The sequence below is a fragment of the Nyctibius grandis genome, chromosome 3 (assembly GCF_013368605.1).
Source record: "Nyctibius grandis isolate bNycGra1 chromosome 3, bNycGra1.pri, whole genome shotgun sequence".
NCBI lineage: Eukaryota > Metazoa > Chordata > Aves > Nyctibiiformes > Nyctibiidae > Nyctibius > Nyctibius grandis.
In genome coordinates, this window is record NC_090660.1 from 105,134,956 (window position 1) to 105,423,313 (window position 288,358).

A 288,358-nucleotide genomic window follows, 5' to 3' on the forward strand; every position below is an offset into this window, starting at 1 on the left:
TACAAATAAACAAACAATTAAACTTTGAATTTCTCCTCAGTTACAGCATCATTCCTTGTCACAGAATCAATCAATCAGTCAGTCAGGTTGGAAGAGACCTCTGGGATCATCGAGTCCAACCATTGCCCTGACACCACCATGTCAACTAGACCACGGCACTAAGTGCCATGTCCAGTCTTTTCTTAAACACATCCAGAGATGGTGACTCCACCACCTCCCTGGGCAGCCCGTTCCAATGTCTAATAACCCTTTCTGAGAAGAAATGCTTCCTAATGTCCAACCTGAACCTCCCCTGGTGAAGCCTGAGGCTATGTCCTCTTGTCCTATCGCTAGTTGCCTGGGAGAAGAGGCCGAATCCCACTCCACTACAACCTCCCTTCAGGTAATTGTAGACTGCAATAAGGTCACCTCTGAGCATCCTCTTCTCCAGGCTAAACAACCCCAGCTCCCTCAGCCGTTCCTTGTAGGACAGACCCTCCAGACCCTTCACCAGCTTGGTCGCCCTCCTCTGGACTCGCTCCAACACCTCAACATCTTTCTTGAAGTGCGGGGCCCAGAACTGGACACAGTATTCAAGGTGCGGCCTCACCAGTGCCGAGTAGAGAGGGAGGATCACTTCCCTAGACCGGCTGGCTACACTATTCCTAACAGAGGCCAGGATGCCATTGGCCTTCTTGGCCACCTGGGCACACTCCTGGCTCATGTTTAGCTGGCTGTCGATCAGCACCCCCAGGTCTCTTTCCACCGCGCCGCTTTCTAACCACTCTTCCCACAGCCTGTAGAGCTGCATGGGGTTGTTGTGGCCGAAGTGTAAGACCTGGCACTTGTTCTTGTTGAACCTCATGCTGTTGCTCTCGGCCCATCTATCTAACCTGTCCAGATCCCTCTGTAGGGCCTTCCTACCCTCCAGCAGATCGACACTGCCACCCAGCTTGGTGTCATCTGCAAATTTGCTGAGGGTGCACTCAATCCCTACATCTAGATCATCTATAAAGATATAGAACAGCACCGGCCCCAGAACTGAGCCCTGGGGAACACTGCTAGTGACCGGCTGCCAGTTGGACTTTGCCCTATTCACCACCACTCTCTGGGCTCGGCCATCCAGACAGTTTTTAACCCATTGAAGAGTCCACCCATCCAAGCCCCGGGCAGCCAGTTTGTCTAGGAACATTCTTGTGACATTCTTCATGGAATAGTGTTGCCTTTTTGCTGATGCTGAGCCAAAAATCCTCTTTGCAAGACTTATATTTGTAGACAGCTCTCTCTAACAACGACTTTCTATGGTACAATTCATAACCTTCCTTCGCCCCCTTCCACCCCCAGACTCATCCTGTAAGAAAGTGTTTCTTGAGGGTGAAATTGTGAGAGGACCAGCTATTTCTGTCTCCCTGACATTTCTCATTACAATCTTCCTCATTTCCCTAAATGGTTTGTTTCTGAATGTCAGCATTGCACAATCTCTCTTTCATGACAGTGGAGGAGATCTGACATGTAGCTGAGCTTTGCATTGGTTATTTGGGTGTAACAGTGCAGTGAATGGTTGTTATTATTAACATTATTAACATTTTCTGAAGTTGCTGTGGGAATTTAAAAAGTTATCATTCTGCATCCCAGTTCCTCTCCTGTGGTAATCGTTGGCCTGGCAGACTGCTGACTCATGCTAGCTCCTCCCAGTTTCACAGAAGATCCAGACTTGCGTCCCATCCAGGGCTTCAGATCCTACATGCTTTTGTGGCTGTCAATGCTGCACTATGGGAGCACCTCCCCATTTCATCCTCCCAACAATTCCCTGAAGAAGGGAAAATAGAATTGCACCAGTGCTGTACATGGGGACTTAAACCATAAGTAGACCATATAATTTGCCTTCAATTCCACACTGGAAGTCTGTGGGAGGTCAAGAACTTAGCTCAAATTCCCCCCTTGGAAGCAAGCAGTCTCACCTCTGGATGACCTCTTCATCTCTACAGCTACCTCCTTCAAGCCTACAGGGACCTCATCTTTTGCTTCTGTTTCTCAATCGGTGTTTTCACAGTGGAACTCAGGCTCGGAGCTTTGCTCTGGGCTGCATTACAGAGCACTGAACTGGCACTCGGTTAAGGACATGACTGCCAAGTAACCAGGGCCCAAAGCCTCTCAGCAGCCTGGTGGATGCCAGCAAACACCAGCCACGTGGCAACTTCTTCCTGCACTTTGGGAGCAGGGAGAGGGGATTAGTCTTCCCACCTTGCCTTCAGGTGGCCAGCAATATGGAAGTGATGCCATGTTTCATGAGAGACCAGATTTCCTTGTGTATCCCATCAGAGCTCCTGGGGTTCAGGTCCAGCAGACGAACTGCCGTACCACACCACTGGGGTATATACATGCATAATAATGATTAATATGCTGCACAGAAGTTTTGAGATAAAAATCTCAGACTGTGACTTGATCTATGGTAGAAGATACCAAGAAGTGTTGAGTCAGGATCCCCTCCTCATCCAAAACAGGGTGGCAGGGGAAACTTCCACTTGCCACTTTCTCTTCCTCTGAAAGGCCCTGTCATTAATTACTGATAAGTAGTCAGAAAAAGAGATTTCTTCTCTGTTGAACAACAACTAGACTGTTTTTATGCTAGTGGCAGAACTGGTGTTATTGTTTCAAATTCTCCAAGGATATATACTAATTAGTAAGAATAGTGAGATGCAGAGGTCCAGCGCTCAGCCCTGACCCATTTCTCCAACACAAGGACTGTCACTGGAAGTTCTCCTGGGAGAGTTTAAAAAACCCCCAAACAAAACCAAACCTTTGAAGCAACATGTTGCAGAGATATGTTCAATGTCATAAGGGCCAAGTATTTTTTCTGTGGGGGTCTAACAGAGAGTCATTCTGGAGCTGAGAGAGCATTACAAAAACAGTTGAAGATATTCCTTTGAGATGACCTCCTAGCTACCTTCTTCCATCACAAGCAATTCCTAATTGTCAGAAATTATCCTTTTTTTATTGTTGCAGTTGATTTCAAGAGCTAAGAAGAGTAAGGAATTTTCCTCCAGGCAAAGAAAGGTAGCTGGAGATTTACACATGTTTTCAGTGGAAGTACACTAAATCCGTATGTCTACATTCGGAAGCATTCTCTGTTGTTTTTGGACACAAAAGTAATGAAGTTAAGCTTTCTGTTTTACTAAAAAATAAAGTTTAATGGAAGGAAATAAGTCCGTAGAGCCAATTTTGGATTTTCTGCTACATTTTTTTTAAATTTAAAGAACTTCGAAAAGTAGGTTAACTCCAGCTGACAGGAGATGAAAAACCTGAAAAATCCTTATTCCACTTCCAACCAACTAGAAAATAGTACTGCCTTGTTTCAGGCTTGTTCCCAATACATTTCGCAAATTCTTGTTTTCTCATATATTTTGGGATATATTTCTTGCTTGAATTTATTTGTTTGTAGAGGTGTTAAAGCCTATCACTAGATTCAAAAGTAGTATGGTGTCCTGTTTTCCCCAGACAAGCCTCAATAAATTTACTTAAAAACTTCTGTGTAAGAGTTAGTTAGTTAGTCAGCTGCAGAGTCTGCAGGCTGGGAAGAAAATATATGCAGAAGGATTTTTCAGAAAGTACACCAACAAGTCAGGTTAGAGCTGAATTTAAGTCCTGTGAAATGAAGATTCAAACCAGTAGAAATGTTTCCATATTTAAGCATTCCAATGAAAACAATTTTGATTGGAATTATTCCCGTGCTGGGTTTGTAAGCCAAACACTGCATCATTTTGTTAGAAAAGAAGAGTCAGATTTGTTAGCTTCCAGTAAGTTTCACAGTCTATTTTCATTCTCTATGTGGAATGAAATATAGAAAGTAAGTACAGAATGACAAAAATTGAAAAGCAAATTAAGTTTTTTAAAGTATTTGCTGTGAGCAACATAGAAATGTAAATGTGCTGAAAAATATGGTCTCAGAGTTGAACATTTCCCCTGGTTAATTTCAAATCAGAGAGGAATTTCTGTACTTTCAAATTGCATTTTACGCTGGTGTTTGCAATGCTCTCCCAGGTGCATAATACAAAGGAGTGTTAATTATTTAAGGATGTGTACAGGCAGTCCATGGGAATGGGGAGAATGGGAAATAAGCAAGACGAGTGGAAGGCAAAAAAGAGAGCAACCTAATGTAAACAAAGAAACTTGTAAAGCTCTGTCCTAAAAAAACTTCAGAATTACCATAGCAACAGAAGACAGGAGCATGGCATGGACAGCATCTCCATCCCCCTAAAACACAGCTGCTGCTGAAGGGAAGTGAACTTCAGAGTTGAGATCTGGAGAGGGTTTTTTGGGATCCTTTGCCTAGAATTTTGGAATCTGTTTCCTTAGATGCAGATGCCTTCCAGGAGATGCATGAATGTCCCTTCTGGCACTCACTCCTTTTCTTTGGCAGAGCTTGGACCCTTCCCAAACAGTGACTACTTCCTGGAAGAGTACTGTCTATGCCAGTCCTGAGGAATGATCTTTCGTACCTACCCCAGGCTTAAAGCCAAAATAGACCTTCACAGCATGTAGTTTCTGTACTTAAACCATAAATATCATACCAATGCCCTCCATCAGACCCCAGACTACAGCTAAGCTAGATTTCGGGGAATCTAATCAGAGAGGACTGGAGAAGATGAGGTTCCAGCAATGATACAAGACCCTGCAGTGGCAGAAATTGATTTTAGGAGTTGCACCGGGATGTTATTTGTATGTCTACATGGGTCTTGAAAGCCAACTCTGTAGATAACATTGTAAGTTACAATGATAATGAAGAAATTTCCATTTAAACAATCCTATAGGTTAATGCAGCTTCTACTGAAATTGCCAGGGGCTGGGTTTTTGTCTTCAGTGGGAGCAAGTCTAGATCTTTATTGCTTCATAGCATTTTTTCATACATGCTGGAGCTTGGGAGAATTAAATAATTCATATAGCAAGTTGAAATAATAAATAATCAGTGAGAGGGACTTAAAATTCGCAGTACATCATAAGAAAAGATGGATCATTATAGCTTATTATAAAGCTCCCCTTATAGCCAAGCCTTGGGGTTCAGTGCCATAACATAATAAAGCCAGTGAAACTGTAATTAAACTCTGCTTCCCCAGCCCCTTGAAATTCAGATGGGAAAAATGCAGGAAGGGGATATGATTCAAGTGGTGATGGGAGGGAATGGTAATATCACAGAGTCAAAGAGAGGTCATTCTGAAACACACCTTGGGGACAGCAGGTGTGGTAATAAATTAACTGTATATACTTCTTCAAGGCAGGGCAAAAGAGACACAGAGGAATTCCAAGGAAGAGTAAATTGCACATGGCAGAGCCTGCCAAGCAATAACCTGCTGATTTAGGGTCCATTCTTGGAGGTGCTCCATGCTCAAAACATCTACAGACAACTGAACAAACAGGGCCAGACTTGTTCTTGCACTGCAGGTCCTTTCCTATGCTGGTGCCTTTCCAGCATGGTGCATTGATCTGTCAGTAGCTGAGGTAGCTCACCCTGACTGATGAAAGGCATTGAAACACAAGGTGCCCTTGGAAGGGTTTCGGATCCATCTCTTCTTCCATACGTACACTGAAATAATTACAGAGCCACCTAACCTATTTAGTGGCCCATGGCTGTGTACCTGACCTCCTATTCTAGAAAATGGCTCTTGAGTAACTGCAGTGGCCTGCCCTCCCCAGATAATCCAGGCAGGAGGGTATGGAGGGTAACTCAAGGGATCAGGGTTTTAAGGTACACACTCTGCCCTCCTGTGTACCCTCATCCTGACAGAGAGGAGCACAGGCACCTGATGGTGCAGACACTTACAAAGACCTAAGACTGTGGTAGCTTGATGTTTTCACCCAAGACTTAGATAGGCTCAATGATGCACACAAATAGGCTCATTACTGATCATTTAATCCTCTTCCAATGCTTTAAAACTAGATATTGAAAATCAATGTATGAATTACACCATTTTGAAAATTGTGTGGAGAATCCCCTGACAATCAGGAGAAACTCAATCCAGCTCCAATAATTGCTGAACAGACAGTTTTATGGCTACAGCCTTAAGGCTTTGGAACAAAAGAAAAGATTTTACTTGTAGCAATTGCTGCAGTCGAATGTTAATCACCCCAGACTATGAATTTTTGTTGACATTTGCAGTCTCTGAAATTACATGACCTAGATTCTGCATCTCCTTTTTCTCATTTCACAAGTCCAGATTTGAGAAGCAGATTCCTGTGACATTTTAATGATCTGCAATTTACACAAAAGAATGGGAGACTCAATAGAAAGCTCTCGACATTATGTTTTTTTGGGAGGAAGTTTTACTGTTCACTCCCTCTTTTGATCCTGTATCTATATGCTGAAAATGTATGAAGTTTTGTCTGTGCAAGGATGGTAGGATTGAATCTTAAATGGAAATCAGAGTGCTTTCCCATCTCTTCTCTCCCAGTGTACATTGTTTATACAGATGCCACGGTATACTCAAATATAAAGACAGTCTTCTACTTGATAACATTTATAAAATACATCTCAGCTGAACTGAGGGAAAGTGGGTTATTTGCCTGTCTGGATTTCTGGAAATAATGAATTTTATAGTGAAACAAATACAGCTAACTTTGTCAAAAAGCTACATTTTGCTTTAGTCTGAAACATCAGTAGTTTGCTTCAGTTCTCTGAGAGAAAGAAACTATCTAACATTTTTTTCCAGTCTCTCCCTGCTGAAGGATATAAGGGGTTATGGAAAGAAATAAGATCTCTTTAGTTAATGGATTTTACAGGGGAATTAATGGGAGAAAGTTTAGTGGTCCTGCTTTCCAGGTACAAGTTTAATTCACTACCAAGGGTTGGCAGAGAAATCAATGGTCATGACATGCCTTGGATATTCCTGCCTGAAGAGGAGGAGTCTTTGCCTATAAGGTATAGAAGAATTATGTCCTTGAGGAATAGCTGATCATCTTTGTATGTGTCAGGAGTACAGATGACTTCCTTGACATCCAGATACAAGCAACAGCACAGCACAGCCTATCACAGAAATGGAGGTTGTATCACAAGGACAGGGAGTAAGAAACAGCTTGGAAAAGGAGAGAAAAGGAAATGATGTCTCCATATGGTTAGACACAGAAGAACAATAAATAAGAAGTAACTGGAGTACAGGTTAAAAAGAATGGGAAAGAAAATAACTTCTGTCCAACTCAACTGGGCAACTCAGAAAGTAGCTATGATTGGCCAAAAGAGGAGAAAAGTCTTAGGAAAACTGAGCAGCTCTCCTGCAAGGAGAAGAGTAGAATAGTGCAGCTACTTTCCAGGAGAAGGAGGGGAAGCTTTTACTAACTACAGATGAGATCCTGAGGTATGGAGGTCCCCTGGCAGTGATCTGCACTGGAACTGGTGAAATCACAGGAAGCTTCATTGAACAGATCCTGGGAGACATTGCAAATAGGAGGAGCCATCTTGCTCAGCAGCAGAGAGGCAAGATGCTGGGGAAGATGGGAGGATGCTTTTCACACAGAATCACAGAATCACAGAATGTTAGGGATTGGAAGGGACCTCGAAAGATCATCTAGTCCAATCCCCCTGCCGGGGCAGGATTGCCTAGACCATATCACACAGGAACGCGTCCAGGCGGGTTTTGAATGTCTCCAGAGAAGGAGACTCCACAACCTCTCTGGGCAGCCTGTTCCAGTGTTCAGTCACCCTTACCGTAAAGAAGTTTTTCCTCAAATTTAAGTGGAACCTCCTGTGCTCCAGCTTGCACCCATTGCCCCTTGTCCTGTCGAGGGATGTCACTGAGAAGAGCCTGGCTCCATCCTCATGACACTTGCCCTTTACATATTTATAAACATTAATGAGGTCACCCCTCAGTCTCCTCTTCTCTAAGCTAAAGAGACCCAGCTCCCTCAGCCTCTCCTCATAAGGGAGATGTTCCACTCCCTTAATCATCTTCGTGGCTCTGCGCTGGACTCTCTCTAGCAGTTCCCTGTCCTTCTTGAACTGAGGGGCCCAGAACTGGACACAATACTCCAGATGCGGCCTCACCAGGGCAGAGTAGAGGGGGAGGAGAACCTCTCTCGATCTGCTGACCACACCCCTTCTAATACACCCCAGGATGCCATTGGCCTTCTTGGCCACAAGGGAACACTGCTGGCTCATGGTCATCCTGTTGTCCACTAGGACCCCCAGGTCCCTTTCTCCTACGCTGGTCTCCAACAGCTCTGTCCCCAACTTGTACTGGTACATGGGGTTGTTCTTGCCCAGATGCAGGACTCTACACTTGCCCTTGTTATATTTCATTAAATTTCTCCCTGCCCAACTCTCCAGCCTGTCCATGTCTCTCTGAATGGCTGCGCAGCCTTCCGGCATCTCAGCCACTCCTCCCAGTTTTGTGTCATCAGCGAACTTGCTGACAGCACACTCTAATCCCTCATCCAAGTCATTAATGAATATATTGAATAGAACTGGTCCCAGAACCGACCCTTGCGGAACTCCGCTAGACACAGACCTCCAACTGGACTCTGCCCCGCTGACCACTACTCTCTGGCTTCTTTCCTTCAGCCAGTTTACAATCCACCTCACTACCCGATCATCCAGACCACACTTCCCCAGTTTAGCTGCGAGGATGCTGTGGGAGACCGTGTCAAACGCTTTACTGAAATCGAGATAGACCACATCCACAGCTTTACCATCATCTATCCACCGGGTAACATCCTCATAAAAGGCTATCAAGTTTTACATTTACAGAACTTTTGGTTCTGTAATGTTGGAAGGGAAAGGAAAAAGAGGAGACATTTTTCATCACAGTGACATGTTATCATTATGGGGCCATAAGTGATTCCAGGTCAGAGAGAATGCTTGAATACTTACAGATTTGAAATATCAAAGCGTAAGATGTTTAGCAGTTACCACTTCTGCCCAGCTTTCATTGGACAACACAACTGTCTTCTCCTTAAACATCTGTTTGCAGTGTGGGAACATAAGTGGAAAATTTTAATGAACGTTGTAAGCTGGTTATACGCATACTCCTGAAGGTCCATAAAATAATGATCCTCTGAACTCAAGAAAGTTGTTCTATCAGAAAAAAAAGACATCCTGTAGGAAAAAGCACCTGTGAAACATAAACATTTCAAAAAAAATAAAGAACAGGAAAGAAAGAGGAGGTAATAACCATGAATGTAAGTTACAAGTTTTAAAATATAAGTGGTTGATAGAAAAGGCTAAAGGATCAATGGAATAGCAACAATTGCCAGGATTACAGACAGTAAGAACAAACATTTTAGGGGAGGGGAAAAAACCTAAGGTCAGGTATAAGTCATTTACTGGATACAGATGTAAAATCATGTAATAAGTAAATGTAAAATCATAAATAGTAATGCAAAAATGTTCAGCAGATATTTCTGTTCTGTATTTGAAGGACAGAAAACAAAGAAGAAAACCCCAGCCCAAGTGATGCTGTGGATGAATAAGAATTTTTACTATCCATATCAAAAACAGCTATGAAGCATTTAATACCAGACTTCTTCAAATAAACAAATCAAGAAAAAGGTTTACATTTAAGTCAAGAAGAACTGAGGTGAGAATTACCTTAACCCTCTGTGGTTAGTTGGTAACTCATCCTGGTAAATAAGGCCATGCCATAACATCAGAGAATCCTCTTGTGGTTCCTATAGTTAGAGAGAAAAGGGATAAACCAGAGATCAGTCAGCCTGATGTTCCTTGAAGGCCAGACAGTGCGGCAATAAATTCAGGACTCTGTCAATGAACAGTTAGAGCTTAAGAAGGTAATTGACACCAGGCAAAATGGTTTTAATGGAAGGTACATCTTGTTAAACAAGTCTGTTATCTCTTTTTGATAAGATTATAGGTTTGGCTGATTAAGACAGCTGTGCTGAGGTGGTACCTTTGGATTTCTCCAAGGCACTTCACTTAATACTGCCTGACACACTGATTAAAATCTTGCATTAAAAGGAATCAACAGGGCACAAAATAGATGGACGAAAAACTGGCTCACTGAGAGACCTTGAAATGGAGTTGTTAATGTAGCTGTTCCTGAGTGAGGCCATTAGTACAGGACTTGTCTGGACACTGGCTCTTGGTCCAATACCATATGATGTTTTCATCACTGATGTAACAGGTGATAATAAATATTTGCTGGTTAGCGCTTGTTGTGAGAAGGATGATTGGAAATGTCTGCTTTTTTAGTTTTCATCCAGAAAATTAAGTCTTATATGGCCTAATCAAGGTACAAGGACAGGAAAGACATAAAACAAATGTCTCCACAGGGGATATATGAAAAAAGAGAGTATGTATGTAGAGGAGTGATACTTTCTTTGGACACAACATTGGGTGGTTCATTAACAAAATGTTGCATCCAATTCTGCTGACCATCCTTACAGACAGATATGGAAATAACAGAAGAAGTCCAGAAGAAGCCAGAACATTAGCTAGGAAATTAGCCTTCCTTTAGAAGACTTAAAGAGCACGATCTATTTAGGTTATTCAAAAGGAAGTGGGAATGAGTGGTTTGGTCCTGTTTGTGTCCCTGGAGATTGTTAAGAACAGACATCAAATACATCAGTTAGGTAAAGCTGATCCCTTCCTGGAACAAGATGAACCTAGAAACCTCTCAGCATCCCTCCCAGCCTTGTCCTCTATTATATTGTGACATGAGGGGTTATAAGTTAGAAAAAAATGGCAATGTCCTAGTTGTGAGATTAATTACTCATTGGAGCAGCTACCAACAAAGGTGCTGGACTCACTCTCACTTGAAGTCTTTACAAGGAGATTAGCTATCTCTACTAAACACATGCTTAGTCCAGTTTTTTTGGGAAGAATGAAATGGCTTGTGCCACCCACAGGATCCTGTGCCCTGTTGTCTCCTGGCCTTGCAACCTGACTGTTGATGGGAATGTTTCTGTCCATGTATCTTTGCTCCTTAAACCTCCATGCATCTTCCCTGATTGACTTTTTAGGCAGTACCTGAGCACCTCACTGTCTTCCATGACTTTTTAGGCAGTACCTGAGCACCTCACTGTCTTCCATTAATTTAATATTCACAATCCTGAAGTTAAGTCTCTTCATGGTGCTTCTTCAATATACAGCATTAGCTTCACAAATTTACTTTTGAAACTATAAATCTGGATTTTTCGGGGGGCTGAGGTATTTTAAAAAGCCTGATGGGGTGGCAAAACGTTCATCTGTATCTTCAGGCTTCTCTGTGTATCCCCAGAGGTCTTCAACACATCTCAGCTACTTCCCTCTGTCATCCTTTGTGTTTGGCTTGGGGCTTCTTATAAGGTGGCATTGCAGTTTTCTTCCAAAAGACTTGTGTCAGGGATATATAGCTACAGCTAGATGGTTTACAGTATTATCGACCTTTTACATGGTAAAATAAAGAACATAATGTTAGAATTGTATCCTCCTTATTTAACTGAAGGGTGAATGGACTGGTGGTTTGGGTGCAGACCTAGGGCTCAGCGCTGAGCAGTGAGATGAGGCTGCAGCAAAACTACCTCTCTATACATTGCAGCCTCTGCCTGTCCCTGCAATGGGCTGCCACAGAGATCCAGTCCAAGCGGTTCTGGTTTCCTATTTCTCATACCCATTTCTGCAACAATGACTTGTCTCTGACCTATGAAGATATGCCAGTCATCTTTGGTAAAATTCCAAGAAATTAAGTGTCTTGGAAGAAAATGAATACGCCTTTGCTTCTGAGCAGTCATGTAACTATTATAATACAATCTTGTTTCATGATTACAGTTTACTACATTATTTAATGTTTATAAAGCAGGTTGGAATTGCACACTTTTATTACTTTGCAGAACCCAATGACCAGAAATTTTCTTACAGTCTAGTTCCAAGAAATAATTGTCTGGTTTTGGTTTATTTGGAAATAACTCAGTCTTAAATTATTGTTATTTTTGCATCAAAGAATTTTCTTTTCTTCTTGTGCTTTATTTTTTTCAAGTGATATCCCAAGCAGTGTCATCCTGTAACAGCTTAGCCATATGGCAAGGCTAGACTGTAGCACTAAGAAAAACGCATGGCAGGTTTGGACAGTGTCACAAATTGTGATGCGGAGAATACAATAAACAAAATTCACCCTCTCTGCAAAGACTGTTTTGCAAGATTTCCTCATAGGAACTCCTGAGACTGAAATATTATTGTGGGTACCAATACTGATTCAGGGGACCAGCAGGCTAGGAGGACCATTTTCTTTTCAATGTGGTTCTACTTGGCCCTTCTGACTCAGTGAGAGAAAAGCCAGAACTGTTATGTTGTCACCACTCTTTTGCCTTTTTTTTTTTTTGTCCTTGTATCAACATTTTTCCCTTAGCAAACAAAAGATACAGCACAGGGCTGCTCAGTTAGTAAAACTTCTTTTAAAAGAATAGATGCTGTCAAATGAGTGTGCATGCTCATTTTGTTTTCTGAATTCATTATTAGGTCTCTAAAGGCAACTTCTGATTTAATACTCCAGGAATAATTATTAGAACTATCAAGGCTCATGGTGTCTCGTCTCCTGCTGATAATGTGTCTATTGTAAACATTTTAAAGAAAAGTTGATAACTTAGTCTATTGTATACTACAAAACCTCATTCCTACTGATTTCAGTAGGAGCAGGGTAGCATCAGTTGATTCCTACTGATTTCAGCAGGATGTTAGGAGCCATCTAAATAAGAATTAGAAACCTAAATACTTTGTTATAGCAGGGGCTTAGGGAGTAATAAGATGGATTTCTGTTATAAGTTGGGAGCTCATCAGCAGGAAATAACTAAGGAGAAGAGAGACTTGTGTGTAACAGTCAGATAAAAGCTGAGCATGAGCCACAGAAATGATGCAAGTGTGAAGAAGGCAAAGGCAATCCTGGAGTGTGTCAAGGAAAGTATTTCCAGCAGGAAAGCATTAAGTTCTGCTGCATATTGCACAGTTCTCCTCGCCCATTCAAAAAGAAAGATGAGTTTATACTGCAGCAGGCACAGAGAGAGGTCACGGTGGTGACCAGGGAAGGGAGAGTTCATCATTTGAAAAGAGTTTAACTGAGCTGGGGGCTTGTCTGTTCTTGCAGAAAGAAGAGTGAGAAGGGATGTGGCTGTCGGCTATAAATACACCAACGGGTGAACACCAGGGAAAGAACAGAATGAATTAATTTGAGGGATACAACTCGAAGAACAATTAGATATCAACTGCTTATAGAAAAATCTGGCTGGAAGTTAGAAGAGTGATTCTAATTGTTGCAGCAGTGAGATTCTGGAAGACCCTCCAGCAGCAGTAATAAGGACAAAAATCCCTCCTCCTATTTTGTTTTTTTTTTTTTAAATTTGAAATATGATCAGTTTATAAACTGAACTCAATGATACGTGGCAGTTGGGGATGAGACTTGGCCCAGGAGATACTTCCAGGTGCCTATTCCTAGGGGTTGTTCAGGATTGTTTAAACAGAGGATTGTCCTCTATGTCTCAAGCAGGCAGCGATTTCCAGTGGGGACTACTTCCTGCCAGTATTTTGTACGTAACAAGAGCCTGGGTCACAACAAAGCCTGCCACCATCTCCAGTGTGCCCAGTCCAGGGAGATTGCCCGTTTTTCTGGGTACAGAGTCATCCCTGAGGATGACCAAGGAAAGCTCAGGAACGTAAATAGAGGTCAGTGCCATATTTTTAAAGTCTCAGCAAAGATGCTGCTGCAAGAAGTAGGACAAATGAACAGAGAATGAGGATGAAGCCAGTTCTTTTGCAAGAGATGGGAAAAAAAGAAGTATCTCCTGCATGTCCCTTTGGGACTACGTATCTTGTAGAAACCTGGTGTTTTCTCTCACTATTTATCACTGCTTGTTCCTGAAATAAGCAAAACTGAATCTGGAGCCCAAGGTGATATAAAACTTCGTGAGCATTGAAACAATCTCATGGCTATCATTCTGACCTGCTGGTTCTGTCATTTTGGGAACATGTCACAGAGTGGTCAAGTCAACCCTGGCTCCCGGGCTAGCTTGCTCAGCTTGAGAGACCTGTGTGCGCCCGGAGGGAGGCTGCTTATATCTTAACAAGCTGAATATAGCTTGTGAAATCTCATCATTTCCACTGAGCCTTACAGTGCTTAGACTTGTGCAACTTAGGTGCCTGTCAAACGAGGCTTTAGGCAGTTTTGCTAATGACCTTGAGAGATGGACAGTACAAGAGCAGCACTGAATGAACAACATTTTCCATTTCAACATGTTTTTCCATAGCTCGGCTATGATCTCTGAGCTAAGGAGAGGGAGACTGAGGCAGAGTGGTAGCTTACAAAAGCCTTCTTTAATTAAAAACAAAGTACCTGTGTGAAGGTATTGTCATGCTTGGTTTGCTGGACACTTCTGCACACTCTCTTCAGTCCTTCTTATCATCCTGAGATGCCACTCAGGCTGTTCAGCTTCCAGAAGCTGAAATTTGCCTTTAGGAATAATGGCCAAGTAAATTCTTTAGTATTTATTGCAGGAAAGATATTTACAGAAGGTGTTCATGGTTGATCATATGATCAGACAAGTATCCATTAGAGGCAATGTGCTTGGCCACGTGAATTATATTTAGAAAAAACAAAAATCCCATTTTATTCTAGTATTATTTCTTAAGTCACAGCCAGGGGGTCCTTAGGCAAACTGGGCTCGTTGTGCTACATTCAGTACATATGCAATGTAGGAGGCAGGAGTCTGGCTCAAAGGCTCTCACAATCAAAGCAATAAAACTGTGGAAGTGGGCCAGAGATGCTGGTAATTAGCCTGTTCTATGAGCCTCGATTAGGTGGTGTAAGATTTCCCCACTGTCTGTGCAGATCCTAGGAAATGAGTCCTGATCCGACTCGTTTATCATCCCTCTCTTTTTCAGATGTCAGAGTAGTTGCTGTAGCTGAAATTAGGCATCTATTGCACCTGTACATGACTCTGAATGGGGCTGTAACTGGAGAGAGAAAATAGGATTCATCTCACAGAATCACAGAATCACAGAATCAACCAGGTTGGAAGAGACCTCTGGGATCATCGAGTCCAACCATTGCCCTGACACCACCATGTCAAATAGACCACGGCACTAAGTGCCATGTCCAGTCTTTTCTTAAACACATCCAGAGATGGTGACTCCACCACATCCCTGGGCAGCCCATTCCAATGTCTAATAACCCTTTCTGTAAAGAAATTCTTCCTAATGTCCAACCTGAACCTCCCCTGGTGAAGCTTGAAGCTGTGTCCTCTTGTCCTATCGCTAGTTGCCTGGGAGAAGAGGCCAATTCCCACTTCACTACAACGTCCCTTCAGGTAGTTGTAGACTGCAATAAGGTCACCTCTGAGCCTCCTCTTCTCCAGGCTAAACAACCCCAGCTCCCTCAGCCGTTCCTTGTAGGACAGACCCTCCAGACCCTTCACCAGCTTGGTTGCCCTCCTCTGGACTCGCTCCAACACCTCAACATCTTTCTTGAAGTGCGGGGCCCAGAACTGGACACAGTACTCAAGATGCAGTCTCACCAGTGCCGAGTAGAGAGGGAGGATCACTTCCCTAGACCGGCTGGCTTCACTATTCCTAACAGAGGCCAGGATGCCATTGGCCTTCTTGGCCACCTGGGCACACTCCTGGCTCATGTTTAGCTGGCTGTCGATCAGCACCCCCAGGTCTCTTTCCACCGCGCCGCTTTCTAACCGCTCTTCCCCCAGCCTGTAGAGCTGCATGGGGTTGTTGTGGCCGAAGTGTAAGACCCGGCACTTGTTCTTGTTGAACCTCATGCTGTTGCTCTCGGCCCATCTATCTAACCTGTCCAGATCCCTCTGTAGGGCCTTCCTACCCTCCAGCAGATCGACACTCCCACCCAGCTTTGGTGTCATCTGCAAATTTGCTGAGGGTGCACTCAATCCCTACGTCTAGATCATCTGTGCTTCTAGATCATCATCTCACCCTGCTTTACACACATGCACTGTAGAGCACTGCCCACCAGAGAGAAAACCTCTGCTCCTTTCAGTGAAAAGATACAGCACCTTTAGGGCATGTCATGCCAAAATAAGATGCCTAAAACAGACCAGACAGAACTGTCCCTGAAAGTGCCCATTTCTTTCTGTTCATTGTAAAGGGAGTCCAGGTGTCCTTCATTTCTTCAGGTGAACTGTGTGCTGTGTCAGGGATGTATCCAGAATTGGTTTGTTCCTTGATGGCAGATGCATTTTGCCTTAATTCCTTATAACTGACAGATTTTTGTAACAAGGTGATCACTCACATAACCTGGAGCAGATGAATACAGCTCCTAAATGGACTAGAGCTTCTGTGAATGGTAATGAAAACAGAAAAATAAGACACAGAGAAACAGGCTAGAAATACAGAACAAAAAGTAACACAGTAAGTGTCAGAAAAATGCTAGTTGCTCTCATATAGCATGTGGAAATTAGTTTGAGCAAAGGCATTTTGGTGATGGGGGACATATAATTTGTCAGTTTGATATTATCCGCAAGTAACGCAAAGCAGAATTGCAGTTAAAGACCAAAGAGGTAATTGAAGCTCTTTGTAGCTCTTAGAGGCTTTGCTGTAACTGCACTGGGCATATTGCATTAAGTTCTAACTACTGCAAATTAGAAAGCATTCAGGAGAGCAATAAAAATGATTAGAGGCCCGAAATTACTGACCTAGTAAGGAAAGATGAGGTAGATTAAAGCTTATCCTTGAAAAGATGAAATGATGAGCTAATTGCTCCACAAAGAGCTCCACGTGTGGTTTTCCACACCACCCAGAGCTTCAAAGGACCACAGTGCAGGTGAATGCCAGTTCTGATATGTTAGTTAGTGATGTAAAAATCCAGTTTAATCCAGAAATACAATCTTAGCTCATTTCTGATACCTTCTGACCCTGAAATGCTTCTATAACCACAAACCCAAGGGCTGGAAAATCCCTTTGAATTTCTTCCTTCAGACTCTTCTTTTCCAAGTACTCAGTGCCTTTCTCTTAGGACAGAAACTCAGATTGTGTTGGTGAAACACAATGCTTTTAAACTCTTTATGCAATACTGACACAAATGGTTCGTGTCTCTTCAAGGGCCCTAGGGCAAATTTTCTGTATATGTCAAGAGAAATTCAGTGAATAGATTGAAGTGAAAATATTGTCCTGAGTGAAGAAACTTTTTTCACAACTCCAAATTTGTCACTGCTCTATTTTGAGGTTTAATTGCCACCTAGAGCATTTGGATGCCAACAGAAGTCAAAGAATTCATCTGTAAATATTTCACCAATGCCAGTGGCGAGAGTCTCTAAAAATACACAGTAGAGGACAAAAGGCTTGGGCTGAACATCAAGCTTATGTCTGAAAATGTCGACAATTCAGTGAATTAATTTCCTGACTGATGGTGTTGTCCTGAGCATCAGCCAACCCACAGTGAATCAAACTGGAGGACTAGGTATTGTCAATGTGCACGCTCCCCCCATGGGTGGTAGAAAAGTGCACTGATAAAGAGGCTGTTTTTCTAGAGGGTGAGTAGCGTAGGACCAAGAACTTGAAGCTGACTATGAACTCTTTGAAGCAGGAATTTTTATTCACAAGAGCTAACTGTATAAATAAACTAAACCACATCAAAGCTGCTGAGGTTATGTAAGGATCCCAACAAACCCTTGGCTTTCCAGAACCCACAGGATCTGGCTGAGCAGACCTGAGCCAAAGCTACAAGTGCAAACTCAGGCTGCTCTTAATGATCACACGGTGTTTAATGTTCATGCAGGAAAAAGAAAGAAATTAGGATCTAGTACACTGGCATGGTGAATCCTGCCTTTAATGTAAATCAAATTCAAATAACTCTTTTGCATGTACTCGTGTCACTGTGGAGTTCATAGGATTTAAGCAGGAGTCATTTTGCAGAGTAAGCATATGGCTAAATGCTCTCTGAAATAGAGATGCTTTCCTGGAACACAAATGAAGTCAGAAAGAGAAAATACTGAGACTGAAAAGGAGCACTGTGATAAAATAATCTAATCTTCTCTCTGCCAGGTGCCATAAGGTGTCACCCATGGGATCCTGTGTCACATATATACTTCTGTTGATAGCTGGATTTAAAGATCTGCTGTGATGGAGCTCTGTCTTTGAGTTAGTTATGTCAGTGATTAGTTATGCTGTCACAGCATTAAAAAGTGCTTTATTTCAGCAGTTGTTCATCACTCTGATTATTAAAAAAAGAAACTGTCACAAAACCCCAATGTCTTTTAGGGACAAATATGTATGTTAAGAGGAATTAATCGAACACAGAGCCCATTAACCTACCCCTCCCTCTCTAACTCCCACTTCCTCTCTGGTCACGCCTTTTAAAATCATTATCTCCTTAGACCTGGGTCTGTCCCTCTTGCTTTGGATCTAAATCAACCAATGTGCTTGGGCTGTTATGTTAGTAATAGCTGATAGCAAAGTCCAAGGCTCAGTGTCATATCTCTAAATCAGGAAGGCACCCTAGGAGATGAGTGATATGAAAGAACATCATTTAATGGAGTAGTGAAAGTCCTCTGAGCTCCCAGTAAGACCTACCCAATATTTGACAGCTTTACCCTAAATGTGGTCCACACTGTACTTGTTCCACATGTCTGCTGTGTGGAAAGTATGGTCTGCCAGGCTTCTCCTGGGTAGTTAAAATTCAATATTGTTCTATAAATTGGAAATGTCAAGTCAGATCAAAGAATCTAAAGCCATGCAAGGAGTGCACTGCAAACACTGCATGCTAAGTGCCCGCAGGTTTTTGCAACCTGCCAGACATATTTTTTGCCTGTGCATGCACTCACAAAAGGCAAGGAGTCATTAAGGAGGCAGATGGAGGGATAATTCTCTACCAGATCATTCATTCATTTTCAAGGGATGACAAATTTGGAGGTAGTATCAGCAGATCAACTTTCTTCTGCAGTATCCAGTGTCAAGCATATTGACAGTGGTCAAAAAAACAGCACGTAGCTGTAGTTCAGCATCTTTAAAATGGCACCTGCCCTGCAGTCCTGTGGCACTGAATAACAATGGATTCCTGTAGAGGAGAAACAGCAAAGAGTCCTTGTATTAATGTTACCCTTGAGCTGGCTGTTCTGCACTGTATGTGCTTGGTGGTCCTACTCCTATTCCTTCTTTGGAGGCATCAGCAGAGAATCTGTCTCCTTTTTCCCTTTGGAAGAGGATGGGGTGGAATCCTGGCACCTGTGAAGCCAGTGGGGATTTTGCCAGGATACTCTGCAAGGCTTTGGGACTGGGTGAAACAATAATCTTGTTCTATTAGCTGTGTCTTTATAGGTGCACTTCTGAAAGAGATTGGCTTAAACATGTGTACCAGGTATCAAAGGGTCATTGCCAACATTAAGTGTGTTTGAAAAGGTGACCTTTAACTCAGCATCAGCTGGGAGAGCTGAAAATGGCCTGAGTGACTCATGTGGTGCTTTGGGAAAGCACAGCAACTAAGTTTTAAGATGACAGAGTGACTCAGATTCACAGATCAGCTCTCCCCCTTCATGTGTCCTCAGCAATAGAAATAATTTTAAAACATCAAGTATGGTTTTCTGAGATTAACATTTTTCGTCTTTACACACAGAAGAAATCTTTAAACTGAATGTGATAAAATGTGATTGTCAGTTGCTAAGATGTTATTTTATTTGACACTCTGTTCCATCTCCTCTGTTCCTTTACTGCCCTGTCCTTTCTTTTTACTTCAATTTCTCTCTGGATTTCTCCTTTCATTCTTTCCCTGTTCCTCTTTAAATTCTTCACAAAGTAAAGATGGAACATGAAAGATGCAAGTTCTAATCCAACATTTAAAATCAACAAGCTAACAAGAAAATGTTCTGCAAATACAATAGAAATACAAAGAAGGAAAAGAGGATGCATAGCGGCCCACCATTTAACGGGAAGAACAAAAAAAAAGGGGGTTATTGCAGAGAAGGATGAAAATAATTGCCATTTTTCCTTCACTTTTCTCCCCAAAATAGGTTTCTTATGCCTAGATACATTACAAAATTAATTTTAACAAGGAGATTGAAATGCAAATGAGATCAGGGAGTGAACCAAAAGTCAATGGTTATTTATATAAAATAGATGTGTTCAGCTCAGCAGGGCCTGGTAAAACTGAACGGATTTAAGGAACTAGCCGAGGCAGCTCTGAATTGTTGGTGATTATCTCCAAGAACTCAGCAAGGGCACTCTGGTCCCAGAGGACTGGAGGAAAGCGTACATCCTGTCAGGGATTTCAAGATCAGCTAGTTTATTTTTGTTACCCAGGTAGCTACCAGAAAAGATTATTAAATAATCAATTTCTGCAGGTTTGTAGAATAAAAAGATGTTTCGAAAGCAATGAGCGTAGGTGTGTCAATAACAAATTGGGCCAAACTAATTTAATTTCCTTTTTTGAAAGAGAATTGGAAAATCGTGTGGACACAGAAGATGAGATCTGTTTAGTAAATTGTAGATCTAGGTTTAGTGATGCTATTGATGATCTCTCAATTGGCAGTAGCATGAAAACTAGGAGAACACAGTTCACATCCCTGACAGCCGATGTTCATTGGCACAGGAGTGGGGTAGGACAAATAATGGATTGTGTTAGTCTGTTCTCCTTAATTTCCACCTCCTCATTTTCCATTAAGAGGATTTAAGGTTAGAGACCAGGGTCTAAATTATATCAGTGGATGTAAATATGGATTGAGGAGCCATGGAGAAAGAGTGGATTTTCATGGTGAAAGAGGGGTTCAGTGGGGCCCAGTCTGGGCTCCTGTGCTGGTTATTATTTTTGTGAGAGATTTTAATGGTGGAAAGGCAACATGTTCAGAACAGCTGAAGAAAATCCTGGGTGGAAGGGGACTGTAAATTCTTGGTAGGAGATGAGCCTTGAAAATAGTCTTGATGAACTGGAGAGAGTGTCTGGAACCAGTCGGGTGAAGTTCAATGGGAGTTAGGAGCCAAGTGCTGTACTTTGGGAAGAAAAATGGGCAAATACAAAGTGGCTAATGCTTGCATTAGTACAACAACTGCCAAAAAGTGTATGATGAGTATAGCGGATCACAAACTGAATCTACATTAAAATGAGATGGTGTTGCAAGGTTGAAAAATTTTCTTTTGAGACGTATTGAGCAAGGTTTTGGATATAAGACTGAAGAGGTATGAGTTCCAGAATAATTTAAAAAAAATATATAGGCAACATCAAAAGAATCCAGATGAAATCCACAGAAACAAATGAAGCTTGAAAAGGCTGGAGAAAGTGTATTTGTTAATCTAGAAGAGAGCAGGTTAAGTCATGGTCAGACAGTGTGCAAAATGGTGTGATGAGGCCAATGAGAAGGTCATCATTTGCACTTGTGGTAGGATAGGAAGAAGTCAGTTCACTTTAATCATTTTAATCAGCTAGGAAAAGGTAAATTACATGTTAGGAATATATTTCAAAATATGAAAGATGCAAAGCACAGTCAGTGTGCAGATTTTGTGGGATCTTCTTCAGTGACAATTTCTAAGAGTAGCAGGACAAAAATTTTTTAGGCACTATCTAAATATAAATATCTGTCCTTAGGGTAAAATAGTCTATTGTCTTTTCTGCTGGTCTTACACTTCCATGCATGCCTGATCAAGGGATGAAATGAATTTACCCATCCATGCTGGCTGCATGCATGTAAAACATTGTCAGGATGTGCTGAAACAGGAAAGGGGACAGAGTGGCTGTGGTGCAACAGCAGGAAGGAACTGACTGTTCTCTGGCTCATAGGGATAAGAACTGCAGAGCCCCATTTCTTGAGACTTTTTAGATATTGCTTGCACAGTGCAACTTGTCCTGTCTCTGTAAACATCTCACTGAAGCTATTGGGTTGGGACTGAAAAATAAAAGGTGCTGGAAGAAGTTAAACTGAAAGTTTAAAAGAGGGAATAGAGTATACAGGCAAATCAAAGTGATAATTTGCAGTAAGCCTTGAAGAATAAAGGAAATGGGATAGTACATTAACGGAGAGAGGATGAAAACAGTGGCCTTGTGGCCATGAGCTGGCAATTAGGAAGGGTACAAAAAGAGCCACATGTGATGTCCATGTTTCTTCCTGATGGTGATTTAGAAGTTACTACACTTTGGATAATGAAATAAAGTGCACCCAATCTTTCCTTAGAGCTACAGTGTTCTCCATGGTACCCAGCTTTGCCCAGCACCCACACCTAACATTTAAGTTCCTGATCCTCCACATGTCTTGACAATCTGGACCTCATTTTAGAGAAAGGTCAAAATAAGCTTGGAAATACTTGTCAAATATGTGCCTATGCTAAAAGCAATACACAACTACTGTAGTCACCTCTTGAGTTCAGTATTCCAGGCAAAAAGGGTGCAGTGCTTAGGCTCTTCTGAGGGACAAAGACCCCTTTAAACACCATCATTCAGCCTCAGTGATAGCATCTAAGGTCTTGGGATGGAGGGGTCATAAGTAGGTATACAGAGATATGAAGGTTTTAAGTAATTTGTCACATAACAGTCTAGAACAGAATTGGGATGTCCTTACTTTGAGTTTTAGCTCTGGTTTTATATTTTAAACTGCTGTGACATATCTAGATTTTTATAATGACTTTCCATTGTAGCACAGCGTTGATGAAAATCCTTCACAACTGAGCTCTATTGACCTAAACATATTAAAATGTTGTTTCTATATCTTTAACTCTGAAAGTATTATTGCACTTCTACTGGCTTTTTCCTTGTAAGACTTATGTTTCAAAGCAATTTTGGAAGCAACTTTTAATCCACTCGCTTCCATTCTTGCATATTCTTTTTTCTCTAATGAATACTAATGCTGGCAAAGAACGCAAGGCTTGACCCAGAAATAAATTTATGCAAAACCAGCTTGTACACTCTTGCTTTAAACCTAAGGGGACAATAGTCAAAGTCACTTCACTGCTATTTGCACTATGCAGATTAATTGATTCATGTTCACAAAGCGCTCTGAAAATTTTGGCTAGTGGTACTTATATAAGTGCTAGTGTTAATATTGTGAAGAATGTTTTTCCTAGTGTATTTCAACAGACATCAGTGTCAGGAGGGAAACCCACTGAAATTAGTGGCTAGCTTGCTGGTATGCTGGGACAGCTGATTATTACTGGAGAGTATTGGGCAGGCAGCTTAGATGAAATTTTGCTGAACTCTTTCTTTGATCCTTATTGACACATGACTGACATAGCCATAGCAAAACTCTGAGGGACAGCAGCATATCTAAGTTCTTCATGTATGTCAATGTCTCACACAGGTAGTGTTTGCTGTAGAGCTGTTAATCTTCACCTGCAATTTTGAGGTGTTGTGGAGTAACTTACTGTTTTCTTATAATATTCACCTTTTCCTATCCACAAACACTGTGTAAAGGGCCAAACAACTTTGTCATTAGTCCCAGAGGACTGGAATTTAAGTGAATTGCTAGGTTATGTTTGTCGGGTCAAAAGAGAAGGGACACTCCACCATGATGCCTTCATTAAGGACCCTTAGTGGGAGACAATGGTGGAGGAGCTGGGATGTTTCTAGTGCCTGTCTTTACTAAGAGTGATTCTTGTTCCTTTCTCCAAGCCATAGCCAATTTTCATGGGTAATATATTCTAAGTCTACTTGGAGCTGTAATGTCCAGCTCTTGCAATGGTCAGTTTCAAAGACCACCCAGGCTGTGGAGCAGTGTCAGAAAACAGCATCTCCTTGGCCTCTCAGTAATGCAGGGCTGATTCAAGCAGCTCTGATAAAAAAAAAAAAAACAAACCACACAAACAAAAAGCTTCAATGCACAATATAGCTGAAAGAAACCATCAATGTTTTATATACAGACATAGCTGATTTATCAGACCTCACAAGTATCTTGTCTCTAAATGCACCAGACTTTATGCACTGGGTCATGGGACTTGGACAATATGCTGGGTTATGTGATGCTTGGCCTGGGCTGCCTTCTAGTGGTATATGTTCAGCCAGTCCCCATGGTCTTCTTCAGCCAGGGCCTTTGACCCTTCTCACTAGGATGTCTGTGTTGATATGTTGTTTGTTTTTTATTTATATTGTCTGACAAGCAATACAGTACTTGCATACAGCTGGTCAGAAACCACCCATGAAGCAGCCACAAGCTGAAAGACTCTATAAGCTCTGACTTTTCTTACTCATTGACCATTTCATTTTGCTGTGTTTCAAATTAGCTAATTGGCATTATAGTTTGTTCCCTCACTTAAAAATGCAAATCACAATTCTGGTATATATCCACCCATACAATGATTCTAACTGTTATTTCAAAAAGCACATAACAAGGTCAGTTAAATTCCAGATATTCTGTTTCTGCTAAACCCTAAATTGTGGGTTAAGTCCTGTCCGTGTTGGACTTCTCAAACTTTAGTATCACACACAAGATCTGTGTAACCAACTTCCCTGTTTGAGGAGTTCCCCTTACGAATAGCTTTGCTCATTGCCAGGACTCATGCTCATTGCCAGCTTCACAGCCAAGGCTTCTTTTAACCCAGCTTTCCATTTTCATGGCACACCAGCAGCTGCAACACAGGCCTGTGTCCCTCTTCCACACTGTGGTGAAGCAGCACAATCTGTATGGTGCCCTTCACAGGAAGAGATGAACCTGGGAGGTCTGATGAAGGCAGTGGCTAGGAAGTCCTGGCTGTGATGTTATATATGTCCTACCTGTAGGGTAACATGAGACAGAAGACAATTGTGAGCCTCATGTTTAGTATGTGAGGCTCTGCAGGCCTGTTGTAAATGTGTGTGCCTAGGTAGTAGCAGTGTTATTGCATCTGCAATAATTGCCACCTGGTCTAAGCGAGCTGATGAAGCTCATCTCCTTTTCTGACCTTATCAGCTGGTCTGACAGAAGACATGTCCTCTTCCCCAAACTTTGCTTCCCCCTATGTACTTATATAAACAACTGCTTTCCCATTTATAAACCTAAAAGTGCTGCACTGCTCAAAAGCCTCATAGACAATTCTGGCTTATATTTTCCTCGGATATAAGTGTGGTCTCCCTCATGTAGCATCTCCAGGAAGCCTTTTCATGTGCAATACGGAATGTAAAGAAAGGTCATTCTGCTGTTACTATTCATCATCAAGATATAGACATTAAAAAGGTTTTAAAATATCAGCTTTAAACTGGCCTAGTGACTATTCTATTGCTGTGAACCAGCAATGGGGAACAAGTGACTGAAAGGAAGGAAACCGTCAGAAAAAATAATAGAATAAATCAGTATTTCTTTATATAAAGAAAAATGGACTCAGGCTTGTCAGTATGCCATTTATTAAACACTATTTTACTTTTGTTTTGGTATTTACTTCAAATGCCAAAGAACCTCTGAATTGGCGGCGATGAATGGAAGTTTTCTGGCATGCAGCACCACTGAGTTCAAAAGGAACAAATGTGATCAGGCCCAGTAAAACACGTTTCCCACTCCATTGTATGCAGCCTCTCTTGTGTGTTTATTTAACTTCCCTCTAGTCATACAAGACAGAAATGATGAGATGTGAAGCTACCTGGCAGCCTTCTTGCAAAAACATTGATATTTTGACCCATCTTAGCAACAACATCTTCAAAACTGATCTTTGGCTTAATACAATCCTTGCTTTCAAGGTAGGCCAAGGTTACAATAACAATGCTTAAATCTTGTATGGTGAATTATCTCCAAGCTTCAAAGCACTTTCAAAAAGAAAGGTTCTTAATATTAGGAAATCTGTTTTCAGATGAGGACAATGAAACAAAAATGAAATAAGTTTCTTTTGTAAGCAACTCAGTGGCATAGCCAGGAATAAAACTTATTAGCATTATAATTTGAGGGTTCTTAACAAACATTAGACTATAAAACTCCTGAAAGGGGAATTAAAATTTAATTTCAGTAGAGCTATGAGGCTTTACAATAGCTGAAGAGAGAGGCACTTCTGCAGAAGCATTACCTTGCACTTTGCACTAGGGAACATCTGGTTAAATGAGATCTTTGGTGCCTGTTTATGTTGAGTCATAGCAGACTCGTTAAAGCTTACCTGTTCCTGAATCTCAGTGAACTAATAGATGTTCTGGAGTAGCTTGGCCATGATCTGCTGGGCATGGGCTGCCCTCAGGCAGAACAGGCAGTCAGAAAGCTCTTCTCTGCAGCTATAAATAACAAATGTTATTGCAAGATGTTCTCTGGGTTTATGCGTAAAGGCAGTGCTGTTAGGATAGCAGCTCTAGTCCAAGAAAGTCTTCTGTAAACGAATGGGTGTTATGCAGTAACACCCAAATGCATGTGAATGTTCTGCATTGTTGAGAAAGGAGCTGAAGTATTAGCTTTCACCTGCAAAAGTAAGGTGTTTTTTTATAGGATCAGCCTTTTTTATAGGATCAGTGCCTGGGCAGTGCAGTCTAGTGAGAAATGAGAACTTTTGGTGTGAAATTAAACATTTCCTAGGTGAGGAGTTAGTGCTGAGAGCTGTCAGCTCTGAAAACAGCTTCATCTTTCCTCCTGAACTGTCTGAAATGTCTGGTCCTTTAGGGACAGTGTTATGTCCCCAACAGTTTAAAGCTACAATTAATTGTCAATTGATGGGCAATTCCCTCCTTGCCCCCCACTCCCAGCCAAAAAATTGGTAGAAAAACTGAGTGGCCATCTTAAGACTACTCCCTGTAAGCCCATGGCAAAGGGATGGAGTGACAGCAGGTCATGGTTAAGATGTCCTCATGCAAAGCCACTAAGTGTTGGGCTCCAGGCTAAACAAATATTTGCTAAAGGAAGCAGTAATAGTTGTGCCTGGAGCAGGCAGGGAGGTGTGAGAGGAGGTCTGGCTATGTGATGGGGATTGACTGCCATGGAAAAAGAGCCCTGGGGGGACGGACTATCCTGGTGCACCCTTTCCAACTCCATTTTTGTCCTTCTCCCCATTGGTGTGGCAAGCATATAGGCCACAATATCCTGATGGCTGTTGGAGATGAAAAAGGACTGGTATTTCCAAATTTGGGCCCTGGTAAAGCAATGTGGTGACTCCTGTCAGCTCAGTGCAGGGATCAAACCCCACTAACTGTTGTTTAAACTACCACTGCTATGCCATCTTGTCGATATCCCTGGGGGAAGGTGGCAACTCAGCAACCCACAGGCTTGCACAATATTCAAGGCTGAAACTATGTCATTCAGCCACTGTCTCAGCCCACATTACATCCCACGGGGCTGGTAGGATACCACAGATACATGGCACATGGCCACATGAAGTTTAATTCCAGCCTTAAGCAGTGTTTGACAAACCCTACAAGAATTTAGTAAATATGTTTCGGTCCTTCTAGTCCATCTGTCATAAAACAGGTTGCATAAAATGCAAGCTATTTCTAAAAAAGGGCCATTTTGGATACCTTGGAGGAAGATTTATAGAATCATAGTCTCATAGAATGGCTTGGGTTGGAAGCGACCTTAAAGATCATCTAGTTCCAACCCCCCTGCCACAGGCAGGGACACCTTTCCTCTAGACCAGGTTGCTCAAAACCTCATCCAACCTGGCCTTAAACACTGCCAGGGAGGGGGCATCCACGACTTCTCTGGGAAACCTGTTCCAGTGTCTCACCACCCTCACAGGAAAGAATTTCTTCCTAATATCTAATCTAAATCTATCCTCTTGCAGTTTAAAACCATTTCCCCTCATCCTGTCACTACTTGCCCTTTTAAAAAGCTCCTCTCCCGCTTTCCTGGAGGTCTCTTTCAGGTACTGGAAGGCTGCTATGAGGTTTCTCCGGAGCCTTCTCTTCCCCAACTCTCTCAGCCTCTCTTCATAGGAGGGGTGCTCCAGCCCTCTCATCATCTTCGTGGCCCTCCTCTGGACTCGCTCCAACAGCTCCATGTCCTTCTTATGTTGGGGGCCCCAGAACTGGATGCAGTACTCCAGGTGGGGTCTCACAAGAGCGGAGTAAAGGGGCAGAATCCCCTCCCTTGACCTGCTGGCCACGCTGCTTTTGATGCAGCCCAGGATACGACTGGCAAGTGCACATTGCCGGCTCATGTTGAGCTTCTCATCGACCATCATCCCCAAGTCCTTCTCCTCAGGGCTGCTCTCAATCCATTCTCTGCCCAGCCTGTATTTAGCTCTGCAGTGGTCACCTGAAAGTCCCTGGTCTCTGATAGCCAAATTGTTTCAAATCCTTAAACATAGGTTAATCGGCTCTTCCAAAGCCCATGTGTTTAGTCAGTTCAGGGCAACTTGTATAAGACGACTGTGCCAGGCAATTGCTTGTGCACTTTACCATCTTTCTTAGTCCCAGGCCTCAACAACTTGCTATATTACAGGGAAAACAGCTTAATTGCATGTGATGTATGAAAACCTTGCTGGTTTTAAAATTTCAGTTTTCAGTTTTGGAGAATGCCTCCTTGATTTTGAGTAAGGACTGGCAGAACAAGCACCTGCTGGCTGCTTTGGATGGGACATTATTGCTACTTCTCACTAGGAATGACTTTAGCAGGGACAGAGAGGGGCTGACGGGCACTTAGCTCTCTTTCGGCAGCGGCAGCTGCTGCGCCTTGGACAGAGTCTGCTGATAAGTCTTTCAGTGCAGCCATACAAATACCACCCTGTCCAGCCTGAGGGCCCTTCAGGATAACAGTCTCTGTCTCTTCAGTGTCTCTTCAGATTAGGTTTTGACATATACACAAAAGGAGAGACCGCGAAGAGATGCCCATTTTCCCAAATCCTGCTTTGACGCAAGACAGCAAGAATGATTGCAGGGAAGTAATGGCCTGATTTGAGCAAACTGATGGAGAGGAATATCTGCCTCTGGTGAAAGCCCACACCTTGCCATTGCCCCTGGTTCATCTGCATGGGCTCTGTGTGTGATGGCCCTGCAGCAGCCCTGGGGGACCAGCTGGGGGCTGAAATAACCCTCGCTACCAACAAGAGGAGAAACAGGAGAACTCGTGGTTGTCTTTCATCACAAGGGGAGGGGAAAAGCATTTTTTTTCTGAGAAGCCTCAGTTAGCCCCAGCCTGTTCTAACAACAAAGACGGTCTGTTTGCCTTTTTTTTTTTCAGTCCTTAGGAAAACTGAATGACTGTCACCAGAGATGCTCTAAAAATATCCAAGCAGACCTATGGGCTGCTCTGGGGAGGCAGTGAACTCCCTGCAGGAGATGACAAACCAGGCTCAGATCACAGCAGATCCCAGGTCAGGGCTACAAAGCGCTGCCTCCTTCATTGCTTGCAGTGTGTTAGCGATTCAGATGTGTTAATCAAAACCATGGGGCAGTACCCTGTCCTTCAGCTGGGTGGGAGAAGATGAAAGGAATAAACAAATTTCTCAGCCTATTGCTTTCATTTAGGCAAACTTTGAACTTGTGTCTATCTTCGGTAAAGATTGCTTAAATGAACAGTGACTTGTGGTCATTGTGGCTTTGTCCTGCACTTTTTTTTTTCCCTTGCCCTGCCCTTGTCACTCTTATTTTCCCTGCATAAACAGAAAGAGTAGGTTTGTCCTTAAAGGAGCTCAAATGTCAGCTACATGAAACCAGTTTGTAAAGACAACGTTTTCCTGTATTTTAATCTCTACTGGGAGAAAAATTTTTGATTTTACCTCCCATATGGTCAGTTATACCTTTTAACAAAGACAGATTTATGCATACGGAAAAACACTTGAAAATGATCATAAAACTTGAGGGAGGGAGGGATGAAGGACACAGGAGAACAATTCAAAAGCAGGGATGGCCATTAGTTCCTGTATGTGTGCCTAGCGACTGTTTTCTGCTTTGTGTGTTTTTTTTTGGTGGTTTTTTTTTTTTTTTTTTTTGCAATGAGTGATGCAGAACGTCCCCATTTAAATGTTTTGGCTGATGTACCAAGTCATAGAGAGTTTGACAGAAGTGGCAAGTGGAGCTGTTTCTCCAAGCATGCCCCATGTGAGCAAACTGCCACAGCAGAATCAGGAGGAAGATGTTGCACTTCCATGTGGTCTCTCAGTGAAGTTCCATGTACAGTTTTGCTGCACTGGTAAGCAACAAGGTTTGTATTTGAGACCTTCAGCCCTGCTAAAGGAATGCCCTTGGAGTTCTGAGGTGGTGAGTTATTTGCATCTGCTAACCAGGCTGGGAAGGTGAGAACTGTTGGATTCAGCTGATAGCCCTCAGTGAGATGACAAACAAGGCTCCCTCTGGAGTCAGTGGAGAAGAGCATGTCTGGGAAGGAATCATGGAAGAAAGTTTTCAATCTGGTGCCTGGTACTACTTTTCTACTGATTGGAGAGAACCTGGAATTTGAAATGGATGAAGTCATGGGAGCTCAATCTCAGCCTTGGCACTAAGGTTGAAAGAACCTTTGTCTCTGTCCTCTGCCCCAGCCTTCTGCTTGGGAAAGCAAGTCCCCGGTGTCCCAGGGTTAACACATACTTTATCAATGTGCTGAACCTTGCCTCTTCCACAAGAAGCTGCACCTGCTCTCAACTGTTTGCATAAGTAAAGTTCAGAGATCATATATTACTCAAAAAAAAGCAGCACACTCTGTATCATATACTCAGGCTTGCTATGCTTTATGGAGATTATTTTCTCATGGCTATCTTGTCAGTGTGCATCAGCTTGGCAAACAGGAAGTTTGTTCAAGGGAATAACAGTGCATATATATTTAAAAGGAGGGCACCTAGATAGATGGTTCTGACCCAAAGTGACTAATTGCTTCTGATAAAGGACTGGGAGACATTTGCACCAGTGGTTTCTGAAATTCTGCTGTTCCTAGTGTTGTGCTGGTGAATAATGAATGAGGATGCTGCTGAACAGGGATGTAAGCAAAAAAGATGGCAAGTTAAACTCCATCATCGTTAAAAACCAAGAGAGAAAATAAACAGAGACCAGTGCTTCAGAAATGTAAAAGGACAAAAATGTGCAGAGAAGAGATATGTTGCTGTCCAGTTTCCAGGATTGCAATAAAACAAGTGATAAAATGTACAGATACTGTGTCATTAATATGAGGTTCCAAGTGCTCTACAAGCATTTTAATTAATAGCTCGCAGAATCATTGTGAGCCAGAAAAGTAGCATCAGCCTTTAATAGCCCACATGGACAGGAGAATTCAAACTGCTGTTTGTTTCTTTAAAGAAGAGAGAGAGATGATAGACATAAACCTTTGTTGGAGTTTTTTTTTAATGCACAAAATTCTGTTTTCCTGAACAATGGAGAAATCAATGATCTCTATTCTCTGTCTAAGAACCACCCCAGCTTTTAACACAAAAGTTCTGGAGTTTCTCTCCAGGATGAGCTCTTGGACCCATTCAGCATGATCTTTCACTTTTTTATGTCCCCAGATTTCTTCCCTTGCTCTACTCTGCCTCTTGCTCAAACAGTGCTGGTATGAGAGTCAACCAAACCATGTCAGTGCACCTATCTTTCTTCATACAGTGATATTTTTGGGCTGAAACTGTTACTGTTTTATCTTTTTATTTTCATAAGGAATCTCAGTGTTCCTACCAGTAGCCTACAAATGCAAAAGACGATGAAGGTCCTATATTTGTTATCTTGGTTAATTGGTTTCCTAAATGCACAGATCACCTGCAAGCTTCTTAGTTTCTGAGTGGCTTGGAGAGATACTCCAGAAATCAGGATGTGATGTCAGCCCTTGGAAGACCCTTCTTATCTTTCCAGCTTTCTGTGACTCACATTGCAGCCACACAGCTGCAGTGACTCCTGGATGCTGCTGGATGTTTTCTGCTTTTCCACATCCCTCCCAGACCATTCTTTTTTACAGGAGCCATCAGATACAACTCTGCCAGCCTCTTCTTGTGCTCTCTGCCTCCCCTGGAAAATGAGGTCACGAGACATTACAGATGCTACCCAACAGGTTCAGAAAAGCCGAAGTGCTCTTACACCTTCCTTTAATCATTAACGCAGAAGACCAGTCTAAAACAACTAAAATGGAGACCAAGACGATCCTGGCCCTGAGAAACCTTGGTGTAAAGGCCTTTGACCTCAGCAAGAGTCTTGTTTTCGACAGGACTGCAGGGCTGTTGCTTTGCCCCTTCTTTAAGACAGTCTTGAGCTCAGACTGACTTTCTACTAATGAATCATCTGTGTGCCCCCAAAGGGCAATTTCAGCTAAACCAAATGTGATGAACAATTTTTAGGAATGACGAAAACTGTGTATTTCCTAAGGGTAATGTCCTCATCTGAATGACAGAGTCACAAGGGGATGGAGTCTTAAAACGGACAAGATGCTGCTGTGTCCCTCTTCCACCAAATAGTGCTCAGACTCTCACTTCACACATGGGAAGGCACTTTAGGATTCTGAGCAGGGGGATAAACCATGTCTTTGTCCCTCTCAAGCCACTGCCATGACCAATAAACTGAAAATCTTTCCAGCCCATGGTTCTCAGCCTTATCAGTTGTTTGGCTTAGCAGGGCCTGAGGCACACAACCAGCAATGTGAAACAAATGTTTGCCCAAACACTGTTTTCAGGGCCCCCATATCTCAGAGCTGCGCATTTTTGGAGAGCAGCTGAGCAGCTGCATAGCTAAATGCAAATGAGATGTTAATTAAGTGAGAGTAGGTATGAAAATTTTTCTCCCCTCTTCTTGTAAATGCAGGAGGTGGTAAACCCCTTTGCCTTGGTGATGCTGTGGCAGCTCCCCTTCTTCATTCCTTGTACTGTATCCTGCAATGAAATGACTCGGTTTACACAAGCTCAGCACCTGTAAAAATATGAACCAATTATTTTTAAAAGCCATCAGTGAGTGCCCATCACAGAGTTTTCTGACAGCGGCCATGTTGTTTAGGAAAGGGTTTGTGTCGCACAATAATTATGCCAAGTTGTCCCAGCCCTGTAGAGACATGGCAAACAGAAATGACTTTGAATGTGCTTTAGGAGCACAGCTGGTCATGTCCGCCTTGCCGGCAGTGCTCTCACGGGATGCTGGAACAGGAGGGAGATGACAGTGAAATGCCGGTGGTGGTGTGAAGAGGTAATCCACATTTAGTTGATTCCAGCAGCGGTGCTATCCACCATGCCAGGAGAAGCCATATGATTAAATATGAAATGATCACAGGGCATTTCACTGCTCAGAGGTGTTTGTTTGGGTAGGACAGCGTGATTGTTTTGGAAAAATCCTTTTCTCTCTCTGTCAGGGCTTGCTTGCGAATGAGACTTAAGAAAAAGATGTCATGCCAGTGTTTGCCTGGTAAGAGCTCACAAACAGCGCAGGAACAGTGGCAGCACACCCAGATGGAGGGTGCAAGCAGCAGAGATGAGGGCAGGGCCGAGCCCCTAATGGATCCCCTTCCTGGGAGCCTGGTTCCTTTGAGTACCTGGCATCCCCCGATTTCTTGTAGCGAGGGCTGTAAGACTCGCCGCTGCCAGATTGCTTCCCCAAGGTCTCCATCCCTCCCTGGCAGCAGGCAGGCCCAGTCAGCTGTGTTGCAGGCTGGGCTTGGCAGAGGAACCGCAATTCCTGCAGTGAACCAAGGCTGGCTCCAGCAGCTCTCTTGCGAGCCCTAGCGATAGCAGACCCTGCCTGCAGATAGAAGAGCACTTGCTTGGAAAAAAAGGAAAAATGTTTAATTCCTATGCTAAGTAGGCTTCTATTTCCATTCTCCTCTTCTCCCTCTCTTCCTCTGAAGACTGAAACACCGCAAACACCACTGACCTCCACAAAAGTCTGCAGAGCAGAGACTGCTGTTGCATTCATCCCCAAGACAGAGATAAGAAAGGGGCCAAGACAGAAATAAAAAAGGGAAGGCAGAACTACTTGAAGTAAAAATAAATATTTCTTCCTACAGCATCTGAAATCCCAAGACATTTGCATTCAGGAGGTTGTGGAGCTGGTAAAACAACCATTCGGTCCCCCTTCCACTAAGCAGTGAAACACATGCTTTCATCCCATGGGGAATGGTTGTGTGGAACAAGGATGGTCACCTAACTGCTGTCCTGAACAGGGCTGCAGTCCTCAGCCGAAAACTTGGCTTTCTACTAGACCTCAGAGTGGAAACATCCTGATGTTTTTGTGAGTTTTATTTATTCCAGAGGCCTTTTCTCCTACTTTTTATCACACATTCACTGTAGGCCTTAGAAATTGGTATGCTGAGTATCACATACTACTGGCACAAGAGTAGCCCAGGTGGCTTCTTTCTCAAGTAACATTTTTGTAACCGCAGTTTTGCTTTACAAACAAGTCTGGTTCAATGGAAAAATCAAACACCCAGTGATTCATATCCAAGTTCATATCCTCAGGCAAATGATGAGAGGGAAAGCAGAACATGTAACATGTTTCTTAATTCAGGGAATGTCTAATTTATCATCCCTATATTAGAGCAGAATTACTTTTTAATTTGAAAACTGGAATTAGTGACTGGCAGATATTGTTAGGGACAGTACCTGCCTCATGTATGCCCCTAGTGAATGTGCCTCTGTCCTACACAGGTCAGATCAAAAGCCAGTCTGTGTACCTCTTCAAGTCCAGCAGCAGTCTCTTATTAAGTGAACTGCTGAGACCTGTCAGGATATTGCTTCTGGAGCTTCTGAACAACTAATGTTTAATTCAGGCTTTTTCTCTCCTATCTGATGAGATTAGAATGAATATGATGGGGGGAGAAGAGAAACCAGACTCAGACAAGGGTCTGAAAGCGTGTGTGTGTACATGTATATGTATATAAGTATACACATACATACACTACTAATTTTTATATTAATCCTCAGGAGTTATTTTAAATCTTCCTCATTTTGCTTGTTGACATGAAATGGGTAAATTTAAAAAGATAATTTGCACTTGATGGGGCAAGTTCTGTTTTTTTGTAGTATCAACCGCTATATTTATATTTATATTACAGTAAAAAACAACAAAAACATTTCTATACTTATATTTACATCATAATAAGTGAGATCAGCATTTTGTAAAAAAATGTACTCTGAATATGATAAAAGAAAACTCTCAATCTTCTTTAAATAAATAGACATTTTCCATCTGGCTAGTACTATGTCTGAAAATGCAGATTTTTTTCATGAGCAACTTCCAGAACTTATAAGTCTGAAAGTTCAGAGTTTCCACCTTCTTCTCAGCCAGCTTCTTTTTTTTTTTATTGTCAGTGTCTGGGCAACTATAGGAATAGAACAACAAATCTGTTCTTGGATTTCTAATTGCCGCAGTCTTCTAAAAAGCTGTCTGGCAAGGGTACTGGATTTATCTTCAAGAGTGAAATTTAAGTAGTTTGGAGACAAAACAGTCGAACACAGGCCTCATTTTTCTTTTAGTACAGGCAGCAAGAGGTTTCCCACTGATTTAAAACAAAGAAAGCTGGATCTATGTAGACCTCTGGATACGCTTCATCTAGATTTAGGCAGAAGTGTCCAAGCAGACAACTCATCATTCCAGGAAAAATCACCCAGTTTACTCCAAACTGAATGTGAAATGGAAACCAAAGAGACAAAAATGTCAACTTCCCCCGGGGTCAAGATGATCTTCTTCATCACTGTGACCATACTGTACCTTTCCCAGTGATAATCCAGATCCTGGTTCAAATCACTCATCTGGGATGCTCAAAATAATTTATAGACATCCATTTTATCTCCTAAAATCTGTATGTGGGGAGCATAAAATAACAGATAGGGAAAATGAGGACCGAGATTTTAAGTTCTCAAAGCTTTTTGCCTTCTCATCCCTTAAATCAGTGGGGGGCATGCCTGGTCTTGGTCCCCAGATACTCTTTCCAAATAATAATCTCCTTACAGAGGGGTAGCCTTCTTCAGCTTATATGAAGTCTTCGACCCACAGTATCCCAGCTAAACATCACCTCAGGTTCTCAATCGTATCTGTCTCCCACAGTCAGCAATTAAAAGGCAAGGCAAAGCAGTCCAGGAGGTTCTGGGTGAAGGACATCTTAGTCCTGTCTTGTTGCACAGTGATGACAGAGTGTGCAACAGCTTGCAGGGCTGAATCAGGCCTCTGGTCAGCACTTGGAGAAGTAGCTGCTCACCTGATGGTCCAGTCTGGGTGACCATGGAGGAAAATATTTGTGGGTCCTTCTCAAAACACAGTCTTGTTTTTTAGTTTTTTTTAGGTTTATGTTTATTTTAAGGTAAGAAAATGAGAACAATGAAATTTATTCTCAAGAAACCACCTTTGTCTTGCTCTGATTAAAATATATTCATTAAATGATACATAAAGGACCGAAAATACCTACTCGATATCCGCCACCATTTAAAGTTGCATAAGTAATAATACAAACCATATTTAGCATCTAATGTAGCACTTTTTGCTTTCCATGTACTTTCATAACATCAACTCATTAATCCTCATAACTACCAACAAGGTGTTCCATAGTTGAGAAAACACACAAAGAGAATCTATTAAGAGGCCAGACTAAGGCTATAAAATGACTTTTGGCTTTTTTGGAAGAACACTAAAAGCTCAAAGTTCTGTGGCAAAATGTGCAATTATACCATAAATAAAAAACCTGTATATACCAGTGCAAACATACACTTATGTACTAATACAGTGAAGAGAGAGTCTGAGGAGAAGGAACAACATTGAGCAACTTGTAAATCTCCTGCAGAGTTCTATAGAGCAGTGCTGCCTGCCTGGTGGCTGATTTAAAGGCGAGAGGTACAAGTCCATGTTCTATTTTCCTTTCTGCAAGCCAAAGCTGGAAACTGCTGTGAAATAACAATAAAATGGCCACTAGAAGGTAGTATGAAGATTTGCTCATGAAACCAGCCTGTAATTTTAAAATAGTTTTTGGCTCCATTCCTCTTGTGGGATTCATACTTCTACTAAATTAGAAGTCACCGTTTATTATAAAAATGCCATTGCCTCTTTCAAAATATGAAATATTGTCTCAACTACACTTGTTATCATCTGTCATTTTGGCTATTCATTAGCATAAAGTTTTATGTGCTTTTGATAAGCTGTGTCACAAACTTCCAAGGTGCTTTGCTAGGCAGCTTTAGGCCTGGATAAACTTTTCAAAATCTCATATTTCCCCTAACAGTTTTGGGGGGTTGTTAGATTGCTAACCCAGGGCTTGCTTCCCTCCCCACCCCCTCCAAATATGAGCTATTTCAGAGTTCAGCATTTTTCTTACTTTCCCTTCTGAGACAGGTTTTCTCTAACAGCCAGATGGCTGCTAGAAAACAGGAAGGCCTGTAGGTGGTCTTTATGATTAATATTTTAGTAGATTGGTACAGCTGCTTATTCGATGGTCAAATAGAGATGATGTCAGGCTACAGAAAGCATGCAATTAACTAATAAACAGTGACTGGAAATATAACTATGCATTTTAAAAATTTGTTTTCATTTTGATCTGCTGTTTATAGCAGGAACAACACCAAAGGACTTTATAACACATATCTTTTCAAGGTTGATTAGTTATGGTCTTTTATAGCTTCAGCCAATAGATAGATTGAACCAAGCTGGTCTTCTGAAGTCGTAATTATAAATTAATCACTAATACTCAACAAGCTGTGAACCACTTTGAGATGTGAGAAGTATTGCATTAATCCACTGACAGAACCAGAAAGAGAAGGATTATTTTACAAGTAGGTATTCACAACTTTATATGAAGGTTGTAAATCAGTTTAGTACACCTTCCTAGCACAGGTACTCTCTCTTTGAGCAGCTAACAGCTGGCTGACTTGGATCCATGGCCAGCTGGTCAGTCCCATAAGTCAGGAAGGCAACACAGAAAAACACTGAAGTGCTACAAGGAGAGAAGTAGTGCAAAATGAAACAGATGGGATACAATCTTTTCACCACATGGAAAGATTCAAGACAGAAACAAAACAAGAAAGTAAACCAAATTGCTCTTTGGAGCTCTAAATGAATCTTATTCTGCCAGATTGCAAAACATAAAGCCTATACTCCTATATAATTTTTTTTTAAAAAGTAAGAAATTTGAAATGGGTAATCTTAATATGTATGATTAAGACTAATGGATATGTCATTTGTTTATATAAAAACATATTTTTAATGTAGGACAATATACATTCCCAATAATTTTTGTATAACATTTAGGGCAACCAAGCTGGTGAAGGATCTGGAGGACAAGTCTTATGAGGAGTGGCTGAGGGAACTGGGGTTGCTTAGTCTAGAGAAAAGGAGGCCGAGGGGGAGACCTTATTGCTGTTTACAAGTACCTAAAAAGAGGTCGCAGAGAGGTGGGTGTCAGCCTCTTTTCCCAAGTAACAAGCGATAGAAATAGCCTCAAGTTGCACCAGGGGAGGTTTAGATTGGATATCAGGAAATATTTCTTCACCAAAAGGGTTGTTAAGCACTGGAACAGGCTGCCCAGGGAAGTGGTGGAGTCACCGTCCCTGGAGGTATTTAAAAGTAATGTGGTGCTTAGGGACATGGTTTAGTGGTGGACTTGGTAGTGTTAGGTTAATGGTTGGACTCGATGATCTTAAAGGTCCTTTCCAACCAAAATGATTCTATGGTTCTATCATTATAAAGCTAATTTCAGGGAAAAAAAAAATAAAATTAAAATTTGTGCTAAAAAGGGATCCAGGTATAGCAAAGCATAGAAACAAGCAGAAAATGCACACAAACCCCATTATGGCCTTCTTTACCATTAAATAGCTATGTAGTTATGATCGATGAACACCACTGTTCATAAGTCTCAATTAGAATTGATAGTTAAAGTGCTCTACCTGAGACATTTGGCTTCATGGCAGTATTAATGTTGAGGTTGCCTCCTATATGCAGTTTCATACCCTCAATGTCTTAGACTAGAATTAAAATTAGACTGCAGTTAAATTTAAACCTAACTGCTAATCAGTTGCTAGGCTGGCTGTGGACTGTAGCTAAACAGCAGTCTCAAATATGGAGCAGTTTTAGGTAGAATAGTCTTAGTGAAGCCAGTGAAAGGACCTGTGTGCTAAAGCAGGCATGTTTGTGAGCCTGAGGTAGATCTATATCTAAGTATGACATAAATTTTGTTCAGTGGATTAATCATGTTTCTGCCTTGACCTAAGGTACAGATATTCATTATAGCTGCCTGCTCAGAGAAAGTGAGCTTGATACCTTGTTGAAGAACAATGTGGAGATACTATCAGGGTTTGGTGGGTTAATGGCTGCCAGGCACCTACCAAGGTGTTCTCTTACTCCCCCTCATCAACAGGACAAGGGGAGAAAATTAAAAAGCTCATGGGTCGATTGAAGGACAGAGAGATTTCTTACCGGTTACCATCAAGGGCAAAACAGGCTCAACTTGGTGAAGATTAATATATTTATTGCCTAATTATTTGTAGGATAGTGAGAAACAAACACAAAACTAAAAACACCTGCCCTGCCCTCCTTCTTCATAGAATCATAGGATCATAGAATGGTTTAGGTTGGAAGGGACCTTAAAGATCATTTAGTTCCAACTCCCCTGCCACAGGCAGGGCCACCTTTCCACTAGACCACGTTGCTCAAAGCCCCATCCAACCTGGCCTTAAACACTGCCAGGGAGGGGGCATCCACAACTTCTCTGGGTAAGCTGTTCCAGTGTCTCACTACCCTCACAGTAAAGAATTTTTTCCTAAGATCTAATCTAAATCTACTCTCTTTCACATTAAAACCATTCCCCCTCATCCTGTCACTACTTGCCCTTTTAAAAAGCCCCTCTCCCGCTTTCCTGTCGGTCCCTTCAGGTACTGGAAGGCTGCTAGAAGGTCTTCCTGGAGCTTTCTCTTCTCCAGGCTGAAGAGGTGTAGTCCTACAGGAAAGAACTGCTCCAGCATGAGCCCCCTTTGGGCTGTGGCTCCTGCCAGAAAACCTGCTCCAGCGTGGGCTCCTCTCCATGGGCCAGAGTTCTTTTCAGGAGCGTGCTCCGGCACGGGCTCTCCAGGGGGTCACAACTTCCTTCAGAGCACATCCACCTGCTCCAGCGTGGGGTCCACAATGGGCTGCAGGTGGATATCTGCTCCACCGTGGACCTCCAGGGGCTGCAAGGGGACAATTTGTGTCACCATGGTCTTCTTCACCGGCTGCAGGTAAGTAAATCTCTGCTCCATCTTCTGGAGCACCTCCTCCTCCTTCTGCTCCACTGACCTTGGTGTTTGCAGGGCTGTTTCTCTCACTTTTTCTCACTCCTCTTGCACAGCTTCTGTGCAGTGTTTTTTTCCCTTACTTAAATATTTTATCACAGAGGCATCACCAGTATTACTGATGGGCTCAGGCTTGGACAGCAGTGAGTCTATCTTGGAGCTAGTTGGAGCTGGCTCTGTCTGACATGGGGGCAAGCTCCTGGTCTCCACCCACAGGGCAACCCCTGCAGTCTTCCACATTCCTCCACCCCCACTACCAAAACTTTGCCATATAAACCCAATACACAGAGAGCAGTCTGGAAACATCAGCCTTGATTGTCCTTCAACTATCATCTTCTCAGTCTTCTGGAATAAAAGGGTGTCTGTCTAGTGGCCATTTGGGAGATCTCTAAGTTTTAAGTCTGGACACACACACGTGCTAGAATTGAGATTAGAGATGTTTCTTTAGGTGGACTGTGTACAGATGTCATGTGGACAAGAACTGGTAGAAAGGGAGAAGGCAAGTGGCACTCTATGCAGCCTGGAAGCTTGGAAGTTTTATACTTGTAAAGATGACTCACCACAAAAAATTTTGGCATAGGATTCCTGTTATTTTTCAGACACACACATACCTCTTTCCTGCTCTAAAGGAATAAATTGTGTGGTGTTAAGATATTGCTCTTCTCTGTCATTACAGTGTCGTATGGTCCAAATCCACAACAAGGCTGCCCACTGGATAAGGGGCTGGATAAGCCCCTGGGAAGTTTAGGTCTTCTCAGGATAATAGTCCTTGTGCACTACAAGCCAGCAAACATAGATTTGGATATATCTTCTACAGTGCATGCAGAACATGTCCAGTCATAAACCAAATGATGAGTGTAGAGGCAGTCCTCAGCCCTTTCTGAGGCAGCCACATGGACACAGAGCACTCCTTGATTGCACCTGCACTGGGATCATATCTTCTGGAGAATAAACTTAGCCACTGATACTACAGATGTCCTTGCCTGGATGAGTTATGGCAGCATGCTTAAGAATCCACTGAAACAGAGCCCTAGGTTGGCTGCTGTATGAACTGGAAATATCAATTGAATATGACAGCACAGATCTCACTCTGAAACCTACTTTTTTTTTTTAGCAATGACTGTTTCAGTTCAAATTTGCAAACTGTCAGCTTTGCTGGAGGAGTCCCTTTCTTGGATGTTCTTTAGTTTATCGTTTTCCATGACATTTGTTGCACTGTAATAGTAAAAGTGCTATCCTGCGAACAGTGTTCTGTGGGTGCTCTCCTGTAAAGTGAATTTTCCTCATCCTCAGTTCTGCTGTCACTTAGCAACCAAGAGGATAACCAGTGAAATTCTAAACATTATCTTGTCAAGGAGATCAAAACACAAAATGCACACTGAAATTCTTGGGGAAACTACTTCTTTTTTTTTTTTTTTTTTCCCCTTGCTTCAGCACCTCTCAGTGGCAGATGCACAAAAAATTGCTAGTCATAGTGAATTTATACTGCAGCCTAAGGATCTGGAAGATAGCTCCAGTGATGAATGCCTTTTAATACTCTTTAAGTCAATAACGGTCCAAGGAGATATGGAGGTGGATCTGCTGAAGACAGGAATATGGCTTAGCATAATATCACTAGTAATATCCTTTACCTCCTGATGTTGCAATGTGATCACAGGTTTTGTTCACAGAGTTCAGTGAAACTGCACCTACTGGAAGAACACAGCAAAATTAGGTCTATGCAAGAGTTGTAGTGAAGCAGGATATAATAGTAGATAGGGACTGTGGACAAGGAGTTGGAAGAATTGGGTCCCACTGTCTTAACCCATCATTATTGCCATGTGATTTGACTTCCTGGATCACTCAAGTCACAGGGTTTCACTCAGTGATTCTGTTTCACAACCATGACTGAGTTAAAAAATATCTTTTTAGAGAGGTAGAGTCGCACAGAGTATTCATTTAGAGGGTGATAGTTATTTAATCACATTGTAAAGAAAGGTTTTCAATGCTTAATTATCCATTAAAACAAGCTATTTTATTTCCAGTCTGAATTTGCCTACCTTTAAAAGAGATTGTGTTCTATCCTTTTCTATTACATTAAAAAATCTTTATAGTGGTCATCTTTTCCTCATGGAAGCATTTATGCTCTGTCATTAAATCATCTGCTCACCTTCCTTTTTGTTAAGCTTCTCTATTGACCTTCTTAACTTCCCTCCCTGTGCTGTCTCCAACCTTTCCTTAGACCATTCTAGAACATTTGTTTCTTAGAAACTAGAGAAAATGGAGAAAAAAATCCCACTGACTTTATGGCTGGTGGAATCCATCATTCTCCAAGTGCAAACCTTAGCATTGGGCTCAGTATCCCAGCACTGAGCTCCTCATGCAAAGGTGATAGTGTCTTCCTTTTCCTGATTAGCATTTCCTTTCCACAGTTGGGTATGAGGCCTGGTGTCTTTAGTTATTTATTACAAAAAGAGTCAGCGTTCATCAGGTTACCCGCAGGGAAGTCCGAGCTGCCTTTTTTTAAAACACAGTTCTTTATTATGAAAGGGCATCTTAGTCACTATAATGAACCTTAACATAACCTGTGTTAAATGACATATTGCACGAGTCCATCTTGCATATGTTCTAGATCACACTGTATAATTCGTCTTCCCTTAGATAAACTTACCAGTTTTGGGGTCATTCTACATCTTTACTGCTTACTGTTTTATGATTTCTTCTGGCTAATAACTAGCGGTCATAGACTATAAGGTTAGAATGGACTTCAGTAGGTCTTCTAATGCATCCTGCTGAAAACAGGCAAATGATATCTAAGAAAAATCCCAAACAGGTGAGATTCAGCGGCTGTCTGACTGAAGACACTTCAGTTCCACAGATAGCAGCACACAAGGGCAGGGAAGGTATGACCAGCATTTCCACCTGCCCATATTGAATTCTTGCTGAGAGTGATCTAGTACCTGCTTACAACTGGATCACTTGGAGGTGGCCTTCAGTGCTGGTCCCCAGCAAGGTCCCAGCTCATGCTTTTGAAATTGAAGGCCTTTGGTGACCTAACAGCAGCACAATTGTCCCCTGGCACTCTACTGGGATGGCTGGCAGACTTTAACACAGACAAGTAGCTCCCTCAAGATGTGGCTCCTGGATTTCAGAAACCAGTGGCCCAAGCAGGCAAGGCTTCCCATGAGAGGAGATAGATAGAAAATAGCAGCAGCTGCTGCCATGGAAGATTGCCTTGACATCACAGCAGAGGACTGTGCAGGGGCATTGCAGACTTAGGCCATACAAATGAAGCTGGTAATCTTAATGTTTCCTACTAAAATCTGTGTGGCTAAGCTTAACTGGTTCTGATAGAGTTGTTTCTTATTAAACAGGGAGAAAATGAACAGGCAAAAATACTTAGGAGTGTGTCTGTAGTTTAGAATGTCATTAAAGTAAATGAAGAAAAAGCAGAAGAAGGCATTTCTCTCTATTTTCAACTCTATTAGTAGTGGTTGTGCTGTCTTTGGAGGCCCTGAGGCCTCTGTGAGGAAAACATTATTGTCCCCTTTCTGTAGGCTAGGATCCAAAAGGCACAGAGATAAGCTGACTTGGGGAATGTCACACAATCATCATTAAGTATGTGTGTTGCAAAAACCCACACAGATGTCTGACTTTCATTTCTATGCATTTCTTGACAGATAACTCCTCCATTTCAGGAGACACGTAGGATTACTGTCACTGACATGTGATTTACTTCAGCTCCCATTTGTAGCTACAGGAATGATAAAATGAATCTGTATGCAAGAGCTTACAGGACAATGTCAACTCACCTGTAAGATGATGTTATGGAGGAAAACAGGCTTCCAGTATGTTTTCCTGATCACTTGCCACAAAAGTCCTGTCTGATCACTTTTTCTCTATTTATTTTCTTATTTTCTACTGCCTAACTTTGAGGTTCTTACACCCCTAAGCAGGAGAGAAGACCATGCTGTCAAATTTCCAGGGTTTCTGGCTAAAGTGCTGATGGATTCCCCTAAGCTGATATTTACCACGTGTCAACCTGGATTCCTTGTGGGATGCATTTTGTATAAAAGGGACATGCAGAAGCTGGTATAAAAGGGATAAGCAATATCTGAAGCTTCCCAATTGCACACCCCTTTGCTTTCATCCAATCTTCTAATATTTTTCTTTGTGTCTTCAGAAGCTCTATGCCTAATCTTACCCCCTTCCTTCTGTTTTGGGGTTTTCTTATTTCCCCCTTGCCTTATTTTCTTATTCTACCACTCTCCAATTCTTTCCACTATTCTTTCCCTTTGTTTTTCTCTCCTTTGGCTGCTCACCCTGTCCTGAAGGATGACAGCTATTTTGTTACACTATTTGATCAATTCCGAACCACAGAACCACAGAACCACAGAACCACAGAACCACAGAACCACAGAACCACAGAACCACAGAACCACAGAACCACAGAACCACAGAACCACAGAACCACAGAACCACAGAACCACAGAACCACAGAACCACAGAGTGTTAGGGATTGGAAGGGACCTCGAAAGATCATCTAGTCCAATCCCTCTGCCGGGGCAGGATTGCCTAGACCATATCACACAGGAACGCATCAAGGCGGGTTTTGAATGCCTCCAGAGAAGGAGACTCCACAACCTCTCTGGGCAGCCTGTTCCAGTGTTCGGTCACCCTCACCGTAAAGAAGTTTTTCCTCATATTTATGTGGAACCTCCTGTGTTCCTGCTTTCACCCATTGCCCCTTGTCCTGTCAAGGGATGTCACTGAGAAGAGCCTGGCTCCATCCTCATGACACTTGCCCTTTACATATTTATAAACATTAATGAGGTCACCCCTCAGTCTCCTCTTCTCTAAGCTAAAGAGACCCAGCTCCCTCAGCCTCTCCTCATAAGGGAGATGTTCCACTCCCTTAATCATCTTCGTGGCTCTGCGCTGGACTCTCTCTAGCAGTTCCCTGTCCTTCTTGAACTGAGGGGCCCAGAACTGGACACAATATTCCAGATGCGGCCTCACCAGGGCAGAGTAGAGGGGGAGGAGAACCTCTCTTGACCTGCTAACCACACCCCTTCTAATACACCCCAGGATGCCATTGGCCTTCTTGGCCACAAGGGAACATTGCTGGCTCATGGTCATCCTGCTGTCCACTAGGACCCCCAGGTCCCTTTCCCCTACGCTGCTCTCCAACAGCTCTGCCCCCAACTTGTACTGGTACATGGGGTTTTTCTTGCCCAGATGCAGGACTCTATACTTGTCCTTGTTATATTTCATTAAATTTCTCCCCGCCCAACTCTCCAGCCTGTCCAGGTCTCTCTGAATGGCTGCGCAGCCTTCCGATGCGTCAGCCACTCCTCCCAGTTTTGTGTCATCAGCAAACTTGCTCACAGTGCATTCTGTTCCCTCATCCAAGTCATTAATGAATATATTGAATAGTACTGGTCCCAGTACCGACCCTTGAGGGACTCCGCTAGACACAGACCTCCAACTGGACTCTGTCCCATTGACCACCACTCTCTGGCTTCTTTCCTTCAGCCAGTTCACAATCCACCTCACTACCCGATCATCCAGACCACACTTCCTCAGTTTAGCTGTGAGGATGCTGTGGGAGACCGTGTCAAACGCTTTACTGAAATCGAGATAGACCACATCCACAGCTTTACCATCATCTGTCCACCGGGTTACATCCTCATAAAGGCTATCAAGTTGGTTAAGCATGACTTCCCCTTGGTGAAGCCATGCTGAGTGCCCCTAATGATCCCCCTATTCTTGATGTGCCTAGAGACAGCACCAAGGACAAGTTGTTCCATCACCTTTCCGGGGATGGAGGTGAGGCTGACCGGTCTATAGTTACCCGGGTCCTCCTTCTTGCCCTTTTTGAAGACTGGAGTGACATTCGCTTTCCTCCAGTCCTCAGGCACCTCTCCCGTTGCCCACGACTTAGCAAAGATGATGGAGAGTGGCCTATCAATGACTTGCGCCAGCTCCCTCAGCACCCGCGGGTGCATCGCATCAGGGCCCATGGATTTATGGACGTCCAGATTGCTTAATTGGTCCCTGACCCAGCCCTCATCTACCAAGACAGATTCCTCCTCTATCCTGACTTCTTCTGGGGCCTCAGGGGTCCGGGGTTCCTCAGGACAGCCTCCAACAGTATAGACAGAGGCAAAGAAGGCATTCAGTAACTCCGCCTTCTTTTTATCCTCTGTCTCCAGGGCCCCCACCTCATTCATCAGTGGGCCTACATTGCCTCTAGTGTTGGCTTTACCTGCAATGTCTTTGAAGAAGCCCTTTCTGTTGTCCTTGACCTCTCTTGCAAGGTTTAATTCCAAGGAGGCCTTAGCTTTCCTAGTTGCCTCCCTACATCCTCTGACAACAGACTTATATTCCTCCCAAGTGGCCAGCTCCTCCTTCCATGATCTGTACACCCTCTTCTTCCACTTGAGTTTGCCCAGCAGTTCCCTGTTTAACCATGCAGGTCTCCTGGTACCCTTCCTTGACTTCCTACCTGCTGGGATGCTCTGATCTTGAGCTCGGAAGAAGCAGTCCTTGAATGCTAACCAACTATCTTGGGCCCCCTTACCTTCTAGTACCCTGTCCCATGGGATTTCCCCTAGCAATTGCTTGAAAAGGCCAAAGTTGGCCCTCCTGAAGTTCAGGGTTGTGATTCTGCTAGCTATTCTGTTCCTGCCACATGAGATCCTGAACTTTACCATCTCATGGTCGCTACAACCAAGGCTGCCCTCAACCTTCACCTCTTCCACCAGACCCTCCTTGTTAGTGAGGATCAGATCCAGCAGCGCTCCTCTCCTAGTTGGCTCATCCACCATTTGCATCAGAAAGTTATCATCAATGCACTGGAGGAACCTCCTGGACTGAGGATGGCTGGCTGAGTAGGCCTCCCAGCAAATATCAGGGTAGTTGAAATCCCCCATGACAAGCAGGCCCTGTAATTGCGAGACTGCTCTCAGCTGCCTGTAGAAGGCCTCATCACCCTCCTCATCCTGATCTGGTGGCCTGTAATAGACACCCACAACAGTATCACCCCTGCCAGCCTGCCCCTTAATTCACACCCACAAACTCTCAACTCGCTCCTGATCCGCCCCTGGACAGAACTCAATACATTCTAGCTGCTCACTCACATAAAGAGCAACTCCACCACCTCTCCTTAGCGGCCTGTCTTTCCTGAACAGGACATAGCCATCCATGACCACATTCCAGTCATGCGAGGCGTCCCACCAAGTCTCTGTAATTGCCACTAAATCATAACCCCCCGACAGAACACGGATTTCTAACTCCTCCTGTTTATTCCCCATGATGCGCGCATTGGTGTACAGGCATTTCAGGGAGCGAGCTGAGCACACCGATTTCAGCCCAGGGGGATGGGAGGCCTCCTGGTCTACCTCAACACTAGAGCGTTGCCCCAGTGGTGCAAGCCCAGCTACTACCCCATCCCCCTTCGAATCTAGTTTAAAGCTCTCCGAATGAGCCCTGCTAATTCCTGTCCCAGAACACTTTTGCCCCTACGACATAAACCTTTCCCATGTATTACCGTCACGCCTGGTGTCTTATAAAACCAGCCATTATCAAAGAACCCAAAGCCCTGCCTGTAGCACCAGTCTCGTAGCCAGGCATTAATAGAGAGAATCCTACCATTCCATCCCACGTCATCACCTGAAAATGGAAGGAGGGAGGAGAAAACAACTTGTGCCCCAGACTCTTTCACCAACCGTCCTAGGGCCTTGTAGTCTTTCTTCATCCCCCTCAGACTACGGGATGCAGCTTCTTCCCCACCTGTCTGGAAGATCAGCAGGGGGTAGTAGTCTGTGGCCTTCACCAGGTTGGGGAGTTGCCTGGTGATATCCCTGATTCGGGCTCCAGGCAGGCTGCAGACCTCCCTGTGATGGGGGTCAGCTCTGCATATTGGGCCCTCAGATCCCTTTAGGAAGGAGTCTCCAACCACTAAAACTCTTCTCTTCTTCCTTGTGGAGGAGGTAGCTATACGCCTGTCAGGTTTTTCTGACTGTGGTGGGACCTCTGATATAGGTTGCCTCTCCACCACATCCCCATTGGACCGGCTGTATTCTACTAGGGCTTCATATCTATTGCTCAGAGGCACCTGTGGAGGCAAAGTAGGCAAGGCGGGCACTCGCCTTTTGCCACGGCCATAGACTTGCCTCCACTCACTCCTCTCCTCTAAGTTATTGTTTTCCACCTGAGAGGGGCAGAGTACAGGGGTCCCTCGATCCTGGGAGCTCTCCGGCAGGTGCTCCCATTTTTGTTGCAGGGAGGGCAGAGCCTGGCTCCACCAGTCTATCTCCATTTCAGCCTCCCAAATGCTCTTAAGCCTTTCTACTTCAGCTTGAAGCCTTTCAACCTGGCTTTGCAGCTGTGCCGCTCGGCCGAGCAGATCATCTACCTGCTCACAGCGCACACAGCCCCCTGACACCACAGAGACGCTGTAGCATTCCCTGCAGCCGGCAACCTGCACCATCGCCTCCTTCCGTGGGAGCTCTGTCTGGGTTCCCACATCCATTTTGGTCTTCTTCCACCAGGTAGATACCATTGTTCTTTCACTGAGCTGGGAAATACCTGTTGGTGACACCCCTGGTTCACAGCTCCTTGGCACCTTCCTCGCCTTGTGCACTGGGAGGGAGTCAGCGCCCTCCCCAACGAGCTGCAAACGGCTACAGCCTCTCCTGCCCTGGGACACACCCAGTCACTGCTGACTCACACAGTCACTGCTGACTCTCCCTTTCCTCTCTGACCAGGGACTAGTCCCTGTCCTCCAGGAGGCTTTTTATCACCCAATCAATCAATCAATCACCCAATCAACACAGGGTGGTGCATTTAAATCGCTTAAATCACCTGCTGTGTCTCCAGTTATGTCCCCTCCTCTTCTGATTTGTTGCTGGGAACCTCTGGGTCCGGGGTGGGGGGGAAGCAGCTCGGGGCTGCTGCTCCAGGGGCTGCTGCTCCAGGGGGGTCACGAGTACGAAAACCGCCGGTTACAGCCCGATGCCGCCCTCGCCCCTGCACTAACTTCAAGTCGCTGTCTCTGCTGCCGCCGCTGTCAGCTGTTTGTTCTGGTTTCACCGCGTTTAAATCGCCCGCGGTCCTGACCTTATAAGGTCAGATGAGTAAAAGGTTTCTTCCAAATGACAATTCAGTCCACCTAAGTGGGATAGCTGCATTAAGTAGGGGACCACCTGTTTTCCCAGCCCATGACCCTTAGGTAGTTGCCTTGAGCATGTTCTTTACTCTGGGGATGAAATCACTTCCTGGAGATCAGTGGTTCTGGCAAGCAGGATAGAAGCATGAATCACCAGAAGATCTGGAGAAGGAAATCAGTAGTGAAAAATAAGCACATCACAGCATTATAAGCTAGTAATAGACCTATTTGAACCCTTTGATCATTTCTGTCCTCCCACAATTTACTGACTCTGATGGGCTTAGATCCTTTGTGTTCAGTTTTATCTCCTCATGCCTTTCAGGGCTCTTGGGAGCTTCCAGGAACTTCGTAGCTCCATAGGTCCTGGGAGACAGTGGTTAGCCTACAGGTGTTAAATACTTGTATTATCACACAAGAGCCAACTCCAATAATCCTTACTCACATCAAAACCCTTCCTACTGATTGCCTAAATTCATTCTTACAGTGAAACAAGAGGAGAAAATGCTGTAGCTGCTGTCCTTTCCACAGCATGACAAATACACAGTGAAATAGTAAAACTGGAGCAGATATCAATAAATTCCAGATAAAAGAGCACAGCAAGTGGCGAGGGGTCCATGTGCAGGCATGATCCTTATTCCTGTTTATATGGCAGCTGCACTTTCCTCAGGGTGACCCACATTCCCATCAACCAGTACTTCCTAAACCTGGTGGGAGGCAGAACCTTCCCTCCTGAGATGATAATTTGATGCCTTTGTCTTCCTCTGCACTCTGTCGTCTTGTAGCAATTGTGAAGTTGAAAGCCGGGGTAGGAATTTTAACAGTCTCTATATGTGCATTTATGAACTGCGAAATAAATTAAAATTGGCATTTCTGTGCCATTGCCTGTAGGCCACATTTTGGCTGGATGGTGCCCTCATTTGTCACAGCGTCAGTGAAAGGAGCCAATATGAACGCTTATAAACTGTTTCTCTCCTCTTTTGATAGTGGCTGAGTAACAAAGAGCGAGCAACCAATGTTCTAACATTAAACATTTTGTTCAATATTTAAACATCAAGGCCTAAATTTTTAACATGGTGCAGAAAGCTTCAGCTGTGTGCCTCCTGTGAAAGGTAATAGGAGGTGTGGAGCTAAGTCCCACCACACCACATCTGATATTTATCCCTAAAGGCTTCTGCTGCTGCTGAAGAGATCTAAGCACATTACACTTGCTAAGGCTTTCAGAGGCATTCCAGTATCACCTAGCTCATTATGCTGTTTCAAAGAGCATATTAACTTTCTGCCTTGCAGTGCATATGGGGGAAAAAGCAAAATAGTAGTGTCAGGCTGCAGGCAACGAAAGAAGTTTGTAAAATTTAAAGGAAAAACAGAGATTTTAGTTAATCAATCCATCCTAAATAATTTAATATACTGATCTAACAGGACTAGATAAAAGAAGAACAAACAGAGCCTGTATATTTAGTACCCTGTATTTTTAGATCTTGGGTGAAAAACATGTTTCTCTTTATATTATCCTTTATTTAAGCTATTTGTGCCTATGCAATTTCAGCTCTCAGACCTTTCATCAAATCTCTGAAGAGGCAATGGCACATACCTGTTGTCCTGGTTTGGCCTGAACCAGAACAATTTTCCTTTCAGTCATTTTTTACTTTCAACTAAATCTCTTCTAAGTAACTGCACTTTCTGAAACTAACTGCATGTTGTGCCGACAGTGTCTGCTTCTAGGACTGATAACGCTCGAAGTTTATAGTAATCACTGAGGCACCGGTAGGGATGTTATGCAGAAAGGCTCTTGCTGTACTTATTCTTAGAGAAACCAAGGTCACTGCTAAATTCCTCACTGATTGCGAGTGAAGAGCCGCAGGGGGGTCGCACCTGCAGGGAGGAGCGGACAGGACAGGTGACCCAAAATTGACCAACGAAGGTATTCCATCCCATACACGTCATTCTCAGTATAAAGCGGGGGGGGATCACAAGAGTCTCGCCCCTTCTTCTTCCCCTTCTCGCCCCTTCTGGAATGGCCAGTGTTCAAAGAGGACTCTGTCCATCTTGCTGCTGCCCCTGATCCCAATCCATGCATCCTTGAATCCAGTTCCTGTCCGTCGCTTGGTCCAGCCTGGACCTTCCCAGAGCCTCCCCTGCCGTGCCAGTGGTGACGTGGCTGACATCGGGGGAGCTCGATCTTGGGTTTATATAAATTTAATTATTCCAATATTATTATTATACTCTTTTTTAATTATTATAGGTTATTAAAACTGTTTTAACTTTCCAACCCATATGTCTCTCTCCCTTTTCCCTTTCCCTTTCCCTTTCCCTTTCCCTTTCCCTTTCCCTTTCCCTTTCCCTTTCCCTTTCCCTTTCCCTTTCCCTTTCCCTTTCCCTTTCCCTTTCCCTCTCCCTTCTTGGGGTGGGGGGAAGGGTTAACAGAGAGCGTCTGCCCCAGGTTTAATAGCCAGCCCAGCCTTAAACCGTGACAGATTTATTGGCACCCAACGTGGGGTCTGAGAGAAACTACGACAGGTTGCTCTGATAAGTCGAATCCCAGCTCCGGTGGGAGGAGACACGGAGAGCTCAGCCGAGAGAGTATCAGATTTCTTCCTTTGAGATTCACGAAGGGTTGGAAATTAAAACTGATCGCTAACGTGGCAATGTCGCTTTTGAACACTGTGTTATCTCGTCTCTTTATAGAGTTTCTTTCACATTTGAGTATTGCAATGCTGCCTTACCTGCCGTATGCAGTGTGTTATTGCTTGCTTCTTATGAATGTTTACATGTGGTTTAACAGTGGGCACTGCTCGAAACGTGTCATTTTGCTATGGGGTTTGTTACATGTTTATGTTGTGGGAAACTGGGCCGTTACTATTCCGATCTCTTATCTCTATGACAGAATGATGAGCAGCTTTAATCGCGGATCGGTAGCAGCGACTTTATCTGTGTACTTCGGGCGTTCTTTAGCTGATTTTGTTAATAACAACTTTTTCAATTTTACTTCGGGAAATAGTACCTTCCCCTTTTCTGCCAAGCTGATTCCGCTAGATTTTGCAAAATTCGGATGGGGCTGTCAAGGTGGCATATTTTTATTGTTAGTTGTCCTAAATGTGTTTCAGGTGTGGTATAAGATTAAATATCGGTGCAGGGGCAGGTGTAGGTGTTATGCAGCCACTTCAGCTCCTACAGCGCGTACTGCCGCTACAGACACTAAATCCACTAAATCCACTGCAGCTGCTACACCCCCCAAGACAGCAGCTGTATCTACTCAAACCTTAGCAGCCTACACTGCAGCCACTGCACACCCCAAGACAGCCACTGCAGCTACTCAAACCCCGGCATCCTGCACCGCAGCTGCTACACCCCCCAAGATGGCCACTGCAGCTACTCAGACTACACCCCCCAAGACAGCCACTGCAGCTACTCAAACTCCAGCAGCTTGCTCTTCAGAGGCTGGAACTTGCTAAAATCCTGGCCTTGCACCTGTTCCTGCATCTTTCTCAGTTTAGGGAAGTCTCCTGGTGAGATCTGATGCTCCCATTCATTCCAGGCATAAATCTCTCCCAAGTTGTTAACAAGCTCTTTCTTTTTATTGTCTTTCCGAAGCACTGAAGGCATTTCCTTCTTTAGGGAACTGATGATGTAGGCATGGACCTTGGCCAGCCGTGCTCGCTTGATGAGTCTCGATTTGTGAGATATTGCCATCAAATCATAAAGGGACAGGATCTATCAGTATTTTGGGAGTAACAGGGGGTCCTCAAAAGTTATCTGTGTTGGAAGTCGAAGTGAGCCTAACTAAAAATTAATGGAAAAAGCACACCATTGTTACTGGTCCAGGTGCTCCGTGCATCCTTGGCATAGACTACCTCAAGAGAGGGTATTTTAAGGACCCAAAAGGATATAGACGGGCCTTTGGTATAACAGCTGTAGAGACTGAGGACATTAAACAACTGTCTACCTTGCCTGGTCTCTCAGAGTTTCCTTCTGTTGTGGGGTAGCTGAAGGCTGAAGAGCAACTGGTGCCAATTGCTATTACTACGGTGCACTGACGGCAATATCACACCAATCGAGACTCCCTGACCCCCATTCATAAACTGATTAGACAATTGGAAAATCAAGGAGTGAATAGCAAAACTCGCTCACCCTTTAATAGTCCTATATGGCCAGTGCAAAAGTCTAATGGAGAATGGAGATTAACTGCAGACTATCGTGGCCTGAATGAAGTTATGCCACCGCTGAGTGCTGCCGTGCCAGACATGCTAGAACTTCAATAAGAACTGGAGTCAAAGGCAGACAAGTGGTACGCCACCATAGACATTGCTAATGTGTTTTTCTCTGTTCCCTTGGCACCAAAGTGCAGGCCACAGTTTGCTTTCACCTGGAGAGGTGTCCAGTACATCTGGAATCGACTGCCCCAGGGGTGGAAACACAGTCCTACTATTTGCCATGGACTGATCCAGACTGCACTGGAAGAGGGTGGAGCTCCAGAACATTTGCAATACATTGATGATATCATTGTATGGGGTGGTACAGCAGCAGAAGTTTTTGACAAAGGGGAGAAAATAATCCAAATTCTTCTGAAAGCTGGTTTTGCCATAAAAAGAGGGAAGGTCAAGGGACCTGCCCAGGAGATCCAGTTTTTAGGGACTAAATGGCAAGATGGGAGTCTCCAGATCCTGACAGAGGTGATCAACAAAATAAAAGCTATGTCCCCACCAACTAACAAAAAGGAAACACAAGCCTTCTTAGGCGTTGTGGGTTTCTGGAGAATGCATATTCCAGATAACAGCCAGATTGTACGCCCTCTTTATCAAGTGACCCAAAAGAAAAATGATTTTCAGTGGGGCCCTGAACCACAACAGGCTTTTGAACAGATTAAACAAGAGATTGTACATGCAGTAGCCCTTGGACCAGTCCATACTGGACAAGATGTTAAAAATGTGCTCTATACTACAGCCAGGGGCAATGGTCTTACCTGGAGCCTCTGGCAGAAAGTACCAGGGGAGACTCGAGGTCAACCCCTAGGATTTTGGAGTTCAGGATACAAGAGCTCCGAGGCCAACTGCACTCCAACTGAAAAAGAGATACTGGCAGCATATGAAGGAGTTAAAGCTGCTTCGGAGGTAATTGGAACTGAAGCACAGCTCCTCCTAGTGCCCTGATTACCAGTACTAGGCTGGATGTTCAAGGGTAAGGTTCCTACTACTCATCATGCAACTGATGCTACACGGAGTAAATGGATTGCATTAATTACACAGAGGGCTTGAATAGGAAACCCTAATCACCCAGGAATTTTAGAAGTGATCATGGACCTGCGAGAAGGCAAAGACTTCATAATGCCATCAGAAGAGAAGGTGACATGTGCTGAAGAAACCCCACCATATAATGACTTACCAGAGGATGAGAAGCAGTATGCCCTGTTCACCGATGGATCCTGCCGTCTTGTAGGAAAGCATTGGAAGTGGAAAGCTGCTGTATGGAGTCCTATATGATGAGTCACAGAAGCCACAGAAGGACAAGGTGAATCGAGTCAATTCGCAGAGGTAAAAGCCATCCAGCTGGCTTTAGACATTGCTGAACGAGAATAGTGGCCAAGGTTGTATCTCTATACTGACTCATGGATGGTAGCAAATGCCTTGTAGGGGTGGTTAAAGCAGTGGAAGCGAAGCAACTGGCAGAGCAAAGGTAAACCTATTTGAGCTAATGAATTGTGGCAAGATATTGCTACTCGGCTAGAGAAACTAGTCGTGAAGGTACGTCACGTAAATGCTCACTTACCTAAAAGCTGGGCCACTGAAGAGCATTGAAAAAAACAAGTGGATCAGTCTGCTAAAGTGTTCCAAATAGACTTGGACGGGGAGCATAAAGCTGAACTATTTTTAGCTAGGTGAGCTCATGACACTTCAGGTCATCAAGGAAGAGATGCAACATACAGATGGGCTTGTGACCGAGGGGTGGACTTAACTATGGACTCTATTGCACAGGTTATCCATGACTGTGAAACGTGCACCGCAATTAAGCAAGATAAATGGTTAAAACCTTTGTGGTATGGGAGGCGGTGGTTGAAATATAAATATGGGGAGGCCTGGCAAATTGACTACATCACACTCCCTCAAACCCGCCAGGGTAAACGATATGTGCTTACAATGGTGGAGGCAACCAACGGATGGCTGGAAACATACTCTGTGCCCCATGCCACTGCCCAAACACTGTTCTGGGCCTTGAAAAGCAAATCTTGTGACGACACGACAGGCCAGAGAGAACTGAGTCGGACAATGGTACTCATTTCAAAAACAGTCTCATAGATAACTGGGCCAAAGAGCATGGCATCGAGTGGGTATATCATATCGCCTACCATGCACTTGCCTCTTAGAAAATTAAACAATACAATGGGCTGTTAAAAACTACCCTAAAAGCAATGGGAGGTGGATCCTTTAAAAACTGGGATAAGCATTTGGCACAACCTACCTGATTAGTTAACACCAGGGGATCTATCAATCGAGCTGGCCCTGCTCAGTCAGACCTTTTACATACAGCAGAAGGGGATAAAGTCCCTGTGGTGCATGAAAGGAATTTGTTGGGAAAAACTGTTTGGGTTCTTCCTGCTACGGGCTACGGGAAAAGGCAAACACATTCATGGGATTGCTTTTGCTCAAGAGCCTGGATGTACTTGGTGGGTGATGCTGCAGGATGGTGAAGTCCGATGTGTCCCTGAAGGTGGTCTAATTCTGTGTAAGAATACTTAATTCTGAACTGTATGATGTTAATTGCTGCATAATACTAACAGTGTTCAATAAGTGTCTTTCAGGTTAAGGCAGTGGTGATGAGACCGGAGCTAGCTTCATCAAGTGACGTCCAGCAACCTCTTCAAGACTGACACCTTTAACCTGCAACTCGTGGGCATGAAATGTGAACAAACTCATACCATCTCCCCTGCCCTGAGAGACTGCTATGCCAGATGGAAACCCACAATAATGAACTAAATGAACTTAATGAATGTTTTGTATAGAGATGAATCATAAACTAGTGATATCTGTATATATTTGAAAATGAAAAGGTAGTGGTGATCTGAGTATGATGTAAATGGTATGGAATAAGGGATGGAATGTCCTGGTTTGGCCTGAACCAGAACAATTTTCCTTTCAGTCATTTTTACTTTCAACTAAATCTCTTCTAAGTAACTGCACTTTCTGAAACTAACTGCATGTTGTGCCAACAGTGTCTGCTTCCAGGACTGATAAAACTCGAAGTTTGTAGTTATCGCTGAGGCACCGGTAGGGATGTTATGCAGAAAGGCTCTTGCTGTACTTATTCTTAGAGAAACCAAGGTCACTGCTAAATTCCTCACTTCTTACAAGTGAAGAGCCGCAGGGGGGTCGCACCTGCAGGGAGGGATGGACAGGGCAGGTGACCCAAAATTGACCAACAAAGGTATTCCATCCCATACATGTCATTCTCAGTATAAAGCAGGGGGGGATCACGAGAGTCTCGCCCCTTCTTCTTCCCCTTCTCGCCCCTTCTGGAATGGCCAGTGTCCAAAGAGGACTCTGTCTGTTTTCCTGCTGCCCCCCAATCCCGATCCCTGCATCCTTGAATCCAGTTCCCATCCATCGCTGGGCCCAGCCTGGACCTTCCCGGAGCCTCCCCTGCAGTGCCGGTGGTGATGTGGCCGACATCAGGGGAGCTTGATCTTGGATTTGTATATATTTGTATATATTTGTTTATTTCTATTATTATTATTATTATTATTATACTCTTTTTCATTATTATAGTTTATTAAAACTGTTTTAACTTTCCAACCTGTAAGTCTCTCTCCGTTTTCCCTTTTCCCTTTTCCCTTTCCCTTTCCCTTTCCCTTTCCCTTTCCCTTTCCCTTTCCCTTCTTGGGGTGGGAGGGGAGGGTTAATAGAGTGCAACTGCCACCAGTTTAATAGCCAGCCCAGCTTTAAACCATGACACTTGTTCTATGCTAGATTGTTTGAGTCAGTTTTACAACATGCTTCTTGGTTCCCATTTGTGTCTGGGGAAAGCTGTTCCAGTTTTGTATTCAACACAGTGTACTTTTCCCTCCACACTTCCTGAACTGTGTAATTCACTTGGCAGAGGAGAATCCATACCCATCGCTGTCCCCCAGACTGCTGGGATAGCGAGAAAGAAGCCTGGTGCCCTCCATGACGGCTCTCCACCCTGTGATGCAGTGTTGGGCATGGACCATTAGTTTGAGGATGCAGAGGAGCACAGAGCAAGATGAAGGATTGCCGCAATGGGGTTGGGGTGTAAGTGGGAGGTGGGGTGAGGAAGTTCACTGCTTTACCAGTATGAAGTCTGTGGGGTCTCCCAATTTGACCTCTTTTAGCTTACAGATACACTGTATGAGAAGTGTGGTGAGCTTACCTCAGGTGTAAGCTTATAGCATGGATTGTTTACGAGTCTGGTCTTGAAGCTGCATTCGGCAGTGCGGACGTAGCATGTTTTCCTTATATTGTGAAAGATCCCATGTGAGGCCTTGTCTAGCTTTTCTCTCCTTGGAAGTAACTCATCAAAGCCACCTTGATTCAAACAATTCTTGGCCTGTGCTGTTGAGACCAGTCCCAGAAGTAATCAGATGGCATTTGCAGGTTCTTGAAGAAACCGTTATAGGGCTACAGCTGATTAATGAGATGTACCAATTAAAACAGTATATGGACTATTATCTAGTCACTAGCTGATCTAGTGATCTATCAATTAAGAGATTTCAGAAATTACAAATTTACGTAATCTGATTAGGGTTATCTGTGGTTTGTTAAACAACGGCTAATGGAAACTCTGAGATAAGAGTTTATAATTATGATGAATCTTCAGTATAACAATATAAAAATAACAAACACTAAGGCATGGGAGGAGGTGAGAGAGGGCATTTAGTGGGGCTACTTACCATACAGTGTTTAATCGCATATTGCAGGGTATAGTTACTTTTTTATCATTATGGTTATAATTTTTTAAGACATACAAGGAAATGAACATATGATTCCTATGCATCCCTAAAAAGTTAATAATTTTAAATGCAAGTAAAAGTTTTTCATAAGTGTATTAGTAAGTTCTCCTGTTGGAAGTGTCCAATCCACAAAGCCTATGAAATGCTACAATTTCAATGCCAGACGCTGGGTGAGTTTCCCATGGAAAAGAACCTGTGGGGCTTGTCCCTCAGTGCAGAGCTGTTCCATGAGACTAAGGTGGGAAGACGAGGGCTGATCCCACACGCAGATTCCAGGAAAAGGCTTCCTTCATCCCCCCTGACATTCTCTCCACAGGTTGGTTATGCCTGTGAGCCAGATCAGCTACTTCCGCCTCTTTAGGTGGAGCCAAGAGACCACTAAGACATACCAGTAATCTTGTAGTCTGATTCTGTTATGTATAGAATCTGATAACATAATAATATAATTATCATGAGTGGCAACGCTTGCAGCAATGAATCAAGACAGGTATGAACTGTAGTCTGCTGCTATGGTAGAGACTTGATATGGGATCTACCAAACAATGAATAAAAAGCAGTGGGAATCAGATTATACCTCTGCAGCTGCAATTTTTCAATCACTGCTCATAACTGTGTAACACACTTTATTTCATTTTGCATATGGTCTTCCTTATACACTCCCCTCAGCAACTCGCAGTATGAGTAGAATAGGGGTCTATATATCCTACTGTGTTAGAGATCTACTGAGCATTTGCAGATACATTTGAGATCTGTGAGAGTGCCACTTTGTATTGGGATGGCACAATGAACAGTACTCCTAAGAAACCTTTCAGGAACCTGCATGAAGGCAGCAAAGGGTGTGCTGCTGTGGAGGAGAGGAGCTAGCTGAAGCTGTAACACTTTTATGGGTAGTTTTGCCAAACTTTCATTGTTCTGCAGTTGCCTCCCTGCAATGAATGAAGGCTGAGGAATTACAATGGCAGTGAAAGAAAAAACAAACCGCACACAAGTTGCATCTGAAAAAAATGTGTGTGTGAAAGTGGAGAGCAAAATCCCCTGCTAAGACCATTAATAAATTATCTATCTGAATTTTAATTGCTGTGGTTGGATTGAGTCTTGTGGCTCAGCCACATGCGCTGAGGGTGGTTTACTGGACCTCCTCAAAAGTGCTCTGAGGAAGTCGTCATGTTACTTTGCAATTCCTCCTTTGCTGCTGTCTTGCTCTGCACAAGAAATAAGTTGTCACATTCCTTTCTGGCATGCAGCATTTCATAGGGGCGGAAAGTCACTATTAAGTGGAAAAATGTGTTCTTTTTGATCTCAAAAGTCACAAAAATGACCACACAAAACGAGGTTCCTTCTGGTCTCATGAAGTCAGAATTGAAAGTAATTTTAAAAGATCTTATATAGCGATATGCAGCTAAAATGTTCTTTTTCTCCATTAGTTATAATTTACTACTTTCGCCTAAGATCAAACACATAACCAACCAGTCACCCTTAAGAATAATGTCACAATTTCCTCCACAAGTTGAAAAGGTCTTAACTATCCAAGGAAGTGCTCTGAAACAAAGGCACCAGAAACTGGAAGGATAACAGAAAGTTAGATGGATGGTTATTTTTAAGCCACATTTTAAGTTATAAGGTAGTGAGCTCCTCAAACCACGTGATATCCATATAAGACAGGTAAGCCACAAAATACAAGGGAGGAAGCAGCCATGACATATGATGAAGGGCTATTGATCAATAAGAGAACACCACTACTAGGACATTACTAGTAGAACCCGTTACCAATACTCTTTTGCCATCACAAAGACTGGAGGTGAGTTCACCTAGGAGCTTTGGGCACAGGTAATTCCATATAGAACATACTGGGAGAACTCTTGTGTTTAAACTTGCTCTAAGAGAGAAAAGAAAGAAATGGGAAATACACCCAGCATTGAAAGGGGGATGCCCCTTGCTGAGGTATTGGAGAATTGGAAAAAGATACCCCTGGCACAGACTTTGCAGCAGAGATTAATTATATTATGCCAGGAGGAATGTCTATTCTTAACCATAAATAGAGGAGGAGGACCTGTAGACATATGGCCTCCAAGAGGAACTTTTAGGTCTCATAAATTGAAATTTTTAAGAATAATTTTGGAAGATACTGGCAGCCAGGATATTGATTATTGGTATATTTGGTATAACTGGGCCCAGCAAAGAAAAAAATCTAGTGGAATTGGTAGGACTAATCCACTTCCCTCAGCACCTGAGGCTGAGGAAATTGAATTTACCCATAAATAAGCTGGCATGTACCCTATGTGTCTAGGGCACATCCCAAATCCTTGAGCAGGACCAGGAAGTCCTGCTGAAGTTGCTGCAGTTACTGCAGTAATGAGACATGAACCTTGGAAACAAGGAGATTTAGTAGCCTGGAAATCTAAAATGCCTCAGTTATGAGATGACGCAGAAAAATGTGCTCAATTGTTATCTGGAATTGTTACTGATTATACTCCTAATTGGAATGATGTGAGAACATTAATGAGAGAATTATTTCAAGCTGGGGAATGAGAAAAATATTTCCAAAAAGATAGGGAAATAGCTCAAAGAGGACAAGGCTTAAATCCACGGCCTGAGCAAGATCCAGAGTGGGAACTGGCTACCACTGATGGCTTGCACAGTTATCAAACTGCCATACAACAATTAATTGAGGCAGTGCAGCAGTGTGGGGAAAGGATGAAATTGGACGAAAGTATTGGAGTGTAGGCAAAAGTCTGATGAGCACCCAAGCGATTATTAGACCATGTTAAAATCTACTCTGTTGAAATATGGAGGAATGACTAGGGAAAACTTCCAAGAACCCTTAGTAATTAGTGTTTTTGTAGAAATATCAGCTCTGGACATAAGTAAATATTTCAAAAAGCACATGCCTTGGCAGCAAGGTGAAACATTACCCAAAATTTTGAGTGTTGCTGTTTTCGTTTTTGATGGTAGAGATGAGGAAAAAGCAAAAACAAGAAGAAGGAAGACTGAAAATTGAAAAAAAGTAAGAGCGAAAAGAGAAAGAAAGGAAAATTAGATTATTAGTTGCAGCACTTACTCAAACATACAACCCCCGGGAGAGAGGAAGGGGATTTCCCTGAGATGCCCCAAGGGGAAGAGGTTCTAGGGCAAGAGCTCCTCCTTTTCCTCCATATTCTAACACACTAGAGTGTTTTTCATAGAATCATAGAATGGTTTGGGTTGGAAGGGACCTTAAAGATCATCTAGTTCCAACCCCCCTGCCACGGGCAGTGACACCTTTCCACTAGACCAGGTTGCTCAAAGCCTCATCCAATCTGGCCTTAAACACTGCCCGGGAGGGGGCAGCCACAACTTCTCTGGGCAACCTGATCCAGTGTCTCACCACCCTCACAGGAAAGAATTTCTTCCTAATATCTAATCTAAATCTACCCTCTTTCAGTTTAAAACCATTCCCCCTCATCCTGCCACTACTTGCCCTTGTAAAAAGCCCCTCTCCATCTTTCCTGTAGGCCCCCTTCAGGTACTGGAAGGCTGCTATGAGGTCTCCCCGGAGCCTTCTCTTCTCCAGGCTGAAAAGCCCCAATTCTCTCAGCCTGTCTTCATAGGAGAGGTGCTCCAGCCCTCTGATCATCTTCATGGCCCTCCTGTGGGCTCACTCCAACAGCTCCATGTCCTCCTTCTGTTGGGGGCCCGAGAGCTGAACGCAGTACTCCAGGTGGGGTCTCACGAGAGCTGAGTAAAGGGGCAGAATCATCTCCCTCGACCTGCTGGCCACGCTGCTGTTGATGCAGCCCAGGATGCGGTTGGCCTTCTGGCTGTTTTCATTGCAGAAACTTAGGTCGCATACAACATGAGTGTCCATTGAAAGCAGTAGCAGCAAGAGGAGGACCTGAACCTGCCCAGATGTGTCTTCCAAAGTCTATTTTTCCCATGTTATTGCTAAGCCTGTTGACGTTCATGTTGTATTTGTTATTTTCTTTCTCCTTTAGAAATGCAACGTGACACTTCTGTTTACTGAACTTCATCTAATATATAAAAAGATCACGTGTACTCTGTCTAAAGTTAAAGTGTGTGCCATTACACCAGCCAATCTGTTAATGAGAATCCCAACTAGGACAGGGCAGAAGAGACCCTTTTAAACCGCCACATGAAATATTTCTGCATTTTAGCCAGCTAATGATATGAAACTTTACAAGGTAGTTGTCAACTGATTGTTCAGACACTCTAAGGTAGATTAGCAGAGACTATATACTTACATGTATACTATATGCTTATATATACTTAGGAAAGAAGCCAGAGAGTGGTGGTCAATGGGACAGAGTCTAGTTGGAGGCCTGTATCTAGTGGAGTCCCTCAAGGGTCGGTACTGGGACCAGTACTATTCAATATATTCATTAATGACTTGGATGAGGGATTAGAGTGCACTGTCAGCAAGTTCGCTGATGACACAAAACTGGGAGGAGTGGCTGACACCCCAGAAGGCTGTGCTGCCATTCAGAGGGACCTGGACAGGCTGGAGAGTTGGGCGGGGAGAAATTTAATGAAATATAACAAGGGCAAGTGTAGAGTCCTGCATCTGGGCAAGAACAACCCCATGTACCAGTACAAGTTGGGGACAGACCTGTTGGAGAGCAGCATAGGGGAAAGGGACTTGGGGGTCCTAGTGGACAACAGGATGACCATGAGCCAGCAGTGTGCCCTTGTGGCCAAGAAGGCCAAAGGCATCCTGGGGTGTATTAGAAGGGGTGTGGTTAGCAGGTCAAGAGAGGTTCTCCTCCCCCTCTACTGTGCCCTGGTGAGGCCGCATCTGGAATATTGTGTCCAGTTCTGGGCCCCTCAGTTCAAGAAGGACAGGGAACTGCTAGAGAGAGTCCAGCGCAGAGCCACGAAGATGATTAAGGGAGTGGAACATCTCCCTTATGAGGAGAGGCTGAGGGAGCTGGGTCTCTTTAGCTTGGAGAAGAGGAGACTGAGGGGTGACCTCATTAATGTTTATAAATATGTAAAGGGCAAGTGTCATGAGGATGGAGCCAGGCTCTTCTCAGTGACATCCCTTGACAGGACAAGGGGCAATGGGTGCAAGCTGGAATACAGGAGGTTCCACATAAATATGAGGAAAAACTTCTTTACCCTGAGGGTAACCGAACACTGGAACAGGCTGCCCAGAGAGTTTGTGGAGTCTCCTTCTCTGGAGACATTCAAAACCCACCTGGATGCATTCCTGCGTGACATGATCTAGGTAATCCTGCTCCGGCAGGGGGATTGGACTAGATGATCTTTCGAGGTCCCTTCCAATCCCTAACATCCTGTGATTCTGTGATTCTGTGATATATATTGTTTATGAGAATGTCACGTGAGAAAGTTCAAATAACTTCTTAATTTTCATATGTCACACTTACGCGTGTTATTCTTAGGTCCTAATTCAGCTGACCATCTACATACCTGGTAAAAGACTAAGTTTTTTGCTAACTCCAGCACTTAGCCAACTCTAGTTGTTTGCAATGGACATCTGAGAGGTTCATTTTCCAAGGAAATGCAAAACTTCTCCTTTTTGCTTAAAATGTTTTATTTCTCATTGTTTCTCAGGTTGTGTAAAATAATTTAGCTCAATAATTATATTAATTTTATATGCTTTTTTTTTTTTACATTTGAGACACCAGTAGCCAAGTAGAGCTAATGAATTTTTTCCAAAATCTAACCTCATAAATTTCACTTTGAGTAAAATACGAATTTACATTAGGTTTTCAAGGTGTGCATCTTCTGGATAAAACTAACATTGGTTTGTAAGGAAAGATATTTGTGTACTATGAGCAGATAAACTTCTGTATGATGTGATGTGCGAGGAGAGATTCTAATATGATGTTGCATAAGGCATTACCGTCTTCATAAATTAACAAGAGGAAAACTTAATCTGTTTCATCTGAAGATGCAGCAATGTCAATCAGAGTTATCTTGATTAGATAGCAAGAATTATAATTGCTATTCAAGTAAAATGTCTTCACTGATTGCTGACGATGTAATTGTGAGGAGTTGATAAAACACCTTGGCAACACAGACATTAATGCAAAGCAATATTTCCAGGATTTAAAGAAGGTATAGGTATATAGCTGGTAAATAATGGTATAGAAGCAAGTGTGCTGGTTTCAGCTGGGATAGAGTTAATTTTCTTCATAGCAGCTGGTATGGGGCTCTGTTTTGGATTTGTGCTGAAAACTGTTGGTAACACAGGGATGTTTTCGCTATTGCTGAGCAGTGCTTACACAGAGTCAAGGCCTTTTCTTCTCTTCACACCACAGCACCAGTGAGTAGACTGGGGGTGCACAAGAAGTTGGGAGGGGACACAGCTGAGACAGATGACCCCAACTGACCAAAGGGATGTTCCATACCATATGACATCATGCTCAGCATATAAAGATGGGGGAAGAAGAAGGAATGGGGGGATGTTCAGAGTGATGATGTTTGTCTTCCCAAGTAACCGTTACACATGATGGAGCCCTGCTTTCCTGGAGATGTCTGAGCACCTGCCTGCCGGTGGGAAGCTGTGTATGAATCCCTTGATTTGTTGTGCTTGGGCGTGGGGCTTACCTAATAAACTGTCTTTATCTCAACCCATGAGTTTTCTCACTTTACTCTTTCAGTTCTCTGCCTCATCCCACTGCAGAGGAAGTGAGTGAGCGGCTGTGTGGTGCTTACTTGCCAGCTGGGGTTGAACCACGACAACAAGGTATTCGGTTCTTTGTCATGTGGCACTTCTAGGAGCTTATACAGGGCAACAGAAACGTTATTAAAAGACAAATTTGTAAGTCCCAGTCTGTTTGGGACTCTGAAGAATCAACCACATTAATTGGTTTGGAAGGATTGGACCTTGAATCTTTCCTCTTTGCACAGGTAAAAATTGACATTGTAAAAGGTCAGAGGGAGCTTTCTATGGGCCAGAGCCATGGAATATGTATTAGAGGATGACCCCGAGAGTAAGACATCTCAGGCCTCAGGTCAGTTATGACTTTTACCACATTCTCTGTGATCTTACTCAAATTAGGCTTTTCATACATTAGCACTCCTAAAGTAATATAGATATAACACTTCTCCAGTAGTCTTCTGTTTACAGTAAAAGTGCTGCGTGGCCTCAAAACGACAAAAGTTAAAGGAGATTAATCTCATTTGGGGGTTCATATCCTGATGTTAATGAACCCCCCCTGGCTGAAGTCTCTCTCTTATGTACCTGTACAGGTTCTTTCTCTTGCTGAGGGCTTGACAGATACCACAAACTAAAATCTTTCCATCCCTAGGGATGACCTGATTAACTTTAGTTTGAGAAGCAGGATATTTTTAAACCTCATTTTACACTGTTTCTTGTTAGTGGTGACAATTCATTATGATAATGAAGGATAATAGAGGAACTTTTTTCCAGCAGCCATGAGACATCATCTTTAATTTTCTGTATAGTATCCTTATGGAAAACCTGAATTTTGCTTGCATGATAGATATCATATTAATAACTGAAAAAATGTTTCTGAAGAGAATACATTAATATCAGCTTCAGCATTAGCTAGAGAATTAAACAATTTTCTTGGTGAAAAGCAAAGTGGGAAGACAATGTACCATCAAGCCTTGAAAAATAAAAGCATAGTAGGATTTTATCATTACCTTTTATCGAGACCATTAAGGAGTGAGCGGAGGTAGAATGACTTTGGAAGATCTCGTGTGTGGACACTAAGTACTGAAATGCCAACCCAGCTCTCTGTGCACAGGTTGGAGCCAGACCTCTGACCTTGCAGTTCTCCTTGCACAAAAGAGCTGACCTCCTCTCCAGGACCCTAATTCAGCTTTGCATTACATTACCAGCAACTTTGTATGACACCTACTGCCCCCAAATGCCAGGAAGGAGGTATCTGTGGAGAGATTTATCTCACTTTGTTTTAGGTGTTTATACTATAGACTCCTATATGGGACCAAGGGATCTCTTTGTAATCAGTGGAGATCTGCCCAGTAGAGTCAATGGAGTGTGGGGTGTGATTCGTCTCACTGCAAAGCAGGTCACCGTATTTGACTGGACAGGTCACAACCCAGACTCCACTGTTTCGCCATTGACTACAAGGGCACTTAGACAGCTGGTCAAGATAGGTGCCAACAGTCAAGATGAATTCCTTCATGGTGTCTGGCTTGCAAGGTGCCAGTCCATGACTGAGCAGACAGATAACACTGTGGATTAAACTTTGTTCTTAGTTCTTCACTGTGCTCTCCCATAGCTTTTTGTGCCTGCTTACCCCATGACATCGGTTACACCTCTGGAGGTTCAGTGTTTTGACAGAGTGGACCTGCATCATCGTATGCATGGGTTGACATAGAAATAAACCAGGCCCAGAAATTAATTTCAACTTGTTGCTTGTGGGATTAAAAACTCTCAAAGTCAGTTACTACCAATGCTGCTGTTTGTATTGAATTTACCAATGTTAAACTTTAATTAAAATCTCTTTGTAGCTTGTTAGGGCCTGGTCAAACTACAGAAAAGCTCCAGCTGGTTTTAATGAGATAGGAGAGAAGCCGTTAGTTAGGCATAAAGTGAGACTCTTTGCTGTGAGCTGACAGGGGAGTCATGGTTTATAGCCCTGCCATGGGAAGCCTTCTGTTGGAATAAAAATGAGTCCTCTGCAGGGACTGTCAATTACTGATGTATCTCTCTAGAAAATGTCTGGTTTACAAGTTCTGTAAAATACACATCCTTAGTGTGCTAGTTCAGATCTCATTAAAAACTCTTCCTAGTCTTGAGGTGCACAAATGGGAGCTTGTGTGTGGAGACATCTAGGATGTCTAAAGAAATACATACAAGTTTTTGCAGAAACTTATAGCCTTTGTGCAAGGCTGGATGAGTTCTCCATAAGCATCTGTTGAGGACTAGTTCTGAGCAGATGACAATGTATGTCTGATATATTTTTAGGAAAGCACTATTTTTGCTAATGTTTCCTATGCAACAACAGAAGAACAAAATGTAAACTAAACAAGAGTGTGAGAAGAAGTCACTGTTTAGCAGTTCAGAAGCACTTCCTAGATGTGAAATGGCCGTTTAAATATTCTTAACTTCAGAATTTGACCAGGGGTTCATTCTTCCTGTAAACTTATGTCTCAAAGCAGTGATTTCAATGTTGATTACATTGTCTCCTAATTAAAGCAGGTGGTTGAATTAGGGGTCTATTACACAGATCATTTCCTGTTCTAAGACTGGTAAATGTGTAATTGTGCTGTTGTTTTTCAAGCCATCTAACCACAGGTTTGGAATATCTTTTCCCACTCACAGAGCTGGGCAAAGATCTGTGCAGCCTCCTATTCCCATGAATAAATAATTTCTCTGCTATCTGAAAATCTCTCACAGCCTAAATTTCCTTAAGCATAAAATCAACTAAGAGCATAGAAGAATATGTCCCAAAACTTATTAGCCCTTCTCAGTCAAGCTTTCAAACCATCCGGCTTGAAGCTAAAGAGTCACCTCAAGACAGAGACATCTGCCAGGTCTGTGTAGCCATTAATGCCCAGCTTTGTGGCTCAGGTAATGCAGACATCAGCTAGAAAGCAATAGTCTTGAATCTGCACTCCCTTTTTTATAACAGGTTGACATTGAGGTATCCTGGCCTCATGCAACAGCGAGTGAAGGTCTGAGGAGAACAGAATCCCAGAGGTACAAAGCAAGCAAGCACCTTGAGTGGTTCAGCTGCTGAGGCATGAGCATTCAGGTCCCCAGGTGTTCCACACTTCTGAGAGCCATGGATCATCAATCACCCACTTAAAAGTCATGGGATCTTCTGCAGCATCTCAACAGTAGAAAAAGTGAACAGAGCCATTGCACTATTTTGCTGAATAGTGCCTCTCAGAGCCGTGACTGCCTTCAGTTCCCACGAGCTCAGTAACCAGATGCAGGGTCTACCTGCCCCATCAAGTATTATGAAAGAGGCACTTTCTTCTTCTCACCTCACTTGAACTGATACACAGTCTGAACGACAAAGAAAAACATTAATTCAGGTGAATAACACCATGAGTTGAAAAGCATCAGCCAGCTGGGGTAGCTCTGAAAATCTAGAGAAGAGTGCTCAGAAGATGAAGGGAAAATGATCCTTGCAATTGCTGTTCCTTAAACTGTGAATAAAGTGATGGGAGTGTCCTGAAATGAAGAAAATACTGATGCTGTGTGGAAAAAAGACATAGGATATGTTTTGAAGACTTGACTTTTGACAGAATTACACTGCAAAGGTAATCTTCAGCTCTCTGTAAATATCAGGATCTAGATGGATGAAAGAAATGTGAGAATCAGCTTTGGATTTCAAGGAGATATTGTGAATGGTGTGTGAATAAATCTTGCCCAAAACATTAATTCAAAATGTCTTTGTATGCAAGTTGGCTAAAACCCACTGAAACTGCAGCATTTTTGAAGATGTGGCTGATGGGTTACCATTAGAGTCAGTCTTGTTTAACACCCATGTTAATGGTCTAAGAAGGCTGAGCAGGCTTCTTGTTAATGGGATTCTTAGACTATTAAATTGAAGGGAAATGTGAACACCAGGCAGGAGAGAGTAATAATGATAAAAGGACACAAATCTGCTAGCAAATAGCAAAATGAGATTCAATTTAGAGGAAAAGGAGCAAAATGATCCAGTGAAAATGACTTTTGTTTTAGGCAGTGGGTAGAGGAATATTAAAAATTAATGGTGCTGAATAAAATGTAGAGACAGAAATACAACTGTGGGAATGTTATAGGTAGAACTGACAGGGTTTGTGTCAGGAGGATGGCCCAGATGCTTTCTTCCTTTCTGTCCTGTTTTCTATGACTCTGCAAGTTTTCAACAAGCTACTACTGAAACTTTTGGTCTGCATAAACAAACTGAGCAAAGCAAAGTGATGGTTTAGCTGAGAGGTGTCGGTCTTATCTATGTATGCAGAGCATCATTGAACATAGGGCCGCGCATTCAGAATGGTGAAGATTCAAAGAACAAAAAATAAGGCATTTATGAAGCTGGAGGAATTAAATAAAAAAGAAAAGATTAAATGATAAATTAGTCTAGCTAAATAAGGTCTTGTAACCAGGGGTGAGAGGAGTTGCAGAGCAGACAGACAGACAAGAGACATTCTTCCATGCCATGGCACTGAGGCTCAGTGGTGGCATTTCAGATAGCTATGTCAATACACTGTAGGGCAGGTCTCCTGAATACAGCAAGCAGATGAGAGGTGGGGTGGGTGGGGTCCCTGCACCTTTCATGAACAGCAGCTGATGCCTAAATGGGATACCCTAGGGAATCAAAAATGGCGCTATAGGTACCTGCATTGCCCCCAGAGTATCTGGGGATTGAATAAAATGAGACATCAGTTCCTGCCTTCCTTGGTAGGTAATCTTTCCTAACACAAAGCAGCATCTCAATTTGTAGATGCAGGACAGGAGCTTCTTATCTCCCTTCATTTTGGATGCTGTACAGGGGACTCCCCACTTGTCTGTGGGTGCACGCAGAGATTGCACCCTCTAACAAAGCTGTTTGGTTTCGTGCACCTGGCTCATAACACTGCAGACTCTTGTCCTGCCATCACAGGCAACTGTGATCCTGTCCAGCCACCAGCTGAGACCCAGCTCAAAAGCAAGTCTGTTGATTAAAAACCTCACAGGTCAATCTGGGAAGAATAGGTGAGATTCTCCTTGGGGTGTTACTGAGCTATTTTTCTCTGAACATTTCCAAACCTCATCAGATCTGACTAACAACACTCCAACAGGGCATGTGTTTTGCTGGTGGAGCAAAAGGACTGGCTTTTTAGTAAGGAAAAGCTGGTGTGGCTGGTGGAGGTTAGGACTCCTTCTTCTCCTGGGGCCTACAGCTCCATGCAGAGATGACCTACTCAGGGTCTCCTGTCAGCAATATCTCTTTTTCACCACCATGTGGGCTTAGGGAGGTCTCTTAGGAGAAGCTAGCTAGCATGACCATATAGCTGACGTGGTGTGTATAGGTGTCACTCTGCTTTCTGGAGAGGCCTGGGAGTGAGTAGATGTGCAGACAAGTCAGACAGGCCTGTAGTTGGGGATGTGTCCAATGCCCTTCTTGAAAGCAGTGGAGGCCAAAAACAGGATAGACACTTTGCTGTACTCTCAGACTGAGCCTCATCCGTCACTCTAAACCTCCTTCTGCTCCTAATTATTTTCCTTAGCTTAATTCTTCTATTTGGCTCTTTCTTCCCTACAAAATCTCACATGCCATGACAAACACCACCACCCTAAGAGCAGACGGCACTAGACCTGCCTCCTTTCATACCTTCTCTACCCACCCCAAGCTCGTGCCTGTCCTTTCATTTCAATCTGAGAATTTTGGGACAGGGATTATCCTATAGTCTGTGTTATACTCCATGGATAACACATAGAGGCTATATCTTTCAAAGGTATAAATGTAAAAGGGACTTGCTTTTTGTTGGTGCTTATACAGGAGAATAATAAATGTATTTAATGAAAGAAAAATATATGCTTCCCTTCTCCCATGAGCAACGCAAATGAGAAGTTTTTGAAACGTGAAAGTCAGTAGGAGAAAATCATAGTGATTCTTCCAGCCATAGCATAGTATAATGTGATTCTGCAATTCATTAGGTTTTGGCAGATTCTGCTGTCAAGGGAAAAAAAAGAAAAAAAAAAGAAAAAGAAAAAATAAAGAAAGAAGCAAAGCATGTCCCTGAATTGCTGCAGAAATGAATGTGTTGCTCATTACTGTAAATCAACGGGTCAGATACTAATTGGCATCCCTTCCTTCTCTTGTCATTTATGCTGTGTGTTGTGGGTGTTAAATGCTACTTTGGGGTCAGTGAGTGGAAAACTGCGATTTGGCATTGAGTTTACCCATTTTGCCAGATTCTGTATGAGGACATAAGAAAAATGATTGCAGAAAATTAGGACCTGAAGGTGTTGGTTTGTTTTTAATGCTCAGAACATGAGATTGGTTAGGTCGTTCCTTAAATTAGACATGAGAAAAACGATGATTTATGGGCTAGAATTTCTGCAGGTGTTAATTAATGTAGCATCAGTCAATGCAACAGAGCTATATCAATTTGCACCGATAAGTGATTTACAGAAATTTGCATTGGCTTAGAATAGCATCCTCATTCCCTTTGCACACCTTCCCCATGTGTCAATGCAATAGGTATTTTTGCTCTTCTTGTTTGGACTGTTTGTTAATGAGATATATGACAGGCAGTACATGGGTTTATTGAAGTGACACTGATTTAAAAAAAACAGTAATTACTGTAGCAAATTACTGATGGTAACATTTGCCTGGCTCCATCATAAGGTAGTGCTCTTTCTTACTGTGTGCTGTTACATGGTGAGAGGAGGTAAAGAGATCTTGGAGTTCGCATGGATGGAGAGAGCTCAGTGAATTGCCAGACTATTTTGCATACTGAATAGCATTCATCACCCTTAGAAAGGCACTCACAGCTAGTTATGCTAGGTATTATACGAACAAATAGTGCATCTTCTGGCCTCAGAGAATGCAAACATTATGCAGTGTGGTCAAGTGGGCAGAGCACTGGTCTCCAATTCAAAGAATGGAGTTTTCTTGCCTGCTGCGTAACCTTGAATAAATTGATTTGCCTCTCTGTGCCCTAGTTTTCTTATCTGTAGAATTGTGGCTGTGTTACTGCTCTCCATTGGAAAACACTTTGGGATAAACTGCTGAAAAGGACATCCTAGCCATACCTACTTCACTATCTCTAACAGACCCTAGGCAGAGTGCTTCAAATTTTAGTGCCAAGCTCATAGTAGGTGAATCCATTCCATTGCAGTGATTCACCCTCTTGAACTGAGGTCCTGGCTCACAACATTTACTACTTTTGACAAGATATTTGCTGTTGTTTCCTGCAAAACTAACAGGAAAGTAGCTGTTCTGCATTGCTCCAGCATCATGAATGCATTTCTTCATGACTAACTTCCCCATTCCTTCTGCCACATGTGCTCTTCTAGGATATGTAGTCTCCCCATTTAAACTTTTTAAGTAATTCAGTGAATTTACACAAAGAATGCTCTTTGTTTCTCTGAATGATCACAGAATCGTGAGCACAAAGCATTTGTAGTTGTCCTGGATTTTCAGTTCACATATATTAAAAACTGAGATGCAGCACAGTCCAACAGGAAGACCCATAGTGATACTCTACTCTGCAAATAGCAGGGTGCTGATGGGGATCTTGGAAAATATCTCCTCAGGTGAACTCACTATGTTTCAAAATGCTAACATTTTATATACAAGAAGTCTCATGTTTGCGCTTACTTCAGCAGTGACTGTGAAGTATCCCAATGAATGCACTGGTTTCGTGAATAAATCTTCTTGGGGGGTGAGGTGGAGTAATCCCCCAAATCCATGTCCCTTAGAGCTGATACTTAGTGTACTCAAGGTACCCCCAAACAACTAACCTGACCTACTTGATGCCACTGTCACCCAAAGAGACATCTGAAAGGGGTCTGTGGATTTACTGAAGAGGGCTTCTTCCTCTGCTTGTGTTACTGACCATTCCAAAGCTTTTGTTTGATTTTGTTGTCAGGCTAATGACAGACCATGCCCAGGGGAAGAGAGACTTGGTGCATCTTGCTGAAAACTCATGGGAAGAGTTTAGGGTAGTATAAACTGCCTGAGATTTGGAAATGTCAGCCACTTCTGAAAGATGTGAATACCTGCCTGCTCTTTATGGGATTCAAACTTTGTCTTCCTAAAGAGATAAATTTTAACTGGAGAGGAAAAAAGAGGCTGAAATTATTCCAAGGTAACATATTTAAAGTGTCTCAGCTGATGCTGTTTTCAGTGCACTGATAAGAGACCGTGTCTCATTGCAAGGCTGTACTTACAGAGCCCTGCAGTCCCACAGGCTTTAACAGCATTGTTTTACTGGGATGCCATAAAGACCTTCAGGACTCACAGGTTTATGTCACGTAGTCTGTGGATATTTTCCTTGACAGTGCAGCAAGCTGGAGGCAGGCTTGGCTGCAGCTCATCCAGAGATGATTGCATTATCTGCTCTGGGCCACCCTGTATTGGATAATAACATTTGGTTTCTCATAAATAAAGATCACGTGGCACCATTATTCAGTGGAAATTAAAGATGTTAATAAACTAATACTGTGAAAGGGAACCTACTATGGCTATAAAATGCAACAGTCAGGTTCATTCTTATGATTTACCACCATAAAGTTGTACTGTATGTTCATGATGTCACTGGGAGAAGACATCCTTAAATTGCCTGTGAATTTGTCTTTGCTACCAACTGGAGCAGTCATTATAGGATTTGGCTTATGACTGTTCTGGAGTTTTTGAGGATTTTCTGCTCTTTCCCTGTTTTGGATAAGAAGATTTTCTGTATGGAGAATCATACAGTGCTATTTTTATTATCATAATCATACCTGTGTGAATAAAAAGTATCTATCTCACTCATAATAAACAAGGACTTGCATAATCTTCAACATTCATCAGTTCAAGAGGTTCTATAAACAGATAAATACAACAATGATCTCTCTTCAGCTCTTTTTTAGGGTTAAAAAGATTACATTACATTACCCCAAAGAACAGATTCTTCTTGGAAAATCATACATGCAGAGGTAAAAGTCATCTGTAATGTGAGAAGCGTGCACAGTGCAAATGCCACTAAGATCCTGATGGACTGTAACCTTGTCTTGTGACCTGAGTCTCCAGAAAAATATGTAGCTCTCAAACGCAATCAAGGTTTGTGAGAGCACTCTTCAACCTCACTGGAACTTGTGGGCATTTAATGTCTTCATCATATATTGGCTTTTCATGTCAGTATTTCCATATTTAACAGAACACAAAATTTGGCTGTTAACCTTGTCTGACTTTTTCTTCAAAATCAGTTGTGGGACTAGTTTTTAAGAACAGGATTGGCTTCATATTTAACCCAAGAACATTTTATTTGCTTGTTCTAGAAGTCATGGCAGTAAGAAAGATAATTCTGCTTGAGCTGCAGTCAGTAAAGTCCTATGCATATTGTACTTTCTCTATGTATGCATATATATGCACGTATATATGCATATATGTATACGCACCCTACCTTCCCTGGGAGAGGCCCGACAAGCAGACAAGGTGCATGATATGCAGGATTCCCTGTCCTGTCTCTGCCCTCAAGAACATGGTGACTTAAGTGATAGTGGGAAATGGCGACAAGTTCCTGCCCAAGGTAGCAGTGTGTCTCCTCCATGACTACCCCACCTTCCCAGATACCCTTCCATAATAGGTATGAGGCCCTGAAAGTGGAGCCGAACAATAATGAGGATGTCAGTTCATCTAGCTTGGAGGTGTCGCCGAGGTTAAGTCGGCCTAAGCCCTGTGTCAAAGCTGCAGTGTCGGGTCCTGCACTTGGGGCACAACAACCCCATGCACCTCTACAGGCTTGGGGAAGAGTGGCGGTGATATTTGTGATATCACAAATTGTGATATTTTGTATCACAAATAGTGTGGCCAGCAGGACTAGGGAAGTGATCATCCCCCTATACTCATCACTGGTGAGGTAGCACCTCGAATACTGTGTTCAGTTTGGGACCCCTCACTACAAGAAAGACATTGAGGTGCTGGAGAGAGTCCATAGAAGGGCAACGAAGCTGGTGAAGGGTCTAGAGCACAAGTCTTTTGAGGAGCGGCTGAGGGAACTGGGGTTGTTTAGTCTGGAGAAAAAGGAGGCTGAGGGGAGACCTTATCGCTGTCTACAAGTACCTGAAAGGAGTTTGTAGCGAGGAGAGAGTTGGTCTCTTCTCACAGGTAACAAGTGATAGGACAAGAGGAAACGGCCTCAAGTTGTGCCAGGGGAGGTTTAGATTGGATATTAGGAAAAATTTCTTCACGTAAAGGGTTATCAAGGATCGGAGCAGGCTGCCCAGGGAAATGGTAGAGTCACCATCGCTGGAGGTATTTAAAAGATGTGTAGATGTGACACTTACGGAAAAGGTTTAGTGGTGGAGTACATGTTAGGTTAACGGTTGGACTTGATGATCTTAAAGGTCTTTTCCAGCCTAAATGATTCTATGATTCTATAATACGTATACATATGTATGTATATACTTACATAATAGCTGTGTATACAGTATATATAAGTATATGTATACATGCATATATGTATATTTGCTCACAGTTTATTCAAGGAAAAGTTGTTTCATGCTGGTCTCATCTGGCCTGAGCGATGAATTTTTACCATAAGGATATTTTACATTTGAGCTGTTTTACCATACAGAGACTGGCACTCAAAGAAAACCTCCTCTCGTGAAGAACTGGTATGAAACAAAACAAGCTTCTTTTGCAGTGATCTTTCTGCAGTCTAGGTGAATTTAGGTCATGATTTATTTTGGTGAATGGAGCCTTTTATTTTTGTTCTGAATGGGCGTTTTGTCCATTATCCCACAAGAGGGCAGCAAAGGAAAATGGTCGCCAAAACACAAGACAAAAACATTCAAGGACATTTAAGCATTTACGATTCCCGCTGTGTTTAATAAGATACTGAAAATACCATTGTGTGGGAACTAGGAGAGCTTGTAGAAAGCCACCTGGTGAGAGAAAGAGAGATTTTTTTTTTAAATGCTCTCCAAGCTTCCCAATCTGTTGGGAGCTTAATGAAGTTACTTCCTATTACCTTCAAATATGCTCCCCGGTCATATCATAACAGCACAGCAGCTAAGCAAGGTCTCCTGGGCTTCAGCATCCTCATCTCTAGTACGAATTGCTCTATTCTCACAGAATTTAAGTGCTTTCCCCCAAATACCTCTCTCCCTTTCTAAACCACTCTTTGCCAGAGGAAGCACTGACACAAACGGGGAGGGTTACACGTGAAGAACAACTTGGTGACAACAAAAGCATCTCACGTGTGTTTCTTTTTCCCCCAAGATCCCACCTAAGTAACAAAGGAATCCTAATTTGGAGGGTTTTGTTGTCTAGCAGCCTTACCTAGAGCTATTGAAGCAGGAATCAGGGTGTTTTAGTTGATTTGAGTTGCTGGGGGAGTGTCTGTGTGCCACGGTGGCTGTGCTGAATGCAAATAGAGATTTAGTCAAAGAAGCTGTTCTGTGCCGTGTCCTGCATTTTCATTCATGCGTTCTGCAATCCTGCAGGCACCCAGGGCACCGACATGTTAATTACCTTTAAAATATACAGGACACTTTTCCCCATTTTGAATGTTTCAGCTTCTAAATAAACGAAAAACAGAAGGCAGAGAAAAAAAACTTGCATAGGAAAGTGAAGGCATCTTTCCAAGGGCTGTATTAGAGTTTGGATGTGGACCGAAATCTCAGTCATTCTGTAGCCTCGGGATGGTGGTGTTTTCTGCTACCGCTGCTGCCATATTGTAACTAACAGAAAGTGTGCTCTGGGTGACAACAGAACACAAGCAAGAGGGACCCCACAGGGAGAGGTTTGTTTATTCCAAGCAGGATCCCACTCCATGGTGGTTGTTTCCAATAAATGCAGTAGAATGAGAAGTGAAATGCAGCAACCAACAAGTGTAACCAAAAGCATTACAATTTAGCTGAGGCTGAGGACACAGATAAACTACTGCTTTAAAGGATGCCCAAGAGCTATTGGATCTGGGTGCAAGACCTGGGCATCCCTCCACCATATGTCTGATTGCCAGAAAAGAAACTTGAGCATCTTCCCCAGGGGAAAAAGCCAACATGCTCCAACCTGCTGCTTGGATGAAGAAGAGGACCGTGTCCCCACTGCCATCTGTGGTAGATGTGGCCATATGGAGCCGATGACTTAACCGTGACCAGAGCAACTTCAGCTGGCTGCAAGGTTGCCCTAAAGAAGGCTGTTACCTCTGTGTGCCTCTGCCTCTGCTTTTTTTTTGCTGCAAACCAGCCTGTTTCTGATTTCCTAATGAAGCCCTCCTCCTCAGGCTCAAACTAGAAGTGATAACCACTGTGCCTTGTCTGCTGCTACTCATAGAATGACACGGTCCAACATTCACTGCAGAGTGTCATGCTTTATGCACCGCTGTGAGCAGCAGACTGGGTCCTGTTGGGGACCTGTTTGCAGCAGTCCTAAAGTTTTCTCAGTACATCTGCCTGGCACCAGGGCACCATGTCTTTATGTAGTCTTCGTGTCACACTTCTGCTATGGCTTGCTGGGATGGGGTGCATGGTCCTGTCCCTTCAGGGCTGCAAGAATCAACCCCAAATCTCTTTCAGGGCAGGAAAGGCCCTGGTCAAGCCCTGGTTAAGACCAAAAGAGAAACACACATGGGATACAACCATGCACTCAGTGTAACACTTTCGAACAAGGGAAAATGAAATCTTTTCCATGTTAGACTGAACATCTAAAATAGTAAGTACCGCTTGGCTCTCCAGAGCTCTAGCAGATGGATGGACTGGGAGTGTGCATGTCTCCAAGCAAAATGCCTCTCTCCGTTATTCTGAGCTGGAAGAATAATGAAAGTATCAATCAAATCCTCTAACAGTGACAGAAAACAGACAAAAATCCATGTGAGTCTGTTTTGAGGCTTTAAGAGGATTACACTCCTCAGGCAGGAACTCTTCTACAAGGGCTTGTTTATGGGGAGAAAGAAAAGTTTGACAGATATGCATGGTCAGTTCGGCAAAGCAGGCTGTAAATACCTTGTACACTATCTGAAGTGACACAATCTGGTTCTTCAGGTCTGCGTTAGGATCAAGGACATGAAATGCAATTTTGACTCTGATACGAACAAGCCAAGAAGCATCAAACAAATCCCGCTGGTGCTTGGGGCTTTTCATTTCCTTCCCTGTTCATCATGTTTCTCTACTTTGGTCGTAAACTCTTCAAGGCTGTCACTATAGACACACTTTCAGAAGTAGCTGATGAAGTCAGTAATACAACCTGAGACCCACTCAGGGAGTCTTGTGGAGTCCCATCATGCTAGATCTGTGTGCAGTTATGGAGATGAAAGGAATCAAGAAAGCCTCCCTCCCTTAATCTGTGCCTTCTGGGGTGTCAGGACCTCACATAAGATTGCAGTAGTGCAAGAGCACTGCTGAATACTTCCCCTCATCCACAGTGTGACTGTACATGGCCCTGTGTCTGATCGCATTTCCAGGAGCACCGAAGAGATAACTCCATTTACACCTTATGGAATGAGTGGGATTCCAACCTTGACTAGAGACTGTAGTACAAATCAACGAGAGTCTGGTGTAATATAAAAGCAGTGTAAGATGAGTTAGCCAGACAGCTTGGACCTTACATTTCTTTCATGGAAGAAAACATTTTGGAGAATATAATACATAGGGTAGAGTTTTCAGGATTTTCTAGTACAATAACTCCAGTAGAAAGAGTTTTTAATAGTAACCTTCCGCTTTAATGTTAGAAAGTGCTGTGTTATGTATTACACAAGGTGAAACTACTAAGCAAGTTTTATTTCTCCCAGGTGATTGAGATGACTTCCCAATGACTAATGCAATTCACAGGCTTGGGCTGGGTGTCAGGCTGTGTTCTCCTCATCAGAGACAACAGAGGTCCCAGAACTTCTTGAGACGCAATATGAAGGTTGTTTTAAACAAACTGACTTGACTTTACAATTCTCAGGGGCTGTCAGCAGGCACCCAGTCAATGATAACTGGTACCTTTGTGGGGAACAACAATTTGTCTGTGCAGCTGGAGCATGGCTGTGTTGACTACTTCAGCATCTCGTGTTAGACATACAGAGATATATACACTGGATAGCTGCAGTCCTATAAAGTTACGTGTATTCATCACTATTATGAGTAACGGTTTTAAAGGGGATAGATTTAGATTAGATGTTAGGAAGAAATTCTTTACTGTCAGGATGGTGAGACGCTGGAACAGGTTGCCTAGAGAAGTTGTGGATGCCCCATCCCTGGAAGTGTTTAAGGCCAGGTTGGATGGGGCTCTGAGCAACCTGGTCTAGTGGAAAGGTGGCCCTGCCCATGTCAGAGGAGTTGGAACTAGATGATCTTTAAAGTCCCTTCCAACCCAAACCATTCTATAATCCTGTGATTACAGAAGGCTGTGCTGCCATTCAGAGGGACCTAGACAGGCTGGAGAGTTGGGGGGGAGAAATTTAATGAAATATAACAAGGGCAAGTGTAGAGTCCTGCATCTGGGCAAGAACAACCCCATGTATGAGTACAAGTTAGGGACAGACCTGTTGGAGAGCAGCATAGGGGAAAGGGACTTGGGGGTCCTAGTGGACAACAGGATGACCATGAGCCAGCAGTGTGCCCTTGTGGCCAAGAAGGCCAATGGCATCCTGGGGTGGATTAGAAGGGGTGTGATTAGTAGGTCAAGAGAGGTTCTCCTCCCCCTCTACTGTGCCCTGGTGAGGCCGCATCTGGAATATTGTGTCCAGTTCTGGGCCCCTCAGTTCAAGAAGGACAGGGAACTGCTAGAGAGAGTCCAGCGCAGAGCCACGAAGATGATTAAGGGAGTGGAACATCTCCCTTATGAGGAGAGGCTGAGGGAGCTGGGTCTCTTTAGCTTAGAGGAGACTGAGGGGTGACCTCATTAGTGTTTATAAATATGTAAAGGGCAAGTGTCATGAGGATGGAGCCAGGCTCTTCTCAGTGACATCCCTTGACAGGACAAGGGGCAACGGGTGCAAGCTGGAACACAGGAGGTTCCACATAAATATGAGGAAAAACTTCTTTACGGTGAGGGTAACCGAACACTGGAACAGGCTGCCCAGAAAGGTTGTGGAGTCTGCTTCTCTGAAGACATTCAAAACCTGCCTGGACACGTTCCTGTGTGATATGATCTAGGTAATCCTGCTGCGGCAGGGGGATTGGACTAGATGATCTTTCGAGGTCCTTTCCAATCCCTAACATTCTGTGATTCTGTGAAGTTCAGGGGTTACTGAGGTCCAGCAAGGAGAATGGTGATGTCTTGGGTGTTACTGCTCACTGTTACTTTCATTTAAGTGTTCACAGCACATCTGACTGCTGTATAGGACAAAAATACTAAAACAATCCCCATCCCAGGCTGAAGGGAAATGTAGGAAATGCTGGGGATTACCAGGAATAAATCGGATTAGAAATGTCCATCTGCTCTCCCTGTCCCACTCCTTCTCATTTCAATTCTTATCTCATTCGAAGAGTGATGATTTCCCATCAAAACCACACATTTCCCAATTGATATGCCAAACTTCTCTAAGTTAGTTTGGGCCTACAGCTGACCTGAAAACCTCAGAAATGTTATGTGACCTTCTGGGAAACCGATGCAAACTTTGAGCAAAGTCAGATGATTTCCATGCACTTTAATTTGCACTCTAAACTTTTTGCTCAGCTATAAATACAGTAACATTATATTTTCAGGCATATCTGCCTTTCTTGCTCCAGGCAGGGGGTGTTGAGCGTGAGAAGAACATCTGACGCTTGTTTGTTAGAGGCCCACATGAGTTCAGAGCTCCTTTTAAAAAATGATGCACTGTAGAGGAGTGAAAGCAGCTGACCTTTTTGCACATTAGCATTCTGTGCTGGTAAAAGAGTGAGTGCTATTTAAGGGTGACACAGGAAAGCAAGAAAGAGGGAAAGTTGTTTGCAGCTCCTAAACAATGATTACCTGATAAATGGATCTCTCAGAATACTGGAAGTGTTTCTAGTGCTAGTGGTTTTCCTCTGCAAGCAGCGTGACAGATTTTCAGATGAATTAGACAGTTATAGTCAGCAGATGTGATTGTTTTCCAGAGCCATTTTTAAGACAACTCTACTGAAATTCTCTGATTTTTTTCCAAGCTCCCTGCCTCCAACAGGAGCTTGTTTTGTCTCTTTTTTCTTCTTCCCCTCCTCCTCCCCCAACTTCTTAGGTGTTTTGGTCTTTATTGACTTAAAACTGAGGTAAGTCTTAGAAGTGTCTTGGTTTCATGGCAGTTTGTTTCAGATACCCAGGTCTGAGCCTGTGTTTGTCCATGTGCATGTTCTGCATGCAATTTTGCATCCTTTCTGTTTCTGTCCTTGTGGCTCTTTATAGCTTCCATCATTTTGACCATGAGAACAGCTGTCTTACCAAAAGCAATGGAAGAGTTTGCACTGAACTCTAACAAGGGCTCAGGTAATGCCAAGTGTGGGAAGTTTCACCAGCTTATTCATTTTATAAGAATGTGTATACAAGTGTTTCAGCACCAAACTTGATGTGATGCAGCCACGTGCTATAGCAAAGGTCAGGAAAGGTGTCTGTTATCATCTGATTGCTCTGGGAAAAAAATCTCTTCAACTTTAACGGTCCCTAATGTGCTTTGGCAACCACAGTAATGAACACCATGCTCTTGAGGGCTTGAATCCAGCAGGAGTACAAGATTCAACATAAAGAGTGCCAAGACTATTCCCTAGAGTGGTCTTTCAATACCAGTAGGATCATGATCATGAGGGAAATTCGACAGCAAAGATCGGATTAGAAGGAAAATTCACAGAGGTGTCTGAGATGCCAGTAGCCATTTTATGCTCTTTGGCTTGGGAAGAACTCTCTCTGTTGAGCTGGTTGGTGCTCCAGTAAAACTTTGGGCTCATTCCCGTTTCCCTATGGCTCTCCAATCCATCTGTCTGTGACTGAGATTTGTATCAACAGAGTAGAGGTCTGAACTGATTCAGGAGTCTTCAGACACAGCTGGGAGGAGTTAGGTTTCCATGAATGCTTGAAGAAATGCAACATATGTACCACTGAGGAAAGCATTTGCTGACCTATTTGTTGGGAAAGAAATTGCAGGACTTGGTAGACTGACAGACTCCAGGTCATAGAGTAAAAGCAACTGACGTCAGAAATAAATGCTAATTTTGTGCTGGGCCATAAAACTCATTGATTTAGATTATCCGGCCCTAGGTTCTTTCAGTGCAAGATAATAAAACCCTTAGTCCATGCACATAACTTGCAGAAGAACTATGCCCACGAGCAATGTCCACAGCACTCTATACATTATCCCCTCATCTCCTCGTGGTGGCATTGTGAAGAGGCAAAAATAAAGCAGCTTCTGTCTGGCTTGCGATAAGCAGGCTGGATTTATCCTGAGCGAAGCTACTCCCCGCTATGGGAATCAAAATCAGTAACTTGGTCAGTTGTGTGCTCTTTTTCATCTTTTCATCTCTACAGCCAATAGTTTCATCCTGCCTGCAGGTACAGAAGAATATTGCTGTGTCATTTATACTTGTCTCAGGTTTGAAATGCTTTCTTCTTCTTTCAAATAGTAAAAAATGAGCTTCTGCTGTAGAAATACAATCTTAAGGTTTCTAGGTAAATGAATCTAATATGACAGATTCATGATTCCCCTGCAAGCTCTCACACCTTGAATCTCTTAATCCATCAAAGACAGAGAAAGAGAGAAGAGATGTTGTTAACAAAGATGTCTCTGCAGAAAGAACTTTTTACAAGTCTCAGGAGCAACCTGAGAGGGCCGTTATAAAGGGCACTATGGAGACAACTTACTCTAGTCTGCTGCAGCTTAAACCTCAAACTGGTTAGAAAGCAAGGTCATCATATTTCAGAACATGTATTTGGACACATCAAATACACCACTGACAACCCCCTGAGCTGTGCTTGGTGATGTTTCCCTGAGTCACACTGACTCCAGGAGAGCATTAATAGGTGTCCAGCAAAACACTTTCTGGTTGTCTTGAAGAAGTTGCTCAAGGCTGTTAGATGCATTAGGAAAAGACCAAACATCAGAAGCTGTGGGATAAGCTGCATAAAGACAAACAGCAGAAGGGAAACATGGTGCATGGCAGTTCAGACACAATTATATGTTTTTAGAATTACTTTTTTTTTTAACAGAGCCTGAGGGGTTTAGGAGCACTAAACTGTTCTCCCTCCATTTAGATGCTGTTGAAAATGCCTTCCCAACATAACCCAGGTGAAATCCTCATTTCATGCCCCTAAGCAGGATGATATGTCTTTAAGAAGTCTGCCCTGCCCTGAAACTATCCCTGGTATGAAATAGCTGGGTGGACTCAAAGCAGTTTTAAAAGGCTTGAAGTATGCTGGAAACTATGCCTCTTTCTCAGGAGGCACCAGAAAAGAGAACAGTGTGATTGGTATGTGCACTGTGGTGATACACTATTAATAATTCAAAGCAGCAGAGGCTTTTATTCTGCCTTGCCATTGTTACTTTCCAGTACAAATCTCTCGTCTCTGTCATTTGGTGGGAACTGTTAATCCAAGTGAGATATTAGGACTTAACTTGTTCTCGTCTTGGTGACAGAATTAGGTAACGGTGTGGTTCGGGAAGGGAAGGGGAAAAATTCTTCTTGTCAGCCTTTGTGACAAGTTTGAGAAATTCGTCATGAATTACAGGTTGCAAACAGGTAATTGGGTTATTTGGAAGATACTTTCTGAGCATTTAACACACCTCTTTTTCTTCCCTCCACACAACTTCAGAGGTAGCTTTTATTTCCATTCTTCTTTTACTGTATCCTGTGTTTTCTATTCATCAGAGGCTTTTCTGGCTGTGGAACAAAAGCCTCCAGAAGCCTTGTCAGGCTGGGTATATTACGTATGTATTATGATATACTCATACAAAAATAATAGGGAGACATCGTGGTAGAAAACTACTCTTATAGCAGCCTCTTCATCCATTTAACTCAAGGCCACATTTTTAGTTATAAAGGACAGTACGAACACCCTCATTGTAGCCAAGGTCACTCGACTCAACTGACACAAACATTCCTTGAGATCTCACCATCCTCTGTGAACAGGCTTCTGTTAAGAAACGAATGCTCTTCCCCAATGAGCCGTAGAGCCCTTACTTAGAACAAATACAATGGGGAGTTATTACTCTGAGCAGCGGGGTAAGTAAGGAGAAATGGCACAGTGAGCAGTGGTGAGGTGGCAATGGTGGAACGCAATTGAGGAAGCAATCAAATATCTTTCCTGATGCTTGACTACTGAGTTCTTTGCTAAAATCAATGAAGTGGTTATATAAGTGATAGGGAAGCTAAAGAGCTTGGTAGGGTGTCTGCCAGTGAGCTGAGCCACTGGTTTGCAATGCCTCTGGTGCCTTCCACAAAGTGAGACATATAACAAATTATGTTTTTTCTGGGCTATGAATCAATGCATGAAATGGAAAAGGTTTGCCTTCCTCATCTTCAGTCAGTACTAGCAAGAGCTGTGAAACATTCCCGGGACTGAAGATTTTGCCTTCTGTTTTGGTAGCCGAATTTGTGGTTTTAGAAAAAAGAAATCTTGAAATATGCAGTCTGCCTGTTGGGACTTCACAGACTGTAGAAAGCCTCATTGTTCTCCTGTCAGTGAACTCACGAACTTGTATTTAAATAAAGCATGATTTCCACAAAGGTCTCTATAATCTTGTTTTGAACTCTTCAGGAGATAATACAGTCACTGCTTTTCACGGTAGTTTGTTCCAGTGGTTAATCATGTTTGCTATCAAAAGTACTTACTTTATTTCCAGTTTGACCCTGTTTAACTTCCCATCATCATTTTTGTTCTGCTTTTCTTCATAAGCTTAAAGACATCTCAAGAAACTACTATTTTTGGCCCATGAAAGTACTCATAAATTGGAATCAAATCAATTAACGCCAGTAAAGCCTTCATTTCCGTAAGCCATGTTGTTTGACTCAGTTCTACCACTGACCTCCAGCAGAATTTTTATGAACACATTTTTGTCATCTCTAACAGTCTCAGGGATCACAAGATGGAGTAACTAAGACTATTACAGAACTGCAAACCAGTGCTGAAAGAGCCTGACATCTGAAATGGCCTTACACAGAAGACAGGTGCCCAAATCTGAAGTTATGACCTTGAGTAAAGGTGATGATGGCTGTTATCTAGACGTAGTGGCCTCCACCTCAAAGGAGGAACTCTGGTTGGATACCAGTCCCTGTGCCAAAGACAAATTAAGGTTTTTATTCAGTTGGGGTTTTTTTGTTTATTTATTGTGGGGTTTTTCTTAGTTTGTTTTACTGGTAATTACTTAACCATTGGAACATGGAGCAAAACCAGCTTCTTCCTGACTGAGCTGATGCTAAGATGCAATACCTTCTGACATCTACAAGACATATTCCAGTGTGTTTTTTAAAAAAAAAAAGGGATAATAGATTGGAACTTTAAGGATGCTTTTTGTACTCTTAATCAAAGAATGCAGATTAGGGTATGGCTAAGTATCTGAATGTGGACGTTCACATTACAGTTGCCATCGAATTTTTCTTTTCTGTATGTTTGTCAGGTGATGCTCCACAAGAGAGAATACAAAGGCATGGGTTGCTATGCTTAGCCAAGACTCGCTAATGTCAATATGCTTCATATGGGAATACAGCTTAAATGTGGAGACAGCAACAAATGTGGACATAAAACCTGTGAAACTCTGTTTGAGGGGCAATGAGTGATACTGGTGCTTTCTGTGGTCACTGTGAGTTTAAAGCCAAAAATACAATCTTGACTTTTATCTGTAAAGCTCAAAATAGCTTGGAACTTGTTTCATAGAGAATTTTTATACTTTCACATGATTCTCAGGCCCATGAAGGCCCTTCTGCTCTAGTCCTCTAGCTCTAAAAGTGATGGGAGCAGAAAGGTGGGGTGAATTGATGGCTGAGGTCTCCTTGAAAGCATGCTGTATATGAACTTTCAGTTCATAGAGCTGAGGGTGCAATACCTCTGGGAGGGATGTATGGTAGAGATCCTTAAGCTGCTATATGGACATATAGAATCACAGAATGATGGAATTCTCCATGAAACCTCATCTGAGGGGGTAAGAAGAAGGCATGTTGCTTAAGCTGAATTCAAGTCTTGGACATGGGTATGTTTTTTTGTTTCTGAATAAATTCTGAATGGGTAAGTAAAATGGAAACTGAAAACACAGATTTCTGTTTGTTCTGCAGGAAGCTGTATACAAAAAAACCCCTAAAAAACAAAACCATGAAGGGATTTGTTGGAGATGGTTCCGTGAAAACTTGCCTGCTAACATCCATACAAGGGTTTCTGAGAGCTAATGGGTCCTGCCAAGTTAATTGCCAGGAAAGGGGGAATTTAATGGGGCAGCACATGACAGCATACTGCAGTGTCAGCTGTAGTATGGGGAGATATTCCCTGTGCCTTCATTACCTTGTGAGCAGGTCTGGAACAGCCAACTTACAGGTAACTAGGCTATTAATGAAGAATGAGCAATAAAGGCAGTGTCTTGACTCACCTTGTGGGATGAGTCCTGCTGGGGTCTTCTTCCCACCCTCAATGGGAAAAAATGTTAGGTTACAGCTCCCAGCCTGGCCAAGCCCCTGGTCTTGCCGTTCTCAGGAACAGGGCCACAGGGAAAGAGCTGGTGCCACTGTGACTCTTGATCTTACCCATACAAGGTGCGCTGACCCTGGAGATGGCAATGTGACTCCTGACTCCTGGATGGAGCTTTAGAGCATCGATCTGGGCACATCCAGAGGACATAATTGTTCACCCGAAGCAAAATTACTTGATGATTTATATAAACTTAGAAAACTGACAGCCTGTCACAATAGTCTCTGTGAGGAAAGATGAGTGGGAAAAGGATGTTGTATTTTTATTAACTGAGTTACTTAAAATAAATTAACTTAAATTAACTTAAGTTAATTAAAATGTTACTTAATATCCTGTTGCTGTGAAAATATCCCTTGGCACATCCCATGTCACTGCTGCTGGGAGTGGGTTTTGCAATCAAAACTCATTTCACACATATGTCATTTGTTTTAGAACCTTAGATTTTCAGCAAACCAGCTGAGATTTCTTCTTCTTTTTCTCCATATGACAACAGTGGTGCTTTTTTTTTTTTTAAAAATATTGCGAAGCTGAAGGAGGCACTGATTTCAAGACCCCCAAAAGGTACATGGGCTATGAAACAGAGAGATGTTCAGCATATCGATATTAACATATTTATCAGCCAGAAAAAAACACCTTGGGCTGAGGGAGATCTGGGTCAGAAGTAGCATGAGTGGCATTTTACAGGAGATGCTGTCTAACCAGCCCTTCACATTGCTGTCATTTTCACACGAAAGAACTGAATGAATGGCTCTCTGACAGACATCATCTAAAAAAGAGCTTAGTGGAAAATGGACAGAAAAAAAATAATTTTTTTGAAAAAATTGGGCCTTATCTGCTAAAGTTACGTAAACTAAGGAAATATTTTGTTCTACCAGGAGAGCTAATGACAGCATTCCTTAAATACTAACTGAACTGCAGTAAGTTTCAAGTGCCTGGAGATATGCATATTGAATTTTTACCCCTTCCCTCCCATCTGCTCTGCTCTTATGTTTTTCCCCCTGCCTCAGCAAAGCACAGAGCTGGGGAAACCACAGAGGCTTAATCGCGTCGCTGTCATTGAGCAACAGAAAAAGATTGATGGGGAGGTGAATGAGTTGACTGTGCAATTATAACGCTTACCATGTATCACCTGCGATGGTTAATGTGGTTATTTCCTGCTCCTCTGATCATTTCACTACGTGTTCGTCAAGTCAGCTCTGGAGCCTGGCTCTCCGCTCCCTGCGTTGCAGCTTGTGTGTGCAGCGACAGGACGTATGGCTATTAGCCACCTTTGCTGTGCTGTGTATTTGTATAAACTCCTTGACTCCCATTGCACTTAGGGAAGGCAACTGAAGTTCAGCTAATGAGAAAAGGATTAGATGAGATTTTTTGTTTTTTGCTGTGCTTTTCAAAATATGCAAATGACTGTGAAGTAATCAGGAATGAATTAAAGCTGAGGAAAGTGAATGATATTTTTTCCCCGTGTGCAAGGGCTATTTTTTTAATTGCTTTTTTTCTCAGCACACGCTTATGATATCACACCTATCACACTGTTCTCAGTAGAGAGTTCTCTTCTGTCTTGAGTCTTAATGTGAGCTAAGGGTAGATACCTTGACAGGTATCAGTACTTAACTGTAACTTTCTGGATAGATATTACTAAAATTGATGAATAGCATAAATTAATTAACACTAAAACCTTTTCACTGTCCTGCAGTATGATCTTTGTTAGAATATAGGAGTGATGGTTGCAAATATGCACTTGGAGTATTACAGAGTAATGATTTTGGTACAGAACTGTTGTCCAGATAAATAGTCAATATTCCATCTGCTTTAATGATTAAGAATGAGTATGTCAAAGCTGGCATAAACTGCCCTTGATGTAGTTGACTGTATGTTGCTTTTCAGAGAAGCAAGCTGTGGATTTCAGCCTGTTTTTATTTAGAAAACATTTAAGTTAGAAGAGCTTATGGCACGGAGCTTGTTGGAGGGACTGAGGTACAAATTTCTGAGCAATCAACTGGCTGCTGTTTGCTTCTGTGGTGCACATTTGTAGAAATAAATAAGGTGACATCAAAGAGTGTAGTCAGTTTCTGCCAAGGCTTTCTTCTCTTAATGGGGAAAATCTAGGAAAGCTCTCAATACTAGCTAGCTGGTTTGGCTGAAGAGTTACAATATCAAGGTAGTTTGCTGTTATTAACCCGGACATGCATGTTTCAAAGGATATTAACCAGGTGTTTTGGCTATAGGTCCTTCTTGTACGAGCAATTCTATCCTGTATGAACAAGAATCCCTGAAGATAGAGTTGTGTGGGAAAGCTGAATACGCTAATGGTACCATAAAGTCATGGAGTAAAACTAGAAGACTGAGAGCATTAGCAATATCACAGAATCACAGAATGGTTGAGGGTTGGAAGGGACCTCTGGAGATCATCTAGTCTAATAGCTGCTGCTCCACTGAAAACAGATGCTACAATGAGAAATAACATTGCTGAACCTTTAAGGTCATCACACTTGGAAAAGGAGCAAGCAGTGTAATTGCTGGGGTGACAAATAGCCATCTAGTGTAGACAAATAGTCCCAAGAAGGGATTTACCTGTGGCAGTCACAGGTGAAATTCCTCACTAAAGAATTGTTCATGGCAATGAGCTGATTTAGCAAACTCTTTATCTGGTCAACAGAGACTCGGGCTTCATTAGCAGACAATTTTGCTTGGGAACATAGTTATGCTAATGAGGATTTTGAGAGGGATAACACAGAAAGCCATCCGTGTCTATGATAAGAAGGAGGGGATTTGGGCCCCTGCTAAGGAGCAGTAAAGTTACCCTCACAGCTCCGGTCTCCAATCCTGTTATCTAGTTAACACCTTCCACTTACTGCCAATTGTCATTACAGAGGTTGGCAGCAGTGGTGAGAATTAGAAAATGAGTACAGCTGGGATATTAGGAAGAATTAAATGTTTAGAGAACCAGGAGAAGTGAACCCATCCAGCACAGAAATAAGCTGCGAAGGAGAGGACGGCTGTTAACGAGCTGTTTAAACCAGCCCAAACTTCCTTCTTTAGTGCCTTAAATACCACTGTAATTGTGAAATTAATTTAACTGCTTCAGATGTTAGCCCTTCCTTGTCTTCATCTCCTACAGTATCAGCACTGGCCTGTGTGAGCTGAGGGGCTCAGCTTTCCCTGTGTGGTATAAAATTTATATTTGTGGGTATTCAAAACAGTAATCAGTTTGGAATGAGAGCTCAATTACTGGCAAGATCATCACCGGGTGTAACATCTCAGATTGCCCTACTCTCTGTGCTCACACTCGTCCTTCAGTGATACAATTTTCTCTGAAATACATTTGTTCATTTTTATTATTTTCTATTTCTGAAGACAGCACTCAGCTGTTCAAATTTTGCTCCACATACCCATTCACCAGGCTATTTTACAATGAAATCTTTGTATTACTGCAATTAAACACTATCATTTTCGTGCCTCTTTTGTTAGTAAAAAATGGTGTCTCGTAAAATGTAGGAATCAAGATTTCCTAGCCATATTGGCCATCTTTATAAAAATGTGTCTGGTCCAGTGGTGATGCTCTCAAGAAACCCTAGTTTTCATTAAGGACTGAATGAAAGGCTGGGTAACAGCCTGTAAAGAGCAAGGCCCCTGTTTACAAAGAATCCACATGTTGCACTGTATTGGTTGTGTAGGGTCTTGTCTGGGGATTGCTGTGTGCTTACAGGTTCTTCTGCTTCCATCTGTGATTTATTTTAAAGATAATATTTACTGACACAAACTCAGCTCCTTTGAGCATACAGACTTGATGAGAGGTTCATTTGTGCACTTCACCGCTCAGTATGAAACATGGCACCGACTCACATAGGAACCTGTGTTATATATTCAGTGTTACCAAGAGGAACCTGATTAGCCATCCCCAAAAAACTTATCCTGCTTTTGATGCAGAGCTTGTAACACCTAGGTGTGCCATTGTAGCATCCCAGCAGGACTGTCTCTGTGCTGGCACACAAATAATTTGGGGTATCCTCAGTCTTAGCCTCTGTCCCTCTTGAGGAAACTGAGCAGGAGTTTAGCGGTGAGCTTTGTCTCTTACTGTACTTCAGCACGTACTCATTTTACAGCCTCAGAGAGCTCTTGTTTTAGTAAAAACACAGATTGGTGATGGGGTTAAAGGCTAAGCTCTCGAAAGTGACTCCAGAGAATTTGATTAATTCCTTGACTGGACAATAAACTCAGTTGTAGGCTCCAGACATGTCATCAAGGTCTAATTCTGTCATCCATTCATAGGTGTCTTGTGCCAGTCTAGTCATAGTGCATTTGAGCCCTCCAAATGGGATTGACAGATATGACATAGTGCCTACGGAAGAGCTTTGACCTCCTGCTGTGGGTGCAAGAGGTCAGGTGGATACCGACATGCAATTTATCTGTCTATAGTGCAGTCACCCACTGGTAAGGAGAATGCCTTAGGCTGTTTTAACAGCCCACAGCCAGTGGACTCAATGGATCAGTAGGTGTAGGGTAAGATCCACCTCATCTATCTCCCAGATAGATACACCTTAAAATCCTTTATCTGTATTGACTAGCTTTCCCCTCTCTGTTATGAACACCAGGCAACTAGCTTAAGTGCATATAACTCTACATGAAGGTAACTAAAGGTGAGAAGAACCTACTCAATCTCCTTCTACCTTTGCTTTCACCCAAAAAATGTGGACAGTGTTGCCTCCTTTTCCCATGATTAACTCCCTACACAAACCTATATTCTTAATCTCTTCAATCAGAGGTTTGTTCTTGATCCTTTGTACAGGTAACTGAGGTAACAACAGAGTGGTGGTCTACAGCTATTGTGTCTGGACATTCAGAGGTTAATCACAGCGGGGGGGTGAGATGCTGGCACCATTTCTTAAAATGTAGGAATTTGAATCTCATAGAAATATAACACCAGAAAATAATCACAGTTCTTCTAAAAAAAATTAAACCCTTTTTATTTGTATATTTATTTTTATATATAAAAGAAATACAAAAAAACCCCCCACAAACAAAATGCTGATTATGGCAATTCAGTTTTGTCAGTCCCCTCTGCCTGGGCTGCTGCCTCAGATCCACCAGGAGTGAGCAAAGTCCTCCGGTTGTAATGTCCTTTTATGATTCCAGAGTTATTGTTCTCATTAAGGATTTGCTTCTGTTTTTGCCTGTTAAGAGACTGTACAAGTCCTAATACAACAGCTGCTAATGAATACTGTCCAGTCAGTTTTCTTGGTTGTAAGATTAAAGGATTTGGTTGAACTCTTCCTAGAAGAAAATATGTTTTGATTTTTCCTTCCTGTTCACTGATACCTTTGACGTAAATCTCTCCTCGGTAGTCGAAGGCAAATCCCCGGTCCTTCAGGATCAGATACGTTTCTTCAGGCACTTGTATTCTGTCACTAACACCTGTGCTGTCCATTCGACTTGCCAAATTAACTGTTTTACCCCAGATGTCATATTGGGGTTTCTTAGCACCGATAACTCCTGCTACAACAGAGCCATGGCTAATCCCTATTAAAAAATAAAAAAAAAATTAGAAGAGTTAGCTAGTTAGACAAGAATGGCTGAAAAGTATATTTGCACTTAAGAACCAGATGAAGCCTGGTTCATCTACACTTATCTCTAATCTTAAGGAAGAAGTGTATATACAAAGAAAGGAAGAAAAAAGGCCAGAAAACTAGAAAACATGAAAAGTTATATCCACAGAGTTATTTTACAGGATGTCCATTACAGTGGAACCACAGTACTTATGTATCATCTGTATTTTGCGCACTATTACCAAAGATCCTGCAAACTGATTCTTATGTAGTAGGAAAGAACTCTTTAGAAGGATCTTTCTGGGTCTACGGTTGTTGAAGGCAACCTTGTTAGTGCTATACGGTCAAGGAATTATATTCTTATGTTCCATGAAGTGAGAAAATTAAAGTGTTCTACAAAGTTATTGAAAGACTGTATCTTGTAAGATTGTTGCATAAATTCAAGACAAGCAATAATATAGAAGAGACTATTTTTTTCTACAGCAGTGATTTAAGAATACATTTAGTGATAGTGAAAGGCACATATTTTGGAAAAGGATCTTAGTTTTTTAGAGTTTTTTAAAGAATATTTTAAAAAATTGGTGATAACAATTGTTTCCAAATACTGTTACATTCAAGCTCCAAGAAATCTTTGCAAGTGATCCATACTTACTAAGAGTGGATGCATGTTCCCTGAGAAAACTTGGGAACTGTGAGTCTTCTGTTCAAAACTGTTAGGAAATGCAGATCACAGATTATGATTCTGCGACCCTCCATGCTGTGACTGATGAATATACTTCAGGTTTTTTATGGCAGGGTTGTCTATATAGGACATGTTTCTCCTGGATGGTTTTTGATTTTGGCCAGTGATCCAGTCAGCATGCAAAGCCATCAGATTTGCTCCTGCCACATGCCATATCTTCAGGCCATCTTTTCATGTCCCATCCTCCTAGACATCCAGGATATCCCATCCTGGATAATAGGTTCCTCATCACAGCAATTCAGAGCTGCTGCCACTGGGACAGGTCAGGTCAGAACTGGAATTCAATTTTTGTGCAAACCCAAAGTACTACATGCAGGTTTTAGGATAAGATACTATTACTCCTTTACTGAAGAAAAATCTGACAGGGAGATTAATTAGAGACTGTGCAAGCCAGTATCAAGCTTGGGGTTAGGTCTGGGCTTCTCAGTTCACTTTTCGTGTTATACCTATGGGCTTTTGGATAGACTTGCTGAAGACAGTAGCTTAATTGTGTATTCACATTTCACTAAACCCTAGAACTTTTGCAGTCCCCAAATCAGGGCCCATATTCTGCAAACAGAATATTTCTTATTTTTAACTTTGCCTGAGATTAAGACAATTTGAAAAGAGGGTGTACAGTATTTGGAGTCTTTTAAATTGTACATGTCTTTGCAATACTCCTGGGGTGCACTTGCAGAGTTAGAGCACTTACAGAGTCAGATCCTTGCAGACAAAACCATATTTTAATTCTCATGTTTGAACTATGCTTACCAATACGGAGTTCAAAGTTATTAAATGAATGCTTGTTGATCTCCTGTATGCTTTCGTTCAGAGCTATGGAGAAGTCAGCCAGAGCACACAAATGCCCCCATTTGTCTTCACATTGCTGAGGAGTAAGTTACAAACCTATATGTTAGAAAGGTTTTGCAGTTTGCCCAGCTCCCACCCATCCCAATCATCTCTAGTATCTGAATTTAGAATTTATAAGAACAGTCTCAACACACTAGATCCAAAAGAAGTAGGGTATCATTAATGGTAATGCTTCCCATTTATATTAGAACACTTGTATACCTGGATACAGAGAAGCTTAGCTAGAAGTACCTGTCAATAATCTGAAGGCAATCATGGGAGTTAATAAGGCATGTGAAACCTATCTAAGGCTGAGAAAGAAAGTATAGAGACGATTGAGTTAGCTTAGGTGCAAGCGACAAAAAGTGTAGAGAACCAGGGATGACCCACGTAAGCAAGAAGTAGAGCAAAAGAAGTTAAAGGCATAATTCTCCTTTGCTGAAACTGTCATCCAGGAAAAGCACCGATTCCAGTGCTCTCAGGGATGGAATAGTGACAGGAACAACAGGGCAAGACAGGCAGCCTGCTTAAATGGGAGAGAAAAGGCTATTCTGTAACTCATTAATTGCCTTTGCTTAGAGCAGTCAAGTCACTCCCTGCTCCTTCCCCTGGGTTCCTGTTCCTGCAGGGCAGTCAAGATACAGATGGGGACCAGGATTGGGTTTTGGTTTTCCCCACCAACAGAGCAGATGGTGTGGCAGAGACTCTCAAGGGAGGACAGGGAACTCCTTAATTGTTTCTCTGAGTAGGCAGTGGAGTAAGGAACAGCCATGGTTTTGGCCTGATAATGGTATGATGTCATCTCATCTGTTCTGAAGCCAGGTAATTCTTTCATCAAACAAATTTCCAGTCCATAGGAATGAAGCATTGCAAGGCCCCCCCCCCTGCAACATGCAGTCCAGCTTTTTGCAATTTTCATCATCTTCAGTGTTTATTCCTGAAATAACTATCTCCCTGGCGTCACCCTGTTCTGTTCACACCATGCTCAGTCCTTGTTCTCAGCCTCATTCAGCTCACAGTGTGCCAATCTCCCTCAACGGCCCTCACCTCTTAGATACTGACAAGGTGATAGACATATATGTATGAAGATAAGTATATTTAAAACATACAAAAAATTCCATTAGGCTGTTATAGTTCAAGAAAAATGATGAGTTAATCAGTCTTGGAAATGCAGTAAAGATTTTCCCCCTTTCAATTTTGACCCACATCAAGAGTCAAAAGAAGCGGTTAGGAGCTGTGTAGCTATAACCAGCTACCTCCCTGATATTCAGTCCTTCTTTGCTCATCTCTGGACATAAGGATTTTGAGGTGGAACAAACAAAAACTTCATACATGCCTAGTTTTGTGGATTTCTAGCTCTCAGCATCACTTGTTACTCTGTAGGTGGGAGATGCTCAGCTAGTTACACTCCACAAGTTTTATAATGTGTTCTAAACAAACAATGGAAATTTTCTAGTTTATAAAGCTCACGATAATCTGGCTTCTGCTTTTCTGGCAGTTGCAATCAACGTGGGCAGATCTGATTCCCACTCTGCAGTTGATCTGGGGCAGCACACCCTCTTCTGTGGTGCTCTTCCTTGGGGAGAGGCACCGGCTGCCAAGCAAGACAGAAGTCAGCAACAGCCAACTTCTCCCTAGATGTATTTTAGAACCTCATCTTATTCCTTTGGAGACCCCACTTTGAGGCATATCCTTGGGTGTAATTATGAATGGATTTCTCTCAACTGACTTATCTGAGGTTTATGGCTGTGACTGTGCACGTGTCCTCTGTGGCTGATTTTTCCCCCAGCTTGGTTTGCACCTCTGCAATGAGGGCAGCATGCAGACTTTGGGCTTTGTGATGTTCTTCAGTTGAACTGATGAGCCTGCTTTCTTTTTGATATGTAGTTTATTGTGCTGTCTCTAGATATACAACTACATCATCACAAAAATGTATAAATGCAACCTTACACTTGCATAAGTATGCTGTCAGTTAACAGATCCTCTCTCTTTATGGATTATTGGAGGTTGTCAGCCAGATTCTGATCTGAGTTACAGTGGTAACTTTAGCTTGTGTCCGAAGATATACATAGACCCGCTCTAGATTCACATCAGTGTGATTGAAAGGAGATTTTTTTCTCTCTTATAAACCTAAATTTGAGGAAAGAATCCATATGGTTCTTGTTCCAAGCACAAGATGGCATTTCAATTCATCAAGAAGTGCAACTGTTGTCTGCCAGAAGCCCCAAATCTCTATTTTCTTTGAGGAAAGACAACTCTATGAACATCAGAAAGATAACACTAATATTCTCTAATATGAATGGTGGGACACGTGAAAGGCTTTGCTTCTTAAAGAAGACTATTCTCTTACCTGTTTTTCAGGTGATAATCCTGACACAGCCATGTATGTGCTGCCAATCGTTTTAATTTTTTCAATGTCTTGAAATCTCTCTTCACCTAGTAACTAAAGCATATGTTAAAAACCACTGTTACTTCTGTAATTCTTAGTGCAAAATGCTTCTACAGATATCAAAATGAATCATTATGCTCATGGTATCTTCCAGTTGGGTTCTGGGGCATACTGAGCTGGGACTCTTTGCAACATCATCTACTCACAGAGTACATTCAAGTTAATCTTGCTGTGCTCTGTAAAGCTGTTTGGTAGATCACAAAATGGATAATAAAAGACATGCATATTCCAGCCTGACTCAAATGCAGTTTTATACCTGAGGTATAATCACCGAAAATTTGTGAAGACAAACTCTCTACGTATGTATGTATGAATATAAGTCGACCTAAAGTGTTCCTAAATCTCTTTTGGAGGAACTCTGTTTACAAATAAAGTGCTGCTACAGCAACAATTCAGGTGATGAGACCAGTTAAAGGGAATTCACTCCACTTAATATGACAATTTTAACCATCTTACACAGTCAATGGATGGAGGTAGATGGCTCCAAAGAACCTCTATGAGATATCAAGTCCTCCTGTATCCCATGCTTCCCTCTATTTACTGTCAGAGCTAACACTGATATGTCCATTGGGTCATTCAGTCTGCACTTTTGTTATGTATTTTCCCCTTCTACAAAAAATACAGGGAACCAAAGGGAAGTGCTAAACACCTGTGTCTATTTGGGATAGCTATAGGTGCTAAGTAGACATAAAGAACTTGTCAGATTAAGAAACTGCAAGAGGAAGAATAAAGTTAGTCTAGTGACTAAAGCACTGAGTGGAGTTGGAATGATAGTTTGGTCCTTATTCCAAGTCCATAATTCACAGTTTAACTTAGGACTTTCCATGAAACAGAAGCCGGAGCCTTACATTCCTTTAGAGATATAATCAGAGTTCAAGTTGTGAGCTCTATCAATGACAGTAGATCTTTATGCGGAATATGAGCACATATCACCTCATCACGGGCTTTAAAAATGTGTATTGCTGATATTAATACCAAAATACCCTGGGAAACTTCATGATAGACACTATGATATCTAATAAATTTAGGTATCAATATGGTTAGGAAGTCCTGGAAGAAAAAAAACAGTTCACAGACACAAGGAATTTCAAACTTTCAGTTCTAAAGGCTCAACTTAATTGGGATTTGAATGAAAAAAATTCTTGCTGTGATCAGGCAAAAATTTAATGAAGCATTTCCTCCTTCTTTTATACACTGTCATGCATTCTTTTTCCATCTTGTGGGTTTGAGTTTCCTGTCAATTAAAAACTAAAGGGATTATTTCATTCAAAGGGAGAAACATACCAAAGGCATAACATGAAATATCCCCTGCCATTGAACTAACCACAGTGTACGTCAGCTGGAGCGCTGTGCTCTTGGAAGCTTTGCTGTTCGTGTACAGATATCACACCATCTGTCTCTAATGGGAGGCTGCACAGCATTGTGCACAGGGAATACAAAGCCATATGGTTAATGGCTCCCCTCCAAGTCAGGAAAGTCCAAAAACTTGACCTGCTTCTCATTTTTCTTCAAACTGCCAGAAAAGCCCATTATCTACATTTCCTTCCTATGAGGGCAGCTTTTCCAACTGCTCTGTTAAAGAAAAAGATCATTTCTTGTAGCTCTGCTTTTGTGAGCAGCCTGAGAGCAGCAGGTGTGTGGGCAAGGGGAGAAAATGGTCTTGGTTAAAAATAGTCTATATTTTCATTTTGAGATGGTTGCTCGAAGCAACAGCAAACAGCACAGTAATTTAAAACATATAATAAATATCTAAAATTACTCTTTTCAAGAAAGAATGAACCTATTGGCTGTGAGGCAATTTAGAATAAATAATCTCAAGTTATCTTTTTTCTTCTCATTCATTATTGTTTCCAAATCTCTATTTTTTTCTGCTTTACCCTGTCTGTTAGATAGCTTATTTCTTTCTTCGAATAACGGCTTATTTACCAATTACTTTCTTCACAGTATGACAGGATGATGGATTTTGATATTAGGGAAAGGTATTCCAACTCAGTCCTAAATCAGCTGCTGTTTGTTAACGACATTTTAAATAGGCTTGCTAATTTACCAAGACAGTCCAGGGAACATTTTCAAACACTACAATGTGGTTGGTATCTGAAAAGCAACTAATGGCTTGATGCCGCAATTCATGTACAGCCAAGGTTATATGGAGGTCAGACCCTGGGATATACCCATACAATGAAACATGTACAAAGTAGTACAAAAAGAGAATGTTCCAGGACACGGCACACGATTGCAAAGTAATCAGCAAAGTCTGAAAGCAGGATCCTGTGTTCTGCTGAAATCCCTATTTGTGGCAACATGATATATGAAAATCTGTTGTCATAAACACTGTGTAAATCATTGCAGGATAAAAGAAAATGGGGGGGGGGAAAGAGCCCATGAACTGGAAAGCTCTTATTAAAGCACGAATCCCAACTCTAACATCATTAAGATACATAAAGGATATATTAAAAGGCTAGAAAGAATATTACATTAAAAAAAATCCTTCAAGACTCATAATCTTCAGGAGAAATGTTCCAATAATATTTTTTTGGTGCAACATCTCTCAGAATGGGAGTTTAGCCCTGTATGTGTCTTAAGACTACAGTCATATTAAAATGGGTAATTATAAAAGTAGATTTGCAATGTTCATGTTTGTTTTTTTGATGTATGAACTGTTCCTGTCAGCACCTCTGTGCTTGAGTACAAAATAGGAACTTATACATAATTGTATTCTATAATGATGCCATATGTTAAAAAAAAATCTCCTTTTGTCAGTCCAGAAACCAACACCTCCCTTTTTGCCTCAGTCAACAGAAAGCCTGGATAATTTGGAAAACAACAGATTTGTGAGCCATCAGGGGAAAAAAAACCCGAGTAAAGACTGTGCTTTGAGAACAGTCAATCACCTACTCCACAAGACCAACTTTTGGACCAGGTTCCCCCGGCTCCCTAAGAAAGACGCAGTCACAACCTGACTCCTCTGTGGGCTCCTACCCCATGCAGTTGGTGGCAGGTTCTGTTCCACCGTTCACTACTTTTTGTTTGACTGTCTTTGACTCTCTAACATAGATCCATTACCTGGAAAACAAAATAACAGATCTGGATTGTAAGCCTTCTGTTTTGTAGTAACAAGGAAACTCCTCTAAAAAGAAGCAAGAAATAGCCCCGATCTCCTTATCATGCACCTATCACATTTTCCAACTATGTCAATTTGTATTTTTACGACTGCTTTCATTCAGAAACATCTTCCTGGCCCTATGGACTGAGCATCCCTAGAACTATTGTTTATGTAAGGAAAGTAGGGGCCTCACAGTGTAGAATCTGATTTGAGATTAGGAGCTCAATTCAGTTGTCTAAACATAGTTGTCTAGTGTCATCTAGAGCATGCTTCCCTGAAAAACCTCCAATGGCTTGCTCCAGAACAGCATTACTTTTCTGAAGGTGCAGTATTGGACCTGACAATATGGGTGTTTCAAATCACCTAGGATATATCAAATGGCAGCAGGTACCAATGTCTTACACTCCTGTTCTAAGACTTCTACCTTTGGGTATCTCTACAGAGGCATTCATGTGATCGTAGAATCATAGAATTATAGAATCATTTTGGTTAGAAAGGACCTTTAAGATCATCAAGTCCAACCATTAACCTAACACTACCAAGTCCACCACTAAACCATGTCCCTAAGTGGTGATGCTGAGAACCAAAGTTTTCCCATGGCTAACAGATCTGCTGTGCTGTCAAGCTGCACATCTGCATTTTGCTTCCAGGGTTGTATTGAGACAGCAGCAAATCTTGGCAAGAAACGTCATGAAAAACAAGGAATAGTGGCATCACGTAGTGTCAGTCAATAGTTACATGGAAACATTACTGGCCCTGAAACACCGTATCTGAAATAACTTCTGGTTTCTTTTCCAGGGGTAGGATTACTCACTTCAGTTGTTCTATCTGGCATACCACCTTTCAGATTGCTTAGACAAAATAAACTAATGGCATGACCATGCTGGAAGTAGGTTAGCAGTCGGCAGGGGATCACATAATTTCATTTACTGCTCGTACCAAGAACATACTTATTATTCAAATAAACATGTCTGGGACATAATACAGTCCCTAATTAGGTCCTTTATTAATTAGGGAGCAGGTGTTAGAGGCCTGAATGTAACATTGTGTTAGGTCTTCTGATGAAAAACTTGTCTTCAGTAACTGTCACAGCAGCAATGGAATTTTGTTGTGAAGATTACACAAATGAGCATGACGAAATAACTGAAATTAATTCATAGCAATAGGCTTTGCATTAAGTTTGAGCCATAATCATTTTAATCAGATCTGGAGAGAAAAACAAAACTATTAATCAAGAAGCATGCTGACAGCTGTGCAAGATCTCAGAGACAAGAAGCCGATATTTACACCTATAGGGAAAGCAGTGCAGGAACTTAGCACCTTACAGAGCTCTTCTCATAGAAGAGTAGTTTTGCTTTCCACTGAAATGCACAGGGATGCATCCCCTGTGAGTTCTTGTATTTCCCACTAGTAATTTTAGTGTCTGACCAATTATATGGATAAACTCTCAATTTCATTGTCTCTCAGATTTTGGTAATCTTAACCCTAGTCCAGTTTTTATGAGCTACCACTTTATGAACATTCCCCATGAAGATGCCCAGGATGAGGAGGGTTGAAGGTGAAGTTATGACCCTGATCTGGGTTCATGTGTAGGTTCTAGCTTCTGGCATGGGAACTGTTATCTTTCTTTTCAAAATAATGCAGGAAAGTCAATTACCCACTTGTGCACTTTTTTTCCACTTATGAAATGAAGATAACCTAACCTCTACCAGAGGAGTAAATTGAAAATAGATTCTTCAAAACTTGTGAGAGGCCTTAGGTACTTGCTGCTCAGGATGGAATTAAAAAAAAAAAAGAAAATATTTTTTTCCTAATCTCTTTTTCTCAGTCATATGCTTTCCACTTTCATCTTTTCCTCCAGTACCTTACTCTGAAGCCCTTGGAGACATTTGCTTTTCAAAACAAAAAACACAAACTAAAACAAAAACTCTAGGCTAGATCCTCAGAGAGAGAGGTGTTTAGAGTAGGACTGAGGCAGAACTAAATAAATTAAAAAAAAAAAAAAGACACTGATTCTCGAATCTTCATTCAGCTGTATTCTAAACCCCGGAGAGGTCTGAACTCTGCCAATGCTTTAGTTTTCTGGAAAAAGTTTTCTGGAAAAAGTTTTCAGTATGCATAATCTATGGGCAGAATCCTGGTCCAGATGCAAAGACTGAGTATTCCTTCTTGTCTTCTCTCAATAACTCAATCTTTTGCATTCTGATAATATTTTTTGAGTTGAGAGCCAAAGTGGTAAAAGATATTATCTTTCTTTCAAACCATAACCTAAGTGGAGTTTTTCCCTTCTCTGTTTCAGACAATTGCTCCATGTTTACATAGCTCATGTGGGATGTGAGATCCAGATCCAGCTCCTTTTGAGGCAACAAATTATGTTTTCTTGAACTGCATCTTAATTTTAACCTGACAAGACATTCATCACTTCTCCAGTTAATACTCTACCACAATACAGAAATGAATTAAAAAATTCCTTGGGATAAACAGAGATTAAACAAAACATGGCTTTCTTGGGTAGGAATTTTTACTGTTTCTCGATGATTTCTTGCTATCCATGTGCCCTCTTCCCTGCTGCCCAGTTTAGTACTAATGTTGTGTTAATCAGCAGAATTCTGAAAAGGATGTCTTTTTTCCACTTTCTCTTTAAATAACTTATCCAAAAACAGAGTCACAGACCAATGATGCCACCTCCACCTCCCCCTTTCCCCCACCCTTTTCTATCTGAACCATTCCAGTCTGGCACACAGATCCAATCTCACTGTTGAGTAGACATGGCTCAGATTCTGCTTTGACCACTCGGGGAGCTCAGGAGGGCTACACACTTCTGAAAACTGCTTGCAGTGTACAGGTTAAAATTCCCCATGCTAGGTAATTTTGGTCTTACTTTTGCACTCTTCCTAGTTTTAAAGTTTTTTCAAAGCTTTTCATTGGTGTATCCTTTGTCCCCTTAGTTCCTCTTGGGCTCTTTACAGGACAAAGAGCTTCTTAAGCTCTTAAGCTTCCTTAGCAACTAGTTGGCAGAGCATGCAATACCAAGTATGCAACTTGCTCCTGACTTCCTCTTCACTTTCCAGGTTTTCCTTGCTTCAACCTGGTAATAGCTACATTGAGGATCATAAATTCATTTTCCTTTCTATGTCCTTTCAGTTTAAAGAAAATTTCCCTTCACCTCTGAATTCCTCAGTAAAGCAAACCGCTTTACTTCATTTACCTCTGTATAACATCTGTATACTTCATTTACCTCTGTATGATCAGACAAGTCTTCTCAGTTAATATGTCACTACCTTTCATTCTCTACCCATCATTTGATTCTGAGCTGTGTGCTTCACATTAACTTGACACTGTTTTACCTTTAACATTCATTGAGTCCATTCAACCAATGTCTTCAAAACAATATCCTTATCTGTTTGGATTTAGACTGCTACTTCCAGAACTGTTGCAAATATCTTCATCCTTCTTTCTTCTACAGAATTAAGGCATATTGTACTTCTAGATACGCTGGAGCAGATTGTGCCTTTATTTATGCATGTTCATACTCGAGTAACTCTTGATTTCAGTCACTATCTCACTAGGTCATTCAGACCAAAGTTTGGCAAGACTAAGCACAAAAAAGCAAAATACACAATTGTAATGGGAGTAAAAATACTAGACAATTATTGGAAGCAGAACAGTTACGAAATTTGATAATTTAGGATGACATATTTGGTATTTGGGTACTCATTGTTTAAGCACTATCAGATTTTCTCTAGTAGGTAGTATTACCTCATCAAAGTCTGCAATGATTTCGTTCAGCAAGCGCAGACACTCTACTCCTTGGTTATTCATCTCGGTCTGGGAATAGAAGTCAGCAAATCCAGGAATAGAAGCAAACATCACACCAACAGCATCATAGGACTGAGAGTATAATTCCTAAAAGAACAAAGATGAAAAATGAGTTGAAGTGGTGATATAGGGATGAGAATGTAATTGGCTGCAATTAAAATAGGTTTCTTATTTTTTCCGTGCATAATATCTTAATATCTGAGGTTAGCATTAGTACATTAAGTGTTAGCCAAGTTCAACAGGAGGAGGCTGACAGCTCTCACTTTTTTATCAGAGATTATATGCAGAGTTTGTCCTTTCTTTGAAAGTCTGCTCTTTCTGCTTCTGAGGTCTGGGGGCTACACCAGCAAAAATGAAATACAATTTTTCATTTTGATTCATAAGGGGAACCACTTCAAGAAATGAAGGATTCATTTGCAGGTGTGAATACCAGAGAATCAAACACTGTTAGTCAAGTAAAAGGAACCTAATGTTTATTATTTATTGTTTAAGTCTGCCTCATAAATGTTTGCAGTTGACAATATATTTCTAAATTTGTTGATTAGCAGGGATCAGATGGGACCATTTAAAATGTCTAATACGACCTTTTTATAAGGAGTCCTCTCAGCACATTTTCAAGTGGATAATTTATACTTCACACTCCTGCAGCTCTTTACAAGTTTGTTTATTCACAGGCTTTCAGAGAGCCCTTACTCTATGATAAACTGTGGTTCTCCTAAGGTGACTATGGAGCCGTTTGGTTGCCTGACTCTGGGAGAGGTTTCTGCTATGAGGGTTTGGAAGGAGGGAGAAAAAGAAGTGAGGGTGATAATGAGGAGGGTGACTGGGGACAGAAAGCAGCTTATAAAAGATCGGACACAGAAGGCTGTTAGGATAAAGTATGCCCTGGGATAAACTGCCACTTATGTTATTCATATACATCACTTGTGTACTGAATGACAGATTTATTTATGGATGAGTTCCTGTCATTACATATGTGAAAATGCAGTCAGTTCCTCTCTGAACCAAACAAACTTTTAGGAACAAAACTATTTTCAACATTAAAAATGCCAAGGACACCACCCCCCAACAACTCCTGGTATGCTTTTCTGGTGGCTAATGTACCAGAACCACATGCATTCTCTTTTGTTTAATTTTTTTCTAGCTTCAACTTCTGTAGTTTTACCCAATGGCAGATACTTTTATTTCTGTTCTGGGACTTCTGTTATGATGTTCTGACCTGGAGTGGTTGCTTCTCAATGTCCTTGTTAGTGGGTTTTGGAAATTTTAGTGCTCTGCTCTCATGATAAAAGGACTTACTGCTGGAAGCCATACACCTAATGTGAACACCTCAGGCTCCTCTTCCTTCATCCTGCTTCTCCCTAGAAAAGCATCCTGAACCCCTGACCTTCCCTTTGCTATGCTGCTAATGCTGTTACTTATCTAGACTCTTTAATAATGTGTCTTACAGTAAAAATGGGAAAATTCTGCTAGTTCCTAAGGACACTGCAAAGCTTTGATTGAGAAAAAAAATGACTGATTCCCTTCCTGCCCTTACACTTTCTTTCACTGAATAACACCTACAGGGTCATGGTAGCCATACTCTAAGGACACTCTTATTCCCTTTCATAGGTATAGAAGAAAGTAATGCACACATTAGTTCATAGATGCTTATGGAAAACTAGACAATATGTGCTAGGAGAAGCATATTGACACTCAGGCATACTCTTTCCTTAGATCATGAAGATAGAAAACAACTGGCTGAGCCTTCAGCTGCTCAGATTTTCTATTTTTGGTAAGAATCATCAAGACAGAAATAATACATCCATAAGAAAATGCTTACAGTACACATTTGGGAATTCTTTTCTTTTGAGAGCAGAGAAATTAACTTAATGGCCAGACATGAACTGCAGGATTGATTGTACTGAAATCTGGTAGACCTTACAGCCAGCTGGCTCATGCATAAATCATCCCCAAGTATAGTCACTCTGGAAATTGCCTTACAAAAAGCAGGGGCGGTAGAATTGAATTCAGTAGCAAATTATTGAAGCATCAGCAGTGATCCATGGGGCATCTGTTTGCTTTTGAACATTATTATGCATGTGAGTGTATGTGAATGAATGTGTAAGAGAGGACACGTATTCCCTGAAAATCCATAACGCAGATATGCCAGAACACACTCATGGCTGGTGTCAGGGTCTGCTCCATTTGGAATGAAACATTTTAACCTGATTGCTTTCACACACACATTTTCTCATGTGCAGAGCAATGTTTTTATGGCAGCTTAATACCCACAGAGTGTAAAATTCCTCAAGAGGCTGATCCCTAAAGTGCCTTTCTTTGTAGCTTCTCACTATGTCATCCTTCCCTCGGTGATATTTGAAATCACATCTTCAGAACACAATGATTCCTCATTGTGCAGTCTTATTTGTCTGGCTACATCTATTTCCAAAATGTACAATTAGAAAAGGGTAGCCTTGATTCCTTTTTGCTGCACAATGAGCAGATATGTCAGTGCTGGCAACCTGAACCCTGCAACATTTGTCACCTCTTCATTGTAAAAGATACTTCCAGCATAACATGAGAAAATTCTAGTTTCATCATATAATAGCCTTTATTCACAGATAATATTATAATAGGTATTTGCCTTATTTCAGATAAGGAGTAAGTGACTTACTACTGTTTCCAGAAACAGATGTTGAACTCTCCTTTATACCTTCAGCAACCTCTCCTCAAACTCTTTTAGAAGTATCCAGAGACTTCTTTATCAAGCTTTTCTTTGTGTACTACACTCTTTAGGACCACAGACACAAACTATGTTTCTGCAATGGGTATTTTGTTAACTGCCCTAAAGAGGCAATTCAGGGGCAATATTAAATGTCAGAAATGTTCTCTTGGGTCTGAAGATGCAAAAGGCTCAGGTCTGTTTTGCCTGTTGTGCAGATTCCTTCCATAATAACTGTCAGGGCTGTAATAATACTTCTGCAACACTGGGCTATCTTAAGTTTGCACAGGCATTGTGTTAAATTCACATATCTTTTTTAGGAATACTAGATTTTCATAGATTCATAGGCTGGAAGGGACCTCTGAAGGTCATCTAATAGAGTTCCCATTCAAAGCAGGGTCAATTAGGTCAAGTCTTTCATGGCCTTGTTCAGTAGAGGGCTAAATATCTCCAAGACTCTCTGAGCCCTGATGCAGTGACCACTTTCCCAGGGATTTTTTTTCCCTTGTATCTAACTGGGATTTTTCTTCCTGCAACTTATGTCATCACCTCTTATCCCTCCACTTGCACACTGGAGAAGAGTTTGGCTCTTTCTTCTTTATAAACGCCCATTAGGTAGTTGAAGACAATGATGAGATTCTCTTTCAGCCTTTTCCTCTAGAGGCTGAATGAATCCAGCTCTCTCAGCCTCTTCTCATATGTCATGTGCCTCTAATCGTCTTGGTGGCACTTCACTAGACTTGCTCTAGTAGGTCCATGTGTCTCATACTGGTGAGCCTCAACCTGGAAACACCACTCCAGATGTGGTCCTAAAAGTGCAGAACCCTTTACTTTAAAATGTGAATGTTTTTTTAATGTGGATCAGGTAACAAATATGGGCAATATTTATGTAATGAATCTTATTGAGAACTAAGTTCTAACAATTTCCTAACAGATCTGGTTTTCTTTTGCTAATTAGACAAAAGTATCAGAAATAAAACTGGTACATACTTCATTATCCCGATCCTTCTCCAGGAAGTGACGGGCAACGTGACTGGGTAAAATATTCCGTAGCATATTTTCATTGTGCTCCCTTAACTCCTTCATTTCATTGATTTCTTCTTTTGCTTGAACACGCCACAGAAAATCCAGCCTTGCTGTGTATTCAAGCTGTAGTTCCAGAAAGAAAAAAAGGCAAAAATAAAAACTGGCAAGATAAGAGTAGACATTGTATTGTCATCCTGGCAGGCTGCTTCTGTCCTGTAACTGCCTTCAGTGCTGCTGAAGACATTTGACTGAAAAAATTTGATTTCATTGCCAGAAAAAGAGATTATTTGTTTGCCTTGTGTATGGTGAGCATCTCAGAGGAATCTTGGGCAAAATAATATTGGTCATATTACAGTTATGGCTATAAAATGTCACAAAATTATTTTCTTTTTAAACACCTCTTTATTAGATAATGGAGTCAGACAGAAGATAAGTACTGGAAGACAGTGGTATTGGTATGAAATAAATATGTTCCCCTTTTCATGTGTTTTCAAATGAAATGTGTTTCATGAGAAATTAACACAAAGGTCATTCTAAACACTTTGTAGAGACAGGTACCTTACTTTTCGAGGATGACCATCTTTCAGCAAAACTACATATAACAACCCAACACACTCCCAAAGAAGACTTTCGAATCTATGGCACCAAAATGAGGCATTTCTACTGTTAGGACATGCAGTTATTTGAAATTTAAGTCTTTTAAAAGATAGTAAAAGACATACTATTTGATACCCCCTTGAATACTCTGTCCCTGATGTATTGTGAACCCAGAGTCTGCAGTCACAATTTAGTACATGCACAGACAGTGGCAGTGCCTGATACCCTCAGCCACAAACAAAAGTTAAATGGTTTTCAGTGCTGTATGTATACAGAACGAAAGGAAGATTCCTGCACAGCACAGCTTATATATGCATATATATATATGTATTGTGTATTTTTACATATATACATATACATGCATATTCATATGTACATAAATGGCAACCGTCTGCCAGCTGAAGTGGGGAACATGTCGAAACAGCATGGTGTTTGCCTGAGAAACACGTGTGTCAGCACATGGACAAGACCAACACTGCCAGAACTTTGGGGTGCATTACACTGATGGAGAGTTTTAATCAGATTTTAAGGTAGGTAATACTGTAGCTTGCACAAGGGGTGACTTCTTAATCTACGACCTTATTGAAAATGATGGAAATATATCTGTGCGCAGTAAACTGAAAGAGAAAATATATTGTGAAGCTTGAGGTGCTCTAACCAGAGATAATCAAACACCCAGCAGAGAAGCATATACCAGCAAATAAATGCATTTTACAATTGGGAGAGACATCAAATGATTTGCCCAAAGGTGCTGGGATTAAGGAGGTGGTTGGGGTACAACTCACCTGCCAAGCTGAAGTAAAGGGCAAGCCTGCAGTGGGTGGGAGTGACTAAGAGGGGGTTCAGGCATTGTTTAGTGACTCATCTTGTCTACACTTTTCATCACCAGCAGTGACCAACGGCAAACTGCTCAGAAGAAAATGCAAAGTACCTTGCAAGGGTGCTTACAGGTTGACTGTGCTCCAGGGAGCTTTCCTTCCTAAAACTAAAAGTGAGCCTGGCTTGATATAAACTTCCAAAGCTTGTATGCATTTTAACAATGATTTGCTTGCCCTCTGGATGCTATTGCCACCTTTATAAACAATTAATCTCTTTTCTAGTTCTAGCATTTTGATCTTCTATCTTGTGACTGTTAATTCCCTAAATTAATTGCACCAGAAAACCTGTCAGGAAGAAGTTTTTTTAAATAACTTTTTTCAACATTTTTCAGTTTCCTTCCCCCTTCCTTTTGTTCTAGGTGACAGAGCCCATACCGGATCATAACTGACTTTTGTCTCTACCAGCTGACTGAGAAGGCAACACTGACTATAATTTTGCAAGGAGTTCTAAAGGTATTTTACAGGTTGGCTTGGAGCAGGAGCTGCTGGTGGATTCTGAGTTCTTTGATGATTCAGTTACCTAATGCCACTACAATAAGAGCTTTGCAAAAAACTGTAGTACAGTTTTTCACAGCTGATTTTTTTATGCTGCTGTACAGGAAAATTTCACATCTCTAAACCTAGCTGAGAATAGCAACAGCTAATTTTTACAGTTGAGATGATGTCATTCTGGTTGTTTATAATCACATTGTGACATGAAATACTTTTCTTGCACTGTCAGTGGACAACTGAGATGACACTGTCAGTTCAGAGGTAAAAGGCTGTACTACATATGAGGTTTGAGAAGAGAAAATTTTAAGAAGATGCTTTGCTAAATTCTGATATTTGTTAAAACTGACAGAAATAAAGGATTGAGTTTTGAGTTTATTTTTTGATTGTGTAAAGAAATATTCCTGGGCACAGTGGTGCCAATAAAAATGACTGCAACATAAATCTTGAAATGTCCAGGTTTTCTTGCCCTGATATGTAGCTCTATGAAACACCCCTAATTCCAATAATGAGTGAAGAAAATAGAGAAGGTGTATTACACAGCCTAGCAGTACCTATGTCCTCTAAATGCTAAACAACCCAACCTCTCTGCAGATAATTGCCACATGCAAAGAAAGCGCAAGATAAGGATCAGCATTTGAGGGGCAGAATATTTTCTTTAGAGAATGAGAAAAGAGGATTTACATCCAAAAGGGAAACTTCAAACCACTGAAAACAGTCTAATTCTGGACGAAATGAGCAATATCTTTTCTTCACTACACTAAAATCTGAATATGGAAAGGGTAACGAAGAGGCCTGAAGCATAATAGAATTAGGTATGTCTCTTCCTCGCTTTTTCTCTTTCAATTTGAGCAATCTCCTCTTTGCATTTCCTCATTCTTCCCCTTTTTCCCAAGCATGAAGAAGGTTCAGGGGATCATGCTTGTTGCATATAAATTGCCATGTAGGGATGTCAGTCCTTCTTTCCTCCCACAAGGCTTTGTAGAGCCAACCTACAGCCCCGACATCCAGAGGTTATTAGGCACATAGCTGTCTGTGCCTTCCCTGTCAAAGTTCAAGTCTTCCTTTGTACCAAAGATCCACAGAAGCAGAGGAGCAAACCAGTCAGTCAGTCAACACTTGCCTACACCGGAACACTCATCTGGTGTAGGCAAGATCTACACTCAGATCTACGATCTAAAAGAAACCAGAGAGGATTTTGCCTTCTGTTTTGTAACACTTCTTTTTAGGTCTAATTGGGGTGGAGGAAGAGGAAGGACTGAGTCTGCTGTGCACAGTTTTATTCCCTCTTTGCAATTGTTAAAACCTTCCCTTTTAAAGTAATTGCAGAAGGTTTCACTGAGGGTTATTAGGCTACTTATATTGTGTGTTTTCACTAGAGATGTTATTTCTAGTAAAGAAGACTGCATATGGTAATGTATTTTGATAAGGTTTTAAGGGATAGTTTATGTTCATACAAAATGTTCTACTTAACTCATTAAAAAGATAAAGTAGTAAGTGAACACATTTTATAAGAGAATAAGTCTAGCCTCGAAATTATCCACAACATTTCTGTCGTGTGATTTTCTCAAGTTTAGCTTGCAGAAACACTGCTATAAAATATGTATTACTAGTGTTAAAAAGATGTACTTCTGGATGAAATTGGATTTCTAACAGGGAAATAGTCTATTTAGTCTGATGTTATGTAACAGTAATACAACTATTTTTAATTATGGGTTTAGCACCAGAGACCCTTGAGGTTTATCGGCTGAAGTGCAAGTAAGAGTTTAAGAAAGCTCTGAGTCTGATTAGACAGTCTCACACAACATTTTCTTGAATCTAACTTAAAATTATACGTGCAAAAGTGGGGATTAACTTTAAATCACAATGGATAAAGAACAGTAGTTAGTTGTTCAGAAATTAAAGGTCTATAAGCTTGGTCTTACAAAAGTCATCTTTTTTTTAAATCCACCTAGAATGAGGCAAGTTTTAAGCTATTCTACTTCAGAATACTTTTGCAGTTTGCGAGAAGCAAAGCTGTGCTGGAGGACAACTTTATTGGATTTACTGTGCTCCCCACCAACTCAGACTATTGAAGCGATCTTCTTTTAATGTGCTCTGGACAAAATTTTATATATATTTTAAATTTGTATTTATACAGAGACCTTTAGGTTAACTCTGTAAAAGGAAACTAAGCAATACAAGGAAATGTTCCTGGACACTGCTGGATATTGTTAAATTGACAGAGTGGCCCTGTGAATCGTTTGGGAGAACATGCAGGACGTAGCACATCTCAGGGACAATATCCAAGGGTAGTTTGAATGCAGCCATCTTGTTTTATGGAATGATGGAAAAAGACTGTGCTGTGCTAACAGGCCTCTGGGCTGGAATTAAACACCCCAGATCAGGTTTATGTAGAAGACAGACATTTACTCTCAGAATTTTGATCCTGAAGAGCATTGCCTGGATTCTGCCTAATCCTTGCTCTACCTAAACTCCTTTAGGGTTTTCTTTCTTAGTACTTACTCTCACTTTAGATGATTCCCAACCCTTAGATTTGTATCTTTGTGTATGTTAAGAGTCATTGAGAGTATTATAAGGCTTATCCCAAATTTGGGATGTTCAGCTCTTATTTGTTGCATATGTTCCCTAAATGGGCTTTATGTCTTGATAAAGGTGTTTCAAAGTACACTGTTTTCTGTCAAACTTAAATCTGGAAAGGTGATGGAGCAACTTGTTCTTGGTGCTGTCTCTAGGCACATCAAGGACAGGGGGATCATTAGGGGCACTCAGCATGGCTTCACCAACGGGAAGTCTTGCTCAACCAACTTGATAGCCTTTTATGAGGACGTAAACCGGTGGATAGATGATGGTAAAGCTGTGGATGTGGTCTAACTCGATTTCAGTAAAGCGTTTGACACGGTCTCCCACAGCATCCTCGCAGCTAAACTGGGGAAGTGTGGTCTGGATGATCGGGTAGTGAGGTGGATTGTGAACTGGCTGAAGGAAAGAAGCCAGAGAGTAGTGGTCAGTGGGACAGAGTCCAGTTGGAGGTCTGTGTCTAGCGGAGTCCCGCAAGGATCGGTTCTGGGACCAGTTCTATTCAATATATTCATTAATGACTTGGATGAGGGATTAGAGTGCACTCTCAGCAAGTTCGCTGATGACACAAAACTGGGAGGAGTGGCTGATGCGCCGGAAGGCTGCGCAGCCATTCAGAGGGACCTGGACAGGCTGGAGAGTTGGGTGGGGAGAAATTTAATGAAATATAACAAGGGCAAGTGTAGAGTCCTGCATCTGGGCAAGAACAACCCCATGTACCAGTACAACTTGGGGGCAGACCTGTTGGAGAGCAGCATAGGGGAAAGGGACCTGGGGGTCCTAGTGGACAGCAGGATGACCATGAGCCAGCAGTGTGCCCTTGTGGCCAAGAAGGCCAATGGCATCCTGGGGTGGATTAGAAGGGGTGTGGTCAGCAGGTCGAGAGAGGTCCTCCTCCCCCTCTACTCTGCCCTGGTGAGGCCGCATCTGGAGTATTGTGTCCAGTTCTGGGCCCCTCAGTTCAAGAAGGACAGGGAACTGCTAGAGAGAGTCCAGCGCAGAGCCACGAAGATGATTAAGGGAGTGGAACATGTCCCTTATGAGGAGAGGCTGAGGGAGCTGGGTCTCTTTAGCTTGGAGAAGAGGAGACTGAGGGGTGACCTCATTAGTGTTTATAAATATGGAAAGGGCAAGTGTCAAGAGGATGGAGCCAGCCTCTTCTCAGTGACATCCCTTGACAGGACAAGGGGCAATGGGTGCAAGCTGGAACACAGGAGGTTCCACATAAATATGAGGAAAAACTTCTTTACGGTGAGGGTGACTGAACACTGGAACAGGCTGCCCAGAGAGGTTGTGGAGTCTCCTTCTCTGAAGACATTCAAAACCCGCCTGGACGCGTTCCTGTGTGATATGGTCTAGGCAATCCTGCTGCGGCAGGGGGATTGGACTAGATGATCTTTCGAGGTCCCTTCCAATCCCTAACATTCTGTGATTCTGTGATTCTGTGGACACAAAGCACATTTCACCCCTTGCTTCTCCTACTCATTCATTCCTCATTTCCTCAAAAAGAAGATAAAATGAAGGAAATTACAAGAATATTGAATTCTTGCCTTCTTTTTGCTCTTCTATGGAAGGAATGGAGACCGTAGGTACCTGCACAACTTATAAACTTATTGTAATGTTATAATAAAGTGTATAATATTGTGTCATTAATCACAGCAACATTCCTCTCTTATTGCCTCACTCAAATTAGGATTGAGAAATGCTGGTATTAATCAGCCTAATGCTCTTGAAGGGAAAATCTTTAAGCAAGTTGAACATGCAGGACAACATCTAAGGGTAGTTGTTGCTGCTTTCTTTAACACAGTGGTCCCATTTGTCTTTGTGTGAACAGAAACTGCCTAAAGTCAGCATGTTTGACATGCAACAGCCTGGAGCTTGCCAGCCAGAAGCACTGTGGAGGAAACACCCTGCTTTAGGTAGCTTTTACTCAATGCTTTTTTTGTTTTAAATCTGAATTTGTCATACTTCACTCTCCCTGTGCCTTGTGTATGGATTTATGTAATACCTGGTTTCTCAGTTCCTCCTTGAGGATATCAATCCCAAAACTCCGAGAACCCTAAATCCTGGTTATGATCTAGGTCCACATGAAACGATCCTTGCAAGTAGTCCATGACTCAAAGAAGTTAGTGTTCATGCTTAACCACAAATTTTCCTCATTTCCTCTAATGTTTTTCCTCTATGAACATACTAAGCTATATTATGGGAGTTTTATTATTTACTGTTTGTTATACCCTTTCTTCCTTTTGGTTTTATGCCTACTCAAGTGCACTGAAGCAGTCAGATGCCACTGGAACTGTACATGTACCAAAGATAAATGAAGTCCCGTTTGTTCCTTTAATTTCTATTGGAAAATGTAATGTAATGTAACTTGCGTATTGCTGAATATAATGTTGTACATGTTCTTTAAGAATGCTAGGCAGTGTCAGATGTAGGCTTGCTTTAATCAGATTCTGCATATGGTTTATTAAATTGTTAAAGTTCATATGCTCAAGTGGATAAAAAGGCAGTTGGTATTTTGAAAGTAATTATTGTCACATCCTGCAATTGCAAATGATATAGGGAATGGTTAAAGCAAATGTTTGCGTTACCTGTTGACCATGATAAAATACGGCTAAAAGGAACATTGCCATCAGTAGTAAAGATGCCTCCTTTGTACCCAGGAAGTCTGTGCTGGAAAAAAAATCCAAAGTAAAATACAGTTATTGATTTGTCAGTGTTTTAATTGTTCAGAAGTTTCATTTCATAATGCACCCTGGTACTTTTTGTTGTTCTTTAAAAAATCCCCTGTATTTGAAAATTTAACTTAGCAATAATTAGTTCAAGAGAACAGGAGTATAATTAGAGTGCTCACTGTTTGGAGACAAATGTATTAAATAACTAAATTGAAGCCTATGGTAAGTATACAGAAGGGGATGGTCTTTCTCTTTCAAATGTGATATGCAAGCTGTGTGTCAGTCATTCTCTTTTCCTGGGAGCTTGGTAAACAACCATGAACATCACAGCCCCTGCAGAGTGCAGGAGGTGGCGGTCTGGATGGGGAAAGATTGATGCTGGATCTGGGAAAGCAAAACTTCCAGATTGTCAAAGTAAAAGCCCAGTGAATAGGCCTAGAGATAAAAGATGGACCCCAAGATATTTGCTGAAAGTTAAACATCCCTGTATTGTGAGAAAGGTTTGAAGAAGATGACAGGTGAGTCAAGGAAGGAGTTACAGATCAAAGGAGAATCAAAAAAATAGCAGTCATTAGGACTGGTATTACTGAGCCACAAAGAGGAGAGCAGAGAAGAAATGTCTGCCTGTGACAGGGGAAGTAAAAGAAACTCTGGCAGAGAGAAGCAAAGCAATGAAGACGAGCCAAGAAGGTACTGACTATGTTAAATCTGCTGTATGAAATTGCTGAGATACTGTGTGTGGAACATGAAGAAAGTGTGACAAAATAAGGTGAAAGGGGTCCAGAGCAGGTAAAGTGGGTTTCACATGTGAGGAGAAATTATAGTTATGTGGGAAGATGACAAAACTGAAGAAAGTAAGTATCTCTGTAATATCAGGGGGGTGGTTAAAAGGCATGTTTTCTGGGGGAAAAAGACATAAATGAAGAGGTTGGGGAACTGGTAGGGCCAATCTTATAGTAAAACAAAAGGGAGAAAGAAACTAAATTTGGAGGTGAATCGAACATGGATACTTGGCAATTATTTTGTTGAAGGGAGATGAGGAAAGATGAGAAAATGGTTAAGAGGTGCTTAAAGCTTGAAGTTGTGAAAAAAGTTCATAAAAGAGTGAACAAGGAGTAGAAGTTGGAAGAGACTTTGAGACACTCTTCTGTCTACCTTGAGATCTAAGAATAAAGTGAAGTCCAGACCCTGTATCCATTTTCCATAGTAATTTTGAAAAAAAGATCAGATTATATTCATCAGAGTAGAACTCCTATGACAGTGAAATTAGACAGAGAAAGAGCAGAGCTTGATGAACACTAAACCTTCTTGTGAGAGAGCTAACTGAACTGACTTTGTAGGCCTAACAAAGAATTTACTGTGAGGAAATGTACCACTATGGGCTGAGTCATCAGTATAGAGCAAAAGACAGGCAAAAACCATCTTTATCATCTGCAAATAGTTTGCAATTCAAATGTTTCCCTTTTTGAACTTGTCTGAAATACAAACTCCCAAAGATTTCATTCCAGGATGCCCCCTTGTACATTGGCTAAGGGCAACAGCCTGAAAGGTCTTAGTTATGAACTCATCTGTTATTGCATATTGTGGTAATGTAGCTATAGCCACAAATATATGAGCTAGATGAGTTTTGTACAGAGTTGCAAAAGCTTCTATTCAAGTAATTGGTATAGCTAAGAAAACATAACTTTCGGGGCATGCAGCCTTGAACCTCATGCTCCCTAATGTCAGCGCTGAAGTTCAAGTCCTTGTCCTGAGTGTGGAGCATCTCAGCTGAGTTCCCTACGTCCTGGGCTGTTGGCTACTGTAGAAGATATTCCTGGCTCTTTCTTATTCTTCTGTGATAAAAGTCAGTGGAGAGTTTCATTGACACAGGGAATAGAAACTACTCTGAATTCTTTAAGATTTTCACACAAGGCAGAATCTTTCTTTGCCGTGCTTGATTAGTGACAAAAATTAAAGACAATGATAATGATTTCTACTTCTAGTTACTTAGCCAAACAATTGCTTACTGCCATTTGTCATATTTGCTGGGCTCTGCTGTGAATATGCTATGTGTCATATCATTAGTCTGTAGGAGCATGACTATCATTAGAAAAAGGAATTGCATCCCGAATCTTTACTACCTTGCTGCTGTAGGAAGCTAGCAAGGAAATATATGCATGCAGAACCTTACTATGTGTAAAGATGTGGCTGTTGTGAGAACTAATTGCACTAAAATCCATGCTTTTCTGTCGTTCTGAGGATCTTCATCTGGCACGCACTTACATGCATAAGCAACTGCAATACTAAATTGATGAAGTATCAAAGATAGAATAAGTGTTTCTCTGAATGAGCTAAATCACTGCTGCTCGAGATTCAGTTATTGCAACACTTGTTGTACCTTTGACTCTGCAAATTACTGTGGCTCTTCTGTCCTCCTCTTCAATTCCGCTTACTGGGAAGGAAGACTGGGAGAAGGAGTCTGTCCTTCAAATGCCTTCATACAAAATGGGGTCATCCCTGAATTCCCTATATCTTTCACAATTACAAGTTATAGTTTGAAATTTATACAGTTAAAACCTTGTCCATAAAAAAATCAATTGTTCATTCCTGTTTTCTTAAATTCAGGTGAGAGTTTCAATCAGTACCTTGGGAGTTTTCAAGAATAGAAGTGACCAATGAATATGCACTGTAATGCATATTTTTAGCAACATGGATAGACTCTGGGAGACATAAGAGATAAACCCTGCTCAATATTTAAATGTCCTCATGAAATGAACATTTTAATAAAAAAGCTTGAGAAAGTATCACATTATAAATCTTTTTGGATTAGTCATTGCCTTTTGCAACCATCACTCCATACTAAACTATGGTGCTATCCAATACATGTATATTCTGGCAAGACTTGACCCATTACATTATTAAAAGCAGGTCCTAAAAGGGGCTGTGAACACTTACTCTCCATTGTGGTTGAAGTTGTCATATTGCAGAAAAAGGGAAGCATAAATGGTCTCAGTCAGCAGAGAATAGATCGCAATCATGATGAGAAGTACTGCCAGCTTCAGGACAGAGTTGAGGCGAAGAAAGACTGCACAAGTCACCATTGCCAACACACCAGTGAAGACAAAATACTGAATAGAAAACAGAAGTGGTTACTTGCTGTGATCAGTGACTACATATTCACTCCATAAATATTTACATAAATGATCAAGTGATCAGAAGCATAAAAAAAAGTGCACTGGATTTCAGTGCTCAGGAAGGTCTTCTTATGGTACAGAACACTTTGAAAATAAGGGGTTTGCTAAAATAGAATGTGAAATTACAAATTCTCTATTTTGCATGGCACCTTCATGTTAGCAGAAATACTCCTCTGAGCCTTTATGGCATTTCATTATATTAGAAGGGAAAGGACATCCTGTATAGTGAAAAGAGGAAAGGGAGAGATGCTGCATGTAGTAGTTTGCTAAGGAAAAGTCAACTGAGAAAAAATAAATTATATTCTTTTGGATTCTGAACTTCCACAAGACCCATATTAATCAGAATGGGAGACTCATATTCCTGCCTTATTCCTTTTCCTATGTTACTTGAAGAGAGGATAAAGCGACAGGTTTGCGCGGGTTTTTATTTTTAATTTTTTTATTTTTAATATTGCAGGTCTAGCTTAGTTACATTACTCTCTTAAAATGTGATGCCTGGAATTTTTATTCATATCTCATTTTCTTTCTCCTCATTGTGTCATTTTTCTCAATGATTTGTCATCTGTCAAATGCAATCCCTGCAGCTGATACTGGGTATAGAGACACAATCATGGCCATGAGCCATTCAGATTTAAAATAGCAACATCAACACCCACAGTCCAAATGTGGTTTAAATTAACTCCTACCATACAGCTTTAGGAGAGATAGCATTAATTTTTCTGAGTACAGTTTTTCTTTAGTACATTTCCTCTGTACGTACTTCTTTTGTCTGCACATGACCAACCCATTGATTTTGTTGCCTCCTTGCTCATCATAGAGAGGATTTTTTTTGCTCCAAATGCAAATTCAAAATAACTACAGCAGAATGACTGCTGATTTTGCTATGTAAGAAGTATTAGTCTCCATTAACTTCATACGAATTAAGCAGTGTGTTTTATTGCAGTAGGTTCATTGAATTGGTGCTGGATGTGTTTCCAACATAAAGGTTCTGTATGAAGTTCAAAGGTTGAAACTTGGTTGTAATGCCCCATTAGACCACAGGATTAACTCCTTCTGTAACCTGCCTCTGCTTTTTCTATCAGCATATGGATAGATGCAAAGGTTCAGCTTCACAGTGTTGTTGAGGCACCTGACTCCACCACCAGAACACAGGTCACTGATTCCTGGTAGTGGTTGCCATGTAATCTTTGTGGATCTGTACCTCAGATTCAAAAGTTCCCTCAGAAATACCTCAGGATAGGAACAGATGTCTGTAAAAGATGCAGATGAATTGAACGTCTGGTTCTTCAGGGCTACTGGTTTGTCAAAATCACACCATAGCTGTGAAGAAAGAAAACAAAATCAGGGCTATATTGTGCACTGGTGATTGATTAAATTCTTGAGTGGCTGGCTGGCTGCATTCAGGGATGGAACTGGCTGACCTGCTGCTCTCTATGCCAGCTCCCTAACTGGCACCAAGGACTAAATGGATAGTAAGAAGACCTACTGTGGAGATGAAATGGAAAGTGGGGAACTATTCACACTACAGACACTCAGCATCAGAGTAGCCTTCTGATGCTCTCTTGTTGCCAAAAGGGAAAGATGAGCTCCTCCAGGAGTTTCAGAGGACTGATGTTGGACTCTTAAGAATTACCATCTCAAAATGTTTATGCTTTGCTATGAACTATAGAGAAAATGATTTAATTGGGAGCATAAAAACAGACTGCATGTGTGCACTTGTCTGCAAGCAGGTTTTTTCTGCTACGTTACTATGGACAGTGTTATCCTTCTACATGTGGGACAAAATCCCATGGTGTCATGCAGAATTGGCTTCTACCAAAGCATAGTGTGGGCCCAGAACTGCAACTCTGTTGCCTAGAATACAAGGGAATGAAAATTCATTCATGACACAATGATTTTGAGAATGTAATACTGCCTTTTGCTGTTATGACCTGCATTCATGTTAATGGTATTTCAAACCAACTGTATTAAATATAAACAAAACAGCAGTGTTGAGCTGCAATACATTGTGATCTTAGAACACAGGAAAAAATCATTAGTGGTTTCATATTTTGACAGTTAAAGCAGATGAAGTCTCCTGTTACATATATTAATCCAATCTGGATGTTTATACTAGGTCATTTCATCAACCTGGTATGTACAAGCTGGTTCCCCTGTCTTCTTTCCAACAGAGTTAGAGAGTTTGTTTAATGAGGCCCGATTTCTTATAATTAAATTCTAATGAATTTTGAACTTGGAACTCTCTTGTTTGTTCTTCACAGAATCACAGAATCACAGAATGTTAGGGATTGGAAGGGACCTCGAAAGATCATCTAGTCCAATCCCACTGCCGCAGCAGGATTGCCTAGACCATATCACACAGGAACGCGTCCAGGCGGGTTTGGAATGTCTCCAGAGAAGGAGACTCCACAACCTCTCTGGGCAGCCTGTTCCAGTGTTCGGTTACCCTCAGGGTAAAGAAGTTTTTCCTCATATTTATGTGGAACCTCCTGTGTTCCAGCTTGCACCCATTGCCCCTTGTCCTGTCAAGGGATGTCACTGAGAAGAGCCTGGCTCCATCCTCATGACACTTGCCCTTTCCATATTTATAAACATTAATGAGGTCACCCCTCAGTCTCCTCTTCTCTAAGCTAAAGAGACCCAGCTCCCTCAGCCTCTCCTCATAAGGGACATGTTCCACTCCCTTAATCATCTTCGCGGCTCTGCGCTGGACTCTCTCTAGCAGTTCGCTGTCCTTCTTGAACTGAGGTGCCCAGAACTGGACACAATACTCCAGATGCGGCCTCACCAGGGCAGAGTAGAGGGGGAGGAGAACCTCTCTCGACCTGCTAACCACACCCCTTCTAATCTACCCCAGGATGCCATTGGCCTTCTTGGCCACAAGGGCACATTGCTGGCTCATGGTCATCCTGTTGTCCACTAGGACCGCCAGGTCCCTTTCCCCTACGCTGCTCTCCAACAGGTCTGCCCCCAAGTTGTACTGGTACATGGGGTTATTCTTGCCCAGATGCAGGACTCTACACTTGCCCTTGTTATATTTCATTAAATTTCTCCCCGCCCAACTCTCCAGCCTGTCCAGATCTCTCTGAATGGCTGCGCAGCCTTCCGGCGCGTCAGCCACTCCTCCCAGTTTTGTGTCATCAGCGAACTTGCTCACAGTGCACTCTATTCCCTCATCCAAGTCATTAATGAATATATTGAATAGTACTGGTCCCAGTACCGACCCTTGAGGGACTCCGCTAGACACAGGCCTCCAACTGGACTCTGTCCCATTGATCACCACTCTCTGGCTTCTTTCCTTCAGCCAGTTCACAAGCCACCTCACTACCCGATCATCCAGACCACACTTCCTCAGTTTAGCTGCGAGGATGCTGTGGGAGACCGTGTCAAACGCTTTACTGAAATCGAGATAGACCACATCCACAGCTTTACCATCATCTATCCACCGGGTTACATCCTCATAAAAGGCTATCAAGTTGGTTAAGCATGACTTCCCGTTGGTGAAGCCATGCTGAGTGCCCCTAATGATCCCCCCATCCTTGATGTGCCTAGAGACAGCACCAAGAACAAGTTCTTTCAGCAATTCAGTCATCTCTGCAATGCAGCAGCATTTTCTAGATTGTCTGTGCAGTCCTCCGTGATAACATATAGCTAATGGTACCTTCTGCAAGTTTATGAGGTGTACAGAACCTCTCTGCAGGGCAGAGTGCCATGAGAACCACTCTGGGTGTCTTTTTAAAACACCTTCAGGATGAGAAACTATTTTACACACAGGAAGAATGCACTTGATGTAAAGAAACACAAGACTCATTTGCCCCCCTGGTGAAATCAAAACCTTGTGGCTCCTGTTAGAAAATATCTGAGTCTTAGTCCGCTCCAACAGGATGCATTTGAATTCAGTGGATGCATTATAGCTCAAGGGGGAGCTGCATTACCTGTTTTTAAATACATGCAGGTCCCACCTGAGTGCTGCGGTCCGCAATATGGAACCTCACTGGCTGCTGTGGTACCTACTTCATGAAAGTCACTTATTTTTTTTTTTTAATGGGGTACAGGAAGCAGTTAAAAGTAAACTATTATTATGGCAGGATTTTGACATATGAAATAATGATGTTATATGTGGTTTCCTGTAGAGGTCAGGACTCGGTGACTCAAGTCATGGCCATTCTAAATTTATGACAATAAGTATAACTGTTTACTGCCTTATAGAAACCCATTGACATGAGAGTAAAAAGAATTTTATTTCTTTTGACTGTTTTTGGATTAGGCATCCCACAAGATTGCAGTGGACACAGTCAAAAAAAAATGCACAACAGGTCAGGGGGAAATCTCATTATTATCATATCCATAGCAAATTGGGTATGGATAGCCCTTTGGAGGTCATCTTGTTTCAAGAGCAAGATTAATTCTACTAAAATCTTTCCTGGCAGATATCTGTCAAACATGATTTAAAAAACTCTAAATTCTGCAACACTCCTTAGTGATCTATACTTCAATTTACCGCTGTCCTTATCTTCAGGAAGTTTTCAGCCCTATTTAACTTCCTCTCTTTTACTGTATTTGTATTTTCTCTGTAAGGATAGCAATCAGTGGCTACATTCTTCTGTCTCTGACTAACTCTTCTATCAGTGACTGCATGGTATCCCTACAAAAACAAGACAGATGCTGAGTCCTAGCGTATTGGCAATCTGAGTTCAGTCATGGAAGGATGACAGCAATAGAATGTAATAAAATCTCGTATCTGTTAGCAAAAGATGGGGCAAACCCTTGAAGTATCAGACTTCAGCATACTTACTGCAATAATATAATAATAATATTAATTATTACAGGATAATTATTGTTGCTGTTGTGTTGTTGTTATTGCTATTACTGTCACCAACTGTTTTCTTGGTCTCATTGAGAAGGAAATAAATATTTACAAATAATAAAGTTCAGATGAAAAAGCACTGCTACATCCATAGGCAAAAGGTGCCCTACAAGAGGAAAGCGAGACGAAAATGTTATTTTAATCTATCAGTGAGATATTTACCTTCTTCTTGGCTCAGGCTTCAACATCTGCCAGGTTGTCTGACATGATAATATGCCTAATTCATGCAAAGCTGTCTCATATTTCTGAAGACATCCAGATAATCAGGGCTCTATTGTATTTGTGTTTGTTTTATACATGTCTTACAAAGACCCCACTCTTTTACCATGTGACGTTGTACAGAGCCAGGCCCACAGTATTCAATTGCCAATATTTTTATCTAACCACAGGTGCTAAGCAAAGCTTGGTACATGTGTTTCCTCACTCATATATATCATATATATGATATAGATACACTGATGATATAGATATATTGATATATATCAGCATATATCAGATATACAGATAAACTTCGCGGTAGATTTATCACACTTTAGGGTCTTAGTGGAGATGTGCATATTAGGAGCCCAATCAGACTAAAATACCTGTGTGGGCAACAGAGAGAAGAAAATCTCTTTATTGGGACCAGTATGATCAAAAGAATTCTTAGGGGATACTCGTTTTCCTGCACTGACTCTAAAGAAAGCTGAGAGTGCCTGTGCCCATAGTTTGGTAATTCAGCTATGGTGAATCCAGGCTGAAGGGGTTTGTCAAACCACTAAATGAGCAAAACAAGGTGTGTTTAGAACCCATGCTTTTTAACTTCTTTTTACATGCTATGGTTACTGACTCAGCTTGACCTGCTCAGTCCTTTCTTTGAAGGTATTTTCTGGGTTCGTTGACACTTCTCTTTTTTTAGTAATCTCATTAATGGGAGAACTGTGAAATGAGGAATTTAATATCTATAAGCATTACTTGGATGATAGCCTTTAAGAAAGTATACCAGCCTGTCAGAAAATTACAAATGGGTATATCTACCCTCGAAGGGTAGATATATTGAACAGAAAATAGTGAAAGGGTTTTAGAGACAGGTGGTACTCACGAGGGAGAAATAATTAGATATTTCAGAAATACATAGTTTAAGCAACAGATTGAATTTCTTGAAGCTGTGGTACTTTGCCTTTTATATTTAAAACATAGCTGGCTTATAAACACATTAATTAGCAAGTCCTGTAGCAAGCTTAATAATTCATAAACTGTCTTTTCCTGTATAATATTCCCTGATTCCCTATAAGCTTACAATATTGATGATGGCTCCAAGAAAATTAATCAGAATAGATGCAAATATAATGACATTCCTGGCCAGGTAGGTCTCATTAATCCAGCAGCAAGTTTTCCGGAGCATTAAGGGTAAACATTTGTAATCCTCTGCTGTAGTGATTAGCACAAGAGCGGAGTGCAGCATAATCAGAATAGAAAACTGAATGACCATTGGTATCACCCTGGGAAGGAAAAAAAAAGAGAACCCAGCATTAAACTTCAACGCAATATCACTGCTAATAAAAATAAATGTGTAAACAGTTAAGACTAGGAAAAATCAGTTGTCATAAATCTGAGACAATTAGTCTAGGAAAAAAACCAGAGAAAGCAAAGATTTGTTCATGTTCCATAGGTCTGCCGTTGCTTCACATGGTTTCTTGCTGAGAAACTGCTGTTGAATGAACAAGCTAGGGAAATCATTGCCAGTGCTTCTGTCTGTCTATATAGAGTCTGAGTGGCAAGAATGTCCCTTCTTTTGGGACTCAGTTGTTAAGTTTCTTTCATAACAATTCTATTCAGCCTGTAGGATCCTGATGCCACTTATGTATGAGCTGGATCCCACTCTAGTAGGCTAGTTTGGGGGCAGTTTAGGAGACTGTTATTTTGTGTACAGCACAACACAGGTGTCTTAAACTCGTACTATAGTGAGGGTCATAGACTAAAGTGAATACAATAATGCAGCCTTATTTCTGGCGTAAGTCAGAATATGATAATTACAGAAATGCAAGATTCCCCTCATTTTAATTAGCAGTGGGTCAGCTGCAGCTAAGAATCTCATCAGTTTCTAAAATAGCAAAAGAACTGATCTACTGTTTTCATGGAAGCCCTTTAAAATGTAAAGCAGATGAAAAGGTGTTCTATGATCCAAATATGTTTAAATAAAACATGTCTTTTGGCATACCCCATAAACTTTGTTGCAAATCCTTAATCAAGGATTGTTAAGTGCATACACAGAATAGACATTTAATTCCTTTGAATAAACCATTAAAAAACATACTTTCTTCAAAGCTAACATTCATTATATTTTTTTAAAATGTATTCCTTTTTCTTTCTTAATTCTGGGACCTGAAGTCAATCAAGTAACCGATGGGGTTGGGAAATACGGTAAATTGGTTTACTTCACTAAGAAAGCACTCAGCACTTCACCAGCCAAGTTTTTCTCCCCATTTGTGCCAGTCATTGTCCTTCTGTGTCTCTTTTCTCAAAGAGCAAACCCGTGAAAAAAAAAGTAACTCTACTGCTCATGCAGACTTCTCCCCTCTTCACTCTGCTTTGCCACTGCCTTTTTGCTCTAAGGAGAATGATTAAACTTGAGGCTTTGAATGAAGTAATTAAAATTTCTAATAACCTAGTTGTATACGTGCCAGTACACTAGAGTGATTTAATCATAATGTCTCACAGAAAAAGTCTTTGAAAATGGACTATCAGGGTGGTCCAGGGACAATTCTACACTTCCAGGTGCCTAAATGTAGGTAAGCTATACCCTGCTCTTTAAGATTTTGTTACCCATCACGTATCCCTCTTCTCTTGGGCTATGGCGCAATGCTATTTGTACACTTGTGCCCTATGGCAAGACAAATTTAAGGGTGTAAGGTGGAAATAGAAGTGAAAAAACATAGCCTTTCTTTCCTATTTTTTCAGTAGGTTAGCGAGATCTGCTCTCTGAATCTGAATAGACCATACCTCAACCTACCTGAAATTCTCCTCAATTTAAGGCTATTCAAATTTGGCTTTAGAAGAGCAAATTCTAAACTCAGATAGACCTGAATTCGAATCTGTGATTTGAGCCTATTAACTTAATTAAAGCTTTCACTTTAACAAAATTTCACTGTAAACTAATAGGTATTTAACCAACAGGAATATAAGGACATAGCAGGACAAACTTGAGAATCAGTCTGTGTGGGAACTGGAATTTCTTAGCGCTGGCCATGTTTGCAGCTGAGGGACAGAGTCCAAAATATTCGCACCAAGGAGACACCAAAGATGTACTGGGTAGTTTATGTGAAAACTGTGAGTACATCTTCCTCACAGTACTGGTGTTTGTAGAAAATACCCTGAGAAAACAGGATAAATGAAAATGTTTATCTTCAAAAAGGAATATTTTTTTTTGGGAAAAAAGTAGGCATAAGTCACAGTAGATGTGGGGAAATGACGGTCTTGTTGAGGGAAAAGACATAAATAACATATGAAATACAGGTGTCAAATTGAAAGAGATTTAAGTGCAGAACTGTACTCCTGTATTCTTTAGCTTGCTTAATTTTAAATATTATCTTTTATAAGAATGTTCTGATTTTTAATTCTCTAATTCAGCTGTGATGATAGAGATTCATAAAAATTAAATCTGATGGTGTTTTAAAGACAATATTTGGATAACCATTTTTTCTTTCTGATCATCCAAACAGACCTGCTGGGACAACGACTCTTTTAAAGTATCATCAGGACAGAATAACATGCAATTTGCTTCAAACTTTCTTGTCTATCACCTACTAAAATTAATCAAGGTAACACAGAAGTGTGATCAAGGTATAAGATTTTGAAAACTCCATGTAAGCCTCACAATAATTTACAGTAATGTAACTATAGCTTATATGTACAGCTCCTAATCTCAGAACCTCAAGATTAATGAGATTTGCAGTGTAGGAGTCCAGAATTGGTTAGCATTCAAGGACTGCTTCTTCCAAGCTCAAGACCAGAGCATCCCAACAAGTAGGAAGTCAAGGAAGGGTACCAGGAGACCTGCACGGTTAAACAGGGAACTGCTGGGCAAACTCAAGTGGAAGCGGAGGGTGTACAGATGATGGAAGGAGGGGCTGGCCACTTGGGAGGAATATAAGTCTGTTGTCAGAGGATGTAGGGAGGCAACTAGGAAAGCTAAGGCCTCCTTGGAATTAAACCTTGCAAGAGAGGTCAAGGACAACAGAAAGGGCTTCTTCAAATACATTGCAGGTAAAGCCAACACTAGAGGCAATGTAGGCCCACTGATGAATGAGGTGGGGGCCCTGGAGACAGAGGATAAAAAGAAGGCGGACTTACTGAATGCCTTCTTTGCCTCTGTCTATACTGTTGGAGGCTGTCCTGAGGAGCCCCGGACCCCTGAGGCCTCAGAAGAAGTCAGGATAGAGGAGGAATCTGTCTTGGTTGATGAGGGCTGGGTCAGGGACGAATTAAGCAATCTGGACGTCCATAAATCCATGGGCCCTGATGGGATGCACCCGCGGGTGCTGAGGGAGCTGGCGCAAGTCATTGATAGGCCACTCTCCATCATCTTTGCTAAGTCATGGGCAACGGGAGAGGTGCCTGAGGACTGGAGGAAAGCGAATGTCACTCCAGTCTTCAAAAAGGGCAAGAAGGAGGACCCAGGGAACTATAGACCGGTCAGCCTCACCTCCATCCCCGGAAAGGTGATGGAATAACTTGTTCTTGGTGCTGTCTCTAGGCACATCAAGGATAGGGGGATCATTAGGGGCACTCAGCATGGCTTCACCAACGGGAAGTCATGCTCAACCAACTTGATAGCCTTTTATGAGGATGTTACCCGGTGGACAGATGATGGTAAAGCTGTGGATGTGGTCTATCTTGATTTCAGTAAAGCGTTTGACACGGTCTCCCACAGCATCCTCGCAGCTAAACTGAGGAAGTGTGGTCTGGATGATCGGGTAGTGAGGTGGATTGTGAACTGGCTGAAGGAAAGAAGCCAGAGAGTGGTGATCAATGGGACAGAGTCCAGTTGGAGGTCTGTGTCTATCGGAGTCCCTCAAGGGTTGGTACTGGGACCAGTACTATTCAATATATTCATTAATGACTTGGATGCGGGATTAGAGTGCACTCTCAGCAAGTTCGCTGATGACACAAAACTGGGAGGAGTGGCTGACGCGTCGGAAGGCTGCGCAGCCATTCAGAGAGATCTGGACAGGCTGGAGAGTTGGGTGGGGAGAAATTTAATGAAATATAACAAGGGCAAGTGTAGAGTCCTGCATCTGGGCAAGAACAACCCCATGTACCAGTACAACTTGGGGGCAGACATGTTGGAGACCAGCGTACGAGAAAGGGACCTGGCGGTCCTAGTGGACAGCAGGATGACCATGAGCCAGCAGTGTGCCCTTGTGGCCAAGAAGGCCAATGGCATCCTGGGGTGTATTAGAAGGGGTGTGGTGAGCAGGTCAAGAGAGGTTCTCCTCCCCCTCTACTGTGCCCTGGTGAGGCCGCATCTGGAATATTGTGTCCAGTTCTGGGCCCCTCAGTTCAAGAAGGACAGCGAACTGCTAGAGAGAGTCCAGCGCAGAGTCACGAAGATGATTAAGGGAGTGGAACATGTCCCTTATGAGGAGAGGCTGAGGGAGCTGGGTCTCTTTAGCTTGGAGAAGAGGAGACTGAGGGGTGACCTCATTAATGTTTATAAATATGTAAAGGGCAAGTGTCATGAGGATGGAGCCAGGCTCTTCTCAGTGACATCCCTTGACAGGACAAGGGGCAATGGGTGAAAGCAGGAACACAGGAGGTTCCACATAAATATGAGGAAAAACTTCTTTACGGTGAGGGTGACTGAACACTGGAACAGGCTGCCCAGAGAGGTTGTGGAGTCTCCTTCTCTGGAGGCATTCAAAACCCGCCTTGATGCGTTCCTGTGTGATATGGTCTAGGCAATCCTGCTGTGGCAGTGGGATTGGACTAGATGATCTTTCGAGGTCCCTTCCAATCCCTAACATTCTGTGATTCTGTGAAAAGAACACGGGTTCAACAGATAACAAGCAGAAAACGAGGCTGTAGTTAGCAGAGCGTTTTTCTTTTGGAACAGGTCTGAACTCCTAGAATTAAGATATATATGCACAAGATGGTATTTTTTTTGTAGTACCAAATTACATTACAAAACATTTTGAAATAAAATGTGAAAAAATATCAAAATTGAAATTCTGTTCCCTAATGAAGTGAAATAAGATGAATTACACTTCAACTTCATTTGAGAGCTTCCGTGTGGTAATATGAGCTTTGACACTGTTCTAATGAAGTACCATTGGTATGAAATGTTATCTTACACTTGGGTCAGCATTTCACTCCAACAAGCTTTGTCAGAGCTTTGTGTGTGACTTGAATACAGGAATCAGTGGAGCTTCCCAAAAAAGACCCATCCTCTCCAGCGACCTCACTCAGAAGTAAAGCTTGCTTTTGAAAGAAGGAACAATGTAGCCAGTAAAACCAAACTGTATTATGAAGGGAAGAGTGAGTAATGAGGAAACAAAGACTGGAGTAGGAGCCACAGATTTCATCCTTTGTGACTAAGTTTTGTGGGAAGAGTTTCAGGACTTACTGAAAGTCCCAAGGCTAGCAAGAAGAGACACAATGCAATGATGCCTTGAGAGCAGCTTCTATCTGTGAAAATACACAAAAAGCCAAGGAAGAGACACTGAATAAAGCCAGGGAAAAACTGGACGATATGTTCATGGAGAAGTAGTCGAGGGAGTCAAGAGGGCTCATCATGAGAGCTGTGTAGTTTAGGACATGATTCATCTCACTGCACAGCATTCTCTTAGATTTATCCAGATCCACTGACTGACCCGTACTTTGAACCCGGGGTATAGACACCGACAGATAGTTATGTGAGATGAACTCCTTGCTGCCCACACTACAGCAGTATTCTGCAATAGCCTTCTTGCTTTCTAAAGCCAAATGACCGAGATCCTCCTTGGAACTGATAGTTTCTATCTTTATCTCAGATACAGATAGACAGTCTATACATGCAGATGTAGCATACCAATTTTGCACACCTAGTCTGACCCAGCGGGAAATGAAACTAAATTAAAGCTTTCAAAAAGATTGGGGTCAAACCTCAAGAGGTCAGGCCTGAGGACACTAAATACGAGTTCTTATTTTGAACTGCCAAACTCTACATGTAAGACCCAGTGCTATTGAATTAAGGGACTATAAAGGGAGCATCTAGGGACCTAACTTTGGGATATCAATCCAGGATGCATCATAACCTGTTTAGGTGCCTAAGAAACCAGCCTTGTATTTGTTTATAACAAATGTATAGGCAACAAAAATTCTGTAGCTGTTAGGTTGAACATTGATGTGTTTGTCTCTTGTCTAAGACTGCTTGAGAAAAAAACAAAACCGAAGTCTGCACACCTATGATCTAACTCCTAGAAGATCAATCCAGTATTTGTGCTAAGATTTTGTTGGCAGCATGCTGATAGGATCAAGAACAGCAGAAGACATAGCCAAGGTTAGAGGAACAGGAACAAAGCCGTAATACTCTTCTGTCCATGAACTTCACCCAAAACTAGAACACCTCAGTTGGATTCCCTCTTCATTTAAGAAGTGATTCAAGACCAAATGCTTTTCTTTCTAGGGATTCTCTTACTGTCAAGACCAAGTGAAGTTTGAAATGGAGCTTTTGCCTTCTCTCTTCCTTCTGTACAGTCACAAATCAAGAGTTGAGCCAGAAGGAAATCTTACATAAAACAGAAGATGCAGATGTTTAAATGAACAACAGTTTGAAACCTTTTTTTCTCCCCTCACAAGAATAACCCAGTGAAAAAATGACAGAAATAAGAGTAGTTCAGCAGTCTACTCTAGTATGATCTATTGCCCATGTGAGTATATAGAAAGTTCATTGCAGGAAATTAATCAAACTCCCAGGCCTCTCAGATGGAGAAGATGAATCACTGCAAGACTGGCAATGTAACTTAATGGCTTCATGGAGGATAATTACAGCAGAAATATGGCATTAATTTATGTCACTTAGAGTAATTTCCTCAACTCAATATTTTAAAGAATGAAAACTATTGCAAAGATTTTCAAATTCAGTGATGTGACTGCCCTGTCAAGAAAAAGTATGAATGGATCAAATATTTATCGTCTGGGAGACAGATGTAAACCATGAGGAATATAAATTATAGTTTGTTAGTTGTTCCATGGAAATGAAGTCCATGCTTTTCCACAGTGGTAATATACTTGTCTGGTATCTACTAGAGGTATAACTACTGGAGGTATAACAGATGAGCATGCAGTTATCTCCAAGACTCTCTGAATCCAAGTCCTGCCTAACTTTGTGATAGCTTGTTCATGTGCTCATACCTTGAATTGTTTTTATAACTGAAACTTAGGAAATTTGAACTTCCAGATTATTTCCTCATTCAATATGTTTAAGCATATTGAAACCTTCTCACTCAAACCCCCTCATCCTGTTATTTTAGGGTTGCTCATCTGTTGACCTCCATTCATTTATCAGGCATGAAACACATTTTTTGAAGTAGAGTATCAGAATTTGAAAAACGAAGACCAAAATTTGCCTTTTTAAATCTTGACAGTGATCTTCAGCTCCTGAAAGAACATAAGAACTGCCGTAAAGCACCCGTGTGGCCCCAAACCTTCTCTCACAGAAAGGATAGTGGTAAGTACGCTTTCCCTAAATATCTTCCCAGGTTCCAAAAATCAACTTTTAAGGGCATCCTTGAGGCCAAGGTTCCATTTTTAAACTTCTGTTTAAAAACCTCTGCTGAACTTACCTTGTAGGAGTTTATCTAATCTTTATTTGAACCTATTTATCTTTACAGCCTCTTTAACATTTAGTGACAAAAAGGTCCAGATTTCTGAAGTGGAGGGAAAAACACAAGACTACTGTGCAAGATGGGAAACCAGGAAGTGAGACAGCTGCAGGCAATGTAGTTATGTGACTCCTTCTCCCCTAATTCCAATGGCACTAGACACCCTCACGAGAATTAACAGAGATGAATCTGTGCAGTTAGAAAAAAATGTAATTTTTTTTGCTGCTATAGCAGTGATTGATATAGCAGCAGAAATCTTTTTGGAAAACAGGTTCCATTAATAAGATCCATAAATCTTCTTGTACATACTGAGAAAAAAATAAAAATAACAGCTACCAGAAGTGAAGAATTTTGAACATGTATTGGGAGAAGAACTTTAAAAAAGCTCACAAACTTAGTAGTATTAGAGCAATACTGCACATAAGGAATAGCAGGTCAGTCACTACTCTGGGTACTTTCCCAGCTGAGAACTACAAAAGACATTGTACATCACTGGGCATTTCTATTTTAGCACTTGCTCTGCCAAAGACCGAATGGGACCAGGGGCATGTTTTAGTGGCAGTCACGTTCTGCTGGCTCTGCTATGATGCTAGAAAACTGACCTTAGTCCTTGCACATGCTCTTGCATTCTCACTATTAAAAAGTAGACAAAAATGCCAATTGATGGGTTTGACTGTGTGAAACATGGACACAGAGGTCTTAGCTATGTCACATTTTCATCACCTTGATAAGAAGTTGTTGCACGGTCAGCCCCAGATAAAAGGAGAAGTAAGAAAAGATCTACCAGATCACCTCCTTGGTTCTTCTTAATGGCACAAGATTGCTTTCTCCAGCTGAGTAATACGTATCATCAGCAACAGAGCACAACAGTACAGTTTTCTTATGTAGCATGTAAGAAACAAAACCAAAACAATCACTGTTTCCCGAGGTGATTGCCAGTCACTTAGCAAAGAGGCAGTGTTATATGTCTGGATCATGTTTTACTTCAACACTGGAAGTAGCAGGCCATATCGTGTCAAACTTTTGTAACCCAAAGTTCCCACTTATCTCAGTGGGGATTCTGCTTAAAAACATAACAACATAATGTCAGCAGACGCTGCTGTCTCACCTGAAAACATGTAGCTGCAGATAATGTGATACAAAAGTAGTTAATACCAGGAAAAAAGTGAAAAAATATGTCTGAACATTTTTTGAGAACAAGCAGATTTTGTACGTTCATTCCACATCAATCCTAGAAATATTATCTTGCTGTTTCCCCAAAAGCACCTTCAGATATATAGAGATATGTTTCTGTATTTACCTGGAAGAAGGAAGTAAGCTTTGGATAGCGGTGATAAATACAAGAACAATAAATGCGCACACCAAGTTTGATTTGAATACTTCATCCCGCATTTGAGAATACTAGAATAAAAAAAAAACACAAAAGAGTAAATTAGCTGTTAACCCATGCAGTAGTTTCATAAAGACTGTTGTGTATAGGAGACTTTAGGGAAATTAGCAGGAAGAGCTAATAAATCAATAAACCTTTTGTTTAAAAGAAAAAAAGGAATTTGTTTTCTAAAAATGAAACACAAAAAATAAATCATTAATAAGCTGGTAAAATACTTTATTCAAGAGAGTAAAACTCTGTAAGTTGCAATACAAAGTTATTTTACTTGGTTGCCTCTTTTTCAAAATTATTTGCTTTAAAAATCCCCAGGTAGATACTAGGGGCTTGTGCTGCTAGGTAGAATACTAAATACTTTATAGCTTAACCAGCAGAGCCATGAGTTTCCTCACCTGAAGACAAACATTGAAGTCAGCTGCAACTCTGCATGCATGATGTCACAGAGGTGTCTCCGTGCTTGCCAAATTGAGGTCATTCTGTTTTCTTTTTTACTTTTTTTTTTAAGGAAAAGTATGTAGTTTGGGACATTCTGTGACTATTTTGGATGTGTCTCATGATCTCTGTATCCTAACTTATCCAGAGACTGTGCAGAAACTTAGCAATATGGGCATTCTCCAAGGAGAAAATAAAGGTATTATTATGTAAAAGACCATTTGAGGTACATTATTATTATGATTTATTGCAAAAGTATTTTTCTCCAGCGTATCAAACCACTGAAAGTGCTAGGAGGTTCCCCTTTTATAGGAGTTACCAAGAAAAGGAGTAATGTATACACTGGTGAATCACGGTGGATCAGTTGAAGTGGAAACACTCCCCATGTCCTCAGCTGGTATTTATCACTGCTAATTCAGTTAAACTCCAATTGTTTACAGCAGATAAATATCGGTCCATAGACATATTTTTGTAAATCTCTTTATCCTGTACTGATGCCACTAAATTTTCTTCACCTAATGAAGAATCCCACAGATGCCTGCCCCAGTCATTCTTCCTCCTCTGAACAATAACTCTATTTTATTTAATCTCTTGCAGTTTTGAAGGAGCTAAGAGTTACATGTGTAGAACAAAAAGAAATCAGAGTCAAAGAGATATCAGATATCAGAATCTTTCTCCAGCAATTTGGAAATAAGGTAAACTGCAGTTAGAAATGTCTAGAGAGCATTATAACTGAGAAAAATCAAAACTGATTAAGAAATGTATCAGGAATATACATTGAGAGAGTTCAGCTATGAACTGTGTTTTATAGCTAATCTGTTCTTGAAGGAAGATCCTATCTAGACAGACTGTATTCACTACATGGACATTCAACAGGGACTTCATCTCAGTTATAAACATTTGGTCAAAACATTCTCAAGCTCCTGAAATGGGAAAAAGGCTTCTCTTTTCCCTGCTCCCATTTGTTACGAGTAAGAGAGGGGGTTTGTTTGCCAGCGTCCCTCATTTTGACTCCTCCTCTGCTGTGATTATACCCTGTGTCTGCTGTTAGCAGAAGCAGTATCATTTTGACATGATTTTTGATGGTGCTCACAGGCAACTCCACTTCATTTTGTTGCTGGAAGCACAGAGGCGCTGACCCTGCTTTCATGTGCAGGAAAACAGAATTGCATCATTCCACTCAAATAATGGACTAGGGCTTTTTTTCTTTTTTTTTTTTTTTTTTTTTTTTTCAGCACAAAAAGAACCAAAGAGAAAAAGAAAGGTACATTCCTTAAAATATAACATGAAATCCCATAACTGTCCCTTAGGGAAATCATAGCAAACTAATTGAATGAAACACAAACATGAAATTGCCTGCTGTGTCAAGCATTATGTCAAAAGGATTAATGTTGTGGTCTAATAAGTAACAATGTTGTGATGAGAAATTGTTAGCATCTCTGAGGCAGCACAAACACCAATGATAAACATAGCGCTTCTGTAGCAGTCTACCCCTTAATGACTTGGAGAAGTAATTGAAGGATAGACTGTCAAGGCGCTTCCACAGGTATAGGGAGGCACGTACCCAACTAAAGACATGTAGAGTGGTTGGAAGAATCGTGATGTGACTTACTCTGGAACGAAAAACTTAGCTGCAACATCCCACAGACCTACCTGCACTGGCATGTCTTGCTTATGGCACAGTGAAGACTCACCCTGCTTCCCATGGGACCTGAGCCATTTGCCTGCACTGTTGGAGGGGCACTGTTTATCTACTGGCTAGCCCAGCCGGCTAGCTGAAACTGAGCTTGCGTAAGAAAGGACAAATCTCCTCTGCCAAGTAATGCGGCTTATTCCCCACCTCTCGTCTCTTTTCCCAGGGCTCTTGGGAAGGGGAGTACCAGTAATACAACAGACTTTACATGTTCATCTAGAGAAACTGTTTGTGCACTGGGGAGGAAGGTTTTTGGTCTTATCCTCACTGCTGCTCTTTGACTCAGATAAGACCTTATGGATGAAAAGGGAGAACATGTTTTATTTTCTTCAGAGCGATGGTGTTTGTGACACTGCAAAAGCTTCTGCAGTACAGGGGAGGGACAGAAGAAGATGTGTCAGGAAGCCCAAGGCAGGAGAAGAAAGGGATGAACTCCTGAGAAGACCAAAGGGTAGACACAGATCCAGTTGTTGACCAATGACAGAAAAGAAGACGCTGAACAGGCCCAGAGTTTGCTCAGTGTTTCTTGCAGACCTTCTTGCCACTGGAGGTTTCTGGGTTGAAGAAAAGAGGTGAGGCCCATATCTGCAAGGATACATCAGGCAGGAAGGGCAAAATTTTTTTCCTACTAATTTAATTTCTCTTTATCTTACCCATCAGAAATTCTGAAACAGAGAAACTCAGATATTTAGGTCTAATATTTGACCTAAGAAAACATGTACTGTGAAATTCAAAGCCCTTTTGATATTTTTCAGTGATGTGCTCACCTCGCAGAAAATATGTAGACATTTCACCTTTAAGCTCAGTCTGATTTATGTTGCCAATACAGATATGCAGGAAGACTTAGAATATCTTTATACAAATCTTTATGTTGAAAACTTTCCTTAACAAAAACCCTACCAGCGTGTAAAATTCCCTGCCCTGTTACTATGCTTTATCCTGTATGAATGTACATAGTACTGATATTTCAAGGCATTACTATTAAGGTAGAGCATCATAATGATATCTTTTAATTATTGGAAATAATCTAAAGTAGTATCAGATTTTCCTTATGAGCTATTACATATTTGGAAACCCTTAGTGTATTTTCATGCTCTCCTGTGATGAGTCTTTTGCTCTGTCTGCCTACATCCTATTTGTGAAAATAACCTCTAGCAAAACTGAGAGTGAATTAGTCTCTAAATGAGATATCAAGTGCTAATGAGTGAAATACAGGTTAGTAATGACTAGTCCATTTGGGTAAAGAATCTGTAAAATACAGCAGGTGAGGATCCTGCACAAATCCTGTGAAAAATTAAGTATTACAAAAATTCATGTGGAAATACACATATTGCCTCAAGGAGATAACTAATTCGTTAATGCAACCTTTACTGCTTGCTGTGTAATCTACATTTATTCTATCACCAAGAAGGACATAGAGCAATGAGATAAGAGAAGAGTGGGAAGATGTACTAATGGCTTAAACTGCTGTGATAAATCAGTCGTTTAAACCACTGTAAACCAGGAGCAGTGCTAGCTCCTATGATAGTTTTGGGCATGCTCATTCCAGGATTTTTTTTTTTTTACCTTTTGAAAGCTTAAAGGAAGCAAAACAGCACTTCCATTGCTAGCGTAAATCTGCTGTCTGCAATTGTTTTACAATGAATAAAACCTGAAAAAATCCAGACTGTTTAAACAGAAGTCCAGCATGACATTTCAGGTCTATTCAAGTCACCCCAAAAGATTTATGATCCCACAGCATGGTAGACCTGTTACTAATGCAGGAGGAAGAAATACAGTTTATTGTTCATATGGTTACTCATTTCTCTGTGGTTTGCGGTACAGAGCATTAACACAATTCTCGTTGAACAAGGTTAACATAACGCTTCTTGATCGGGATCTCAGATATAGGTATTGGTTGTTCTGCCTACTAAATAACTGTAAATTCTGGAGTGAGAAGCACTTACAGATAAAAGAAATAAATATTAAGCAGATGCCAGCACTGCCTGAAAGTGTGATGGCTCAATGTGAGGGCACAAGATTTTACATAGGAAAAGTTACTTTACTTCAGAGCTACCTCTGACTTGAAGCTGCCACTGCCCTGAACAGGTGGTGAGAGGCAGCAAATGAAAAGGGCCATGTGAGATGGGAGGCCCATAGACATATTCTCTTTGCTTGCTCAGCAACGCTGCAGGGAGCAGCTCAAGATGCTGATGTAGAAGGTCATGTAAGCAGTTGCTAAATGTTAATGGCTAGAATAAAACATAATTCCAGACTGAAAGGTTAGGGGTAGGGAGAGCAGAGGGAAAAGGCTGCTGAAATAGCTTTATGAGATGCCAATTGAAATCTGAGATTGTTTTGTTTCCTAAATAGGCAGGAAGAAGAGAGAAAGTGATAGTAATACATGGAGGAAACGGCTACTTTCTGCAGGAAAACAGTTCACACATTGTTTTTTTCATGACTGCCTGTAGACTATGGTTTAACACTAAGGCTATCGGGGCAAACCTGTAATCACTGCACAGGCAAATGAGGAGGGAAGGGACATTTCCCACATTGTTCCACTAGACCTTGTCCCTGCCTGTAACAAAGAGGACACTGTGATTAATCTTTCTTTACTCCACATCATCCCTTTGCATCCTGGTGCATTCCCCTTCCTTCTCTGAGCACACCCATGGTGCCTTGGCACCCTGAACACAAGCAAGGAGGTTGCTGGACAGCAACTATCCAACTGTTTGAGGTGGATGAACCAGAGCAAATAAAGCAGTGTTGCTATTTTTTAAAACTTTACTCCTGTTTAACGCTAAAAACCAGCCCAATTTAGGGGACAGAAAGAAGATTCAGTCTACTTTACTGAAAGGGTTTTGTTTTTCTATTTCCTGTGCTTACAGGTTGGGACTAACACCGAAGGAATTATTGAATGTAAGCACCTCTTTCCCAATGTTGCAGCACAGTTTTCCATTGGAAATGTCATACTAAGAAGAAAATGTATCAAAACTGCTAAAAAAAGTTGACTTTTAAATACACTTTTTATCATCCAGGTGCAATCAAAAACTTTAATATTTAAAGTCTGACCTATGTAGTGTGATAGATTAGAGCATGGTTCTTTTTTTTCCCCCTCCTTAAACTGCATTTAAATGGAATTCTACACTTGCCCTATAGACTTCCTTTGGGGCTGCTAATTGTGAAATCTAAAATGACAAGAAAGTTTATATTCTGAATACAGAAACTGATTCTGGGCAGTGTCCCTTCACTCCAGCCCATGTTCAGGCCTCGTTTTTATTAAATAGTAATGTAAGGCTAGGTGAACCATTGAAAAATTTGCTCATTCAGCAAGTTGTTTGTGACCAGGCTGTTTCCTCTTTTGCACAAAAATTTTCTAATATACCATCCCCCACCTTCTAGGTTATATGCTATTTTGTCTAAGACTCTTTCACCTTATCTTTTGACCTTGTAACTTGAAAAGATTAAAGATTTCTTATGACTTTTTGGCCTTTACATGGTAATTCACAGGATATCAGAAATCTTGGATTTCAGTTCCTCTGGGTCCCTGTCCTTGTATTGCAGTGTCATAAATATTCTCACAGGGAAATTGAATCTTTACTTTTTTTTTTTTAAATGAACCTTTCTTTTTCCTTCTACAGTATTGCTTGTGAAATAAGTGACATACTTCAAGCAGAATTTTCCTTTTCCAGTGGTTTACATTAAGCTCTCACCACTGAGACCACCTGAGGACTGGTCTCCCATAAGTCAAGTAAAAAAGTCTGTTCTCCAGTGAAGGTTAAAGTGAAGACAGAGAAGTGGGCCTCCATGTTGCAATTCCATGGTATTGTCCTTTCTTTTCAGTCAAGTGCTCATCCTATTGCAGATCTGCTGTTGCTGCATTGTAATGAGCAAGTCAATGAAATCACTGAGATCTGTGCAACCCCGCCCCATGTCATCAGCTTGCAAGGAAAGTTCTCCCATTGCCTTGTCTTTTTTAACTTTTAACTTACATTTGGATGTAGACTGAAATAGAAATTAGTGAGATCATATTTCTGTTGAGGAGCAACAAATACGTGAACAGTATTTACCTCTTAGAAGCAGATGTTAAAAACAGGATGTTTAAAACAAAGAGTTGACAAATTAGTTTTGACTTGAAATAAACATAGCAGCTGCCTAAAGGACATCAGATGGATCTTATGACTAAATGAAAGAAACATATCTATGTAAATATAGATACATGTTTTGAATAGAAGTGTCAGTTTATTAATATGCTCAATCACCGTTTGTGCCAAAGCAACATGTCATCTGATAGAAAACTGCTTGTACTCAACAGCAAGTGAAACACAGCAAATGTCTGTTGTTTTCAGAGGCAGAGTTTGCTCAGTGTAGGCATTTTCCAACAATGAAACATAATCATTGCAGCATTATAACACCTCCATCATGACAGTATCTATTACGACCAGTCGCAACTTCTGAAAACTGAAACAAAATGAAAAAGAAAAATAAAACCAGAAAACAAAAAATGCAAGCTGGAACCTACAGCTTCTCTAATTCAGTGGACATTTATTACAATTTGAGTTGCAAATAATGCAGCTATTAAGACCCAGCTACCTTATGCTCCAGGCTGGAGTCTTTAAACATCAGTGAAAAAGGCTTGATATGCTCTCTTCTCAATTTATCGCCACTCCGTAAGTCGATGGTGTGCTCTATTCGCTTGTTAATTTCCTCAGGCCCAGACTGGACATGCAAAGCTTGTGCAAGATGGTTTGGAAGCAGATTTATTGAATTTCTTGTTAGGGCAGCCAGAGTCTAGGGGAAAGCACATGCAAACAGAATAAACCTGCTGGTCCCCTTGGGTTAAAATGCAATGTTTTAGATCATGTTGCATTGCAAACCATTACAGCATTCCATGCAATTCATTCAATGAAGTCTATAGAAGTGTAAACTAAGAAGTCTGTTCCACTAAACACATACAGTACATTAAGGGGAGTACTTTAATGTCCTCTTTTATACAGACTAGGAGGTTTGCTGCTGCACTGAACACTAGGACTATATTCTCCTTTCCAGAGTCTGCTAATTAATTATTAGAGCATGCATGAGGGGAGTACACACCAAAATCACAGCAGGGTATCTAACTCAATGGTGTGTTTTAACAACTAAGAACAGAAACTAAAGAAAACAGAAGTCACAAAACAGGAGTAATGATGTTTTTTTTGATCTTAAAGTTACTGGATGTGTGTAGTTAAGGAACAGATCATTTAGGCAGGAGTGAAGAAGGTGACATTTCTGATTACTTTAGCATGGGTTTTCAAATAATATGTTCTTCTTCACTACTGGTATATTTCAGCCAGTCTAGATTGCATTTAGGCTATATGATTTAATTTAACTGTAATTCATATTATTATTTTAAATATTATCTCAAATGCGTTATTCCTTTGGTTTTTCACTGACTAATCAAAAGAAAAAAAAAAGAAAATATTTTTACACAGCTTCGCAAATGAAAGCTAGCAGAGATAGTATGAAGTGTGCTTCACCTTCAGGAAAGAGGTAGAGTTTGCTTTCATAAAAAGAATAACTCAACCCAGTTTCATGGTATCATTTCATGACACAAACCACAGTGAAGCAGCACTTTCCCACTTGAATGGGAAAATAAACTCTACTACCTGTAATATTGCTGAGGGTTAAGAAATGTTAATGAATGGAAAGGGTATAAACCTTCATACATCACAGCATAAGACATTTCAGAATTATTATAGACAAGAAATACACTTCTGCTTGAGAAAATTTATCCCATAGGTCCTTGCTGGAAAGATCTTCTGCTATATCTCCTGCTGGGCATTGTTGGAAACAGGAGTTTGGGATGGATTATTACTAGATTTCTCCAGAAAGCTAATTCTTTTCGATCAAGGGATTAAGTACAGCAAATGATATAGGGAGGTTTCCCTTGTTCATATTCAAGCTATAGTCAGCAATTACATTCTAATGAATCTTGGAGAGCACATTAAAACACAAGAAGGGTCTCAGGTACCCACTGTCAAACTCCAAGTGACAACTTTCTTTACAGTCCTAAAATGAAATTACAGTCAACGGACTCTGTAGTCACAGATAGTATCTTGTTTTCTCATATTTCATCTTTTGATGAGTAACTTAAGAGCCGAAAATATAGGCAGAAAAGGATATCAGGAAAGAAATCCTGTCTGTTTAAGTGAAAAGCAATCTTCCTCTTTGCTTTAGTAGAAAAAGGACTTCAGTAGAGAAGGTTTGGCAAACCACTCTACTTAATCTCCTTATCTTCCCTATAGAAAATCAGTATCATCAATATTTGGAAAAAAAAAGTATCAAGGAAACTTTTCTCATACTGAAGTTTCAGATATGACTGAATCCATATCTTAGCCTTGGAGTTAAGGTGGAAACTCAAGGTTAGAGCCAAATCCCAGGAAAACAATCCATTGAGTCAACTGGATAAATACTATACTACTACACGCTAAGACACTACTTTAGTTTAGGTATTCCTATCTCTTTTAAACTGAACTATGCAGAAAAATTATCAATTTGTGGTGGCTGAAATTACACAAATGGGCCTGAAGTCACTGTTAAAGGATGAGATCACATCAGTTGCTGTTGTGTGCATTAATTCCTCAGAATTAGTTCATATCGCTGTATCTCCACTAGAAGTGAGGGTGGAGAAGGTCCCTAATGTTTTAGCTGGGCGTTGTTTTTTATTTACATGAGGAGAATCACCTTACTTCATCCTAGTACGTGACTACATTTTGCTTCAAATTACATTTTAAAATTTGATTAATATGAAGAATTGTCTTCTTGTTGAATGTATGAAGTGATTTACAATTTGTGGTAGATGACCATGACATTATATCGCCACTATGGCAACGGTGCCAGTAGTATTGGTGCAAAAATGGACTCTGAAGTTGCATTCATTTCCAGGGAATAATAAAGAAATTAATATTTGAGTTTAGTGGAGTCTTCTCTCCCTCACACCCATACACATATTTAAGAAAACTGCTTCCCTGTAATTAGTAATAACAATGTAAAATATCATGGAAATTATTGTCCCAAGAATATGTTCTCATCATATTTTGTCTCTATATCCCCCTCTATGGATCTTTTAAGACTGTGTTATGCCAACGCGAAGAAATATTGGTTCTCCCTATTACCTCTCCTACACTGTTGTGAACAGTTGTATGGAAAATACAGTTGTGAATTCTGCAATGGGCTTTTGAACTTTCCTGATGCTGACAATAATCATTCATCGTACAGGAACACATCCAAGGTTCTGTTAGGAAAAAGTCTAGCCAAACTTGCATCTGAGACTAAAAGACAGGATGCATTAAAACAAACAAATAATAAAAAGTTCAACTTCAGAGATATTTTATAGATATGTTAAAAAAGGTAGCTTGGATTGGATTTTACTTCCTTCTTGCAAAGTTTTTATGCAACAAGTCAGAGCATCCTGACCTCAACAAGAAGGGAAATTTTTAATCAATGCAGTTTAGAAAATGCTAGAAAGGCTTCAAATTATTTTTTTTCATACTGCAAACACCAGGTCTCGGAGGGAAACAGGGACATACAGAAATACAAGGTCTCATTTTTAAAGAGACAGGATACAGGTAGGATTTGGTTCAAGAGCAAGACACCTAAATGAATGTGTCTACGTGCTTGGTGTCTAAGCTTCTATTACTGGCAAGATACACTCTGGATACTTTCAGTTGCCCAGTCATATGCAGCTATGGGCAACTGAGATGCCCTAGGGTATCCTGGACAACAGTCTGGCACTGGGAGATATAGCACAAGACCTATGGGAACCCCATGCACTGCTGGTCAGTGGTGGGGACCAGCTGGCGCTTGCTAGGGTATCAAGCTGCAATAGACAGCCACAGTTAAGATGCTTAATCAAGCTCTTACTCAGCATGCTTCAGCATAGGTCTTTAGCATTATTTGAGACTTCAGAGTATCTTACTTGCCTTCTAACTGATAGCCCAGATGATCACAGGTCTTTTATAGGCCCCTTATCACATGGATATCTCAGGCACTCTAGAGAGTTGCAAGTAGCACTACACCCTTATGTTTAGGAGCTGAGCTATATGGGAGATCAACACCTGGGACAGTCAGTAGATACACAAATGAAGATGCCTTGGTTTTGAACTGAATTCCACCCTGTTGTTTACACTTGTCTGTCATCTTGGCAGTCTTTAAGTATAATTTTTGTGATAACTGTTAAGAGACATTGCAGCCACCAGTAAAATATGTTTATGCAAGTCACAGACATTTTAATTTGTTTTTTTCCTAATTAATGTCATTACAGGCTAATCAGGTGCCTCCAGCATTACACACAGTGACCTTATTATGCTTTCAGCTACTTCTTTTGGAAGGCCCAGAGAAGAAATTCAACTTCACAGAATCACAGAATCACAGAATGTTAGGGATTGGAAGGGACCTCGAAAGATCATCTGGTCCAATCCCCCTGCCAGAGCAGGATTGCCTAGACCATATCACACAGGAACTCGTCCAGGCGGGTTTTGAATGTCTCCAGAGAAGGAGACTCCACAACCTCTCTGGGCAGCCTGTTCCAGTGTTCAGTCACCCTCACCGTAAAGAAGTTTTTCCTCATATTTATGTGGAACCTCCTGTGTTCCAGCTTACACCCATTGCCCCTTGTCCTGTCAAGGGATGTCACTGAGAAGAGCCTGGCTCCATCCTCTTGACACTTGCCCTTTCCATATTTATAAACATTAATGAGGTCACCCCTCAGTCTCCTCTTCTCCAAGCTAAAGAGACCCAGCTCGCTCAGCCTCTCCTCATAAGGGACATGTTCCACTCCCTTAATCATCTTCATGGCTCTGCGCTGGACTCTCTCTAGCAGTTCCCTGTCCTTCTTGAACTGAGGGGCCCAGAACTGGACACAATATTCCAGATGCGGCCTCACCAGGGCACAGTAGAGGGGGAGGAGAACTTCTCTTGATCTGCTGACCACACCCCTTCTAATCTACCCCAGGATGCCATTGGCCTTCTTGGCCACAAGGGCACATTGCTGGCTCATGGTCACCCTGCTGTCCACTAGGACCCCCAGGTCCCTTTCCCCTATGCTGCTCTCCAACAGGTCTGTCCCCAACTTGTACTGGTACATGGGGTTGTTTTTGCCCAGATGCAGGACTCTACACTTGCCCTTGTTATATTTCATTAAATTTCTCCCCACCCAACTCTCCAGCCTGTCCAGGTCCCTCTGAATGGCTGCGCAGCCTTCCGACGCGTCAGCCACTCCTCCCAGTTTTGTGTCATCAGCGAACTTGCTCACAGTGCACTCTATTCCCTCATCCAAGTCATTAATGAATATATTGAATAGTACTGGTCCCAGTACCGACCCTTGAGGGACTCCGCTAGACACAGGCCTCCAACTGGACTCTGTCCCATTGACCACCACTCTCTGGCTTCTTTCCTTCAGCCAATTCACAATCCACCTCACTACCCGATCATCCAGACCACACTTCCTCAGTTTAGCTGCGAGGATGCTGTGGGAGACCGTGTCAAACGTTTTACTGAAATCGAGATAGACCACATCCACAGCTTTACCATCATCTATCCATCGGCTTACGTCCTCATAAAAGGCTATCAAGTTGGTTAAGCATGACTTCCCGTTGGTGAAGCCATGTTGAGTGCCCCTAATGATCCCCCCATCCTTGATGTGCCTAGAGACAGCACCAAGGACAAGTTATTCCATCACCTTTCCGGGGATGGAGGTGAGGCTGACCGGTCTATAGTTCCCCGGGTCCTCCTTCTTGCCCTTTTTGAAGACTGGAGTGACATTCGCTTTCCTCCAGTCCTCAGGCACCTCTCCCGTTGCCCATGACTTAGCAAAGATGATGGAGAATGGCCTAGCAATGACTTGCGCCAGCTCCCTCAGCACCCGCGGGTACATCCCATCAGGGCCCATGGATTTATGGACGTCCAGATTGCTTCATTGGTCCCTGACCCAGCCCTCATCTACCAAGACAGACTCCTCCTCTATCCTGACTTCTTCTGGGGCCTCAGGGGTCTGGGGCTCCTCAGGACAGCCTCCAACAGTATAGACAGAGGCAAAGAAGGCATTCAGTAACTCCGCCTTCTTTTTATCCTCTGTCTCCAGGGCCCCCACCTCATTCATCAGTGGGCCTACACTGCCTCTAGTGTTGGCTTTACCTGCAATGTATTTGAAGAAGCCCTTTCTGTTGTCCTTGACCTCTCTTGCAAGGTTTAATTCCAAGGAGGCCTTAGCTTTCCTAGTTGCCTCCCTACATCCTCTGACAACAGACTTATATTCCTCCCAAGTGGCCAGCCCCTCCTTCCATCATCTGTACACCCTCTTCTTCCACTTGAGTTTGCCCAGCAGTTCCCTGTTTAACCATGCAGGTCTCCTGATACCCTTCCTTGACTTCCTACCTGTTGAGATGCTCTGATCTTGAGCTTGGAAGAAGCAGTCCTTGAATGTTAACCAACTATCTTGGGCCCCCTTACCTTCTAGTACCCTGTCCCATGGGATTTCCCCTAGCAATTGCTTGAAAAGGCCAAAGTTGGCCCTCCTGAATTCCAGGGTTGCGATTCTGCTAGCTATTCTGTTCCTGCCACATGAGATCCTGAACTCTACCATCTCATGGTCACTACAACCAAGGCTGCCCTCAACCTTCACCTCTTCAACCAGACCCTCCTTGTTAGTGACTATAAGATCCAGCAGCGCTCCTCTCCTAGTTGGCTCATCCACCATTTGCATCAGAAAGTTATCATCAATGCACTGGAGGAACCTCCTGGACTGAGGATGGCTGGCTGAGCTATTAATTTATTTTAGAGTAGGAGGCCTTAGAATCATAAAATCGTAGGATAGTTTGCGTTAGAAGGGACCTTTAACGATCATCTAGTCCAACCCCCTGCAGTAAACAGGGACATCTTCAACCAGATCATGTTGCTCAGGGCTCCATCCAACCTGACCTTGAATGTTTCCAGGGTTGGGGCATCTACAACTTCATTGGACAAATAGGCCTTCACTCTCTTAACATAAAATAATTTCTGTCCAACTTTTTATGCTTTAGAAAAGGAGCCCAGACACCTGTTTCAATAACAGAAAACTCTGTCCATATTGGGCATGGTCTGAATTTCAGAGCAGACACTTGCATCCTTGGCTTACCTCAACACCAGAGCGAAGACACATAGTTCTAACTGTGCTGTACAGACATGCAACTTCTGTTAATATCTGTGACTGAGTACATAAAGAGTGGTTATTCTGTTCCTCACTCATGTCAACACAGCTTCAATTCACTAAGGATGCCCACAGAAAATGAATTTAAGGTAAAGAATACGGATTGTGATGAATTTGAGTTTGGCAAGAGAATTCACCAGAAACTTTGCCATTTCATATTCTTCCTAACGTAAATACAGCTAAAAGTAGGACACGTGATCAGAGCTGCTTAAATTTTGTTGTAAGTTATATTGGGTAAAGAAATCATTTAAATGCTATTGGCAAATATTCAAACATATGGAGTGATTCATTGTTGGGTTGCTGCTACTTGTATTCTCTATGTCTGCTGCTGCCAGTGATCTTTAGGCTTCATAATTAATGTTATTAAATGTTTATTCTGTCCAAGGCTGACACACCTCTGGAAAAAGCTACTATTTCCTACTATCATTTAAATCTATCAATCATCTGAATTTTGAGCGGAAATACTTTATTTATGAGCAGTAATGCTTATTGTATCAACTTTAAAATTGAAAATTACATATGGAATAGCAGATTTTTAAAATCTTGCCTCCACCAAAAAGCTTATTGTAAAGCTATGTAATATAAAATTGTAGTTATTTCCATCATAAAAACAAGTTCTTAAAAGAAAAGTGAGAAACTATTCTAAAAATGTATTGTTTATTGCCATAAGACAAAAATCTGCTTTAAAACAACTGTTTAGTTATGCCTATTTCAATGATTTTCATGTGCTTTTTACTAGTTTATTGGGTGGGATTTGTTCAATAATAGAATGAAAATGCTAGCCCTTTATTTTATTCCTTCTCTTTGTTAGTATCAAGGTCAGGTTTAGCTGAGAAAATGATCAATGAAATGATAGCCTACTCCGTATAGATTTTGTGAACTACAGAAACTGGAATGTCTTAAAGGGAAAGAAGAAGAAACAGAGAGAGATCAGAAGATATTCACAGCAGCATGCACCCATACCTCTGTTCCTGATGGAATGAGAATATGGAGACGGGTCAACAAAATACAGAGAATACTAAAAGGCATGCAGATACACAGACGTACAGAACACATATAAAACCGGTGTTTTATATAGCAGCAAACTATGCCATGCTCCAGTTTAGTTTGAAGAGACGAAGACACCACCATAGGCTGATTGATTGTAAAAGCTTATCACTTCGGAGCAGATTTGTAAGAAGCAGAAGACGGTTGACAAAGCAAGACCTCCACACAACAACGCTTGAAGTTCAACAGACAGTGCAGAGAAGTAGGACTAAGGATGTGCAGCAGAAGAAAGGATATATCATGTCATTACAGATCCCTCAGAAAAATGGAAGAAAACTCCAGCTGACCTTGTTTCATAAAGACTCATCAATCTTTCAAATGTAGTGAAAAGAGTGGTGTCTCAGAGCATTTTAACCTCTCCATCTTTAATTCCTCTAAGCAAGTAGACTTCACAAGTGATTTTTATGACTGTACAAGAATTGCTGGTTCCCAGGATGCCAGCAATTAACCATGCAGTGCTTTTCCAAAAGACCAGTTGTCATTATCTCATGCGTCTATTGAGCTATGCATGACGTTGGAGGCTAAGTCACCTCCTAGTGAACCTTAATTATGCCTTAGAATCTATTTTTTACTATTTTTTATTAAAAAAAAAGAAAAAAAGAAAAGTGAAGAATGGACAAACTGTTTTTGCAAGGTGCCTTTTTAAGGTAGATCTTTTTTCTTTCTCTTATATGTCAATAACCTACACTATGCTTTTCTCTGGCAAAACGTCCATTCACTGATCCGTTTACTTTGATGGCAGTGCAGTGAAGCTATGCAATGAGATACATACTCTGACTAGAACGTCCCAGCTAGTTTAGTAACATTAGCTTTACTTTTAATTTACTTCTTTATGGACTGGTTCAGTTAAAACTAAGCTGTGTAGTATTTAATTTCAGTTGGAAAAAAACCCCAAACCTCTGGTCCCCCGGCATTTCCCCAGTTTGGATACATGATTTATTTCTGCCCTGAAACAATTTGTTTAATCCTCTGCTGTTACAGTACGTGTTAGAATAAAGGTTAAAGATGAATTTGTCTCCTCTGAGGCTTCCATTATTGAAATGCACTCAAGCATGCATTCATACTTGATGACATTAAAGGAAGTTTGACTTACGTTCTGTTTTCCCACTATGTTATCAAATGGAAGTTCAGGGCTCCAGGATCCTTCGGTAAACGTTGCTCCACTGTTTCTCCTGTCGGAGGAGCTGACAGCCTCTTTCACAATATCTTCAGGCAAAGTCAACAGACTCTCCTCAGGTTGTTTAATTAAGTAAGTCTCAATGTTATGTTTCCTCAAGAATTCATTACGCTCTTTGCCATGCCCTTCTTCAACTTTATAATCCCCATTCAGGCAGTCCAGAGTGGCTTTGGAGATGTGAATTCTCCTGCATAAGTGAAATAAGTAGTAGCAAATACTGACCGTGCTCTAGTATACATAGGTAAGAAGGAGTTTATGCACTCTGCATCATGTTTAACATGATGGATAAATAGAAGGTTTTCTATTGTATATGATGATTTCTATAAAGAAAATTAAACAGTGTATGCAATGAACATGAGCTTCATTTGGGGACAAATAATCTCAAGACATGTTCATATCAATAGGATCTCATGTATGCACAAAGTCCTGTCACAGGAAAAACACTTTGATATTCACATCTAATACCTTTGCTCACAGTTATAGTTTAATGGGAGACCTTCCTGAGTAAAATACTATTCAGAGTGAATGAAAATTACCACTTCAGGTAAATATAGTGAGAGAAAAATACATGGTATGCAGTAGAGCAGTTTATATGAAGCTCTCTAATTTCCTTCAGTTACCTGAGGTAGGTTAGACAGTTGAAATTAGTGGTCTGATTGCATCTGAAGTGAATTCAGGAAATAGGGAAAGTATACAAAGGCAAGTGAGGTGATAAATTCTGGTAAGACTAAGCGATGAGTTTAAAAAGCTTTTGCAAAAGTGAAGTTGAATTTAAGAAATGACATACAAAAAGCTCGAGTTTTGCAAAAGTGCAATAAGGCTTTGGATGTCTTCCAACCAAACCTGAAGGTGTTTAGTATTTGGACTTTCTTAACCATAATTACGACCGCCTAAGAAGGACAGAAGAAGTTCAAGTAAAAACAAAAAAAAAAGTAACTCTCTCTTATTTCTATTTTTAAGAAATCTTCAAGTTTCTAATTGCAAGGTAAATTGCACACACCTCTAAAACACATCCACATGGTTAGCCATGCTATGCTTTATAATGCAGCATCATAAATGCAATAAGAGGAGGTGTTCATCAGACATTTATCTAACTCAAGCAAATAAATGTAGTGACTCCATTAAAACTGGCTCATTTTTCAAACTTCGGATGCATGGCACTTTCTGAAAGTCAGACTTGAAGACAGATTTCTAAAATTCAGAGTCAGCTAAAATTCTTGATCATTTCTTGACGACAAATGCTGACGACACTCTTTTCTCAGGCATCACAAATTGGCTTATCTCCACTGAAGGAAATAATCCTAGCAAGCCCCTTGGGAACTTCCTTCTGGAACTTCAAGGATGCCACTACAGAGTTAAATTGCATAAAATACTGATGGAGTAAAAGGCTATAAGTACATGTATGATGTGCGTGTATGGCCAGGAAATAAAGTGCTGGTTGTCTTTAAGCAGTGTGAAATGCCCAGGAGTATCAGAATTTGGCACAAACTGGGTCTATGTGGAGCATTAAATATCAGTATTTAATTAAAAGATCAAAAATTTCTATGTATCTCAACAATTTTTTTAACCTGTTTCAGCTTCCCTCTGAAGTCAATACAAGTTTTGTACAACTTTCACTGTCTGAATTCATGCTGTTATAATGTCCACAGAGATTAGTACTCTTTTGTAGTCAAGTGTCAATAAAATTTACAATAAAAAGCAGTAAAAATATTTCTCAAATATAAGCAACTTTTGGCCTGGACTTTAAAACCAGAGCAAATGACCTCTCAGAAAGACAATGCATTTCGTAGTTCTTAGAAACCCAAATAGGCTAAATTGATTTAAGTAAAGTACTAATTAAAAAAAAAAAAAAAAGAAAAAGAAAAAAGAAAAAAAAAGGAAAAAAAGAAGAAAGTAAAAGAAAGTAATACATTAGTTGCCACGGTGACTATCTTTGTGCTGAGTTTCAACTAATATAATTTGAGAAGATTGCATTATAAAGCCCTGAAATACAGATTTTATAATGGAAATGATAACAGCTTTAACTACAGTGTAGAGCTGGCTATTGATGTAATACCCTTAAATGGATCAAATATTAATAAATAGTTGGTAGATTAAAAATATTTTCTGGTTTCACCTTTTGTACACCTTGCTTAAAAAAACCTTGAAATGTATAGTTGAGAGACATTTGTTGAATTTTATACAAACACAGTAAATCAGGAACCTGAGTATTGAAGTCAAAAAGTATAGCCTGTCTTACTGTTGAAAACTTATCAAGCCCAAAGATTTAGACGATATCTGTCATTGATACATCCTGGAAAATGAATTATTAACTGGGTTTTGTGCCAATTAAATACCATAGATTAATGCCTAGATACACCAGCTGAAGACTATTAGAAGATGGGGTCCTGGCAGAGGAGTGTCTCTGAAATAACACTGTAGGATATTACATGGTTTCCTTCTCAGGTGCTGTGGACACATTTTTCCTCTCAGAAAAACAGAAATTATTACTTTTTCTCAGTGCTCCCGAGTGCCTCCTTCCCCAACAGCTGGGCTGCCTGCTTATGCTCCTTTACTTGGGGTCAGTCTGTCCCTGCATCACCTTTGCTCAGGTGCTTATGAGTTCTCAGGGTGACATGCAACAGGCGATGGGAAGAGCTGAGCCACTTCTCTCTTGCCCCCAAACTGGGTGGAGGGATCCTCCCTCTGCTGCGCGCTCAGGAAAGGGCTGTGGTTCATCTCTGCTCTTGTTTCACACTGTGGGAGCAGCACCATTCATAACCCCAGGGAACCTTTTCTGACAGAGCAGAGGAAAGCAGTGCAGCTCTGGGAATGGGAACGATCTCGGTGTTGTGGCAAGCAGGGGGATTTGAATGCTGGCGGCAGGGAGAAGTGAGGAGAGGCTGAAATGAACTTAACTGCTCTATTAAATCTGCTCTGCACACAAGGAAAGCCTGATGTAAATCACTGTTTTGAGGGACTCAGTGAACTGCTGTCATGTACAGGCTTTGTCCTGTTGGCAAAATGATATATAGGAGTAGAAATCACTCTGCTCTGATAGACTGCAACCTAGCCAGGCATTTTATCAGTGACAGCAAGGTAGTGTATTCTCTGGGTTATTCATTAATAGCTGTGCTACTTGCACACATTAACAGCAATAAACTAGACTTTTTGCAGGTGCGGATGGTGAAACAGGTGATTAATTTGCTCATGTTAACAAAGCAGCATGTGACCTTGCTTAGTCATCTGGGGCTGTCATGTGGGATAAGCAGAAGGGAAAGACAATTTTTTCTGCAGTTTAGGCATTGGTGATGTATGCAAAGTACAGAAGCTGTTTTCAGAAATGTTTCATTTTCTGCTGATTCTAAGAATATATATTAGTATAAAGGTCTGCTATGGGGAACGGTGGAAGGGGTCTACATTTGCAAATACAGTATAAAGTAAATATCTTTCTAACTTCCTGGGAACACGACAGCTCTGACAGATCCCGATATGTGTGTAGGGAGTACAGCACATGACTCAGATTTGATGACTTAAAACCTCTCTCACTCAAGATGACAGCATCACTTAGACTTTTTCTGCATAAAGATGTCCGCTGCTGTTGCTTCTATGTTCCATTGCCAAAATTGAATTTTTGTAGGGGATCTTTTGCTACATCTTTTATCAGTGGAAGGTGGAACTGAAAGATTCTTGCAACCACTAGTCTTGCTTCAAAATTAGGATTTGCAACTTCCAAACTGCTGTGAGATATGGGCCATGTCAGGCAGAAATAACATTCTATCTTCCAGATGAATCAGCCACTTCAGAAAAAGAAAAACTAGGCAGCTCATTGTAATATCATATATTTTCACATATAGTCAGGCTGACATAAATGTCTCAAAACATCTACTAAAGCATCAAATTATTTAAAAGACTTCCTAGAGAACCTGATGTCCATAACACCTTGTTATTAACGTAACAACCTATGAACACAAAATTTTTCCCCACACTTCGTACATTGTGAAATAAAATAAATTACAGCCTTGTGCCTCACAACAGTATTTGAATGCAAAGGATGAGAGAATGAAGCCTGGAAAAACTCTGGAATGGTCAACACTTAACAGGGAAACTTGGGCTACCTCTGAGTATGATACGGGCTGAATGCAACCACTGACCTTTTTCAGGAAATCATAGCTAGCAAAGAAAAAGAAGTATTTTTGTCTTATCCAATGCCTCTGCAAGGTGAGCATTTCTACCCTTTTTCTGACTATAGCCTCACAAATCCTTGCCAACCACAAAATAACAACAACAACAAAAAAGTCATAGTTGATGAAATAACGTAAGACAGTTAATCTATTGGCAAGGTTAACAGTGTACTGTATCAACAATGTTTTCTGACTGTGGAACAAACACGTTGCCTTACCCAGGAATTCCACCTGACTCGAGTTTGTTTGCGATATCCACGTCCCATGACCAGACATCAAACTGCCACTTCCGCAGGCCCAGCACTCCACACAGAACCGATCCCGAATGTATCCCTATTCTCATGTCAATGTCATGCTTCGTTCTTGATCTAACATATCTGTTAAACAAAACAAAAAAAAAAGAGTAGAGAAAAGATGAGACTCATGAAAGTATATGCCATGGTTTTTCATATCTTTTAGAAAAGGGTACAATGCAAAATGCAATGTCATTTGCTATAAAGAACCACTTAGTCTGTAAAATGAAGAGATAACTTTCTAGGTAGCAAAGTACAGGTAGTGATAAAATGACTTTAAAAGCCAGATTATCATTAAGTGCTTAATTGAACACATGCTTCAGTGGCATATGTTATTATTTCTGTCAGACAGAAAGAGAAAGATAGGGAGAGAAAAAAAAATCTGAGTGAAGTGTCTGGTCTTATTGGGTCTTTTAGCTTGTAATTATAAAAGAGCATTCAACAACATTACAGAATCACAGAATCACAGAATGTTAGGGATTGGAAGGGACCTCGAAAGATCATCTAGTCCAATCCCCCTGCCGGAGCAGGATTGCCTAGACCATATCACACAGGAACGCGTCCAGGCGGGTTTGGAATGTCTCCAGAGAAGGAGACTCCACAACCTCTCTGGGCAGCCTGTTCCAGTGTTCGGTCACCCTCACTGTAAAGAAGTTTTTCCTCATATTTACGTGGAACCTCCTGTGTTCCAGCTTGCACCCATTGCCCCTTGTCCTGTCAAGGGATGTCACTGAGAAGAGCCTGGCTCCATCCTCATGACACTTGCCCTTTACATATTTATAAACATTAATGAGGTCACCCCTCAGTCTCCTCTTCTCTAAGCTAAAGAGACCCCGCTCCCTCAGCCTCTCCTCATAAGGGACATGTTCCACCCCCTTAATCATCTTCGTGACTCTGTGCTGGACTCTCTCTAGCAGTTCCCTGTCCTTCTTGAACTGAGGGGCCCAGAACTGGACACAATATTCCAGATGCGGCCTCACCAGGGCACAGTAGAGGGGGAGGAGAACCTCTCTTGACCTGCTAACCACACCCCTTCTAATCCACCCCAGGATGCCATTGGCCTTCTTGGCCACAAGGGCACACTGCTGGCTCATTGTCATCCTGTTGTCCACTAGGACCCCCAGGTCCCTTTCCCCTACGCTGCTCTCCAACAGGTCTGCCCCCAAGTTGTACTGGTACATGGCGTTGTTTTGCCCAGATGCAGGACTCTACACTTGCCCTTGTTATATTTCATTAAATTTCTCCCCGCCCAACTCTCCAGCCTGTCCAGGTCTCTCTGAATGGCTGTGCAGCCTTCCGTTGTGTCAGCCACTCCTCCCAGTTTTGTGTCATCAGCGAACTTGCTCACAGTGCACTCTATTCCCTCATCCAAGTCATTAATGAATATATTGAATAGTACTGGTCCCAGTACCGACCCTTGAGGGACTCCGCTAGACACAGGCCTCCAACTGGACTCTGTCCCATTGACCACCACTCTCTGGCTTCTTTCCTTCAGCCAATTCACAATCCACCTCACTACCCGATCATCCAGACCACACTTCCTCAGTTTAGCTGCGAGGATGCTGTGGGAGACCGTGTCAAACGTTTTACTGAAATCAAGATAGACCACATCCACAGCTTTACCATCATCTATCCACCGGCTTACGTCCTCATAAAAGGCTATCAAGTTGGTTAAGCATGACTTCCCGTTGGTGAAGCCATGCTGAGTGCCCCTAATGATCCCCCTATCCTTGATGTGCCTAGAGACAGCACCAAGAACAAGTTGTTCCATCACCTTTCCGGGGATGGAGGTGAGGCTGACCGGTCTATAGTTCCCCGGGTCCTCCTTCTTGCCCTTTTTGAAGACTGGAGTGACATTCGCTTTCCTCCAGTCCTCAGGCACCTCTCCCGTTGCCCATGACTTAGCAAAGATGATGGAGAGTGGCCTAGCAATGACTTGCGCCAGCTCCCTCAGCACCCGCGGGTGCATCCCATCAGGGCCCATGGATTTATGGACGTCCAGATTGCTTAATTCGTCCCTGACCCAGCCCTCATCAACCAAGACAGATTCCTCCTCTATCCTGACTTCTTCTGGGGCCTCAGGTGTCTGGGGCTCCTCAGGACAGCCTCCAACAGTATAGACAGAGGCAAAGAAGGCATTCAGTAAGTCCGCCTTCTTTTTATCCTCTGTCTCCAGGGCCCCCACCTCATTCATCAGTGGGCCTACATTGCCTCTAGTGTTGGCTTTACCTGCAATGTCTTTGAAGAAGCCCTTTCTGTTGTCCTTGACCTCTCTTGCAAGGTTTAATTCCAAGGAGGCCTTAGCTTTCCTAGTTGCCTCCCTACATCCTCTGACAACAGACTTATATTCCTCCCAAGTGGCCAGCCCCTCCTTCCATCATCTGTACACCCTCTTCTTCCACTTGAGTTTGCCCAGCAGTTCCCTGTTTAACCATGCAGGTCTCCTGATACCCTTCCTTGACTTCCTACCTGTTGGGATGCTCTAATCTTGAGCTCGGAAGAAGCAGTCCTTGAATGCTAACCAACTATCTTGGGCCCCCTTACCTTCTAGTACCCTGTCCCATGGGATTTCCCCTAGCAATTGCTTGAAAAGGCCAAAGTTGATTACAAAAACTATTATCATCAAAACTGCATATACTTTTATATTCTATTGTACTTTTTTGAACAATTTTCAATATTTCAAAAATGTTACTTTATTGACTGAAATTTTCCAGAGTTACTCTTTGTTCAAAGGTGAATTATTTTCAGTAGATTTGGCCAGAACACCTTTTGCTCTGTTATGATAACGATGTGATTCTAAAATCAGTTTCTTCCGTTCTGTCTGATGGCAAAGACCATTTCACCTCTTCAAAAGTAAACACATGTGGGCATATTTATTAACAGTCTCAAAAAAGGAATTTGTCCCGGCACTGTTTTCAATTAATATGTTTATTGGTTGTAAAGGGAATTTTACTGTGTTAAAATAGTATCTTCCTCTTCTGATACAAGACAATGTATATCGTTCATAGCCACAGGCACCTTAGTAGTGTCTGAAACACAAGACTGCCTCTTCCAAATCAGTATTGAGATACTCCAGCACATCACCGTGGGAAGCTCACAACTGAAATAATTGAGCTGTATCCATTGAGATGACAAAGAGAGCACTTTTCCAGTTCTGCCTGTATGACAACAATTATTTGCACCAGAAATACTATTAGAGCTAGTGTTCATTAATATTTGAACAGCATACTCAGGGTAGGAAAAGCGCTTTGCTACTGTTGGTCTACAAACAAGGCCGCTGTTTCTCTGTAAAGAGTCGCAGTTCTACGGTCACTGAAGTCAATAGCAGCACAGCAAGATCACACAACAGAGCAGGCAAAGAATAAACAGATTTATTTCACAACTTAGAAGCTAGCTACTGTTGCCTCAGATACCTCAGTCATGACCTTGACAGACACTCTCTAGAGGAGAAGAGGGTAAATTGCTCACTGCATTCAATACTTGACCTTTCATTGTTGCAATGGGGCATCAATTCAGTTTGTGGGGGAAAAAAATAAAAAAAAAATAAGAATTGCAACATGGAGAGAAACTAGTCATATAAAAATGTGATGAATTGAAAATAAGCAATTCATCTTTATTTCCCTTTCCTGCATATTCCAAAACCTTGGAGAAAAGCATGCATATGATATGTCCCAGTGCAGTTTGCCTACTACAGACCATCTGTTCATCATATCAGGAAGCTAACATATTTCAGATACCTAAAAGAAAGAGATTTAGAAAAACTTAATCATAAAATAATAAAAGACAAGCTTTGGGAAGGGATTTGTCTGTGTTCTGACACTCTGGGTCTATAGTTTTTGTCTACAAATTCTTTATTGTTTTGCAAGCAAGAGGGCTTGAAATATCAAAATTAAACAAACAAACATCTGTCTCTGGAATATGGGACTTGGAAACAACTCCTCCACACTGAAGCAGTGGCTTAAATGTTGTAGGAACAGCTAAGAGAATTGAGTGGATTATAATTTGCAATGTGTTTTGAAGAATTTTCATAGATATGCTACAAAAATATCTAACACTCATAACTCTCAGAGGAATTATCATACAACTCCCCACATGATTGTTTCCCTAGTTTGCCTTTTTCTTTTGTTCAGGCTAAGATAATTATTTCTCATTTTATGTCTGATTTCCTTATCTTGAAATAAAAGGCTAATTGGATCCAGAGGAATAATTGAGCAAAAAGCTTTTCATTGAAAAATGCACACAATAAGAGGACTTTAAGTTTAATACAATGGTCTAATAGCATATATTTATGTAATCTCTCTACATATATATATATACACATGCTATTAGATCAATTTAGATTTTAAGTATTATAGTATTTAGTTACAAATAAATATTAGTATTTAACACTGGACAGATGCTAGAATTGGACAATTGTCAATGGGATGAAATTGAACAATTCCAAATGCCGGATTCTGCACTTAAGACAGACTAATGCTGGGTACAAGTATAAATTAGGAGAGAGGTGGCTGGAGAGCAGCCCTGCAGAAAGGATCTGGGGGTGCTGGTTGATAGCAGACCCAATACGGGTCAGCAGTGTGCCCTAGCAGCCAAGAAGGCAAACCACATCCTGGGGTGCATCAAACACAGTATAACCAGCCGGTCAAAAGAGGTGATTATCCTCCTATATTCAGTGTCGGTGCGGCCTCAACTTGAGTACTATGTGCAGTTCTGGGCCCTACAATCTAAGAAGGATGTGAAGGTCCTTGAATGCATCCAGAGGAGGGCAACAAAGCTGGTGGTAGGGCTGGAAGGCATGTCCTATGAGGAGTGGCTAAGGGCTCTGGGTTTGCCTAGTTTGGAGAAAAGGAGGCTGAGGGACCACCTCATTGCTCTCTACAGCTTCCTGAGAAGGGGAAGTGGGGAGGGAGGTGCTGATGTCTTCTCCCTGGTATACAGTGTCAGGATGTGTGGGAATCGTTTACAGCTGCGTCACAGGAGGTTCAGACTTGGCATTAGGAAGCATTTCTTTACCAAGAGGGTGGGAAAACACTGGAACAGGCTTCCTAGAGAGGGGGCTGATGTCCCAAACCTGTCAGTGGTTTAAGAGGCATTTGGACAATGCCCTTAATAACATGCTTTAACTTGGTCAGCCCTGAATTGGTCAGAAAGTTGGACTAGATGATCTTTGTAGGTCCCTTCCAAATGAAATTATTCTATTCTATTCTATTCTATTCTATTCTATTCTATTCTATCCTGTTCTATTAATTTTAAATACTATAAATTATAGTCTTGTATTTGTACCCTGTATGGGAACTAACACACACAGGTCTCATTGGAGAGACCAGGTACAAATGATGGTGCAACTGAGCAATGCATCTCTCTCTTCACTAAGGATTGCTGGACTTTAACATTTCCTTTGTCATAAAAATGTGACGATGGCCTGAAAAGGCTTTGGCATCCTCAATCAGCCACATGGGGCTTCTACATTTATTCAAAACTTCAGGTAGCTGCACTGTCCACACCCCCTCCTGCATGACACTGTAGACTTTAATGAAGGTCCTATCCTCCTTGCCTTATCTTTTGTCTTTCACAACATCCCAGCAACTTCTTCCTGTGTGCTGCTCAGGTGATATTTGATCTCAGCTCTTCACCTGCAGCCAATGTGGATTTGGCTACCTGCCTGCATCTTTTGACTGAGGGCTGTTCTGGATTTGTCTGCTGTGGTGCTGGTGCACCTGCAGGGCCCCCATCTTCACATTCTCCTCTTACTTGCCCTTCACAGCAATGTGCTCTTATGTTGATAAGTAGGAAACTAATTGCATGAGGGCACCTGATTGAATCGAGCCACAGGCAGTCTGAGATATTTTTAAACAGTCTCTGTCCAGAACGTGAATCAAAGCATAACAGCGATCTGGTCCTGCTCCCATTGCTTTATTGTTTGCAACACAACACTGAGAGTAAAGCTGCTGAGAACCTGTTTGTGGAGACTTTAGTTTTCACCAAACTTGTTGTAATGCTTTAAATTGAATAAAGAAGAGAAGGTATGGTTGAAAAGTGAGGTGATTGATTAGCCTGTAAAAAAACATGGAATTATTATTTTTTAAAAAAATTTGGAGTGATGTGAGGTGAAAGAGATCTCTGAATTATGTAGAGAAGGGGACTTCACCATGGTCAAATCCATCTCTCTAATAACCAGACTACCACATACTTTAAGAGGTCTTGTTTATATACTGCTATAGGAAAAAAGAAATTAAAAACTTTGAAACCCTGGATCATCTTCATCAATAGGGGTAGTTCTCATTTATTTAGAAAAAAACTTCTCATAAATAATAGCATGTACTAGATACCAAAAAAAAAGTGTTCATTCTGCATAAGCTCAGGTGTTCCACATCTTTTAGTTATTCTGTTTCTTAAATTTATTCAACTATCAATGAAACTACTAATTAAAAAAAAGTATTTGCTTCATCTGTTTCACAGGCTCTCTGCAAATACTTTCACAAAGCACATGCATGAAGCTACATTATTGATGATCTATAAAGCAGCTCTGTTTACCTCACAAGCTGTCTGATACCTTATCCAGGATGAAGCAACTGTGACTGATGCTATTCATGCCATATCTCATTTCAGTCGAGTCAGTCATAAAAATTTCATTGATTTTAATTGGATCTTGACGTTTCCTTCTGGCCAGCATTCTTTTATGGGTATTTGATTTTTGTGCTGTTAATCAGAGGCTTTCCTATTTGCATGTAGAAGGTGAGCCAAAAGTCAGAAATCTGCTTTTCAGCCTTTTCTGTAGCTGCCAAAAATCTGAATGCCCTGGAATTCACACCTTGCAGATTCAGACAGTGACACACCGGCTGCATCTGTGCTGTCCAGTTTAACTCTGCAAGGCTCTGTCTATGCTTTAAAACAGCCTCAGAATTTTTTTTTCTGACCATCTAGATCTCTTGTAACTTATTCCCAGGTTCAGGAGTTCACTTGTGTCAAAGACCATCTCAGTAGGTAATTTGGATGCAACTGCCTGGTTTTGGAAGCAAAAAGAGTTAAGAGGAATGAAGTTGGCCAGTCTGTGCCACCTTTTCTTAGTTACAGCTGACATTCCCTGGGGCTATTTTATTTACACATAGCCACTATCATCCTCATGCAGATGTAATAAGAAAGTCTGTGCATTGTGTTTGAAGTAAATAAGGGTCATAGCTGATCCTGCTTTGAGAAGAAGTTTGGACTAGTGACCTCCTGATGCCCCCTCCAACCAGAACTGTCCTATGATCCTAAGGTTCAATTACACAGAAAATTTTTTGGTTGTACTCAACAGATTTGTGGAATTTTCCTAAATGAACTCAACTGCTTTTTGGTGCTGACATGAGAGGGGAGTAGGTGAACTGAGGTAAGTGCTCTTTTGGTGTGATTCTGGGAACTACGCAATGCTTGCGAATGAGCCATCTGTTATTTTTAAACAGCTAAGTAACAGGGTGCCCTAAACTACTGAACAGTTTGAAGAATACAGCTCAGGTACTATGACTCACAGGATATAACACTTTGTAGATGGACTTTACACAGCACTGAATTTACAATTTAAGGTAGATATTATCCCAAGAAGGCAGTTGAAAATAGCTCCAGGGTGAGTTTACCTTGGAATTAGAGCTAGATTCCATTGTCAGCAGAAACTATTATCTGGAGAAGTTTCATATCATCAGGCTTATCATTAATATAACTGACTTGCTCTGAGTGCAGACGGATACTATAGCAACACGGACAGAGTAAAACCACTGCTGTATTCCTGTTTCTTGTGTCTATCTGCTCTGGGAGGCAGGAAACTAATACAGCACAAGGGACTACAAACAATATTATCAGAAGTCTGCTTTTTCATTTGAAAACTATGTTATAAAAAACTATATAATTACATATACTCCTGTGCCATCTTGCTGATATAACTTTGATTGTATTTGATGGCACACTCAAAGAAAAGAGGTCTCAGAGGTACACAAACCTATTAATCTCTACCCAGTTCAATTCTTGTAGTCACATTACAGCAAAAACAGGGAAAGATACAGTGTCCTGACACTCTATTCATTCACAGTCAGTGGCTGAAATGGACACATGGAGGTGACGACGTGATCAAGTCCCAGTGTGAAACCAGTGTATTCACAGAGTGAATACACTCTGTGACCTGTCTGAAAAGTACTGGCTGAACTTGTGAATATTTTGCAATGCCCCTTTCCACCACCATACAGAAATGAAGGTAAACAATAGTTTTTGGTTTTGTGAAGCATTATTCTGCCTTCTGTGAATCAGGACAGATAACAGCATAGGCTGAGCCCTGTACACTACACAAGAAATAATATGTGGAAGGAATCCAGAACTGGATCAATTATATAATTAAATAATGATTTATTAATTGTGGAATATGAAAGCAATTCTTGTCTCTTTCACTGACTAAGTAACATCTTTAACAAGCATTGATCTTTTCAACACCTTTTTTTCAAGTTCTTTTTTTAATACCTGACAGATGATGTTAAATGCATTTTTTCCTGTGGAAGATAGAAAACCTGCCAGGTCAGTCACTGAGATAATCTAAAATAGTCGTGGTGTTTTGGGTTTTGTTTTTTTGTTTGTTTGTTTGTTTTTTCTTTTTGGTTTGGTTTTCTTTTTTTTTTCTCTCTCATGAACTGATGTTAATATTAGTAGTTAATTACAGACTTTTAATGAAGACAAACTGTTATCTAATTTCTGGAATTTAGCTTACATTGCATGCTGGGACTATTTTTTCTGTCACAATAATTACTCTTTCAGCTAGTATTTTAGTGGGAAATAACCCAAGAGACGAAACCACTCAGAACTCCTTGACTTACCAAACAAAAATACCAGCATAAAGGTTTGTTTGGATTTCCACTGTGACATGGACTGTTGTTGGATTTCCATTATTATACAATGTGAGTGAGACCTTAAGGAGCTGAACCTCACACAATCTCCTCCCCCCTCTCTCCCCAGTCACAGGGATTTTATGAATAAGGACATTTGAGAAGGTGGTGGTGAAAGCAGCAGCCTTTAACCCCTTGAGGCAGCTCGTGCCACTCACATTGCCACTGTGTCCAGAGCTGAAGAGCAGAAGGGACAGTTACATCATCCACCTTGATACCCTGTGCCCCACAGGCTGGTACATTTTACCCATATGTGCTTGTTTGTATTCCAGTAACTTGTGCCTGATGGAAGTATTTACTCTAGGAAGAAATTCAGTTTTGATTTGAAAACACTGAGGGACAGAAAAGCCATCACTTCTCTTAGTAACACTATTGCCCATTTTTAAATCTAGTGTTTTCTGCCCATAAAATTTTTTATGTGCTGCTACCAAATAACTTCTCAATCCTTTTTTCACTCAGCTAAGCAGATCAAACTTCTCAATTCTCTTATTTTAAAGGCACTTCTGCTTCAGAAATTGTGTGGCTTTTCCCTGCAATCTTATAAAAATGTTTAACAAGCTTTTTAAAATGAGGCCACCATATCAAGATTCTTTATTCTTACATCAATCTTGACATTGTCAGACTATGCTCTATAATTGACACTTTGGAAGCACTCTCTCCTCTTCTCTATGATTATTTCCTTCTACTCTCTTCACAGTCCTTCCTCAACTTCCACTTTCTTTCATGCTTCCTCTCCTTTCTCCTATACCTGACTTTTCCACTGACTTTCCTCACTATGCTTTATGTAGCTATTCCTCTCCTCACAGCCTAACCCGAAGAATGGAAAACCCCAATGAACAAGCACACTAATCTTTTTCTGAAGCATAATATGATATTTAGAAATTATTTTAGTTCAGAATAACTTTTATGTTCTGTACCTTTCTTGTTTTTTTATACCAATTTTAATATATTTGAGGAAGTGACTGTCTCACCAAACATTTCATTGTTAGGTCTTAATCTCGTGTTCCATATTTTACTGTCAGCAAATAGATATCCCCATCTTGAATTTTATCACATATCCCATCCATAATGCCATCCATCTGGCACTCCAACGCAGCTTTGGAATTTCACTAATGCGCAGTGAAAATGCCGATGGCTGCTTTCTTCTTAGAAATCTTTCCCATCCTATATAGACTTAAAGATAAAGATAAGATGGCTGCTCTTTTTTTGTGTGTGAGAGCAGTTGCAGATTTCGTTTCCCTGAGTGTCATCTCTGACGCCCATTAGAATCAGTACCTGATTGCTCTCCACAATCTAGGAGCTTAAATCCCAGTTATAGGTGGGATGTTGTAGCATAAAGACTGGGTTTTGTTTTAATATCTAATTCTTAAGCTAGGCTGAGTACTTGAGATAAAATATAGCTAAGATTTAAAAGCTAAGATGTAGTTCTGCAAGAGGGAGAAGAATCAGCTGTTCATGTGGGCTTTACAAGTAGTGAAATTTTTGGAAATTTCCTGTAAACATTCTCTGATTTGCTAGAAGGCTTTGAGTTTGTCTATATGACTTCAATGTAATTGTGAAGTCTGAATGATGTTTTCTCATATGTTCGATCATGTCCCTATTATTTTGGACATACAAAATATTTATTTTGTGATATCTTCAGATGAAGATAAATTTTATAATCATCAAAATGTCATTTCTAGCAAATTTTAGATCTGATCAAATTCTGCAGTGACCAATATAATAGAAACATACATTTTCTAAAGAAAGGATTTTTTTCATTTTAACTGTGAGACATATTTACCAATTGAAGTTATAATTAATAAACTGTAGATAACCCCAAATTATCTCAGAAATGTGAACTGAAGTACTTGTAATATCTCATGGAAGGATTGGTCCTCCGTGTGAACTATATGAGCACGCATCAAGATAAGTGACATAAGGCTCCTATAACCTGAACAGAAAAGCCTGGGGAAAAAATCATGCTCATTGATAGGCCAGTAATTCAGGTACTGAGATTATAAAATAAATTGGAGGCAATCTGAACTGAATTAGCCTGGGATGACCAAAGTCCTAATGGACTTTGGTTTCTCAGCTCCCACTGAATATAACTATTTAAAATACTAAAAGGGTACCAGGGTGTTAGGGTCTTCCACATGTGTAAAGAGATTCAGACAGATTTACTATCTTAGAAGAAAAATGCCTTACAATGGGTTTGCTGCAGATGGTATTACCAAGCAAATGCAAATGATTTGGTGTGAGTCTCCGAGAATTTTTAACAATGTTGATAGATTTTTTTCATCTCTGTGTTCTCTAATTCATGTTTCACTTTCACTGTGGGGATTCCAGAAGCAAAATATTGATTACTTTGTGCATCATTTAGTCTGTGATAATTGAATCCGACCTTCTTAGAGATCATTGTTGCATAATCATTATTCAGTTACATTTTCCACTAATTAATTTTTGTCAAATTCTTTCTCTATTATGATCTCAGTAATGTAGCTGCAGTATGCATTAACTGTCTGATGTATGTAATGAGACACACTCAGATTAAAGGAGGAAAGCATTCTGGAAAAGCAGCAGACAAAGAGATTGAACAGCAAAATATCCATGGAAAGAGGAGAGTGCTCAGGTTAGGCAACCCTGTTTTAGGGAAGACAGCAACAGAAGAACAACATTGATATAGAGAATAAAAATATGGAGAAAACCTCTCTTGGAGCATTAGATGTTGGCCACTGCCACAGTATATCATTGGACAAGCTCTATACAGAGACTGCTGAAACACTGTTATTATTAATCCTGATTGCATCAAAATACAATAATCTATCAGCAACACAACTATATTTACATGATGGGAACACATGCCTTAATTAAAACACTTCCAGCCCTTGTGGACTTAAGCACCAATCTAATTTAACAAGTAAAATTTGCTCATCTGGCAAATCTTAGTGCTTATGAGTTTGTCTATGAGCTAGTTTCCAAGCTAAAGTATTGCCACAGCTGTCTATTTAGTGTTTATATTGTTCTTTTTGTTTTATTAAAGGGATTATTGGAAGCAGTTCAGTCTCCTCCTCATCAACCTCCTCTTAATTACAACAGTACGAAGTGAGAACTGTTAAGGTCTGTGAAACCTATCAATCACTTGCACACACAGCTATCGTGTTACATGCTCTGAAACAGCACAGGTTAATAAAATGCATTTAGTATCTGTTCCCACACATTACATGGATCGAAAAAGGTCTGTCCTTTTCATAGTGATTATTCTGAGGTCTCTGAACCACCATAGGAATTACTTGTCTAGCAATAGCATTCCCAGATAAGACGTTCAGGACACTGTCAGAAACAATGAAACAAGAAGAAGAAGGAAAAGAAAAGCATTACCTGATAGTTTTGATCATGCTGAGTCCCATTTCAACACAGCAGTGTGCATGGTCCTGGCGAGGTTCTGGGAGCCCTGACACACAGTAATAACAGTCCCCCAGGATCTTTATTCTGAGGCAATGATGTTCCTATACATAAATGTACCAAAGAGAAATAAAAGATTTGCAGTTATGTTTTCATAATTTTAAGATGAATGTGAAAGTGGTTGAAAAAAGTACTGAAAAAAAATTTAAAACTTGTTGCTGGATGTTTCCTGCTTGTGATTAGTACAATCTTGATTTATTTCACTTTTGAAATAAAGTAACTTTATATTTTCAGTAAAAAAGGATATAGTGATTTTTGTGTTATGCCAGTCAGAGATGTCCTTGCTGATGGTGAGAAAGATTCATCACAGTTAGGCTGGAAGCTAGGCCAAAGATTCAGAAACACCAGCTGAGATAATGAATAACCCATTTTAGACTATATTTCTCCAGGGCATCCTTTCTGCCCCCTTTTTACACTGGAAATAAATGAAAAACCTCTTTCCTCCCACTGATAATCCCTTCCCACCTAAAGTTTCCACTGTCACACTGAAGCATTCCCAACATCTATAGGAGCTGATCAAGTGTCTGCAAGCCAAAGATATCAAAGATGATGTCTTACATTAGGCTTGTACTGTAGAGAAATGACATTTATTTGGCATCCAGCTAGAGACATTCTTTACTCTCGGAGCAAATACTGAATTTTGTTACTTAAATACATATTAACAGTTTCTTTATAGACTGAAACAACATATTACTGATTGGATCATTATTTTAGAAGGTCCTTTTCTAGTAAGTAGAAATACTTGAGTTGCCAAAACTTTTGCAGTTCCTAGGCAAGCAAACAAGTGAACCCAAGATTAGCAGTAAACTTTCCCAATGTATTCTGCTGGCTTGGCACTCACAGGAGACAATCAACGCATGGGAACAGAGACCACAATAATTTGAGGAGAGAGCTGCAAGTGTCTAGGGGTGGACAGTATTACAAATTGAGTCAGGGACGTGTTTTTATGATGGAGTATCATTGAAATAATAAGAAGTGAAATATTAGCATTCAATCAGTAAAGGCTGCAATGACAGAACATTAAAATGAAGACCAGACATTATTTGGGAGTAGGATAATGATTTGTAAAAGTGGTTCATTAAATGACAGCAAAATTTGGCCTGTGGTATTTATTTCCATTTTTTTCTTCTCTTTCTCTCTGACAACCTGTGGTGGAAGCTGCACTAATCAAAGGAGTGGGGATACACTAAACCCACTGGCGAAGAGAGAACTTTAAGTAGGACGTAGCAGCAAATTTGAATGCTGACTGTGCCTCAGGAGTTTAGTACTGGTCAAATGAATGGGATTCCAGGTTATTATTCAAGACTTTGCCTAGGAAGAATGAAGCTTTGTAGTCAACCTCAGAGAAGTCTTTACAAATCCTGGAGTGGCAAAGGGAACCTACACACTTGTACCCAAAGCTTTTGCAGAAGTCAGTTGAAGCTTTAAGCATGCCAGAAAGGGTAAAATCTGCTCTGGGCACAGGGCCGAAGTAAGCTGATTCACCTTGAAATCTCCTTTAACCGTTAGTATGAGCTGACTGTGTTTGAAGCCTTGGCTACGTCTCCAGCTAATACCATAGCTGGCGCTCAGAGTGCAATGCCTAGCTGGCCAAGTTTCACAAGGAAATTCCAGACTAAAGTCAGGCTTCTAAAATGTCAACTTTCATATGTAACTCTCCTCTTTCCTTGTCCCCTTCTCTTCAACCCCTTTGTAGGCTCACAGAAGTGACCATTGGGTATTTTTCATATGTTTGCAACCGAAATCATACATCCTAAAATCCACCAAAATATTCTTTTTTTTTACACTTTTGCCCCTCAAGGGAAAGAATGAGAGATTCCATTTTAGCGCTCTTTCCACCTGATTTTTTTTCTATAGAGTGAAACTAGGAAATGTCAAAAGTTAATCAGCAAGTAGTGATGACTCAATGGCATAAATAAGCTTCCCTCTGTGTTTCCTGGTTAGGCAAAATGCAAAGAGATAAAGGTATTATAAAACACAGACTCTAAAGTTCTTTGGCTTTTCTAATAGTGCCATTCAATTGATTCATATTCTAGTTAACATTTGCTTTTACATCTACAAAGTAAAAGGAGCATTTTTAATGTTGTATTGGTTTGACTGAGGTGGAGTGAAGAAAAAAGCAGCACTTTAAGTCCGTTCAGACCCGCTACAAATACATTACAACTGATAACCTCATAGTATAATATAGGGGGAAAAAAAGGGAAAACTAGGAAAGACAGACAAATCTCAAGTAGTATCACATGTTGGTATTATAATTACATTTTTACATGCAACATTTGTCATGCAGTCTTGAACCTGTAGTACCTGCCTATCTGACAACGTGGGAATCCCCTATTAAGTGAGCATCTAATTCAGCACAGTTAGAGAACATAGTCTGCAACAGAAAAAGACGTCAGCTGTTTGGTTCTTAATGTCTTGTTTAAACTGACTGAAGTGCTGATTCCATTGAAGACAGATGAGACCTCTGTTACCTGGCTGCATGTCTCCTCATTTGCTGAAAATCAGAATAAGGCAGACTGCTTCAAAAAGATGTGATTCTTATAAGAATAAGAAAGAAGAATCTTAATACATAACAAGACCTGGTAATAAGGGTTTGATGTACGCAAATGTGAGTGCATGTTTGTTACACAGGAAATCCATTCAGCTGCACGAGTGTATGTTTTTTGTTGTGTGATACGTCATCTCTACGCTCGTTTGCCAAAGCTCAGGAAGTCATCTATGGAGTGAGATATCCAAACAGAGATAACTATGTATAGGTGTCCATATGTCTACCAGCAGTCAAGGCTGCCATTACAGTCAAAGGAATGCCAGGCAATGCAGTCAGTGAAGCCTAGGGACCGATTCAGCTCACAGCTGAAGCAGTTGGCTGGGCTTCAGTTCAATTGTCTACACATAAGCTTATGGTGTATCAGTAAGACCTCTGAGTATGTGAGACACCCACAAAGGACTACCAGATACGGCATAAGACATATGGTGCAAGGGCCAGGCAGGGTGTCTCTATAGCCAAAAGAAGCCACAAGGAGCACTTAAACGACTCCTCGTCTTCCTTTTTTTCCTGTTAATCAAATCATTATGACTGTTAAACACGAACTGTGTTACACTCTGGCTATATTGTCCTTACCCTTTTTATTCTTTCTTTATTATTCCCATCATACCTATTTCAAAAGTAAACTGTGGATTTTTTATCACTGGAAACGTTTCAGCTAGAAGATAATTCAACAACTGCCAGGAAGGACAGAGGGCTAATGCTATCTGCCTTTGGCAGAGGAGGACTGCGTGGTCTCCTGAGATACCCTCTGATAACTCTGTAGTTTAATCACATCTACAGTTTAGCCTAGATGCTTTGTCAAACTGGTTGTATTTGTACATTAAGGCTAGATTAATGGCTAATGTGGGTAGCCATGATGCAGTTGTAAATAGGAAACTGAGTTTTGTAAGGGCCTACCTACTTTTCAGTGGCATAAAATGATAATAGTAGCATTTAAGGTTTTCCTCACACTAGAACTCAAGCCCACTTCCTAAAACCATCTCACCACAATAGTATCTAATAGTTTCAAGTTGATATTAAATGATGATGAATGAAAAATATAAATGTGTGAAGAAACTCTAAAATGAGTAAATTATTTAAATAAGAGAAAATGGCCATACAGGAACTTTGATACAGCAGATGTGACACTACAGGGTTAAATCCTTATGCTGTTGTGAGGCTGTTAATGATCGTCCCTTTATTTTATTCTATTCCTCTTCCCCTTCCCATAAGTAATTCCAGACGTTGTCCTTGGGCATATAAATGACAGCTGATATTATACAGACGTTCACATGAGTATCCATCAGTCTCACACCCCTCCCCATACTCACTCACTAATGCTATTTATTGAAGATATCAAATAATTTCTCAACATGTCACAAATAGGGGCTTTTTTCCCACTTATTTGCAGCTTCTCATTCGCTACAAGTGAAAGATTAAGGGGTCTGATTCTGTCAAGATCAACTAAAATCAGTAGAAATTTTACCTGGGGATATTGAGCAGACTCAAGAAACTCAAACACTCAACTATCATATATTAGTAATGATAATTTTAGAAGTCAGTGGAAATTTATAAGAAATCCTTTTCCAAATCACCTTAATCCAGAGTAAAAGAAAATATGCAGATTTTTCATAAATAATTACCTCATACGTATGAATGATTTGTGTTTAAGCTTATTAAATAAACCCTTAGTGACTGGAAAGGAAGCAAAGCAAATTGGCATAAAATGGAGCTGAAGAAATGAGTTGCTCAAATACCAAGTCACTGAAAGACTCAGTCAGAAACTTCATTAATATTTCTTGTTTCCTTGGGCTAAATTTCTGATGAGGGGAAAAAAGTGATGTTTTATAAGTTACTCCACTTTTTCAATTCTGCCTGTGGTGAATTAATCACTTCACCTACTTTTGAAGGGAATCCCGTAGGCTAGTGAACAGCCCACAGAGGAGTCCACGTTCACAATGTTTATAATTTCAAGCTAAAAATTTAGAACATTGTGGATGAGAAATTACTGAGGCTGGACTGCAGAACAAAGAGATCATACACATAAATCTCCTTTAAAAAAGTGGCCAGAGGGGGAGGAGGCAGGGACTTGGCCTTTGTGTACAATAGCTCAGTTCCTGAAGTGTTTGCCAAAGGTATAGGAAACCTAGATAAAAGCAATTGTCACTCCAGTCTTCAAAAAGGGCAAGAAGAAGGACCCAGGTAACTATAGACCGGTCAGCCTCACCTCCGTCCCTGGAAAGGTGATGGAACAACTTGTCCTTGGTGCTGTCTCTAGGCATATCAAGGATAAGAGGATCATTAAGGGCAGTCAACATGGCTTCACCAAGGTGAAGTCATGCTTAACCAACTTGATAGCCTTTTATGAGGATGTTACCCGGTGGATAGATGATGGTAAAGCTGTGGATGTGGTCTATCTTGATTTCAGTAAAACGTTTGACATGGTCTCCCACAGCATCCTCAGAGCTAAACTGAGGAAGTGTGGTATGGCTGAGGTGGATTGTGAACTGGCTGAAGGAAAGAAGCCAGAGAGTGGTGGTCAATGGGACAGAGTCCAGTTGGAGGCCTGTATCTAGTGGAGTCCCTCAAAGGTCGGTACTGGGACCAGTACTATGCAATATATTCATTAATGACTTGGATGAGGGAATAGAGTGCACTGTGAGCAAGTTTGCTGATGACACAAAACTGGGAGGAGTGGCTGACACACCGGAAGGCTGCACAGCCATTCAGAGAGACCTAGACAGGCTGGAGAGTTGGGTGGGGAGAAATATAATGAAATATAACAAGGGCAAGTGTAGAGTCCTGCATCTGGGCAAGAACAACCCCATGTACCAGTACAACTTGGGGGCAGACCTGTTGGAGACCAGCGTAGCAGAAAGGGACTTGGGGGTCCTAGTGGACAGCAGGATGACCATGAGCCAATAATGTGCCCTTGTGGCCAAGAAGGCCAATGGCATCCTGGGGTGGATTAGAAGGGGTGTGGTTAGTAGGTCAAGAGAGGTTCTCCTCCCCCTCTACTGTGCCCTGGTGAGGCCGCATCTGGAATATTGTGTCCAGTTCTGGGCCCCTCATTTCAAGAAGGACAGCGAACTGCTAGAGAGAGTCCATCGCGGAGCGACGAAGATGATTAAGGGAGTGGAACATGTCCCTTATGAGGAGAGGCTGAGGGAGCTGGGTCTCTTTAGCTTAGAGAAGAGGAGACTGAGGGGTGACCTCATTAATGTTTATAAATATGGAAAGGGCAAGTGTCATGAGGATGGAGCCAGGCTCTTCTCAGTGACATCCCTTGACAGGACAAGGGGCAATGGGTGCAAGCTGGAACACAGGAGGTTCCACGTAAATATGAGGAAAAACTTCTTTACAGTGAGGGTGACCGAACACTGGAACAGGCTGCCCAGAGAGGTTGTGGAGTCTCCTTCTCTGGAGACATTCAAAACCCTCCTGGACACGTTCCTGTGTGATATGATCTAGGTAATCCTGCTGCGGCAGGGGGATTGGACTAGATGATCTTTCGAGGTCCCTTCCAATCCCTAACATTCTGTGATTCTGTCAAAAGGCCTTTCTCAGCATGAATGGGGTCTAGGCCAAAGTTCTTAATTAGCAGACTGTTTTGGATTGGGCTGGAGAGAGAGGTCCATCCAAATTCCTCCTGTTTCAGCTCTGTCGCTCTGGAAAACAGAGCTGGGACCTTGACAGAGACAGATGGAGGGAAGTTCTCAAGTCCAGTGATGCAGACAGAAAGGAGTTCCAGGTCTGGGTCACAATTGCAAAGACTGTTTCTATTCTTCATACACATAAAGGGGAAAATGTGGCAATCTTTCACCCTCTACTTGGACCAGAGAATACTTAAATATAGCTCTATATTAAATTGTTTTTACATACTTTAACAGATCATTTAAGAAATGCTTTCTTTTTTTTAGAATAGCCTATAGCCAGGTGGTTAGGACTTCTCCAGGCTGACAGAAAATATGGGTTTGAGGTCTCTCATGCTGCAGAAGGAACTGAGGCACATTCCTGTATGAGTTTTCTAACGTATTACATAAACACTTCTGTACCTTGCCATGCTGTGGAAGAAAAACAGCTGTGGCTGTTACGTCTGGTGAGCAACCATCCTTGCCAACTAGTGTTAATTAGTAGATTATGCCATAAGTGTTTTTAGGCAGAGAAACCCCTGTTAGAAAGATTCAAGGTGTGTTTCTTTCCTGCTAAGGCAGGAACAATTCTGCATGAAAATTCTGCCCCTTTGGAATTTCTAGGACTGCAGATACATAAAGGGTGAGGTGGACATTTCTCAAGAATATACTTGTGAAGCCTAAATTTCATTAAAATCCCAATTTAGTCAACAACGTGGGGGTTTTTTTTCAGGTTTGAATTTACGTAACTCTTAGTTTCTAAATCACCAAGAAACTTTAAAACTCAAATTTTGTTTAATCTGTCATTTTCCTCTGACTTTTTTCATAAAAAGCCTGTAGACTACTACTTCTAAAAGTGTTTTTTGGACTGGGATTTTATTTGACTGTTCAGGTCTTTTGATGATTTACTGGGTTCTTTAGCATCTGAAATGCTATAACTTTAGTAAGAACACTGTTTAATAGTGTTGTTTATTCACTAGTATTAGAGAATTAATTATTGACACTGGTGAGGAGGGAAAACTCCCTAGAATTAAGCACTGCAAAAAGATCATTCATTCCCTCCCATTACTATAAATTCATACAATGTCCTTATAATTAATTGAATATCACACATGTACACTCATAACCCAGTTAACTCTGTTTCTTAATACAGTACCCCAAACATACACACATGAAGAAATTCACACCTTTATTTACTGGCATATAAGCTTAAACAGACAGGTTTCTTTAGGGAGTCTCTAGAGTCCTGCAGGTTATGTGCTTGAAGATTATTTCACAAAAGAACAAAGCACTGCCAGCTCAGAGGTTAAATGTGGTCGGGAACAGTAAAGCTCTATAACAGGAGTGTCTTTATTGAGGCAAAAGAGTCTTTAACGCCCTGCACTCTTCCCTCTTTGATACCAGTTTGTGTAGGTATTGTACTGGTACTAGAGTACTGGGGCATTCTTGTGGAGCCTGCTATTTAGGCTGGTTTCCACCCCTGGAAATGCTGGTCACAAGTAAGACGGGTAATACACTGTTGGAGGAATTTTTGGCAGGCTGTCTGCAATCTCCCAAGAGAGAATTTAACCAAGGTTACAGAAAAATGACCACCTCCCTTAGAAAAAAAAAATAATCAATTCTTGAATAAACAAAAGCAACCTGTGATTCACATTACGTAAATAACTCTCCTGCTACCACCAGGCTACTGACATAAAGAGAAAAAAGGCTCATATTAAAGTGTGAATTTTCCATTCAGCATCTACAGTTCCTCGGAGTAAGAAGGACTGTTATTCTGGTTTATCGTATGAGAGCTGATGAGACTGTAAAGAGATGAAGTGTCTTACAGGCCAGTCTTTTTATTCTTATATTAAACCCATGGATTTTAATCTTCCAGGGGAAGATTTCTGTTTCAGCATCAATGCTTCATATTAAGGATGGGTCCAAACTCAAACTTAAGTCTGTTTGTGTGTTCATCTTTGTGCATGTATCATCTAAACTAAAATGCTGTGGCTTGATTTTATCTTTAGATCTCAGTGATGTTGGACTACATCTCAGCTGCTGTTGCCACAAACCTTACAGATGTCTGCTCCTTTATTTAGGGTTTTACTCTTTCGTCTTTGTCATATCTACATAGTGTAGATACATTTAGAAATATGACAAAGAATTTAAATCATAGTATCGGCTGACATCTAGCACTGCAGAGAAGGCAGAGGAAAAACAAACTTCAAAAATAACTATTATTTCATCAAAGCAGCACCTTTTATAGGCTTAAGTATCTTACTGAATGTCATCTTATTTCCCTTCTTTCCTCAAAATTTCTGCCTAAGGAAAATATAAAAATTAATTGAGTATCTGTTTAGGCCTTTCAGTAGATGGATATATAGGGAAATCTTTTCTTCCATTCTGTTTTATGCCAACTTATTTTTCTTCATTCCTAACTGTCACTTTTCTCTCTAATAACTATAAATCTTTTACAAATATCATAGAGTGATTAGAAAGGGGAAGTAGCTGTACATAACATAATATTGCATTTCTTTCTTATAAGAAATATTGAACTAAATTCTAATTTTTATTCAAAATGTTCTGTGGTAATGATACAGATCTTATGGAATTTGTTGTTGTTAATTCTATGCATCAATATATGCCATAATACTTGATGTAACCAACTGAAGAGTAAAAAAAATCTCAGAGCTCTCATTGCATCTGCATTGCACAAGAAAAAGGAAGGCTGAATAAGAGAAACAAGAAACTAAGCTAAATTACATTCTTCAGTAAGCTGTGAAATAGTGTCTTCTTTAATATTATATGATTTATATCAGACAATAGAGCAGATCAAACAATCCTTTATACGGGATTATAAAATACTACTTTTATTTAGAAGTAAATAAGGATTTATAAGGATTTGCCTTGAAAACTAAAGAAACTGCCTCAAGCTTTCTGCAATTGACATCTTTGCTTTCATGATAACTCTTATCAAAACCCAAGAGTTTGAGTTAAGCGTCAGATTTTAAAGATTTATGATAAATCTAGTTAAGCTGATTAAGAGCCAGTTAAGTGATAGATCTGAAATCTAGATGTGAATCTGTAATCCTCGTTAGCAGAAGATCCTTCTAGGGAGGTCTTGAAAGGATCACTTTCCAAAAGGCCTGCCAAGGATTTACAGGCAGTTTGAAACCATTGCTAATAACATTTGCAGAAGGAATAAGACTTGTAGAATGATCAATTACCATGCAGGCATAGTGGTCATAATAAGACAGCAAGATCATAAAAAAACAAAATAATATGTTTCCATACAATAGTGTCCTCACTGTATATTTAGAAACGTGATCTTTGGACAGTGATCAAGGAAAGAGACAATAGGAGGAATGGTGGTGATCTGCCTCCACCACACTAGTGGAGGTTAGTCCAGGAGAGCTGCTTTCAGTGCTAGTACCTATGCCTTAAAAGAGGTTCTGAAAAATTGGAGGTAGTGCAGAAAACTAGACCCAAAAATTATTTGAAGTAATAAATAACTGAGAAAAAGCCTCACAATGAGTTTGATCTGTTTCTTTTATCAAAAGGAAACCTGAAAAGTGTCTTGATCAAAGCACATAAATGTATTCCCAGAGAAAATCAGTGGCTACAAGATGGCTCTTTTGTCTAGGAAAACTAGGTTATAGCAAGAATCAATCAATGTAATTCAAAGACAGAAAAGATCAAATGAGAAACAAACCATACTCTAAGACACTGGAATAGACCCCCAAGATACACAAATATTTCTCCATCTCCTGGGACCTTCAGATGAAGACTGGACATTTTTCCAAAAGATACACCTTTGCCAGGTGTGAAAGCTTCATACAATATCAGTTGTGTAGGTTGATAGGTCCATGTAAATCACAAGCCCTTAAAGTTTGGGTCATGGACCAGTCAGTGTCCACTTCTAAAATTTTCCAAAGGCAAAGGTTAAGTTCAAGACAAGATTTAGGCCCGTATATTATAGGCAGTTGGCCCCTCCATAACAGTCCAGAACCCTGAGTGGGGAGTTTTGATTTGCTGTAAAATGCAGAGGGAGAGTTCATCTCCTTGATTGGATAGAAACGCCAAAAGCCATGTAAAGCTTCTGTTCCTCTCTAGGGCTGTTGGGCATCTCTATTGTCAGGACATCAGGCAGGTATCATGACATCCAGGTCTCAGAAGCCACAAAAAAGGAACAAAATCAAAATTACTTTATTTTTAATAAATTTAATAATTTAACAAATTTAATAAATTAGTCATGGTTAGATCACTCTAATCTTTGTAGTCAAATCTATTCAATTTCTGCAGTGATTCTTCCCTGTGTATTCCCCCTTTCAGAGGATTGATCTAGACAACTGGATTAGTCTAGTCAATGATGTGTAGAAGAGAAAAGCAAATTCACAGACTAGGAAAGAAAATGCATGAAGGAGCCTAGAGTCTTGAATTTAGCAACTGTGACATTCGCTGTACAGGTGACTGTCCTGATGAAGAAGTTTTGGAGACAGAGATGCTTTTCAACCCAAAACTCTCGAAATTTCTGGGTTAGAAATTCTTGGCTATGTTAGACAAACTGGTATATTTATTACTGTTTCTTTGAAATAAACTCATCTAAATTTTTGGGATACCCACTCCTATGTGGGCACATTCAGTGTTCTCCATGAAGCTTTACGAGTTTAGGACTGCGACTGAAAGATTTCTAAAAGGTTTAAGTAGGAGATGTATGACAAACCACAGAGAAGGAGGAAACCTCTGGGTGTTTAAAGCAGCAAAATTTTCACTTTCTATAAGTTGTTAAAACCAAGCAGAGAAGTGCCTTCAGGGTTAAGTGACGAGTGAGAACTCTCTGTATTACACTTTTAGATGTAAATGTCTTCCTTGTTCTTAACTCCCTTATTGGATCTAGTCCTTCTATACAAAATCTCTATTGGTTAAATATAGTTTATGGAATGATTAGAAAATATGGATAACGATCATGAAAGAAGAATCTGTTCTGCCAAGAATGTTAGGCAAAATTGAAATGTAAAGCAAGGCAAGAAATCATATTGTGTACATATTCTTCCTAAAATACTTCTGTGACATACATACATTTAATTTGGTTTTAAATGTTTCTTTAGTTAGGGTAGCTATTTTTGTCAAGCCATACAGAAGCAGACATTGCTCCTATAAGCTTTCTAGAAGACAGGACTGAGGTAACTTCTTTCACTCTGCTTGGTTTTTAATGTAGATCAGAGTTAATGAGGTTTTCTTTGTTCGCAAAACAAATATTGTAGATTGCATTTACCAATTTGCCAGTGTCCAGGCAATGGGTTATGGCATCACCGTGTACATGAGAAAACACATTGCTATTTGAGATAAAAATAGCTGACTCAAAAGAGCTTTGCGTAATTACGGAAGTCTTGCCTTTCTTGACTTTAATTCGCAAGCTAAGAAACAACACGGAGAGTCTTACAGGTGCCTATGCAATACGTGCACAAATACCCCATAGTCCTGAACTAGAAATGTACAAAAATCAGTGAGGGATGTAGATGTGTACATCAGAGCAAGTCACTCTAGGCTCCCTTTATAGTAAATAGAGAGCACTGTCAATGATATTCAGAATGTAAGTCCTGTCTTCCCATAGTAGATGCCTACATTTTGTTGGATAAATTATATGCTAAACTCCATTAAATGTGCTTCATTGCCTACACTAGCAGCCTTATTAGCCAGCTCAGATGTTAACACTAAAGATAGTCACATGAAATGCAACTTTGACTAAAGAAACATAAAAAAGGAGAAAAGAAAATACAAACCAGCAAAATTGAGCATGTGCTCTGCTTGTATTTCTGTGCTTTGCTTTTTTCCTAATCAGTACGGATTTCATTTAATCCATAATTAATTTCATTGTTGAGTTAGATAGAATCCAACCCAAAAATTGTAAAACCTGCTGATAACTAACCATTGCAATTACTGTGGTGGCTGATTATATGACCTTTAAATGAATAGATCTTTTAACCTTCCTCAGTTCTCAGAAGAAAATTTAAAATAAAGCTACGGTCTTAAAAAAATTCATAATCCAGCAACTACCAGAACTATAAAACTTCCTTAGAAGCTGTGGTGAGTGATCTACTTTCATATCATTCTTGGTCTAGCAGTACAGAAGCACGAAGATATGATAACTGTCTGAGCTTTCACTTGCTATCAGAACACATTGCTTTTGATAAAACTTGTCAGTGTCTTCCAACCTCAATGTCTGTATAAAATCCCAATAGGGAAAATCTGGATGAATATTGCTCAAAGTGATCAGAGGGTATTTCCCAAAGCTCCCAAATACAGACTTGACTTCATATCCTTTTGCAAATAAACTGTGTTTAACTCACATGTGCTAGTCGATCAAATCTGGCAAAGAGTTCATTCAGCATTCGGACCAACTCCTGGGCTGACAGAGTTGTGGAAAGGTTGGTGAACCCTTTAACATCTGCAAAAAGAATGCTAAAAAAAGGAACATATATTAGTATTAGAGTCTATTTCCTTTAATAACTGAACGTCCTAAGTTACCTTTTAGTACTTTACCAGTGAAGGATTATTTTAAAGTCACGCTACCTTTGCTCTAAACTTTTGAAGATTCTAGAGTATTGAATATAAATTTTGTAGGGACGAAAGAAATACTACCAAGTATGAGAAAGGGTTTTGCCAAAATGTGTGTTATGCAATTTTGGATTTTCAGATCATTCAGGAAGATGTAGTTAAGCCTCAATAAACACAGTTGTCCCCATTTATCAACAAGAAGACTGAGGCATAGTGCACCCATAATATACAGGGCTGTATAAACAGATAGACTTGGCACCCAGCTGTCTGTTAGTATATGACAGTGTTCGTTGAGGGTGGGTTTATATATAGCTGTTTTTTACAGTGTGATCATACTTTGAATTTAGGTGCATCAAATTGGGTGTCTGAAGTTATGGTAGGATCTTAGTCAACAAACTAATTGCAAACAGAGCTCTAACCGATATTTCAGCAGCCAGTGAATTTTCTAGCCATGCAACTTTGGCTGTTCACTATGCCTACTATGAGCACTGGTGAATATAAAGAAAAATACACACAGACACAGACACACACACACACACACGAAGTCCGAGGTGTTGCAAGCCATCACCTAGATCAAAGCATGTAATAGCTCAGTACTTAGCAGCTGAAGAAAGGAAAGTATTGTCTACTTTAAAAAGGAGTAATATTCAAAAAGACACATATCATGCTGGCACAAACTGGAAATAACCCAAATGAACCTCGTTAGCACTTCAAAGTCAACTAATAACTGGTGTTACCATCTCGGTACCTGAAGATCTTTCATTTGTGTTGAACAAGATCACAATTCAAGAGTGTCTGAGAATCACTAATGTAACCAATAATAAATATAGTAATGATCAGGTGGATTTTAAAATATGACTAATGATAATTCAACTCATCTTCAAAAGTATGGGCTGGTAAGAGTTTGGGTGAGGATTAAGAGGCTTACAAACTGGGTAAGATTTTTACCAGTGAGAAAAAAACAAAATTAAAAGTTTAAGTACCAAAATACTTGAAGAGGAATGAGTATTAATAATAGCCTAAATTGATAAAAATAAGATTTTCAAACAACTAATTTCTCAGTTTTCATCATGAAAACAACAAAAAACTCTAACTGGATGCTAATTTTAGGGATTCATACAGCATTGGTTTAGGTAGTGTTCAATGCTCAACATTTAGGAAAAAATAAGGTGAAACCCAGTTTGAAAACATCTAGTCCCTAGCAGCATGCATAGGAACAAACCAGTACATGTAATCTAAAGACACAGAATGTTTATTCTAAATCTCTTTCAGGCATAAATTATGTTTTGACTTTTCACCCCTGACTACAACTCTTTTCCATTCAAACAGAAGGGCCGTCTTCTCCCTGTTTTGATTCTACTACAGCAACACTTATTCTGGGAATGAAAAAGGGTAATGGAAGACATTTTAATTTAGTGCAATTCAAGCCTTTTGTATAGGTCCTTGATACTTTCCACCAGATTTAATAAAATAATACATCTGAGCTACTGCAAGGCCACAGAAGAAGCAGATAATCAATTTACTCTTTTGCAGAAGTTCAAATTATGTTTCTTGAACTTGTCCAGACAAAGTTATATTTAGGTTTCATCAAAAGGCAGAGTACATACTTTCCTAGCAAACCATCTCCCATTATATCCAAGGATGCTTATTTTTCATTTCCTTCAGTGATGGCCACTCAATCATTTGCCCTTGTGGTTTGGGACAAACTTATGGAAAATGTTATTGGCTTAACTAAATATTCTGATGGTTGGGAACCACAATAAAATCAGAGGTTCTGTAGCATCATGGAGTGGAAGCTGATCATTCTGGTGTAAATGTACAATCAGGACTTATTACCTTGAGTAGCAGCTCATAGGATAATTATCACCTTCCCGCCAACTAATCTTAAGATAGACAAAATTTAGAGAGGGGAACAAAAAAGGGAAATGGAATTAGGAAAATAAGAATGATTGAATGAAAATGGCTACTAGACAGAGGAACCACATGACATGTCTACATCTTTGAGATTATCTTACAAGTATTCATCTAATTTCTCAGCATGTGGGGTCAACCAGAAGGCTGTTGCAGAATATGTGTCCATGTGCAGGCAGGGCTCCCCTTTCTCTGCAACCCTGACTGCTTAATTAAAGCGAAAGAATACACAAATGGTCCAGACCCAGTGTTCAGTTCAAAGAGATCTTGCTATGGCAAAGGCATCCAGCCATCCTGATGGGTAAAAGAAGGCACTGAACTGCTTATCTGCTCAGGGATTAAACAAGGGTATACTAATTTTGTAATTTATGAATGCATAAAGCAACAGAAGGGAAACTCTCAAACAAGAGACACTTAGCAGCATCTGAGATCTGAAACATTAAAGAGAGGCTCCTCCACACACCTGACATTCTCATAACGATGAATGTAGATCTTATGAAACTGGTGTTGCAAATGTTCATCTTCTACGTTGGTCATATCATTTATCATTTCCAGAACTACAAACCGTGGTAAGACAGAGAGCACCAGCCGTTCCTAAAACAAAGAGGAAACCAAAGTGTCAGTATCAGTCTGAATTAGTACTTCACAGGAAACTGATTGAGCTCTGCCTTTTTTAAAGAGCTGGATAACTGGCAATTTAAGATGTGACCCTCCCCTCTAAAAATTCTAACTCAGACCATTTGCAATAATTCGCATTACCAACCTGAGTCCAGAATAGGGACCCCTCTCTCTCCTTCCCTTCCTAGACAATTTTCTCTCTAAAGTTTTAAGCTTACTTCTTGGTTATTTAAAGATCCATCCTACTTATTACCTCCATTACAAGCTTCTCACTAAACATGACTTATGAACATATCAAGCACTGCATTTCAGGCAATGATAGCTTGATTAACAGGTATAGGCCAGAGGAATGTGAAGGTCCTCAGCAGCAAGTAGGATCAGATTTTTATTGTTTATTTCTCAGAACTTACAGACTGTATGTTTAGCATTCATAAACTGTATAATTAATCATAAAGCTGGAGAATAAGTAAAGCAAAAAATATGCAGAGGAATCTGACTCCTCTTCACTTAGTGGTGGCTTTTAGACACCAGGATTTAGACAAAGCTTAGTTGTATCGTCAGAGATTAAAGATAGGATAATATAAACTAATGCACACCTAAGAAATGTTTTATGGGAAAGATTTAGCCATAGACTAGTTTGTATGTTAACAGGATTACAATAGTTAACTTGGGAGTCTTCTCAACAGTCTATGGCATTGAAGTGCTTACATCATTTTGACAAACGGGACTGGATTTCAAAGTTCCTTGAACACTCTATACATAATCTCAGAAATAAGCATTTATATGTGTCAATGAAGCAGGTTTCCAGGATGACTCATTTGTCTTGTGGCCCACTTGTGATCATTTTTGAAGATCTTCCCAGGACAGATTGTGGGCTGAGCTGTTCTGCTGACCCAGAGCTGACCATTCTTTTTCCCAAAGGCCTTATATGACCTCCTTGTCCCATAATGGGTTCACATCATACAGTAAGGGTTGTACAAGAACAGCCACCAAAACAGTTCATGGAATATATAGCCTTTTCCCACACTCAAAGGCATGTGGGAGTGGGGAGAATAGGTTGTTCTGCAGATGACAGCCTGCTTCTGGCCGTCTTTTAGGCCCTAAGGGAGCAGATAGGCTTTCACTCATTCATTGTATTGACATTCACAGCAGTGTGCCCATCGAGAAAGAAGAAACTAATTTATTGGGAAGTTTGCGTAGGGTGACGCTTACATAAAGTCTCAAATCTCCCAAAACGGACAGTTGGTTGCTGGTGCTGGTAGGAGTCTCCATTGCAAGGATCCTCATGGCAGTGTCTTCAGCTGAGTCAGCAGGGACTCTTCACATGACTGTTCTGCTCAGTTCTTATAACCTGGCTGGCTCATGGTCCTGTGTGACATGTCAGTCTTACATTGTTCATTACTATTGGTATATTTTAACCACATATTAAACATTTCTTAAATATCTAAACTACCTTCAAAAGACTAGTTCACAGACCATTTTTTCAAGGACAGTTTCTATTGGGTACTTACAAATGTCTTATCTATGCACAATTTAATCACTTCAGTAGCAGGAATCACCTAGAAAAGGTCCTGGATGGGACACTCCACACAGAATATTAATTAATATACGAACATATAAATAGAACTAGACAAAGCAGGAGTTGCATCTGGAAATTTCTAGAATTGTCCAAAATTCCCAGCTCCTGTAAGAGTCCATCAATGTTTAATTGTGAAGCGGTCAATCTCCTGCTTTCATGGTGGTTTCAAGTTAGCCCATTGTGTCCAACCAGTCTGTTATCTCATCTATACAGATGACTAGCCAAGAAGCTGCTGGATCACACAGAGAACTGGTGACATAAGTCTGCTCTTTCCACACACGTAGATGTGTTATATGGTTCTTCTGAGAAGGACTGACTCTTCTGCTCATGTGCAATAGGTCCAGTCGTGTGCTCTCCTACTGGAGGAAGGTGTATGAGCTCCCTGAGCTGGCATTTGCAGATTGTGTATCCAGGATGAAGGGCTAACATGTCTCTTGACTGACTCATTTAAGTAAGGAAGAATGAAAATGAATTTAAATAAAGCCATTCAAAGTGGCCCTCTCTACTAGGAAGACTGGAGAACATATTCAACATTTTTAATGAGCTTTGTCTGTGTCTCAGGACCACTCAGGAAGAGTAAATATTTGAGACAAGTTGAAGTGACATACAATTATATACACACACATGTTTATTAATAATGTATATTATTAATGTATATTATTAGAGTATCAGTGTATATTAGTTTATTATTAGTGTGTATATACAGTACCTCAGTGCATATTAGTGTACATTTATGTATAATATTAGTGTGTAAGTATATATATACATATATGCAAAAGTGCTGTTTTCCACATAGCCATAATATAATGACTAACCACATTTCAGCAGGGTCAGGCAAGCCCTCAAAAGACTGTTAAATTCTTTCGTGAAAGCCCTAGATCATCCCCTGAGAGATTTCACAGTGCACCTGTTTCAGTGGCTCATCAGTTTGACAGCTTTGACAGATTTTGAAAGTATCCTACCCAAAACTGTTTCTCTGCAAATTAAGCTTTCTTTTTTATCCTTTTAAAGTGTGTATGGATAATCACTGATTGCCTCCTTCTCTGTAACGACCTTTCTGTACTGAAATACTGTTATTGTGTCCTCTTGCCTCAGTCTTTCTTTTCTAGATTAACTAGATTTGTCCAATGTTAGAATATATCACTCCAAATCACTCTGAGGCAAAGCTAGCAGTTTTTCACTGAACTGGCTCCAAATTATTAACCAACTTTTGCTTTACAGGATTGTAAAGAGCGAAATCTTATTGAACTAAAGAAGAGAATGTCAGTTCTGTAAGCTACTTATCACAAAATTTCAGATGACATTTTGGGGAATAGGATAGGTCAAGGGAAAGCCAGATGTGAACTTCCAAATCAGGCACACATGGAGACTGTAAAGAGGTGGAAGACACTGATGAGGAAAATCTTCCCAGGCAGTGCCCACAGAGGAAATACAGCGCAGTGTGAATCTCTTCCTGTATTTTCAAAGTAGTTTAGTGACACTGTTGTGGAGAAAGCACTTATATAGTACCAAGCCATATGGGAGGTGGAGGTGGTTTCCAGACCAGCTCTTCCCTTTCATACTCAGGAAAGGCAGTTATTTCCACAAACCCTTTCTCCACCCCACCCATCACACTTTAAAAAAGGATCTTTGCAAGTTTGGGAATTGAGATCAATGTTGAACCCAGACAGGAAGTGAGAGCAAAAAAAAAAAAATCACAGAATCACAGAATCACAGAATGTTAGGGATTGGAAGGGACCTCGAAAGATCATCTAGTCCAATCCCCCTGCCGCAGCAGGATTGCCTAGACCATATCACACAGGAACGCATCCAGGTGGGTTTTGAATGTCTCCAGAGAAGGAGACTCCACAACCTCTCTGGGCAGCCTGTTCCAGTGTTCAGTCACCCTCACCGTAAAGAAGTTTTTCCTCATATTTATGTGGAACCTCCTGTGTTCCAGCTTGCACCCATTGCCCCTTGTCCTGTCAAGGGATGTCACTGAGAAGAGGCTGGCTCCATCCTCTTGACACTTGCCCTTTACATATTTATAAACATTAATGAGGTCACCCCTCAGTCTCCTCTTCTCTAAGCTAAAGAGACCCAGCTCCCTCAGCCTCTCCTCATAAGGGACATGTTCCACTCCCTTAATCATCTTCGTGGCTCTGCGCTGGACTCTCTCTAGCAGTTCGCTGTCCTTCTTGAACTGAGGGGCCCAGAACTGGACACAATATTCCAGATGCGGCCTCACCAAATCAAGAAATGAGTTTCAGAAAAGAAAATGTCCAAAGGTTTCAAAATCTCTTTACTGAAAATATGAATATGGAATAAAATAAGTAATTGAAAATAATGTCATATAAATATTTGATAAGAAAAAACACGAGTCCTGGAAATAGCCTTATAAGTTTTAAGATGTTAAGAAATTGCAGCTTTTTATGGGTAAGTCTTACTCAAGCTTTTCAACTGTAAGGAAACAAATGCTTCATTACAGCTATTGTGAAGAAACTCTTATCCGAGAAGGAGCTGCAAAGTAGGACAGAAGCTCTATTCCAGACGAGCCCTAACCCTAACTTATACAACATTTCATTTCCTATGCATATTTCTTACTTATTCCTTACATTAGGAGAAGTCTTTTCTTCTATTTGTACCTCACCTCTCAGGGCTCAGAGAGTTTTGGTCTCCTAAAGGTCTATTTTGGTCACACTCAGGAGAAATATGAGGATAAAAAGCAATTTTAGGTTGTTTTAGAAGAATATGGTTAATTCTTGTACCAGCTGTAAGGAGAGCACCATCCCTACTGAGTACCATAGAGTAAATACAAGTGAAAATATACAGGCAATACAATGTTTCTTAGCACAGAAATCCTAAATATTACACGAGGAAGGGAAGGGTTTTGATTCTGAGCTTTCAGGTTCTCCTGTCACCATAACGGTATCTTAGCATTTAGCTTGGCAATGCTTATCTTTCTTTCTGGCTACCGTTCCTTACCCCCATTGTTGCTTTAGCACCGTCCATTGAGAAGGTATTTAAGGATGAAGACTAGGCCACTTTTCACAAGGACCAAAGTATGTAGCACCCAGGAGTTCTGGCTTCAGTTCCTCCCTGTACTATCAGTTTTCTTGTGGAAGACTAAACATGTCATATACACTTCCTTTTTTCTGCCAGAGAAACTGATGTAGACGTTGTTGTGAGACAACTTGATATTAAAAGGATATCATATAAACTAATATTATCCAGGCTGTGGAGTACGTCCCTTCTTAAGGGGAAAAAGTTGTTCAGACACAACAAGACAGAGCAAGAAGGGATGATAGGTGGAATGAGAGAGAATCATGAAAATGCTGGTTTGGATACCAGCAGGATTACATGCTGTGGATGAAATGTAGCCATAGGTGAAACATCCGAAAAAATGAAGGAATCCCTCCCCAGCATTCGGAGGAGGCAATATTGTTTATAATTTACAACTTTTACAGTGAAAATCATAAAGAATTCCCACTCTGAGTAGTCTTAGTAGTAAGTAAACAATCCTCAGCTACAATGAAAACACATTGTGGGTAAACGCTTTCATTTGTCTAGATGGCAGCCCCAGCTGAGGAGAACTGTACGTTTACTTAAGAAGGCAAAACACATGCTGTTAATAACTTCTGCTGGAGTGGAGGTGTATAATGCTAAACTCCCAAGATGGTAGCTTTCTCCTGGGCTCCTAACTGCATAAAATGGAAGATGAAAGAACTGAGGTTCTACTAATCTTTAATGCACCTGTTCTACAAATGTTTACTAAATCAAGGGCTGCCTTCAGGAGGGAGAGAAAAAAAATGATGTGAGGCAGTAATAGCTGATATAGAGCAGGCAGTGAGCTATCAGGCAGTGACCTCATCCTTTTTTCCGGTAAAAAGCACAGCTCAGACCTCCTGTTTCCCCCTACAGGGTGGTACTAATTTTAGCACATCTGCATTGTCTTGAATTTCTTCCACCCTTCTCACCTGGGAATTCAGCTATCCTCCACTCTTCTTCTGATGTGTAAACACTGGATGTGGTGCTTGTGACAGCAAGAAAACCAGTCCCTCGGGAGGTCCTTTACAGTCCTGCAAAGATAGGTTTTCACAGGAATGTCTAGCTCTAAGGTAGCTCCACTCTCAAACAAATGTCTCATGGCATCTTAAGATAGCATGTTTTGGAAGAGCTGATGACTGATATTCCAGGAACCAGAAATATTTTTGATATCTTTTCTCCTTCAGCCTTCTATAACAGAAGGCACTTAGGCTATATATTCTCTTATTCCTTCACTATTAAGATACACTGCTCAATATGACCATATAATAAATCCACCCTTTGAATAAATCAGATCAGTCTTTCAGGGAGCTATATGACTAAAGTGTTCGATGAGTTCTTATGAAGATACTTTCACAATAGCACAAAATCTTTTCACTGGAAAAAGAAATATGTTATTTCCTACCTTGTCCTTGTAGGAAGACAAATAGAAATACAAATGTAAAAAGAATAGAAGATAAAAGAAAGAAAGCAAACAGAAATCCTGGTTATTATTGAACTGCTTATGAAATCTGTGATAAGAGAATGTAAAAAAAAGGTTATTCCTTCATAGACACATGGCTAAAATGGAGAAAGTACTTTTTTTTCACAAGAGGAAAAGCTTACATTCCTTGTTTGCAACCACTCAGGAAGGTATCAGTCATCAGAAGGACCAGTCAACATGGGTTTATGAACGGCAGGTCCTGCTTGACTGACCTGATCTCCTTCTATGAAAAGATGACCCACTTACTGAATGAGGGATAAGCTGTGTATGTTGTCTATCCAGACTTTAGTAAAGCCTTTGACACAGTCTCCTACAGCATTCTCCTGGAGAAACTGGCTGCTCATGGCTTGGACGCATGTACACTTTGCTGGATAAAAAACTGGCTGGATGGCCGGGCCCAAAGTATTGTGGTGAATGGAATCAAATCCAGTTGGTGGCCAGTCACAAGTGGCATTCCCCAGGGCTCAGTATTGGGGCCAGTTCTGTTTAACATCTTTATCAATGATCTGGATGATGGGATCGAGTGCACCCTCAGTAAGTCTGCAGATGACACCAAGTTGGCCGGGAGTGTTGATCTGTGTCAATGAGCGAGGCCAACTGTATGAGGTTCAACAAGGCCAAGTGTCAGGTCCTGCATTTGGTTCACAACAACCCCATGCAGCGCTACAGGCTTGGGGAAGAGTGGCTGGAAAACCTCCTGGTGGAAAAGGACCTGGGGGTGTTGATCGATTGCCAGCTGAATATGAGGGAGCAGTGTGCCCAGGCGGCCAAGAAAGCCAACAGCATCCTGGCTTGTATCAGAACTAGTGTGGCCAGCAGGACTAGGGAAGTGATCGTCCCCCTGTACTTGGCACTGGTGAGGCTGCACCTCGAATACTGTGTTCAGTTTTGGACCCCTCACTACAAGAAAGACATTGAGGTGCTGGAGAGAGTCCAAAGAAGGACAATGAAGGTGGTGGAGGACCTAGAGCACAAGTCTTATGAGGAGCGTCTGAGGGAACTGGGGTTGTTTAGTCTGGAGAAAAGGAGGCTGAGGGAAGACCTTATTGCTGTCTACAACTACTTGAAAGGAGGTTGTAGTGAGAAGGGTGTTAGTCTCTTCCCCCAAGTAGCAAGTGATTGATTGGACAAGAGGAAATGGCCTCAGGTTGCACCAGGGGAGGCTTAGATTGGATAGTGGGACAAATTTCTTCACGGAAAGGGTTATCAAGCTTTGGAACTGGCTGCCCAGGGAAGTGGTGGGGTCACCATCCCTGGAAGTATTTAAAAGATGTGTAGATGTGGTGCTTAGGGATATGGTTTAGTGGTGGACTTGGCAATGTTAGGTTAACAACTGGACCTGATGATCTTAAAGTTCATTTCCAACAAAAACAATTCTATGATTCTACGATTCTATCAAGCAATAGCTCTAGAATGTTTGTTTAAAATAAAACATAGTTAATTTGGCACATGTTCACTAAGTCAAGAAAAATGTGCCCAGCACATTTGATATCTTAACCTTCATGCTAGTCATTAAGGTATGTTAAATGTTATTGGCTGCACATAAGATCTGGCAATGATCCATAAAAACAGAGGTTAATTTGTATGCCTCTGCAGCAGTCCTCCTCTATTAATAGTGTAGCATGTGAAGAGCTCTTGTCGGCATCACAATTAAAAGTGCATATACAGCTTATGTCAGTGTTCTGTGTTATGTATGTCACGCTGTGGAGGAACATGACAAGAAAAATAACATGTAAGTGTGTATGTGTGTAAGTGTATGTGTGTCTATATATATTTTTACAAGGTACTCCAGCCACCAGTCAATTCTCTGGTACTGAAACATTCAAACAACAGAGAATTCTTCACTCTACAGGCATGAGCTGTCCTTTGCTGTTCCAAGCTGCTCTTACACCACACCAGACTGACAGGGTGGTGGGGATGCTGAACCAGGCCCCTTCCACAAATTGGGCACTGAGAGATGGACTCTAGTGTGGATCACGTCCATTCTTTCTTTTCTTAAAGCTGATGCTAATGTTCTACGGACCAAGATGTGTCCCTCTTCACAGGCCGTTCCCATCACTTAGCTTCAGTCCAGCAGTCAGAAAAGATTTTCTGTTACCCAAGAATGAGTGTTAGGTCACTGTCCCCTTCATATAAAGAAAGATCCTCGCACATAACTCCCCTTTAAACTAGTTAAATATTATTATTCCCATTTCAGAGATTTAGATACTGTGGCACAGAAGAAGAGCACAAATATGTGGAGGTCATGTGCAAAAGAGCAGTAACAAATCACAGAGAAGAAAACTGCAATTTTTTATAGCCTACTGTACCTTACTATTTGCGTGATTAAAGAGCCCTCACATTTCTAGTCAGTCTCTCCTGAAAGGCATTTTCAGAGAGGGAGAGAAAGACATGAGGAAAAACTATCTTCTCTTTTTCAGAGAAAGGCCTAATAAAGAAGTGTCATGAACTCTAGGATGGAGGAAACTACATTATCCAGTTTTGTTGAAAGCTTGCTAGTTCAGCAGTTGGCTAAGTGGAGACAATTGAAGAGTGAGCAGCAGCAGTGGTAAGTGGTTTAAAAATGAACAGATATATTTGTTCAAGAGAAAAGACACAGAAGAAAGAAGATAGCAACAAAGGAATGTTGTAAAAAAGCTGGTGATCTATTCTCTTATTAACCATTCATGACACGAATCAGCCCTAGTCTTTAAGATGGAGTAGTCAGACTTTAGAGTAAGTAAACATGAAAAGAACCTTTAACTCAAGGAATAATCAAGAAAAAGAAAAAAAGACCAGTAGAAATCACTAAATGTAACAAACTGATGGTACAACTCAGGTTTGGATTCAGACACCTGAATTTTGGTGACTACAATGTAGGTACACTTAAGCTTCCATTTTATCCAGTGAATCTGGAGACATAACTCAACAGACCAGATGTAAATGACTACTTTGGTGTCACTACAGGTCTCTTTGGGCTCCATTGTGTGTATTGACTAGATCTCAGCTGACTGTAGCAGGAGCTCAGAGCTGTAAAGAGTATGTAGTCACCTAGTTTAGGAGATGTCTAAATATGGAGCTGAATCCTACCTAATCTACTCCTTCAGGAAAATTCAGGAACAGTGAAATAAATCCTGCAGTGATAAAGCCAATTAACTTCATGAGTCACATATGTCTGTTTAAAGTCCCGAGACTGTAACATTTCTAATGCCCACTACTTGTTTTATGCATCTGCAATAGTCATTCTTTGTTAAAAAACTTCTCTGTGGTCTGCATGCACTGATCCCTTCTGTCCCTCGTACTGAAATCAGGGGGTATCAACAGTGCTTACAACTGCACAAATGTAGCTAGGCACATTTGTGGAGAAGTAGAACATGTCCCTGATGAGTAAATAACGACCTTTGGAACAGTTTTTGAGAAGAGTCAATTAACCAGTGCACAATGTCTCGGACCTGTGAATAAAAATTAACTGGAGACCTTGCCACTAAGGCTAATCAAAGAGAACAAAATACCAACAAGCATAAAACATCAACAAGCAATCTGGGACCTGCAGGAGGTTGCCAAGAGGAAGGTCAAACTCCCCAAGGTTTCTCTGCAGTTCATGTGAGGGCATCACCCCTGCAGGGTCTGCTGTCTGCATAAGCTCCCTGCACTAACTCCCCTTAGATGGTACCGGGCAAGTGAAATGCTGTCTATATGGCCCTGGGGTTTTCCTTTGTTTCTCAACATCTTTATTGGGGTTGGCTTTGCCAAGGAATGAAAAGCCGCTCTTGACCAACAGTTCAGTTCAGGTTTTGTTCTTCCTCCTCTGCACATACTTTCAGATGGATGAACCTACATATACCTTGTGAGAGGAAGTCTTTGGATTGGGGAACAAGTTGATTACGGCTACTCCCAAGAGACTTTTGTAAAACTGGAGTGGACATACCCCAGAAATGTTTAACTCGACAGAGACTCTAGAGAAACTGCCCCACACTTTTCATCTCAATTTTTAGGAATCATTTTGCCAAAACTGTCAAGCTTGGCTTTAACAACATTTACAATTAATATCATAGAGAATTTATTGTCTTAAGCGTTGAACTTAATAGGATAAGAAAAGGGCTGTTCAGAGCAGTGGTTTTAGCCTTTCTGGAACACATGAGCTTTTGTTACGTTTAGGGAAAGTAGATAAAAATGGTATTGTTTTCTACTGAAAAACTGACAATGTTCAGAATAGATGTCATTATTGTAGATGCCACTCCAGAAAATGGGAATTAGTACCTCTCATTATGACAAACAGCTCTAAAGAGAAATTACTTCATTCTTTCTTAGTGCACAATGGACAGTCTATTTGCAGCTGTTCTTTCTTGTGCATTATTGAGACAATGGCAAGTAATTAAAAAATATGGAAGGAACTACAATATCTAATATGTTCAGACTTGTAGGGTTATGAGGTTGTCTGTTAGCTTTTACTACTTACTGCTGCAATTTGCGATATGAGCTATATCAACCTTTTTTTTACTTGAATTCAGACAGTTACCATTCCCACTCATCCCATCCTTGGCTCATGTTCTGTTCAGGCATCTGCTGTTCTCAAAGAGAAACAAGGCCAGATTACACAGGAGGTTTTGGATTCTCCTTTTCTTTAGCTATTGGCTATGAAACATAACTAGGGTCTGATCCAAACTGATAACCCAGCGTTTATGAGAGACTCAGCTTTTTAAGAGTGACTAATTAGTTGTTAACTGAAAAGTATTACAAAGTTTGTGGTAATGTGAGGAAGAAAAAGCTTCTTCCACACCCTTCTTGTAGGAAGGACATTTTATCCAATTGTTTCCTCAATACTATTGTCCAGAACAGCGTGAGACAATATATGTAGCACATACTGAAGGGAAGGACTGCAAGATACTGCTGGTCCTTTGCTTTGTTTGGGTAATGAATGGTTTGAAGATTCAAGTACCTGAAGCCACATAACAAAATCTTGGCAGGGGTTGATGATTACCAGTCTATTGCCAGGTGTCAAAGGAGGTGTCTTTCTCTTGAGCCAGTTGGCTATCTAAGAATGTTGCAATCTTAATGCCTGCTTGCCCTGTGCTCCCTGAGCAGTAGAAGGCTGATTCTACGGCTGCCAGTTTGTATTTTCATGCCTTCCCAGTATCATTTTGGCTTCATAAACACTTATCTCATCCTGTAGCATGCTGGGAAGGGGTGGAACAAACCTCCCTGTTGATGTTTTTGGTGTGGTACCTGTTACTGCTGCTGTGTGTATCTTTGAAATGAAAAATTCTATTCCTCCATAAAATATTTACAACAATATTTATAAAATTATTTTTAAGAGTAACACGATTAATCATGAAACTAAGTGCAGCTGACGCTTACACTGTATGGCACGGGCACAATGAATCAGCTCACTTTAATGCCACATCAGCAGCACTAACTTTCACAGAAGTGGGTGGGAGCACGTCTGGGAATAAGAGCTGCAGGGAGCAAGTCTGCGTTTCTTGACAGCAGTGGCCAGCTGTTGGATCTGCTAGGCTAGATCATGAAACAATCTCCTGACACTTCTTTGTCATTTGAGCTGTGTTTTAGCTTAGGCAATAGGAACTACAGGTCTCAAATTCAGTGCCAGTGTCTATATTGAGTATGACCAACGGCTAATAATCGCAGATCTTCTGGATCCTAACACATTTTTTTTACCTCCTGAAAAAAGAGCATGTTAGACTTACATTCCATTACAAAACCCAACCATGTGACAAAGATATGCGGTGAAAATCAGGAGGTACAAAACAAGTTGTACTACCACCTTGCCTTGTTGACATGAACATTTATGTTTACAAGTGATACTGTCCAGCCTCACAGTAGTCCATTAAACATATCTAATACATGGAAAGGCAAATTTTATAGTTTTGTAATTTTGTTTCTTCCAATCTCATGATGATATTTTATTTATTTATTCTGTATTAAGTGATTGTAGAGAGAAAAATATCCAGAAGAAAAACAATTGTATGGAAATAAGACACATATCTCAACAAAAGATATTGTACTGTCTTCTAGTATATTGGCTTCCATAAATTCCATTTAGATTGGACATGAAGGATGGAGCCACACCTTAAGAAGAGGAGAAAGATACCATATATACTGGAGACTGATTCCTTAATGGCATAACCGTAAGCCATTCCTTATTTTACAGGAATAGAAAATGAGAGCAAAACAGCTCCTACAATTCAATTTCGTTTTAAAATATCAGAATGGCCCCATCTGACTTTAATGTCTGTAGTGCTATGCCCTGGTATACTTTCACTTCTTTAGGACTGCTTTGACTTGTCTGCTGTTCAGTCTTCATGTAATTGTTCTGTGCTGTTATTACTTTCTGTTCATTTAGAAGTTTTTTTTCCCATTTTGTTACTTTTTTGCTGTTTCAGAATTACTAGGCAACTTCAGCAAAATATACATTTCTCAACAGTACTAGTTATTGCAGCTAATGACATGGAAAATGTCAGAAAGCAAGCTCACATGCCATTTATTTTTCAGCTTTATATGAATAAATCACTGCAGAACAAGATGTAAAAGAGCTAGGAGGTCATCTATTCTGGTTAAAACCAGGAATACACCTTGTCAGAGACTTACAAGACTCCAATACTAAACAGTATAAGCTGGATAAAACTTCCCTTGGGAAGTTTCTATAGGTGGGAGTAATGGTCACTTTCTGAAAATCAAATCCCTTTTAATAGGCTTGTATGTGAGTACTTAAATACCGATGGTGTGAAAGACTTTCAGCTTTTTCATAAATGTTAATCCAAAAATTTTATTTTACCTTAAATTATCTCAGCAATGGCATCAGTGACTTGACTTTGAATAGCTTAGAACTGGTACTGCTCATGGTCATATTATTAAAAACCATTATCTGGACCACAGAGTCTCTCTATTAATTGTGAAGCATGTAAGGACATTGTTAGAGTCCTCCTACAGTCATTTCAGGTACTAATGAAAGTCAGTATAAACTTGCCTTAGTACCCTAAAAATTCTGATCTTGAACAAGAAAGAAAAATGACCTTAAAATGAGTAAGTATATTCAGAGCTCAGGAAAAGTACTAGCCTGATGAATTTGGAGCCTGGAGTTCTTTATTTAAGCAGAGATGACTGTACTGCAGACCAGCTGGAGGAACTGTCTCATCGCCGTAGGGGGCTGAAACTATTTCATTCTCCTTACTTGTTTCACCTTTGTTCACTTCCCTGAGACAATCAGCAAGGGTCGCTAGTCAGTGGCAGCTGTGATAATGGCTTTTTTTTTTATTAGACACCTCTTTCTTTAGCAAGGAGCTGAGAACACAAGAGGCACAGGACAACAAAACCTAATCAACGAACTATCAGTCCCATTCACTATTGAACAGCACGGCATTTAAACAGTCTGGTTTAGAGATGAAAAAACCTCACAGATTTTCTTCTAGGGAAAGCCCCCATGCCTGAAGTCCTGACACTCTTTGGGATTATTTTTCCCCTGTATAAATTGCAGTCAGGGCCTGTTTCTCTAGAAACAGAGAAATAATGATTTACACTGGCTGTAAATCTCATTATTCTGTTTGAGGCCATGTGACTAACCCAGATTTGCAAGGAATAAGAGAGCAGGCAGAGGATGATTTTTTATTTTGATTTTACCTTAAATTTCTACTTGAGAGCAAAACATGGGGGTTACGCTCTGATGATAAGAAACAAACATCAGCAGCAAATGTGAAGGAACAACATTTAAAATCTGACATGTAAAATGTTGTGTTTTCTACTGCAAGTAGGTTGAGCAGATGGGGTGTTTTGAGACAAGAAGCTGTAGAAAATTTGCATGCTGGTCCTGTGATGTGTTCCCTGGTACCTCCAAAACTTAAGTGCATGCAAATATTGCTTCTCCCAACCCCAATAAGTAGGAAAAGTCTGTCAATGGACTTAGGAAACAGATAATCTTCCAAATCACAATATGGATATGGATTGTAAAGAACAATATAGAGTTTGCATATTCCTTTGTTTGTTGGATTAACCAGTATGTTATACTTTGAGTATGATCCTCTGAGTACAAAAGGAGCAATTCTGAGTACAAATTTCTATTGGGATCATGGTTCCTTAGAGAAAGGAGCTGAGGGGAAAGGAAGTCGGGATAACTCTGAAACCTTTCTGAGTATCTTACATTCAAAAGACCTTTTCTTATAAAGAAGAAAGCTGGCTAAAATGCAATATCTAACCAGAGGTTTACACAGGATTTTTAATTTGGGGGTTATTGTTTGCCCTTTAAAAATAAAATTGTGATCACAATTTTTTTTATGAAGCATTTTAAACTACTTCTACAATGAAAGAGGAGGGTCATGTGATCTCTAAAATTCAGATTACTCTTTTTTTAAACCAAATCTGAACTTTATCCTCATGCCACTTTAGAGGGATTTTCATATTCTTAGCACTAATATAAAAAAGGACGACTTTATAGTGTTTAACCCTCTTAAAGTGTCCTTTCCAATCCCAGTCCAATCTGCTCTTACTTTAGAGGTTACAAAGTACTGATCGTTGATTAAAATCTAGATCTGTAAGAGCTTAATAAAACCTACACAACATATAAGCTTCTTTTTTTAAAAAAAAAAAAACAGCAGAGTTCATCAATCTGCATAGAGCTTCTTAAAGCTGTAGGAAATAGACATTGTTGCAGAGGAAAGCGTAAAAAAAATCCTCTGGAAGTAGAGTTAGAAGGGAAACAAATGGTCAAACAGAACAGTTTTCTAATGGAAAAAGAGATTAAGACAGGATTACAGTTTTTCCACAGATAACAGGCAGGAGAGACTAAATATGCCAACAGCAGACTTCTCTGAAGACTAAGGGGTGTCTTCTTCCATAGCCCTCATACCCACACTGGAAAAATAGAATGTGTGTTCATACCCGGAAAACAAAAGAAGCCTCTTCTCACCCAGACAAATGGTTCTTTAGAGCAGTTGAGTTCAAATCCTGTGTGGAAATCGAATGAAATAATATCCAAAGTGTTTTAACTTTCAAAATGAGCTTTAATTGAACTTGTGAAATCGCCTATGAGAATAAGATTAGCTGGAAAGTAGGTGTCCAATAAACCAATGGCAGGACTTGTAGGAAGGAAATGTCTGCTAAGGTGTTCTCATAAAGGACTCTTCTCATTAGACCATTTAATGAAGAAAAGGTTTTTTCTTGTTCCTCACTAATCTGACTAAACCCATAACTCTGCCTGCAGGTTCCTGTCTTCACCCCACCTTGATGGGAAGCATCCCCAGAAGCTGGGTGGGTCAGATATGATGCCAGCCTGGACCTTCTCACCTGAGTACTCCTTGCAAGACAAGAGGTAGACAGTGGTTGTTCCTCCACAGCTGTCTGTCTTAATTGTTCCTGCATCTAGGCTTCACCTCCGTCTCTTCTGCCGGTGTGCTAGACACCCAAGAAAATAGTCATAAGGCTTAGGGAAGACATTGAGAAGGAGTTTTATTTCCACAGAAGAGGACCTTCTCTTGGTGGAATTTGAGATGATGCCTGCTGAGAAAACGGTCTGCTTGTTCAAGACTGTGCTGGAGGGAGATGTAAAAAATACAGCTAAAGACACTAATGAATTGTGGCTTTGGTACCTTCTAGTGCTAGCTAACTCCACTGAAACTGCTCAAATGTGGTGCTAAAGTAGAATAGTTTTCTCTGCTTCTAAAGGCTTAGAGACTGAAGGATTTCTTTCTGATTTGAGTCTTAGGCCCTCCCAACAGCTTAGCACAGCAGTGGCAGTGCAGCTTTGCTGGTAAGCTCTGTGCACCAGGTATGGAGTTTTCTTTTTATGAATGGTGCAGAACCCTCTACAGTGAAACCAAGAACAAACACCTCACTGGAGGATGAATGTGAGCATCACACAGATCTGGACTGATTTCACCTGTCATCTCAAACAGCTGCAGAGAAGATCCTTCCTTCATAAGATACCATCAGATGCTCCAAATCTACCAGAAATAATGCAAATAAAATGTTTCAGAGAGGCTTTATAAACTACTGTTCTTTTGAACACTAGTCCAATCTACAGTTTATTCATGTTAGTAGCATACAGTCTAACAATTTTGCTTAGCTTGAAAGCAGCCTCCCACCCATATTTCTCTATTGCTTTACCTGGGCTTCATTAGTCTCATTGGTCTAGAGGGGTCTTGGATGGAGCATAGAAGTGTGGCCATCACATAGAAGCCTCTTAATTATGCATAAAATTACTTTTCTCTGAATAGCAGTCCTGTAAGGTTGTGATCTCATTACAAGGTAAGAGGTAAGTGCTGGACTGAATTTTAAAGTTATTTAGCTACTTAACTTCTGTGATGTTCCCTTCCCAGACATTTTAAGCCTCGATTTCCAGCTTCAGTCATAAGAAATTTTGTAAGTCAAATACTAACCTCCTTGCACAATAGTTGTTTTCAGATACATATAACTTGGCATATGTATGTGTCGTGGAGGAAGAGGCAGGGCAACAAAGTTATCTAAGAGACTCTTTATAATTAAATGTTAATATTTGAAGGTTTAAAATATTAGACAAATTACAAGCAAAGTTGAATTACTGGAGGAAGAGCAGGTAAGGACACCAGAGATACATTATAAATTCAATTCTTCTTAAAGTCATCATTTAAATATGTGTCTGGATCTAATACATCATTCATTTAAAACTTGGGGATTTTGTATGATGAGAAATAGAAATTAAAATGAAATTTAATGCAGGTTCCTGCTCTTCATTGAGGGCAATTTCACAGCATTTTCACAATGAGGGAAATGACAAGTTCATTGTTTTTGAAAGTTTTGCAGTAGCTAATTAAGCAAGTTATATTTTCTATTATTTCCCGTGCCCAGATATGATGAAAGCAGAATTACCTGCTGTGTGCTTGCAATAAAATCAAGGTAAACAGGAAGACAGTGGTTTTGAAGTGATTATTAACAAAGTACAGTACTGGGTGTCAAACTTTTTGAAACACATACATAGATAACAAATCAAAATATTGACTCAAGATTTCAAACAGGTAGTGGAAAGTGATTATATTCTTGCAACAAAATGGACTTAAGAAAACTGAGAACCTTGTGTTTGCTGTTTATTCATAATTACAATGTGTTGAAAACAAGAGGACAACTTTATGGCTGCCATTTTTGGTTGGTTGGTATAACTACATACATTAAGCATAAGCAGCTAAATACATTTCATTAGAAAATATTTAAATTAATGATTTGATCAATAACTGGTAGTCTGAGACTGTTTTTCCAACGCTTGATTTTGTCTGTGCTATCTTCTCTATCTTGCTTCTGTGATATTTCTATCTATCTATGATACATTTTTTCTGGTACTCATCAGCAGTGGAGTCTCATTTAACTAAGCCAAGCTCTGAAATGTTTTTGATCTTCACCGAAATTCTAATTTTGTAATGAAAATTGGGAAAGAAATAGACACAGATGTTCCCTCAGTTTCACAGAGTGCTGGGATTTCCGAATGGTGTCACACAGATAATACCGTACAGTTATGCACAGAAACATCATTAACAATGACTGTTGGAGTAATTCTGCTTTGTATCCACAGTACTGTTAACCTTAGTAATAGAGTGATTAGAGTTAGAAAATTCATTGTAATTGAAAATGCTAATATGTACTTGTTAACAACCCACACTGTTTAAAAAAAAAAATCAGATCCTTAATGAATTAGTCACATTTGCAAATAGATCTAAAACTCCTATCTTTCTGAAATTTTACTCAAAAGTCTTGTTGAGAGTAAATGGTGATGAAAAAAAGATGTAGGAGCTTAATTGTATAGAGTTTTGAAAACACAGAAACTAGAAATTAAGTCACTTAAAAGCTTTGAAAAACTTTGGCCAGGCTCCTAAAGTCTTTTCCATCACACAGGTCTGCAGTTTGCCCCCTTCCTTCTTGTGCAGTAAGTGAATGAATTGCAATTAGTGTAAAAGCTGAACTTGCACCTGAGGATATTTTCTGTGGACAAAGAACCAATGGCACTGCTTCAGATTTACAAAGACCATACATGGCACACCAACATTTCTACAGAGCAAAATGACTTTGACTGTCAAACTGGAAAACTCCACAGCAATATTGAAATAGAGCAAGAATTTCTTAAACCCTGAAAACACCACAAAAGGAAGAAATCATAGACTGCTGGAAAATAACAACATCTGGAAAACAAACTGTCACACCTAACTGCCCAAATTTCAGCTCAGAGTAGCACAAACAACAATAAAAAAGAGGTTTTTTCCCCCTAGTGGGATTTTGGTGGTTTCACCTTCTATTTTCATTGTGCTCTACAAAAAGGTATGATGGCAAATGAATGAATGAAACTGCTTTCACTGAAAAAAAATGAGCTAATTATATGAAATTTATCAGGAAATACAGAATCATCTCTTGCTTTCCACCACAAGACAGAAGATGATATGGTAGAAACTTTGTATTACAGAAAATCTGCAAATACTCATTAGAGGATTGTCAAAAACATCTGAAACCCAAACGGATCCTCACTTATCAGTATTATTGTTTCCTTGTACAGCTCCACATGTCTGATGGTACCTCTTGCTTGTCTCTAAAACATAAGTTTATAAAATGTTTAGCTCACAACTGGGTGACTTTCCACGACTGGCTCATTTAGGCATTACACAATACTGAATAATGATAGCAATAGCATTTATAGTTATTAGAATGGTGGATGATTAGAGATTACAGATCTAAGGGATATTGAGAAATTGGAAGGGTCATTTTGAGAGTGCAGAAACTTGATTTTTTAGTTTTAACAATGCACAGTAATGAACAGAAGTATATCATCTGAAGCATTTGTATAACTTTTATAATTATAAAAAATTGGAGTCTTATTCTGCAATTACTTATGGAAGAGCATATGATTCCTTGTTGTATTTTTTAACCCATGTTGTTTTTTCTTACTTTAATTTTACTGGTCTTCTGTTTTAAATAAAGTAAGGACAAAACTAGACCCTATGGGACCTATCTGGCAAGCTGTCATACTTCATATGATGTGTCATATGTATGATATGTCAATACAATTAGCCATTGTAATTATCTATTATTTTCAGTTTAAGAAGTGAAAGCTGTGTGAGGTGGAAACAAACCTTGAGAGATTTTAATTATGTCGCTCTTTACTGTAAAAAGCAGCAGTACCACCACTGAAAGCCACAAAAAACTTGACCCTGCTGTAAGAAACATGAAGTTTAGACAGTTTATGAGAAGTGGAGGAGAAATAAATTAAAGAGAAACAGAATTCCTGGAATTATCTGGAAGAATTACACCAAAAAAATATTCCTCTGTTTTCTCTGCACAGTTTTAGCTCCTCAGCCATAGTTTTAGAAATTTTCAGAAGTCACATCACAACTATCGGCCTGCACACACTTTCCCCCCTTTTTTCCCCGCTTCATATATCAGAGTTATTTTCTAGAAAGTCATAGAATGAGTTTATTAAACTTCACCAAGACTTAATCCTTACTTTTTATAATGTGATATGCATTAACAGATAATATGATTTTTACATTCATGTGAACTACAGATGTCCCGTATCATGAAATATATGGCTTCAAGATAGATAGAAAAATGCTAGCAGTAAGTGAATTACTGCCTGCGAATACTGATCAGGTGACCATGAACAAGCTGCTCAAGAAAGCAGTCACCTAAAATGTGACATCGCCTGTCTTCTTAAAGAAGATATGTTTAGAAATTGCTTAAATGAGCCTCTACTTCAGAAGTAAAAGGAAAGAACAGAAGACTGAGGGAAACAAGCTCTTCATTCCTCAAGACATTCCAGTAGTAGAATATATAAATGAAAAGCTGAAAAGTGTATTATTACATGTATCTTATATATATATATATATATATATATTTGTAGGTGTGTGTAATACCATAGTTTCAAAGTTCCAGTAAAATTAATTGGAAATATTTCAAAATGTTTTGTTCTTAAACTTTGGGTTAGTTTATAATTAAATTGAATTTTAGAAGAGATCTTTCATTTGGTGCCTTGATGTCTGGTCTTGTGGGCATTTTCCTTGGCCCAAATACATTTTTCCTTATGCATTTCCAGTCATATGATGCTTATGACAGGCTACTTTGTTTCGTTATAGGTGAGTTTCAACTGCAGTGAGGTAACTTTCCAGGAAGTTCTGCCTTCAGGGGACAGCACAGCCCTGAAGACTTGCAAGGCACTGGGCCAAGACAAAATGCACAGTTCAACATTGACTGATTGAGAACAAATATTTCAGATCCAATGTCTACTTCCCCCCTCACAAAAAAAAAAAACCCTGATTTTTTTTTAAACCCACTCAAATGAAAACAATCTCTCTTTATTTTCCTAATAGGAAATAAAATTACAGTAAAATTAAATTTCACAAAAAAAAATGTTGTCTTTTTAGAAATTTCATTTTCCATGAGAAAATAAAATAATTCTAATGGAAAATCCTCAGAATCATCTGGAACAGGAGAATCTTTTGCTAATGTTTTATAAAGATTTTTACAATGAACTCTACAAAACAATGATCAAAGTAAAGCTTCCAGAATATTAGTTTATAAAAGATTACACAAGAAGAGAAATGCAAAATACCCCAAATTCACAAAAAAAAAAACCAAAAGCCATAAAAATGTGGTCCTACAGTTAAAATGAGAACAGAGCATGCTAGATAGCATCCCTCAGAACCTCTTCAGTCAGCAATGGCTGGAGAGATGTTCTGGCATAGGTAACTTACATTACTCAGCACAGTCATGCATTCATACTGAGTCATTAGCGAGTAAAGTCTAGAATATGACATCTTCCTAAATCTCTGTATAAAAACATGACTTTCAAGAAGTCAATGAAATAAAAATGAGAAGCAATACAGCCATCTGTACAACAGGACAAAAAGAATGGCTAAGTTCATTTGAGAATGAAATAGCAGTGTATCAAATATATAGACATATACAGGTTGTATTTTGATCTTAATGCAAGTTTTTCAACAGCACGTGAACCTTCTGATATTTCAGTGGGAATGCAAAATATATATAGCATGCATCCCATTTCTGCTCCCTTTGTACAAAATAATAAGCAGCAAACTTCTTCTTATTCAATGCCTCTTATTCTGGATTGGAAAAAATGATGTATCTATCTAAGAACAACCACACCTGCTTGCATCAAAAGTTCACCTAACACAGTATGCTATTGTGCACAGTGACCAAAAGGAGATTTTTAGAGAAGAGTTTAAGAACAGAGAAAGCATATGGTGATACTTCCCTGCAGTGGCCTCCCAGCTCCAAAAATTCATCTGTGAGCCAGAGGTGATGATTTAGTATTTTCTTTGCCTAGATAGAGTTCACTTCCATGAACTTGCTTAGTTTTCACTTGACTGATACAAGTTTTAATATCCACAACACTCTGAAACATGAAGTTCCCCAGCTTAACCCCTCTTGTGTAAAGAACCATTTTTAAACATCTGCCAGTTGTGTTGCATTTGATGGCCTCTTCCTCTTGTATGGGAAAGGACTATGAACAGCCATTCCCTATTCATCCTGTTTCACAGTGAAAAATCTTTAAGATGTCATATCAGATCAATACACATCAGCAAAATAACAGCATGAAACTCACTTAACCTGCACAAATCAGGTGACATCACATTGGAGTCAGCGAGACTACAGAAGCCCAGTCTTGTCCAACTATCAATTCCAGTTAATACAAAAACAGGATTGTTTCTCCAATACCTGTCGCTGATTTTCTGTCTCTAGTCTCAGTCTGGCTTCTACACATCTTCTGGTCTCCAGGAAGGCTTGACGTTGTGCTCTGTCTGATAGGTAGCTAATGAAGATTCCTGCGGTGTTCATACACATAAATAACACTGCCTGAGCCGCTATCTGCAATGAACAACAAATAGGATTTGATCAGACAGGAAAAGCAAAAATATCTGTTTAAAAAGAGAAAAAGAGAGAGAGAGAACGACTGCTCTGCAGTCATGTAGGCTATAAAACTAAATGGTTAGGAAAGTTTGCATAAAAGAATCTCTTGGATCTTAATTATAGGCATCAAACGTGTAAAATTCTCTCTGCCTTGAGGAAGAAATATGCAGTATTTGGGGGCATTAAACTCTAGCTGAACCACAAATGGTGTTTCCAAGAACTGACTCACAGGGCTCGAGTCAGGAATGATTACAAACATAATTAACAGTTTGTTTTTGGACTGCCTCTTCTGTAAAAGTGCCTTTGTGATTTGTTCCATGGCTGTTTGAGAACAAAGCCATATTAAGGAAAACAAAGAGTGTCAGTTAGCTAAGAATTGATGTCAGTGATAATAGTTATTCTGTTATTATTGACCAAATTAAATAAATTCATTTTCAGCTGATGCCAAAGCACAAACTTGCACAATATGAATCCTGAACCATTCAACAGGCGAAGCTGAAAGGATAACCAAATGCTTGCATAGCCTGTGCCTGTGTACACAGACCTTTTCTTCACTGATGCCTACGTAAGAGCTGTACTCTTTTTCCTTGTAGAAGGTGCATCAGAGCTTCTTCCCTTGTAATATGAACATAAAAGAGCCAAATGGGAGTGGACAGTGTAAATTCTAGCGTCTTATTTGTCTTTCATTAATACCTCTGTGTGCTCTGTATGTTTGTAAGGCAGAGCACATCACAGAATCACAGAATCACAGAATGTTAGGGATTGGAAGGGACCTCGAAAGATCATCTAGTCCAGTCCCCCTGCCGGAGCAGGATTGCCTAGACCATATCACACAGGAACGCGTCCAGGCGGGTTTTGAATGTCTCCAGAGAAGGAGACTCCACAACCTCTCTGGGCAGCCTGTTCCAGTGTTCGGTCACCCTCACCGTAAAGAAGTTTTTCCTCATATTTATGTGGAACCTCCTGTGTTCCAGCTTGCACCCATTGCCCCTTGTCCTGTCAAGGGATGTCACTGAGAAGAGCCTGGCTCCATCCTCATGACACTTGCCCTTTACATATTTATAAACATTAATGAGGTCACCCCTCAGTCTCCTCTTCTCCAAGCTAAAGAGACCCAGCTCGCTCAGCCTCTCCTCATAAGGGACATGTTCCACTCCCTTAATCATCTTCGTGGCTCTGCGCTGGACTCTCTCTAGCAGCTCCCTGTCCTTCTTGAACTGAGGGGCCCAGAACTGGACACAATATTCCAGATGCGGCCTCACCAGGGCACAGTAGAGGGGGAGGAGAACCTCTCTTGACCTACTAACTACACCCCTTCTAATCCACCCCAGGATGCCATTGGCCTTCTTGGCCACAAGGGCACATTATTGGCTCATGGTCATCCTGCTGTCCACTAGGACCCCCAGGTCCCTTTCCCCTACGCTGGTCTCCAACAGGTCTGTCCCCAACTTGTACTGGTACATGGGGTTGTTCTTGCCCAGATGCAGGACTCTATACTTACCCTTGTTATATTTCATTAAACTTCTCCCCGCCCAACTCTCCAGCCTGTCTAGGTCCCTCTGAATGGCAGCACAGCCTTCCAGTGCATCAGCCACTCCTCCCAGTTTTGTGTCATCAGCGAACTTGCTGACAGTGCACTCTATTCCCTCATCCAAGTCATTAATTAATATATTGAATAGTACTGGTCCCAGTACCGACCCTTGAGGGACTCCGCTAGACACAGGCCTCCAACTGGACTCTGTCCCATTGACCACCACTCTCTGTGGTCTCACTCCTCACATTCACATGGGTTTGAAAGTGAGATTTGATATCAAACTAAATGCATCTGGCAGAAACTTCAGCTTTACATATTCTCTTATTTATGCATCTGGAGTATTGTTCTATGATAGTACAGGGAATTCATTTACAATTTATATGCCATGATTAAATAAGAATGCATGTCCTGGCTCTAGCTGAAGTTTTGTTTAACCTTTGTCAGTAACAGGTGTCTAAGCAAAGCTTGTGAGAAACAGCGCATGATTAGCATGATCTTTGCACCTTCCTGGCTTCCAGGATCCTGTGGTTTACAGCACCTCTGAGCTGGAGGTGGCATACTCTATCCGTCTGCTTAACATATTCTGCTACCTTTCTGAAGTTAATTGTACCTTTGGCTCCTATGGCATTCAATGATAAAGACTTCTACAGTTTAATTACGCACTTTGTGATAAAAATATTTCCTTTTGTTTGCTTTAATTTTCAGCCTTATAGTTTCTTTGAGTGCCACATCATGTTTATAATACAAGAAATAGTGACTAATCATTCCCAATTCATCTTCCTCTCATCATTCCTGATTTTAATGACTTATAGCATTACCTTTCTCAGTGTTTTTTTTTGAAAAGGGAGGAACTTGAGACTATTTAGTCTCACTGAATTTATTACCATTCCACCTCTGTGCTTACTGCTTTTTCCCTGTTATCTACTTTATCCTGTTTTACTGGAGACAGGTTGTCCAGGACCAGCCAGTTTCCCCCAGACACTTTCCACCCTTGCTCCAAGATAAAACAGAGAATGCCGTAATTCAGCCCATGAGAAAACTCCTTTCTGGTGCAGGCTTCTGTGAGGCATATGATGAGCAGACATGAGATAAGACCAGTTCAGAATTACATTGTTCAGCAGGACAACTGAAATCAGCTGTGGGTGGCTGGAGTAGTTAACGTTTCATACCTTTTTGACTGACCTGAAGATAATCAAGGCTCACACACTAGGAAAGGTAGAATATAGGGTGAATAAAAGAAAAGCCTTTCACAACATTTGAAATGTGAATTTCAACAGTGAAAGCAGTGGCAAGGTGCTCTTGTTGGCTTCCAAATTCAATTGCACGTTCCTCATGAGCCCAGTTCAGTCACCCATCTCTGCTAATACTCAGGACTAGTGCCAGTCACTTCAGCAGATCTCCTCAGAGCAAATGCAGTAGAATTTGGCCTTCAATTAGATTCCATGAGAACATTATTTGATTTGGACAAAAGGAATTACGGAAAGCATGTTACAGGTAAAGCAACAGCTTACTCAGAGACAGAATCTGCTTTTCTTAAGTATAGTAGTCTGAGGAAACCAGTCTAAAAAGTAAAGTGCTATGTCTAGCAAGGATATTAATCTGTGGCTCTTGTTAATAAAAGAATAAAAAAGATGTATGAGACTTGAGTGTCTCATTGCCACTGCTTTTTCCTACAGCTTACTGTGGCCAATTCCAGAAGTCTTGCAGGATTTTCTACTGCCTATCAGGGCCACAAGCCAGGGCAGACTCTGATTTTATGAGACATACATGGTTTCATATCTTTTTGACTGACCTGAAGATAATTAATGCTCACACAGCAGGAAAGCTGAGGTATAACGTGAAAAAAAAAATCTTTTCACAACATTTATAAGCTCTTTCTGTACCTTGCACAGCACTCAAATGAGCAACTGTAGCAGAGACAGCAAGTGATCATAAAAAGCCGTGAGTGATAAGTTTTGATGTTAAATAGGGCTCTGGGGAGGTCTAATTCTTGAATATTTAAAAAATGCAAACAAGAAGGTACCCATCACCATGTTTCTTGGGAATATCTGTGTAGCAGGATCAGCACTGTCCCTGCTGAACCTGCAGTTGCACATATATGTATAATAGGATGAACAGAGCTAAAGAAAGTTACTTGACAAGATCATGCACGTAGTTAGAAGCAGACATTAAAATTTTTACACCAAAACTCTACTTCCTGTATTTCTCATAGGAGATGACTAAGAGCTCAGTTCACAGAGAAATCACTTGTCAAATAAATTTACATTTATAAAGTGTCTTTCATACAGGCACCCTCAGAGCCTTTTGCAAAACTGATGTGAAAACTAGCCAAAACCAAAGGCAATGAAAGGAGAGGACACAGGTCAGATGAGAAACTAAGTTTAAATTTGACAGTACACATTGATTCAAATAATTTCATTTTTGTCTGTCACTCATTGTATAAAAATGGCTTTGCCAAGACAGCTGAAACCAAGACAGCATTTTGAGTGGATTTGGGAACCACCAGATCTCAGGCAAAGAAACAATTAAAAGGCACTGGACACAGCTGGTCAGGAAGAAGTATCAATCAAAGTATGTACAGTAGAGTAATGTAAGAGAACAGGAAAAGGAGAATTCATTGAGAAGACAGTGAAGTAGCTCACAAGTCTGTTGCTAAGTGGTAGGTGAACCACAGCCACAGATAGCTTATCAAGACAGAATTGAATATAATTCAGGAAACAGGAAATTCAGAAGGGTACAGGTGAGTTAGTGAGAGTAGAGCTGGGCTAAGCATAACAGGGATTTGTAGGCATTTCTGCTATTAAGAGCACCTAATTGAGTTTTCCTTAATTTGGAGTTTACACAGATTCCTGTGGGTTTGTGAACAACTGGGAGGGAGTTAGAGAAGGGTTTGCAAATGCCTGAAATTTTAAAACATAACTGAAGTGTGTTTTAACTTTGCCACAAGTTTCCTCTTCGAAAAGGTGCAATTGTCCATCAGGGACAATTATATAAAATCATAAGGCTAGCTGCAGAGTCTCCTAATTCTGTCCTTTCTAAGGGCTGCCAGTAATAGACATATATGGAGTGTATAGTGACTGAGTTCAACATTTCCAATGAGCCCATAACCTGTGGAAAATTGATTATTTAGGAACATTCAACATTCAACAAACCCAAAAGATTAAAAATATGTAGGTTATCTCTAAAAGACAGTAATTGCCACAGACAATCTTCATCATGAATAGCTGAACCAATGGTAGCATACAGTCACATGGAAAGCACAGTGGAGATGGAGGAGAGAAAGCTGAAAAAGTTTAGAAACAATTCTGAAATCCAGGAAGACACAACTTGTGTGTTACCACCTCAAGTGCTGAAAGAAACACTAGTGTGCTCTGCAGAAATAAGCTTCTTATTAACATTTTCAGCAGGTAATTTTGTTCTGCTGTGTAGAAACAGAGCACTACTGGGGCTGACCTTGCCAAAACATATTTGAAAAGTAAAGAAATGGTTTTCAATGTAATCTCCAGTTGGACATTCTCAAGGCAGATCAATTCTAAAGAGCAGGAATTTCATTAATTCCTGAAATGAGCCTGTAGGAAATTATTTAACTATTTTCCTATTCTGCTTTCTGATTTTGGATTAGCTTCAACAATGGATTAGAGTAGTTCTTGTCTGCTTTGGGAAAACTGGGAAAGTAAAGCTGTTGTACTTCTTTAACAGTGTTTTCAGCATGTGGCACATAAAGAACTTGTTGCTATGGTAATTATTATTGGTTAATTAGGTTTGGAGAAGCATTTTGATTCATCATTAGTTGTTTAAAAATAGCAGCTCACCACAAGGTTGTTTTTTGTAACTAAAATGTCTCAGAAACCCCATTGCCCCCTCTCCTTCTCCATCACCTCCTTGCTTAAATTATTTCGAGGGAAAATAACATACTCTTATAAGAACTGATCACCAGGAATGAATTGAGTTACATGAGAAGTGTGGGATTTGAGATCAAAACGCTCTTCTTTATATAGAATAGGAACATCTGGCAGCACAGAATCTACCACTTTCTCACTGCTGGGCTACAGCAAGCCTTTATCTCCAGCTGAGACCATGATTTTATGAATCAAAGCTCCTGGCAGCAAAACTAGTAAGTACCTGTATCTCTGTACTGCCTCTTGCCCACCTTGATCCCTCAACACAGCTTTGTTGTGCCAGATCAATTATTTGTGGGACCATACTGTGAACTGTATCAGGAACTTGGCCAACTTAAAAAACAAACATTTGGTGTTGGCAGTCATTTTCCTATCTAGAACAGTCTGATTGAGTTCACAGCACAGCCTCCACAGGGAGAAGCAGCACGTGAACATTCATAGTTGGCATTGCTGCCAACTCGTTAAACTGAAATCATTGCTGCCTTATTGTTAAATCACCTTGTAAGGAGTTTTTTTATTCCCGAGGTTCACTCTTGACTTCTCCTGAGTCTAACCACTAAATGCCAATGGCCATGATAGAGTTTTTTTTCTTGTTTGTTTTAGGTTGTGAGTGCTTCTTCGTCAACATTTATTAGAAACCAACGTGTCCCACAAAGGTGCCCAAACTGCTGCCATGACTTTCCAGAAAGCTCATCTGTCCCTGATCTTCTGTATTGTCCAATGCATAAGTACAACAGCTGTTTAACTCGTACTCACATCTGGAGTGAGTGCTAACTCTTTTATCTGGTCTACATATACATAGTTTACTGAAAGACAGGAATATACCATATGCCTGAGAATACAGGGATGGAGAAAGGTATATTGTTTATTCATGATAAGTTTAGTCAAGCACAGACTGCGATGGTTAAGAGCAGCACTTTACCCCACCCACCCCTGACTGGCTAGATATGAAAGGAGACATTTGTATCCGTGTCATCTCCTGATTTTGTGTTTAGAGTTTTGTGGTTCATCTGTGCACAGCTCCCATGGGAGCACTGGCTGATTCGTCAAAAACTCAGATCGTATTTATGCGTCTAGGAGAGTTGAGATCTTTTAAGAAGCCTGGTCTTGCTGCTTCCAGAGCAGGCATTAGAGGACTTCACTAAGTACTTAGGGACACAGTCTGGCCTTTAATGTACGTGAAATCTGTAGCCTGCAAGGCAGGTTGGCCCTATCAAAACACAGGGTGTACCACAAGGAATTATTAGATTACCCTCAATGAGAGTATCTGGTCTCAGACACAGTTTTCTCCATCCTATTGCAGAATGTCCTAACATGCCTATTGCTCCTGCACTGCTAATGATTTAGAAAACAAAGACCATTTTCCCTCTGAACAATTACACATTTGCATAAAACCAATTGTTCTAGTTCAAGACAGAATTCAGAAATATGTATCTTTAACATTCAGAACAAGAGTTTAATTTCCTGTTAGAAGAATAGCTGTTTCCTTCTTCCTCTTCCTCTCATTGAATCCATTAGAAATGCAGAGAATTGAATGTCTGATTAAGTTGTTCGTAGGTAGCTCAAACCATACACTTTGGTAAGTCAGCTATCAACTACGGCAAGACTTTTACAACACGGTGTGGTACAAGAGATCTTTCAGGAAAATCGTATCGTAACAATCAGACACATAAGGGCTGACAAAATGAATGATGCACAGAGGCAGTCAAGCAAAAATCATAATGCTGCTAGTGCCATCAAATGCAAGTAATTTTCAGCACATCTCCTCTAACTCTCCTTGAGTTTGTCTAAAATTTAGGATTCAGGCATAACCTTAATAATAATAAAAAAAGATCTATTCTGGGACTTTGGATAACATTTTTTTGGTACTTTTCTTTTTATAGATGTTAAAGTGACTAGACATGTCTGGGACAATGTCAGTAGTAGGGTCATAGCCCACACATACAGGCGAATGGACAGGGATAGGTAAATGGTCTTCAATTTTTAGTAACTGTTTTCCATGGCTACAGGGTACTCTGCTGAACTCTCTCTCTGACCTTCATCTAGTAACTGATCCTGAACTGCGCAATGAAGTCTGGTGATCACATCCCCTGTTCACTGAGCAGCACAGCACTCTTTTGTCATCATTTTGCACGCAGGATGCTATTACAGATACCTGAAAAATTCCTATTTAGAATGAACTATCTTACTCTTTGACATGATTAACCTCCCCTATTCCGTGTTGTCTGTGCGTGGTTATGTACCTTCTCCTCTACTCTGAGGCAGCTGCATTGCAGGGTAATTACAAGGAGAAATCTAAAGCCAAACAGAGTCACAGAATCACAGAATCAACCAGGTTGGAAGAGACCTCAGGGATCATCAAGTCCAACCGTTGCCCTGACACCACCATGTCAACTAGATCATGGCACTAAGTGCCACGTCCAGTCTTTTCTTAAACACATCCAGAGATGGTGACTCCACCACCTCCCTGGGCAGCCCATTCCAATGTCTAATAACCCTTTCTGAAAATAAATGCTTCCTAATGTCTAACCTGAACCTCTCCTGGCGAAGCTTGAGGCTGTGTCCTCTTGTCCTATTGCTAGTTGCCTGGGAGAAGAGGCCGACTCCCACTTCACTACAACCTCCCTTCAGGTAATTGTAGACGGCGATAAGGTCACCTCGGAGCCTCCTCTTCTCCAGGCTAAACAACCCCAGCTCCCTCAGCCGTTCCTCGTAGGTCAAACCCTCCAGACCCTTCACCAGCTTGGTCGCCCTCCTCTGGACTCGCTCCAACACCTCAACATCTTTCTTGAAGTGTGGGGCCCAGAACTGGACACAGTACTCAACCTTCCAGATGTCATCATTTTACTGTCCAAAAACGTCACCTCATTTGGTGTGTTTAGATAAATGTAAAAGACTCTGACATGAACTTCTGTTTTCTTCTCCAAATGTATGTAACCTTGAAACAGCATTATATGTATGACAGAATTACTTTAAATTACCTGTGCTGTCTAACCAGGAGTAGATCCTCTAAAAACCCACAAAAATCAGCAAAAAACGAGGCACAGAACAAATCCCTGTGCAACAGAGAAACACACTGGAAGCAGCTGTGGCAATCAGGCTAGGTTAAGAAACTGTTAGTGATAGTATTGCCCTGCTCACTGCTCAGAAGGGACTGTAAAGTAGCTGTGAAGTTTCTCTTTCTACACTTCCATATTTCAGACTCATGAAGCTCAGTCTGCCACTAAAATTTTCACTACACTTTTTTTTTTTAATGTGGAAGGTGATCTCCCTCACAAGCTGAATATTTGCTGTTCAAAAAAAACCCACAAAGTAATTATGTTCAATGGAAGCCACATTCCATTTAAAGCCGCTAGAGAAATAAATGAATCCTAATAGAAGTTACAGCATCTAAACAAAGATTTATAAGAAAATAACCTGAAATGGAGAAGCACACTCACAACATCCTAGATATTAAGAATTAAAAATAATTCCTGTTTTTTTTTTGAAGCAACCCTTCTAAAGACTACTTTTTTTTCCCTTGCGTTACATACAAGGATGCCTGAATTGTAAATAACTTGTCTCCCAATTCAGATGTACCAGTGTTTGGGGACCAGGCAACTGACGTCATAGATAACTTCTCAGTGACAAAAAATTCCAGGTGACACCCAGTCTGGAAACGTCTGAGAGCATCACTGAGCATAAAGGTGAGCCTGGACACCCTAAAACTAGGACCTCTAAATTGAAAGTCACTTTTGGAAATTTTCCTTGAATTATCTCAGTAGTTCTGTCTAAGTCAATGCAATATAGCCAAGGCAGAAGAACTCCTAATACTTCCTTTAACAGATTATATAACTGATTATGAGTAATGGTAGAAAAAAAAAAACCTTCATCAAGGTTGCTTTGCAGCATTGGAAAGAGTTTAACTACATTTTAAGGAAAACAGAATTAGATAGTCTTCATTTCTGCTAAATGAGTTTGGGGTGGTGTTCTGCACAGCTGTTTTTATTGCTCTGTATAATGGCTCTTATCCAAAGTAGGATGTCAAAACTGAGCGAGCAATAATTATGTTTGTAGGGCTGACAGCAATTCATCTTTTCTGACACACTTGATTGCTGTTTTCGTCTGATCAAATGCATGTGTATCCCAGCAATTACCTGCAGTGCATACTCCATGTCTCTTCACAATGGAACTGGCAATTGTCATGATTTGTGTACAGGTGACCCTGCTTCAGTGCATTCTGCAGAGTTATAACAATAACCTGCACAAGAGCAGCTTTTCATTTTTCTTCCTAGCTATGTTAGACCAGGTCATGTGTCTTTTCCTCTGAATTATCAAGCTGTGGCCATAGGTGGAGGAAAGAAGCAAAATTTTGCAAATATTATTCCCCTTTGGTATTGCAATGGAAAAAGAAAGTAATAGCAAAGCGTAATGATCTTAAATTACTCTTGGACTCTTTATCAAGAAATAAAGACAGCCTTATGAAAGCCACTCCAGTCTGGGTGAGAGTGAGACTAATACCTATTAAAAAGTAAATTGGTTTAACTGAAATAGTACTGAAAACACTGGTAATGAAAAATAGATGAGGGATATCATAGTGTTGAGTGTCCTTTTCCAAACCATTCTTGTCCTTCAAAGCCTGCTTCTAGTCTGATGGGAAGCTCTGCTGATCAGCTGTTTGTGTTAACCTGTTATACCTGCTGGCAAAAAAAAAACCCAACCCCCACAGATGTTCTTTTTTTAAACTATTCACAAAAAAAAAAGGCAAAACAGTGTTAGAAACAAAGGCGCTTTACACTTTATTATCAGCAATTTTAACTGAAGGCCAACGGCGAGGCTAAATTTTTCCCATAGTTGCACTAGTGTCATTAGAGATGGAGTTCACCCACTGAATCTACAGCTGGTTGATGTGTGAGACAACAAGAGTAGACTTACAGATCCCAGATCAGGCTGTAGGTTTGCTAGCCCAGAAAAAATAAGGAAAATATCTCCTCTCTTCAAATTTCCTATTATGGCTGCTCTGCTTCCATTTTAAATTATTTTTGGAAAAGTGACCTGAAAACCCCAATGAAAGCAATTAAATATTCCCTGTGTTTATTTTTTCCCTCAGTATCTCCTTTTGTTGTTGATTATGATGATCCCCTGAAAATCAAGAAAAGGCAGAATTTAGCAATGACATTTTTAGAGTCCTTTCCTAGAAAAACCTAAAAAAAAATCATCAAAAAACCCAAACACCTACTTTCTCAGCTATCCCTGATGCTAACATTGGGCTGTAAACATGGCAGATCATAGCACCTGAAGCCTGTCCTTACTTTGGAGAAATCTTGGGTAGCATAAAGGTGGTGGACTGTAGCCTGACTTCAGTGTACACAGAATTTCAGACATCCTTAACCACATTGAGAACCAGTGCTGATATGATCTTGGGAGACCACAAGAAACGGAGAGCCCGTGAAGATATGGATGAACCTGCAAGGAAAACTTTAGGATGGTTGGGGATGGGGTAATAAGGTCCAGGATCCTTTGTCCTCCAGAGCTGAGCTGAACACAGCTTAGGCACAGCGGAAGACACGAATTACTCAAGGTTAAATGGAAATTTTATTGATGACTATTTAACACTACTAAATATTCTCTTCAAGTCAGTTCTATCTCAAATTTTTTAACTCTCATTTAGGAACTATCCTGGAGAGAAAATAGGGAAGGGACATGGGAGCAAATGGAAATGTACCAGACAAAAGCCGTGAGAGGTTACAGCACTCCAGACCAGCTGGATTAAAACTTTATCTCAGAGAGTTAGGCGTGGACAAACATTTTCCTTTGTGAAACCTGTGGGTGTTGTTTTGCTATTAGTCACGGTGAATGCTTCAGTGTGGTGAGCTAGAAGAAGTCAGACTGACATCAAAAGTACAGAGAGTGCTGTGGGAAAAAATTGACTCAGTCCTTTGGCTGGCAGAATACACCACAGACAAATAATGAAGGATTAGGTTTCTTCTGCCACTTTGCTAGCAGAGAAGACATGTAGCGCAGGATTCATTCTGCATTGACACTGGTGTGACCTAGGACTAATTCCTTTGAAGGCAGTGGCTTATTCTGGTATAAAACAAGGATGGGATTAACATCAAACCCTGATATTTACTGTGGGCCAAATTCTCCTTGCCTGACAATACAAGCCATGCCTTTGTTTTCACTGCTTGTGTAAGCATGAGAAATAGAAACTGGACTGTTCGTGGAATATTAAATAAATGATACAAGACAAAACAACCACTGTCTCTGATGTTGAATTATGAATCCTGCTGACACCAGTGAGAGCTGCTGAAGAGTGTTAAATCTTGATGGACATAAACTAACAAGAGAAGCCCCCCAGACATTTTACATCAGCATAGCTGTGTGTAAGTACATACAGGGTTCGATCCAATGCATGGCTGTGAATGCTGTCCACATTTTTGGAGTTCAGGTTGTTTGAAGGCACCCACTCAGGAGCAAGGTCAGTCTTAACCTGCTCACACAGAAGCTCAAAAGGAAATTTGCTTGGGTAAAGCAGTGTTTGGTCTTAGTGAGTATTTAGCTCATGTATCCACTATTTAGATCAGTGTAGCAGCAGTCATGATATGTAAACATTGCTCTCTTAGGAGCACTCAGCAGATGAGTGCTTGAAAAGAAATTGTGTGTGGCCTTGGACATGCTGGGGTATGAATACCAAGGCTGACAATGCTGTGTTTCGCGGCACAAAAAACACGCCAGATTTTAAGTCAAGAATTAGCCAACAAAGTGGATTTCTTACTGAAATTTCAGACAGTGGAGAGAATATTACTTCTTAGCCTTAAAAAGGAAAACCAAAGACAAGAAGTTTTAGAAACTGACCTGCTCAATTGGTTGATGTTTTTTGGAACCAGACAGTGTTAATAGTTAAATCTGTGAAAGGGCTCAAGGTGAAAGGACACAGTTAATGACAGGCTGAGACATTTTCTAGTGTTTAATGTTTGATTCAAAGCCTGTTCTGTTTGATGGAGCTATGCCTGCTGGCTCTAATGACTTTTTAAGCAGTTTCCTCCAACAATCTTGGTCTCTTAGTTATCAGAACACAAGCGAAATGAAACATTCCAGATATCCTAAGGAATTGCTTATGTCTCCTTCTTGATAACAATTTGAAGTATTTTTTTTCCCTCGAAGGATGAAATCAGTTCTTAGAGTGTAATTTCTGCCACCCAGTCAGTCAGCATTGGCCAGATACACCTTTTCCAAGGTACTTACAGAAGTTTCAAACGGAAAAAACATTAGAATTTCTGTTCTTAAAGGAACATAAGGCCCCAGCCAGGCCCGAATGTTCAAGTTCTTTTCTTTTTGTTCAGATACTGCAGTGCTGAAAACAAAACCATGTCTACAGACAGCACTACAAACATACTAGTTGTCGATATTAAGCTGACATTTGATAGCCAACGCTGCACAGTAACCACATGTGTAACCTATGTCAAATTCTGGGTAAAACCAAGAACAAGCTCTAATGACTTCTTCATGTTGCCCTCCTCATGAACATCCACATCCATTTGTTAAAGTCAGCTCAATTAATCATTACGTGAACATAAAACTAACATATCTTTTCAATAAACACACAATGTAGTTATAACATAAATAATTTTTTTCATGCACTCTGGTCTTCTTTCTTGCCTTCTGACATGTTCCTATGTATTATTTCCACAAAGAGTTTATTAAAAATCAAAGAAAACCTCTAAGTCACGCCAATTTTTTTTTAAGGAGAAAAATATTAATAAAAAAGTAGAAACAGTCAGACTAAATACCTCACAAGATGATATTAATAAAAAATAAATAAATTTGAGAACAATGTCTGGAGATAGACAAGACAAATTTGGATAACCAGAAAAGTTTTATGAAGGATTATTTTAAAATAATTCGTTAATGAAAGCCAAAAAGTATGTGTGTCTGTGTGTGTGTGTGTGTGTGTGTTAAAATTTTCAGGTTTTGGCAGATTCTAAAAAAACCCCAAAACACTCACATTTTTTTGTCTTTCTCTAGTTAGTAGCAAAGAGGTGCAACTACTGCATTTCTGAGCAGCTCAGCCTTGTAGATGTGCAACAAGCCTTTCTAAGGCTGGTGCAACTCTGGTGGCACCCAGAAGGGAAAATGTGGTTACCTAGAGATTCAGAAGACACCTATAGAATGTGGGTAGCATACAGTAACTCTCAGCTCCCAGTTTCCACTGAGTTCAACATGACACTGAAGTGGAAGAGTCATTACCATTCAGAGTTGGAAAATCCCTCCTCTGGGAGATGTGGGCTCCTGCTGACCTCAATATTCAATAAAACTTCTTTGCTGAATCACAAGGGCAGACATTGCTCATCTGCAGGACTTGCAATTGTGAGAGGTGGTAGCTCAGGAGCCAGCCCTGTCCATGGTTTGCAGAAATGCAGCAGTACCACAGGATTTAGATGGGATCATCCAGATATTCTGGAAAAAATGTGTCCTTATCCATAAACTGTCAATGTGCTTATCTTCAAAATGAGAATAACGATAAAAACATCAGGACGACCTAACTCTACCTACCACTCTACTTTCACTGAAAAGAGCAAGAACTCCTGCATTCCACATGCGTGTTTTATGCCTTCCTCTACTCTGAAAAGAAAATCCAGCATGAATTTGCAAAATATTCATCATTACAAAGAGTTTTCTGTATCCGGCAGGAGCAGAAATGGCTGTCTTAAAATCTTTCATTAAAGATTTCTCTGTGGTTGCTCTGGACTGCTGATGCTGATTTTGTAGTCTGGGAATAATGGCATTTTGCTGAAAGACTGAATTGCCCTTCACAACATGAAAAATGTGATTAAAATATCCTGGCAAGGTTAGAGTTTATTGCCCTTGAAGAGAACATTAGCCACCATGTTCCCTGAACTACAGTTGTGTGCTGCTAAGGTCTTTTTCTTTATTGGAGAAGGAAGGGAATATTTTGTGTCTGTTCAAAAGTAAAAGCCCAATTCCCTGCTTTCTGACAGGGTGGGATGCTTGGTCCTAGGCAATGCTATGTTGCTCCAGCAACAGAAAGCAGCCTCAGGTCTAATAGACCCATTGTGGGTGTTACACATGGAGAAACTTTGCAAGAGACAAACTATCCTACGAGGCTTCCCGGTGTGTAGGGTGGATATAGGTGCAAAGGAAGAGCCAGGACTCTTCCACATCTTAACAATGCTCCAGCTACTCAGAAAGCACCAACTAATTTCTATATTTACTTTGGGCACAGTATGCCTATATTGTCTCCATTATTTTCATGTCTGCAATATATATCTAATAGATCTAAAGTCAGCTGTAGTCCCAAAGATTTCAGAGACAATATCCATATCTTTTAATGTACACAGGTACTTACACACTTTGCTTAGAGCAGGAACAACCAGGAAAATTCTTATTCTTAGTAATTACGTAGCATATGCACCACAAATGTATATAATGAACAGAATCTACAATAACAATGACTTTCTGAATATATTTCTATTTTTTTATATATATATAAAAATAAAACAAATCAGACTGGGCTTACAACATAAGAGGAGGAAGACTGAAGGTCAATTAAAATGAGTTGATGATGAGCTGAAAAATATTTTTCACTGTGTAAAAATGGCCCCTCCTTATTCAACAGATTCAATCTTTGCTATTTCTTTGCCTTCAACAGGACTTTATTGACAACACAGTCCTTTCACCAGCTGTTAGCCTCTTGGAAGAGATAATTAGATTACACAGAATCGCAGAATCACAGAATGTTAGGGATTGGAAGGGACCTCGAAAGATCATCTAGTCCAATCCCCCTGCCGGAGCAGGATTACCTGGATCATGTTACACAGGAACGCGTCCAGGCGGGTTTTGAATGTCACTTTCTTGCACCATCAGCAATATTATCAGCTAATGGTTGATCCAACGTGTCCTTAGCAAGCCACAGATATAAATCTTTGAAGCTGTGGCATCTCAGGCTACATAAATGAAGCTAGTTCAGACTAACATATCAGACTCCATATAGCAATCATTGGAAATACAAAAAGGTTTGCTGCTTTGGAAACTGGTCATTGGGAACACTTTGCATCATAACCAGAATTAGGAGCCATCATCATTTGATTATAGAAAGCAGGGCATGAGAACACTTGATGTGTCGTTTAACCCGTGCTCCAAGTCCTGGATATTATCTAAATCACTCCTAAAAAAATGCCTCTCTAAACTGCTTAATCATACCTGAGGGTAAAGCCTCCAAAGCAAAATGAGGTTATTTAAGTTATTGTTATTAGGTTATTGTTACAAGGTTTCTCCTACTATCTAATGTAAATATTCCTTATGATAACTTAAACCCATCATCTCTTGATAGCTATAGATGAAACCAAGAACAATTCATTTCTTCCTCTCTGTAGCAACCCCTTCCATATACAAAGACTGTCACAGCCTTCCTTCAGCTTCCTTTTCTCTAGAGCAATCCTCTTCCTACAGAAGCAGTGACAATGAACAGTATCCATTGCAACTGAAAACAGTATGTTTAAAGATTGTCAGTCCTTTGTTGGTCTGGCTTTTTAAAAGAAGGATATTGTCAGTTGCTCAAGATATTGTCCTGGCATTAGTAGACTGCCTGAGGGTAAACCTGTCTCTAGCTTTCTTTGACAGCTAAGACTGTTGAGAAAGCCACAGTGCGACCACAGTGCACACACAGGTTTATCAGATGTCTCCTAACACTTACATAGCAATCTGACCATCTGAAACTGAATGGTTGGTAATGGTGGAGGAGCTCTTTTTGCTGTCAGAAAGAAAGGACATGTATTATTGATATTCTTCAAACTCTCCCACCTGTAATATTGCACATACCACAGAGATCTAGTGGTTGGAGACAGAATTGTTCCCCAAAAGAAGCACAGTGTGTGTGTGCCTGATGTTTGCTACAAGCTTGTGCCCTAGGACTGCCTGATGTCACCAGAAGGGGATGGGGAAAGGAAGGATGCTGCTTTGAGCTTTGCACCGTGTGATGGTAATAAGTCCATAGAACAATTCTCATGAAGAAGTGTTGTGCCGGATCAGGTGATGACATGTGGTGGACTTGGTAGTGTTAGGTTTATGGTTGGATTTGATGATCTTCAGAGTCTTTTCCAACCTAAATGATTCTGTAGTTCTATGACAGAGGCCTGAAGTCCCACAGTAGGACTCAAGGCTGGAATGGACTAAAGTTTGTGCAGAAGGCACGGCATGTATATTAAACCAGGTCTCACACTGCGATTACAGGAGCTGTGTCCTGCGCTGGCTGTGTGTTTGCTTCAGGCTGAATTTGGAGATGTTAGTTCTGCCCTCCCCATCCTCAACAGATCTTCAGATCAGTCTCTGTGAAATAACACCTGTACTACTATCAGAGAATCACAGAATAAATGAGTTTGGAGAAGACTTCTGGAGACCATATAATCAAACCTCCTTCCTCAAACCTAGAGAAAGTTGCTTGTCCAGTCTTGTCCACTCAGATTTTGAATATTGCCAAGGATGATGACTCCACAACATCTCTGGGCAACTTGTTACAGTGTTCAATCACCCTTAGAGTAAAAAAAGGTATTTTCATGTTTAAGTGGAACTTACTATGTTTCAGTTTGTGCCCATTGACTCTCATCCTGTCACTGGGCACCACTGAGTAGAGTTTGGCTCTGTCTTCTTTACTACCCCCAGTAATGTATTTCTACATATTAATCACATTAAACCCACACACTCCCCCGAACCTTCTCATCTCCAAGTTGAACAGTCCCAGCTCTCAGCCTTTCCTCATTTGTCAGATGGCCCTTCATAGCCCTCCTCTGGACTCACTCCAGTACATCCATGTCTCTCCTGTACTGGGTACCTCAGCACTGGGCACAGCAGTCAAGATCCATTCCACTAGGGCTGAGCAGATGACAGGGATCACCTTCTTCAACTCGCTGGTAATGTTCTGCATAATGCAGCCCAGGCAGCTGTTGGCCTTCATATTGCTGGTTCATGGTCAATTTGGTGTCCACCAAGACCCCCAAGGCCTTCTTTTCCATCTCAATATGGGGAAAAACTTCTTTTCTTTGAGGGTGACAGAGCACTGGAACAGGCTGCCCAGGAAGGTTGTGGAGTGTCCTTCTCCAGAGATATTCATAACTCACCTGGACGTAACCCTGTGCAGTGTGCTCCAGGGGAACCTGCTTTGGGAGGGGATTGGACTAGATGATCTCCAGAGGTCTCTTCCAGCCCCAGCCATTCTATGATTCGGTCATTCTCTGCAGAGCTGCTTTCCAGCAAGGCAGCTGCCAGTCTGTACTGGTTCTTGGAGCTATTTCCCTTCTGTTGAACTTGGTGTTCCTGTCAGCCCATTTCTCCAGCCCACCGAGCTCTCTCTGAATGGCAGTGCAATCATCCAATCTATCAGCCGCTCCTCCCAGTTTTGTATCGTCTGAACTGTGTAGGCTTCACTCTATTGAGTTTGGTGGGAGCTAGTGGGACTTAAGGGATCCCACGAAATACTCTTATAACCACTTAAGCAATTTAGGGAGTCCCTTAGCTTGTGGAGTGTTGAAAATCCCACTTGCTACCTCTATGTACTTTTAAGCCCCTAGATCCCATTGAAAAATGAGCTTAAAGCCAGATGACTATCCAGGGAATAATTGTTATGACCAGCTATCTTTCCACATGTTGTAGACCACAGGGTTCATACAAGGTCTATGTGTTTATCATTTGGATTTTTAATCAGTTCCTTATTTGTTCGATGCTCTAGAATTTTCTTTTTTTCTCTGAGATTCCTTCAATTGTTATTGCGTGGTAAAGGCCACTAAGCTCTGACTAGAATCACAGAATGGTTTCAGTTGGGAGGGACCTTGAAGATCATCTAGTTCCAACCCCCCTGCCACAGGCAGGGACACCTTTCCACTAGACCAGGTTGCTCAAAGCTTCATCCAACCTGACCTTAAACACTGCCAGGGAGGGGACATCCACAACTTCTCTGGGCAACCTGTTCCAGTGTCTCACTACCCTCACAGAAAAAAATTTCTTCCTAATATCTAATCTAAATCTACTCTCTTTCAGTTTAAAACCGTTACCCCTCGTCCTGTCACTACATGCCCTTGTAAAAAGCCCCTCTCCCGCTTTCCTGTAGGCCCCTTCAGGTACTGGAAGGCTGCTAGAAAGTCTCCCCGGAGCCTACTCTTCTCCAGGCTGAACAGCCCAAACTCTCTCAGCCTCTTTTTATAGGAAAGGTGCTCCAGCCCTCTCATCATCTTCGTGGCCCTCCTCTGGACTTGTTCCAACAGCTCCATGTCCTTCTTATGTTGAGGGTTCAGAGCTGGACGCAGTACTCCAGGTGGGATCTCACAAGAGCGGAGCAGAGGGGCAGAATCACAACCCTTGACCTGCTGGCCACGCTTCTTTTGGTGCAGCCTAGGATACAGTTGGCCGCCTGGGCTGCAAGCGCATGTTGCTGGCTCATGTTGAACTTCTCGTCAACCATCACCCCCCAAAACCTTCTCCTCAGGGCTGCTCTCAATCCATTCTCCACTCAGCCTGTATTTGTGCTTGGGATTGCCCTGACCCACATGCAGGACCTTGCACTTGGCCTTGTTGAACTTCATGCGGTTCGCACAGGCCCAGCTCTCAAACCTGTCAGGGTCCCTCTGGATGACATCCCTTCCCCCCAGCGTGTCGACCACAACACACAGCTTGGTGTCGTTGGCAAACTTGCTGAGGGCGCACTCAATCCCACTGTCCATGTCACCGACAAAGATGTTAAACAGGATCGGTCCCAATACCGACCCCTGAGGAACACCACTCGTCACTGGTGTCCACTTGGCCATCGAGCTGTTGACCGCAACTCTTTGAGTGTGACCATCCAGCCAGTTCTTTATCCACTGAGTGGTCCATCCATCAAGTCCACATCTCTCCAATTTAGAGACAAAGATGTCATGCGGGACAGTGTCAAACGCTTTGCACAAGTCCAGGTAGATGACATCAGTTGCTCTTCCCCTATCCACCAGCATTGTAACCCTGTCATAGAAGGCCACCAAATTTGTCAGGCATGATTTGCCCTTAGTGAAGCCATGTTGGCTGTCACCAATCACCTCTTTGATCTCCGTGTGCCTCATAGTTTCCCGGAGGATCTGCTGCATGATCTTGCCAGGCACAGAGGTGAGACTGACTGGCCTGTAGTTCCCTGGGTCTTCCTTTTTTCCCTTCTTGAAGATGGGGGTTATGTTTCCCCTTTTCCAGTCACTGGGAACTTCACCAGACTGCCGCGCCTTTTCAGAAATGATGGATAGCAGCTTCGCAACTTCATCCACCAGTTCCCTCAGGATTAAGCACCTTACATGTTCTTTGCAAATCTGTAACTGCTGAATCCATATTGTTGTTAGCCAGAAGGAGATAGTTTGATTTCCAGATTATAGTTTGAGTTTTTAATGATAGTAATTAGAAAAAATGTCTTAATTAATGGTGTGTGTATTTTCTATTTTTAAATTGCACCTATAAACTCTCTTTAGATATACACAAATGCTAAGAACATAGTAAATATTATTTTGACTTGCAAATGTAATTACTGAACCTGAAAGTAAGTTACAAAAAAAGGAATAAAGCATAAAATTCCACAGCATTGCCTTTGCTGAGTATTTGTATCTAATACAAATATATGTAAATCTATGAAGTGGTTTTAACCTTTAGAAATTTAAATATGGGATATTTTTCAATATTATTAGATATATTGGTTGCTTGTGGATTTTAAAAAATGAACAATGTCAAGTGTAATTGCAGAAATCTTGTGTTGCAGAAGAAAACTAGAAGTGGTCTCAAACACTCTTTCCTTCTTATACATCATCAAAAGAGTTCTTTAATAAATGACATTTGGATAGACCATTTGTAAATTCAATAATGAAGTTATTGTGTTCTGGTGCCATGGAAAACAATGTGGCCAGCAAAAGCTTTGTTAGCTGCTTGAAGAGGAAAGAGCAGCTACCTTAACAAACTTTGTACTAAATTTCTTGGCCTCAGGTCATCAAATAACTTAAACATATATTTATTTTTAGGCATATGAGTGCTTTTATTGACTTTAAAATAATTGGCATAAAGTTAAGGTGCATTCTTTTACACTTCTTCTCCAAAGTCACATTACCTCTGACATCCTCTCTTTACAGCTTTTAAACTTCATCATGTTGATTGTTGATGGGATGTGAAGTAACTGAATGCATATGTTAGATATTCTACTATGGAGGAATGGCAAAGAAGAGTGCCTGTCATCAGATAATGTACATAACTATCTCTTAAGAATAAGTAGGCACAAGTACATTTTTACAGGAAAGAAAGTGATAAGTCGTTGGAAAAATCATTTCTAACATGAAGAGCTATTAAGATTATAAGATTATTGAAAGCCCTATCATCCTGTACCATCACATAGAAAATGGGAACACTTCGTGTGTTCTTCTATCATTTCTTGTAGCCTCTCATGTGGCTAGTGAAACATAGCAGACAAAAGCAATTACATAAGCGCAAATGGAATACATATAATAAATTATTCTTCTTTTCCCATTATTGTCAACAAGCTGCTATTGCTCTAGGGACTGGGGGAAACATGGGAACTATCACAGCATCAGTCAGAGTGGCATTTAACTACATTCTGGAAATGTCAAAAAAATTTTTATAGTAGCATCCTAGGGTAAGATTCATATGACTTAAGTTCTGCCTAAGTCTCAAAGAACAAATTTCACTAGCTACTCTCAAGAACCTCCAGATCTTGGAGGAATCTACTGTAAATCCCTCTGTCCATTTTGAGATATGCTGCTCCCTTAGTGCTTCGAGTATAGGCTGCTATATGCACTTAGCATCTTCATCAGGCAAACCAGGTATACACCTCCCACTCAGTTTCATTGCAATTCAGAGGGCAGGCAGCTGGGAAGGCTGCATCCCTGCAGTGCTCTAAACAGCTTTGAGGAACACCTTTAGAATGCAATTACCTACGCTGCTAAACCACTGGTACAGTCCCAGGCACTGTTCTGGCCTTGGTCAACCAACCCTCCCTCCGCAACTCCCACGTGTAGTTCATCAGAGTCATCAGAGACCTTCTTTTCTCACCTCACGCTTTGGATGCAGACACTTTGTTTAGGAGGGGTTAATACAGCCTTTGGGAAGAGGGGTGAACTGAATCCTGAAATGTGTCCTAACTTTGCCCGACCCTTTGGGCAGCACAGAGCTCAACCTGAGATTCACAATCTTCAGCCAATTTCGATCAGTGCCCATGAAGTAGGGAATTTCTTCCTGCCCAAGAGCTTACAGCATTTGCACAAGGATCAGGACTTGACTTCTGGTTTTCCCTCAGTTCTAGGTGAGGCAGTTTGAATCCATAGATCCCAATCCTAGGAAAGAGGCCTATTAAGGCAACAAATGAATCAAGGTGGGAATCTTCTCTATTCCTCTCACTGAAAGTAGTCCAGTGCGTGGATGTGAAAGCAAGAAGCACGGGGTCACAAAGAGGCCATTTGAGGAGGAGGCCGGCTCAGTAGTGCAGCGATGTGATCACAGTCTTGTATAAACTATATGACATCTACTTTAAAGTCCCCCCAGCACAGATGGACTAATGTAAAGGGATCTTGGAGTCACTGATGATCAGGCTGAAGAAAGGAAAGGAAAGGAAAGGAAAGGAAAGGAAAGGAAAGGAAAGGAAAGGAAAGGAAAGGAAAGGAAAGGAAAGGGAAAGGGAAAGGGAAGGGAAGGGAAGAGAAGAGAAGAGAAGAGAAGAGAAGAGAAGAGAAGAGAAGAGAAGAGAAGAGAAGAAAAGAAAAGAAAAGAAAAGAAAAGAAAAGAAAAGAAAAGAAAAGAAAAGAAAAGAAAAGAAAAGAAAAGAAAAGAAAAGAAAAGAAAAGAAAAGAAAAGAAAAGAAAAGAAAAGAAAAGAAAAGAAAAGAAAAGAAAAGAAAAGAAAAGAAAAGAAAAGAAAAGAAAAGAAGGTTTAGTTTGAAGGGACCTACAACCATCATCTAGTCCAGCTGCCTAACCAATTCAGGGCTGATCAAAAGGCAAAGCATATTATTAAGGGCATTGTCCCTTAAACACTGACAGGTTTGGAATATCAACCACCTCTCTAGGAAGCCTGTTCCAGTGTTCGACCACCCTCTTGGTAAAGAAATGCTTCCTAATGCCAAGTCTGAACCTCCTGCGATGCAGCTTTGAACGATTCCCACACGTCCTGTCACTGGATACCAGGGAGAAGAGATCAGCACTTCCCTCTCCACATCCCCTCCTCCGGAACCTGCAGAGAGCAATGAGGTGGTCCCTCAGCCTCCTTTTCTCCAAACTACACCAACCTAGAGTCCTTAGCTGCTCCTTATATGACATACCTTCCAGGCCTTAAGAGAATTATGCAGTCTTTTAAAAAAAGAGTAAAGCTATATGCAAACATTCCTACTACATTCAAAGTATTCACTAATTAACAAAAAAAATATGTGGCTGACAGAAGTCAATACAGTATTCCTCTTCTGATGCATCATGGAAGGTGGTGTGCATGTATTGTACAAAAAAATCTCAAAGCAATTGGATGTATTAGTCACATATTACAGCAGCTGAGAAAGGCAAATTTTCAAAACAAATGAAGAACAGAAACATAAAGTGGTGTGTGTGTGTCAGCACAGGTCAATGATAAATTTAGTGATAAAATGGGAATGATCTTCATTACCAGCCCCTAGCTGAAATCTATGGTGAATATCACTCCTTCCTCTAAAAGAATAAGCATATCTGGCACATTAAATTAGATCCATACTGAGAACATGTGGGATGATTTCTGTGTCAATTATAACCCTATCTAATATGCTTATGAAGATTATTCATAGTAATAAGCATCAGAGGTACTTTACATTCAAGTATGACAGAGAACCACTCTGCACCACTGGGGCAACGCTCTAGTGTTGAGGTAGACCAGGAGGCCCCCCATCCCCCTGGGGTGAAATCGGTGTGCCCAGCTCGCTCCCTGAAATGCCTGTACACCAATGCACGCAGCATGGGGAATAAGCAGGAGGAGTTAGAAATCCGTGTTCGGTCGGGGGGCATTGATCTAGTGGCAATTACAGAGACTTGGTGGGATGCCTCGCATGACTGGAATGTGGTCATGGATGGCTATGTCCTGTTCAGGAAAGACAGGCCGCTAAGGAGAGGTGGTGGAGTTGCTCTTTATGTGAGTGAGCAGCTAGAATGTATTGAGTTCTGTCCAGAGGCGGATCAGGAGCGAGTTGAGAGTTTGTGGGTGCGAATTAAGGGGCAGGCTGGCAGGGGTGATACTGTTGTGGGTGTCTATTACAGGCCACTGGATCAGGATGAGGAGGGTGATGAGGCCTTCTACAGGCAGCTGAGAGCAGTCTCGCAATTACATGGCCTGGTTGTCATGGGGGATTTCAACTACCCTGATATTTGCTGGGAGGCCTACTCAGCCAGCCATCCCCAGTCCAGGAGGTTCCTCCAGTGTGTTGATGATAACTTTCTTATGCAAATAGTGGATGAGCCAAGTAGGAGAGGAGCGCTGCTGGATCTGATCCTCACTAACAAGGAGGGTCTGGTTGAAGAGGTGAAGGTTGAGGGCAGCCTTGGTTGTAGTGACCATGAGATGGTAGAGTTCAGGATCTCATGTGGCAGAAACAGAATAGCTAGCAGAATCACAACCCTGAACTTCAGGAGGGCCAACTTTGGCCTTTTCAAGCAATTGCTAGGGGAAATCCCATGGGACAGGGTACTAGAAGGTAAGGGGGCCCAAGATAGTTGGTTAGCATTCAAGGACTGCTTCTTCCAAGCTCAAGATCAGAGCATCCCAACAGGTAGGAAGTCAAGGAAGGGTACCAGGAGACCTGCATGGTTGAACAGGGAACTGCTGGGCAAACTCAAGTGGAAGAAGAGGGTGTACAGATGATGGAAGGAGGGGCTGGCCACTTGGGAGGAATATAAGTCTGTTGTCAGAGGATGTAGGGAGGCAACTAGGAAAGCTAAGGCCTCCTTGGAATTAAACCTTGCAAGAGAGGTCAAGGACAACAGAAAGGGCTTCTTCAAATACATTGCAGGTAAAGCCAACACTAGAGGCAATGTAGGCCCACTGATGAATGAGGTGGGGGCCCTGGAGACAGAGGATAAAAAGAAGGCGGAGTTACTGAATGCCTTCTTTGCCTCTGTCTATACTGTTGGAGGCTGTCCTGAGGAGCCCCAGACACCTGAGGCCCCAGAAGAAGTCAGGATAGAGGAGGAATCTGTCTTGGTTGATGAGGGCTGGGTCAGGGACCAATGAAGCAACCTGGACGTCCATAAATCCATGGGCCCTGATGGGATGCACCCGCGGGTGCTGAGGGAGCTGGCGGAAGTCATTGCTAGGCCACTCTCCATCATCTTTACTAAGTTGTGGGCAATGGGAGAGGTGCCTGAGGACTGGAGGAAAGCGAATGTCACTCCAGTCTTCAAAAAGGGCAAGAAGGAGGACCCGGGTAACTATAGACCGGTCAGCCTCACCTCCATCCCCGGAAAGGTGATGGAGCAACTTGTTCTTGTTGCTGTCTCTAGGCACATCAAGGATAGGGGGATCATTAGGGGCACTCAGCATGGCTTCACCAACGGGAAGTCTTGCTCAACCAACTTGATAGCCTTTTATGAGGATGTTACCTGGTGGATAGATGATGGTAAAGCTGTGGATGTGGTCTATCTCAATTTCAGTAAGGCGTTTGACACGGTCTCCCACAGCATCCTCGCAGCTAAACTGAGGAAGTGTGGTCTGGATGATCGGGTAGTGAGGTGGATTGTGAACTGGCTGAAGGAAAGAAGCCAGAGAGTAGTGGTCAGTGGGACAGAGTCCAGTTGGAGGTCTGTGTCTAGCGGAGTCCCGCAAGGGTCGGTACTGGGACCAGTTCTATTCAATATATTCATTAATGACTTGGATGAGGGATTAGAGTGCACTCTCAGCAAGTTCGCTGATGACACAAAACTGGGAGGAGTGGCTGATGCGCCGGAAGGCTGCGCAGCCATTCAGAGAGACCTAGACAGGCTGGAGAGTTGGGCGGGGAGAAATTTAATGAAATATAACAAGGGCAAGTGTAGAGTCCTGCATCTGGGCAAGAACAACCCCATGTACCAGTACAAGTTGGAGGCAGACCTGTTGGAGACCAGTGTAGGGGAAAGGGACCTGCGGGTCCTAATGGACAGCAGGATGACCATGAGCCAGCAGTGTGCCCTTGTGGCCAAGAAGGCCAATGGCATCCTGGGGTGGATTAGAAGGGGTGTGGTCAGCAGGTCGAGAGAGGTTCTCCTCCCCCTCTACTCTGCCCTGGTGAGGCCGCATCTGGAATATTGTGTCCAGTTCTGGGCCCCTCATTTCAAGAAGGACAGGGAACTGCTAGAGAGAGTCCAGCGCAGAGCCACAAAGATGATTAAGGGAGTGGAACATGTCCCTTATGAGGAGAGGCTGAGGGAGCTGGGTGTCTTTAGCTTGGAGAAGAGGAGACTGAGGGGTGACCTCATTAATGTTTATAAATATGTAAAGGGCAAGTGTCAAGAGGATGGAGCCAGGCTCTTCTCAGTGACATCCCTTGACAGGACAAGGGGCAATGGGTGCAAGCTGGAACACAGGAGGTTCCACTTAAATTTGAGGAAAAACTTCTTTACGGTGAGGGTGACCGAACACTGGAACAGGCTGCCCAGAGAGGTTGTGGAATCTCCTTCTCTGAAGACATTCAAAACCCTCCTGGACGCGTTCCTGTGTGATATGGTCTAGGCCATCCTGCCCCGGCAGGGGGATTGGACTAGATGATCTTTCGAGGTCCCTTCCAATCCCTAACATTCTGTGATTCTGTGATTCTGTGATAAAAGAACGTATATATCTATATCTTGTACAGTTATTTGAAAAACTGCCATGAGATCTAAGTAATTTCTTTACCTAAGATCCTTACTCCAGAGTTATAAAACACCTGGTACACAGTATGATATCATGTAGTTCTTCTGTGCTGATTGATTTTTCTGGTTATTATTATTTCTTTTTTGCATTGTGATGGACTGATGAATGAGGCTTCTACTGTGGTAGACCTGAAGCAAGCAGCGCAGAATAGATAGCTCCATCCCTGAGTAGCTCCCAGGTAAACAAAGCAGCAGAGTTTGAATAAAGGAGAAATAATAAAGAGTCTGGAGATCAGATCCCTCCAAAGAAAAAACCCTGATTTTCTTAATTAGGATTCTGCCACTGTTGAATGCTTCCATTGATTTCAGTAAAGAGGGGTGTCTGCATTTTATTTTTAAGGGACTGTGCTGTTAAAACAAAGGAAAGTGAAGATATAGAAAAATCAAAAACTGTAAAGTAGTGATTAAATCAAAACTGAAAAAGAAAATTGAGTAGTTAAAAGAATTAAACCATTAAACTCAGTCAAATAGTCTTGCATTTATACCAGGGGCAGCTGTTCTCTAGATTAAAACTAAGAGCATCATATAAAATTTTAACATCAACATCAGACTGTTTGGGAGAAATACAATTGGGATTGCGAAAAAAAAAAAAAACTGGCTTGGGTTAGTTTTGCTTTTCTTTTTTTTACACTGATATGCTTCAGCTGTTTCTCAGACTGCAGCAATGGTTAATTAATAAACTCAGCAGCCTTCCTCTCTCCTCTAGGGCTAGCGGCGTGAAACCTTGCAGCAGAAGAAGCTGGCGAATGAAATAGCAGCACTTCTTAAAATAGTTGCTAATAAACAAAACTGGCATGATGAAATATTACTCTGTCAGCCAATGGCTGCCTGGCTTTGCAGTTCGCTCTGTGTACATTTCCTGATATTTTTTGTTCTAGATTAGGCAGCACTATGCTCATATCTCTGTCTGCAGAGCTGGGTGTTTGGAGAGATAAGAGTGACAAAGCTCACTCCAAGAGATTCCTGGAGGAGCTCGATGTCCACGTTTGTGTTCTCTTTCAGAAGAAATGTGAATTCAGAGCAACGTTTTCCCTAAAGAGCGTCCTGAGAAGTGATCTTCTTGGTTCACCTAAAGATCCTAAAGTCTGTGGGATTCTTTATATTACACTCTGGGGGCTTTAAATCAAGTCCCTAAGTCAAGCTGTTGTGAGTCTCTGAGTCAGTCAGGCCCTAATAAGATCCCTTAGTTCCAAGAACATCCTTAGTTCCAGGAAATGCTAAGTACTCACTACTTTTTGTGCTTGATCCCTTTTGATCAGCCAGGTCTCTTTTATCCATGGTTTGAATGAGTGAGGCTGGTACCCAAATGCTCAAGATTCACTGCACCACTAACTCGGCGATTTGCATTCGTCTCACTCCCTGGGACAGATTGCAACTCTACAGGCCCTTCTGTGCTGGGGATGGGTAAAAGCTGCACTGCACCAAGAACAAAGCAAGTGAAACAGAATTTGTTGCTATAGGAAGAGCTAGGTGAAGAAAAAAAGGCTCAGAAGCCACAAAATAAGGTCCTCATGCACCTCATTTTCAGACACGTGACTACTAGAGTTTAAGCCAGAAACCTATGTTGAATGCCACCATGTTCTTATGGGTCCTTACATAACACATGGAAAGAATCTAATGTCTTGAATACAAAATAACCAGCATGATGAATGGAAGGAGGAGGGCCACGAAGATGATCAGAGGGCTGGAGCACCTCTCCTATGAAGACAGGCTGTTGGGGGAGTTGGGGCTCTTCAGCCTGGAGAAGAGAAGGGTCTGGAGAGACCTTATAGCAGCCTTCCAGTACCTGAAGGGGGCCTACAGAAAAGCGGGAGAGGGACTTTTTACAAGGGCAAGTAGTGACAGGATGAGGGAGAATGGTTTTAAAGTGAAAAGAGGGTAGACTTAGATTAGATCTTAGGAAGAAATTCTTGACTGTGAGGGTGGTGAGACACTGGAACAGGTTGCCCAGAGAAGTTGTGGATGTCCACTACCTGGCAGTGTTCAAGGCCAGGTTGGATGGGGCTTAGAGCAACCTGGCCTAGAGGAAAGGCGTCCCTGCCTGTGGCAGGGGAGTTGGAACTAGATGATCTTTAAGGTCCCTTCCAACCCAAAACATTCTATGATTCTACGATTCTAGCTAGGAGGGAACTATGAAAGACAGGGAGTGTGTCTTAAACCTCATTTTTCTCCAGGATTTAGAGATTCACTGTGAAGTTTTTCCTTTATATTTGGGATTCTCAGCCCCAAGCCCCCTTCCCCTCCACCCTCAAAGGTACTGTATCTTTTTGTTCAAACATTGAACAAGGCCAACTTTTGTCTTTTAAATTAGCTATATATCTTCTATATAGCAGTTCAATGACTGGAGTTTCACCCCTCACTCAGTATCTCCTGCATCCCTAGGAAACGCCCTCCCTGTAGGCTGTACTTGTTTTTGAGGAGCTGGAGAGGCAGCAGATAAGGAGGGAGAGAAATTCTCTAGGGAAGCTGTATCTCTCTGAAAAAGAGATTCAAAATTCATCGGGTCAGAGAGAGGGGACCAGACCGTACATTCTGCTGGTTGGGATTTGTCCTTGAGGGAATGATTTAATAGCATTATATAAAACACTAAAATGTTCAGCAAGGACACCACCGGAGATGAATTCCTTAATCAGTTGGTTACAGAATCAGGATTGTTCGTTCTTTCTTTTTTTGGCCCATTGGATCTTAACCTTTTATCTTACCAGAAGAACAGCTGTGCTAGGAATGGGAAAATGTTTGCTTTGGAAACTCTCTGGTGAGGTAAGAGAGGTGGATTTCATTCCCCACTGGGGAAAAAAAAGGGATTTAAACCTTGCTCTGCCACATCCCAGAAACATCTTCATCACCACATTTGTTACACAGAGGAAAAGTACAATCCCTTTCTCATCTGGCTTTGACATCAGGCAGCTACTTTGTGTGCAATAGAACAGCAAAATTTGTTCCCACTAGAACAGTGTTTGGATTCTGGCTAGGCTGCATGGTAACTTTAACACTGAGTCATTGAGGACCTTCACGGGATGCTCAGGAACAGAAGTGCAGTTAAGCGCAAGAAGGCTGCACTTAAAGAAATGTGATGTTAACAAGATGCCTGCGGGGATGGGTGCTAGGCAGGAGCTCAGTAAGCGTTTTCAGGTTTGGAGTTTCCATGAGCCTAAGCATCACTTTAAAATCTTAATTCCTTTCTGTTTATTAAACATCACATTTTACATGAAGCACTTTAGTTTTTCTTGTGCTTAGACAGATACTCTGGAAATAAGGAAAATGGGAGGAAGGAGATCTTCCACTCCCCACCTTCTCTGCCTTCTGGAAAGAGAAGAAACCATTAAAAAGTTCTAGTTTTGCCCTCTTCCCTTTCCTGTTCAGAACACATCCTTGACAGGGTTGAAAAGTGCAGTAAGAGGATGGACTGGAGATGTTTATCCCCTTCAGTCTTCTGTATAGGCAAATAAGGATCATTCCATCATGATCTGCTGTTAACTGTCAGCTGTAAGTGCGCTGCTCTGGTATGTGATTATTTTGTGTTAAGTACTGCTATTTTAGAGCATATGCCTCTTTCTAGGTCATGGGAAACAACAAGCAAGCAATAAACAAAATCTCAAAAAAAATTCAGAAGTGTCCTGACAGCAGAAAAAATGTCACATCAAATCTAGCAAGGTAACTTTCACTGAGAACAAGTGCACTAACTGTTATAGGCTGAAACTCCCCAATAAAAGCAGGTTTCATTCATGTTTCTGCCTCCATTTTGGAGGAACTCTCTGAAGGCAAATAGTCATCAAATCATAAATACAACTCATGCATTTGCCCTACTTTGCACAACAATGATGCAGCTGCTTCAGAGAAAATTGTGTCCAATTCTAATCTAATTACGCTGTGATCCACTGATACTGGTCAGGTGATATTACAGGGTATAAAAGGAAACCAGATCATAACCCAGCCTAAAATCACACGATGAGGTTATAAGTCACCCGCAACAAACTATGTCAGAAAAACGGATAGTAAATAATGTTATGAAAGAAACCAAAGGGGTAAAGGTAGGGTGTTCTGATTCTGATTCTCAAATGGTAGCCAGCTTTGAAATATCCTCATACCTTACAGATTTAACAGGTACTCAACAAGAATTTGGCAGAAATTTTGAAGAGCTGAGTCTGTTTTGTTCATACTCATATACTGATATCTATGATCAGATTTTGGAAAACATGTGGCTGAAATATGCATGTAAAAGCTGTCTGTTGCCATTATATAATTATATAGATTTATCTCTATAGGACTCCTTGTGACTTCACGAATTCTGCCTTTTCCTCTCTTAATAACCCTGAGAGAGGGTTTGGGGAAAAAACAAGCAAGCAAAAATCACTATATTAATTCACAGAACTGCCTAGACTTGGAAAGACAGATGCTAACAGAGGGAAAAGAATGAGTTTCCTCAGTCTTGTTATTACCCACTTTGAGGTTATTTCTAAGCATATTTTTAAAGTTTGATTTAGTGTGTGTAACTTGGGACTTGATCCTTCAAGGCATCCATTATGCAAGTGACTTACTCACGAGAGTAGGCTTACTGACTCCAGTGGAATTTACTCACGTAAGTGAAGAGTGCATAGGCGGAGGATTAAAATCCAGAGTATATTTGTAGTTTACATAATTTCAAGCCTGTCAAAATTCATATCTATATTATCATCTGCCTACATTACATAACACTAAGGAGATCTGAGTTGTTTGTTCTTCCCCATATGCCTGAAACACATTTATGGTCTTAGAAATTTTGGGTTGTATACTACATTATCACCAAGGAAAAAGTAAGAATGAATGCAATACAAACTGAGCTTTCATTTTGGGGAATGTCAGAGGCAAACACCACCCCCAGCACGGTGTCTGACCAGGCACACAAATGAATGCACTTTACTTGTTTACCAGTAAGATCTTGTATTTCTCATTTGTTTCCTGACAGAATCTTTACCCAAGTCAGTACCAGTCTTCCCTTTACCGAGATCAGGCCCTTTTTTTCACAGCTCTCCCCTGGTTGAGCAGCAGTGCTCAGCATTTCAGGCTGGGGTCGACTGGGTTTAAAGATGGTCATATCTCCCCAGAGGCACTGAGCACTTGGCAGGATGCAAACTAGTAAGTCTACATTTGTTTTGTTGTGTTTGGTTTTTTTTACAAAAAAAAAATCTACTTTCAGGGCAGTCTTCTCCTTCACCTTTACCTAGGATGTCGGTTCAAATTAATTTTGAGATGCAAGGGAACAAAAATCAGATGACCTCTTAAGTATTGCTGCAGGAAAAAATAGTGAACAGTGGGCATTATTTATATTCATGATAATGCATACTTTTTTAATGTCAACAAGTAGCCAAAGCAAGCAGTAGTACTGCATGCTTGTGTTCAGCATTACTAATGGTTTGAACTGCTTGTGAACATATTTATCAATGAAAACTAAGGTTAATTAAGAGATTAAGGGAAAACAGATCACAGCACTTGATTTTCCTCTTGCATAAACTGTTGCAACTTTATGAGTTTAGGTAGAGTTATGACTGATTTACATCCCTGTGACTGAGAAGAGGATCAGAACCATTGTGCCCATGGATACTGTTGGGTGCAGTAATAAACTGACTCCAGCGTAGACAATTCTTTCTGTTCAGAACTGGTTCAGTATTTTCTCTGCATGAAATCCTGGTCTCATAAAAAAAAGTGGAAAAACCATTGTCTGTACCGTGATCAGAGTTTTACCCTCTGATTTTTTCTTTCATTGTACACTTTAATTCCTGATTTTGGTCCAGGGTAAGCAGTCCTCTGCATCCTGAGGCATAGCAAGATGGTCCCAGGTATTGCTACGTGACCATTAAATAGTTCATTTAGTCTTGTAAGGCTTCTCTGAATGGAAGATGCAGTATTTTACCTGGGAAAACAAGCCCTGTGATAAAAGAGAGTGCTGTGCCTGCAAGATCAAGAAATCTGTGTTGTCCAAAAGATTTCCTATAAAACCTTGATGACACAGTCATTTAAATCTTCTGTGTTCCCCTGTAAAGTAATAGCTGTGTACCCTTCATCAGCCGTAAAAGCCCTCATTCTCTAACACTTGAAAGCGCTCTGCAATTCTCTGGAAAAAAACACGAAAATACCGGCGCAACCCTACCGAGTAACCATGCAGGGCTGCGCCTCTCCGCGGGCGCCGGGGCCGGCTGCCCCAGAGGTCCCAGGCCGCGCGGTGAGGACACTGCGCCTGCCGCTGGGAGGCGCGGAGGGGGCGCGGCGCCGTGCGCGGGGGCGCAGCCGGCGGGGGCCGCAGCCAGGCGCGGGGGGCGGCGGGCGGGCTCCCGCCGCAGCCGCTGGAGGGCGCCCTCGGGCCGCCCAGCGCCGCCCAGCGCGGCGGCGGCTTCAGCACCGCGCCAGCGGACAGCGCCCGGGCGGCCGCGCTCCGCGCCCCGCGCATCTGCAGCGGCGGGGGCGGGGGAGGGAGCGGGTCCCCGTCCCACTCCGAGATCCCCCTTGCATCAGGGTGCGGAGCAAACCCCCGGGAGGGGACGGGTCCGGCCTCTCTCGTAGCGGGTTGGAGGCAAAGGGCCGAAATGCGCATAATTAGCCGAGGTTAAGTGGGCTCTGGGAAGGCGGGAGCCGGTGTAAATCAACCCCGACGTGTGGCAAGCTGTGCGGATCCTGTTAAGGAGATTTATACATGTAGCTCATGAAGGCAATCATCTGGCTGGTAATCTCTCATTGTGCACCGCTCAAAGGCAGTTCACTCACACAACTGGCAAGGTACCAGGCTGCAAAATGAAGATATTAGTCTCTCTCCTGAGAAATGTTTTTGTTAGGAACGTCTGTGGGAAATGCGTGTGCGTCTGTGTGGATCAGCTAAACAGCCGTGATACCTGTCCACAATGAGATAGCAGCGCATTACTCATAGCTCCAGGATAGGACATGGCAGTAAATTAAGAAATCAGCATAACTCACACAGCTTTTGACCCAGCACTAATAGCTCCAGCAGCGCACGGGAGTGGGACACAGCGCGGGGCTCTAGTTCATTCATCAGCATGTTACCAAGAGCTGGGGGACAACTCTGCACAGTCTGATTGTCTCACATCCATAGGGCTCAGCCTGGCACAACACACTGGGGCAGCTTTTCCCAAAACAGAGTGAGCCTGGCCACTGAGAAGTGAGGTCAGGTAGCCCACAGCTAACAAGTGAGTGGAGGAAGGGGATGGACAGGGGTGGGCAGGGGTATCAGGAGGACCAGGGTCTGAGGGAGGTAAATATGTCCCAAGGACCATCATCACCAAAACTTCCAGGTGCAAGATCAGCCACTTCACAGCTGCACATCCCAGCATTCATGTAAACAACATGCCACCAACAACACATTCCTCTGCACTTTCCCTTCTTTGGGGATTATCAGACAGTACCTCCACCTGCTTCTCCCCGACCTCCCAGAGCTAGCCAAACGGAGATGATAATCTGCTGTGAAATGTTGGTAGCACAGAACAGTGACAGTCTGGGAAGGGGGGGAAAGGGAGCAGCAAGAATCTCCAGGATTAAGTTGCCCTAGAAATGCAGTATTTTCTTAACTTGCAGGGATGTTGGGAGTCCAGTGCATTCTCACTTTCATGTGAAAGAAGCCAGGTGAGTGTGAAGACCAGTTAGCCCGGGTTTTAACTCCTCAGACCGGTATCGTCCCTGGTGCCTTTCAGTGGTATGTACTGCACCACCTCTCCCCCATGTAACCAGTACTCTGTCCTAGACATCACTTGTAAGGATGCAGCACAACTATGTTTGTCCCATGACCACCAGCAGAAAAGGCTTCTTGGTGCCCTCCAAAGACAGCCTAGGATCTCACACCAAACCTCCAAGGGGAACTTTCCCCTGATTTCACTGAGACATTGCTTTGCTCTCCTGGCAAAAGAGTGGCATGCTTTGCTCCTCTTTTCTCATAGCCCAGATAAAACTGCAGTGCACATATGAAAGTACCAGTCCTCCCAGCAGATCCAGAGTTAAAAGGCATGAGCAAGTAAAATGGGAGATGTGGAAGAGTTTGGCCAAGACAGTCATATCATGCCGTGGACCACTTCTGGAAGTAAGGAAGGGGAATGATAAATCCTCCTCACTTGCCCCAAGAGCTCCTCTCCCCAAATATATTTCAAGGGACAACAGCCTAGTAAACATATAAGGAGAGGGGACAGAGTGGTTAGGAAGTGTCCCCGTCCCCAGCTTGAGGTGAAACCTTGGGGTAGGCAGTGGGGGAGCAAGGAGGGAGAGAGAAGGTTGCATTTTACCTATGGTCTCCCCTCCAGGTAACAAACATCTGAGCACCTGACTAAAAGGGAAAAGATCTCTTGGGACACCCCACTCCTCCTCTCACCCAGAGTGACGGGGAAAGAGGAGGGTTCCCACCCTTTCCTCACCACATTACCTGGTTGAGGGAAGTCACAGCCAATCTGGGGATAACCAGCTGCATGACGAGCTGCAGGACAGAGGTGATCAGCCCAGCCAGGATAGCCCAGGTGAGTGGCAGCGGGAGCATGCTGTAGGTTGCAAAAAGCGTGAAGAGCACATAGCCAATGCCGTCCCCAAGGAGGCCACAGCCCAGGCCAGCCGCCAGGATCTGCGTGGCCATGGCCACCCAAGTGACCACACCACTGTACTGCAGGTAGGTGTACGAGGTTGTGTCCTTCCTGACCACCACTAAGGCACAGATCACCACCTCAATGCCGGTGAAGAAGCCCAAGAGGATGCCCTTAATGGGGTCCATGGGAGCAGAGGCCAGGGTCAGGTGGAGGAACAGCAGGGTCAGCTTGGTCAGCACGTCCAGGATGTTCATGACCACCTCAGATTTGCGCCGCTGGCCCAAGAAGTAGCGCTGGTAAAGGCGCTCCAAGTCCCGGGACTTGAAGGAATTGCGGAGAGTGGGAAAGATCACCCCGCGATAGGTATAGCCCCAGTTGAGGAAGAAGTCGGAGTTGCTGGGGGCGCAGTCCAGGGGCAGGAAGCCCAGGTCCCCACTGCTGCTCGTGCGCTCCGGGAAGACTTTGGTGCCTCCGTTGTTGTGGCGCTCGCCGCCCAAACTCCGGCCAGCCGACTGTCGCCGGAGATGATGGTGGTGGTGGTGGTGCAGCGGGTGGGGGTGGTGGTTGGGGCAGCAGGTCTCCTCGGAGCTGAAGCCCTTGCCCCCACCGCTGCTGCTGCCTCCACTGCTGCTGCTGTGCTCCTGGATGAAGCGCTGCTCGGTGATGTGGCGCACGGCCGTCTGCCACAGCAGGCGCTGGGGTCTGCCGCTGCCGGGGGGGGTCCTGTTGATGGTGTAAAGTTCATCGCTGTCGCTCAGGCACCGCACCTCCGAGAGCTCCATGGCGGTGACTGGCGGGGGGCAGAGCACCGGCGGGGGGGGGGCGACGACGACACACACTGTCTTTGGGGAGGGGAGCGGGAGGAGGGATGGAGCCGCTGGAGGGGAGGGAGGGGATGGAGAAGGGCGGGTGGCGGCGACGGGGTGGCGGTGGGGGGATCACATTTGTAGGCAGGTCCCTGGGTCCGGCGGGTTGGCTGGCGGCGGGGCTGGTTTGCCGCTGGGGTCCGGCAGCTCAGCGCAGGCGGCCCTCGCCCCGCGCCCGCACCCGCGCCCGCTCCCGCGGCGCCCGGCGGAGCCGCATCCCGCGGAGCCCGGCTGCGGCGCAGCCCCGGCGCCCCGGCGGGCTGGGTGCGCACCCTTCTCGGGGCGGTGAGCAGGGAGGGAGCCGAGCCGCGGGTCCGGAGAGGGGGAGGGAGGAGCGGAGCATCTACGGGCGCAGCCCGGCGGCCCGGCCGGCGATCCTTGGCCCCATCCGGAGGCTGGAGGCGCGGAGGGGCGGGGGGAGCCGCCTTGCAGAGAGCCGTTCACAGCGGGCAGCTCCTCTCTCCGGGGATCCCGGGACTCCGCTCCGAGGTCTGGCCCCCGGGAGGTGCTGTAATCCCCGCGGCTACGGTCAGCGGGAGCCCTGCGAGAGCGGGAGAGAGGGAAGAGGCGGCCGGGTCGCGGGCATCCTCGGTCACGGCGCCGGAGCCGCCGGCCCGGGGCCGCCCGCCCGCATCCCCCCGGCGGCGGGGCATGCCCTGCCGGGCGCGCCGCCCTGGCTCACGGGGCGCCTCTGCCCGGGGGGGGCTCGGGGCTGCCATCCATCGCAGGCGCTCGGCTTGCTTGGTAACGAGAAAAAAGGAGGGAAAGGAAGAAAGAAAGAAAGAAGAAAAAAAAAAATCCCACTAAAAAAAACCCAAACCTAAAAAAAAGCGAAAGAGCGGGGAAGGAAAATCCCTCCTTAAACTCAGAGCTCTGGGAAGACAGCTGGGAGCAGCCCAACTTCTCCGCGGGTCAGGGCAGGGAGGGCTCCGGCTCTGGGGCTTCCCCCGGCAGCAGGGAAGGAGGAAGGGGCGAGGGGCAGGCGCGCAGAGAGCGCGGCGGCTGCGGGGAGCCGGCGGCGGGTGCTGCCCCGGGAGCCGCGGGGACCGGCACGGCGGAGCCGCCAGCCGCCGCCGCCGGAGTGGTGCTGCGGGAGGGCGGCCCGGGAGGAGGCAGAGCCCGGCGCGGTCAGCTGATGCCCGCGACGTCGGCGGGGCTGCCCGCACCCCCCTGCCCGGTTAAAGCAGCCGCAGCCGCCGCGCCGGGAGGGGGACAGCGGGAGGCGGAGCGGGGGGGAAGGGGGGACGGGGCAGGTTCCCTGGTGCCAGGAGGCTCCTCTGTGTGTCACTTGGGTTTCTCCAAACTGCACTTCTATAGGCGAACATCCCGGACTGTCCCGCAGTACCGAGGAGGTTCGTCCACCCTTTACGCTAAGTGAGAGCTGATGCTGAAGCCGGGCACCCCTCCGCCGAGGTACAAGGGAGAGCTGCCCCAGGCCCTCCTCGGGAGTTAGAGCTCTTGCCCAGGGGGAGTCCTGGGAACCACTCCAGCTCTGACTGGGCGAGCTCAGACCCTCTGAGAAAGGTGCTGGCGCTGCCAGGACTGTGGCTCTAACCACCTTGTGTTAAGTGAGTGAGTGTGTATGTTTGATGGCTCCTGTCCTGACAGCATTTACATTAAAGCCACTGGATAAAGAACGGAAACTGTCCCGTGCACAGAGTTAGAGCCACTCCTCACTCCCCCATGTTGCAGATTAAATTGTCCTTGCTCCTCTGCTTGTGGGCTCTGCCTGTGCCAGCAAACCTGGATGGTTTGTGCCCGGTGGCACAGCCTGGAGAAGACTGACAGGAGGTATCTGTCTTTACCTCTTCCATCCCTCCTCTGCCCAGAATAAACCTTGTTAAAGTGGCTGAACCCTGTCCCGGGGGAAAGGCAATTTTAGAGCTGAAACTCTATCACAAGAAGCAGCTGAAACAGTCTACACATTGGACCATTACAAATTAAGGGAGAGGTGTTTTCTTTGTATTTCAAAATACAAGAGCTGATGCCTGCTGAATTTTTCGAGATAAATGCGCAGCTGCCTTCTGTCAGCAGTGAGGATGTGTGTGGACAGAGGCACTGCCTGGAAGGGAGCTGTGCTACCTCGTTCTGAGCTCTGGCTTCTGTTGGGAGTCCAGCTGCTTGAACATGGCATGTGATGCTTGACTTGCAGTGGGCCTGACCCTCCATGAACACCTCTCTGATTGTCATTATTTACCTGACCTTTTATTACTGTAAGGAAGGCATGGAGATTTAGGAAGGATTTTGCTGATTGTTTCTGTATTTGCACTACAATGGATTTGGGGACTCCAGCCAAGTCTGCGTCCCATGTGTGAGGCAGGTTTTGTACAGATATAAGCAGAGGAAATTCTTGTTCTCGAGAGCCCAGATAAGGAATGAGTGGTGCTTTTGTGAATAGGGATGGGTCTTTCCTGCGGTTCAGCATGTCCCTGCTAACCTGGAAAGGGTTAATACTAGTTTCATAATAATAATAGAGACACACCTCCTTACTCATAGACAAATCCCATGGAAATTGCAGCACTACTTGCAGATGAAAATGTTACTTTAAGTGGGGAAATCTTATAAGACTTACATATTTCTTCTATAAAAGAAATTACAATTAGTGGTATTACCCCAGAGCACAGCAAGAAAGCATCTTGCTCATTCAGATTGCTCAACACAAATCATGCTAAATCAAAGGAAAAGGAGACAAGTATGTGATGCAGCTTAAGGAGACACCCATTCAAAAGAGATAAGATGAAGCCAAGATAGGGACTTCTCTAATCAATTCTCTGATGTTGCTTGCTGTAATCACTGAATCACAGTGCTGGAAGGGTCCTTGGGCCCCACGACAGAGTGAGCTCTGCCTTCACTGTTGTTCACTGCGATGAAGGCTCTGTACCTCCCCAGGCAGTGTATTTCTATGCTTCTCCATCCTTATCATTTTCATATCTAACCTGAATTTTCTTTGCAGCATTCACTAAGCACATCACTTCTTGTCCTGTCCACCATGGACAGGGAGAACAGATTATCCTGGCAGTAGTCTGTACATATTTAATGAATGTCTCTTCCATTTGTTCCCTCTTCCCCTTCTCATTTCTTAGGCTAAACAACCTAATTTCTGTCATTTTTTTTTTCCCCCATGGGTTACACCTTGTATGTCTCTGATTGTTCTTCTTGGTTTGTTCTGGATTCTGTACACTTGTTTCATGATTTTATTTTTGTTTTTCCTCTCTATGCGATGCCCACAACTCAGCTCAGTTCTACAGTGGAAAGATGTCTTATGTCTGAGAACTATGTCTTGTGATCTGCACCCCTATTTATACATCCTGTAAGATGTCTGCCTTCCTCCCATCACAGGCTTATCCACAACTGATGACCTACTGAAACTTCTTTGCTGTCCTCAAGGCCTGGGCAGGTGTCACTTGCTCCATATGTGCACAACAGCCTACATGAAGAATTTTGCATTCGCCTTCTCTAAAATGCATTATAGTTTTTCTATCCTGTATGCCCAATTTGCTTAGAACATGTTGAATACTAAACCTGCCCTCCTCCATGCCAGCAGTCCTCCCCAGCTCTGTGCCATCTGTGTGTTTGGTGAGCCTACTCTCTCTTCAGTGATGATGGCAAAGCAGCGCAGTACATTTAGGTATCAGTCAGTGTGCAAATTTCTTGCATGTATTTCTGAATCTCAACCTCAGAAGTACTGGACACCTTTGTGCAGGGCTACCAAGAGGAGACAAGATCTTTCTGAGCTTAGGGACCCAATGCAGCAACGCTCTGGGCTCTGCAGAATAGAGAAGAAGGCTGACCATCCTGGGGAGCCAAGAGGGATGAGACTGCTAAAGCCCTGGTTGCCACTGAAGAGTGGACGAGCTGGGGGTCCAACAAGATAATTTCACACATACCTCCTGAGTCCTGTAAGTCCTGATAGGGCTCAGCTGGCCCTAGATTAGTACCGCGCATTATTCAACCTTTGCTGCTATTGGATTTTTTTTTTTTTTTAAATAGAGCTAAATGACTTGGCAGTGTCACAAAATCACTAAAAGCCATTTAAAAATAATTCTGTCAGTAGAAGGCTTTTGAAGGATGAGATCAGGCAGAATTCATTCCTCTTCTGTCACCTGAAAGTTTATGTCACACTCCTCTCCTTCTTCCCCCTCTCTACCCACAGCAGTAACATTTATGTACGGTTTTAATGTTATGATATTTAATCATGCAAATAATGATCTCATTCACTTCAGTGGGACTATTTATGTCCTTGGGATTGCAAACCTGGCACTGTGATCCGCAAAGCACTCCATGGTTCTCCAATAAAGGTAGCCTCAATACCTAACACAATATGAAGGAACACTTGTGTTACTATACATCTTCTTTATTTAAATATGGATTTCACAGAATAATTAAAAAAGTGAAAAATGAACAATCGACATATAGCCTGTCTCCATGCACACATGAAATGTGAAACTTCAGTAATGATGGAAATTACACATTATGAGCAAAGTAGCTTTGATTTCCTCCTTACCTGTTTGTTTTATTTTTTCCCCTATAACTCCCTCATGTTTTTCTTTTCTCCTTGGCAACAATTTAGACATTCTAATAATAATGAAAAAAAAAAAGAACTTCTGGTATTGATTGAGTCTCCTTTTTAAAAACCTGTCTATAGTTTTTCTCAAATGAATGTGTATTTCAATATGATGTCTGTATGAAAGCAAGAAAAGGGCATAAGGGAATGCATTAAAATTGTAACACTAGCTAGTAAAAACACTCAGACTGATTAATGAAAGTCATGGTAAAAGAAAAGCAAGGATTTGTGGACTGAAAGATCAGAAAGAAAGAAGATGAGGACACATAGCTTGACAGATGATGGAAACAATCAACATTTGCTGGGGTTTGCAAGTGATTTTTCTCAGTACAGTGAAAATATCAATTAAATATTTTAAGGTTTGCAGTCAATGAAGTTAAATTATTGCATACCTCAATGATACCATATGGCAGGGCAAAAAAAATAAAAGGAAAAGAAAAAGGAAAGAAAAAAAGGAACAAAAAAGGAAAGAAAGAATTTTATAGGTCAGTTGTCATACAAAGAGGCAGCAAGAAATGTCAAATTTCATGTCTATATTTTAAAAGTATTTTTTTACTTTTTTTAACTTTCAATTTTTTTTTTTTTTGTGTGGATGCTATTGCTTCTCCATGTTGTGAAGCAACAATTCCTTCATATGCAAATAAATTTCTTCTTCTCTCTCCCTCCCTTCACAGATACACATACCCACATACAAGGGTCAGAAGACAGCCTAAGCATGTGGATTTAAAAGAGGGAGATAAGGGGCTGGAGCTGAATGGTCCATCTTTTAACCAATGGGTGGAGCTATGTTTTCCCCATCTCTCTTCCAGGTCTACTCCTTCCTCATCCACCCAGCTATTACTCCAGTTTTTAAAATGGATTAGCAGCTGTGACTGTCACAAGTCTTTTACTTACAACTTTGTGGGCACTGGTGTTGACCAGGAATATATAGCCAGGCTGTTTTGTACTGAAAAATATTGGTCTGTCTATTCAAGAAATTGTTGCAGTTTCCCTGAAAATTAACCTTCAGAAAGGCATCAACATGATGGAAATTTTCAACTCTTAGGAAAAAAAAAAAAAACATTTTTAAAAGAGTGAATTTAAGTTTTTCATTTTCAAAAGATTCTTTCAATTTTTTCATTGTGGGCGATAAGTTTTTTTCAGAATCAGAGTCAAAACGTGATGGAGTCCTTAAAGCAAACAAAATTGATTAGAAAAGAAGACCATTCTTCTTCACTGGGAAAGGAGGGTCTTTATCCTAATCCAAAATCAAGTGCAGTTTCAATAATTCAAAAAAACTTCCCAAAACAGAACTGCTGTTCTTTGCATTGCTCTCTGGGCCACCCAGAAGTTTCCCTCCACCCTTTCACCCTTTTCCAACCAGGTTTCAAAGAGTAGCTGTTTCTTCACTTGTCTATCTCTCCTCTACTCATGCCATCACCCTCCTCTAATGCTGTTAATACTCGTGAATCCCTGGAGCGCCTGCATTGCTGAACAAATAATATTTTTTACAAAGCAGTAGGCAGTTCTTGATTCTTTATGGGATTCCTTTGAAGAAGAGAATTTTTTTTTCTTTTAACACAAAAGACCTTTGACTTGCATGTTAACTGCAACAGAAGTTAAAAGGAAATGAACTATTAAATTCACCTCTTGATGCACTACAAGTGAAATCTTTATAATCTACAGCAGACAAACCATTCACAAGCATTTTATTCCTGACTTGCTATCTGAAGCAGCAAGTGGTATGAGTGATAGCGTGATGGGTGACGCTACAATTGAATTTAACACTAGAAAGAAGACTTGAATTTGAGACATTCAAAAGGAACTAAAAACCTAAAAAAAGCACACATAAGGCTATTCTGTATAACTTTTTCACTTGGAATAATAACTCTTAGCTCTATATAGAGGTTTTCATGAGCAGATCTCAAAATGTTTTTCTTGTTACAGGATGGAGATGTTTCCTGTGGATGTGTACAAGAAATCTAATTAGGCTGCAAATAGGGAGCTATTATATTGCATGAGATTTTAAATCCATCCAGATCAGTATCCTGCAGTTACTGCAGTATAAGACATATCCTAAGAGGAAATCCCCCTGTCAGCCAGATCAAAGGGGGGAAAGTCTGGTAGGGTTGTGTATGCATGTGCTTATGTGCGTGTATTAAACCTTGGAACAGGAACAAAACCTAGAAATGTTCGTGTTTCCACGGGAAAGGAAATTCCTTTTTGTTTCTTCTTCTTCTGCCTGGGGGAAAAGAATTCTATTCAATTTTTAAATAAAATATGAAGCCAACTTTCTGGCTCCTGGGAACTCCTTTCTTTGCATCAAGTTTCCTTCATGAACCAGGGAACCTGGAAGCCTGGTACTGTGGCTTGGGCTTCCAGGGATGTTGGGGTTGGGAGGGTGGTAAAAGCTACAGAAATGCTGGGAGTCTGGGCCGAAAAAAGACTTGCACTATGTCATCTTAGACGCCGAGCCCCTGAGTTGAGTTCTCAAGCAGCTCTTCATGGAGCTGACAGGATGCCAGGCAGATTTTTGAAAGAACCTGGCTTATGTTTCTGAAACATTGCTTCATTAGATACTTTGCATATGTGTAAGACTCTGTTTTCCTGGCCTGCAGATAAGCACAATGCTTAATTCAGCTGGGTTCCTAGGCAGTACTTTTCCCCTCAATAAAACTCTTGCCCCCCACTTCCTTATCTTCTATATGAAGGTTTCTTGCATTAGAAAATTTAGAGTATGTAAAATAAACCTTTAAGTGACTTGCCATATCACAGCGAGACCACTGATGCCTGATGTGCTGATATTAACAGTGATTTATTTCAAACTGAGCTCCCATCATAACTGAAGCATGTTAATTTGCTCATTGCCAGTCAAGCTGGGGATGGTAGGTGTTCTTAGACAAAATGTTTAGGAGGAATCGTTGACTCATGGCAATCTTTAGTCATTCTCTGAAATGATATTATTAATGTGCATGGGATCAGCAGAGAACTTGTTTCTCCATTCTATTATCTTGTTTTCACATTCAGAAACATCTTCCTTGGCATAGGGGGAGGATAACAGATTCATGTTTGAGCAATCTCTTTGATATTGCATTTCTCTAAATCACCAAAACCTGTCATTTCCTAGTGTTGCAGGATGTGCTGTAGCAGATTAAATCTGGTCTCCTTTTGATAGCAATGTCAGGTTGTTGGTGCTCCAGATGAAGATGAAAAACTGGCCTGTAGGTGGTTTACCCTACACGAGATTAATTTGATCTTCTCTTACATGACCAGAAAAGGCAATGTCATCCTTAAAGGCTGTATCTACTCTGTTTTCAACATCATGAGGTTACTAAGAGCCAAGGAGAATATCATCTCACATAGGGATCTACAAAACATTCAAAAGCCTTTTCTAGGAAACAGGCATGGAGAATGCCTATGACACCTATAGGGCTCTAAAGCCAGGTTAAATAGCTTCATATGAGAATCAAACCACAGGTACTGTTATTGTGATTAATATGATTTATAATGGCAACATCAATAATTTACACTTGGTTGTGGCTTCTCTCAATTGTACAAGGAAGCAAAGAAAATTATTTGTTCTGGAATCATAATGGGAGACAAAATATCTTAAATACCAGTGCTTTGTAAGGAGGAAGCTCCACATTACACTACTCTCTGCTGTAAGTTTTTTGGCATCTCTCTAATCAAGACATTTCCAGTGGATGTTCTCAGCATGCAATAGCTCAGATATTTTGTTTTAGCAGTAAAAGAATGCTATGGTACTATTGCCTGTTGATCCCAAGTGTTACTCCAATATGGTTCACATCATAATACATGAGAGGTGCCTCTGAAATGAAAGTCCAGTGTGTTTTTGATTGCTCTAAGCTTTTGCATATATTTTTTTCTTTGAATTACAGTCTCAACTTGTGACTACAACCCCATTGCATAACTCTCTCTACAGATGTATAAAGACTAAACATTTCTGGTTCAAATGGATTTGCAGCCCAGCATGGGACACAGGACTTAGATGTAGGGAAGAACCATATGGAATTATAGATAACAAGAGAAGCAATGTGGGAGCAGTTGTGACCACTGCAGTAAGCAATGGCCTTTACATAGCAGTTGACCTCTTCTGGGATTTTTGCAGTAATTATGTCAGGGAAGTATTTAAATATTTAGAGGGCAAGACGATAGCTTTCCTCCTTACAGAAGCTGACAGAGTCTGAGCAAAACGCTCGCAAAGTGATGAAGTTTTAGTGCCACAAATTCAGGATAGAAAATTTAAGTCTTTCTCCAGATTTGAACTGAGAGTTGTCCAGAACCACTCCACTAGTAAATGTACTCCTGATCATTCAGCTTGTATATTTTTGCCAGCTAAAATCGGGAACTCTTAACAAACATGCTGGTGGACCATTTTGTCTGTGATGATAGATCACTGACTTTTTTTAACTTCAGTAGCATTGCATTATTTACACTTTCAAATATCTACTGGGGTAAAAGCCTGGATGATGGAATAGGTGCTGTTCTTAATAAGTACAAGGACAAGCAGGAGCACCAGTAGTTGAAGAGCACAACCAGATTTAAAAATAATTTTGGCTAATTCAAGATATGGTCTAGAAAAACAAAGAAAAGAACAGAAGATGCAATTCACTAGGGGCAAGTGTAAGGTACTGTATATAGGCAGAAATAATTGGTTACACTAGCACATGATGGGGAACAGCTGCTTAAATAGCAGTTCTGCAAGAAATGATCTGGGGGTTATTGAAATTGAGCCAACAATGTCATGCTGCTGCAGGAAAAACAAACATTGTGGTGCATAAGCAGAAAGGTAGTCTTTTAAGGCTTGTGGAATAATCCTTCCACTCTGTTCCATACTGGTAAGGTCGCAGCTGGACCCTGTCCGGTTGTAAAAGTGCAGCATGGGTCAGAGACTCTCTGGGGGATGGATACAGGGGATGGTCCCCTGGTGAGGCTGTGTAGCCCCAGCCCAGGTCATCAGGCACCTCTGTGGGGACAGAGAGGGGCTGAGGCTGAGACATCAGCCTGCAGAGCTGGGGACCAGCATTTTACGGCACCGCTGTGGCAGGGAATGATGTCCCTGAGATGAGCTGCAATGGGGTCCTGGGCCATGGGCAGAGGAGGCGCTAGGTGAGGTGGATCAGGGCCAGCAAAGAGCTATTGGTGCCCTCAAAGGTAGGACACCAATTTTAGGAAGTGCACATCAAGAAATAATAGACTTTCCAGAAACAGTTAAGAGAACCATTATCTGAGATGTAGGAAATGTAATCAGTAGGAAAGTTTGAAAGGAACACTTGTTTGGCTGTGTTCAAGTGTTGCCTTCAAATGTTGTTTCCTAATAAAATTAAAGAACAGTATTATAAGACTAATGAAGAAGTAAAACAACACAAAGCAAGTATTAATGTTTTATAATAATGTTTCTAGGGGAGAAATTTAATGAAATATAACAAGGGCAAGTGTAGAGTCCTGCATCTGGGCAAGAACAACCCCATGTATGAGTACAAGTTGGGGACAGACCTGTTGCAGACCAGCGTAGGGGAAAGGGACCTGCGGGTCCTAATGGACAGCAGGATGACCATGAGCCAGCAGTGTGCCCTTGTGGCCAAGAAGGCCAATGGCATCCTGGGGTGGATTAGAAGGGGTGTGGTTAGCAGGTCAAGAGAGGTTCTCCTCCCCCTCTACTGTGCCCTGGTGAGGCCGCATCTGGAGTATTGTGTCCAGTTCTGGACCCCTCAGTTCAAGAAGGACAGGGAACTGCTAGAGAGAGTCCAGTGTAGAGCCACGAAGATGATTAAGGGAGTGGAACATCTCCCTTATGAGGAGAGGCTGAGGGAGCTGGGTGTCTTTAGCTTGGAGAAGAGGAGACTGAGGGGTGACCTCATTAATGTTTATAAATATGTAAAGGGCAAGTGTCATGAGGATGGAGCCAGGCTCTTCTCAGTGGCATCCCTTGACAGGACAAGGGGCAATGGGTGCAAGCTGGAACACGGGAGGTTCCACATAAATATGAGGAAAAACTTCTTTACGGTGAGGGTGACTGAACACTGGAACAGGCTGCCCAGAGAGGTTGTGGAATCTCCTTCTCTGGAGACATTCAAAACCCGCCTGGACGCGTTCCTGTGTGATATGGTCTAGGCAATCCTGCTCTGGCAGGGGGATTGGACTAGATGATCTTTCGAGGTCCCTTCTAATCCCTAACATTCTGTGATTCTGTGATTCTGTGATAATTGTAGAGGATATTGCTATTTAGGTATTTGTAGCTGACTTCTATATATTGAGGGTTCCAAGGAGACCTTCTAGCAGCCTTCCAGTACCTGAAGGGGGCCTACAGGAAAGTGGGAGAGGGACTTTTTACAAGGTCATGTAGTGATAGGATGAGGGGTAATAGTTTTAAACTGAAAGAGCGTAGATTTAGATTAGATTTTAGGAAGAAATTCTTTACTGTGTGGGTAGTGAGACACTGGAACAGGTTGCCCAGAGAAGTAGTGGATGCCCCCTCCCTGGCAGTGTTTAAGGCCAGATTGGATGGGGCTTTGAGCTGCCTGGTCTAGTGGAAAGGTGTCCCTGAGTGTGGCAGGTGGGTTGGAACTAGATGATCTTTAAGGTTCCTTCCAATCCAAACCATTCTATGATTCTATGTTTCACTAAAGAAAGAAGGCATGCAAACTACATTACTAATTTTCTGAAGAGTGTGGTGGATGTTACTTAGATGTGATGACACTATATATCACCATATGTAAACTTTATGCATAATGTATTCTTGACTCACATTCATCTTTGCATTTGAAAACTTCATTTACTCTATGTTAATTTAAATTTTACATACAGCAGTATGGGAAAGGGACAAGTTAAGAATTTCCTTTTAAAGAAACGTCAGGTTCTAGCAGCTCAATTTTAACGATTTCTGTAGCACAGGGAAGAATTCTTTTTTTATCCTTGATGGGTTATTAACTGTTGAAGTGTAGTTATTCTTCTTTCATTATATCAATATCTCAGAGTCATAGACGCTTGTACTTTTACTCTCATAATGCTTTGTATTTTTGCAGATCTCAGTATTTTGTATGAGCTGAACATACAAGGCCACATTCTCATTCCATTGAGACTCTCTTGACTCAGCAAAGAGAGAGGCTGGCAGAAGTCCAACTACTTCTCTCCAGTTCTGTGTTTGACATAGGACCAGGCCCAACATAGTCGCCCATCCCTGGAAGGAGACTAATCCCTAGAAGGCAGGAGTCACCTTTTGGGGTGCAGTGTGTGTCTATATGTATTTTATTTCTTACTGTATCTTAGAGCAGTGGTGTAGCAGAATGAATGACCATTCAGCTAGAACTCCCTTTACTGCCTCTTTTTTTGCTGTAATAGTTCCTCAGGAACGTCAGAACAAAGACTCCTGAATGGCAGCTCTGAATCCTTTAGCTGTTCTGAACTCGTTCGTTCCCAAGCCAGCTTCACTGACACCTGTTCTGGTCTTCTCAGTACAGAAATGCTTGCAAGCATCTTGCTACACTGCAGTCTCCTTGGAAGCACTACTTTCACCCAAAGAGCAAATCTATTCCACCTTGCCAGCTTGTCTCCCAATTTATTTTTATATAGACATGAGGTATCAGTGCTATGCTGAACTCCAGATGCCTGAAGTTATAAAATTCTGACATTGATATCATTGAATGATTGATGCTATTACTGACAATTTATGCTCTGAAATTCATTTGCTTGGACATTGTGGAATGGGACTTCCATGCGGGCAATGCCCGTAACCAAACAAAAGGACACTTCAAAGATAGGTCATTGCAGAGCTTTTGCTGCCTCTTTGCAAAGTAGCAAGAGTCAATTTTTCCACAAATTCTACAGTGTGACATCAGGGAATGGCTAAAAATAGTGAATCTGTGTTTCAGCCTGGCTTCTGGCTATACACCGGCTGAGGACACTCGGGGAATGACCCACTGGGGTAAATCTTAACCTAGGATAGAACTTTTATTTTGCTTCCTCCTTTTTAATGGAGAATGATGTTTCCCATAGAGGAGGTATATTGAGGAGGTGGATTCCCAATAAACTTCTCTTAGCTCACCCCAGGATCATGTGGTGGATGTTGCTTTCCTTTGTCATGGCTTTTCAGAAGCTGGTCGTGTGGTGAGACCAAAGCACAGAGAGAAATTCTCAGTCCAACGGTCTCCTGAGTCATACAATGACTATAGTGTGAGTTCAGAAAAGGAGAGAAAGAGAACAGCAGTGATAGGACCTGGGAAGATGGAGGTGCTGCCAGCTTGGGAAGATCTTTGTCCCTTGGGAGGTGCCAGTGTTAAGAGATTCATGAGAGAAGGAGGTCAGCAGCACGCACTTGTGCCACATTACAGGAAGTGAAGAAAAGAGCCCAAAGGAAAAACTCCAGACTCTACTGTCCTTTTTCTAGGAAACGAATTTAAGGAAGGTGTGGTTCAAACCACTGAAAGGAGAAGTAAATCATAAGTGAGAACATACATCAGAGAAGTATATGACAAGTATGGCCCAAGGCAGGAGCCTGAGACAGCTCCAAAGAACAGTGCTGGTGTTTCACTCAGTGCTAGTCATAGCATAGTCAGGCATGTTTGACCAAAGATTTTTTTTCCCACAAAACCCTACCAAGAAAAGGTTTGTTGGCATTTCTTGTCAAAATAAGAAAGTCTTTTAAAAGTATTCCTAGTAGCGATCTAGAGGTTTAGATACTCATCTGAAACAAGGGAAACTAATCTTCCAACTCCTATTCTGTCTGATGCAGAGCAAGATTTGAAGCTACATCTTCAGATGTCTTGTGGGCCCCTCATCACATAGGTGTAAGACAATCTTTTTCTGACCCACTGAGTGTGGAACCGTTTACACAAAGGAGAACTGCTTGAACAGAAGCATGATACTAACCCACCCAGAGTGACTCCATTCTTTCCCAACTACCTGTGACCATGCCTCACATTGAAGTAGTTAGTACGAGGAGTTGTAGGGGGATACCACAATGTCATTCTCTCTGCCCCTTGACATGCAGGCTTCATTCACCTAAGCACTTGATTCACATCATACATTTAGTCAGGATTACCAAGATGATTTTGATAATATCTTATTTGAAACCACTTCACTCTCTGAGTCCTTTGGATGTAGGAAAACCTGCTGGGCACCCTCACAAGTTTTCAATTTATATTAGAGCAGCTGCCTCAGAAAAACAGAATGACCTTTATGTTTTTTTCCCCCTAAAAGTACAGTGCAGACAGAGGAATGCTGAATGGGCTGGAGATAGTACAATTTGTACCGTTCGTGCCATTGAACTTGGTAAAATCAACAAGGGTGGTACATACCCGCCTTGTCTTCCCTAAAATATATGCTTTGACATCAGAGGTGTTTGCTGTCCCCACCACAATTCGAAAGGCTAGAGCTGTATTTTTACTAGGCCTGTGATTTCAATGCAACGAAGACAGTGAAATACAAATGAATATTTCTAATGCAGAGTAATAATTACTTTAGTTGGATGAGCAGTAAATGTGCAGAATGATCTAGGCTGAAAACAGGTGGCTTCAGCAGAGCTGAGAGATCCTAAAAACACCAGGCAGAGTTTCAAGTCAGCAGATTAGAAAAACAAAAGAATGTTATCCATATCATAGTTAAATTATCCCATTTATTTGGGGAGGGCTGGTGGGTAGGATCTCAACTGCCAAAGCAGAGGACACACTCAAGAGACCCTTTGGTTAAATGGGATCTGAACTTGTATAGCTCCTCCACAGCTTGATGAGTTGGAGGTGAAATCTACACTTAAGTGCTGGGAAGTGGTTTATGAGGATTAATTGAGTGTCCAGGGAGAATGGAGTGAGTTTCTTGCATTTCTGCTTCATACTTTTAAGGAAAAAAACATGATGTTTCTCTATTCAGAGAAATGAGACTGCCAATAGGGTTAGAGGCCCCTCTGTGTTAAGAGGAGCAATAGAGGAGGAGAGTTGCCTGGCCTTAAGGTCTGGGAACACAGAAGAATGGGAAGAGTCTAGGTGAAGAAGTGCCACACAAAGAAGGCAGGAACAAGGGGATATCTTGGCTGACTGCTCCGTGACATATAGCTAGGAGAAATTTGTTCTTCTAAGGAATGCTTTCTTGCTCCTCCCTCTCCTGGGATCTGGCAGAGCTGCTTGGAGCTGTGTCTATGAATGGGCTGTTTGGTCTGAAACATCCTTTACTTGACTGTGGCTCTTTCTACATGTCTTGCTGATGGCAGCTGATGTGTGGTGACATGATGGCATGCCATCCACCATGGTGAAAACATCATCAGGACCTCCCCCAGCACAGCTTCCAACTCCCTTTACAAGGCTGGAGCAATCTCTCTCATCTACCCCCATCAGGCCATCTAGTGGGCAGGGACAGAGAAACCCAGACAAAACAAGGAGCAGTTCAGTAATCACACAGTTCACTACTGTAAAGGATTAAAGATACTATGACAATTGAATTTCAATTGGCACAAACACTAGGTCAGCCCAAACTATCCAGACATTTCTCTGCAGCTGCTGATTGGAAGTTTCTTGTCTTCTTTAGTCAGAATGATGTGCAGATTGAGCTCACAGGGGTAAGTCCTGAAGTCCTGTTATCAGCCTACATGATGAAACTGGGAAACAGAGTCCAACAAGTATATTTAAGGATGAAACTCAGGTTGGCAGAGAGATGGGCTGAATATGTCACCAGGCTTTTACCTACTTTGGCAGCAGTTACTGCAATGCCTTTAACAGGTCTGTTTTGACTGAGATCTAGAGACTTTTCTGACTCAGCTATAATCAAAAAATCATCCATGCTCTTTATTTCCTCTCTTTGAATAGAAGAGTTTCTGTTTCCAGTCGCCGAATGCAAAATCAATCCCACACGCGTCCTCCTGAAGACAATGAATTTTGGCATGTATTGTTCTACAGCTTCATTCCTGACTGCCTGTCATATTTTCAAGTCAGAGATAAGTTTGAAGGGAAGATTTTGTTATTGAGTAACCTCCTTCATCTCTCTGCTTATACAAGATTGACTCCTTGTTCCATTTTGCCCAGTTTTCAATGACTAAAATGAAGCTCTGCTTACCATGGACGTGTTTCTCTCTGGCAAACAGACATTACCATTTCTATATTTCTTAAAGGTCAATCTACAGGTATTTTTGCTCTGTGTCATTCTATACCTTCTGTTTCTCTTCCTCCACTGTAAAATAACTCTTGTTCTTCCCTCTCCAGAACGAAATAACAGATATTTTTGTCTCTTGTGTGTTTACATATCTTTGATCAAGTAATAGATGACCTGTTTGGTTTTGTTGTTTGTTTGTTTTAAATAGTACAACCCTGTGGAAGACCCTCGGCCTGCAAACAGTTGTGCTTTACTTGGGGAGCACTTGCCGCCCGCTGCACAACCCCCCATCTTTTTGTTTCTTTAACTTGTTTCAGTAGGTACGTTCCCTGGCTTTGAGCCCCACACATTCTTCAAGATCTTAAAACTGTATTAAAGAGCAAATCGCTTGAGTATTAGAATACATAGGATAGATTTAAGTATTTCCCTGACAGGGCTACCAAAAAGACCCTCCAATTTAGAGACACTCTTTGCCTTTTCAACAGTCTCCTCAGTATACAGCAGAGCAGGTGGAAGGAGTTTCAAGGTTGGGAAAAGAACAGCTTGTGTGTACACAACATTATATTTATAATTCTCTTGCCTCTAAAAGAGAGGTTTCTTGGGATAACTACATCTCTAACATAATTGCCAAGGATAAAGATGAAAGCTGAATACATCTGACTAGAATCTATAATATTTTGAATTGTAGGTTGCCTCTCAGACACATTGGCATCATCTAGAAAGAGAAGTCAATAGATCAAGGAAGTATTTTATCAAAGATGTACTATATCTTTATCCCATTTTTGTGGCTCTATTTCTTTGTTTTTCTGATTAGAGTAAGCCACAGTAGGTCCAGGAGTAAAAGACCAGAACAGGTAACTTCTTCAGGACAAATCCGTGAACTCTGTCACTGAGGCAATGTGCATTTCCAAAACATAAAGTTTTACTAGCCTGTGAGGGTGTCCAGGTTAAGATGCCTTTTTTGTCTTGCATGTAATTTAAAACTTCTGCCTCACTGAGGATGACAGGAGCCCTATCACGGTGCTAACCACTGGTGTTATACTTAATACTCCTGGCTGCTGCCATGTGTGGAGGTTGTTGTGCCAAATTTTTCATACACCTGTTTTGTTATTGTCTAATTTAGGATTTAACAAATGCCAGAACAAAGCATATTGTTTGCTTTCCTTCCCAGTGGGCAGTAGTTTCTTGATATTGAAAATCTTGGCTCATGTATGACAGGAAAACTGATCATGACTCCCCACAGTTGTGTTCTATGTTAATAAAAGCTTAACTTTCCATGTCTGCTCCTGCCAGGTAGTCTTCTAAAGCCTTTCCTTCTTCCCATATGGAATACTTAAGCTAACCTTGATGTGCTATCATGTTATGAAAAAGTTTGTTTTCCTCTCATGTCAGGTGAACAGCAGAATAGCACATGTTGGCACTGAGTAGTTGTAAAGATACGCTGGCCCACAGGTGCTAAATCATTTTCTTCCCTCAGATATATTGTTCCTGACTTTCTGTATTCTCAGACAGATTGAGTATTTTCTGTGTGATGTTTTGAAAGTTTTCAGTGCAACCTTTCAGAAAGCAGGATTTTGGAGAACAATTATAAAGCTTCTCATATGCTCTTTGCACCCTGTTTATGCTATTATGGGAGGAAGATGCTTGTGATGCCAGTATGTAGTCAAATTTATAAATATTTAGCCAGATCCTGCATCTGTCATAGGTCCATGAGATGAATAGCATCTACAACACCAATGAAATGTGGTCCACTGTCAGGGAGTGGTGAGAGCTGACTGTTCTCTAAGGGGGAGAGAGACAGGACCCAAGGGTGATCCTTGTGCAGATTGTGCCACCACTAATGCAGCAGAGTCACTCAGAGTCTTGACGTGGTGAACAGAGTTGGGTGCAGGTAACAGTGTCCACTGGCAGCCTTAGGCATGGCAAATGATGAACCAGAGCCAGGGTCTGTGCAGGCATTTCAGTCATGAAATGCAGGCGATGGAGCAAGGGCAGGACTGGAGATTGGGCTACAACCAGACTGGACTCTCAAGTCCATCCAGTAGACAGCACTAAAGATAGGTCTAGGGATAAGGTACAGCATACATCTGAGGGGTTTGGTTCATCTAGGAGTCAGGACCAGAGACAGGCTAAAGACTGGTACCCCAATGACAGAGAGCAAGCAGGGACTGAAGGTCCAGGGCTGAGCTGAAATGGGCATCCTGGGCCCATGGGCAGAGGGTGCAGGTGGAGGCCCCAACCACGACTGGTCAGTGGCATTTAGGCCCATTAGTGCCCTCGGGGATCTGACACTCATCTACTCAGGATGGCAATTGATAGAAGGTTAAGGTACCTAAACCTTCTTATCTGTGTGCACGTGATAGTTGTCCAAGCTCCATTAGAGCTGATATGCACCTAGGGCTTAATAATCTGCCTAAACATAGACCATAGGTCATTGGCAACACACAAGCATGTCTGAAACATCTACAGGGAGCTGATGGGAGACCATGTGCACATCTCTGAAGTGCTGGATGCCAGGTGGGAATCCCTAGGGCAACTCATGTGGCCCCAGACATCCCTGTCAATCATCTTGTCAATGGCTGTTGCAGACATACTGAGCTGAACAGTTCATAGCATTCAGTTCAGATGCCTATAACCAGTATCTAAGCTCATTTTAGACACCATGGATGAGTTGTCTGACAAACTCAACATGGAGATAAGAACTTTCCTGGCTGGTATAGCAGTCTTATCTTTTTTTAATCTTTTTGTGCTCAGCTCTGGAAGTCCCTATCTCATAACGATTTTGGCAGATGATTCACTTTCTTCCTTTTCCCTCTCCTTTCACCACATGGACAAACCATCCACTGAACTCAAACTAGGACAGGGATTTTATAGGAACATGGACAGTGGGTGGGGAAGAAGACCATGTTTGTCCTGGAAACTCTTTTATCCAATCCTCTACATTCCTCCTCAGTTACATGCGCTTCAGCTCCATGCTTGTTATAGCCCTAAACCTCATCTTCAAAACCAGTTTGTGTTACATTGGCATCACATCCTTGACTATGGAAACTGGGATGCTGACAGATAAAGTTGTGCAGAAAAGAGAGCAGTGCACTTAAACTATAATCATCATGAGTCACTACAGCAGCTTTTTAGAACCAAGGGAAGTATTTTGACTCGTGATCCATTTTCAGTGAAAAGCCAGAATGTTCTGCAGAAATCAGACACTATAAAAAATAATAATTTCCTCAGTACTCCATATTTTCTTCTACTAAGTAGTTTTGACGCAAATTTTTCAGCTAGCACTTGGAATAATCTTGTTTAAGACATGATTCTTTCAAAATTTTAATACCAGGAAAAGGCAAAGATGGGATTAAAAAAACTAGTATAATCAATTATGTGAAAGCTACACTATAAAAAAAAAGTTGAGAAGACAAGTGTGTTAATGAACCCTGGAATTTTAGAATCTCTTCCTGAAAAACCTTGAAAGATGAACATGTATAAAAAAAATTGTCTGCAATAATGAATTGGAAGCATGTAATACAACTTGTTAGCTTTGTGGAGTAAGGCTGGAAAATGTCAAAAAGCAGTTATAAACAGTTTACAGCACCGGGGAAGGGATAAAAATTGATCACGGATTTTGGGGTTTGCTTTTGATGAAGCTATACTCCCAGCTCGTCACGTCTGATGTCACGTGCTCAACATAGGTGAATACAAAAACCATTTCATTTGCACTACCCAATCTGTAAGCCATACATTGGCATGGCCAACAAGGTTTCACCCAAATGTCTGTCAAAGGGCAGGGAAATCCCTTTGTAATTTCTGCCATTACACATCTAACGATATAGAAGCAGCTGTAGATCAGATTTTAGGTCATTAGTTTTAATGGTCTCTTCAGTTAAGATAAAAATAAATCTAGAAGAACCTCAGGTATTTATCTAGGAAATGCAAGGAACAACAGACTAATTGGACTGAAACAGCTGCACAGCAGGATACAGCTGCTTTGATGTGAGATAGATAGCTCTTTCCCATCATGGACCAGTCCCTAACATTCACAGCCATCCCTCAGAACTGCTGCACTAGAGCTTGCTGCTCTGATCCCCCTGCACAGTCAACAACCGCAGCAAAGCACAAGGCCTGGGAACAGTCAACATTGAAATTAGCTAATCTAGGGGTCAGGAGGGGGTGCTTTTTTCATAATTTCTTCTCCCTTCACTCTTACCTATTCGTGGCAAAACTTGTGCTGTTTTTTTCCCATTCTTCTTAGAAATGGACAGTAAGGTTTATTAGTTTTGTACATACCAACTCCTTTCTTTTCAAGAGTTCTATTCTTAACCTCTCCAGCTGTAGAATGAAAAAACTGGCACACTCCTATTCAACTTTTACCAGTCAGGAGTATATGTCAGGTTGTTTTCTGTCATTAGTGTCTTAAAGCAGTCTGGAAGTTGGAAACATTGCAATAAGGAGTTGTGACTTTTCTCCCAGAGGAGCTTAAAGGCAGCGCTAATGTATTCGAACCAGATTTTAGTTCATCACAGTTGAACTGCTACCTGAGGCTGCAAAAGTCAGTGAGCAGATGAGTGAGGCTTGTTCCCAAGGAACTTTCCTCCTATCTCCATAAGGTGAATGGACCAGCCTCTTTACAACCCTTCAGATGACTTCTAGCTGTTCTGAAGATAAAAACTTTTCCGTATGGCACTCTAATTGCACAATAAAAGTGATTTAATTGGAAAGAATTACTTTGTTTTCAAAGTGCCATAATTATTTCAGCTCAGAGCCAGCTTTTGGAATAGCATCTTGTAAAAGAGTTCATAGACAATGGAAGTGTCTGTTTTGTTTTTAACTAAACTATTGTGTACATCCTTCAATTTACCTACTTGGTATGTCTATATTGCCACAAGGAACTACAGACAAAGGGCTGTTGGTAAGAACAGTCAGAAATGAAACAAGGGCAGAGATAAAATATCTTCAAAGAAAAAATCAGAAGGCCTTAAAAGAACAGAGGAGGCTTATGGGAAGTGTCTATTTATCTGTCTGCAGTCAAGTACACAGGCATGGGGTATTTTTTTTCAATGTTGGGGTCTAAGATCAAAAAATAAGTGAACTCTTACAAACCATATCTATAGACAGTTTAGAAGGAAGAAGGAGCTGGTGTAGGGGAGTGAGTGAGGCAGCAAAAAAGCTATTTGAGGAAGAAGTTGCACAAGGGAGATGAAGAGAGGGAGAAGAGGACCAGGAAGCTCCAGGCAACGGGCCTGGCTATTGGAGTTAAACAAGAGCATCCTAAATTTGTAAGAAGATTGTGAACTTTAGTTAGACTCAGAGAAGCTTTGCTCTTGGGCTAGCCCTCTCCTCTGGCAGCTGTTTGAGTAAATAAGCAATCCTTCATTTTGACAAAGCTCTTTTACATCACTTACCGCAGCAGCTGGTCAAAAGCTTCCTGGAGGACTTCCTTGGAGGTGTAAGTGTGGCTGAGAGAGCGAGACCAAGTTCCCGAGCAGCTGTACCTTGACAAAATTGAAAGAAAGTGCTGATTGCCTGACAGCAGTGTTTAAAAGGGACTAGAGGGGTGTGATGCAGAGTTTGGTTTTTATCATGATGGAGATTTTTATTTTGGGAGAGCTTTAGTGTAAGATCTATTCCAAAAATAGCTTTGGCAAACAGCTTATGCTTTTTAGACCAAGTCATAAGACAGTCTAAAGTGCTGCTGCTGAAATACGTACTCACACAGCCTTTGGGATTACTTTCATGATCCAGGCGTGACTCCACATTATCGGCTGTGTTGGTGCAACTTTCACCTGTAGATCAGTTTGTGGTGATGTCTCTGTGTTCCTGCTCTGACATCCAAGCTAAGCTTTTATATCACTTCAGAGGCATGATCTCATGCACTCAGTTATTCCAGTGTAATGTGAATTGTTAAGGTCATTCTATTGTTAATTAATTGGTCATGCCACATTAAAATAGTCTCCCTGAAGTCCTCTGCATTACAGATTAATGGGAGCTTCTCCACAGACATAGCAGTTTGAAGTGTCTCACCAGCAATCTAAATGACACTGATGTGCTGGGTTGGTAGTTATTCTCTGTATTGCAGGAGAGAAAGATTTCAATAACATTTCAGCTGTGTTTGGATGTCTGCTGGAGATATTCTCCCTGAAATACCAAATGAAATCCGTGTGTCATAAAGAGAATAAGTAGAAAAGAGGAGATCATTTGGCTATGTCTGAAGAGGTCATGGGAGCCCACAGCATTAGCAGACAGATGATAAGCAATAAAATTACTGCTTTTTAAAAACATGGCTGAGAGTCTGGGAAGCCACCTGTAGGGAAACTCTAAATGCTTGGCCCCACTAAGCAACTGACCATATTGTTTTTACTAATCTCCCAATGTAAACTCGGGGAAGTTTATTCAAAAATATCATTGTAATTTCCATGGGCAACTAATCATGGCTATTGTACTCATGCCCTGCTGCAGCTGGCTGCAGCTAAAAATAGAATGCTGGTTATTTTTTTTTTTCCCTGTAGTTTGTTTTGGTAATTAAGATTCTGATAATTGGCATATTATTGTGAGAATGAGAAGCATGAAAGCTTTGCAAAGCTCACCTTGTGATCAAGCTTTTCATCTGAAAAACTTGGCTCATGGCCTACTGATAGGCAGGATTATTCCCTGAGTCCTCCACTGCTCTCATTCTTCTTTTGACAGTCCTTTCAGGATCCCAGAGTGCTGATACAAATGGTTGCTTCCTTTGGCAAGCAGCACTTCGAGCCTTCTCTCTGCACCCCATTTACCTGATTTCTCTAATCAGGCTCTCCTCATGAACTCCACTTGTTTTCCTGATCATTGGGAACTCTTTGTCCTTCAGTTAGGATATAAGGAACATGAGAACATAAAAAAAAAAAATCATCAGGAGAGGAGTTAACCACTGGAAAAAGAGCCCACCGAGATGGTGGAAGCTCCATCCTTGGGGATGTTCAGACCTTGACTGAACCTTAAATCAGGCTCTGAGCTGTCTCACGCAAACTTGAAGCTAGCCTTGCTTTGATCAGGTGGGTGGGACTAGACATTTCCAGGAGTCCTTTCTAATCTAATGTTTTCTGTGATTCTGTTCTTATCCTAGGGTAGTTTTTTACATTTAGTACTGAAATGCAAAAAAGGTCATTCAATCATTTAATCTAAACCCTTGCAGAGTTTTGGCTGTGGAAGCTAGGAAGTCCTGAACTGATTCCAAGAAGAAATTCAGGTCTCTAACACCTCTTTGTACATTTAGATTTTTGTCTTTGAGGCCTAACTCCCTGTACATATGTACAAAGTTTTTATAAAGTGGGTGTAAAATATTGCCAAACCAGATGGGGACACGTCTTAAACCCCCATCACCAAGATGTGTATGCAGCTCCTGGGCATGAACCGAGCTGGTGCTGCCTCAGCACAGCATAAATTCAACTACATGTCACTGGGAAAGGGGAAGAGCTTTTCCTTTCCTCAGAAGCCACCAGAGACCAGTGCTGTGTCAGGTTTTGCATACATGCCCTTGCAGCCACATGAGTCACTCAGATGAAACTGATCGATGCAAGGTAAAAAGAGGGACTTTTCTACCTAAAAGTGGAGGTGCCCAGGCACAGAAGTTGTTATATTCCCTAGTATCTTTGGAAATCTCTAAGCATGTTTTACAAGAGAGTAAAAAATTGGTGGAACTAAGGTCATGAAGTCCGTAAGTCCATGGGCCAAAGCCTGTAGGTTCCTGAACTTTATGGACAGCATTCCAATCAGTAAGTGCCTCAACCCAACTGGAACTCGCAGAAGATGATGTTTCTTGGTTTTTGTTCCCTAGTGAACAGACAGTGGTGCCCTTCATCATGGTCCTCTTTGGCTCCCTATATGTAGAAGCTGAATATTTAGAGGATTCAACACAGAACCAGGGAGGTTCAGCTTGTATCTTCTCCTCCACCAAAGGTTTGGAAGTTACTAGCCAGTCAGCCTCAATGAGTAAGGGTGTTCTCCCCATCCTTCCAAAGAGGGGCCTCTAGGCCTAGAAAAACCACACAAATGAGGACATAATTGTGGTACTGTGGTTGCAACACACAACTGGGGAGGGGGAAAAACTTGGTGCTGCGCCTAATTCCCAAAACTGCTTCTATGTTTTATCACTTGTTTCTGTAGTAACAAACGTTAGGTAAAATACAGGAAAGTCTACTAGAGTTGTAAGAATATTATGCAAATCAGAATGCAAATAAAACACATTATTATTTTTTGCTTAGTCCGTAGACTGCTTGAAAGGCATAAATTAAAATCTGTGTAAAGCCTTGGGACACGACATTAAGATTCTGTTTCAGTTCTTCCCAAGATTTTTATTAAAAAATGACTTGAAATAAATGAAGATCAAATAAATTAATTTACATACAAAATAAGGTCTGCTTGGAATTCTCTGATATTTGAGCTGCTGACGAGATAGTTCATTACAAAAACAACAAAAAAAATAAGTTTTACAGAAAAAAAAAGGAGCATCTTTTTGTTATTTCAACTGATACTCTTGGAAAAAATAAGCAAGTTCTAAGGCAAACAAAACCTTCTGCAGAACTGTAGACAGTTATGGCTATAAGAACATTACTCATAGTAGAAACATAGAATCATAGAATCATAGAATGGTTTGGGTTGGAAGGGACCTTAAAGATCATCTGGTTCCAACCCCCTTGCCACAGGCAGGGACACCTTTCCACTAGACCAAGTTGCTCAAAGCCTCATCCAATCTGGCCTTAAACACTGCCAGGGAGGAGGCATCCACAACTTCTCTGGGCAACCTGTTCCAGTGTCTCACCACCCTCACAGGAAAGAATTTCTTCCTAATATCTAATCTAAATCTACTCTCTTTCAGTTTAAAACCATTCTCCCTCATCCTTTCACTACTTGCCCTTGTAAAAAGCCCCTCTCCTGCTTTCCTGTAGGCCCCCTTCAGGTACTGGAAGGCTGCTATGAGGTCTCCCCAGACCCTTCTCTTGTCCAGGCTGAACAATCCCAACTCTCTCAGCCTGTCTTCATAGGAGAGGTGCTCCAGCCCTCTGATCATCTTTGTGGACCTCCTCTGGACTCGTTCCAACAGCTGCATGTCCTACTTATGTTGGGGGCCCGAGAGCTGAACGCAGTACTCCAGGTGGGGTCTCACGAGAGGGGAGTAAAGGGGCAGAATCATGTCCCTCGACCTGCTGGCTATGCTGTTTTTGATGCAGCCCAGGATATGGTTGGCCTTCTGGGCTGCAAGCGCACATTGCCAGCTCATGCTGAGCTTCTCATAAATCTCATATCATAATAAAATAATAATAATGAGGTTTTAATTGTAATAGCCTGAAAGGTCAACTGACAATTTTGGGGAAAAAATAAATGAAAGAGCTACAAAACTGTCTGAATTTCTCAATATCAAAAAAAGTCATTACAATTTGGATTTGTTTTTGTTTTTGTTTTTTCCTTTTGAAATATCAGAGAAACTAGTGCAGTTTCAGAAATTGGAGGAGACTTTCTATGTTTGTTTGTTTTTTAAGAGATGACTCTAGTGAACATTACTGAATGATCTTGAGAGCAAACACAAACAAATCCAGCAATATGATATGAGACAGAAATACTAAATGCAATGTAGGGAAAGAGATAACATCTAGATATCTGAGTAACAGAGAAGGAAGTTACTAACTTTCATCATTATTTTACATGGGATAATTGGACAAAGTAGAGCTATTGTTTTCAAAAGCAATCTGCAATTTTGGATGCATGTGTTTCAAGTGATTATTAACTAAGGTACAATTTTCAGTTAAAGATCTACCTGATGTGAGTGCTTGAATAGTCTTGGAATTTGATCTTGCATGTCTAAACTGTAGGTCACCGGCACTGTGGCATCAGAAATAACAAAAAAAACCTCAATAGTTTTTAATGTTTGACCCATGATCTTTCTTAGCATTCTTAAAAGTTCAGAATGCTCATGGCCATACTCCCACTGATCTCATTGGTAATACTTATTTTGATTTACATTCATACATTGACTTGTATACGGCACAGAGACAAAGAGAATTTCATTTGTATCTCTATGGTATTTGGGAAAATAAATTGCTTCCTCTAAATGTGTTCATTGGGTGCAAAGTGAACATACACATATTAAAAAAAAAAAAAAGAAGAAAAAAGAAAGAAAAGAAAGAAGAAAAGGAAAAAGGAAAAAGAAGAAAAAGAAAGAAAGAAAAAAAAAGAAAGAAAAAAAAAAAAAAAAAAAAAAAAAAAAAAAAAAAAAAAAAAAAAAAAAAAAGAAAAAAAAAAAAAAAAAAAAAAAAAAAAAAAAAAAAAAAAAAAAAAAAAAAAAAAAAAAAAAAAAAGAAAAAAGAAAAAAAGAAAAAAGGTAGATACACTTGATTTCATTCATTGTTAGTTTACGTTTTCTATTCTGTGATAGTGTCAGAGGTCCTTGGGACACCTGGTGTTCCTTCAGTAAAGGTGGATTGGTGATACTATTCCCTGAAGAACAGCCCAGGGCATTCTTTATCATTTTCCTTTCTATCTCAGACATTTTATTAAGCATCAAGCTCTGTTTTCCAGTGCATGCTTCCATTTGATTAAAAGCAAATGATTCTCTGTCAGGTTTGTCTAGTTGAGAGCCATTTCCTATGGCCATGCAAGCAGGTCTGTCAAACTGTGACCCTTCCTCATCCTTAACATGTTTACTTTGGCAAAGTCACAAAGAGAGACATAAATTGTTTGGCTTGAATAAAAACAATCAGAACATTTAAATCACAAGCAGATCATAACCCGGTGACATGTCAATGGAAATATCTCAAAGTGCTGCTCACATTTTTCAAATGAGATGCTGTTATAATATTGATTTATGGGCAGTGATATTTTAACAAAAGAGAAGCTTGAAAATATCTGCATCTGGCATTGGTTAGGGGATGTCTGGATGCAGCTGGACTAATCCAAGCCCCAGCTACATCTACCCTAGTAAACTACTTGTGTCCAAAATAATCCTTTGGTACTCTGGTTCACTGACACAGAACTGCCCATGACCATACCGTTAACTTTTCTTGTTCTCTAAAGGGTGACTGTGTACAGCCTAGTTACGGAGAGTAGTTTCTTCCCTCTGCTAGGTCCTAAGGGAAGTGCTAGATGTCCCAGACCAAAACTGTGCTGGTCTGAAAAATACAGCAACATATACAGTCTGGGTCTGGTACCCTTTGATGTTCCCTCATCCTGTTTAGCTTATTAAGAAAGTAGCTATATCTTCTGAGTGTTTCTATCTTTGAGTGTCCAACAAACTCCACTTTCCTTGGTCCAGTTTCATTACAGGCAGTAGGCGCTTAACTGAGTGATTTATGTCAGGCAGGAGCTGAGATGGTCTCATTTTCCCTCAAGGAGAGAGATGAAGTCCATAGCATACAACATAGATGATAGACAACACTGCTCAAGGTAGATAGAAAACATGCTTTCTTGGAGATACTCGTCTCTCTTTCCAGAACACATGGGAGATTTAGATTGGCAGCTCCCTGATGTGGGTGTCTCTGGTTGGTGTCTGCAGTTAGCCAGGATGAATCTGGGGCTTTGTGTTTCCTTTCTTTCCCGTGGGAGTTCGGAAATGTACCAACTCAGTGAAGTTTGATGCTCAGGAAGTCATGGTCCAGTATATTTTAAGTAAGTGCTCAAAAATAGTTCAAGCAGGTGTGCTCAGTGGAAGTATTCGCCATTCAACATTTCTACTATCAGACTCAATTTTAAAGTATACATTTTTAATCTAAAAATAAGACACAAACCCAGAAACCATCCAGACTGGCAGCAAGATTAATCTAGCCTCAGACAGGCAAAGAAAATTGAGTGTTCATATGAACTGCTGACTTATTAACTGGAGTTTACTATCAAAGTTGCATGAAATAAATAGGAAAAGCTGAAAGCCAAGTAAGATTTACATGGCTCTTGCTGTAGACGCACAATTTCTAGTAAGTCTCCAGGTTTGTGTTAAAGGCTACCTCCAGCTGACTCACTTTAAGGTGCATAACCCAGTGGTTTAGCACAATTAGAAGTGCCTAGCTATTCTTCGCATGTCATCAGCAACAGAAAATGGTATACCTTCACTTCACTAGCCCATAAAGCTCAGGAATATTTTATTGCTACAGTTCACATTTGGACAAATATGTTTTGTCCTGTACTTTGAATGAACAAAAAGGAGCATGACTGTAACAGCACAAAGCTGAATCAAAACTAACAATAACGTCTTGACCTTTGCTTTACTTTTACTTGTTTTAGCAATCATTTTGGTTCTCCTAATTCAAGTGGCCCATGTATTTTAGGACCAAAAATTGATGGAGAGAAGAGACATCTGTCTGATAGTCTGACAGGAAAATGCTACTAATAATAATACCAATACAATCACTTCTCATGCTGGAGTCCACTGCTTTCATCTTCTAGGTGGGTGAAGAGACACAGGGCAAGGCTAAGTGCCTTTTCCAATGAGAAAAGAGTCTGGACGGTCAGAGACCCCTGTTAGCTGCAGAGAGGGAAGAAGATTAAATCTCTTCAATCCTCTGCTCCCAAAGTGACCTTGGTTTAGAGAAGAAGGCAGGCAGGAGCAGAACTAAGTGATGCCTGATACTTTGCCTTGGAGGAGAGAAGAGGGGAGTAGGAGTGGGGCAAGCACTGAAGTAACTTACTCCTATTTAAGTGCTCTGTAGACATCCTGCATGATGGCTCAACCCTTCCTTGTCATCCTGCCTGGCATCTAGGAGCCAGGAGACAGACAGTGGGAAAATACAAGACTGATTTAATCAGCAAGGTATTTTGAAACTGAAGGAAAAAAAGTAGTATTGAAATTTTCTAATCTTAGAAATATACAGCACCCTTCTGTATTCAGGAGGTCTCTTTTACTATGAAAAGAAAAGAGAAAAAAAGTAATTCTAGGAATTAGGGCTTCAGGAAATACAAGGTATTGTGACACTGGCAGTTAATCACTGCAGTCGTTAACCTTGTGCCCACATTGCAGGCTTGTTACCTATCCTGTACAAGAAAAAACACCCGTAGTTCAGCCACATCCGCTAAGGCAGATACAAAGCCCAAGAACTTATACCTCTTTCTGATTTGTGGAGGCTAAGACCCTGGTTCTTCTGCAGTGAAATCTAGGGATGAAGTCTCTGATACGAATTAATCCTCCTCCTGAATTTAAAGTCTTCTTGGATTTCAGACCTCAGTTTTCTTTAGTGAGCAATCAAACAGAATATCCCTCCATAAAACCCTGCTGACACTGCTCTGGGTCTTTGGCACACTTCAAACTGAGATTCGCTGTTTACAGTATCCTTTTGCAATTTTCCATAGGGGTTTTGGCAAAACTGGTCCTCTAACAATAAGCCAAGATGAAAACTCCAAGTGTCAAGTCTGGTTGTTGTGAAATTATTACTACAAACACAAGGTTTAGTCTATTACTGTTACCACTGGCTAGAAGAAAAATTCTTGTTAAAGAGAATCCAGCACTGCCTGTACTTTCCAAACACATTACATGTAGAGATCATTTCCATTTCATTTCAATATCAAATCCAGTATTGCCCCTGTTTTATCTCTTTAGAGAGTTTGGAAAAAATAATTTCTTCTTCTCACAGCCTTTCTTTCTCTCTCTTTCACCTGGGATCTTCTCTGTGCCAGACCCTTTCTCGTGCTTGAAACAAACTCTCCATTCCTCTGGCTGACACACTGCTTTAAACCTCCCTGATACTTGCTTTGTGTCTAGGTTTCCCATGCTGTTTGCTCTCGGTAGATGATTTGTTGCCAGAAGGACCAGGGTTCTGGGCCACCCACTAAAATAACAAAACAAAACAAAAAAAAAAAGAAAACAATAGAGAGCAAAACAAAAACAAACTTACAATTTACAGATAGCTGAACTTTTATTCCAGCTTCATTCTGTGTCCCCGTCTCTTAATTTAAGAGGAGAGCTCTCTGAGAGAAAAAGGATCCCTATAGGGACAGTGGCTTCCACAGCCCTGACAACCTCAGGAGGACACTACAGGACACATCCCAAAAAGATATTTAGTGATCTGTCTCCCGCAAAGAGCTGATGAAACCTTTCATTCTTAAGGTCCTCACTTCTCCTGGGCCTGATCCTTTATTGGGTACTGCAGTGAAGTAAGGGTCAGATTGTTTGGAACTTATCCAGATGCCCACAGAGGCCACTTGTCCCACCCAAGGCACACCGCACACAAAGGACTGGGGCAGCTGGGAGCTTTGCCTCAAAGACAGTCCCTTTCCTGGAGTCCCAAAGGGTACACATTACCCTAAAGAAAACCAGAGTGGGAAAGATGAAAACGATAGCAATATGTAAGCGAGTCCATCTTTGATTCACTCATCAAATCAACATAATAAAAATCATAGTTAAAAAGATTGCCTGGATTATTTTTCTTTTTTTTTTTTTTTTTTCCCCCCAGATAAAGTTAGATCCATTGTGTCTTGAAATGCCACTGCCAAATGCAAAATATCAAATGCTGTTTGCAAAAAATCATCAGGCCCCCAAGAATCAACAATTTAATTTTTGTTTTCACTGGCTTCCCCAATTAATGTTACTTGGCAGAATTTAGGTTAAATTTGCAAATACTTCCCTTCACATCAGTCCTGCTTTTTGGTTTGTGGTTTGTGGTTTTTTTTTCCCATCAAATAAAGTACCCAGCTAAGCTTTGTTGCCTGTTTCTGAGGGGGAGGAGGAACATGACCTTCCCCTCCATCATGAAGTCAAGGGGCTGATGAATGGGTTGACCTGCTGCAGCCCAGTAAAACCAAAAAGTTGTACCTTATGGCCTCAGAGATGTGTCAAATGCAGCTTGTTTAGACAGATGCACCTGAATCACCCTTAAAATAGCAGTGGAGGCTGGCCAGCCACTATGGTATCAACTCAGCATCTCAGCTGTGCTGGACCCAGATTAAGCTGGCTTCCTCCTTGCTGTTGCTACAGGGCTAAGAATGTCCTGGTTTTAAAACCACCTTGGGTATGACTCCACAAGCAACTTTTCTCTTTCAGTACATTACTGACATCTCTGGAAAGAGCCTCTGGGGAGAGATGACACCTTCTTATGTGCCAGCAAAAGGCCACACTCATCTATCTTGCACTGCTCTATTTGAGGACTAATTCTGTTTTTGGAACATTTTGTTATTCTTTGATTTCATTCTTGATCGAAAAGCATACTTACACGACGCCAGATCTTAGTGTCTGGAGTGTTTATCCACTCTCCTGAAGTCCTAATTGCTTGTTAGTTACCTCCCAATTGATTGCTCTGGAATAGTGATTAGGAAGGCTCAGGCAGAGGATAATGACTTCAGGTGGAAGTACGCTGGAAAGCCTGAGTAATACTAGGCGTTCATGTAAATCACTCTCTTAATAAACAGGAGGTAGGTTGAGGCCAGCCTGAAGGAAGGTGCTGTGGGGAGAAGGACCTTCCACAGGTCATGCAACTGCATGAGCTGACAGGTCCAGGAGTAATACAGACCCTTCAGTGACATCCTGCCTGTGTGCACCACTGCCTTCAACATCTCTTTCAACCTGTTTTCTTAAAACACTGCCTGTACCACTGACTATGTTTGCCCATGGCTCTTGCACAAAGTACAAAAAGGAAGGAACACTCCACATTCTCCAGGGAGTTTGTGGATTTCTGTGTTGAGTTACCAACACAAGAGTGGAAGAAAACCCCTGGTGGCATTGCTACAGGAAGGGATGCCATTTCAAACACTGAGACAGCTTGAACAGCTTGTTCAGCTCTTAGCCAGGTATCTATTCTAAGTTCATAGTATAGCCATTATGGTGTATAGACAAGAATATAGCAAAAAAAATATTAAAACATTTATAAGATTAACTAGTAAAACTGGAAAAATGAACTAAAAAGAACCCAGACAAGTTTGTGAGTACACCAACCTTTCTTCAGGTCAAGGGTCTGTGTGTCTATAAGCTTTTTCTCTTTTTCTAACAGAATCTAATGCTCAAATAACAGAAAATTCAGACCTTCTAAAAAGCCTGACTCATTGTCTCTGATCAATATCTCTCTTCCTCCTTACTTGATGGAGACAACTAACTGTCTCTGGTGGGTGACCCAGGCCATCTTAAGAATGAAGCATTATAGCAGGGATGAATTGCTTCTTTGATTTTTTTTTTCTATCACTTCAGAGGAAAGTTAGATAAACTAAAAGGATATTTAGCTTTTAGTTGGCTGAAGTTAGGTGTGATGTATACTACCCTTAGCTCCTGCCATAATCAGTAAGTATAACAATGTAGACATTTTGGCCGGGATGGAGGGCAATACTCACACCACCTGGCAATTTTAGATACAGTGCAGGGACTACTATGAGATATTACATATAGCCTGTACACAGGTGCCTACAAGGGGCACTTTCAAAGCTCTAAGTTAGCTGGCAGCTACATGCAGGGATCCACAGAAATATTTCCCCTGGCTATCAGCAGTCCTGAAAGAAGCGACCTGCTGCTGTGCACAGGTCTTGGACACTGCATCTGGTTTTAAAATGGGACCTTCCTGCAGGACTCTGGAGTGTTCAAGTGCCTTCAAGATGTCTGGACGATTTGCAAAATATCTCCGTCCAGGTAAGACATTAAATCCCATGGAAGGTGAAGGAGAAACTCATTTGAATGCTGTAATAGCTCTCCCTTGACACATCTTTATCTTTAGAGGTCTAGATACCACTGTAAATCTTGTCTGATAGGCTTACAGCCATACAGGGAATTAGGTGTGATAGTGCTTCACCAGTAGCTAAAAATAGAGTGTATCTTTATTTTCTCAGCCTTCTCTGAATTGCTATTTGTCTCACCCATTTGTATTTGAAGAGAAAACTGTCATTTGCCTTGTCCTTGTACTGGTTTAGCATAAAAACAGTCCCCGAAAGTTGATACCTCCACAGCAAACAGCAGCCTGAGTCTTGGTGGCCAGACAATCCAAGCAGACTAAAAGTGTGCCTGTTTCCTGCATGCAGTGGCACAGAGGAGAGTAACAGAGATATCAGTCTCCCAGGCTGAATGAGCAGATGCCCATTTACAGCTGGGAAAATCCAGGATAAATGAGCGTACATGCTGTTGACAATAACCATCACTTTGTTCCTAGTATGTGAACGTGCCAAGGCTATCAACAGCCCTATCAAGAAGTTAATTCATGGCTACAGACAACAGATGCTGAGGCATCCTCCACTCCTCTGATACTGTTTATTTGTCACCAAAGGTAAAGCCTGTGCTATGGAAAGAGCAAAACTCCTGAGACAGAAGCTCTCAGCGGGTATGGTTTAAGAGAAAGCTCCTGGTTTAGAGAACACTCAGCTCCTGCCAGTGCAGCATGGTTTCTTCAGGCCTTCCTATGGTGTATTTTTTTGTCATGGGCATCATTTTAACATCTGCCTGCCCAGAATCAGAAGGTGCTTTGGTAGTCTCTGATGAATATAGCTTCATTACAACCCACTGAGCTAAGCAGGAGACTTATTTTGCAAAGGCAGAAGCAGAGGTTTGGAGTAGGAGCACAAGGAAAGACATGTTCACCTCCAGGATGAGTGCATGCAGACTGTGCAACCACCATGGATGGCACAGCAAGGGAGACATACATCCTGTACATCCTAGCAGTAACTAGTGTTTACTTGTGAACATTTGAACCATCAGTTTTAGCTTGGCCTCCATTTATGAATCTCTGGAGTTGGGAGAATGACCTCTTCATCTGGGCAGGATTGTTCCAGGTCCTTTACAGCGGGGAGAAGTTGAAACCTGCATTTCTTCTCCCGTCCACACAGATTTGTGCTTTCTCATAGGTTCCTGCCTCCAGATTTCTCCTCCATGAGGAAACCACCATGCTTCAGACTGTAGGTCAGTGCAGCACGAGGGAAGCACTGAGATGAGCATGTCCTCTGCCTGCGCTGCCAAAAGCACAGCCTGGCTGTGTTGGCTGAAGGCATGTGGCTGTGTGTGCTGCCACCTCACCCTTGGCAGCTTGTAGACATTTTCTATTTTTGGCCACGTGCTCCAGCTGTTCCCCTTCCAGCTCCATTGCACCTTTAACCCAGTACTGAGCTAAAGGATAGGAAAGGATTAGCAAGGTCTGCTGACCATCAGGGCTGCACTTTGATATCTGCAGTTGCTTTTAAAAAGTAATATGCTCAGTGACACTGCCTGTGCATCTCTCTCTAACAGTAATTTTCTTAGTCCTCGTTTCTCCTAAGTTTGCATAGCTTGAATTTGATCTTTTTCCTTCAGCTTTTTCCCTCTGTGTGCCAGCACTGAGTTTGCAGCTTCTGTTTGTGCCACCATGGTCTACCACTGTAGGAAAGTGGGACCTATATGTAGGCCTTTGTCCATGTATAAATGTATCTAACCATTGATTTATGAAATCCACCTGCATTTGTTCTAAAAATATCAATAAATACCAATGCATAATTAATTTTTAAATCCTGAGGTTTAGGTTTAACATCCATTTACTGATCCTGGGTAAACTTCCTCAGATCCAGAGCCATGAGTTTCATTTGTTTGTACAGTTATTCACTTATTTATGAATCAAAGAACAGAGCAGATGAGCACCATGTTCTGTCCTCAGTTGTCAGAAAGCAGTTGAGTGCAGCTGATTAAAAAAAGAGCTGAGGACTAGGACAATGTTGCTTTGTCCCATTTCCAATTTTTTATTTCAGTTTTATATTAAAGTAGCCAAACTTTTTGGGAGTAGTGGAGAAGATGTGGGAGGTTAAAAGATATTGACTGCTACAGTTTTTTCAGGACCACTGTGCTTCTGCACTTCAGCTGAGCTTTTCCCTGACCTGACTTTGGAACTAATTAGGAACTAATTAGGAACTAGTCAGAAACAAATATTATAACTGGTTTTACTTGTATCCTTGTATCCTCAGGGCTAGGGAACTCTGCTGCTGTCTGGGACATATGGGGAACCAGATAAATGGAGAAGCATTATCTGAAAATCAGGTAAAGCTGTATTCTCTGATGCTTGACCTATGATGCAGGGAGAGGCTGGTTGTTCATTTTCCTTTGGTAGAAAAGGAAAGTAGAACTTTTAATGTCAAGGCTGATTAAGCAGATGTGAGTAATTGAAGGAAGTGCTATTGTGTTTAAGATCCTGGGAAAGTAAATATGAAAAAAGGGGGGCAAAATCATCCTCAGCTGTTAGGAAAATATTTTATTCCTGTTGCAGAACCCAAAGGCTTCGTAAATAGTCCTAAATAAGCACTGGGGAGTTATCAGCTGCTTTTCTCATTACATGCAGGTGGCGAGGGTGGGAAGCAATGAAGTGGTCAGTGGGACCATGTACAAGAGAGGGTCTCTCCCGGCCATAACTCAGGAGAAGCCTGCACGGGTGGGTTCACAGACACACTCTTTGATCCCATGTGTGGCAGCAGATCTAGATCTCCCCACAGTGAGATGCTAGGGTTCCTTGCCTGCTCTTTATTAATTCTTGCTGCTGGGGTTCTATCTGCATTTCCCAAGTACTAAAATCTGTTTTGCCCTAAGAGGATTCTCTCTATTCACAAATCCTTAGGAGTTTCCTTCATTTGTAGCTCAGAGTCTAGAAAATCCGTTAACTATATGTATCTATACTTTTGAATGCTCTTGCTAGAAACCACAGCCACTGAATCCTTTGTCAAACTCTTCTGGAAGAATTACCACCCTTTATCTCTCCTTTGTGGGGAGAAAGGGAAGATAATAAAATGAAACTGGAATTTCTATGCTCCAATTAACAACTGTTTGATACATTAGCAATTCAGGGATGTAGCAAGGGATGTTAGAAAATGCAAACTTTCCCATGAGACTTTTTTGTAGCTGTTGGCAGGGTATACTTTTCCCTTATGAAATCTAGTCCACTCCCTTGCTTTTCATGTTTCTTCGTTATGATGAACTAAGCAGGAGATGTTGAATCAGAATTTCTGAATTCTGTTTCTACCTCTATGACTTACCTACCGCATATCCTAGAAACCGGTCCTACCTTTTCCAAACTGCTCATTATTTCTGTTTTCATGGCTGCTTGGGTCCTGGATCTAGGATAGTTTTGTCGCTGTGGGTAAGGTAATGCAAAATGGAGTCATTGCTTACCTCTTGCAAATTCCTTTTTTTCCTAACAGGGAATCAAGTGTACATTTGTATGTGTGTGTCGGCAAAGCACGGATTGCAATCAATATTTTTTACAGATCTACTATTCATTAAGCGGTTATTACTGGTAGCAGATAGCTATTCATACAACATATTCAGTTACTCATTCACTCAGTTCATTCACACAGTTATAGGAGCAATAGCTGGGAAAACAATCTCAGCTGCTCACTCAGAAGTAGAGTTAGCTTCTAGGTAAGGGTTCAAGTCCCTCAGAAGATCCTTTGCTTCACCTGGTATATATATACTCCTGTAGTCTTCATGTGCATATGGCTGTCACCCCCTCTTGGATGTGGCCACAGTTACACAACCTGTGGTTGATATTAGTGCTTGCTCATGTCCTTGTACAGATTCAACAGACTTTTGGTGCTGTGAGTTCATCAGCTCTTGCAAATTCAACAGGAGAGTCTTAATGTCCAGAGCCTGTCCACCTGTCCATCACAAACTTTCATATAAAAGTCTTTTAAGTACATTGTTTTCCTCCTTCTGGCCTTTTGTTTTCTGGTAACTACTTCTCCATCTACACCTACAGACAGCTACAGGATTTGTTCACTGAAACAGAAAGAGCCTTTTCGACCCCTCTTCCTTTGGCCATGAAGTATTTTGTACTTCACCTGATCTAAAGTCAAGTTGCTACCAGAAGAGCAGATCTTCCACCTCCTCTCCTGAATCAATCTAATGTTTGTCTCCAGGGTGACCTTGATCCCTTTGTTGGCCTGAAGGAAAAATTAAAACTTTTTTTTAAATTAACTATTTTTCTTGTGAATCAATGAGATGATGGCATAACCAACAAACTGAAGGCAACAAGGACTATGGGAATTTGCACCTGAGATGCATGGAGAAAGGGGTGTCACAGTGTTGGTGACAGAGTTGGATCACATTAATTCTGATGTCAAACTTCTCCTCAAAACCTAGATGACAAATCCTTGAGCTTTTCCAAAGCACTATGTTGATCATCAAATGAATGTGATAATCAAAACCTTCTGCTAAGTGCCATTTTTATACATTCCCTCTACAACCCATTCATGAATTCCTAAAGCTATACAAATGTGACCAAGCACCTCAAGACAGTGGATTGTGTCACAAATGTTCAATGTATGTAGCAAAGATGATAAAAGCAAGTTGCTTCACTATTAGCAAGTTAATAGCAGTATAGCCTCACTAATTTCTGGAAAGATCAACTTGATTTTTAGATATGAAGGAGAGAAGTGGAACAAACCTACGAAGAATCAAATATAAAACACCAAAGATAAGGATAAAAATAAAAATTCCACAACTCCATTGTCTGGCAGCCCCCATAAGATCAGGAAGGACACAAATGCACAAATGCTTGCTGAGCTTTTAATGGTCATTTTACAATTATGCCACTCAGATGAGACTGTTAAATTCCAAACTGAATATGCATCATTCTGATGAAAAATCAGAAAGTGGAGGAAAAAAGAGAAAATATAGCAATTACCCTTTATTTTTATGCCAACAGGGCTTTAAGCAGAATCCTACTGGAGAGATAATTTTTCATCAGAAAGATAAGATTTTACTGCTTTCAGGCATTTATTCTAACCCTGAGAATTCTCTTGCTCACACTCTTTTTTAAATCTATCGCCAACAGGGACCAGTGTCTCAGCTGCAGTAGAGTGGTTCACAGCTATGGAGCATTCAACGGTCTCTCTGCAGCCTTAAACTCCTCTTTCTGGAGGCTACATCACAATGCTGAGGAGCTCAGATGACCTCAGAGCAAAGCCCTCATGAAGATTCATTTCCTAATCCTGATGCTAGAGGGTCAGTCTGCACATCTGTAGGCCAGTTTGGTACTGTCTGATACCAAGTGGTCATTCATAAGAGCAGAGGCAAAGGGCAGGACTCAATTATTAAAATCTAAAAGAAAGATGTTATGGAAAGAGGAAGAACCCTCTTAAGACTTCTTGCTGGCTCTGTTGAAGCTCTTCTGCAGATCACAGGTCATCTCAGATGCCTGGATCCCAGACACCCCTCTACTGTGTTGTGGACAGGTATTTACAGTTCAAAGGGAATGGAAAAGCAAGAATCACAATCTTGAGTCATCTGCCTTCTGACTATCAGTCCAACAGAGACATTTAATACTTCCTTTGTCTGAGATTTTTAGATTATTTTCTTTGTTTCTCTGCTAAAAGAATAGCTTGAAGTGATTTTGGTAGCAGCTGTGAGCACTCAGTATTTGAATAAATCAGACCCTGGTGTCTGCTGTTTGGCACCTTCCTAGTAAAAGAGGAGCTCAGAGGATGTCTTCTGAGGTGGTCCTGTCCAGCATCACATGAAATTTATAGTGAAGAGAATGGGGAAGATCCTGTTCTTCAGTTCAACCTGTCATCCCGTTAAAACCGCCTTTCTGTTGCAACAAGCAAAGGAGGTTCATGCAATAAACCCAATAAATTCCTCTCCTGTACGAGACTGGCTCAATCCAAGGATGCAAAATAATCATCAGGTATTTAAATATGGTATTGTAATGCTTACATACAAATCACCAGGGCCATATTGACTGTAATGTTTCCTCATTTCTGAGTGCTTTACTTTGTACCCTCAAGCATTCATCAGTCTGCATTGGAGTTATTTCTGTACAGACAACGAAGGGAGTAAGTTATCCTAGTTTAATTGCTTCTGCCTTAAGGGCTGATAAGTATATACTCTATCAAGGGAAAATTTATGTCTTCCAGAAAAAGTCTATATGTAGTTCAGGGCATAGACTTCTTGGGCTTAGTGCTCCAATGCTCCACATCATGTTTAGACTATAATGTCCAAGCAAAAAGAACATCAGCTGTGCAGAAGGTTGCATTGAGATACATAAGAAATGATAATGTTTTGATTCTTAATTTAGAAAAATGAATTGCTAAAGACCTTTGGGCCTGCTTTCCAGTTTTACTTTTTCTGTCCCACAATCACGAGTTTCTGTTAATGCACAACGTTATGTACTTTTGAGAGGATGCTACTATATAAAAATGGATCTATAAAAAATGTACATATGGATGCAATTCAATACAGGAAAGAGTAAAAAATAGCACAGCTTCACCTTTCTGTGGGGCTAAATTTCAGGAAGTTTAAGAGAGATGATTTAACCGCACTTCTTTCTATAGAAAATGCCAATAAATACTGCAGCTGCTCTGTGAAAGTGACTCTTCATCTTGGCTTAAAGATAGGAGCAATTAAGTGATGTCTTCCTGATCTCATGGACCACAATGCCAAGAAGACACTGAGTAGCTAACAGAGCCAGGCAATGTGTCATATGACAATTGGATCGGTTGGGATTACTGTCTCAGGTCTAACTCTCAGTGTCATGGCACAGTGTGAAATTCTCAGGTCAGCATTAGGAGATGGGTCCTGCCCTAGTTCCTGGATATCCTGAAGGATGGAGAGCCCAAACACTCACAGCTCTGGTACACTCATGGCCAACAATATGAATGAGAAATTAACAGGTCATGGCTGGTATAGTTACCATGTTGAACTACATACCTCCTTCATGAGAACAATCTCCTTACATGGGATTTAGGTTTCTTCTTCTCACATGGTCTTCATTCTTTCCCACTTACTTCCTTATTTTTTCATCATTGAGGAAGAGAGGTGATGAAGCAAAGCTTTCTCAGGCAGTTATTTATGGCAACAGAAAGAGAAATGCTGTTGCAATTACTTAGAATCATAAAATAACAGAATAATTTAGGTTGGAAAGGACTGTATGTCCCTTCCCGTATGCTGGGTGCTCCAGCCTCCTGACCTTCCTGATCTTGATGGCCTTCTGCTCAACTTACTGCTCTTTGACAATGTCTGGAAAACACAAACTGGGCTCCCTCCTGTTTAATGTCATCCACCAGCTTGCAGGGAATGCATTCCATCTCCTTGGCCCTTTAACAGTATCAAATTAGCCCCAGTATCAAATCCTGAGGAAGCTGCTTGTGACCAGAGGTTAGTAAAAACCTTACCAGTTTTACTGTGGTGATCTTCCCCCAGTTCCCATTGTTGACACTCCATCTAGCAATCACTGATCATCCAAGTTTACCTCTTCAGGGACAAAATTTCCCAAAGTGTATTTCCAAAGCCCCAATCACCCCCTGGAGACTCCAGTGAGGTGATCATCTGAATCCTTCACATTTTCATTATTACTTATTCTTTAATGAAAACTGTAATGAAATCTGTGAAATCTAATAGCAGTGTACAAAAAGGATGAAATTTCCAATTTGGGAGAAAGCATCCTCACTTTAATCCTGGCAGCAAATATTAAAAATAGAATTAAATACAAAAGAAAAAAAACGAGGAAAAAGTGATTATATATGTACACAACAGACTTAGAATCCATATAATATCTCTAACTAATTTTTGTTGTGCTTCTCCAGTGAAGGGCACATGAAGTTGGCAGTGTTCTTGCAAACACTTTTGGCCAAAGCGCATCTATTTTTTTTCTACCAAAATGCTGCTTGCAGAGTAAGAATTTAAGCAAATGACAAACACAGCAATAAAAATTGTAAATCAATGTATAATAGTGGCTTATTGCAGACATAAACTGTCTTTGGAGAGACAAAGTGAATTCAGTAGACGCATTGACCTGTGGCAAAGTCCTTAGAAAATATAAACATATCCAGAGATGGTTTAATTTACTTTATTCAAAAACTTGTTATTTTTATCAAATGAGATCTTGGACTTCAGTCATACACATTCATTCCCTGAACCTTCTCCACATCTATACCTTCTGCTTACACTTTTACTGCAGAGAGGAAATCACCACTTCAGTGTTTTAAACAGATTTTTCCAGCAGAGGCAATGCTACACAACATTCAGACTTGTGTTCCAATGATTTAACAAGGACATGAACAGCAATGGCCAGTGGCAGTGTGGGACCTAAGCAGATGAGATTGTCAGAACCAAACAAATGAGATTTGTAGTGGTTTTGGTTTTTTTTCTAAATTACTCTTTATTTTCTACTGCAGGTAAGAAAACTGCAAGACAGGAAATGTACTTCGGAAAACAATTACTGCTGCAGGCAAGAAAATATCAGTGCAACGTGCATGTACTGAAGATTTCTTTCTTCATGTGGATTGAATATCCCAGGAAAACTTCAGTCAGTACTTAAAAAAAATGAGGTAACATCTATGGGGGGAAAAATAAGAAAGACGTGATGCTTGCTTTTAAATTTCCACCATATAACTCTAGACACATGTTTCTGGGTGCCTAAGTTACAGCACCTTTCCTCAGATCTGAATAGCTCCACGGAGATGAACTGACTCTTTAGTGCTGATCCACACATACGCTTTAGGCTTTAGTTCTGCCTCACTTGTTGGAATAGATGACTTTTCTCTCTTTGTGTAGAGGGACAGAAAGCAGGGGGATTTGCTTCCTAGCGTGGACCACTGAGTTTGATGTCTTATGTGAAGTGGTGTGAATACACCTGTTTGTATGGATGGGGCTCATCTGACCTACCGTAAACATCTACACATGGCCTGGTCATCTCTACTGCTTGCAGAGTCAGTGAGAGAAACATGGTACCACACACCTCACCCAAAAAGGAGGAGTCAAACTGAACACAGACATTTTGCTCGAAAAGTGTTCTGTTTCTCAACTGACTAAATCAGTAGTTTTAAGTTATTTTAAAATCAGAGATTTTTTTTATGGTGTTTACAGCTAAAGTTAAATGAGATGAAGTCCATCCTACATATCTGGCATTAAAGTCCCCATCTAATCTTATCAAAAATTTTTTAGCTGGTTTACAGACAGGCTCCAATATAATCAGAAACATAGTTCCCCAAAGTTATTTATCAACTGTGATCTTTTCAATATTGAACAAAAACAACATGAGTTAACCAATTCTGCTTCCACTATGAGAACGAGGTCTAGAAATTGCAAATCTGTTTTAGCTCAGTGATCAATATATACTAGTTTTGTTTTAGATAATTATATATAATCTGAAAACATTCCAGGGTAATTTCTAAAATAACTGTATAAGAGCTTCATTGATCTGCCCAAACAGAAAGCTAAATAATGACTGAAACAATCCACAGATTCTGTTAAAGTAAAATTTTCAAATTTGGATACCTAAATGGAGGCATAATATCCATTTTCAAATACCTAAGTGATTTATTGAAGTGCTTAGTAAATTCAGCTTTTTAAATTTGGTGGTGAGACACTGGCACAGGTTTCGCAGAGAAGCTGTGGATGCCCCTCCCTGGCAGTGTTCAAGGCCAGGCTGGATGGGGCTTTGAGCAACCTGATCTAGTGGAAGGTGTCCCTGCCTGTGGCAGGGGGGTTGGAACTAGATGATCTTTAAGGTCCCTTCCAACCCAAACCATTCTATGATTCTATGAAATTTGAATGAAACATGATCCATCTGCCTAAACACAGACATATAGTGCCATTTGAGACATGCTATCAAGACATCAGCATGACCCCAGCTTGTATTCCACAAGGTCTATGAGAAAACCTGCTTTCCCAGCTGGATACTGGAAACCAATCTCTCCAGCCCCAGGGTGGGAAACTGACCCTGGCCCATAAAGGCAACACAGAACAGAGGAGGGTTTTCAGATAGGACCTGGAAATCATGTCCATCTCTGTAGATGCCATGCTGTAAGCAACCAAGTCAGAAAACTTTAACCTCAGCTCTTGGAGTAATGCACTTAATGCCTTAATGTAAGGCACTTTTGAGCTCTGTATAGTATCTTATACGAATGGAGATGGCTGGTAACATTTAATTTCTTTAGTAAAACATCCAGTCTCTGTGGGATTGCAATTATGCATAAAGAGGCTAGAGAATGAACAAACACAGCACAGACTGCAGGCGAGTGAGATCAACTTGTTTGTTAGAGATAATGGGAAAAAAAAGGCTGCAGGTAGAGCAATGCACTGCCTTTGCTACCAGGAAGTATCTCTCTTACCTGTGTTATCTCTCACCACGCAGGGAAGGTCCTGAGACACTTTTATTAAATGGAAAAATTACATATGTAGTAGTGTTACGTGTCATCACTATAGTATGAGCAATAATTATTTCACAGCACATAGTCATATTATAAGGTAGATTAGACTTGGTAATTACAAAGAAAACACTATCTTTGCGATCACTTTTGTGGTTACTAGTTGCTAGCTAGTGACAGGAATTATAAATAACCATAGATGATAAAGAGCTGGACCATTGGTTAGCCATCCATCAGTAACTACTTTTTATATCACTGGAGATTTATATTGCTTTTCATATGACTTGACTTGATTTATGCTTGATGGGGATTTGCACAATACATTAAAGTTAGTTGTTCAATTTACAGGCAAAAGAGAAGTAAAATCTCCCTCATTTCTGAGGTTACTCAGATGTTTAATCCTTTCCCCTCAATCTACTTCTCATACTGCCTGACTTCTTATACCTTCAGGTTTCTCTTTCTTTCTTCAAATTTCTCCTCTAGTCCTTGTCTTCAGTAAGTACATCATGTTACTACATAGCATCATCCCACAGTCCCAGTGGATCTTCCCTTTTCTTTCACCATTCTTGTGAACAAACATAGTTTTCTCAATGTCTTTACCATATTTCTCTCCTTTAGCTTCAGTTTGACTCTTCTGCTAGCAGCCTTTTCAGCAGTGCTACTCTAGAAAACAGTTACTCATGAAAGAGATGGGTATTAGATGAGTATTCCCTTCGTAGGACTGAGAGGACTTTCTCAGACATCCTCGTTTGTATTTGAGAAGAGATTTAGAAAACTGCTATTAGTCTCCCACATTGGTAAACTATTACTATTGTCTGCAGTGAAGTGTTGTCCCATGCCAACCTGCATTTTCTCAGACAAGGTCTAGGTGACTTGTATAAGCCAGGAACTATTCCCAGTCAGAAATCTGGATTCAAAACCTTCTTCAGGGTCACTAAGTTTAGCTGTATGGATGCAAAGCAAAATGTGTCTGATGCATCAGTGCCAAAGAACAGCCCTGGTCCTTTTAATTTAATAGTGCAGAAGTAACTACATTCTAAAGAACAGTCAGGTCTGTGTCCCCCTACAAAAGTCCTTCGATACACAGTGAAACTGGACAAAGCCTAATACGAGCCGGACATTGCACTCTGAGATGACAAAGTTCTAAATATTCACTCTGACATTCATCAGTCAGAGGCATAGCACTGAATAGTACCCAACCCCATTCTTCCCCTGTGGATCCTGGTGTTTAACCTGTTTCTGCTCTCAAAATATTTGTTAAAGACCTTTCAAAATGCTAAAGTGTTAAGTCTTCATATATATGTTGCCATAGTGATATTTTCTTTATCCATTACACTAACGACATATACAAAAGTCCAAGGGAGTAGGGTGATATAATTTTCTTCTGCAAGGGTCAGGTTGGCTGGTCCCTCTCTTGAGATACCCTCCAGACATTTGTTATTCTGGCTGCAGTTGTTTACATATGACGTTTGCCACCTTCTTCTGCTTTGGAAGAGTGGGTATTTTGAAGAAAGTCTGCATATTTTTATAGATTTTTTTTTTCCCGTACTCATCCTCCCTTAGAATTCCCAGGTGTGTCATTTGGGTTTTATCACTCTGTAAGTTATTATTACTGCTTCTGACATTTCAGTATAAAAAAATATTTCCTTTTCCATGCGAGGAAAGAACAAGTTCAAGGTAAGTATTTACCCAGTATTCTCCTTCATGAAACATACAAAAAAACTGCTAAGCCTCTCATCAATGTGCTTATATTCCTTCATAGATCCCTTTAGCCCCTGATGATGCAGTGGAATTATTGATCTCTTGCAGACTTCCTGATTTTCATTTGTTTTCACACCATTAGCTATTTATTCTTTGAAATCCATCTTGGCCTTCCTAATTTCCTTCTTACTTAATAGCTGTTTACTTAATTTGTCTTCCTGATTATTGGCTTCATTAGGGTCAGATAATAAAGGATTTTTGTTTGACTCATTTTACTGTTTGGAAGTTGCCATTTAATCATGTCAGATAACTTCTGGCCTCCCTTCTGTTCCTACTTTCCCTCTTGTTTATGCCTCCTAGTTCATTCCAGACTTGATTTGTAGAATGTTTTTTTCAGACTTTGCCAGTTGCTTTATTTTTTAACTGGAATATTTTGTGTAATTTTCCAGGTTTTTTTTAACCTTCCTTGTAAAATTTTGCGCCATATTGCTCCTTTTGGGACTCTTCCTGTGTCCTTGAGTGGAAAGGAATTAATCTGTGTTGGCAGTTAATTTAGAGGCTTGGGACTCTGACTCATGGTGTCTAAGACAGTGTCCCCAATAAGTGACTCCCCTCAGCTACATAGCCTGCCTTTCTGAGAAAGAACACCATCCAATCCCAAATTTGGAGGAGTTGAGAGAATGCTAAGTTCCACCCACTGCAGTTAACTGTCTGAAGTCTCAGCAAAAATTTGCCTTCTTCAGTGATTTAAGCCACATCTTTTGGCTACTAGACTATGAACTGGAATGAGTTAGACAGCATTATCCTTCTATAGAGATGAAGCAGGTAGGTAGGAGATAACATCTTAAACAGAATACTGGAGGTCATCTCTCAAAGTCCTTTCATACTGGCAGTTCTTGAATTATTTTCTGTATACTACCTCAGACAAAAATAAAATCCTAGAAGAATGAGGATGTCACTTGCAGGTCTGCATATTCCACATCCCCTTCTTTCAGCCCACATTTCAAACAGACTCTCTACCTGCTGCCCCTATAGTTTGTAACTGTAATGTGGACATCATACACACCAAGACTGTGCTGACATAGTCTGTGCATTTCACTGAGCAAGTGTCTCTCTTCATTTCAAGCTACAATTAGGTTTGGTGGAAACTAGAAGATGCCACTTCCCATTATCCACCCAAGGGTACTGAGGGAGATGGTGGAAGTGGTCACCAAGACACACCCAATCATTTATCAGAAGTTCTGGCTAACTGGAGAGGTCCCACATGACTGGAGGTTAGCAAATGTGATGCCCATATACAAGAAAAGCCAGAAGGAGGATCTGGGGAACTACAGGCCTGTAGTCTGACCTCGGTGCCAGGGAAGATTACGGAACAGAACATCTTGAGTGCCATCATGCAGCACGTACAAGACAACCAGCTAATCAGGCCCAGTCAGCATGGATTGATGAAAGGCAGGTCCTGCTTGACTAACCTGATCTCCTTCTATGACAAAGTGACCTGTTCACTGGATGAGGGAAAGGCTGTGGACGTCTACCTAGACTTTAGTAAAGCCTTTGACACCATTTCCCACAGCATTCTCCTAGAGAAACTGACTGCTCATGGCTTGGATGGGTGTACTCTTTGCTGGGTAAAAAACTGGCTGGATGACTGGGCCCAAAGAGTTGTCATGAATGGAGTTAAATCCAATCGGTGGCCGGTGACAAGTGGTGTTCTCCAGGGCTCAGTATTGGGGCCAGTTCTCTTTAGTATCTTTATCAACAATCATCTGGATGAGGGGATCGAATGCATCCTCAGTAAGTTTGCAGATGACACCAAGTTCGGTGGGAGTGTTGATCTGCTTGAGGATAGAAAGGCTCTGCAGAGGGATCTGGACAGGCTGGATTGATGGGCTAACGTATGAGGTTCAACAAGGCTAAGTGTCGGGTCTGGCACTGGAGGCATAACAACCCCTTTCAATGCTACAGGCTTGGGGAAGAGTGACTGGAAAGCTGACTGGTGGAAAAGGACCTGGGGGTGTTGTTCGATGGCCAGCTAAATATGAGCCAGCAGTGTGCCCAGGTGGCCAAGAAAGCCAACAGCATCCTGACTTGTATCAGAAATAGTGTGGCCAGCAGGACCAGGGAAGTGGTCGTCCCCCTGTACTCAGCACTGGTGAGGCCGCACCTCGAATACTGTGTTCAGTTTTGGGCCCCGCACTTCAAGAAAGACATTGAGGTGCTGGAGAGAGTCCAAAGAAGGGCAATGAAGCTGGTGAAGGGTCTGGAGAACAAGTCTTATGAGGAGCAGCTGAGGGAACTGGGATTGTTTAGCTTGGAGAAAAGAAGTCTGAGGGGAGACCTTATCGCTCTCTACAACTACCTGAAAGGAGGCTGTAGCGAGGTGGGGGTCGGCCTCTTCTCCCACGCAACTAGGACAGGACTAGAGGACATAGCCTCAAGCTGCGCTAGGGGTGGTTCAGGTTAGACACTAGGAAAAATATCTTCCCAGAAAGGGTTATTAGGCATTGGAATGGGCTACCCAGGGAGGTGGTGGAATCACCATCCCTGGAGGTGTTTAAGAAAAGACTAGATGTGGCACTTAGTGCCATGGTCTAGTTGACACAGTGGTGTTAGGTCAAAGGTTGGACTCAATGAACCTGTGACAAGAGGAAATGGCCTCAGGTTGTGCCAGGGGAGGTTTAGATTGGATATTAGGAAAAATTTTTTCACCAAAAGGGTTGTCAAACATTGGAACAGGCTGCCCAGGGAAGTGGTAGAGTCACCATCCCTGGAGGTATTTAAAAGATGTGTAGATGTGGTGCTTAGGGACATGGTTTAGTGGTGGAATTGGCAGTGTTAGATTAATAGTTGGACTTGATGATTTTAAAGGTATTTTCCAACCAAAACAATTCCATGATTCTATGATTCTAAGACAAATTAAAAAAATAAGTTCTGACCTCATGGGTCACTTAAGCAATACACTGCTCACCAGTGACTTTATGGATAGTCTAAATATGATGACATTGCTGTTTCCATCCACTGAATTCTTAAAACTCCACTTCTCCTTTCCTGGGCTGTAAAAAGTTAATGGTCTTTTTCCCTTCTGTTTTGAAATGGGAAAATAAGTAGTGATAGATTCTCCTAATGGTCATTCAGAAAGACATGTTTGCTTACAGTAATTTGTGCAAATTGGAAATCCACTTTTCCCCCCAGGAAATGAAATTATTCCCAATGTTGACACATTTCCCCGGGCAGCTGAAATAAATGGACAGTTCATGTTTCTTGGAACCATGCTGCAGGCTGCCTGCAAACTTACCTGTTGTTACGTATAGGTAGTCAATCAGTTGTAAACCAGTGTCACACAAAGTGAAGGCTTTGCACTGTAGTAGCTGTGTATCTGCCTGTGCCCTTAGAAAGTTAATGTGAATTTCTGAAGAGAAGGCTAACCTTAAGCTAAGGCAGCAATCCCCTTCAACTCAGGCCTAGAAAGAGCATGTATCTAGCCTCACCTCCATCACTGTGTCTTTGCCTTATGCGGTAATTTTGTCTGGTGTGTGCAGAACATCAGTTCATTTCGCTATTACAAATTTCCTGACTCATCCGCTCCTCCCTTTCAGTTTAATTTTATTTTTCAGTCTCACATCATTTATCTCCAAAGGTATATTACATTACCATAAGTGGAAGATATTCTTAGTTGATTATGCCATATGTAAAACAGAAGACAAATGTTAGTCATGCACGGAACTTTATTATTATTAACCCAACATGCATCTAAAAAGTTGTTAATTTTCAGTCTTTGGTTTCTTATTATTTTTACACAGACTATGTGGAGAATTTCCAAATGCAGGTGGTTGATGTAATTTGTCAGCTATGGCAAACAGTAAGGGTTTTTTTTAAGAAAGACAACAGTTCTATTTCATGCAGTTTTATATGCATATAGCCAATGTTTCATGAAGTTGGCAACTTCTTAACATATTTTAAAATCCCATTTTTTTCTGAACAGGAACAATGAAAATAAGAAGCCTGTGAAATGTGTGAATTCAATATATTTTCAGTGACATGAATGTTACCGTTTTTTATTTTGCATATCATTAGCTTTTTAGTGTTGAATGACAATTTTTCTGATGGTCAAAAACCCCCAACAGAAACAATTTTGTTGCATGCTAATTCTAATAATGAAATATGAATGTGATTATAATTGTATGCTTTCTATGAGGAAGCATCAATAGTTCTGACTGAATATATTCAGTATATTAGAAAAGCTATAATAAATTATGCATAATATAAGTATAATTAAAACATTACCCAAAGGCTTTTTGTCATTACTTTCAAACTCATCTCTTTCCTCACAGTCTTTGCCCTTCCCATATAATTCCACATCTACCCACATAACAGGCTATTGATATACTTGGACTTTTGCTAGGATTTCAGGAGCCGTTCAGCACTGCCTCTATTCTCAAGACTCTTAACTGAGTAGCTGTCACAGTGTAAGGCTGGGCTGGCTGTTAAACCAGTGGCAGATGCTCTCTATTAACCCTCCTCCCGCCCCCAGAAGGGAAAGGGAAAAGGGAGAGACTTACGGGTTGGAAAGTTAAAACAGTTTTAATAAACTATAATAATGAAAAAAGAGTATAATAATAATATTGGAATAATTAAATATATAGAAATATATACAAAACCAAGATTGAGCTCCCCCGATGTCGGTCACATCACCACCAGCACTGCAGGGCAGGGTCTGCGAAGGCCCAGGCTGGACCCAGCGATGGACAGGAACTGGATTCAGGGTTGCAAGGATCGGGATCAGGATCGGGGGCAGCAGGAAACCGGACAGAATCCTCTTCAGACACCGGCCATAGCAGAAGGGGGGTGAGAAGGGAGAAAAAGGGCAAGACCCTCGTGATGTACCCGCTTTATACTGAGAATGACGTGTATGGGATGGAATACCTTCGTTGGTCAATTTTGGGTCACCTGCCCTGTCCGCTTCTCCCTGCAGGTTCGACCCCCCTTCGGCTCTTCACTTGTAAGCAGTGAGGAATTTAACAGTGACCTTGGTTTCTCTAAGAATAAGTACAGCAAGAGCCTTTCTGCACAACATCCCTACACGTGCCTCAGTGATAACTATAACCTTCAAACGTTATCAGTCCTAGAAGCAGACACTGTCTGCACAACATGTAGCTAGTTTCAGAAATGTAGTTACTTAGAAGAAACTTAGCTGAAAGTAAAAATCACTGAAAGGAAAATTGGTCTGTTTTAGGCCAAACCAAGACAGTAGCACAGATGACGTTGGCATTGACATGCAGATAAAAAAGTTATTCCTAGGAAAGACTGCAGACAGAACAAGGAAGATCTTAAATCCTGCCTTTGTCTGTGATCAGCTAAAATAAGGGTATGCTGTTGGTTTATGTTCCATTTTTAAATAAGGTAGCAAAGATAGTGTGCTTTGAAAGGTATGTGATAGCTCAGTCATTCCGAACAGTTGTTCCAAGGCCACAAGGACATTGAGTCTCCATCCATGGAGATGTGAGCACACCACAGTTTGCTTTGTGCGGCTCCTGTTGTGGCCCACAAAAACCACTGAGGATGCTGGAAGCAATGGGGAGAGGTGGATAAGTTTGGTTTCCCCCTGCTTTGCTCATGTAGAATCTTAAGGCCCGATGGAGGAGTCCCTGGGTGAAAGTCCATGGCCTGTACTATGCAGATATTCAGTGTAGCTCATTGAATGGTCTTTTAAATGAGCAAAGAAGAGACCAGTAGCATTTCTATTCCTCGACACATAGACAGACAAAAGGCATTTGTGCATATGAGTAAGATATGTATATATCCATCCCTTAAAAATTTATCACTCCCACTTCTTGTGAACTGCTGCTTGCTATATTAAAAATTGTATTCATCCTTATCTTACACAGAGGAACAAACAGGAAATATAAATGAGGGAGACTTTCTTATGTATCTGATCCAATAAGACTTACCCTTTTTACTTGCTGTAGTGCACAGATCCTGCCCTCCTGGTCACCCACACCTATAACTGAGAACACGAAAACACAGCCTGCTCTTTAGAAATCAGTGTGTATTGCACCAAGGACACAGGCAGGTTCATTGTGGTGCGCTAAGTAGGATTGTGGAAGAGGGCAGACAGAATCACAGAATCACAGAATCACAGAATGTTAGGGATTGGAAGGGACCTCGAAAGATCATCTAGTCCAATCCCCCTGCCGGGGCAGGATTACCTAGATCACATCACACAGGAACGCGTCCAGGCGGGTTTTGAATGTCTTCAGAGAAGGAGACTCCACAACCTCTCTGGGCAGCCTGTTCCAGTGTTCAGTCACCCTCACCGTAAAGAAGTTTTTCCTCATATTTATGTGGAACCTCCTGTGTTCCAGCTTGCACCCATTGCCCCTTGTCCTGTCAAGGGATGTCACTGAGAAGAGCCTGGCTCCATCCTCATGACACTTGCCCTTTACATATTTATAAACATTAATGAGGTCACCCCTCAGTCTCCTCTTCTCCAAGCTAAAGACACCCAGCTCCCTCAGCCTCTCCTCATAAGGGACATGTTCCACTCCCTTAATCATCTTTGTGGCTCTGCGCTGGACTCTCTCTAGCAGTTCCCTGTCCTTCTTGAACTGAGGGGCCCAGAACTGGACACAATACTCCAGATGCGGCGTCACCAGGGCAGAGAAGAGGGGGAGGAGAACCTCTCTTGGCCTGCTAACCACACCCCTTCTAATCCACCCCAGGATGCCATTGGCCTTCTTGGCCACAAGGGCACATTGCTGGCTCATGCTCATCCTGCTGTCCACTAGGACCCCCAGGTCCCTTTCCCCTACGCTGGTCTCCAACAGGT

The 288,358-nt window shown here is 41.4% G+C and overlaps 1 protein-coding gene across 1 annotated transcript; it reads right to left on the reverse strand.

Moving 5' to 3' along the window:
• Positions 1–91,221: 91,221 nt before the first annotated feature.
• Positions 91,222–237,095, reverse strand: ADCY8 (adenylate cyclase 8). Its single transcript, XM_068396186.1, is given in 18 exon segments — positions 91,222–91,709; positions 93,228–93,342; positions 95,656–95,748; positions 102,617–102,763; positions 106,371–106,529; positions 113,542–113,623; positions 116,557–116,735; positions 118,032–118,121; positions 122,948–123,149; positions 131,812–131,912; positions 138,596–138,793; positions 147,367–147,637; positions 151,832–151,990; positions 164,170–164,297; positions 176,745–176,856; positions 179,327–179,457; positions 201,243–201,392; positions 236,160–237,095. Coding segments are annotated over 18 exon segments (3,741 nt in total).
• Positions 237,096–288,358: the final 51,263 nt, after the last annotated feature.